Raw genomic sequence first — 288358 nt, forward strand, 5'->3', positions numbered from 1 at the left:
CGGTTGTAATCTCTGGATTATTCCTGGTGCCACGCGCTAGCGAGCTTAGAAATAGGAAAGTTGAAAAACAGGATGGGTGAGTGCATGCCACAAGAGCTGGTGCAAAGGGAGAGGGTTTTAGATTGCTGGATCACAGGGGATTTTGAGGAAGATTAGACACATGCATGGCAGTTGGATTTTTTAGTGCTTTTGGGAGGAATTTGGCAAGCGGAGGGAACACAGAATATTGATGAAACAGTGACAGCATGCTACAGCAAATCAGAGTGAGTTCAACTGTATTGAGTGCCAAGAGAGTAAGGCTGGAGAGTAATGCTAGGAGTGTTATAGGTAGCACTGATGGTGTGGATTGATGCATGGATGTATAATGTTGTTGCCATCGCAGAAACATGGCTGTGGGAAGGCTTGGATTGGCCAACTCAATATTCCGGGCTTCAGGATATTTAGGCAAGACAGAGGAAGGTCTAATAAAGGGTGGTGTAGCACTAAATTAGGGGGTCAACGAATGCAGGAAGGAATGCGGTTATCTTGGAAAGTTCCTCAAGTGAGGCTTCATGGGGAGAATTTAGGAATGTTAAATGGTGCGGCTACTGCACTGAGGGTGTATTATAGGCCCCCCCAAAGAGTCCATGGGAAGTAGAGAAGCAGCTATGTAGACAGAACCCTGGACGTCAAGGACCGTTTGGGACTGCACAAAGAAAAGGGTCAGGGCTTTAAGAAAGTCCAAAGGGTGTAGTTCAGCTGTGGTCTTAGAAGAATATAGGAAGTGCAGGAGAAGTTTAAGAAAGCAATTGGAAGAACAAAAAGGGGGCATGTGAAAGGACTCGGAAACAGGATTATGGAGAATCCTAAGGATATTTTATAAATACACTAAAAGGAAGAGGTTAACCTGGGATGGAGTAGGGTCCATTAAGGACCAAGTGGGCAAACCGTGTGAAGATGTGTGATGTAGGAAGGGAGTGGAATGAATATTTCTCCTCAGTCTTCACTCTTGGTAAAAAAGAATGGAGGTACGGAATTCAGGAAAAGAGACTGTGAGGAACTGTGAGATTTCTGAAGAAGGGCCCAGACCCCGAAATGTCAGCTCTCCTGCTCTCTGATGCTGCTTGGCCTGCTGTGTTCACCCAGCTCTGCACCTTGCTGTCTCTGTGAGGAACTTGCTCAGCTTGACACAGGAAATGAGGATGTACCGGAGGCTCTGTTGGGCATAAAAAACAGACAGATCTCCTGGCGCGGATGAATTGCACTCCAGGCTGCTGTGGGAGGTAAGGCAGGAAATTACAGGGGCTCCGACACAAATTTTTTAAATTTCTGACCAGTGTCAGGGGAGTGCCAGAGGATTGGAGGAAGGCTAATGTTGTTCCACATTTTAAGAGGGGTGGTAGAGATGAACCAGGAAATTACAGACCGGTTAGTCTCACATTGATGGTAGGGAAACTATTGGAAAAAAATTCTGAAGGAGTGAATTAATACCCACTTGGAAAGGCATGGGTTAATTAGGGATAGTCAGCATGACTTTGTCAGAGGGAGGTTCATGCCTTACAAATTTGCCAGAACTTTTTGATAACGTGATCAAGTGCGTGGATGAGGGAAGTTCAGTTAATGTGGCTTATATGGATTTTAGCAAAGCTTTTGACAAGGTCCCGCATTGGAGACTGATTGAGAACGTTAGAGCACATGGAATTGAACTGAACTGGAGAGTTTCAGCTATGGAGAGAGATTGGACAGACTGGGATTGTTTTCCTTCTAGCAGAGGTGATTGAGGGGTACATGATTGGGATGGAGAAAATTATGCGGGGCTTATGCAGGGTAGACAGGAAGAAACTTCACCCCTTCTTGTTGGGATCAATGACGGGCGGGGTGTATAGATTGAAGGTAAGGGGCAGGAGGTTTAGAGGGGTTGGGAGGAAAATCTCTTCCACCCAGAGGGCGGTGGGAATCTAGGGTTCAGGGCCTTGATTAACCCTGTCTCCCCCTCACTGTCAGACAACACAGTCCACATCTATTCCCAAGTGTTAGCGAGTTTTGAGAAGATTTGTAGCTCAGGTTGAGGTTTGGATGTGAGTTTGCTTGCTGAGCTGGAAGGTTAGTTTTCAGACGTTTCGTCACCATTCTAGGTAATATCATCAGTGAGCATCTGGTGAAGCGCTGGTGTTATGTCTCGCTTTCTATTTATCTGGTTAGGTTTCCTTGGGTTGGTGATGTCATTTCCTGTTCTTTTTCTCAGGGGATGGTAGATTGGCTCCAAGTCAATGTGTTTGTTGATGGAGTTCCGGTTGGAATGCCATGCTTCTAGGAATTGAAGGAATTCCCAGAAGCATGGCATTCCAACCGGAACTCCATCAACAAACACATTGACTTGGAGCCAATCTACCATCCCCTGAGAAAAAGAACAGGAAATGACATCACCAACCCAAGGAAACCTAACCAGATAAATAGAAAGCGGGACATAACACCAGCACTTCACCAGATGCTCACTGATGATGTTACCTAGAATGGTGATGAAACGTCTGAAAACTAACCTTCCAGCTCAGCGAGCAAACTCACATCCAGATTCTCAAGTGTCGTGGGGAGGTAATGACCTATTGGTATTCTTGCTAGTCTATTCATCCAGTCATGTCCTGGGGACTTGGGGTTGAACCCTGGCATGGTCAGTGCTGGAATTTGCATTCAATTTTTTAAAAAAGCTAGAATTAATTCATGGGGAGGTGATGGCTGCATGCCATATTGCTACACTGTTAATTCAGAGACCTGGGGAACTGAGTTCGAATCTGCTATGGCAAATGGTGGAATGTGAGTGCAATAATAGAATCCCGAAGTGTAAAAGCAGGCCATTTGGCCCATTGAGTCCACACTGACCTTCTAAAGATCATTCTTCCCAGACCCACGGCCCTATCCTATCTCTGTAACCCTGCATTTGCTGTGGCTAATTCACATTGTCTACACATCTCGGACACTACGGGCAATTTAGCATGGCTAATCCAAGTAACTTGCACATCTTTAGACTGTAGAAGGAAACCAGAGCACCAATAGTGAACTCATGGAGACACACGGAGAACCTGTGAACTCTACAAGGACAGTCACTTGAAGGTGGAATTGAGCTTGGGCGCCTGCTGCTGTGAGTCAGCAGTGTTAACCACTGAGCCACCACTGTGCGATAGGTATCTGGAGTTTAATGATGACCATGCAATCATTGCCGATTGTCAGGAAAAACCCCACCTGGCTCATTAATGTCCTTTAGGGAAGGAAATCTGCTATCCTTACTGGTCTGGCCTACATGTGACGCTAGGCCCATAGCAATGTGGTTGACTCTCTCATGCCCTCTGAAATGGCCAAGGAAGCTAGTCATAGTCATACTAAGGGAGTCATACCTTACAGTGTCCCAGACACCATCATCACCATCCCTGGATTTGTCCTGTCCCTCTGGCAGGACAGACCCAGCAGAGGTGGCAGCCCCGTTGGGATACAGTCGGGGGGAGTTGCTCCGAGAGTCCTCAATGTTGATTCTGGACCAGCAGAGTTCTGGAGGGATATGAGCAGGAGCAGGCAGCTAGGGCTAGTTTAGATTGGGATTCTGTTCAGCGTGGACTGATTGGTCTGAAAGGTCTGTTTCTGCGCTGTATGACTATGACCCTATGTCTGTAAGTCTCATGGAATCAGGTTAAACTTCTTGCTGATTACCACATACCATCCTCCCTCACTTGACAAATCAGTGTTCGTCCATGTTGAACAACACTTAGAGGAAGCACTGTGTGTGACAAGGGTGCAAAACATACTCTGGGTGGGGGATTTCAATGTCCACCACCAAGAGTGGCTCAGAAGCAGCAATACTGATCGAGCTGGTCAGGTCTTAAAGATAGCTGCTCGACTGGGCCCAGGCAGGTGTCGAGGGAAAAACATACTTGACCTCATCTTTACTATCCTGCCAGCTGCAGATGCATCTTTCGAAGAAATACGAATGACCACCGTACATCCCTTGTGGCGACAAAATCCTGCCTTTACATTGAGAATACTGTCCATTGTGTTGTTCAAATCGTGAAGACTTTGATCAGATCACCTCTTAAACTTCTGAACTCAAAAGAGAACAGGCCTCATTTGTAACTTTGGCCAAATGAACGATAGGCTGGGAATTAGATCAGGCCAGACAAACTGATAGTCAAACCTATAAAATTTCAAACTGAAAGAACTGCGGACGCTGGAAATCAGAAATCAAAAATATACTTTATTCATAAAAATATATTTGTATATCTACAGAACCACTGTAGCAGTTTAGTTTTGTTGCATTTGAACAAGCAAACATTGAAATTTGACTCGATCCAACAAGCAAAGGCATCTCTTACTTGCACAAGACTATATTTACACACATTTCAGACACAGTGCTGACTTCTAACTGAATGCCCCCCCCCCACCCATTTAGCTTCAGCAGAAAGACCTTCGAGAGTCGTATTTCCATAAACTGTGACCGATCTTCCCACTTCTGCATGATTTCTGCCTGATTGTTAAGTTCAAAGTCACACAGGAGCAGAGTGTAGTCCAACAGGTTTATTTGAAATCACAAGCTTTTGAAGCGCTGCAACTTCATCGGGTGAAATGGGCAAAAGTGTACCGGCACAGAATTTATATGTTTAGAGATAGTGGCAAAAGAAGTCTGGATAGTTAAGAGTGTCAAAAGATCGTACAAGTGGAGTGTTGGCAGATTGAAAAACGAGTCTTTACAGAATTCAAGAGTGTCAGACAGCGTGAGTAAAGTGTCAACAGCTGAGTGGCAAGTGAAGCGATGACCCGTGATCTGATTAATTAAGAGAGATAATTACAAAACAAAATCAAAAACAAGGCAGTGCTTGAGACAAACCAAATGAGTAGAATAACATGATAAGTATAAAAGGCGCATGCTGAGGGTCTAACCAAAGTAGCGAGTAATCCAGAACAGTACAAACTCATGAAGGTAGAGAGATCATAACAAGCTATTAAAGTGATGGCATCCAAATAGCGCAGTAAGGAAGATTTTACAGATACAGAACATGATGGTGGGGTCACGTGTAGAATGACATGAACCCAAGATCATGGTTGAGGCCGTCCTCATGGGTACGCAGTTTCTGCATTGTTGTGGATCTTGAAGGTCCCCTTGGAGGACACTTACCTGAAGATCTGAGGCTGAATGTTCCTGACCACTGAAGCATCTGGTAATTGTTGCATGGTGTCCATTCATCTGTTGTTGTAGCGTCTGCACGGTCTCACTGATATACCAAGCCTCAAGGCATCCTTGCTGCAGCCTATGAGGTAGACAACGTTGGCTGAGTCATGTGGCATGGTGTGTGGTGTTCCTCAGATGAAGAGTCGCCTCGACTCAAAACGCTAGCTTGCTCTTTCTCCATGGATGCTGTCTGACCCGCTATGATCACCAGCATTTGCTGTTTTCGCTACAGATTCCAGCGTCTGCAGTAATTTACTCTTCCAATGATTGATTAATGTTAGGGTTTGATGACAAAAGTACAATTGTGAAGGAGACGGGGAGCAAGACCTGAGTCAAGAGCAGTCTCAGGATGATCTGTCTGAGAAGAATTCCCATCACTTTCCCCTCACTGCCAGTCCTCCAAAAGCTCACTTTCCAGTTGTAAATTTTGTCTTACTAAATTATCTAACGTCATCGCTAACTATTGCTTTCCATCTGATATATACAAACCAAACCATTCCTGAGTATATTTGTTAAATGACTGTAAGTAATGTAACTGCTCAGTTAAGCTAATTGAGTGCCTAGGGGTTTGATGTTACATTTAGATTTAGAATTAGAGTTTATTGTCTCATGTACGCAAATATAGGAATACATGAGCAGGTTGAAAAAGGGATTAAAGTCTCCATTCTCTGCCACCATCTTGGTTACAAAATCAGTATTTGAAAAAGAAACAACAGAAATAAAAGAAAGCGAAATGGCAACAAAAGCATCTGGATCTGAAAGTCCAAATCATTTCTCCACAAAGGTGTTTGGAGCCACCAAGACAGGCACTTGGGCCCAGCCATGACCTGGAGTCTTGGTTAGCCTGTGAGCTGACCAAGAGATGGCACAAAGAATCATGACGATCCCATCGCTGCCCCTCACCCATACACCATATTATCTATGTTTGGATCAGAGATAATGGGAACTGCAGATGCTGGAGAATCCAAGATAACAAAGTGTGGAGCTGGGTGAACACAGCAGGCCAAGCAGCATCTCAGGAGCACAAAAGTTTTGTGAGATGCTGCTTGGCCTGCTGTGTTCATCCAGCTTCACACTTTGTTATCTATGTTTGGAGCTGTTTTGTGCATTTTCGATTATCAACATACTGCTGCCTCAGAAAACTGATTCTTTTCAGTAACTCTGCGCGGTGAGGGCCCCTGGAACTGGACAGTGTGACCTCACAGAACAAGTGAGGCCTCACTGTGTACATCACAGAGAGAAATCCAACATCACATCGGTTTGTAAACTGGCTTCGTCTGAGGCACGAGGCTGCACGAGTAAACCCAGGGAAGGCAATGTCACTGCACTGATGGCGTCTCTGGCTGATCGGTCTGGGAGTGACTGTGATCGGAGAGAGGATCAACAAGCAGAACACAACGCTGTATAAAGCCCATCAGCGAGGTGATCAGACAGAAGATGGTAAGGTTTGAAAAGTTTGTCTAAGATTCTCCCTCTTGCATTTGGGGAAATGGGAAATTGATATTCCAGGGATTTAATCTGAAGAGGTTTAGAGTTTATTTAAACTGGAAAATTATTCAGAACTGATTCTTAACGTGGGTCAGTAACTTTTTTATGTGAAATATCACTCTCCTTCTCTGAACTTGCCAAACCCTGTATCACTGGAGGATGATACAGGGATAGGGAGGGATGTATTTACTGTGAGAGATTACAAGAATAGCAACGGGTGTATGGGCTGGGTGGTGCCAGACTGTACTGTCTGTGGTCTAAACAACAATTTATAAAAATTTCAGCATATCCTCCTTGCTCTTTTATTCTATGCCTTGGCTAATAAACGGAAGGATCATATCTGCCTCCTCAACCACTATATCTACCTGACCTGTAGCTTCAGGAATCTGTGGATTTATATCTCAAATTACCACTGATCTTCACTCCTGTCCATGGTCCTCCTGTTATTGTGTAGTCCTTCTTAACCTTTCCCAAGTATATTATGCCTCTATTTTCCACGTTGAATTTCATTTGCCATTGCTCTTTAGAGCTGGCTAATCTGTTATTATTCTCCTCCGGTTTTCACTCTCCTTCTCACTGTTGACCACCTGACCAATTTTCATTTCATATGCTTACACCATAAATAGCAAGACCTCAGCAGCAAGCTCTGTGCAACCCCGCTGGAAACATTTCGCAAGTCACAGAAACAAATCTCTACTATCTGCGTCTGTTTCCTGCCTCTCAGCCAATTTTGCATCCAAGGTGCCGCTTTGCCTTCCATTCTGTGGGCTTTTACTTTATCAGCCCAAAATGAAGGAGTATATCAAAAGCTTGCTAAAATCTATGTAGACTAAAGCATCAACAATCTTGGTTTCCTCCTCAAGAAAAAAAGTACAAGCTTGTTAAACATAAGCTTCCCTTAACAATTTCTTGCTGACTATCCCTGATTAACATCTGTATTGACAAGAATTCTTTCTAATAACTTGCCCACCACCAAGGTTACACCCGCTGGATTCTAAATTCCTGGTCTACCACTTCTTCCATTACTCATGGCATCCCTACAGTGAAGTAAGAGGTCAATAGGCCCAGTGAGTATACATCAATCCTAGCCTGCGCAACCCTGGGCACAATGGGCAATTAAGCATGGCCAACCCACCTAAATTGCACATCTTTTTGACTGTGGGAAGAAACCAGAACACTTAGTGGAGATCCATCCAGGTGCAGAGAAAATGCGCAAACTCCACGCAGTCACTTGAGGGTGGAATTGAATTAAGGTCCCAAGCATAATGTGGTAGCGGTGCTAACCACCGAACCACTGTGCCACCCTTTATGATTGCGATATGTGGACAACGTTAGCAGCTCTCCAGTTATCTTATATTTTGCCTGTGGATAGAGAACATTTGTAAAATGGCTTCCTGTCATTTCAAATCTTCACCTTGACCTCACACTGACAATTCCATCTTTGAAATGTCGCACTGTTCCACGAAGATGCGATGTAAACTTCAGAAACAATTCCTCACCTTGCAATTAGAACTTTACAGCTCCTGGCTCAGAACAGGGTTCAGCAATTTCTGACTGTAAACTTTGTATTCTTATGTTTCCTTTTTGTTTCTGTCTGACTTCCTTCAGTTAGCTGTATACCTGCTCCAGGCACATCTTTAGTTTCTACGTTTCTCTTCTCACCCCATCACCATTCCCTTTGACCCCAGAAGACTGACTCTTCTGTCATTCAATCTTTCCTGTCTTCACCCCGATAACTGACCTTTCTTTTGATCTGTTCGCGCCCAGCCCTCACTCAAAACTTGTTACATCTCCAACATTTCCGTGATCTAATGAAAGGTCACAGACTCAAAAATGTCAACGCTGCTTCACTCCACACAGTTACTGCCTGACCAGGTGTCCAACAGATCCTTGTTTTATCTCAGCTCAATCTGCAGGATACAATACACAACTGGCTAATAGTAACTATTTTAGAAAATTAAGTTGAGCCAAATAAGTCACAGGTATCTCGCTGAATGGCACGTATCAGAAATCTCCTGAAGGGACACTATCTGTCACTGACCATATTAATAGCTGTATACACAGCAGGCCAAAGGGAAGAGGGACGATATTTAAAAGAGACCTAAGGGGCCACTTTTGCACACAGTGGGTTGTGCATTTGTCTAATGAGCTGCCAGAGGAAGTGGTGGCGGCTGGTAAAGTTGCAACATTTAAAAGGCACCTAGATGGGTATCTGAATCGGAAGGGTTTAGAGGGATACAGGAAAAGTGATGTGCAAACGGGACTAGATTAATTAAGGATATCTGACTAGTTTCATCCAAAGGGTCTGTTTCCGTGCTGTATATCTCTATGACTCTATATCTAAGTGGTAAAATTGTGGAAATTCCACAATTCTGAAGCGGTGTTTACTAGATCAGTTCCTGATGTTTCTGTCGATTTGACGTTAATTCTCCCTTGCTCTCTCCACAGATACTACCCGACGTATTCATTGTTTCCAGCAGCCTCTGTAATTATTTATAGTTGCCAGTGTGACCAATATCTCGCTTTTTGAAAATTGCAATGAAACACGAACAGGGAAAAAAGTGAAATAGGAAACAGTGAAGTGAAAAGATTTAGAGAATCTCGGTGAATCTGAAAAATTCTGTCCCAGTTCCACACTACAGTTCACAGGCAATCGCCATTATCAGCAACTGCATCAAACCCGAGCTACACTTTTAGTGGAAGATGAGGGCCGGTTAGAAACGTCAAACAGGTAAATTCTGAGCCACCTTAAAGAAGGGGGGGGGGGGCAGCTGGAGAAGTGAAGAGGTTTAGAAAAGAGTCAAGAATTGTAGCTGAGCTCAGTTTTAAGCATGATTTTTCGTTAAATCTGATACTATCTTTGTCAGCCACGGTTGAGGGACCTTTACTCCACTCCTACAAGTACTGCCTCCTCTCTCAGGTCACTGTTCAAAATGTAACCATTCTCTGCTGTCCATATTCTTTACAAACTTGCTATGTCATCCACAAAATGATACCTCTGCGCTCTGGCGGCACTTTTAAAAGTTCTTCCCTCCTCTCTTGATGCTTGTTCAGATTGAAACATGTCATTCTCCGGAATGTTCTATGTCACTCCTCAAAACTGTGAAAGGATTCCAGAAGTCCGATGAAGACATTTAAAAAAGAAACTCAATAACACCTGTATTCGAATGGATCTTGTTCTGTTACTTGGATTTCACTTGGGAACTATCTGATCATTGTTCTCCCTGAAACAGAGGATGAACTTGTATTTTTCAGTGTGTGGATGGTGAGATGGTGCCCTTCAATGAAGCATTGGACACAATGCCGGGGGAAGGGGTGGGGGGTGCTTGCACATTGTCCTTGCTATGCTGCTGGTGGTCGGATGGCCTGACTGAAAAGGAATCTGATCTTGAAATAGTTCATGTTCTTATCAGAAGATTGCAGGTTTAAATCTGGTTTCTCTAAATTAAGCCAAATTGCGTTCACGTTCATTTTCCAAAGTTGCTATCTTTAATTCTAAACTTTTGATGGTTCATGGCAAAAACATAATGTTCAAGATGCTACAAAAACAAAGTTGCTGGAAAATCTCGGCAGGTCTGGCAGCATCTGTGAAGGAAAGTACAGAGTTAACCTTTCGGGTATGGTGACCCTTCCTCGGGTTCTGAGGAAGAGCCACCGGACTTGAAACATTAACTCTGTTTTTTCTTTCACAGATGCTGCCAGATCTGCTGAGATTTTCCAGCAAATTCATTTTGTCCCTGATTTACAGCATCTGCAGTTCTTTCGGTTTTTATGTTCCAGATGCTTCTTGTGGTTATTGTTTTGTTCATTTTTTAAAAAAAAGACACACACCTCAGTAAACAATTTGTTGCCAAACTTTGTGCCAGTTGTTTAGATTTCATTTAACCCGGGAGCTGATAGAAGAATAACTTATTTTAATTCTGGGGGTTATCAGATGTGGTTAACCCTGAAAGACAAGTGATGTTTGCAGATGGGGCTTTGAATGGCTGCAAACAATATCTCCCGGGCCCCAATCCCTTTGCAGCCGGGAAAGCGGGCTCCCGAAATCTGCACTCGCGCCAATTAAAGCGGCGCATAGCGTGAAAATCAGCAAACACCATCTTAGTAAAATGTTATATCTGTCTTAATTTATTTGTATGCATAGTTTCAGTTATCAACTTTTAACATCCAAATTTCCGATCAAGACATTTAACTTTCCAATTCAGACTTTCCAAATGATTCGACCGATACCTTTTGTTCGTTTCTCATGTTCAGAGTCGTCTTATCACGCAACGGAGGAATGACGGTTGGCCATCCCATAATCCCACGCGGCTCTGACAGTCCTCTATCACTGACATGACGCCGCGCTGCCCTCTGGGAACAGCGGAGACGGCCATGACATCATTTCAATATGACCGCAACCACTGACTGCCGAGGGGAAGTGAGTAGGCAAGAGATGACACTGGGAGGTGAAGTAGCAGAGTCAAAGCGCCTCCTTGCGTCAGACCATGGAATTCCCTCAACGAAAGACCCGGCTTCTAACTGGGGAGTGGTGTAACTGAGCACCGGTGACATGGTCTAAATGCAGACATATAGCTCAGAAATAGTAGGGGAAATCTTATGAACAAAAAAAATCTGGTTTAGGACTTACTGCTGCAGCCTTTGGGTAGAGCAGTTTAATCAGAAATGGTGTCAGAAGCATGATCAACAGTAGTCCATGTACTGGCCCATGCCTTTATAGAATCTCTACGGTGTGGAAACAGACCTCAACAACGCCACATCGACCCTCCGAGCATCCCATCAAGAACCACCCCCCGCCCACCAATCTACACATCCCCAAACACTGTGGGCAATTTAGCACGCCCAGGCCACCTAGCCTATGCATCTTTAGAGTGTGAGAGGAAACCAGAGCACCCAGAGGAAACCCACGCAGAAATGGGGAGAATGTGCAAACTCCGCACAGACAGTTGCCTGAGGGAGGAACCCAGGATCTGTGAGGCAGCAGTGCTAATGACTGAGCCACCATGTCTTGTCGACTTCTGTATGCAGAAAGCATGATTGTTGCACTTTTCCTAAGGCTCATTTGGAAGAGAGTCTTTGTAATTCTTTGATAGCCACTATAATTTTCATAGTTATCTTTTTGCTCTCAATCTGCTGGTAACATTTTGTTTTTGTCGATCTTACTCATAAATAATTTTCCTATGGTCCTTTGGCCATTCCAAGTTTTTTTTTGCTACATCCATGTCGATTCTCCACTAGGCATTCTATAGTTTTAAGATTTTTTTTGGTCATGATCAGTATCTTTATTTCACTGTTTCATCTCACTCTGTATGCCTGGGGATACCTATGAGGCCCTAGATCTGGAAGTATAATGATGTCTTTTGTTGGGTCATGCCTCCACTGTGGCTCTGGAATGTCACTTGAAATCTTCTGAGAGAAATGGAGTGCTGCAGGACAGTGGTTAAACTACAGTTAACACTAGTACATGAACTTAGGCACAACAGTTAACACTTGGACAGGAATTTAGTCACAGATGTGATAGCAATAAGGAGAAGTGGTGAGGCGGCAGTGCACAGTATGGGGGATCAGCTTGAGTGAGCAGAAGATAACAATAAGGACCGATTAAGAACCAGCTAAAACCGGATCCGGGATACACTTGGGGCTAACTAGGTGAAAGGTGAGGAGTATGTGGCCAAAGGCAGCTATGGCACATGCGTAGTAGAGAATAGTAAAAGCCAGAGCTGAAATACAGATGGGGACGCCCACTTAGGGAGGCCCGAGGGAATACAAACATTGGTGCCTGAATACATAATGAACGGGATGTATAAAAGAAGACTGCAAACTCTGTATCAGGGTCTCTCCGGTTCTCCGGGGGCACCCGACTCTGCAGACTTGCAATAAAAGAACTTGTTTCCACGACTTTTCTCCAGTAGTTCTGTGACTGTGAGCGCGGGTGTTTTGATAAATCTCACAGCTTCCCACTGATTCATCGTTACTTTTTCTTCAAGCATCAACATCCAGTTCAACTTCACCAGGTAATTTCTCGGATTCATAAGATTTGTCTACACCAAACAGCAAACCTTACCCCCATTATCTTTGTCTTGTTCCATATTTATGCTAAATGTAAGTGTACTAATGCCAGTTGCTCAACAATAGTCTCCGTCTACCAATTCACAAGACCAATTTCATTTCATAAGATTAAAGCTAGAATTGCTATCCCTCTCGTTGGGCTCTTTCTTGCTAAAGAGGTCAGTGAAAAATAATTCAAGAATTTTGTGCTCTCAGTGCCTTTCAACTGTTCATATCCCAACTGATACTTGAGAGATGAAATCCCTAAGTAATACTGCTCTACGGTTTTAACATTCAAAAAAGTGCTTACACACCACTCTTCTGTTTTCCTCAGAGGGTTTGGTAATAGACAATAAACTACTAGCAGTGTGTCTGCCACCTTGTTTTAAAATTCTCAACTGAACCCTTGTCACCTATTTTGTTGATTCATCAATTGAGGGGAGCTGTTAACTAGAGTGGAGGAGGGAAATCCTCAGTTGAGGATAAAGGAGCTCATGGGGGGATGGAAGCTCATGGGATACAAGGTGGGTGGAAGGTGACTTCATCAGAACATATGAAGATGGAGTAGTAGGGAGAATGGAGTGGAATCCGTACAGGAAGCAGGATGTGAAGAAGTGCATTTGAGGTAACTATGGGAGGTAGTAGGCTTGTAAGGGATATTGATCTACAACCTTTTCCCAGAAATGGAAACAAAGAGGTCAAGGAAGGAAAAAGTCAGAAATGGATCAGGGGCCATGAGAGAAAGGTAGAAATTGGAAGCAAATTAACTTTTTTTTTCTAATTTTGGCAAGAACAGGAATAGCATCAGTCAAAATGTGGATACATCAGAGAAAGCTTGTGGGTAGAACCCTAAATAGGACTGGACCAAGGAATATTCCACAGACCCCAAAACTACACAGATACACTGGGACCCATGCAAGTAGCCAGAACCATATCTCCAACTTGGCAAAAGTGAGACAAGCTAAAGGGAAAAGTGATGAATGAGCTCAGCCTGGTGAAAGTGGATGGGAACTGTTCAGGAGACAGCAAAAACTGCAGGTGTTGAAGTCAGAGATAACAAATTGTGAAGTTGGAGAAACACAGCAGGCCAGGTAGTATCAGAGGAACAGGAAAGTTGACGTTTTGGGTCGGGACCCTTCCTCATTTTCCAATCCAAAATGTCAGCTTTCCTGCTCCTCTGATGGGTACTGCTCGGGTCTCTTTTTGAGGAAGAAGCAGAAAACCTTCAGACTGTCCTGATTTGAGATGGATTTGTAGAGGGATTGCACATGCTTCGTGATGAGGAGGCAGCTAGAGGTGAAAGAAAAAAAACTAGCAATTGTGTAATTAAGAAAGCCTCAGAAGAATAATGAACGTAAGTGTTGCTTTTGCTTGCTTTCCATTTCAAGAAACCACAGTGCTCCCATTCAATCATTCTCCACCCCCCGCTCGCCCAACACTTTGAGCCAAGACCTTTGGTGTGTCACTTTATTTGAAAAAAGCTGAGCTCAGTTCATTCCTTTTTATCAAGAAAACATGTTACATCCTCCAATAAATTCAGTAGAATCGCAAAAGAATGTTGGCTCTTCCAGGTTAACTTCAACAGATGTGCCCTGCTGCATCTGGTTGAATAATAGCTTCCAACAGTTTCCCTGTGATGTGTTAAGCTAACTGGCCTATGCTTCCGGCTTTCTCTCTCCTGTTTTAATGCAGGGCTCCCACTTGCCCTCTTCCAATACACTGGAGCTGAGCCATGAATCACCAGGGAGGCCAACAAGCCCTGCAAGAATCAGATAGCAAACCTCTTTCACTCATTGGATAACTGTTTCCTCATTTTCCACCAGAATGGATGATTTCTGCAGAAGCTGAGAAATGCTGACTGGTGCATGGCCAAGGCAATGGAAGCAAATCTATATCTTTAAAAGCATCAAACCTCCAGGGAGTAAATTAGATTAACTCAACAGTTATATTATTTACAGTCATTTAACAAATGTGAAAAGGTAAGGTTTGTTTGGTATGCATCATATTGAACGCAATAACATTTATCAAATTAAGACAATATTTACAGTTGTAAATTGGGTTGTAGAGTCTTGCAACACAGAAACAGACCCTTCACTTGAACTCGTCACATTTGCCTGGTTTTGGCCCATATGCCTGTAAACCTTGACTATTCATGTATCTGTCCAAAAAGCCCCTGAAATGTTGTGAATATACCCGCCTCTACCACCTCCTTTGATAGCTTGCTCCATATACACAGTGCCCTATATATGAAAAAAATTGCTCCTCTTGTCCCTTAAAAAACTTTGTTCTCTCACCTTCCCACCTGTGCCCTCTGGTTTTGGACTCCCTCACCCTAGGCAAAATACTTTGGCTATTCACCTTTTCTGCGCCCCTCTTGGTTTTATAAAACTCTATAAGATCACACCTCAGCCTCCAATGCTCTGAGGCAAAAAAGTGTCCTGGGTTATTCAGCCTTCTCCCCTTAACACCAACCCTCCACACCTTTGCAATGTGTTTTCTGCACCCTTTCATGCTTAACAACACCTTTCCCATAGCAGGCCGATCAGAATTGTATACAGTATTCTCAAAGTGGCCTCGCTATAATGTCCTATATAACTGCAACATGTCATCCCAACTCTTATATTTAATGGTCTAGCCAATGAAGGCAAGTGTGCCAAATGCTTTCTTCGCCACCCTGTCCGCCTGTGATGCCTCTTTTAAGGAAGTATGCACTTACACCCTTATTTCCCTTATTTCGACAACATTCCCCAAGGTCCTACCATTAGTTGCACCAGTCCGACCCTGGTTTGTCTTACCAAAACAGTTATCTAAATCACATTCCATCTGCCACTCATTGGCCAATTGTCCCACCTGATCAAAATTTTGTTCTACTCTTAACGACCTTGTTCACTCAACTCCAACTGTCTATGATATATGCCTCCGTTTTTTTCCCCCTTGACCAGAGGCTCAATATCTCTCATAATTCAGTATTCACTACACCTACCAACCTTCCCCTTTACACTAACGGGAGCAAACTGCCTCTGAACTCTCGTTATCTCATTTTTGAAAGCCTCCTAATTCCCAAACCACCTTTTACCTGCAGACAGCCTCCCTCATTCAACTTTGGAAACTTCCTGCCTAATTCTGTCAAAATTGGTCTTGCTCCGATTTAGAATTTTAACTTTTAGGTTGAGTATCTGCTTTTTCATAACTATTTTAAAACTAGTAGATATATAGTCGCTGGTCCCAAAGTGGTCCCTGGTGTTATTATACAATGAAGCCATGAATGATCTGATCATGCGGGCTTTCCCCATAAATCCTCAATTCCTTTCTGGATCAAAAAGCTGTCTATCTCAGCCTTGAATATACACAAGCATTCTGGCCTCTACAGCTCTCTGTGGCAAGAAGTTCCAAATACACACAACTCTCTGAGAGAAGACATTCCTGCTCATCTCAATCTTAAATTTGTGCCTTTTTATTCTGAGACTCTTGGTCCTTGACTCTCTAATGAGGAGAAATATCCTCTCAGCATTTACTCTCACAAGGCTCGTAAGAATCCTGTATATTTCATGTAAGATCTCCTCTCATTTCTTTGAAACTCCAGTAAGTAGAGTCCCAGCCCCTTTAGCTTTTGCTCTTAAGACAGTGCCTCTGTAGCAGGAAACTGTCCTAGTGTCCCTTCTCTGAACAGCCTCCAATGAAATGATGCGTTTCCTTAAATAAGGGAGACCAAAACTGCTCACAGTACTCTCGATGTGGTCTCACCAGCACCTTGTACAGTTACAGTACAGCTTTCCTGCTCCAAACACAACAACAGAAACAGAAGTTGCTGGAAAAGATCAGCCTCTGTGGAGGAGAAAACAGAGTTAATGTTTCGGGTCCGGTGACCCATCCTCCGGACCCGAAACGTTAACTCTGTTTTATCCTCCACAGATGCTGCCAGACCTGCTGAACGTTTCCAGCAACTTTGTTTTTGTTCCTGATTTAAGGCATCCTCAGTTCTTTTGGTTTTCCCAACTCCAAATCCTAACCTCCTAGAAATATGGTCCAACATGAACTAATCTAAGCCCCTCCCCCTACACTATCCCATCATCATCCATATGCTTATCCAAGGACTGTTTAAGTGTCCCTAATGTGGCTGAGTTAACTACATTGGCAGGCAGGACGTTCCACGCCCTTACCACTGTCTGAGTAAAGAACCTGCCTCTCACATCTGTCTTAAATCTATCACCCCTCAATGTGTAGCTATGCCCCCTCATACAAGCTGACGTCATCATGCTCGGAAAAAGACTCTCACTGTCCACCCTGTCTAATCCTCTAATCATCTTGTATGTTTCTATTAAATCCCCTCTTAGCCTCCTTCTCTCCAAAGAGAACAGACCCAACTCCCTCAGCCTTTCTTCATAACGCCTTCGCTCCAGACCAAGCAACATCCTGGTAAATCTCCTCTGCATCTTTTCCAATGCTTCACATCCTTCCTGTAATGGGGCGACTGGAATTGCACGCAATATTCCAAGTGAGGCCGCACTAGCAATTTGTACAGTTGCAGCATCTACCTCTGAAGCAGAACCAGTCACAATTCTGTCTGATCTCAGGCAGCTTGGAATCTTGCCCTCACTGTGAGCCCACAGTTTACTCACTGCCTGACTCCACAGCAAGCCATGAGGAAGGCAAATGATTTGGTGGCCTTCATTGCAACAGGATTGGAGTTCAGAAGTTGGGATGCCTCACTGGACGGGTGATGGGACTATATTGTGGGGCAATTGATGACAAGTGGAGGAGTTTCAAAGTGATTTTTCACGCAAAAATATATACCAGTGAGAAGGAAGGATTGTCCAGAAAGGGAAAATTAGCAATGGATAACTAAGGAAATAAAGGAGGGAATCAAATTAAAAGCAAATGCATACAAAGTGGCAAAGATTACTGGGAGACAAGGGCCTTGGAAATATCTTTAAAGCTCAATAGAAAGTCACAAGAAAAGCTATAAAAAAGTGGGATGGATTATGAGAGTAAACTTGCTCAATATATAAACAGATAGCAAAAATATATAAAATGAAAAAGAGTGGCTAAGGTAAATGTTGGGCCCTTAGATGATGAGAAGGGGGATTAAATTATGAGAAATAAGGAAATGGCTGAGGCATTGAACAGGTATTTTGTGTTGGTCTTCATAGTGAAAGACACAAATAACATGCCAATAACTGATCATTATCATGAAAGAGGTAGTATTGGGCAAGCTGATGGGGCTAAAGTTAAACTCTCCTGGCCCTGATGGAATATATCCCATAATACTAAAAGAACTGCTGAGAGAGATTGCAGGTATGCTCGTCATAATACACCAAAATTTGATTGGCTCTGGGGCTGTTTTGGCAAATTGGAAAACAGTAAATGTGATGCCACTGTTTAAGAAAGGAGATAGAGAAAAGGTGGGTAACTATAGGCCCAATGGCTTAGCTTCTTTTTTGCCTTTATTTATTAATGGGATGAGGGCATCACTGGCTCGGCAGCACTTACTGCCCATTCCTAATTTCCTAAGAGGGCAGTTCAGAATCGGCCACATTACCACAAGCCTGGAGTCACATGTAGGCCAGACGAGTAAGGATGGCAGTTTCCTTCCCTAAAGGATATTAGCGAACCAGATGGATTTTTCCAACAGTCAACAATGGATTCATGGTCATCTTCTTAAAATCTTCTTAAAATATTTTGAGTGGGTTTGGCGTGGCTTATAACATCCTCAAATTTGGTCAACAAATGTCTCCCCACCCCTGAACAATAATGTTTACTTTTTAGAGGAGGATACTCAGTCACAACAATTGTTATATTGGACAGGGGTTAATTTGGGAATTATAATCCTCAGATGGCCAGCTGTCAGTTCACCCAAGGATAAAGGCCAGAGATAGGACAAAACTGGGGATAGTATATTCCCTGGGAGAGTGAGTCCTTACTAACAGAGTGGGAGCTAGTGAGTCAGGAACAGAGCAACAGGCACACTCCGCTCTGTTCACTGACCCTTCACCCCCTCAGTGAATCCAGTGCCAGGAATGACGGATATCAGATGGGCTGACAGAATGTTATCAAAGCACACTTCCACATCCTAAATATCCCCCAGCTCCCACCCTCTCTCAGGTCATCTGCTCCTCTGCCATTTTCTGTATTTCAATTGGCACAGCATTAAGCACCGTGCCTTTAGCTGAGCTGTCTACGCTTCTGGACTCCCTCTCTAAACCTCTCCAATTATTCAGATACCTCTCTGGTTTAAGATGCTTCTTGACATTTGCCTCAATGAATGAGGAAGGCCGTCACCTGCCCTGTCGGTGGTTCAACATCAGGTTTATTTCAAACAAAGAGCTTTGGATACTGGAGATCTGAAAGACCACACAGACAATGCTGGTGAAACTTAGCAGGTCTGGTACATTGTGGGGAGAGAAAGCAGAGTCCTGTGGGTTGGCTGCAGTTCCGGCTTGCGACCAACTGGGGTTGCTAACCTGCAGAACAGGGTAGTTCCCGGATTCCGAGAGATGGGTACAAAGGCTCATTGGACCTGAAACGTTAACTTTGTTTCTCTGTCCACAGATGCTGCCTGACCTGCTGAATTTCTGCAGCAATGTCTTTTTTTTTGAGAGGATATCTTCAGCACCAGCATTTAAAAAAAAAGTTCCCTTGTGTTGGGCCGTGTGAGTTAGAAATAGTGAGCTGAGCTGTTGTTATATCTCCAGTGGTGGGAAAATGATTGAAAAGACTCAGAGCAGTTATCAATAATCATTTAGAAGAGGATTAATAAATCCAGGAGGACTGGCATGGATTTTTTGAGGACGATTATGTCTGATCAACCTGATTGAGTTTCTTTAAAGAAACAAAATGGGCGAAGGGAAGAAATGTTTGTGATTTATACCAAATAGATTATCAAATGCTGGTTCATTGTGTTTAGCTGAAGCAGTTGGTGTGGGTGTTAGACTGGAGCTGTGAAGGTCCCTGATTCAATATTGGGTTTTGGCAAAGAGTTAATTTGGCTTTGCTGAACCAAAGATGCTGGTCTCTGTTACTTGTTGTAATCTTTCTCTCTTGTGTCGGCCATCTATGACAATATGCAAAGAAAGCAGAGTTAATGTTGGAGTGCCATGATGGCATTTGACAGTTCTTTGTCTTATCCTCAGCTTTCAGTGTTAGTCGCCTGATTTCCTGATATCTATCAGAGTTGTGGAATTGGTTCTACGAATACTGTGGGGGCAGATCATCATTGTCTGGTCATTTCAGGGGAAAAAAGCTGTGAAATGGAATTCCATTCGGAGAATTGTAAGATTCGATAAGAGATCACTGGTAACAGATCTATCGTGCTCCGTATAGATTTGTCAAAATCAAACTTCACAGTGATCTGAACTGTCTCCGCAAACAACCCATTGACCTATGTCTAGAACGTTGACAGTAAATTTAAATTTGATCAAATCTGTGACAGTCCTTGTTCAGAATCGCATCAGACAATCAATTTTACTGAAATAGCCTTTGTCAATACTGAAATAGCCTTTGTCAAGTGTGTATTTTAAAACAGTCTTGGAACAGTTGCTGTTTTATAGTCACATAAACCATTAATCAGTTGCATTTTCCAATAGAATTTGGTTAATCCAATGTCCGTCCTTTTGTTTGTATATTGATAATAGTGTGCGAAGAAGGTGTGTTTTGATTCAAGCCCGGTCATTTGACCAATCAACATGCAATGCCTTACATTTGACCTTAGAAATGAAGAACAAATTGGTGTCAAGGCCACCTGCGAAATGTTTTGAGAAATGTAGGTTTGGTTCATATCACCGACAATTTCAGTCAATAAATTATCTCACATTGCTAAACGTTGATGTTAACTGATTAGAGGAGGATACACGAATACGTTAATAATTATTATCTTGAAGAGGAGTCATTTGAGAATGATATTCCCCAAGAGGAAAAAGAGGAACATTCCGCTCTGTTAACAGATATTTCAGCTCTCAGTGAAGCCAGTGCCCGGGATGAGAGCTAAAGGTCAGACTGACAGAATGACATCAGATGCATCCACACTTCAACGTCCGCATGCTAAATATCCCACCCTATCGGACCTCATCTACTCATCAGCCCTCTGCTGTATCTTAATGGGGACAGCGCAAAGAGCTATCTTTTTATGTGAGGTACCTCAACCTCTTCAATCCTCTAAATGGTTTGAAGTACCCATACCGCACTCCGACTGAAGATTCTCCCTAACCTCTGCATCAATGAATCAGGTCGATGATCGCCTGACCATGAATCCCCTTCGAATGCTTAATGCCCGTTGTATTTACAGCAAGGAGTTGCACATACTGGAGATTGAAAAGAAAAGGCAGAAATTACTGTTGAAAATCTTGAGGCCTGCAAGCTTCTGTAGGGTGAAAGTCGAGTGAAGGTTTCGAAACCAGTTATTGTTCTTCAGAACTGAAAAGTAGTGATGCTGATGGGGCCAAACCTTCAGAGTTTCACCAGCCATTTGTGATTTCTTCCAGTGCAAATGACCTTGTCATGATGATGATCTTTCTTTCGTATGTTTGAGAATCAGGCACACGGTCAGCAGCAGAGCGGTGGTGGTATAGTGGTGAGCATAGCTGCCTTCCAAGCAGTTGACCCGGGTTCAATTCCTGGCCATCGCAAGCCTGTGCATTTTAAATCGGTGTTCAACAATGTGCACCCATATTAAACAAGTGGGATTTCAGCCCTCACTTTCGCTGAACGTTAAGCGAATGTTTCATTCTATTATAAGACAGACCCACCAGGTCATTCTCTGACTTTCATGGTGATCCCTTTGCATATTTTATGCCAATTCTGCATTTAAAAAAAAACATTTGAAGGTTCTCGGCCCGAAACGTCAGCTTTTGTGGTCTGAAGATGCTGCTTGGCCTGCTGTGTTCATCCAGCTCCACACTTTGTTATCTTGGATTCTCCAGCATCTGCAGTTGCCCTTGTCTCTGATCTCTTGGAACAGTTGCTGTTTTGCAGTCAGATAACACTTCAGTCAGTTACGTTTTGCAATAGAATTACGTGAATCTAATATTTCGTCCCTTAGTCTGTTATTTGTCAATAGTGTGCGAGTAAGGTGTGTTTTGATTCAAGCCTGGTTGCTTGATCACTCAAAAAGCAATGCCTTACACTTGACCTCAGGAACGAACAAGAAGTTGGTGTCTCTGCCAATGTTGAGAAATGTAGGTTTGGTTCATGTCATTGTCAATTTTAGTCAAAAAATGATCTCACATTTTGAACATTGATTCCCACTGATTGGAGGAGGATACACTGACACGTTAATAATTATTATCGTGAAGAGGAGTCATTTGGGAATGATATTCCCAAGAGGAAAAAGAGGAAAAGTCCACTCTGTTCACAGATATTTCAGCTCTCAGTGAATCCAGTGCCTGGATTGAGTGCTATTAGTCAGACTGACGGAATGTCATCAGATGCACACACACTGTATTTCCATATGCTATAAATTGCCCAGCTCCCACCCTATCATAGATAATAGGAACTGCAGGTGCTGGAGAATCCGAGATAACAAGGTTTAGAGCTGGATGAACACAGCAGGCCAAGCAGCATCTTTGGAGCGGCAAGGCTGACGTTCCTTCATCAGAAATGGGGGAGGCGATGGGGTCTCTGAAATAAATAGGGAGAGCGGGAGAGGAAAATAGAAGGCGGTGAGAGGAGACGCTAGCTGGACAGGACACAGACAAGTCAAAGATGCAGGGATGGAGCCCGTAAAGATGAGTGTAGGTGGGGGGTTAGGGAGGAGAGAGGATAGTCCCGTGGGGGCGGGTACAGTTCAAGGTAGTGGGATGAGGTTAGCAGGGAAGAAATGGGGGTGCAGCTTGATGTGGGAGGAGGGGATAGGTGAGAGGTAGAACACGTTAGGGAGGGGGGACGGGCTGAGCTGGTTTTGGGATGCTGTAGGGGGACGGGAGATATTGAAGCTGGTGAAATCCACATTGATACCACTGGGCTGCAGGGTTCCCAAGCGGAATATGAGTTGTAGTTTTCTCCACCTCCCACTCCTCAGAAAACAAAGCTTAGCCAAACTCGTCCTCACCCTCAACAACTTCTCTTTCAATTCTTCCCACTTCCTACAGACAAAGGGGGTGGCCATGGGTTACCCACATGGGCTCAAGCTACGCCTGCCTCTTTGTACGTTACATGGAACAATCCCTCTTCCGTACATACACTGGCCCTAAACCCCACCTTTTCCTCCGTTACATTGATGACTGAATCGGCACCGCCTCGTGCTCCCATGAGGAGCCGAAGAGTTCATCCAGTTCATCAAAACCTCCCACACCAACTTCAAGTTTACCTGGACCATCTCTAACAGCTCTCTCACCTTCCTCAACTTCTCTGTATCCATCTCTAGCAACAACATGGAAAGTGATATCTATTTCAAGCCCACCGACTCCCACAGCTACCTGGAAAACACCTCCTCCAACCCACCTTCCTGCAAAAATGCCATCCCCATTCCCATTTCCTTTGCCTCAGCCGCATCTGCTCCCAGGATGAGGCATGGCATTCCTGTATTTCTCAGATGTGCTCATTTTTCTAGGACCACAACTTGCGCCCCCGCAGTGTTTGATAACGCCCTCGATAGTGTCTTCCACATTTACTGCAACTCATCCCCCACACCCTGTCTTCGCAATAACATTAAAAATGTATCCCCCTCAACATCACGTACCACCCCGACAACCTCCGGATCCAACGCATCATTCTCCAACACCTCTGCCATCTGCAATCCGACCCCACCACTAAAGACATTTTTCCCTCCCCAACCTTGTCTGCTTTCCAGACGGACCATTCTCTCTATGGCTCCATTGTCCGCTCCACATTCCCCTCCAGCCGCACCACACCCAGCATTTTTCCTTCCAACGACAGGAGGTGCGACACCTCCCCCCTCTCCCCGATGCCAGGCCGCAAGAAGACTTTCCACATCAAGCAGATGTTTACCTGCACATTTACCAATGTGGTATACTGCGTACGCTGTTTCCGTTGTGGCCTCCTCTCCATCGGGGAAAACAAGCAGAGGCTTGGGGATTGCTTTGCACAACACCTACGCTCGGTTCGCGCTAATCAACTGCACCTCCAAGTCGCGAACCATTTGAACTCCCCGTCCCATTCCTTTGACAACATGTCCATCCTGGCCCTCCTACAGTGCCACAATGTTGCTACGCGAAGGTTGCAGGAAAAGCACCTCATATTCCGCGTGGGAACCCTGCAGCCCAATGGTATTATTGTGGACTTCACAAGCTTCAAAATCTCCCCTTCCCCCATACCGCACACCAAAACCAGCCCGGGTCGCCCCACCTCCCTAACCTGTCCTTCCTCTCATCTGTCCCCTCCTCCCACCTCAAGCCGCACCCCCATTTCCTACCGACTAGCCTCATCCAGCCGCCCTTGAACTGTCTGTCCTCCCTGGACTGACCTGTCTCCTCCCTACCTCCCCAGCTACACTCACCTTTACTGGCTCCATCCCCGCCTCTTTGACCTGTCTGTCTCTTCACCACCTATCTTCTCCTCTATCCATCTTCGATCCACCTCCCCATCTCTCCCTATTTATTTCAGAACCCCCTTCCACTCCCCCTTTTCTGAGGAGGTGTCGACGCCCGAAACATCAGCTTTCCTGCTCCTCTGATGCTGCTTGACCTGCTGTGTTCACCCAGCTCCACACCTTGTTATTCCACCTTGTAGTAGTTGATCTGCTCATCAGCCATCTGCTGTATCTTCATCGCGACAGCGGTGTTTTTATGTGAGATATCTCAACCTCTTCAATCCTCTAAATGGTTTGAAGTACCCATACCGCACTCCGACTGAAGATTCTCCCTAACCTCTGCATCAATGAATCAGGTCGATGATCGCCTGACCGTGAATCCCCTTCGAATGCTTAATACCCGTTGTATTTACAGCAAGGAGTTGCACATACTGGAGATTGAAAAGAAAAGGCAGAAATTACTGTTGAAAATCTTGAGGCCTGCAAGCTTCTGTAGGGTGAAAGTCGAGTGAAGGTTTCGAAACCAGTTATTGCTCTTCAGAACTGTGAAGTAGTGATGCTGATGGGGCCAAACCTTCAGAGTTTCGCCAGCCATTTGTGATTTCTTCCCGTGCAAATGACCTTGTCATGATGATGATCGTTCTTTCATATGTTTGAGAATCAGGCACACTGACAGCAGCAGAGCGGTGGTGGTATAGTGGTGAGCATAGCTGCCTTCCAAGCAGTTGACCCGGGTTCAATTCCTGGCCATCGCAAGCCTGTGCATTTTTAATCGGTGTTCAACAATGTGCACCCATATTAAACAAGTGGGATTTCAGCCCTCACTTTCGCTGAAGGTTATGCGAATGTTTCATTCTATTATAAGACAGACCCACCAGATCATTCTCTGACTTTCATGGTGATCCCTTTGCATATTTCATGCCAATTGTGCATTAAAAAAAAACATTTGAAGGGACAGTCAACACAGCTTTGTGAGGGGTAGGTCATGCCTTACAAACCTTAGAGTTTTTTGAGGATGTGACTAGAAAGGTTGATGAGGGTCGAGCTGTGGATGTGGTGTATATGGACTTCAGTGAGGCATTTGATAAGGTTCCCCATGGTAGGCTCATTCAGAAGGTCAGGAGGAATGGGATACAGGGGAACTTAGCTGCTTGGATACTGAATTGGCTGGCCAACAGAAGACAGCGAGTGGTAGTAGAAGGAAAATATTCTGCCTGGAAGTCAGTGGTGAGTGGAGTTCCACAGGGCTCTGTCCTTGGGCCTCTACTGTTTGTAATTTTTATTAATGACTTGGACGAGGGAATTGAAGGATGGGTCAGCAAGTTTGCAGACGACACAAAGGTCGGAGGTGTCGTTGACAGTGTAGAGGGCTGTTGTAGGCTGCAGCGGGACATTGACAGGATGCAGAGATGGGCTGAGAGGTGGCAGATGGAGTTCAACCTGGATAAATGCGAGGTGATGCATTTTGGAAGGTCGAATTTGAAAGCCGAGTACAGGATTAAGGATAGGATTCTTGGCAGCGTGGAGGAACAGAGGGATCTTGGTGTGCAGATACATAGATCCCTTAAAATGGCCACCCAAGTGGACAGGGTTGTTAAGAAAGCATATGGTGTTTTGGCTTTCATTAACAAGGGGATTGAGTTTAAGAGTCGTGAGATCTTGTTGCAGCTCTATAAAACTTTGGTTAGACCGCACTTGGAATACTGTGTCCAGTTCTGGGCGCCCTATTACAGGAAAGATGTGGATGCTTTGGAGAGGGTTCAGAGGAGGTTTACCAGGATTCTGCCTGGACTGGAGGGCTTATCTTATGAAGAGAGGTTGACTGAGCTCGGTCTCTTTTCATTGGAGAAAAGGAGGAGGAGAGGGGACCTAATTGAGGTATACAAGATAATGAGAGGCATAGATAGAGTTGATAGCCAGAGACTATTTCCCAGGGCAGAAATGGCTAGCACGAGGGGTCATAGTTTTAAGCTGGTTGGTGGAAAGTATAGAGGGGATGTCAGAGGCAGGTTCTTTACGCAGAGAGTTGAGAGAGCATGGAATGCGTTGCCAGCAGCAGTTGTGGAAGCAAGGTCATTGGGGTCATTTAAGAGACTGCTGGACATGTATATGGTCACAGAAATTTGAGGGTGCATACATGAGGATCAATAGTCGGCACAACATTGTGGGCTGAAGGGCCTGTTCTGTGCTGTACTGTTCTATGTTCTATGTTCTATATTCTGTGTTCTCAGCCCGAAACGTCAGCTTTTGTGGTCTGAAGATGCTGCTTGGCCTGCTGTGTTCATCCAGCTCCACACTTTGTTATCTTGGATTCTCCAGCATCTGCAGTTGCCCTTGTCGCTGATCTCTTGGAACAGTTGCTGTTTGGCAGTCAGATAACACTTCAGTCAGTTACGTTTTCCAATAGAATTAGGTGAATCTAATATTTCGTCCCTTAGTCTGTTATTTGACAATAGTGTGCGAGTAAGGTGTGTTTTGATTCAAGCCTGGTAGCTTGATCACTCAAAAAGCAATGCCTTACACTTGACCTCAGGAACGAACAAGAAGTTGGTGTCTCTGCCAATGTTGAGAAACGTAGGTTTGGTTCATGTCATTGTCAATTTTAGTCAAAAAATGATCTCACATTTTCAACATTGATTCCCACTCATTGGAGGAGGATACACTGACATGTTAATAAGTATTATCGCGAAGAGTAGTCATTTGGGAATGATATTCCCAAGAGGAAAAAGTGGAAAAGTCCACTCTGTTCACAGATATTTCAGCTCTCAGTGAATCCAGTGCCTGGATTGAGTGCTATTAGTCAGACTGACGGAATGTCATCAGATGCACACACACTGTATTTCCATATGCTAAAAATTGCCCAGCTCCCACCCTATCACAGATAATAGGAACTGCAGGTGCTGGAGAATCCGAGATAACAAGGTTTAGAGCTGGATGAACACAGCAGGCCAAGCAGCATCTTTGGAGCGGCAAGGCTGACGTTCCTTCATCAGAAATGGGGGAGGCGATGGGGTCTCTGAAATAAATGCTTTAATGCAAGGAGTATCAGGAATAAAAGTGATGAACTTAGAGCATGGATCAGTACCTGGTGCTATGATGTTGTGGCTATAACAGAGACATGGGTTTCTCATGGGCAGGAATGGTTGCTGGATCTTCCAGGGTTTTGAACATTTAAAAAGAATAGGGAGGGGGGAAAAAGAGGAGCGGGTGTAGCACTACTAATCAGAGAGGGTATCACAGCTACAGAAGCTTCCATTGTCGAGGAAGATCTGCCTGAGTCAGTGCGGGTGGAAATTAGGAACAGCAAGGGAGTAGTCACCTCGTTAGGGGTTTACTACAGGCCCCCCAATAGCAGCAAGGAGATTGAAGAAAGCATAGGTCGACAGATTTTGGAAAAGTGTGCACGCAGTAGGGTTGTTGTAATGGGTGACTAACTTTCCTAATATTGATTGGAACCTCCTTCGAGCAGAAGATTTGAATGGAGCTGTTTTTGTAAGGTGTGTTCAGGAGGGTTTCCTAACGCAGTACGTTGACAGGCCGACGAGGGGAGAGGCCATTCTAGACTTGGTGCTCGGAAACGAGCCGGGGCAGGTATCAGATCTTGTGGTGGGAGAGCATTTTGGTGATAGTGACCTTAACTGCCTCACATTCTACATAGCTATGGAGAAGGAGAGGATTAGGCAAAATGGGAGGATATTTAATTGGGGAAGAGGAAACTATGATGCGATTAGACATGAGTTAGGAAGCATGGACTGGGAGCAGTTGTTCCATGGTAAGGGAACTATAGACATGTGGAGACTGTTTAAGGAACAGTTGTTGGGAGTGATGAGTAAATATGTCCCTCTGAGACAGGCAAGAAGGGGTAAGATAAAGGAACCTTGGATGACGAGAGCGGTGGAGCTTCTAGTGAAAAGGAAGAAGGTAGCTTACATAAGGTGGAGGAAGCTAGGGTCAAGTTCAGCTAGAGAGGATTACATGCAGGCAAGGAAGGAGCTCAAAAATGGTCTGAGGAGAGCCAGGAGGGGGCACAAGAAAGGCTTGGCAGAAGGAATCCGGGAAAACACAAAGGCATTTTACACTTACGTGAGGGATAAGAGAATGATCAAAGAAAGAGTAGGGCCGATCAGGGATAGCATAGGGAACTTGTGTGTGGAGCCTGAGGAGGTAGGGGAAGCCCTAAATGAGTTTTTTGCTTCTGTCTTTACGAAAGAAATGAACTTTGTAGTGAATCAAACCTTTGAAGAGCAGGTGTTCATGCTGGAATGGATAGAGAGAGAGAGGAAGCTGTTGTGCTGAAAATTTTGTCAAACATTAAGATTGACAAGTCGCCAGGCCCGGATCAGATTTGTCCTCGGCTGCTTTGGGAAGCGAGAAATGCAATTGCTTCGCCGCTTGCGAAGATCTTTGCATCCTCGCTCTCCACTGGAGTCGTACCTGAGGACTTGAGAGAGGCAAATGTAATTCCTCTCTTCAAGAAAGGAAATAGGGAAATCCCCGGCAATTATAGACCGGTAAGTCTCACGTCTGTCGTCTGCAAGGTGTTAGAAAGGATTCTGAGGGATAAGATTTATGACCATCTGGAAGAGCATGGCTTGATCAAATACAGACAGCACAGCTTTGTGAGGGGTAGGTCATGCCTTACAAACCTTATCGAGTTTTTTGAGGATGTGACTAGAAAGGTTGATGAGGGTCGAGCTGTGGATGTGGTGTATATGGACTTCAGTAAGGCATTTGATAAGGTTCCCCATGGTAGGCTCATTCAGAAGGTCAGGAGGAATGGGATACAGGGGAACTTAGCTGCTTGGATACAAAATTGGCTGGCCAACAGAAGACAGCGAGTGGTAGTAGAAGGAAAATATTCTGCTTGGAAGTCAGTGGTGAGTGGGGTTCCACAGGGCTCTGTCCTTGGGCCTCTACTGTTTGTAATTTTTATTAATGACTTGGATGAGGGGATTGAAGGATGGGTCAGCAAGTTTGCAGACGACACAAAGGTCGGAGGTGTCGTTGACAGTGTAGAGGGCTGTTGTAGGCTGCAGCGGGACATTGAAAGGATGCAGAGATGGGCTGAGAGGTGGCAGATGGAGTTTAACCTGGATAAATGCGAGGTGATGCATTTTGGAAGGTCGAATTTGAAAGCTGAGTACAGGATTAAGGATAGGATTCTTGGCAGCGTGGAGGAACAGAGGGATCTTGGTGTGCAGATACATAGATCCCTTAAAATGGCCACCCAAGTGGACAGGGTTGTTAAGAAAGCATATGGTGTTTTGGCTTTCATTAACAAGGGGATTGAGTTTAAGAGTCGTGAGATCTTGTTGCAGCTCTATAAAACTTTGGTTAGACCGCACTTGGAATACTGTGTCCAGTTCTGGGCGCCCTATTACAGGAAAGATGTGGATGCTTTGGAGAGGGTTCAGAGGAGGTTTACCACGATGCTGCCTGGACTGGAGGGCTTATCTTATGAAGAGAGGTTGACTGAGCTCGGTCTCTTTTCATTGGAGAAAAGGAGGAGGAGAGGGGACCTAATTGAGGTATACAAGATAATGAGAGGCATAGATAGAGTTGATAGCCAGAGACTATTTCCCAGGGCAGAAATGGCTAGTACGAGGGGTCATAGTTTTAAGCTGGTTGGTGGAATGTATAGAGGGGATGTCAGAGGCAGGTTCTTTACGCAGAGAGTTGTGAGAGCATGGAATGCGTTGCCAGCAGCAGTTGTGGAAGCAAGGTCATTGGGGTCATTTAAGAGACTGCTGGACATGTATATGGTCACAGAAATTTGAGGGTGCATACATGAGGATCAACAGTCGGCACAACATTGTGGGCTGAAGGGCCTGTTCTGTGCTGTACTGTTCTATGTTCTATGTTCTATGTTCTAAATAGGGAGAGCGGGGGAGGAGAATAGAAGGCGGTGAGAGGAGAAGCTAGCTGGAGAGGACACAGAGAAGTCAAAGATGCAGGGATGGAGCCCGGAAAGATGAGTGTAGGTGGGGGGTTAGGGAGGAGAGAGGATAGTCCCGTGGGGGCGGGTACAGTTCAAGGTAGTGGGATGAGGTTAGTAGGGAAGAAATGGGGGTGCAACCTGATGTGGGAGGAGGGGATAGGTGAGAGGTCGAACACGTTAGGGAGGGGGTACGGGCTGAGCTGGTTTTGGGATGCTGTAGGGGGACGGGAGATATTGAAGCTGGTGAAATCCACATTGATACCACTGGGCTGCAGGGTTCCCAAGCGGAATATGAGTTGTAGTTTTCTCCCCCTCCCACTCCTCAGAAAACAAAGCTTAGCCAAACTCGTCCTCACCCTCAACAACTTCTCTTTCAATTCTTCCCACTTCCTACAGACAAAGCGGGTGGCCATGGGTTACCCGCATGGGCTCAAGCTACGCCTGCCTCTTTGGACATTACATGGAACAATCCCTCTCCCGTACATACACTGGCCCTAAACCCCAACTTTTCCTCCGTTACATTGATGACTGCATCAGCACCGCCTCGTGGTCCCATGAGGAGCTCGAACAGTTCATCCATTTCACCAACACCTACCACACCAACTTCAAGTTCACCTGGACCATCTCTAACAGCTCTCTCACCTTCCTCAACTTCTCTGTATCCATCTCTAGCAACAACATGGTAAGTGACATCTATTTCAAGCCCACCGACTCCCACAGCTACCTGGAAAACACCTCCTCCAACTCACCTTCCTGCAAAAATGCCATTCCCACTCCCATTTCCTTTGCCTCAGCCGCATCTGCTCCCAGGATGAGGCTTGGCATTCCCGTATTTCTCAGATGTGCTCATTTTTCTAGGACCACAACTTGCGCCCCCGCAGTGTTTGATAACGCCCTCGATAGTGTCTTCCACATTTACTGCAACTCATCCCCCACACCCTGTCTTCGCAATAACATTAAAAATGTATCCCCCTCAACATCACGTACCACCCCGACAACCTCCGGATCCAACGCATCATTCTCCAACACCTCTGCCATCTGCAATCCGACCCCACCACTAAAGACATTTTTCCCTCCCCAACCTTGTCTGCTTTCCAGACGGACCATTCTCTCTATGGCTCCATTGTCCGCTCCAGACTCCCCTCCAGCCCCACCACACCCAGCACTTTTCCTTCCAACTACAGGAGGTGCTACACCTCCCCCATCTCCCCGAAGCCAGGCCGCAAGAAGACTTTCCACATCAAGCAGATGTTTACCTGCACATCTACCAATGTGGTATACTGCATACGCTGTTTCCGTTGTGGCCTCCTCTCCATCGGGGAAAACAAGCAGAGGCTTGGGGATTGCTTTGCACAACACCTACGCTCGGTTCGCACTACTCAACTGCACCTCCCAGTCGCGAACCATTTCAACTCCCCGTCCCATTCCTTTGACAATTTGTCCATCCTGGCCCTCCTACAGTGCCACAATGTTGCTACGCGAAGGTTGCAGGAAAAGCACCTCATATTCCGCGTGGGAACCCTGCAGCCCAATGGTATTATTGTGGACTTCACAAGCTTCAAAATCTCCCCTTCCCCCATACCGCACACCAAAACCAGCCCGGGTCGTCCCCACCTCCCTAACCTGTCCTTTCTCTCATCTGTCCCCTCCTCCCACCTCAAGCCGCACCCCCATTTCCTACCGACTAGCCTCATCCAGCCGCCCTTGAACTGTCTGTCCTCCCTGGACTGACCTGTCTCCTCCCTACCTCCCCAGCTACACTCACCTTTACTGGCTCCATCCCCGCCTCTTTGACCTGTCTGTCTCTTCACCACCTATCTTCTCCTCTATCCATCTTCGATCCACCTCCCCCTCTCTCCCTATTTATTTCAGAACCCCCTTCCACTCCCCCTTTTCTGAGGAGGTGTCGACGCCCGAAACATCAGCTTTCCTGCTCCTCTGATGCTGCTTGACCTGCTGTGTTCACCCAGCTCCACACCTTGTTATTCCACCTTGTAGTAGTTGATCTGCTCATCAGCCATCTGCTGTATCTTCATCGCGACAGTGGTGTTTTTATGTGAGATATCTCCACCTCTTCAATCCTCTAAATGGTTTGAAGTACCCATACCGCACTCCGACTGAAGATTCTCCCTAACCTCTGCATCAATGAATCAGGTCGATGATCGCCTGACCGTGAATCCCCTTCGAATGCTTAATGCCCGTTGTATTTACAGCAAGGAGTTGCACATACTGGAGATTGAAAAGAAAAGACAGAAATTACTGTTGAAAATCTTGAGGCCTGCAAGCTTCTGTAGGGTGAAAGTCGAGTGAAGGTTTCGAAACCAGTTATTGTTCTTCAGAACTGCGAAGTAGTGATGCTGATGGGGCCAAACCTTCAGAGTTTCGCCAGCCATTTGTGATTTCTTCCAGTGCAAATGACCTTGTCATGATGATGATCTTTCTTTCATATGTTTGAGAATCAGGCACACGGTCAGCAGCAGAGCGGTGGTGCTATAGTGGTGAGCATAGCTGCCTTCCAAGCAGTTGACCCGGGTTCAATTCCTGGCCATCGCAAGCCTGTGCATTTTTAATCGGTGTTCAACAATGTGCACCCATATTAAACAAGTGGGATTTCAGCCCTCACTTTCGCTGAAGGTTAAGCGAATGTTTCATTCTATTATAAGACAGACCCACCAGATCATTCTCTTACTTTCATGGTGATCCCTTTGCATATTTTATGCCAATTGTGCATTTTAAAAAAAAACATTTGAAGGTTCTCGGCCCGAAACGTCAGCTTTTGTGGTCCGAAGATGCTGCTTGGCCTGCTGTGTTCATCCAGCTCCACACTTTGTTATCTTGGATTCTCCAACATCTGCAGTTGCCCTTGTCTCTGATCTCTTGGAACAGTTGCTGTTTTGCAGTCAGATAACACTTCAGTCAGTTACGTTTTCCAATGGAATTAGGTGAAGCTAATATTTCGTCCCTTAGTCTGTTATTTGACAATAGTGTGCGAGTAAGGTGTGTTTTGATTCAAGCCTGGTAGCTTGATCACTCAAAAAGCAATGCCTTACACTTGACCTCAGGAACGAACAAGTAGTTGGTGTCTCGGCCAAGGTTGAGAAATGTAGGTTTGGTTCATGTCATTGTCAATTTTGGTCAAAAAATGATCTCACATTACTCAACATTGATTCCCACTCATTGGAGGAGGATACACTGACACGTTAATAAGTATTATCGTGAAGAGGAGTCATTTGGGAATGATATTCCCAAGAGGAAAAAGAGGAAAAGTCCATTCTGTTCACAGACATTTCAGCTCTCAGTGAATCCAGTGCCTGGATTGAGTGCTATTAGTCAGACTGACGGAATGTCATCAGATGCACACACACTGTATTTCCATATGCTAATAATTGCCCAGCTCCCACCCTATCATAGATAATAGGAACTGCAGGTGCTGGAGAATCCGAGATAACAAGGTTTAGAGCTGGATGAACACAGCAGGCCAAGCAGCAACTTTGGAGCGGCAAGGCTGACGTTCCTTCATCAGAAATGGGGGAGGCGATGGGGTCTCTGAAATAAATAGGGAGAGCGGGGGAGGAGAATAGAAGGCGGTGAGAGGAGACACTAGCTGGACAGGACACAGACAAGTCAAAGATGCAGGGATGGAGCCCGTAAAGATGAGTGTAGGTGGGGGGTTAGGGAGGAGATAGGATAGTCCCGTGGGGGCGGGTACAGTTCAAGGTAGTGGGATGAGGTTAGTAGGGAAGAAATGGGGGTGCAGCTTGATGTGGGAGGAGGGGATAGGTGAGAGGTAGAACACGTTAGGGAGGGGGGACGGCCTGAGCTGGTTTTGGGATGCTGTAGGGGGACGGGAGATATTGAAGCTGGTGAAATCCACATTGATACCACTGGGCTGCAGGGTTCCCAAGCGGAATATGAGTTGTAGTTTTCTCCCCCTCCCACTCCACAGAAAACAAAGCTTAGCCAAACTCGTCCTCACCCTCAACAACTTCTCTTTCAATTCTTCCCACTTCCTACAGACAAAGGGGGTGGCCATGGGTTACCCACATGGGCTCAAGCTACGCCTGCCTCTTTGTACGTTACATGGAACAATCCCTCTTCCGTACATACACTGGCCCTAAACCCCACCTTTTCCTCCGTCACATTGATGATTGAATCGGCACCGCCTCGTGCTCCCATGAGGAGCCGAAGAGTTCATCCAGTTCATCAAAACCTCCCACACCAACCGCAAGTTTATCTGGACCATCTCTAACAGCTCTCTCACCTTCCTCAACTTCTCTGTACCCATCTCTAGCAACAACATGGAAAGTGATATCTATTTCAAGCCCACCGACTCCCACAGCTACCTGGAAAACACCTCCTCCAACCCACCTTCCTGCAAAAATGCCATCCCCATTCCCATTTCCTTTGCCTCAGCCGCATCTGCTCCCAGGATGAGGCATGGCATTCCTGTATTTCTCAGATGTGCTCATTTTTCTAGGACCACAACTTGCGCCCCCGCAGTGTTTGATAACGCCCTCGATAGTGTCTTCCACATTTACTGCAACTCATCCCCCACACCCTGTCTTCGCAATAACATTAAAAATGTATCCCCCACAACATCACGTACCACCCCGACAACCTCCGGATCCAACGCATCATTCTCCAACACCTCTGCCATCTGCAATCCGACCCCACCACTAAAGACATTTTTCCCTCCCCAACCTTGTCTGCTTTCCAGACGGACCATTCTCTCTATGGCTCCATTGTCCACTCCACACTGCCCTCCAGCCACACCACACCCAGCACTTTTCCTTCCAACTACAGGAGGAGCTACACCTCCCCCATCTCCCCGATGCCAGGCCGCAAGAAGACTTTCCACATCAAGCAGATGTTTACCTGCACATCTACCAATGTGGTATACTGCATACGCTGTTTCCGTTGTGGCCTCCTCTCCATCGGGGAAAACAAGCAGAGGCTCGGGGATTGCTTTGCACAACACCTACGCTCGGTTCGCACTAATCAACTGCACCTCCCAGTCGCGAACCATTTCAACTCCCCGTTCCATTCCTTTGACAACATGTCCATCCTGGCCCTCCTACAGTGCCACAATGTTGCTACGCGAAGGTTGCAGGAAAAGCACCTCATATTCCGCGTGGGAACCTTGCAGCCCAATGGTATTATTGTGGACTTCACAAGCTTCAAAATCTCCCCTTCCCCCATACCGCACACCAAAACCAGCCCGGGTCGACCCCACCTCCCTAACCTGTGCTTCCTCTCATCTGTCCCCTCCTCCTACCTCAAGCCGCACCCCCATTTCCGACCGACTAGCCTCATCCAGCCGCTCTTGAACTGTCTGTCCTCCCTGGAATGACCTGTCTCCTCCCTACCTCCCCAGCTACACTCACCTTTACTGGCTCCTTCCCCGCCTCTTTGACCTGTCTGTCTCTTCACCACCTATCTTCTCCTCTATCCATCTTCGATCCACCTCCCCCTCTCTCCCTATTTATTTCAGAACCCCCTTCCACTCCCCCTTTTCTGAGGAGGTGTCGACGCCCGAAACATCAGCTTTCCTGCTCCTCTGATGCTGCTTGACCTGCTGTGTTCACCCAGCTCCACACCTTGTTATTCCACCTTGTAGTAGTTGATCTGCTCATCAGCCATCTGCTGTATCTTCATCGCGACAGTGGTGTTTTTATGTGAGATATCTCAACCTCTTCAATCCTCTAAATGGTTTGAAGTACCCATACCGCACTCTGACTGAAGATTCTCCCTAACCTCTGCATCAATGAATCAGGTCGATGATCGCCTGACCGTGAATCCCCTTCGAATGCTTAATACCCGTTGTATTTACAGCAAGGAGTTGCACATACTGCAGATTGAAAAGAAAAGACAGAAATTACTGTTGAAAATCTTGAGGCCTGCAAGCTTCTGTAGGGTGAAAGTCGAGTGAAGGTTTCGAAACCAGTTATTGTTCTTCAGAACTGAAAAGTAGTGATGCTGATGGGGCCAAACCTTCAGAGTTTCACCAGCCATTTGTGATTTCTTCCAGAGCAAATGACTTTGTCATGATGATGATCTTTCTTTCATATGTTTGAGAATCAGGGGCACTGTCAGCAGCAGAGCGGTGGTGGTATAGTGGTGAGCATAGCTGCCTTCCAAGCAGTTGACCCGGGTTCAATTCCTGGCCATCGCAAGCCTGTGCATTTTTAATCGGTGTTCAACAATGTGCACCCATATTAAACAAGTGGGATTTCAGCCCTCACTTTCGCTGAAGGTGAAGCGAATGTTTCATTCTATTATAAGACAGACCCACCAGATCATTCTCTGACTTTCATGGTGATCCCTTTGCATATTTTATACCAATTGTGCATTTTAAAAAAAAACATTTGACGGTTCTCGGCCCGAAACGTCAGCTTTTGTGGTCCGTAGATGCTGCTTGGCCTGCTGTGTTCATCCAGCTCCACACTTTGTTATCTTGGATTCTCCAGCATCTACAGTTGCCCTTGTCTCTGATCGCTTGGAACAGTTGCTGTTTTGCAGTCAGATAACACTTCAGTCAGTTACGTTTTCCAATGGAATTAGGTGAATCTAATATTTCGTCCCTTAGTCTGTTATTTGACAATAGTGTGCGAGTAAGGCGTGTTTTGATTCAAGCCTGGTAGCTTGATCACTCAAAAAGCAATGCCTTACACTTGACCTCAGGAACGAACAAGAAGTTGGTGTCTCGGCCAAGGTTGAGAAATGTAGGTTTGGTTCATGCCATTGTCAATTTTGGTCAAAAAATGATCTCACATTACTCAACATTGATTCCCACTCATTGGAGGAGGATACACTGACACGTTAATAAGTATTATCGTGAAGAGGAGTCATTTGGGAATGATATTCCCAAGAGGAAAAAGAGGAAAAGTCCATTCTGTTCACAGACATTTCAGCTCTCAGTGAATCCAGTGCCTGGATTGAGTGCTATTAGTCAGACTGACGGAATGTCATCAGATGCACACACACTGTATTTCCAAATGCTTAAAATTGCCCAGCTCCCACCCTATCATAGATAATAGGAACTGCAGGTGTTGGAGAATCCGAGATAACAAGATTTAGAGCTGGATGAACACAGCAGGCCAAGCAGCATCTTTGGAGCGGCAAGGCTGACGTTCCTTCATCAGAAATGGGGGAGGCGATGGGGTCTCTGAAATAAATAGGGAGAGCGGGGGAGGAGAATAGAAGGCGGTGAGAGGAGACGCTAGCTGGACAGGACACAGACAAGTCAAAGATGCAGGGATGGAGCCCGTAAAGATGAGTGTAGGTGGGGGTTAGGGAGGAGATAGGATAGTCCCGTGGGGGCGGGTACAGTTCTAGGTAGTGGGATGAGGTTAGTAGGGAAGAAATGGGGGTGCAGCTTGATGTGGGAGGAGGGGATAGGTGAGAGGTAGAACACGTTAGGGAGTGCGGACGGGCTGAGCTGGTTTTGGGATGCTGTAGGGGGACGGGAGATATTGAAGCTGGTGAAATCCACATTGATACCACTGGGCTGCAGGGTTCCCAAGCGGAATATGAGTTGTAGTTTTCTCCCCCTCCCACTCCACAGAAAACAAAGCTTAGCCAAACTCGTCCTCACCCTCAACAACTTCTCTTTCAATTCTTCCCACTTCCTACAGACAAAGGGGGTGGCCATGGGTTACCCATGTGGGCTCAAGCTATGCCTGCCTCTATGTACGTTACATGGAACAATCCCTCTTCCGTACATACACTGGCCCTAAACCCCACCTTTTCCACCGTTACATTGATGATTGAATCGGCACCGCCTCGTGCTCCCATGAGGAGCCGAAGAGTTCATCCAGTTCATCAAAACCTCCCACACCAACTTCAAGTTCACCTGGACCATCTCTAACAGCTCTCTCACCTTCCTCAACTTCTCTGTATCCATCTCGAGCAACAACATGGAAAGTGATATCTATTTCAAGCCCACCGACTCCCACAGCTACCTGGAAAACACCTCCTCCAACCCACCTTCCTGCAAAAATGCCATCCCCATTCCCATTTCCTTTGCCTCAGCCGCATCTGCTCCCAGGATGAGGCATGGCATTCCTGTATTTCTCAGATGTGCTCATTTTTCTAGGACCACCACTTGCGCCCCCGCAGTGTTTGATAACGCCCTCGATAGTGTCTTCCACATTTACTGCAACTCATCCCCCACACCCTGTCGTCGCAATAACATTAAAAATGTATCCCCCTCAACATCACGTACCACCCCGACAACCTCCGGATCCAACGCATCATTCTCCAACACCTCTGCCATCTGCAATCCGACCCCACCACTAAAGACATTTTTCCCTCCCCAACCTTGTCTGCTTTCCAGACGGACCATTCTCTCTACGGCTCCATTGTCCGCTCCACACTGCCCTCCAGCCCCACCACACCCAGCACTTTTCCTTCCAACTACAGGAGGTGCTACACCTCCCCCATCTCCCCGATGCCAGGCCGCAAGAAGACTTTCCACATCAAGCAGATGTTTGCCTGCACATCTACCAATGTGGTATACTGCATACGCTGTTTCCGTTGTGGCCTCCTCTCCATCGGGGAAAACAAGCAGAGGCTTGGGGACTGCTTTGCACAACACGTACGCTCGGATCGCACTACTCAACTGCACCTCCCAGTCGCGAACCATTTCAACTCCCCGTCCCAATCCTTTGACAACATGTCCATCCTGGCCCTCCTACAGTGCCACAATGTTGCTACGCGAAGGTTGCAGGAAAAGCACCTCATATTCCGCGTGGGAACCCTGCAGCCCAATGGTATTATTGTGGACTTCACAAGCTTCAAAATCTCCCCTTCCCCCATACCGCACACCAAAACCAGCCCGGGTCGTCCCCACCTCCCTAACCTGTCCTTCCTCTCATCTGTCCCCTCCTCCCACCTCAAGCCGCACCCCCATTTCCTACCGACTAGCCTCATCCAGCCGCCCTTGAACTGTCTGTCCTCCCTGGACTGACCTGTCTCCTCCCTACCTCCCCAACTACACTCATCTTTACTGTCTCCATCCCCGCCTATTTGACCTGTCTGTCTCTTCACCACCTATCTTCTCCTCTATCCATCTTCGATCCACCTCCCCCTCTCTCCCTATTTATTTCAGAACCCCCTTCCACTCCCCCTTTTCTGAGGAGGTGTCGACGCCCGAAACATCAGCTTTCCTGCTCCTCTGATGCTGCTTGACCTGCTGTGTTCACCCAGCTCCACACCTTTTTATTCCACCTTGTAGTAGTTGATCTGCTCATCAGCCATCTGCTGTATCTTCATTGCGACAGCGGTGTTTTTATGTGAGATATCTCAACCTCTTCAATCCTCTAAATGGTTTGAAGTACCCATACCGCACTCCGACTGAAGATTCTCCCTAACCTCTGCATCAATGAATCAGGTCGATGATCGCCTGACCGTGAATCCCCTTCGAATGCTTAATGCCCGTTGTATTTACAGCAAGGAGTTGCACATACTGGAGATTGAAAAGAAAAGACAGAAATTACTGTTGAAAATCTTGAGGCCTGCAAGCTTCTGTAGGGTGAAAGTCGAGTGAAGGTTTCGAAACCAGTTATTGTTCTTCAGAACTGAAAAGTAGTGATGCTGATGGGGCCAAACCTTCAGAGTTTCACCAGCCATTTGTGATTTCTTCCAGTGCAAATGACCTTGTCATGATGATGATCGTTCTTTCATATGTTTGAGAATCAGGGGCACTGTCAGCAGCAGAGCGGTGGTGGTGTAGTGGTGAGCATAGCTGCCTTCCAAGCAGTTGACCCGGGTTCAATTCCTGGCCATCGCAAGCCTGTGCATTTTTAATCGGTGTTCAACAATGTGCACCCATATTAAACAAGTGGGATTTCAGCCTTCACTTTCGCTGAAGGTTAAGCGAATGTTTCATTCTATTATAAGACAGACCCACCAGATCATTCTCTGACTTTCATGGTGATCCCTTTGCATATTTTATGCCAATTGTGCATTTTAAAAAAAAAACATTTGAAGGTTCTCGGCCCGAAACGTCAGCTTTTGTGGTCCGAAGATGCTGCTTGGCCTGCTGTGTTCCTCCAGCTCCACACTTTGTTATCTTGGATTCTCCAGCAGCTGCAGTTGCCCTTGTCTCTGATCGCTTGGAACAGTTGCTGTTTTGCAGTCAGATAACACTTCAGTCAGTTACGTTTTCCAATGGAATTAGGTGAATCTAATATTTCGTCCCTTAGTCTGTTATTTGACAATAGTGTGCGAGTAAGGTGTGTTTTGATTCAAGCCTGGTAGCTTGATCACTCAAAAAGCAATGCCTTACACTTGACCTCAGGAACGAACAAGAAGTTGGTGTCTCGGCCAAGGTTGAGAAATGTACGTTTGGTTCATGTCATTGTCAATTTTGGTCAAAAAATGATCTCACATTACTCAACATTGATTCCCACTCATTGGAGGAGGATACACTGACACGTTAATAAGTATTATCGTGAAGAGGAGTCATTTGGGAATGATATTCCCAAGAGGAAAAAGAGGAAAAGTCCATTCTGTTCACAGACATTTCAGCTCTCAGTGAATCCAGTGCCTGGAATGAGTGCTATTAGTCAGACTGACGGAATGTCATCAGATGCACACACACTGTATTTCCATATGCTAAAAATTGCCCAGCTCCCACCCTATCACAGATAATAGGAACTGCAGGTGCTGGAGAATCCGAGATAACAAGGTTTAGAGCTGGATGAACACAGCAGGCCAAGCAGCATCTTTGGAGCGGCAAGGCTGACGTTCCTTCATCAGAAATGGGGGAGGCGATGGGGTCTCTGAAATAAATAGGGAGAGCAGGGGAGGAGAATAGAAGGCGGTGAGAGGAGACGCTTGCTGGACAGGACACACACAAGTCAAAGATGCAGGGATGGAGCCCGTAAAGATGAGTGTAGGTGGGGGGTTAGGGAGGAGATAGGATAGTCCCGTGGGGGCGGGTACAGTTCAAGGTAGTGGGATGAGGTTAGGAGGGAAGAAATGGGGGTGCAGCTTGATGTGGGAGGAGGGGATAGGTGAGAGGTAGAACACGTTAGGGAGTGGGGACGGGCTGAGCTGGTTTTGGGATGCTGTAGGGGGACGGGAGATATTGAAGCTGGTGAAATCCACATTGATACCACTGGGCTGCAGGGTTCCCAAGCGGAATATGAGTTGTAGTTTTCTCCCCCTCCCACTCCACAGAAAACAAAGCTTAGCCAAACTCGTCCTCACCCTCAACAAATTCTCTTTCAATTCTTCCCACTTCCTACAGACAAAGGGGGTGGCCATGGGTTACCCACATGGGCTCAAGCTACGCCTGCCTCTTTGTACGTTACATGGAACAATCCCTCTTCCGTACATACACTGGCCCTAAACCCCACCTTTTCCTCCGTTACATTGATGACTGAATCGGAACTGCCTCGTGCTCCCATGAGGAGCCGAAGAGTTCATCCAGTTCATCAAAACCTCCCACACCAACCTCAAGTTTACCTGGACCATCTCTAACAGCTCTCTCACCTTCCTCAACTTCTCTGTATCCATCTCTAGCAACAACATGGAAAGTGATATCTATTTCAAGCCCACCGACTCCCACAGCTACCTGGAAAACACCTCCTCCAACCCACCTTCCTGCAAAAATGCCATCCCCATTCCCATTTCCTTTGCCTCAGCCGCATCTGTTCCCAGGATGAGGCATGGCATTCCTGTATTTCTCAGATGTGCTCATTTTTCTAGGACCACAAGTTGCGCCCCCGCAGTGTTTGATAACGCCCTCGATAGTGTCTTCCACATTTACTGCAACTCATCCCCCACACCCTGTCTTCGCAATAACATTAAAAATGTATCCCCCTCAACATCACGTACCAGCCCGACAACCTCCGGATCCAACGCATCATTCTCCAACACCTCTGCCATCTGCAATCCGACCCCACCACTAAAGACATTTTTCCCTCCCCAACCTTGTCTGCTTTCCAGACGGACCATTCTCTCTATGGCTCCATTGTACGCTCCACACTGCCCTCCAGCCACACCACACCCAGCACTTTTCCTTCCAACGACAGGAGGTGCTACACCTCCCCCATCTCCCCGATGCCAGGCCGCAAGAAGACTTTCCACATCAAGCAGATGTTTACCTGCACATCTACCAATGTGGTATACTGCATACGCTGTTTCCGTTGTGGCCTCCTCTCCATCGGGGAAAACAAGCAGAGGCTTGGGGATTGCTTTGCACAACACCTACGCTCGGTTCGCACTAATCAACTGCACCTCCCAGTCACGAACCATTTCAACTCCCCGTCCCATTCCTTTGACAACATGTCCATCCTGGCCCTCCTACAGTGCCACAATGTTGCTACGCGAAGGTTGCAGGAAAAGCACCTAATATTCCGCGTGGGAACCCTGCAGCCCAATGGTATTATTGTGGACTTCACAAGCTTCAAAATCTCCCCTTCCCCCATACCGCACACCAAAACCAGCCCGGGTCGTCCCCACCTCCCGAACCTGTCCTTCCTCTCATCTGTCCCCTCCTCCCACCTCAAGCCGCACCCCCATTTCCTACCGACTAGCCTCATCCAGCCGCCCTTGAACTGTCTGTCCTCCCTGGAATGACCTGTCTCCTCCCTACCTCCCCACCTACACTCACCTTTACTGGCTCCATCCCCGCCTCTTTGACCTGTCTGTCTCTTCACCACCTATCTTCTCCTCTATCCATCTTCGATCCACCTCCCCCTCTCTCCCTATTTATTTCAGAACCTCCTTCCACTCCCCCTTTTCTGAGGAGGTGTCGACGCCCGAAACATCAGCTTTCCTGCTCCTCTGATGCTGCTTGACCTGCTGTGTTCACCCAGCTCCACACCTTGTTATTCCACCTGGTAGTAGTTGATCTGCTCATCAGCCATCTGCTGTATCTTCATCGCGACAGTGGTGTTTTTATGTGAGATATCTCAACCTCTTCAATCCTCTAAATGGTTTGAAGTACCCATACCGCACTCCGACTGAAGATTCTCCCTAACCTCTGCATCAATGAATCAGGTCGATGATCGCCTGACCGTGAATCCCCTTCGAATGCTTAATGCCCGTTGTATTTACAGCAAGGAGTTGCACATACTGGAGATCGAAAAGAAAAGACAGAAATTACTGTTGAAAATCTTGAGGCCTGCAAGCTTCTGTAGGGTGAAAGTCGAGTGAAGGTTTCGAAACCAGTTATTGTTCTTCAGAACTGTGAAGTAGTGATGCTGATGGGGCCAAACCTTCAGAGTTTCGCCAGCCATTTGTGATTTCTTCCAGTGCAAATGACCTTGTCAAAATGATGATCGTTCTTTCATATGTTTGAGAATCAGGGGCACTGTCAGCAGCAGAGCGGTGGTGGTATAGTGGTGAGCATAGCTGCCTTCCAAGCAGTTGACCCGGGTTCAATTCCTGCCATCGCAAACCTGTGCATTTTTAATCGGTGTTCAACAATGTGCACCCATATTAAACAAGTGGGATTTCAGCCCTCACTTTCGCTGAAGGTTAAGCGAATGTTTCATTCTATTATAAGACAGACCCACCAGATCATTCTCTGACTTTCATGGTGATCCCTTTGCATATTTTATGCCAATTGTGCATTTTAAAAAAAAACATTTGAAGGTTCTCGGCCCGAAACGTCAGCTTTTGTGGTCCGAAGATGCTGCTTGGCCTGCTGTGTTCATCCAGCTCCACACTTTGTTGTCTTGGATTCTCCAGCATCTGCAGTTGCCCTTGTCTCTGATCGCTTGGAACAGTTGCTGTTTTGCAGTCAGATAACACTTCAGTCAGTTACGTTTTCCAATGGAATTAGGTGAATCTAATATTTCGTCCCTTATTCTGTTATTTGACAATAGTGTGCGAGTAAGGTGTGTTTTGATTCAAGCCTGGTAGCTTGATCACTCAAAAAGCAATGCCTTACACTTGACCTCAGGAACGAACAAGAAGTTGGTGTCTCGGCCAAGGTTGAGAAATGTAGGTTTGGTTCATGTCATTGTCAATTTTGGTCAAAAAATGATCTCACATTACTCAACATTGATTCCCACTCATTGGAGGAGGATACACTGACACGTTAATAAGTATTATCGTGAAGAGGAGTCATTTGGGAATGATATTCCCAAGAGGAAAAAGAGGAAAAGTCCATTCTGTTCACAGACATTTCAGCTCTCAGTGAATCCAGTGCCTGGAATGAGTGCTATTAGTCAGACTGACGGAATGTCATCAGATGCACACACACTGTATTTCCATATGCTAAAAATTGCCCAGCTCCCACCCTATCACAGATAATAGGAACTGCAGGTGCTGGAGAATCCGAGATAACAAGGTTTAGAGCTGGATGAACACAGCAGGCCAAGCAGCATCTTTGGAGCGGCAAGGCTGACGTTCCTTCATCAGAAATGGGGGAGGCGATGGGGTCTCTGAAATAAATAGGGAGAGCGGGGGAGGAGAATAGAAGGCGGTGAGAGGAGACGCTAGCTGGACAGGACACAGACAAGTCAAAGATGCAGGGATGGAGCCCGTAAAGATGAGTGTAGGTGGGGGGTTAGGGAGGAGATAGGATAGTCCCGTGGGGGCGGGTACAGTTCAAGGTAGTGGGATGAGGTTAGGAGGGAAGAAATGGGGGTGCAGCTTGATGTGGGAGGAGGGGATAGGTGAGAGGTAGAACACGTTAGGGAGTGGGGACGGGCTGAGCTGGTTTTGGGATGCTGTAGGGGGACGGGAGATATTGAAGCTGGTGAAATCCACATTGATACCACTGGGCTGCAGGGTTCCCAAGCGGAATATGAGTTGTAGTTTTCTCCCCCTCCCACTCCACAGAAAACAAAGCTTAGCCAAACTCGTCCTCACCCTCAACAAATTCTCTTTCAATTCTTCCCACTTCCTACAGACAAAGGGGGTGGCCATGGGTTACCCACATGGGCTCAAGCTACGCCTGCCTCTTTGTACGTTACATGGAACAATCCCTCTTCCGTACATACACTGGCCCTAAACCCCACCTTTTCCTCCGTCACATTGATGATTGAATCGGCACTGCCTCGTGCTCCCATGAGGAGCCGAAGAGTTCATCCAGTTCATCAAAACCTCCCACACCAACCTCAAGTTTACCTGGACCATCTCTAACAGCTCTCTCACCTTCCTCAACTTCTCTGTATCCATCTCTAGCAACAACATGGAAAGTGATATCTATTTCAAGCCCACCGACTCCCACAGCTACCTGGAAAACACCTCCTCCAACCCACCTTCCTGCAAAAATGCCATCCCCATTCCCATTTCCTTTGCCTCAGCCGCATCTGCTCCCAGGATGAGGCATGGCATTCCTGTATTTCTCAGATGTGCTCATTTTTCTAGGACCACAAGTTGCGCCCCCGCAGTGTTTGATAACGCCCTCGATAGTGTCTTCCACATTTACTGCAACTCATCCCCCACACCCTGTCTTCGCAATAACATTAAAAATGTATCCCCCTCAACATCACGTACCAGCCCGACAACCTCCGGATCCAACGCATCATTCTCCAACACCTCTGCCATCTGCAATCCGACCCCACCACTAAAGACATTTTTCCCTCCCCAACCTTGTCTGCTTTCCAGACGGACCATTCTCTCTATGGCTCCATTGTACGCTCCACACTGCCCTCCAGCCACACCACACCCAGCACTTTTCCTTCCAACGACAGGAGGTGCTACACCTCCCCCATCTCCCCGATGCCAGGCCGCAAGAAGACTTTCCACATCAAGCAGATGTTTACCTGCACATCTACCAATGTGGTATACTGCATACGCTGTTTCCGTTGTGGCCTCCTCTCCATCGGGGAAAACAAGCAGAGGCTTGGGGATTGCTTTGCACAACACCTACGCTCGGTTCGCACTACTCAACTGCACCTCCCAGTCGCGATCCATTTCAACTCCCCGTCCCATTCCTTTGACAATTTGTCCATCCTGGCCCTCCTACAGTGCCACAATGTTGCTACGCGAAGGTTGCAGGAAAAGCACCTCATATTCCGCGTGGGAACCCTGCAGCCCAATGGTATTATTGTGGACTTCACAAGCTTCAAAATCTCCCCTTCCCCCATACCGCACACCAAAACCAGCCCGGGTCGTCCCCACCTCCCTAACCTGTCCTTCCTCTCATCTGTCCCCTCCTCCCACCTCAAGCCGCACCCCCATTTCCTACCGACTAGCCTCATCCAGCCGCCCTTGAACTGTCTGTCCTCCCTGGACTGACCTGTCTCCTCCCTACCTCCCCACCTACACTCACCTTTACTGGCTCCATCCCCGCCTCTTTGACCTGTCTGTCTCTTCACCACCTATCTTCTCCTCTATCCATCTTCGATCCACCTCCCCCTCTCTCCCTATTTATTTCAGAACCCCCTTCCACTCCCCCTTTTCTGAGGAGGTGTCGACGCCCGAAACATCAGCTTTCCTGCTCCTCTGATGCTGCTTGACCTGCTGTGTTCACCCAGCTCCACACCTTGTTATTCCACCTTGTAGTAGTTGATCTGCTCATCAGCCATCTGCTGTATCTTCATCGCGACAGTGGTGTTTTTATGTGAGATATCTCAACCTCTTCAATCCTCTAAATGGTTTGAAGTACCCATACCGCACTCCGACTGAAGATTCTCCCTAACCTCTGCATCAATGAATCAGGTCGATGATCGCCTGACCGTGAATCCCCTTCGAATGCTTAATGCCCGTTGTATTTACAGCAAGGAGTTGCACATACTGGAGATTGAAAAGAAAAGACAGAAATTACTGTTGAAAATCTTGAGGCCTGCAAGCTTCTGTAGGGTGAAAGTCGAGTGAAGGTTTCGAAACCAGTTATTGTTCTTCAGAACTGCGAAGTAGTGATGCTGATGGGGCCAAACCTTCAGAGTTTCGCCAGCCATTTGTGATTTCTTCCAGTGCAAATGACCTTGTCATGATGATGATCGTTCTTTCATATGTTTGAGAATCAGGGGCACTGTCAGCAGCAGAGCGGTGGTGGTATAGTGGTGAGCATAGCTGCCTTCCAAGCAGTTGACCCGGGTTCAATTCCTGGCCATCGCAAGCCTGTGCATTTTTAATCGGTGTTCAACAATGTGCACCCATATTAAACAAGTGGGATTTCAGCCCTCACTTTCGCTGAAGGTTAAGCGAATGTTTCATTCTATTATAAGACAGACCCACCAGATCATTCTCTGACTTTCATGGTGATCCCTTTGCATATTTTATGCCAATTGTGCATTTTAAAAAAAAACATTTGAAGGTTCTCGGCCCGAAACGTCAGCTTTTGTGGTCCGAAGATGCTGCTTGGCCTGCTGTGTTCCTCCAGCTCCACACTTTGTTATCTTGGATTCTCCAGCATCTGCAGTTGCCCTTGTCTCTGATCGCTTGGAACAGTTGCTGTTTTGCAGTCAGATAACACTTCAGTCAGTTACGTTTTCCAATGGAATTAGGTGAATCTAATATTTCGTCCCTTAGTCTGTTATTTGACAATAGTGTGCGAGTAAGGTGTGTTTTGATTCAAGCCTGGTAGCTTGATCACTCAAAAAGCAATGCCTTACACTTGACCTCAGGAACGAACAAGAAGTTGGTGTCTCGGCCAAGGTTGAGAAATGTACGTTTGGTTCATGTCATTGTCAATTTTGGTCAAAAAATGATCTCACATTACTCAACATTGATTCCCACTCATTGGAGGAGGATACACTGACACGTTAATAAGTATTATCGTGAAGAGGAGTCATTTGGGAATGATATTCCCAAGAGGAAAAAGAGGAAAAGTCCATTCTGTTCACAGACATTTCAGCTCTCAGTGAATCCAGTGCCTGGAATGAGTGCTATTAGTCAGACTGACGGAATGTCATCAGATGCACACACACTGTATTTCCATATGCTAAAAATTGCCCAGCTCCCACCCTATCACAGATAATAGGAACTGCAGGTGCTGGAGAATCCGAGATAACAAGGTTTAGAGCTGGATGAACACAGCAGGCCAAGCAGCATCTTTGGAGCGGCAAGGCTGACGTTCCTTCATCAGAAATGGGGGAGGCGATGGGGTCTCTGAAATAAATAGGGAGAGCAGGGGAGGAGAATAGAAGGCGGTGAGAGGAGACGCTTGCTGGACAGGACACAGACAAGTCAAAGATGCAGGGATGGAGCCCGTAAAGATGAGTGTAGGTGGGGGGTTAGGGAGGAGATAGGATAGTCCCGTGGGGGCGGGTACAGTTCAAGGTAGTGGGATGAGGTTAGGAGGGAAGAAATGGGGGTGCAGCTTGATGTGGGAGGAGGGGATAGGTGAGAGGTAGAACACGTTAGGGAGTGGGGACGGGCTGAGCTGGTTTTGGGATGCTGTAGGGGGACGGGAGATATTGAAGCTGGTGAAATCCACATTGATACCACTGGGCTGCAGGGTTCCCAAGCGGAATATGAGTTGTAGTTTTCTCCCCCTCCCACTCCACAGAAAACAAAGCTTAGCCAAACTCGTCCTCACCCTCAACAAATTCTCTTTCAATTCTTCCCACTTCCTACAGACAAAGGGGGTGGCCATGGGTTACCCACATGGGCTCAAGCTACGCCTGCCTCTTTGTACGTTACATGGAACAATCCCTCTTCCGTACATACACTGGCCCTAAACCCCACCTTTTCCTCCGTTACATTGATGACTGAATCGGAACTGCCTCGTGCTCCCATGAGGAGCCGAAGAGTTCATCCAGTTCATCAAAACCTCCCACACCAACCTCAAGTTTACCTGGACCATCTCTAACAGCTCTCTCACCTTCCTCAACTTCTCTGTATCCATCTCTAGCAACAACATGGAAAGTGATATCTATTTCAAGCCCACCGACTCCCACAGCTACCTGGAAAACACCTCCTCCAACCCACCTTCCTGCAAAAATGCCATCCCCATTCCCATTTCCTTTGCCTCAGCCGCATCTGTTCCCAGGATGAGGCATGGCATTCCTGTATTTCTCAGATGTGCTCATTTTTCTAGGACCACAAGTTGCGCCCCCGCAGTGTTTGATAACGCCCTCGATAGTGTCTTCCACATTTACTGCAACTCATCCCCCACACCCTGTCTTCGCAATAACATTAAAAATGTATCCCCCTCAACATCACGTACCAGCCCGAAAACCTCCGGATCCAACGCATCATTCTCCAACACCTCTGCCATCTGCAATCCGACCCCACCACTAAAGACATTTTTCCCTCCCCAACCTTGTCTGCTTTCCAGACGGACCATTCTCTCTATGGCTCCATTGTACGCTCCACACTGCCCTCCAGCCACACCACACCCAGCACTTTTCCTTCCAACGACAGGAGGTGCTACACCTCCCCCATCTCCCCGATGCCAGGCCGCAAGAAGACTTTCCACATCAAGCAGATGTTTACCTGCACATCTACCAATGTGGTATACTGCATACGCTGTTTCCGTTGTGGCCTCCTCTCCATCGGGGAAAACAAGCAGAGGCTTGGGGATTGCTTTGCACAACACCTACGCTCGGTTCGCACTAATCAACTGCACCTCCCAGTCACGAACCATTTCAACTCCCCGTCCCATTCCTTTGACAACATGTCCATCCTGGCCCTCCTACAGTGCCACAATGTTGCTACGCGAAGGTTGCAGGAAAAGCACCTAATATTCCGCGTGGGAACCCTGCAGCCCAATGGTATTATTGTGGACTTCACAAGCTTCAAAATCTCCCCTTCCCCCATACCGCACACCAAAACCAGCCCGGGTCGTCCCCACCTCCCGAACCTGTCCTTCCTCTCATCTGTCCCCTCCTCCCACCTCAAGCCGCACCCCCATTTCCTACCGACTAGCCTCATCCAGCCGCCCTTGAACTGTCTGTCCTCCCTGGAATGACCTGTCTCCTCCCTACCTCCCCACCTACACTCACCTTTACTGGCTCCATCCCCGCCTCTTTGACCTGTCTGTCTCTTCACCACCTATCTTCTCCTCTATCCATCTTCGATCCACCTCCCCCTCTCTCCCTATTTATTTCAGAACCTCCTTCCACTCCCCCTTTTCTGAGGAGGTGTCGACGCCCGAAACATCAGCTTTCCTGCTCCTCTGATGCTGCTTGACCTGCTGTGTTCACCCAGCTCCACACCTTGTTATTCCACCTGGTAGTAGTTGATCTGCTCATCAGCCATCTGCTGTATCTTCATCGCGACAGTGGTGTTTTTATGTGAGATATCTCAACCTCTTCAATCCTCTAAATGGTTTGAAGTACCCATACCGCACTCCGACTGAAGATTCTCCCTAACCTCTGCATCAATGAATCAGGTCGATGATCGCCTGACCGTGAATCCCCTTCGAATGCTTAATGCCCGTTGTATTTACAGCAAGGAGTTGCACATACTGGAGATCGAAAAGAAAAGACAGAAATTACTGTTGAAAATCTTGAGGCCTGCAAGCTTCTGTAGGGTGAAAGTCGAGTGAAGGTTTCGAAACCAGTTATTGTTCTTCAGAACTGTGAAGTAGTGATGCTGATGGGGCCAAACCTTCAGAGTTTCGCCAGCCATTTGTGATTTCTTCCAGTGCAAATGACCTTGTCAAAATGATGATCGTTCTTTCATATGTTTGAGAATCAGGGGCACTGTCAGCAGCAGAGCGGTGGTGGTATAGTGGTGAGCATAGCTGCCTTCCAAGCAGTTGACCCGGGTTCAATTCCTGCCATCGCAAACCTGTGCATTTTTAATCGGTGTTCAACAATGTGCACCCATATTAAACAAGTGGGATTTCAGCCCTCACTTTCGCTGAAGGTTAAGCGAATGTTTCATTCTATTATAAGACAGACCCACCAGATCATTCTCTGACTTTCATGGTGATCCCTTTGCATATTTTATGCCAATTGTGCATTTTAAAAAAAAACATTTGAAGGTTCTCGGCCCGAAACGTCAGCTTTTGTGGTCCGAAGATGCTGCTTGGCCTGCTGTGTTCATCCAGCTCCACACTTTGTTGTCTTGGATTCTCCAGCATCTGCAGTTGCCCTTGTCTCTGATCGCTTGGAACAGTTGCTGTTTTGCAGTCAGATAACACTTCAGTCAGTTACGTTTTCCAATGGAATTAGGTGAATCTAATATTTCGTCCCTTATTCTGTTATTTGACAATAGTGTGCGAGTAAGGTGTGTTTTGATTCAAGCCTGGTAGCTTGATCACTCAAAAAGCAATGCCTTACACTTGACCTCAGGAACGAACAAGAAGTTGGTGTCTCGGCCAAGGTTGAGAAATGTAGGTTTGGTTCATGTCATTGTCAATTTTGGTCAAAAAATGATCTCACATTACTCAACATTGATTCCCACTCATTGGAGGAGGATACACTGACACGTTAATAAGTATTATCGTGAAGAGGAGTCATTTGGGAATGATATTCCCAAGAGGAAAAAGAGGAAAAGTCCATTCTGTTCACAGACATTTCAGCTCTCAGTGAATCCAGTGCCTGGAATGAGTGCTATTAGTCAGACTGACGGAATGTCATCAGATGCACACACACTGTATTTCCATATGCTAAAAATTGCCCAGCTCCCACCCTATCACAGATAATAGGAACTGCAGGTGCTGGAGAATCCGAGATAACAAGGTTTAGAGCTGGATGAACACAGCAGGCCAAGCAGCATCTTTGGAGCGGCAAGGCTGACGTTCCTTCATCAGAAATGGGGGAGGCGATGGGGTCTCTGAAATAAATAGGGAGAGCGGGGGAGGAGAATAGAAGGCGGTGAGAGGAGACGCTAGCTGGACAGGACACAGACAAGTCAAAGATGCAGGGATGGAGCCCGTAAAGATGAGTGTAGGTGGGGGGTTAGGGAGGAGATAGGATAGTCCCGTGGGGGCGGGTACAGTTCAAGGTAGTGGGATGAGGTTAGGAGGGAAGAAATGGGGGTGCAGCTTGATGTGGGAGGAGGGGATAGGTGAGAGGTAGAACACGTTAGGGAGTGGGGACGGGCTGAGCTGGTTTTGGGATGCTGTAGGGGGACGGGAGATATTGAAGCTGGTGAAATCCACATTGATACCACTGGGCTGCAGGGTTCCCAAGCGGAATATGAGTTGTAGTTTTCTCCCCCTCCCACTCCACAGAAAACAAAGCTTAGCCAAACTCGTCCTCACCCTCAACAAATTCTCTTTCAATTCTTCCCACTTCCTACAGACAAAGGGGGTGGCCATGGGTTACCCACATGGGCTCAAGCTACGCCTGCCTCTTTGTACGTTACATGGAACAATCCCTCTTCCGTACATACACTGGCCCTAAACCCCACCTTTTCCTCCGTTACATTGATGACTGAATCGGCACTGCCTCGTGCTCCCATGAGGAGCCGAAGAGTTCATCCAGTTCATCAAAACCTCCCACACCAACCTCAAGTTTACCTGGACCATCTCTAACAGCTCTCTCACCTTCCTCAACTTCTCTGTATCCATCTCTAGCAACAACATGGAAAGTGATATCTATTTCAAGCCCACCGACTCCCACAGCTACCTGGAAAACACCTCCTCCAACCCACCTTCCTGCAAAAATGCCATCCCCATTCCCATTTCCTTTGCCTCAGCCGCATCTGCTCCCAGGATGAGGCATGGCATTCCTGTATTTCTCAGATGTGCTCATTTTTCTAGGACCACAAGTTGCGCCCCCGCAGTGTTTGATAACGCCCTCGATAGTGTCTTCCACATTTACTGCAACTCATCCCCCACACCCTGTCTTCGCAATAACATTAAAAATGTATCCCCCTCAACATCACGTACCAGCCCGACAACCTCCGGATCCAACGCATCATTCTCCAACACCTCTGCCATCTGCAATCCGACCCCACCACTAAAGACATTTTTCCCTCCCCAACCTTGTCTGCTTTCCAGACGGACCATTCTCTCTATGGCTCCATTGTACGCTCCACACTGCCCTCCAGCCACACCACACCCAGCACTTTTCCTTCCAACGACAGGAGGTGCTACACCTCCCCCATCTCCCCGATGCCAGGCCGCAAGAAGACTTTCCACATCAAGCAGATGTTTACCTGCACATCTACCAATGTGGTATACTGCATACGCTGTTTCCGTTGTGGCCTCCTCTCCATCGGGGAAAACAAGCAGAGGCTTGGGGATTGCTTTGCACAACACCTACGCTCGGTTCGCACTACTCAACTGCACCTCCCAGTCGCGATCCATTTCAACTCCCCGTCCCATTCCTTTGACAATTTGTCCATCCTGGCCCTCCTACAGTGCCACAATGTTGCTACGCGAAGGTTGCAGGAAAAGCACCTCATATTCCGCGTGGGAACCCTGCAGCCCAATGGTATTATTGTGGACTTCACAAGCTTCAAAATCTCCCCTTCCCCCATACCGCACACCAAAACCAGCCCGGGTCGTCCCCACCTCCCTAACCTGTCCTTCCTCTCATCTGTCCCCTCCTCCCACCTCAAGCCGCACCCCCATTTCCTACCGACTAGCCTCATCCAGCCGCCCTTGAACTGTCTGTCCTCCCTGGACTGACCTGTCTCCTCCCTACCTCCCCACCTACACTCACCTTTACTGGCTCCATCCCCGCCTCTTTGACCTGTCTGTCTCTTCACCACCTATCTTCTCCTCTATCCATCTTCGATCCACCTCCCCCTCTCTCCCTATTTATTTCAGAACCCCCTTCCACTCCCCCTTTTCTGAGGAGGTGTCGACGCCCGAAACATCAGCTTTCCTGCTCCTCTGATGCTGCTTGACCTGCTGTGTTCACCCAGCTCCACACCTTGTTATTCCACCTGGTAGTAGTTGATCTGCTCATCAGCCATCTGCTGTATCTTCATCGCGACAGTGGTGTTTTTATGTGAGATATCTCAACCTCTTCAATCCTCTAAATGGTTTGAAGTACCCATACCGCACTCCGACTGAAGATTCTCCCTAACCTCTGCATCAATGAATCAGGTCGATGATCGCCTGACCGTGAATCCCCTTCGAATGCTTAATGCCCGTTGTATTTACAGCAAGGAGTTGCACATACTGGAGATTGAAAAGAAAAGACAGAAATTACTGTTGAAAATCTTGAGGCCTGCAAGCTTCTGTAGGGTGAAAGTCGAGTGAAGGTTTCGAAACCAGTTATTGTTCTTCAGAACTGCGAAGTAGTGATGCTGATGGGGCCAAACCTTCAGAGTTTCGCCAGCCATTTGTGATTTCTTCCAGTGCAAATGACTTTGTCATGATGATGATCGTTCTTTCATATGTTTGAGAATCAGGCACACAGTCAGCAGCAGAGCGGTGGTGGTATAGTGGTGAGCATAGCTGCCTTCCAAGCATTTCTTCCCGGGTTCAATTCCTGGCCATCGCAAGCCTGTGCATTTTTAATCGGTGTTCAACAATGTGCACCCATATTAAACAAGTGGGATTTCAGCCCTCACTTTCGCTGAAGGTTAAGCGAATGTTTCATTCTATTATAAGACAGACCCACCAGATCATTCTCTGACTTTCATGGTGATCCCTTTGCATATTTTATGCCAATTGTGCATTTTAAAAAAAAACATTTGAAGGTTCTCGGCCCGAAACGTCAGCTTTTGTGGTCCGAAGATGCTGCTTGGCCTGCTGTGTTCCTCCAGCTCCACACTTTGTTATCTTGGATTCTCCAGCATCTGCAGTTGCCCTTGTCTCTGATCGCTTGGAACAGTTGCTGTTTTGCAGTCAGATAACACTTCAGTCAGTTACGTTTTCCAATGGAATTAGGTGAATCTAATATTTCGTCCCTTAGTCTGTTATTTGACAATAGTGTGCGAGTAAGGTGTGTTTTGATTCAAGCCTGGTAGCTTGATCACTCAAAAAGCAATGCCTTACACTTGACCTCAGGAACGAACAAGAAGTTGGTGTCTCGGCCAAGGTTGAGAAATGTACGTTTGGTTCATGTCATTGTCAATTTTGGTCAAAAAATGATCTCACATTACTCAACATTGATTCCCACTCATTGGAGGAGGATACACTGACACGTTAATAAGTATTATCGTGAAGAGGAGTCATTTGGGAATGATATTCCCAAGAGGAAAAAGAGGAAAAGTCCATTCTGTTCACAGACATTTCAGCTCTCAGTGAATCCAGTGCCTGGAATGAGTGCTATTAGTCAGACTGACGGAATGTCATCAGATGCACACACACTGTATTTCCATATGCTAAAAATTGCCCAGCTCCCACCCTATCACAGATAATAGGAACTGCAGGTGCTGGAGAATCCGAGATAACAAGGTTTAGAGCTGGATGAACACAGCAGGCCAAGCAGCATCTTTGGAGCGGCAAGGCTGACGTTCCTTCATCAGAAATGGGGGAGGCGATGGGGTCTCTGAAATAAATAGGGAGAGCAGGGGAGGAGAATAGAAGGCGGTGAGAGGAGACGCTTGCTGGACAGGACACAGACAAGTCAAAGATGCAGGGATGGAGCCCGTAAAGATGAGTGTAGGTGGGGGGTTAGGGAGGAGATAGGATAGTCCCGTGGGGGCGGGTACAGTTCAAGGTAGTGGGATGAGGTTAGGAGGGAAGAAATGGGGGTGCAGCTTGATGTGGGAGGAGGGGATAGGTGAGAGGTAGAACACGTTAGGGAGTGGGGACGGGCTGAGCTGGTTTTGGGATGCTGTAGGGGGACGGGAGATATTGAAGCTGGTGAAATCCACATTGATACCACTGGGCTGCAGGGTTCCCAAGCGGAATATGAGTTGTAGTTTTCTCCCCCTCCCACTCCACAGAAAACAAAGCTTAGCCAAACTCGTCCTCACCCTCAACAAATTCTCTTTCAATTCTTCCCACTTCCTACAGACAAAGGGGGTGGCCATGGGTTACCCACATGGGCTCAAGCTACGCCTGCCTCTTTGTACGTTACATGGAACAATCCCTCTTCCGTACATACACTGGCCCTAAACCCCACCTTTTCCTCCGTTACATTGATGACTGAATCGGAACTGCCTCGTGCTCCCATGAGGAGCCGAAGAGTTCATCCAGTTCATCAAAACCTCCCACACCAACCTCAAGTTTACCTGGACCATCTCTAACAGCTCTCTCACCTTCCTCAACTTCTCTGTATCCATCTCTAGCAACAACATGGAAAGTGATATCTATTTCAAGCCCACCGACTCCCACAGCTACCTGGAAAACACCTCCTCCAACCCACCTTCCTGCAAAAATGCCATCCCCATTCCCATTTCCTTTGCCTCAGCCGCATCTGTTCCCAGGATGAGGCATGGCATTCCTGTATTTCTCAGATGTGCTCATTTTTCTAGGACCACAAGTTGCGCCCCCGCAGTGTTTGATAACGCCCTCGATAGTGTCTTCCACATTTACTGCAACTCATCCCCCACACCCTGTCTTCGCAATAACATTAAAAATGTATCCCCCTCAACATCACGTACCAGCCCGACAACCTCCGGATCCAACGCATCATTCTCCAACACCTCTGCCATCTGCAATCCGACCCCACCACTAAAGACATTTTTCCCTCCCCAACCTTGTCTGCTTTCCAGACGGACCATTCTCTCTATGGCTCCATTGTACGCTCCACACTGCCCTCCAGCCACACCACACCCAGCACTTTTCCTTCCAACGACAGGAGGTGCTACACCTCCCCCATCTCCCCGATGCCAGGCCGCAAGAAGACTTTCCACATCAAGCAGATGTTTACCTGCACATCTACCAATGTGGTATACTGCATACGCTGTTTCCGTTGTGGCCTCCTCTCCATCGGGGAAAACAAGCAGAGGCTTGGGGATTGCTTTGCACAACACCTACGCTCGGTTCGCACTAATCAACTGCACCTCCCAGTCACGAACCATTTCAACTCCCCGTCCCATTCCTTTGACAACATGTCCATCCTGGCCCTCCTACAGTGCCACAATGTTGCTACGCGAAGGTTGCAGGAAAAGCACCTCATATTCCGCGTGGGAACCCTGCAGCCCAATGGTATTATTGTGGACTTCACAAGCTTCAAAATCTCCCCTTCCCCCATACCGCACACCAAAACCAGCCCGGGTCGTCCCCACCTCCCGAACCTGTCCTTCCTCTCATCTGTCCCCTCCTCCCACCTCAAGCCGCACCCCCATTTCCTACCGACTAGCCTCATCCAGCCGCCCTTGAACTGTCTGTCCTCCCTGGAATGACCTGTCTCCTCCCTACCTCCCCACCTACACTCACCTTTACTGGCTCCATCCCCGCCTCTTTGACCTGTCTGTCTCTTCACCACCTATCTTCTCCTCTATCCATCTTCGATCCACCTCCCCCTCTCTCCCTATTTATTTCAGAACCTCCTTCCACTCCCCCTTTTCTGAGGAGGTGTCGACGCCCGAAACATCAGCTTTCCTGCTCCTCTGATGCTGCTTGACCTGCTGTGTTCACCCAGCTCCACACCTTGTTATTCCACCTGGTAGTAGTTGATCTGCTCATCAGCCATCTGCTGTATCTTCATCGCGACAGTGGTGTTTTTATGTGAGATATCTCAACCTCTTCAATCCTCTAAATGGTTTGAAGTACCCATACCGCACTCCGACTGAAGATTCTCCCTAACCTCTGCATCAATGAATCAGGTCGATGATCGCCTGACCGTGAATCCCCTTCGAATGCTTAATGCCCGTTGTATTTACAGCAAGGAGTTGCACATACTGGAGATCGAAAAGAAAAGACAGAAATTACTGTTGAAAATCTTGAGGCCTGCAAGCTTCTGTAGGGTGAAAGTCGAGTGAAGGTTTCGAAACCAGTTATTGTTCTTCAGAACTGTGAAGTAGTGATGCTGATGGGGCCAAACCTTCAGAGTTTCGCCAGCCATTTGTGATTTCTTCCAGTGCAAATGACCTTGTCAAAATGATGATCGTTCTTTCATATGTTTGAGAATCAGGGGCACTGTCAGCAGCAGAGCGGTGGTGGTATAGTGGTGAGCATAGCTGCCTTCCAAGCAGTTGACCCGGGTTCAATTCCTGCCATCGCAAACCTGTGCATTTTTAATCGGTGTTCAACAATGTGCACCCATATTAAACAAGTGGGATTTCAGCCCTCACTTTCGCTGAAGGTTAAGCGAATGTTTCATTCTATTATAAGACAGACCCACCAGATCATTCTCTGACTTTCATGGTGATCCCTTTGCATATTTTATGCCAATTGTGCATTTTAAAAAAAAACATTTGAAGGTTCTCGGCCCGAAACGTCAGCTTTTGTGGTCCGAAGATGCTGCTTGGCCTGCTGTGTTCATCCAGCTCCACACTTTGTTGTCTTGGATTCTCCAGCATCTGCAGTTGCCCTTGTCTCTGATCGCTTGGAACAGTTGCTGTTTTGCAGTCAGATAACACTTCAGTCAGTTACGTTTTCCAATGGAATTAGGTGAATCTAATATTTCGTCCCTTATTCTGTTATTTGACAATAGTGTGCGAGTAAGGTGTGTTTTGATTCAAGCCTGGTAGCTTGATCACTCAAAAAGCAATGCCTTACACTTGACCTCAGGAACGAACAAGAAGTTGGTGTCTCGGCCAAGGTTGAGAAATGTAGGTTTGGTTCATGTCATTGTCAATTTTGGTCAAAAAATGATCTCACATTACTCAACATTGATTCCCACTCATTGGAGGAGGATACACTGACACGTTAATAAGTATTATCGTGAAGAGGAGTCATTTGGGAATGATATTCCCAAGAGGAAAAAGAGGAAAAGTCCATTCTGTTCACAGACATTTCAGCTCTCAGTGAATCCAGTGCCTGGAATGAGTGCTATTAGTCAGACTGACGGAATGTCATCAGATGCACACACACTGTATTTCCATATGCTAAAAATTGCCCAGCTCCCACCCTATCACAGATAATAGGAACTGCAGGTGCTGGAGAATCCGAGATAACAAGGTTTAGAGCTGGATGAACACAGCAGGCCAAGCAGCATCTTTGGAGCGGCAAGGCTGACGTTCCTTCATCAGAAATGGGGGAGGCGATGGGGTCTCTGAAATAAATAGGGAGAGCGGGGGAGGAGAATAGAAGGCGGTGAGAGGAGACGCTAGCTGGACAGGACACAGACAAGTCAAAGATGCAGGGATGGAGCCCGTAAAGATGAGTGTAGGTGGGGGGTTAGGGAGGAGATAGGATAGTCCCGTGGGGGCGGGTACAGTTCAAGGTAGTGGGATGAGGTTAGGAGGGAAGAAATGGGGGTGCAGCTTGATGTGGGAGGAGGGGATAGGTGAGAGGTAGAACACGTTAGGGAGTGGGGACGGGCTGAGCTGGTTTTGGGATGCTGTAGGGGGACGGGAGATATTGAAGCTGGTGAAATCCACATTGATACCACTGGGCTGCAGGGTTCCCAAGCGGAATATGAGTTGTAGTTTTCTCCCCCTCCCACTCCACAGAAAACAAAGCTTAGCCAAACTCGTCCTCACCCTCAACAAATTCTCTTTCAATTCTTCCCACTTCCTACAGACAAAGGGGGTGGCCATGGGTTACCCACATGGGCTCAAGCTACGCCTGCCTCTTTGTACGTTACATGGAACAATCCCTCTTCCGTACATACACTGGCCCTAAACCCCACCTTTTCCTCCGTTACATTGATGACTGAATCGGCACTGCCTCGTGCTCCCATGAGGAGCCGAAGAGTTCATCCAGTTCATCAAAACCTCCCACACCAACCTCAAGTTTACCTGGACCATCTCTAACAGCTCTCTCACCTTCCTCAACTTCTCTGTATCCATCTCTAGCAACAACATGGAAAGTGATATCTATTTCAAGCCCACCGACTCCCACAGCTACCTGGAAAACACCTCCTCCAACCCACCTTCCTGCAAAAATGCCATCCCCATTCCCATTTCCTTTGCCTCAGCCGCATCTGCTCCCAGGATGAGGCATGGCATTCCTGTATTTCTCAGATGTGCTCATTTTTCTAGGACCACAAGTTGCGCCCCCGCAGTGTTTGATAACGCCCTCGATAGTGTCTTCCACATTTACTGCAACTCATCCCCCACACCCTGTCTTCGCAATAACATTAAAAATGTATCCCCCTCAACATCACGTACCAGCCCGACAACCTCCGGATCCAACGCATCATTCTCCAACACCTCTGCCATCTGCAATCCGACCCCACCACTAAAGACATTTTTCCCTCCCCAACCTTGTCTGCTTTCCAGACGGACCATTCTCTCTATGGCTCCATTGTACGCTCCACACTGCCCTCCAGCCACACCACACCCAGCACTTTTCCTTCCAACGACAGGAGGTGCTACACCTCCCCCATCTCCCCGATGCCAGGCCGCAAGAAGACTTTCCACATCAAGCAGATGTTTACCTGCACATCTACCAATGTGGTATACTGCATACGCTGTTTCCGTTGTGGCCTCCTCTCCATCGGGGAAAACAAGCAGAGGCTTGGGGATTGCTTTGCACAACACCTACGCTCGGTTCGCACTAATCAACTGCACCTCCCAGTCACGAACCATTTCAACTCCCCGTCCCATTCCTTTGACAATTTGTCCATCCTGGCCCTCCTACAGTGCCACAATGTTGCTACGCGAAGGTTGCAGGAAAAGCACCTCATATTCCGCGTGGGAACCCTGCAGCCCAATGGTATTATTGTGGACTTCACAAGCTTCAAAATCTCCCCTTCCCCCATACCGCACACCAAAACCAGCCCGGGTCGTCCCCACCTCCCTAACCTGTCCTTCCTCTCATCTGTCCCCTCCTCCCACCTCAAGCCGCACCCCCATTTCCTACCGACTAGCCTCATCCAGCCGCCCTTGAACTGTCTGTCCTCCCTGGACTGACCTGTCTCCTCCCTACCTCCCCACCTACACTCACCTTTACTGGCTCCATCCCCGCCTCTTTGACCTGTCTGTCTCTTCACCACCTATCTTCTCCTCTATCCATCTTCGATCCACCTCCCCCTCTCTCCCTATTTATTTCAGAACCCCCTTCCACTCCCCCTTTTCTGAGGAGGTGTCGACGCCCGAAACATCAGCTTTCCTGCTCCTCTGATGCTGCTTGACCTGCTGTGTTCACCCAGCTCCACACCTTGTTATTCCACCTGGTAGTAGTTGATCTGCTCATCAGCCATCTGCTGTATCTTCATCGCGACAGTGGTGTTTTTATGTGAGATATCTCAACCTCTTCAATCCTCTAAATGGTTTGAAGTACCCATACCGCACTCCGACTGAAGATTCTCCCTAACCTCTGCATCAATGAATCAGGTCGATGATCGCCTGACCGTGAATCCCCTTCGAATGCTTAATGCCCGTTGTATTTACAGCAAGGAGTTGCACATACTGGAGATTGAAAAGAAAAGACAGAAATTACTGTTGAAAATCTTGAGGCCTGCAAGCTTCTGTAGGGTGAAAGTCGAGTGAAGGTTTCGAAACCAGTTATTGTTCTTCAGAACTGCGAAGTAGTGATGCTGATGGGGCCAAACCTTCAGAGTTTCGCCAGCCATTTGTGATTTCTTCCAGTGCAAATGACCTTGTCATGATGATGATCGTTCTTTCATATGTTTGAGAATCAGGGGCACTGTCAGCAGCAGAGCGGTGGTGGTATAGTGGTGAGCATAGCTGCCTTCCAAGCAGTTGACCCGGGTTCAATTCCTGGCCATCGCAAGCCTGTGCATTTTTAATCGGTGTTCAACAATGTGCACCCATATTAAACAAGTGGGATTTCAGCCCTCACTTTCGCTGAAGGTTAAGCGAATGTTTCATTCTATTATAAGACAGACCCACCAGATCATTCTCTGACTTTCATGGTGATCCCTTTGCATATTTTATGCCAATTGTGCATTTTAAAAAAAAACATTTGAAGGTTCTCGGCCCGAAACGTCAGCTTTTGTGGTCCGAAGATGCTGCTTGGCCTGCTGTGTTCCTCCAGCTCCACACTTTGTTATCTTGGATTCTCCAGCATCTGCAGTTGCCCTTGTCTCTGATCGCTTGGAACAGTTGCTGTTTTGCAGTCAGATAACACTTCAGTCAGTTACGTTTTCCAATGGAATTAGGTGAATCTAATATTTCGTCCCTTAGTCTGTTATTTGACAATAGTGTGCGAGTAAGGTGTGTTTTGATTCAAGCCTGGTAGCTTGATCACTCAAAAAGCAATGCCTTACACTTGACCTCAGGAACGAACAAGAAGTTGGTGTCTCGGCCAAGGTTGAGAAATGTACGTTTGGTTCATGTCATTGTCAATTTTGGTCAAAAAATGATCTCACATTACTCAACATTGATTCCCACTCATTGGAGGAGGATACACTGACACGTTAATAAGTATTATCGTGAAGAGGAGTCATTTGGGAATGATATTCCCAAGAGGAAAAAGAGGAAAAGTCCATTCTGTTCACAGACATTTCAGCTCTCAGTGAATCCAGTGCCTGGAATGAGTGCTATTAGTCAGACTGACGGAATGTCATCAGATGCACACACACTGTATTTCCATATGCTAAAAATTGCCCAGCTCCCACCCTATCACAGATAATAGGAACTGCAGGTGCTGGAGAATCCGAGATAACAAGGTTTAGAGCTGGATGAACACAGCAGGCCAAGCAGCATCTTTGGAGCGGCAAGGCTGACGTTCCTTCATCAGAAATGGGGGAGGCGATGGGGTCTCTGAAATAAATAGGGAGAGCAGGGGAGGAGAATAGAAGGCGGTGAGAGGAGACGCTTGCTGGACAGGACACAGACAAGTCAAAGATGCAGGGATGGAGCCCGTAAAGATGAGTGTAGGTGGGGGGTTAGGGAGGAGAGAGGATAGTCCCGTGGGGGCGGGTACAGTTCAAGGTAGTGGGATGAGGTTAGGAGGGAAGAAATGGGGGTGCAGCTTGATGTGGGAGGAGGGGATAGGTGAGAGGTAGAACACGTTAGGGAGTGGGGACGGGCTGAGCTGGTTTTGGGATGCTGTAGGGGGACGGGAGATATTGAAGCTGGTGAAATCCACATTGATACCACTGGGCTGCAGGGTTCCCAAGCGGAATATGAGTTGTAGTTTTCTCCCCCTCCCACTCCACAGAAAACAAAGCTTAGCCAAACTCGTCCTCACCCTCAACAAATTCTCTTTCAATTCTTCCCACTTCCTACAGACAAAGGGGGTGGCCATGGGTTACCCACATGGGCTCAAGCTACGCCTGCCTCTTTGTACGTTACATGGAACAATCCCTCTTCCGTACATACACTGGCCCTAAACCCCACCTTTTCCTCCGTTACATTGATGACTGAATCGGCACTGCCTCGTGCTCCCATGAGGAGCCGAAGAGTTCATCCAGTTCATCAAAACCTCCCACACCAACCTCAAGTTTACCTGGACCATCTCTAACAGCTCTCTCACCTTCCTCAACTTCTCTGTATCCATCTCTAGCAACAACATGGAAAGTGATATCTATTTCAAGCCCACCGACTCCCACAGCTACCTGGAAAACACCTCCTCCAACCCACCTTCCTGCAAAAATGCCATCCCCATTCCCATTTCCTTTGCCTCAGCCGCATCTGTTCCCAGGATGAGGCATGGCATTCCTGTATTTCTCAGATGTGCTCATTTTTCTAGGACCACAAGTTGCGCCCCCGCAGTGTTTGATAACGCCCTCGATAGTGCCTTCCACATTTACTGCAACTCATCCCCCACACCCTGTCTTCGCAATAACATTAAAAATGTATCCCCCTCAACATCACGTACCAGCCCGAAAACCTCCGGATCCAACGCATCATTCTCCAACACCTCTGCCATCTGCAATCCGACCCCACCACTAAAGACATTTTTCCCTCCCCAACCTTGTCTGCTTTCCAGACGGACCATTCTCTCTATGGCTCCATTGTACGCTCCACACTGCCCTCCAGCCACACCACACCCAGCACTTTTCCTTCCAACGACAGGAGGTGCTACACCTCCCCCATCTCCCCGATGCCAGGCCGCAAGAAGACTTTCCACATCAAGCAGATGTTTACCTGCACATCTACCAATGTGGTATACTGCATACGCTGTTTCCGTTGTGGCCTCCTCTCCATCGGGGAAAACAAGCAGAGGCTTGGGGATTGCTTTGCACAACACCTACGCTCGGTTCGCACTAATCAACTGCACCTCCCAGTCACGAACCCTTTCAACTCCCCGTCCCATTCCTTTGACAACATGTCCATCCTGGCCCTCCTACAGTGCCACAATGTTGCTACGCGAAGGTTGCAGGAAAAGCACCTCATATTCCGCGTGGGAACCCTGCAGCCCAATGGTATTATTGTGGACTTCACAAGCTTCAAAATCTCCCCTTCCCCCATACCGCACACCAAAACCAGCCCGGGTCGTCCCCACCTCCCGAACCTGTCCTTCCTCTCATCTGTCCCCTCCTCCCACCTCAAGCCGCACCCCCATTTCCTACCGACTAGCCTCATCCAGCCGCCCTTGAACTGTCTGTCCTCCCTGGAATGACCTGTCTCCTCCCTACCTCCCCACCTACACTCACCTTTACTGGCTCCATCCCCGCCTCTTTGACCTGTCTGTCTCTTCACCACCTATCTTCTCCTCTATCCATCTTCGATCCACCTCCCCCTCTCTCCCTATTTATTTCAGAACCTCCTTCCACTCCCCCTTTTCTGAGGAGGTGTCGACGCCCGAAACATCAGCTTTCCTGCTCCTCTGATGCTGCTTGACCTGCTGTGTTCACCCAGCTCCACACCTTGTTATTCCACCTGGTAGTAGTTGATCTGCTCATCAGCCATCTGCTGTATCTTCATCGCGACAGTGGTGTTTTTATGTGAGATATCTCAACCTCTTCAATCCTCTAAATGGTTTGAAGTACCCATACCGCACTCCGACTGAAGATTCTCCCTAACCTCTGCATCAATGAATCAGGTCGATGATCGCCTGACCGTGAATCCCCTTCGAATGCTTAATACCCGTTGTATTTACAGCAAGGAGTTGCACATACTGGAGATTGAAAAGAAAAGACAGAAATTACTGTTGAAAATCTTGAGGCCTGCAAGCTTCTGTAGGGTGAAAGTCGAGTGAAGGTTTCGAAACCAGTTATTGTTCTTCAGAACTGAAAAGTAGTGATGCTGATGGGGCCAAACCTTCAGAGTTTCGCCAGCCATTTGTGATTTCTTCCAGTGCAAATGACCTTGTCAAAATGATGATCGTTCTTTCATATGTTTGAGAATCAGGGGCACTGTCAGCAGCAGAGCGGTGGTGGTATAGTGGTGAGCATAGCTGCCTTCCAAGCAGTTGACCCGGGTTCAATTCCTGGCCATCGCAAGCCTGTGCGTTTTTAATCGGTGTTCAACAATGTGCACCCATATTAAACAAGTGGGATTTCAGCCCTCACTTTCGCTGAAGGTTAAGCGAATGTTTCATTCTATTATAAGACAGACCCACCAGATCATTCTCTGACTTTCATGGTGATCCCTTTGCATATTTTATGCCAATTGTGCATTTAAAAAAAAACATTTGAAGGTTCTCGGCCCGAAACGTCAGCTTTTGTGGTCCGAAGATGCTGCTTGGCCTGCTGTGTTCATCCAGCTCCACACTTTGTTGTCTTGGATTCTCCAGCATCTGCAGTTGCCCTTGTCTCTGATCGCTTGGAACAGTTGCTGTTTTGCAGTCAGATAACACTTCAGTCAGTTACGTTTTCCAATGGAATTAGGTGAATCTAATATTTCGTCCCTTATTCTGTTATTTGACAATAGTGTGCGAGTAAGGTGTGTTTTGATTCAAGCCTGGTAGCTTGATCACTCAAAAAGCAATGCCTTACACTTGACCTCAGGAACGAACAAGAAGTTAATGTCTCGGCCAAGGTTGAGAAATGTAGGTTTGGTTCATGTCATTGTCAATTTTGGTCAAAAAATGATCTCACATTACTCAACATTGATTCCCACTCATTGGAGGAGGATACACTGACACGTTAATAAGTATTATCGTGAAGAGGAGTCATTTGGGAATGATATTCCCAAGAGGAAAAAGAGGAAAAGTCCATTCTGTTCACAGACATTTCAGCTCTCAGTGAATCCAGTGCCTGGAATGAGTGCTATTAGACAGACTGATGGAATGTCATCAGATGCACACACACTGTATTTCCATATGCTAAAAATTGCCCAGCTCCCACCCTATCACAGATAATAGGAACTGCAGGTGCTGGAGAATCCGAGATAACAAGGTTTAGAGCTGGATGAACACAGCAGGCCAAGCAGCATCTTTGGAGCGGCAAGGCTGACGTTCCTTCATCAGAAATGGGGGAGGCGATGGGGTCTCTGAAATAAATAGGGAGAGCGGGGGAGGAGAATAGAAGGCGGTGAGAGGAGACGCTAGCTGGACAGGACACAGACAAGTCAAAGATGCAGGGATGGAGCCCGTAAAGATGAGTGTAGGTGGGGGGTTAGGGAGGAGATAGGATAGTCCCGTGGGGGCGGGTACAGTTCAAGGTAGTGGGATGAGGTTAGGAGGGAAGAAATGGGGGTGCAGCTTGATGTGGGAGGAGGGGATAGGTGAGAGGTAGAACACGTTAGGGAGTGGGGACGGGCTGAGCTGGTTTTGGGATGCTGTAGGGGGACGGGAGATATTGAAGCTGGTGAAATCCACATTGATACCACTGGGCTGCAGGGTTCCCAAGCGGAATATGAGTTGTAGTTTTCTCCCCCTCCCACTCCACAGAAAACAAAGCTTAGCCAAACTCGTCCTCACCCTCAACAAATTCTCTTTCAATTCTTCCCACTTCCTACAGACAAAGGGGGTGGCCATGGGTTACCCACATGGGCTCAAGCTACGCCTGCCTCTTTGTACGTTACATGGAACAATCCCTCTTCCGTACATACACTGGCCCTAAACCCCACCTTTTCCTCCGTTACATTGATGACTGAATCGGCACTGCCTCGTGCTCCCATGAGGAGCCGAAGAGTTCATCCAGTTCATCAAAACCTCCCACACCAACCTCAAGTTTACCTGGACCATCTCTAACAGCTCTCTCACCTTCCTCAACTTCTCTGTATCCATCTCTAGCAACAACATGGAAAGTGATATCTATTTCAAGCCCACCGACTCCCACAGCTACCTGGAAAACACCTCCTCCAACCCACCTTCCTGCAAAAATGCCATCCCCATTCCCATTTCCTTTGCCTCAGCCGCATCTGCTCCCAGGATGAGGCATGGCATTCCTGTATTTCTCAGATGTGCTCATTTTTCTAGGACCACAAGTTGCGCCCCCGCAGTGTTTGATAACGCCCTCGATAGTGTCTTCCACATTTACTGCAACTCATCCCCCACACCCTGTCTTCGCAATAACATTAAAAATGTATCCCCCTCAACATCACGTACCAGCCCGACAACCTCCGGATCCAACGCATCATTCTCCAACACCTCTGCCATCTGCAATCCGACCCCACCACTAAAGACATTTTTCCCTCCCCAACCTTGTCTGCTTTCCAGACGGACCATTCTCTCTATGGCTCCATTGTACGCTCCACACTGCCCTCCAGCCACACCACACCCAGCACTTTTCCTTCCAACGACAGGAGGTGCTACACCTCCCCCATCTCCCCGATGCCAGGCCGCAAGAAGACTTTCCACATCAAGCAGATGTTTACCTGCACATCTACCAATGTGGTATACTGCATACGCTGTTTCCGTTGTGGCCTCCTCTCCATCGGGGAAAACAAGCAGAGGCTTGGGGATTGCTTTGCACAACACCTACGCTCGGTTCGCACTAATCAACTGCACCTCCCAGTCACGAACCATTTCAACTCCCCGTCCCATTCCTTTGACAACATGTCCATCCTGGCCCTCCTACAGTGCCACAATGTTGCTACGCGAAGGTTGCAGGAAAAGCACCTAATATTCCGCGTGGGAACCCTGCAGCCCAATGGTATTATTGTGGACTTCACAAGCTTCAAAATCTCCCCTTCCCCCATACCGCACACCAAAACCAGCCCGGGTCGTCCCCACCTCCCGAACCTGTCCTTCCTCTCATCTGTCCCCTCCTCCCACCTCAAGCCGCACCCCCATTTCCTACCGACTAGCCTCATCCAGCCGCCCTTGAACTGTCTGTCCTCCCTGGAATGACCTGTCTCCTCCCTACCTCCCCACCTACACTCACCTTTACTGGCTCCATCCCCGCCTCTTTGACCTGTCTGTCTCTTCACCACCTATCTTCTCCTCTATCCATCTTCGATCCACCTCCCCCTCTCTCCCTATTTATTTCAGAACCTCCTTCCACTCCCCCTTTTCTGAGGAGGTGTCGACGCCCGAAACATCAGCTTTCCTGCTCCTCTGATGCTGCTTGACCTGCTGTGTTCACCCAGCTCCACACCTTGTTATTCCACCTGGTAGTAGTTGATCTGCTCATCAGCCATCTGCTGTATCTTCATCGCGACAGTGGTGTTTTTATGTGAGATATCTCAACCTCTTCAATCCTCTAAATGGTTTGAAGTACCCATACCGCACTCCGACTGAAGATTCTCCCTAACCTCTGCATCAATGAATCAGGTCGATGATCGCCTGACCGTGAATCCCCTTCGAATGCTTAATGCCCGTTGTATTTACAGCAAGGAGTTGCACATACTGGAGATCGAAAAGAAAAGACAGAAATTACTGTTGAAAATCTTGAGGCCTGCAAGCTTCTGTAGGGTGAAAGTCGAGTGAAGGTTTCGAAACCAGTTATTGTTCTTCAGAACTGTGAAGTAGTGATGCTGATGGGGCCAAACCTTCAGAGTTTCGCCAGCCATTTGTGATTTCTTCCAGTGCAAATGACCTTGTCAAAATGATGATCGTTCTTTCATATGTTTGAGAATCAGGGGCACTGTCAGCAGCAGAGCGGTGGTGGTATAGTGGTGAGCATAGCTGCCTTCCAAGCAGTTGACCCGGGTTCAATTCCTGCCATCGCAAACCTGTGCATTTTTAATCGGTGTTCAACAATGTGCACCCATATTAAACAAGTGGGATTTCAGCCCTCACTTTCGCTGAAGGTTAAGCGAATGTTTCATTCTATTATAAGACAGACCCACCAGATCATTCTCTGACTTTCATGGTGATCCCTTTGCATATTTTATGCCAATTGTGCATTTTAAAAAAAAACATTTGAAGGTTCTCGGCCCGAAACGTCAGCTTTTGTGGTCCGAAGATGCTGCTTGGCCTGCTGTGTTCATCCAGCTCCACACTTTGTTGTCTTGGATTCTCCAGCATCTGCAGTTGCCCTTGTCTCTGATCGCTTGGAACAGTTGCTGTTTTGCAGTCAGATAACACTTCAGTCAGTTACGTTTTCCAATGGAATTAGGTGAATCTAATATTTCGTCCCTTATTCTGTTATTTGACAATAGTGTGCGAGTAAGGTGTGTTTTGATTCAAGCCTGGTAGCTTGATCACTCAAAAAGCAATGCCTTACACTTGACCTCAGGAACGAACAAGAAGTTGGTGTCTCGGCCAAGGTTGAGAAATGTAGGTTTGGTTCATGTCATTGTCAATTTTGGTCAAAAAATGATCTCACATTACTCAACATTGATTCCCACTCATTGGAGGAGGATACACTGACACGTTAATAAGTATTATCGTGAAGAGGAGTCATTTGGGAATGATATTCCCAAGAGGAAAAAGAGGAAAAGTCCATTCTGTTCACAGACATTTCAGCTCTCAGTGAATCCAGTGCCTGGAATGAGTGCTATTAGTCAGACTGACGGAATGTCATCAGATGCACACACACTATATTTCCATATGCTAAAAATTGCCCAGCTCCCACCCTATCACAGATAATAGGAACTGCAGGTGCTGGAGAATCCGAGATAACAAGGTTTAGAGCTGGATGAACACAGCAGGCCAAGCAGCATCTTTGGAGCGGCAAGGCTGACGTTCCTTCATCAGAAATGGGGGAGGCGATGGGGTCTCTGAAATAAATAGGGAGAGCGGGGGAGGAGAATAGAAGGCGGTGAGAGGAGACGCTAGCTGGACAGGACACAGACAAGTCAAAGATGCAGGGATGGAGCCCGTAAAGATGAGTGTAGGTGGGGGGTTAGGGAGGAGATAGGATAGTCCCGTGGGGGCGGGTACAGTTCAAGGTAGTGGGATGAGGTTAGGAGGGAAGAAATGGGGGTGCAGCTTGATGTGGGAGGAGGGGATAGGTGAGAGGTAGAACACGTTAGGGAGTGGGGACGGGCTGAGCTGGTTTTGGGATGCTGTAGGGGGACGGGAGATATTGAAGCTGGTGAAATCCACATTGATACCACTGGGCTGCAGGGTTCCCAAGCGGAATATGAGTTGTAGTTTTCTCCCCCTCCCACTCCACAGAAAACAAAGCTTAGCCAAACTCGTCCTCACCCTCAACAAATTCTCTTTCAATTCTTCCCACTTCCTACAGACAAAGGGGGTGGCCATGGGTTACCCACATGGGCTCAAGCTACGCCTGCCTCTTTGTACGTTACATGGAACAATCCCTCTTCCGTACATACACTGGCCCTAAACCCCACCTTTTCCTCCGTTACATTGATGACTGAATCGGCACTGCCTCGTGCTCCCATGAGGAGCCGAAGAGTTCATCCAGTTCATCAAAACCTCCCACACCAACCTCAAGTTTACCTGGACCATCTCTAACAGCTCTCTCACCTTCCTCAACTTCTCTGTATCCATCTCTAGCAACAACATGGAAAGTGATATCTATTTCAAGCCCACCGACTCCCACAGCTACCTGGAAAACACCTCCTCCAACCCACCTTCCTGCAAAAATGCCATCCCCATTCCCATTTCCTTTGCCTCAGCCGCATCTGCTCCCAGGATGAGGCATGGCATTCCTGTATTTCTCAGATGTGCTCATTTTTCTAGGACCACAAGTTGCGCCCCCGCAGTGTTTGATAACGCCCTCGATAGTGTCTTCCACATTTACTGCAACTCATCCCCCACACCCTGTCTTCGCAATAACATTAAAAATGTATCCCCCTCAACATCACGTACCAGCCCGACAACCTCCGGATCCAACGCATCATTCTCCAACACCTCTGCCATCTGCAATCCGACCCCACCACTAAAGACATTTTTCCCTCCCCAACCTTGTCTGCTTTCCAGACGGACCATTCTCTCTATGGCTCCATTGTACGCTCCACACTGCCCTCCAGCCACACCACACCCAGCACTTTTCCTTCCAACGACAGGAGGTGCTACACCTCCCCCATCTCCCCGATGCCAGGCCGCAAGAAGACTTTCCACATCAAGCAGATGTTTACCTGCACATCTACCAATGTGGTATACTGCATAAGCTGTTTCCGTTGTGGCCTCCTCTCCATCGGGGAAAACAAGCAGAGGCTTGGGGATTGCTTTGCACAACACCTACGCTCGGTTCGCACTACTCAACTGCACCTCCCAGTCGCGATCCATTTCAACTCCCCGTCCCATTCCTTTGACAATTTGTCCATCCTGGCCCTCCTACAGTGCCACAATGTTGCTACGCGAAGGTTGCAGGAAAAGCACCTCATATTCCGCGTGGGAACCCTGCAGCCCAATGGTATTATTGTGGACTTCACAAGCTTCAAAATCTCCCCTTCCCCCATACCGCACACCAAAACCAGCCCGGGTCGTCCCCACCTCCCTAACCTGTCCTTCCTCTCATCTGTCCCCTCCTCCCACCTCAAGCCGCACCCCCATTTCCTACCGACTAGCCTCATCCAGCCGCCCTTGAACTGTCTGTCCTCCCTGGACTGACCTGTCTCCTCCCTACCTCCCCACCTACACTCACCTTTACTGGCTCCATCCCCGCCTCTTTGACCTGTCTGTCTCTTCACCACCTATCTTCTCCTCTATCCATCTTCGATCCACCTCCCCCTCTCTCCCTATTTATTTCAGAACCCCCTTCCACTCCCCCTTTTCTGAGGAGGTGTCGACGCCCGAAACATCAGCTTTCCTGCTCCTCTGATGCTGCTTGACCTGCTGTGTTCACCCAGCTCCACACCTTGTTATTCCACCTTGTAGTAGTTGATCTGCTCATCAGCCATCTGCTGTATCTTCATCGCGACAGTGGTGTTTTTATGTGAGATATCTCAACCTCTTCAATCCTCTAAATGGTTTGAAGTACCCATACCGCACTCCGACTGAAGATTCTCCCTAACCTCTGCATCAATGAATCAGGTCGATGATCGCCTGACCGTGAATCCCCTTCGAATGCTTAATGCCCGTTGTATTTACAGCAAGGAGTTGCACATACTGGAGATTGAAAAGAAAAGACAGAAATTACTGTTGAAAATCTTGAGGCCTGCAAGCTTCTGTAGGGTGAAAGTCGAGTGAAGGTTTCGAAACCAGTTATTGTTCTTCAGAACTGCGAAGTAGTGATGCTGATGGGGCCAAACCTTCAGAGTTTCGCCAGCCATTTGTGATTTCTTCCAGTGCAAATGACCTTGTCATGATGATGATCGTTCTTTCATATGTTTGAGAATCAGGGGCACTGTCAGCAGCAGAGCGGTGGTGGTATAGTGGTGAGCATAGCTGCCTTCCAAGCAGTTGACCCGGGTTCAATTCCTGGCCATCGCAAGCCTGTGCATTTTTAATCGGTGTTCAACAATGTGCACCCATATTAAACAAGTGGGATTTCAGCCCTCACTTTCGCTGAAGGTTAAGCGAATGTTTCATTCTATTATAAGACAGACCCACCAGATCATTCTCTGACTTTCATGGTGATCCCTTTGCATATTTTATGCCAATTGTGCATTTTAAAAAAAAACATTTGAAGGTTCTCGGCCCGAAACGTCAGCTTTTGTGGTCCGAAGATGCTGCTTGGCCTGCTGTGTTCCTCCAGCTCCACACTTTGTTATCTTGGATTCTCCAGCATCTGCAGTTGCCCTTGTCTCTGATCGCTTGGAACAGTTGCTGTTTTGCAGTCAGATAACACTTCAGTCAGTTACGTTTTCCAATGGAATTAGGTGAATCTAATATTTCGTCCCTTAGTCTGTTATTTGACAATAGTGTGCGAGTAAGGTGTGTTTTGATTCAAGCCTGGTAGCTTGATCACTCAAAAAGCAATGCCTTACACTTGACCTCAGGAACGAACAAGAAGTTGGTGTCTCGGCCAAGGTTGAGAAATGTACGTTTGGTTCATGTCATTGTCAATTTTGGTCAAAAAATGATCTCACATTACTCAACATTGATTCCCACTCATTGGAGGAGGATACACTGACACGTTAATAAGTATTATCGTGAAGAGGAGTCATTTGGGAATGATATTCCCAAGAGGAAAAAGAGGAAAAGTCCATTCTGTTCACAGACATTTCAGCTCTCAGTGAATCCAGTGCCTGGAATGAGTGCTATTAGTCAGACTGACGGAATGTCATCAGATGCACACACACTGTATTTCCATATGCTAAAAATTGCCCAGCTCCCACCCTATCACAGATAATAGGAACTGCAGGTGCTGGAGAATCCGAGATAACAAGGTTTAGAGCTGGATGAACACAGCAGGCCAAGCAGCATCTTTGGAGCGGCAAGGCTGACGTTCCTTCATCAGAAATGGGGGAGGCGATGGGGTCTCTGAAATAAATAGGGAGAGCAGGGGAGGAGAATAGAAGGCGGTGAGAGGAGACGCTTGCTGGACAGGACACAGACAAGTCAAAGATGCAGGGATGGAGCCCGTAAAGATGAGTGTAGGTGGGGGGTTAGGGAGGAGATAGGATAGTCCCGTGGGGGCGGGTACAGTTCAAGGTAGTGGGATGAGGTTAGGAGGGAAGAAATGGGGGTGCAGCTTGATGTGGGAGGAGGGGATAGGTGAGAGGTAGAACACGTTAGGGAGTGGGGACGGGCTGAGCTGGTTTTGGGATGCTGTAGGGGGACGGGAGATATTGAAGCTGGTGAAATCCACATTGATACCACTGGGCTGCAGGGTTCCCAAGCGGAATATGAGTTGTAGTTTTCTCCCCCTCCCACTCCACAGAAAACAAAGCTTAGCCAAACTCGTCCTCACCCTCAACAAATTCTCTTTCAATTCTTCCCACTTCCTACAGACAAAGGGGGTGGCCATGGGTTACCCACATGGGCTCAAGCTACGCCTGCCTCTTTGTACGTTACATGGAACAATCCCTCTTCCGTACATACACTGGCCCTAAACCCCACCTTTTCCTCCGTTACATTGATGACTGAATCGGAACTGCCTCGTGCTCCCATGAGGAGCCGAAGAGTTCATCCAGTTCATCAAAACCTCCCACACCAACCTCAAGTTTACCTGGACCATCTCTAACAGCTCTCTCACCTTCCTCAACTTCTCTGTATCCATCTCTAGCAACAACATGGAAAGTGATATCTATTTCAAGCCCACCGACTCCCACAGCTACCTGGAAAACACCTCCTCCAACCCACCTTCCTGCAAAAATGCCATCCCCATTCCCATTTCCTTTGCCTCAGCCGCATCTGTTCCCAGGATGAGGCATGGCATTCCTGTATTTCTCAGATGTGCTCATTTTTCTAGGACCACAAGTTGCGCCCCCGCAGTGTTTGATAACGCCCTCGATAGTGTCTTCCACATTTACTGCAACTCATCCCCCACACCCTGTCTTCGCAATAACATTAAAAATGTATCCCCCTCAACATCACGTACCAGCCCGACAACCTCCGGATCCAACGCATCATTCTCCAACACCTCTGCCATCTGCAATCCGACCCCACCACTAAAGACATTTTTCCCTCCCCAACCTTGTCTGCTTTCCAGACGGACCATTCTCTCTATGGCTCCATTGTACGCTCCACACTGCCCTCCAGCCACACCACACCCAGCACTTTTCCTTCCAACGACAGGAGGTGCTACACCTCCCCCATCTCCCCGATGCCAGGCCGCAAGAAGACTTTCCACATCAAGCAGATGTTTACCTGCACATCTACCAATGTGGTATACTGCATACGCTGTTTCCGTTGTGGCCTCCTCTCCATCGGGGAAAACAAGCAGAGGCTTGGGGATTGCTTTGCACAACACCTACGCTCGGTTCGCACTAATCAACTGCACCTCCCAGTCACGAACCATTTCAACTCCCCGTCCCATTCCTTTGACAACATGTCCATCCTGGCCCTCCTACAGTGCCACAATGTTGCTACGCGAAGGTTGCAGGAAAAGCACCTCATATTCCGCGTGGGAACCCTGCAGCCCAATGGTATTATTGTGGACTTCACAAGCTTCAAAATCTCCCCTTCCCCCATACCGCACACCAAAACCAGCCCGGGTCGTCCCCACCTCCCGAACCTGTCCTTCCTCTCATCTGTCCCCTCCTCCCACCTCAAGCCGCACCCCCATTTCCTACCGACTAGCCTCATCCAGCCGCCCTTGAACTGTCTGTCCTCCCTGGAATGACCTGTCTCCTCCCTACCTCCCCACCTACACTCACCTTTACTGGCTCCATCCCCGCCTCTTTGACCTGTCTGTCTCTTCACCACCTATCTTCTCCTCTATCCATCTTCGATCCACCTCCCCCTCTCTCCCTATTTATTTCAGAACCTCCTTCCACTCCCCCTTTTCTGAGGAGGTGTCGACGCCCGAAACATCAGCTTTCCTGCTCCTCTGATGCTGCTTGACCTGCTGTGTTCACCCAGCTCCACACCTTGTTATTCCACCTGGTAGTAGTTGATCTGCTCATCAGCCATCTGCTGTATCTTCATCGCGACAGTGGTGTTTTTATGTGAGATATCTCAACCTCTTCAATCCTCTAAATGGTTTGAAGTACCCATACCGCACTCCGACTGAAGATTCTCCCTAACCTCTGCATCAATGAATCAGGTCGATGATCGCCTGACCGTGAATCCCCTTCGAATGCTTAATGCCCGTTGTATTTACAGCAAGGAGTTGCACATACTGGAGATCGAAAAGAAAAGACAGAAATTACTGTTGAAAATCTTGAGGCCTGCAAGCTTCTGTAGGGTGAAAGTCGAGTGAAGGTTTCGAAACCAGTTATTGTTCTTCAGAACTGTGAAGTAGTGATGCTGATGGGGCCAAACCTTCAGAGTTTCGCCAGCCATTTGTGATTTCTTCCAGTGCAAATGACCTTGTCAAAATGATGATCGTTCTTTCATATGTTTGAGAATCAGGGGCACTGTCAGCAGCAGAGCGGTGGTGGTATAGTGGTGAGCATAGCTGCCTTCCAAGCAGTTGACCCGGGTTCAATTCCTGCCATCGCAAACCTGTGCATTTTTAATCGGTGTTCAACAATGTGCACCCATATTAAACAAGTGGGATTTCAGCCCTCACTTTCGCTGAAGGTTAAGCGAATGTTTCATTCTATTATAAGACAGACCCACCAGATCATTCTCTGACTTTCATGGTGATCCCTTTGCATATTTTATGCCAATTGTGCATTTTAAAAAAAAACATTTGAAGGTTCTCGGCCCGAAACGTCAGCTTTTGTGGTCCGAAGATGCTGCTTGGCCTGCTGTGTTCATCCAGCTCCACACTTTGTTGTCTTGGATTCTCCAGCATCTGCAGTTGCCCTTGTCTCTGATCGCTTGGAACAGTTGCTGTTTTGCAGTCAGATAACACTTCAGTCAGTTACGTTTTCCAATGGAATTAGGTGAATCTAATATTTCGTCCCTTATTCTGTTATTTGACAATAGTGTGCGAGTAAGGTGTGTTTTGATTCAAGCCTGGTAGCTTGATCACTCAAAAAGCAATGCCTTACACTTGACCTCAGGAACGAACAAGAAGTTGGTGTCTCGGCCAAGGTTGAGAAATGTAGGTTTGGTTCATGTCATTGTCAATTTTGGTCAAAAAATGATCTCACATTACTCAACATTGATTCCCACTCATTGGAGGAGGATACACTGACACGTTAATAAGTATTATCGTGAAGAGGAGTCATTTGGGAATGATATTCCCAAGAGGAAAAAGAGGAAAAGTCCATTCTGTTCACAGACATTTCAGCTCTCAGTGAATCCAGTGCCTGGAATGAGTGCTATTAGTCAGACTGACGGAATGTCATCAGATGCACACACACTGTATTTCCATATGCTAAAAATTGCCCAGCTCCCACCCTATCACAGATAATAGGAACTGCAGGTGCTGGAGAATCCGAGATAACAAGGTTTAGAGCTGGATGAACACAGCAGGCCAAGCAGCATCTTTGGAGCGGCAAGGCTGACGTTCCTTCATCAGAAATGGGGGAGGCGATGGGGTCTCTGAAATAAATAGGGAGAGCGGGGGAGGAGAATAGAAGGCGGTGAGAGGAGACGCTAGCTGGACAGGACACAGACAAGTCAAAGATGCAGGGATGGAGCCCGTAAAGATGAGTGTAGGTGGGGGGTTAGGGAGGAGATAGGATAGTCCCGTGGGGGCGGGTACAGTTCAAGGTAGTGGGATGAGGTTAGGAGGGAAGAAATGGGGGTGCAGCTTGATGTGGGAGGAGGGGATAGGTGAGAGGTAGAACACGTTAGGGAGTGGGGACGGGCTGAGCTGGTTTTGGGATGCTGTAGGGGGACGGGAGATATTGAAGCTGGTGAAATCCACATTGATACCACTGGGCTGCAGGGTTCCCAAGCGGAATATGAGTTGTAGTTTTCTCCCCCTCCCACTCCACAGAAAACAAAGCTTAGCCAAACTCGTCCTCACCCTCAACAAATTCTCTTTCAATTCTTCCCACTTCCTACAGACAAAGGGGGTGGCCATGGGTTACCCACATGGGCTCAAGCTACGCCTGCCTCTTTGTACGTTACATGGAACAATCCCTCTTCCGTACATACACTGGCCCTAAACCCCACCTTTTCCTCCGTTACATTGATGACTGAATCGGCACTGCCTCGTGCTCCCATGAGGAGCCGAAGAGTTCATCCAGTTCATCAAAACCTCCCACACCAACCTCAAGTTTACCTGGACCATCTCTAACAGCTCTCTCACCTTCCTCAACTTCTCTGTATCCATCTCTAGCAACAACATGGAAAGTGATATCTATTTCAAGCCCACCGACTCCCACAGCTACCTGGAAAACACCTCCTCCAACCCACCTTCCTGCAAAAATGCCATCCCCATTCCCATTTCCTTTGCCTCAGCCGCATCTGCTCCCAGGATGAGGCATGGCATTCCTGTATTTCTCAGATGTGCTCATTTTTCTAGGACCACAAGTTGCGCCCCCGCAGTGTTTGATAACGCCCTCGATAGTGTCTTCCACATTTACTGCAACTCATCCCCCACACCCTGTCTTCGCAATAACATTAAAAATGTATCCCCCTCAACATCACGTACCAGCCCGACAACCTCCGGATCCAACGCATCATTCTCCAACACCTCTGCCATCTGCAATCCGACCCCACCACTAAAGACATTTTTCCCTCCCCAACCTTGTCTGCTTTCCAGACGGACCATTCTCTCTATGGCTCCATTGTACGCTCCACACTGCCCTCCAGCCACACCACACCCAGCACTTTTCCTTCCAACGACAGGAGGTGCTACACCTCCCCCATCTCCCCGATGCCAGGCCGCAAGAAGACTTTCCACATCAAGCAGATGTTTACCTGCACATCTACCAATGTGGTATACTGCATACGCTGTTTCCGTTGTGGCCTCCTCTCCATCGGGGAAAACAAGCAGAGGCTTGGGGATTGCTTTGCACAACACCTACGCTCGGTTCGCACTACTCAACTGCACCTCCCAGTCGCGATCCATTTCAACTCCCCGTCCCATTCCTTTGACAATTTGTCCATCCTGGCCCTCCTACAGTGCCACAATGTTGCTACGCGAAGGTTGCAGGAAAAGCACCTCATATTCCGCGTGGGAACCCTGCAGCCCAATGGTATTATTGTGGACTTCACAAGCTTCAAAATCTCCCCTTCCCCCATACCGCACACCAAAACCAGCCCGGGTCGTCCCCACCTCCCTAACCTGTCCTTCCTCTCATCTGTCCCCTCCTCCCACCTCAAGCCGCACCCCCATTTCCTACCGACTAGCCTCATCCAGCCGCCCTTGAACTGTCTGTCCTCCCTGGACTGACCTGTCTCCTCCCTACCTCCCCACCTACACTCACCTTTACTGGCTCCATCCCCGCCTCTTTGACCTGTCTGTCTCTTCACCACCTATCTTCTCCTCTATCCATCTTCGATCCACCTCCCCCTCTCTCCCTATTTATTTCAGAACCCCCTTCCACTCCCCCTTTTCTGAGGAGGTGTCGACGCCCGAAACATCAGCTTTCCTGCTCCTCTGATGCTGCTTGACCTGCTGTGTTCACCCAGCTCCACACCTTGTTATTCCACCTTGTAGTAGTTGATCTGCTCATCAGCCATCTGCTGTATCTTCATCGCGACAGTGGTGTTTTTATGTGAGATATCTCAACCTCTTCAATCCTCTAAATGGTTTGAAGTACCCATACCGCACTCCGACTGAAGATTCTCCCTAACCTCTGCATCAATGAATCAGGTCGATGATCGCCTGACCGTGAATCCCCTTCGAATGCTTAATGCCCGTTGTATTTACAGCAAGGAGTTGCACATACTGGAGATTGAAAAGAAAAGACAGAAATTACTGTTGAAAATCTTGAGGCCTGCAAGCTTCTGTAGGGTGAAAGTCGAGTGAAGGTTTCGAAACCAGTTATTGTTCTTCAGAACTGCGAAGTAGTGATGCTGATGGGGCCAAACCTTCAGAGTTTCGCCAGCCATTTGTGATTTCTTCCAGTGCAAATGACCTTGTCATGATGATGATCGTTCTTTCATATGTTTGAGAATCAGGGGCACTGTCAGCAGCAGAGCGGTGGTGGTATAGTGGTGAGCATAGCTGCCTTCCAAGCAGTTGACCCGGGTTCAATTCCTGGCCATCGCAAGCCTGTGCATTTTTAATCGGTGTTCAACAATGTGCACCCATATTAAACAAGTGGGATTTCAGCCCTCACTTTCGCTGAAGGTTAAGCGAATGTTTCATTCTATTATAAGACAGACCCACCAGATCATTCTCTGACTTTCATGGTGATCCCTTTGCATATTTTATGCCAATTGTGCATTTTAAAAAAAAACATTTGAAGGTTCTCGGCCCGAAACGTCAGCTTTTGTGGTCCGAAGATGCTGCTTGGCCTGCTGTGTTCCTCCAGCTCCACACTTTGTTATCTTGGATTCTCCAGCATCTGCAGTTGCCCTTGTCTCTGATCGCTTGGAACAGTTGCTGTTTTGCAGTCAGATAACACTTCAGTCAGTTACGTTTTCCAATGGAATTAGGTGAATCTAATATTTCGTCCCTTAGTCTGTTATTTGACAATAGTGTGCGAGTAAGGTGTGTTTTGATTCAAGCCTGGTAGCTTGATCACTCAAAAAGCAATGCCTTACACTTGACCTCAGGAACGAACAAGAAGTTGGTGTCTCGGCCAAGGTTGAGAAATGTACGTTTGGTTCATGTCATTGTCAATTTTGGTCAAAAAATGATCTCACATTACTCAACATTGATTCCCACTCATTGGAGGAGGATACACTGACACGTTAATAAGTATTATCGTGAAGAGGAGTCATTTGGGAATGATATTCCCAAGAGGAAAAAGAGGAAAAGTCCATTCTGTTCACAGACATTTCAGCTCTCAGTGAATCCAGTGCCTGGAATGAGTGCTATTAGTCAGACTGACGGAATGTCATCAGATGCACACACACTGTATTTCCATATGCTAAAAATTGCCCAGCTCCCACCCTATCACAGATAATAGGAACTGCAGGTGCTGGAGAATCCGAGATAACAAGGTTTAGAGCTGGATGAACACAGCAGGCCAAGCAGCATCTTTGGAGCGGCAAGGCTGACGTTCCTTCATCAGAAATGGGGGAGGCGATGGGGTCTCTGAAATAAATAGGGAGAGCAGGGGAGGAGAATAGAAGGCGGTGAGAGGAGACGCTTGCTGGACAGGACACAGACAAGTCAAAGATGCAGGGATGGAGCCCGTAAAGATGAGTGTAGGTGGGGGGTTAGGGAGGAGATAGGATAGTCCCGTGGGGGCGGGTACAGTTCAAGGTAGTGGGATGAGGTTAGGAGGGAAGAAATGGGGGTGCAGCTTGATGTGGGAGGAGGGGATAGGTGAGAGGTAGAACACGTTAGGGAGTGGGGACGGGCTGAGCTGGTTTTGGGATGCTGTAGGGGGACGGGAGATATTGAAGCTGGTGAAATCCACATTGATACCACTGGGCTGCAGGGTTCCCAAGCGGAATATGAGTTGTAGTTTTCTCCCCCTCCCACTCCACAGAAAACAAAGCTTAGCCAAACTCGTCCTCACCCTCAACAAATTCTCTTTCAATTCTTCCCACTTCCTACAGACAAAGGGGGTGGCCATGGGTTACCCACATGGGCTCAAGCTACGCCTGCCTCTTTGTACGTTACATGGAACAATCCCTCTTCCGTACATACACTGGCCCTAAACCCCACCTTTTCCTCCGTTACATTGATGACTGAATCGGAACTGCCTCGTGCTCCCATGAGGAGCCGAAGAGTTCATCCAGTTCATCAAAACCTCCCACACCAACCTCAAGTTTACCTGGACCATCTCTAACAGCTCTCTCACCTTCCTCAACTTCTCTGTATCCATCTCTAGCAACAACATGGAAAGTGATATCTATTTCAAGCCCACCGACTCCCACAGCTACCTGGAAAACACCTCCTCCAACCCACCTTCCTGCAAAAATGCCATCCCCATTCCCATTTCCTTTGCCTCAGCCGCATCTGTTCCCAGGATGAGGCATGGCATTCCTGTATTTCTCAGATGTGCTCATTTTTCTAGGACCACAAGTTGCGCCCCCGCAGTGTTTGATAACGCCCTCGATAGTGTCTTCCACATTTACTGCAACTCATCCCCCACACCCTGTCTTCGCAATAACATTAAAAATGTATCCCCCTCAACATCACGTACCAGCCCGACAACCTCCGGATCCAACGCATCATTCTCCAACACCTCTGCCATCTGCAATCCGACCCCACCACTAAAGACATTTTTCCCTCCCCAACCTTGTCTGCTTTCCAGACGGACCATTCTCTCTATGGCTCCATTGTACGCTCCACACTGCCCTCCAGCCACACCACACCCAGCACTTTTCCTTCCAACGACAGGAGGTGCTACACCTCCCCCATCTCCCCGATGCCAGGCCGCAAGAAGACTTTCCACATCAAGCAGATGTTTACCTGCACATCTACCAATGTGGTATACTGCATACGCTGTTTCCGTTGTGGCCTCCTCTCCATCGGGGAAAACAAGCAGAGGCTTGGGGATTGCTTTGCACAACACCTACGCTCGGTTCGCACTAATCAACTGCACCTCCCAGTCACGAACCATTTCAACTCCCCGTCCCATTCCTTTGACAACATGTCCATCCTGGCCCTCCTACAGTGCCACAATGTTGCTACGCGAAGGTTGCAGGAAAAGCACCTCATATTCCGCGTGGGAACCCTGCAGCCCAATGGTATTATTGTGGACTTCACAAGCTTCAAAATCTCCCCTTCCCCCATACCGCACACCAAAACCAGCCCGGGTCGTCCCCACCTCCCGAACCTGTCCTTCCTCTCATCTGTCCCCTCCTCCCACCTCAAGCCGCACCCCCATTTCCTACCGACTAGCCTCATCCAGCCGCCCTTGAACTGTCTGTCCTCCCTGGAATGACCTGTCTCCTCCCTACCTCCCCACCTACACTCACCTTTACTGGCTCCATCCCCGCCTCTTTGACCTGTCTGTCTCTTCACCACCTATCTTCTCCTCTATCCATCTTCGATCCACCTCCCCCTCTCTCCCTATTTATTTCAGAACCTCCTTCCACTCCCCCTTTTCTGAGGAGGTGTCGACGCCCGAAACATCAGCTTTCCTGCTCCTCTGATGCTGCTTGACCTGCTGTGTTCACCCAGCTCCACACCTTGTTATTCCACCTGGTAGTAGTTGATCTGCTCATCAGCCATCTGCTGTATCTTCATCGCGACAGTGGTGTTTTTATGTGAGATATCTCAACCTCTTCAATCCTCTAAATGGTTTGAAGTACCCATACCGCACTCCGACTGAAGATTCTCCCTAACCTCTGCATCAATGAATCAGGTCGATGATCGCCTGACCGTGAATCCCCTTCGAATGCTTAATGCCCGTTGTATTTACAGCAAGGAGTTGCACATACTGGAGATCGAAAAGAAAAGACAGAAATTACTGTTGAAAATCTTGAGGCCTGCAAGCTTCTGTAGGGTGAAAGTCGAGTGAAGGTTTCGAAACCAGTTATTGTTCTTCAGAACTGTGAAGTAGTGATGCTGATGGGGCCAAACCTTCAGAGTTTCGCCAGCCATTTGTGATTTCTTCCAGTGCAAATGACCTTGTCAAAATGATGATCGTTCTTTCATATGTTTGAGAATCAGGGGCACTGTCAGCAGCAGAGCGGTGGTGGTATAGTGGTGAGCATAGCTGCCTTCCAAGCAGTTGACCCGGGTTCAATTCCTGCCATCGCAAACCTGTGCATTTTTAATCGGTGTTCAACAATGTGCACCCATATTAAACAAGTGGGATTTCAGCCCTCACTTTCGCTGAAGGTTAAGCGAATGTTTCATTCTATTATAAGACAGACCCACCAGATCATTCTCTGACTTTCATGGTGATCCCTTTGCATATTTTATGCCAATTGTGCATTTTAAAAAAAAACATTTGAAGGTTCTCGGCCCGAAACGTCAGCTTTTGTGGTCCGAAGATGCTGCTTGGCCTGCTGTGTTCATCCAGCTCCACACTTTGTTGTCTTGGATTCTCCAGCATCTGCAGTTGCCCTTGTCTCTGATCGCTTGGAACAGTTGCTGTTTTGCAGTCAGATAACACTTCAGTCAGTTACGTTTTCCAATGGAATTAGGTGAATCTAATATTTCGTCCCTTATTCTGTTATTTGACAATAGTGTGCGAGTAAGGTGTGTTTTGATTCAAGCCTGGTAGCTTGATCACTCAAAAAGCAATGCCTTACACTTGACCTCAGGAACGAACAAGAAGTTGGTGTCTCGGCCAAGGTTGAGAAATGTAGGTTTGGTTCATGTCATTGTCAATTTTGGTCAAAAAATGATCTCACATTACTCAACATTGATTCCCACTCATTGGAGGAGGATACACTGACACGTTAATAAGTATTATCGTGAAGAGGAGTCATTTGGGAATGATATTCCCAAGAGGAAAAAGAGGAAAAGTCCATTCTGTTCACAGACATTTCAGCTCTCAGTGAATCCAGTGCCTGGAATGAGTGCTATTAGTCAGACTGACGGAATGTCATCAGATGCACACACACTGTATTTCCATATGCTAAAAATTGCCCAGCTCCCACCCTATCACAGATAATAGGAACTGCAGGTGCTGGAGAATCCGAGATAACAAGGTTTAGAGCTGGATGAACACAGCAGGCCAAGCAGCATCTTTGGAGCGGCAAGGCTGACGTTCCTTCATCAGAAATGGGGGAGGCGATGGGGTCTCTGAAATAAATAGGGAGAGCGGGGGAGGAGAATAGAAGGCGGTGAGAGGAGACGCTAGCTGGACAGGACACAGACAAGTCAAAGATGCAGGGATGGAGCCCGTAAAGATGAGTGTAGGTGGGGGGTTAGGGAGGAGATAGGATAGTCCCGTGGGGGCGGGTACAGTTCAAGGTAGTGGGATGAGGTTAGGAGGGAAGAAATGGGGGTGCAGCTTGATGTGGGAGGAGGGGATAGGTGAGAGGTAGAACACGTTAGGGAGTGGGGACGGGCTGAGCTGGTTTTGGGATGCTGTAGGGGGACGGGAGATATTGAAGCTGGTGAAATCCACATTGATACCACTGGGCTGCAGGGTTCCCAAGCGGAATATGAGTTGTAGTTTTCTCCCCCTCCCACTCCACAGAAAACAAAGCTTAGCCAAACTCGTCCTCACCCTCAACAAATTCTCTTTCAATTCTTCCCACTTCCTACAGACAAAGGGGGTGGCCATGGGTTACCCACATGGGCTCAAGCTACGCCTGCCTCTTTGTACGTTACATGGAACAATCCCTCTTCCGTACATACACTGGCCCTAAACCCCACCTTTTCCTCCGTTACATTGATGACTGAATCGGCACTGCCTCGTGCTCCCATGAGGAGCCGAAGAGTTCATCCAGTTCATCAAAACCTCCCACACCAACCTCAAGTTTACCTGGACCATCTCTAACAGCTCTCTCACCTTCCTCAACTTCTCTGTATCCATCTCTAGCAACAACATGGAAAGTGATATCTATTTCAAGCCCACCGACTCCCACAGCTACCTGGAAAACACCTCCTCCAACCCACCTTCCTGCAAAAATGCCATCCCCATTCCCATTTCCTTTGCCTCAGCCGCATCTGCTCCCAGGATGAGGCATGGCATTCCTGTATTTCTCAGATGTGCTCATTTTTCTAGGACCACAAGTTGCGCCCCCGCAGTGTTTGATAACGCCCTCGATAGTGTCTTCCACATTTACTGCAACTCATCCCCCACACCCTGTCTTCGCAATAACATTAAAAATGTATCCCCCTCAACATCACGTACCAGCCCGACAACCTCCGGATCCAACGCATCATTCTCCAACACCTCTGCCATCTGCAATCCGACCCCACCACTAAAGACATTTTTCCCTCCCCAACCTTGTCTGCTTTCCAGACGGACCATTCTCTCTATGGCTCCATTGTACGCTCCACACTGCCCTCCAGCCACACCACACCCAGCACTTTTCCTTCCAACGACAGGAGGTGCTACACCTCCCCCATCTCCCCGATGCCAGGCCGCAAGAAGACTTTCCACATCAAGCAGATGTTTACCTGCACATCTACCAATGTGGTATACTGCATACGCTGTTTCCGTTGTGGCCTCCTCTCCATCGGGGAAAACAAGCAGAGGCTTGGGGATTGCTTTGCACAACACCTACGCTCGGTTCGCACTAATCAACTGCACCTCCCAGTCACGAACCATTTCAACTCCCCGTCCCATTCCTTTGACAATTTGTCCATCCTGGCCCTCCTACAGTGCCACAATGTTGCTACGCGAAGGTTGCAGGAAAAGCACCTCATATTCCGCGTGGGAACCCTGCAGCCCAATGGTATTATTGTGGACTTCACAAGCTTCAAAATCTCCCCTTCCCCCATACCGCACACCAAAACCAGCCCGGGTCGTCCCCACCTCCCTAACCTGTCCTTCCTCTCATCTGTCCCCTCCTCCCACCTCAAGCCGCACCCCCATTTCCTACCGACTAGCCTCATCCAGCCGCCCTTGAACTGTCTGTCCTCCCTGGACTGACCTGTCTCCTCCCTACCTCCCCACCTACACTCACCTTTACTGGCTCCATCCCCGCCTCTTTGACCTGTCTGTCTCTTCACCACCTATCTTCTCCTCTATCCATCTTCGATCCACCTCCCCCTCTCTCCCTATTTATTTCAGAACCCCCTTCCACTCCCCCTTTTCTGAGGAGGTGTCGACGCCCGAAACATCAGCTTTCCTGCTCCTCTGATGCTGCTTGACCTGCTGTGTTCACCCAGCTCCACACCTTGTTATTCCACCTGGTAGTAGTTGATCTGCTCATCAGCCATCTGCTGTATCTTCATCGCGACAGTGGTGTTTTTATGTGAGATATCTCAACCTCTTCAATCCTCTAAATGGTTTGAAGTACCCATACCGCACTCCGACTGAAGATTCTCCCTAACCTCTGCATCAATGAATCAGGTCGATGATCGCCTGACCGTGAATCCCCTTCGAATGCTTAATGCCCGTTGTATTTACAGCAAGGAGTTGCACATACTGGAGATTGAAAAGAAAAGACAGAAATTACTGTTGAAAATCTTGAGGCCTGCAAGCTTCTGTAGGGTGAAAGTCGAGTGAAGGTTTCGAAACCAGTTATTGTTCTTCAGAACTGCGAAGTAGTGATGCTGATGGGGCCAAACCTTCAGAGTTTCGCCAGCCATTTGTGATTTCTTCCAGTGCAAATGACCTTGTCATGATGATGATCGTTCTTTCATATGTTTGAGAATCAGGGGCACTGTCAGCAGCAGAGCGGTGGTGGTATAGTGGTGAGCATAGCTGCCTTCCAAGCAGTTGACCCGGGTTCAATTCCTGGCCATCGCAAGCCTGTGCATTTTTAATCGGTGTTCAACAATGTGCACCCATATTAAACAAGTGGGATTTCAGCCCTCACTTTCGCTGAAGGTTAAGCGAATGTTTCATTCTATTATAAGACAGACCCACCAGATCATTCTCTGACTTTCATGGTGATCCCTTTGCATATTTTATGCCAATTGTGCATTTTAAAAAAAAACATTTGAAGGTTCTCGGCCCGAAACGTCAGCTTTTGTGGTCCGAAGATGCTGCTTGGCCTGCTGTGTTCCTCCAGCTCCACACTTTGTTATCTTGGATTCTCCAGCATCTGCAGTTGCCCTTGTCTCTGATCGCTTGGAACAGTTGCTGTTTTGCAGTCAGATAACACTTCAGTCAGTTACGTTTTCCAATGGAATTAGGTGAATCTAATATTTCGTCCCTTAGTCTGTTATTTGACAATAGTGTGCGAGTAAGGTGTGTTTTGATTCAAGCCTGGTAGCTTGATCACTCAAAAAGCAATGCCTTACACTTGACCTCAGGAACGAACAAGAAGTTGGTGTCTCGGCCAAGGTTGAGAAATGTACGTTTGGTTCATGTCATTGTCAATTTTGGTCAAAAAATGATCTCACATTACTCAACATTGATTCCCACTCATTGGAGGAGGATACACTGACACGTTAATAAGTATTATCGTGAAGAGGAGTCATTTGGGAATGATATTCCCAAGAGGAAAAAGAGGAAAAGTCCATTCTGTTCACAGACATTTCAGCTCTCAGTGAATCCAGTGCCTGGAATGAGTGCTATTAGTCAGACTGACGGAATGTCATCAGATGCACACACACTGTATTTCCATATGCTAAAAATTGCCCAGCTCCCACCCTATCACAGATAATAGGAACTGCAGGTGCTGGAGAATCCGAGATAACAAGGTTTAGAGCTGGATGAACACAGCAGGCCAAGCAGCATCTTTGGAGCGGCAAGGCTGACGTTACTTCATCAGAAATGGGGGAGGCGATGGGGTCTCTGAAATAAATAGGGAGAGCAGGGGAGGAGAATAGAAGGCGGTGAGAGGAGACGCTTGCTGGACAGGACACAGACAAGTCAAAGATGCAGGGATGGAGCCCGTAAAGATGAGTGTAGGTGGGGGGTTAGGGAGGAGAGAGGATAGTCCCGTGGGGGCGGGTACAGTTCAAGGTAGTGGGATGAGGTTAGGAGGGAAGAAATGGGGGTGCAGCTTGATGTGGGAGGAGGGGATAGGTGAGAGGTAGAACACGTTAGGGAGTGGGGACGGGCTGAGCTGGTTTTGGGATGCTGTAGGGGGACGGGAGATATTGAAGCTGGTGAAATCCACATTGATACCACTGGGCTGCAGGGTTCCCAAGCGGAATATGAGTTGTAGTTTTCTCCCCCTCCCACTCCACAGAAAACAAAGCTTAGCCAAACTCGTCCTCACCCTCAACAAATTCTCTTTCAATTCTTCCCACTTCCTACAGACAAAGGGGGTGGCCATGGGTTACCCACATGGGCTCAAGCTACGCCTGCCTCTTTGTACGTTACATGGAACAATCCCTCTTCCGTACATACACTGGCCCTAAACCCCACCTTTTCCTCCGTTACATTGATGACTGAATCGGCACTGCCTCGTGCTCCCATGAGGAGCCGAAGAGTTCATCCAGTTCATCAAAACCTCCCACACCAACCTCAAGTTTACCTGGACCATCTCTAACAGCTCTCTCACCTTCCTCAACTTCTCTGTATCCATCTCTAGCAACAACATGGAAAGTGATATCTATTTCAAGCCCACCGACTCCCACAGCTACCTGGAAAACACCTCCTCCAACCCACCTTCCTGCAAAAATGCCATCCCCATTCCCATTTCCTTTGCCTCAGCCGCATCTGTTCCCAGGATGAGGCATGGCATTCCTGTATTTCTCAGATGTGCTCATTTTTCTAGGACCACAAGTTGCGCCCCCGCAGTGTTTGATAACGCCCTCGATAGTGCCTTCCACATTTACTGCAACTCATCCCCCACACCCTGTCTTCGCAATAACATTAAAAATGTATCCCCCTCAACATCACGTACCAGCCCGAAAACCTCCGGATCCAACGCATCATTCTCCAACACCTCTGCCATCTGCAATCCGACCCCACCACTAAAGACATTTTTCCCTCCCCAACCTTGTCTGCTTTCCAGACGGACCATTCTCTCTATGGCTCCATTGTACGCTCCACACTGCCCTCCAGCCACACCACACCCAGCACTTTTCCTTCCAACGACAGGAGGTGCTACACCTCCCCCATCTCCCCGATGCCAGGCCGCAAGAAGACTTTCCACATCAAGCAGATGTTTACCTGCACATCTACCAATGTGGTATACTGCATACGCTGTTTCCGTTGTGGCCTCCTCTCCATCGGGGAAAACAAGCAGAGGCTTGGGGATTGCTTTGCACAACACCTACGCTCGGTTCGCACTAATCAACTGCACCTCCCAGTCACGAACCCTTTCAACTCCCCGTCCCATTCCTTTGACAACATGTCCATCCTGGCCCTCCTACAGTGCCACAATGTTGCTACGCGAAGGTTGCAGGAAAAGCACCTCATATTCCGCGTGGGAACCCTGCAGCCCAATGGTATTATTGTGGACTTCACAAGCTTCAAAATCTCCCCTTCCCCCATACCGCACACCAAAACCAGCCCGGGTCGTCCCCACCTCCCGAACCTGTCCTTCCTCTCATCTGTCCCCTCCTCCCACCTCAAGCCGCACCCCCATTTCCTACCGACTAGCCTCATCCAGCCGCCCTTGAACTGTCTGTCCTCCCTGGAATGACCTGTCTCCTCCCTACCTCCCCACCTACACTCACCTTTACTGGCTCCATCCCCGCCTCTTTGACCTGTCTGTCTCTTCACCACCTATCTTCTCCTCTATCCATCTTCGATCCACCTCCCCCTCTCTCCCTATTTATTTCAGAACCTCCTTCCACTCCCCCTTTTCTGAGGAGGTGTCGACGCCCGAAACATCAGCTTTCCTGCTCCTCTGATGCTGCTTGACCTGCTGTGTTCACCCAGCTCCACACCTTGTTATTCCACCTGGTAGTAGTTGATCTGCTCATCAGCCATCTGCTGTATCTTCATCGCGACAGTGGTGTTTTTATGTGAGATATCTCAACCTCTTCAATCCTCTAAATGGTTTGAAGTACCCATACCGCACTCCGACTGAAGATTCTCCCTAACCTCTGCATCAATGAATCAGGTCGATGATCGCCTGACCGTGAATCCCCTTCGAATGCTTAATACCCGTTGTATTTACAGCAAGGAGTTGCACATACTGGAGATTGAAAAGAAAAGACAGAAATTACTGTTGAAAATCTTGAGGCCTGCAAGCTTCTGTAGGGTGAAAGTCGAGTGAAGGTTTCGAAACCAGTTATTGTTCTTCAGAACTGAAAAGTAGTGATGCTGATGGGGCCAAACCTTCAGAGTTTCGCCAGCCATTTGTGATTTCTTCCAGTGCAAATGACCTTGTCAAAATGATGATCGTTCTTTCATATGTTTGAGAATCAGGGGCACTGTCAGCAGCAGAGCGGTGGTGGTATAGTGGTGAGCATAGCTGCCTTCCAAGCAGTTGACCCGGGTTCAATTCCTGGCCATCGCAAGCCTGTGCGTTTTTAATCGGTGTTCAACAATGTGCACCCATATTAAACAAGTGGGATTTCAGCCCTCACTTTCGCTGAAGGTTAAGCGAATGTTTCATTCTATTATAAGACAGACCCACCAGATCATTCTCTGACTTTCATGGTGATCCCTTTGCATATTTTATGCCAATTGTGCATTTAAAAAAAAACATTTGAAGGTTCTCGGCCCGAAACGTCAGCTTTTGTGGTCCGAAGATGCTGCTTGGCCTGCTGTGTTCATCCAGCTCCACACTTTGTTGTCTTGGATTCTCCAGCATCTGCAGTTGCCCTTGTCTCTGATCGCTTGGAACAGTTGCTGTTTTGCAGTCAGATAACACTTCAGTCAGTTACGTTTTCCAATGGAATTAGGTGAATCTAATATTTCGTCCCTTATTCTGTTATTTGACAATAGTGTGCGAGTAAGGTGTGTTTTGATTCAAGCCTGGTAGCTTGATCACTCAAAAAGCAATGCCTTACACTTGACCTCAGGAACGAACAAGAAGTTAATGTCTCGGCCAAGGTTGAGAAATGTAGGTTTGGTTCATGTCATTGTCAATTTTGGTCAAAAAATGATCTCACATTACTCAACATTGATTCCCACTCATTGGAGGAGGATACACTGACACGTTAATAAGTATTATCGTGAAGAGGAGTCATTTGGGAATGATATTCCCAAGAGGAAAAAGAGGAAAAGTCCATTCTGTTCACAGACATTTCAGCTCTCAGTGAATCCAGTGCCTGGAATGAGTGCTATTAGACAGACTGATGGAATGTCATCAGATGCACACACACTGTATTTCCATATGCTAAAAATTGCCCAGCTCCCACCCTATCACAGATAATAGGAACTGCAGGTGCTGGAGAATCCGAGATAACAAGGTTTAGAGCTGGATGAACACAGCAGGCCAAGCAGCATCTTTGGAGCGGCAAGGCTGACGTTCCTTCATCAGAAATGGGGGAGGCGATGGGGTCTCTGAAATAAATAGGGAGAGCGGGGGAGGAGAATAGAAGGCGGTGAGAGGAGACGCTAGCTGGACAGGACACAGACAAGTCAAAGATGCAGGGATGGAGCCCGTAAAGATGAGTGTAGGTGGGGGGTTAGGGAGGAGATAGGATAGTCCCGTGGGGGCGGGTACAGTTCAAGGTAGTGGGATGAGGTTAGGAGGGAAGAAATGGGGGTGCAGCTTGATGTGGGAGGAGGGGATAGGTGAGAGGTAGAACACGTTAGGGAGTGGGGACGGGCTGAGCTGGTTTTGGGATGCTGTAGGGGGACGGGAGATATTGAAGCTGGTGAAATCCACATTGATACCACTGGGCTGCAGGGTTCCCAAGCGGAATATGAGTTGTAGTTTTCTCCCCCTCCCACTCCACAGAAAACAAAGCTTAGCCAAACTCGTCCTCACCCTCAACAAATTCTCTTTCAATTCTTCCCACTTCCTACAGACAAAGGGGGTGGCCATGGGTTACCCACATGGGCTCAAGCTACGCCTGCCTCTTTGTACGTTACATGGAACAATCCCTCTTCCGTACATACACTGGCCCTAAACCCCACCTTTTCCTCCGTTACATTGATGACTGAATCGGCACTGCCTCGTGCTCCCATGAGGAGCCGAAGAGTTCATCCAGTTCATCAAAACCTCCCACACCAACCTCAAGTTTACCTGGACCATCTCTAACAGCTCTCTCACCTTCCTCAACTTCTCTGTATCCATCTCTAGCAACAACATGGAAAGTGATATCTATTTCAAGCCCACCGACTCCCACAGCTACCTGGAAAACACCTCCTCCAACCCACCTTCCTGCAAAAATGCCATCCCCATTCCCATTTCCTTTGCCTCAGCCGCATCTGCTCCCAGGATGAGGCATGGCATTCCTGTATTTCTCAGATGTGCTCATTTTTCTAGGACCACAAGTTGCGCCCCCGCAGTGTTTGATAACGCCCTCGATAGTGTCTTCCACATTTACTGCAACTCATCCCCCACACCCTGTCTTCGCAATAACATTAAAAATGTATCCCCCTCAACATCACGTACCAGCCCGACAACCTCCGGATCCAACGCATCATTCTCCAACACCTCTGCCATCTGCAATCCGACCCCACCACTAAAGACATTTTTCCCTCCCCAACCTTGTCTGCTTTCCAGACGGACCATTCTCTCTATGGCTCCATTGTACGCTCCACACTGCCCTCCAGCCACACCACACCCAGCACTTTTCCTTCCAACGACAGGAGGTGCTACACCTCCCCCATCTCCCCGATGCCAGGCCGCAAGAAGACTTTCCACATCAAGCAGATGTTTACCTGCACATCTACCAATGTGGTATACTGCATACGCTGTTTCCGTTGTGGCCTCCTCTCCATCGGGGAAAACAAGCAGAGGCTTGGGGATTGCTTTGCACAACACCTACGCTCGGTTCGCACTAATCAACTGCACCTCCCAGTCACGAACCATTTCAACTCCCCGTCCCATTCCTTTGACAACATGTCCATCCTGGCCCTCCTACAGTGCCACAATGTTGCTACGCGAAGGTTGCAGGAAAAGCACCTCATATTCCGCGTGGGAACCCTGCAGCCCAATGGTATTATTGTGGACTTCACAAGCTTCAAAATCTCCCCTTCCCCCATACCGCACACCAAAACCAGCCCGGGTCGTCCCCACCTCCCGAACCTGTCCTTCCTCTCATCTGTCCCCTCCTCCCACCTCAAGCCGCACCCCCATTTCCTACCGACTAGCCTCATCCAGCCGCCCTTGAACTGTCTGTCCTCCCTGGAATGACCTGTCTCCTCCCTACCTCCCCACCTACACTCACCTTTACTGGCTCCATCCCCGCCTCTTTGACCTGTCTGTCTCTTCACCACCTATCTTCTCCTCTATCCATCTTCGATCCACCTCCCCCTCTCTCCCTATTTATTTCAGAACCCCCTTCCACTCCCCCTTTTCTGAGGAGGTGTCGACGCCCGAAACATCAGCTTTCCTGCTCCTCTGATGCTGCTTGACCTGCTGTGTTCACCCAGCTCCACACCTTGTTATTCCACCTTGTAGTCGTTGATCTGCTCATCAGCCATCTGCTGTATCTTCATCGCGACAGCGGTGTTTTTATGTGAGATATCTCAACCTCTTCAATCCTCTAAATGGTTTGAAGTACCCATACCGCACTCCGACTGAAGATTCTCCCTAACCTCTGCATCAATGAATCAGGTCGATGATCGCCTGACCATGAATCCCCTTCGAATGCTTAATGCCCGTTGTATTTACAACAAGGAGTTGCACATACTGGAGATTGAAAAGAAAAGACAGAAATTACTGTTGAAAATCTTGAGGCCTGCAAGCTTCTGTAGGGTGAAAGTCGAGTGAAGGTTTCGAAACCAGTTATTGTTCTTCAGAACTGTGAAGTAGTGATGCTGATGGGGCCAAACCTTCAGAGTTTCGCCAGCCATTTGTGATTTCTTCCAGTGCAAATGACCTTGTCATGATGATGATCTTTCTTTCATATGTTTGAGAATCAGGGGCACTGTCAGCAGCAGAGCGGTGGTGGTATAGTGGTGAGCATAGCTGCCTTCCAAGCAGTTGACCCGGGTTCAATTCCTGGCCATCGCAAGCCTGTGCATTTTTAATCGGTGTTCAACAATGTGCACCCATATTAAACAAGTGGGATTTCAGCCCTCACTTTCGCTGAAGGTGAAGCGAATGTTTCATTCTATTATAAGACAGACCCACCAGATCATTCTCTGACTTTCATGGTGATCCCTTTGCATATTTTATGCCAATTGTGCATTTTAAAAAAAAACATTTGAAGGTTCTCGGCCCGAAACGTCAGCTTTTGTGGTCCGAAGATGCTGCTTGGCCTGCTGTGTTCATCCAGCTCCACACTTTGTTATCTTGGATTCTCCAGCATCTGCAGTTGCCCTTGTCTCTGATCGCTTGGAACAGTTGCTGTTTTGCAGTCAGATAACACTTCAGTCAGTTACGTTTTCCAATGGAATTAGGTGAATCTAATATTTCGTCCCTTAGTCTGTTATTTGACAATAGTGTGCGAGTAAGGTGTGTTTTGATTCAAGCCTGGTAGCTTGATCACTCAAAAAGCAATGCCTTACACTTGACCTCAGGAACGAACACGAAGTTGGTGTCTCGGCCAAGGTTGAGAAATGTAGGTTTGGTTCATGTCATTGTCAATTTTGGTCAAAAAATGATCTCACATTACTCAACATTGATTCCCACTCATTGGAGGAGGATACACTGACACGTTAATAAGTATTATCGTGAAGAAGAGTCATTTGGGAATGATATTCCCAAGAGGAAAAAGAGGAAAAGTCCATTCTGTTCACAGACATTTCAGCTCTCAGTGAATCCAGTGCCTGGATTGAGTGCTATTAGTCAGACTGACGGAATGTCATCAGATGCACACACACTGTATTTCCAAATGCTAAAAATTGCCCAGCTCCCACCCTATCATAGATAATAGGAACTGCAGGTGCTGGAGAATCCGAGATAACAAGGTTTAGAGCTGGATGAACACAGCAGGCCAAGCAGCATCTTTGGAGCGGCAAGGCTGACGTTCCTTCATCAGAAATGGGGGAGGCGATGGGGTCTCTGAAATAAATGCTTTAATGCAAGGAGTATCAGGAATAAAAGTGATGAACTTAGAGCATGGATCAGTACCTGGTGCTATGATGTTGTGGCTATAACAGAGACATGGGTTTCTCATGGGCAGGGATGGATGCTGGATCTTCCAGGGTTTTGAACATTTAAAAAGAATAGGGAGGGGGGTAAAAGAGGAGCGGGTGTAGCACTACTAATCAGAGAGGGTATCACAGCTACAGAAGCTTCCATTGTCGAGGAAGATCTGCCTACTGAGTCAGTATGGGTGGAAATTAGGAACAGCAAGGGAGTAGTCACCTCGTTAGGGGTTTACTACAGGCCCCCCAATAGCAGCAGGGAGATTGAAGAAAGCATAGGTCGACAGATTTTGGAACAGTGTGCACGCAGTAGGGTTGTTGTAATGGGTGACTTTAACTTTCCTAATATTGATTGGAACCTCCTTCGAGCAGAAGATTTGAATGGAGCTGTTTTTGTAAGGTGTGTTCAGGAGGGTTTCCTCACGCAGTACGTTGACAGGCCGACGAGGGGAGAGGCCATTCTAGACTTGGTGCTCGGAAACGAGCCGGGGCAGGTATCAGATCTTGTGGTGGGAGAGCATTTTGGTGATAGTGACCATAACTGCCTCACATTCTACATAGCTGTGGAGAAGGAGAGGATTAGGCAAAATGGAAGGATATTTAATTGGGGAAGAGGAAACTATGATGCGATTAGACATGAGTTAGGAAGCATGGACTGGGAGCAGTTGTTCCATGGTAAGGGAACTATAGACATGTGGAGACTGTTTAAGGAACAGTTGTTGGGAGTGATGAGTAAATATGTCCCTCTGAGACAGGCAAGAAGGGGTAAGATAAAGGAACCTTGGATGACGAGAGCGGTGGAGCTTCTAGTGAAAAGGAAGAAGGTAGCTTACATAAGGTGGAGGAAGCTAGGGTCAAGTTCAGCTAGAGAGGATTACATGCAGGCAAGGAAGGAGCTCAAAAATGGTCTGAGGAGAGCCAGGAGGGGGCACAAGAAAGGCTTGGCAGAAGGAATCCGGGAAAACACAAAGGCATTTTACACTTACGTGAGGAATAAGAGAATGATCAAAGAAAGAGTAGGGCCGATCAGGGATAGCATAGGGAACTTGTGTGTGGAGCCTGAGGAGGTAGGGGAAGCCCTAAATGAGTTTTTTGCTTCTGTCTTTACGAACGAAATGAACTTTGTAGTGAATCAAACCTTTGAAGAGCAGGTGTGCATGCTGGAATGGATAGAGAGAGAGAGGAAGCTGTTGTGCTGAAAATTTTGTCAAACATTAAGATTGACAAGTCGCCAGGACCGGATCAGATTTGTCCTCGGCTGCTTTGGGAAGCGAGAAATGCAATTGCTTCGCCGCTTGCGAAGATCTTTGCATCCTCGCTCTCCACTGGAGTCGTACCTGAGGACTTGAGAGAGGCAAATGTAATTCCTCTCTTCAAGAAAGGAAATAGGGAAATCCCCGGCAATTATAGACCGGTAAGTCTCACGTCTGTCGTCTGCAAGGTGTTAGAAAGGATTCTGAGGGATAAGATTTATGACCATCTGGAAGAGCATGGCTTGATCAAATACAGACAGCACAGCTTTGTGAGGGGTAGGTCATGCCTTACAAACCTTATCGAGTTTTTTGAGGATGTGACTAGAAAGGTTGATGAGGGTCGAGCTGTGGATGTGGTGTATATGGACTTCAGTAAGGCATTTGATAAGGTTCCCCATGGTAGGCTCATTCAGAAGGTCAGGAGGAATGGGATACAGGGGAACTTAGCTGCTTGGATACAAAATTGGCTGGCCAACAGAAGACAGCGAGTGGTAGTAGAAGGAAAATATTCTGCTTGGAAGTCAGTGGTGAGTGGGGTTCCACAGGGCTCTGTCCTTGGGCGTCTACTGTTTGTAATTTTTATTAATGACTTGGATGAGGGGATTGAAGGATGGGTCAGCAAGTTTGCAGACGACACAAAGGTCGGAGGTGTCGTTGACAGTGTAGAGGGCTGTTGTAGGCTGCAGCGGGACATTGACAGGATGCAGAGATGGGCTGAGAGGTGGCAGATGGAGTTCAACCTGGATAAATGCGAGGTGATGCATTTTGGAAGGTCGAATTTGAAAGCTGAGTACAGGATTAAGGATAGGATTCTTGGCAGCGTGGAGGAACAGAGGGATCTCTGGTGTGCAGATACATAGATCCCTTAAAATGGCCACCCAAGTGGACAGGGTTGTTAAGAAAGCATATGGTGTTTTGGCTTTCATTAACAAGGGGATTGAGTTTAAGAGTCGTGAGATCTTGTTGCAGCTCTATAAAACTTTGGTTAGACCGCACTTGGAATACTGTGTCCAGTTCTGGGCGCCCTATTACAGGAAAGATGTGGATGCTATGGAGAGGGTTCAGAGGAGGTTTACCAGGATGCTGCCTGGACTGGAGGGCTTATCTTATGAAGAGAGGTTGACTGAGCTCGGTCTCTTTTCATTGGAGAAAAGGAGCAGGAGAGGGGACCTAATTGAGGTATACAAGATAATGAGAGGCATAGATAGAGTTGATAGCCAGAGACTATTTCCCAGGGCAGAAATGGCTAGCACGAGGGGTCATAGTTTTAAGCTGGTTGGTGGAAAGTATAGAGGGGATGTCAGAGGCAGGTTCTTTACGCAGAGAGTTGTGAGAGCCTGGAATGCGTTGCCAGCAGCAGTTGTGGAAGCAAGGTCATTGGGGTCATTTAAGAGACTGCTGGACATGTATATGGTCACAGAAATTTGAGGGTGCATACATGAGGATCAATGGTCGGCACAACATTGTGGGCTGAAGGGCCTGTTCTGTGCTGTACTGTTCTATGTTCGATGTTCTATGTTCTAAATAGGGAGGGCGGGGGAGGAGAATAGAAGGCGGTGAGAGGAGAAGCTAGCTGGAGAGGACACAGAGAAGTCAAAGATGCAGGGATGGAGCCCGTAAAGATGAGTGTAGGTGGGGGGTTAGGGAGGAGAGAGGATAGTCCCGTGGGGGCGGGTACAGTTCAAGGTAGTGGGATGAGGTTAGTAGGGAAGAAATGGGGGTGCAGCTTGATGTGGGAGGAGGGGATAGGTGAGAGGTCGAACACGTTAGGGAGGGGGGACGGGCTGAGCTGGTTTTGGGATGCTGTAGGGGGACGGGAGATATTGAAGCTGGTGAAATCCACATTGATACCACTGGGCTGCAGGGTTCCCAAGCGGAATATGAGTTGTAGTTTTCTCCCCCTCCCACTCCACAGAAAACAAAGCTTAGCCAAACTCGTCCTCACCCTCAACAACTTCTCTTTCAATTCTTCCCACTTCCTACAGACAAAGGGGGTGGCCATGGGTTACCCACATGGGCTCAAGCTACGCCTGCCTCTTTGTACGTTACATGGAACAATCCCTCTTCCGTACATACACTGGCCCTAAACCCCACCTTTTCCTCCGTTACATTGATGACTGAATCGGCACCGCCTCGTGCTCCCATGAGGAGCCGAAGAGTTCATCCAGTTCATCAAAACCTCCCACACCAACCTCAAGTTTACCTGGACCATCTCTAACAGCTCTCTCACCTTCCTCAACTTCTCTGTATCCATCTCTAGCAACAACATGGAAAGTGATATCTATTTCAAGCCCACCGACTCCCACAGCTACCTGGAAAACACCTCCTCCAACCCACCTTCCTGCAAAAATGCCATCCCCATTCCCATTTCCTTTGCCTCAGCCGCATCTGCTCCCAGGATGAGGCATGGCATTCCTGTATTTCTCAGATGTGCTCATTTTTCTAGGACCACCACTTGCGCCCCCGCAGTGTTTGATAACGCCCTCGATAGTGTCTTCCACATTTACTGCAACTCATCCCCCACACCCTGTCTTCGCAATAACATTAAAAATGTATCCCCCTCAACATCACGTACCACCCCGACAACCTCCGGATCCAACGCATCATTCTCCAACACCTCTGCCATCTGCAATCCGACCCCACCACTAAAGACATTTTTCCCTCCCCAACCTTGTCTGCTTTCCAGACGGACCATTATCTCTATGGCTCCATTGTCCGCTCCACACTGCCCTCCAGCCCCACCACACCCAGCACTTTTCCTTCCAACTACAGGAGGTGCTACACCTCCCCCATCTCCCCGATGCCAGGCCGCAAGAAGACTTTCCACATCAAGCAGATGTTTACCTGCACATCTACCAATGTGGTATACTGCATACGCTGTTTCCGTTGTGGCTTCCTCTCCATCGGGGAAAACAAGCAGAGGCTTGAGGATTGCTTTGCACAACACCTACGCTCGGTTCGCACTACTCAACTGCACCTCCCAGTCGCGAACCATTTGAACTCCCCGTCCCATTCCTTTGACAACATGTCCATCCTGGCCCTCCTACAGTGCCACAATATTGCGACGCGAAGGTTGCAGGAAAAGACCCTCATATTCCGCGTGGGAACCCTGCAGCCCAATGGTATTATTGTGGACTTCACAAGCTTCAAAATCTCCCCTTCCCCCATACCGCACACCAAAACCAGCCCGGGTCGTCCCAACCTCCCGAACCTGTCCTTCCTCTCATCTGTCCCCTCCTCCCACCTCAAGCCGCACCCCCATTTCCTACCGACTAGCCTCATCCAGTCGGCCTTGAACTGTCTGTCCTCCCTGGACTGACCTGTCTCCTCCCTACCTCCCCACCTACACTCACCTTTACTGGCTCCATCCCCGCCTATTTGACCTGTCTGTCTCTTCACCACCTATCTTCTCCTCTATCCATCTTCGATCCACCTCCCCCTCTCTCCCTATTTATTTCAGAACCCCCTTCCACTCCCCCTTTTCTGAGGAGGTGTCGACGCCCAAAACATCAGCTTTCCTGCTCCTCTGATGCTGCTTGACCTGCTGTGTTCACCCAGCTCCACACCTTGTTATTCCACCTTGTAGTAGTTGATCTGCTCATCAGCCATCTGCTGTATCTTCATCGCGAAAGCGGTGTTTTTATGTGAGATATCTCAACCTCTTCAATCCTCTAAATGGTTTGAAGTACCCATACCGCACTCCGACTGAAGATTCTCCCTAACCTCTGCATCAATGAATCAGGTCGATGATCGCCTGACCATGAATCCCCTTCGAATGCTTAATGCCCGTTGTATTTACAGCAAGGAGTTGCACATACTGGAGATTGAAAAGAAAAGACAGAAATTACTGTTGAAAATCTTGAGGCCTGCAAGCTTCTGTAGGGTGAAAGTCGAGTGAAGGTTTCGAAACCAGTTATTGTTCTTCAGAACTGTGAAGTAGTGATGCTGATGGGGCCAAACCTTCAGAGTTTCGCCAGCCATTTGTGATTTCTTCCAGTGCAAATGACCTTGTCATGATGATGATCTTTCTTTCGTATGTTTGAGAATCAGGGGCACTGTCAGCAGCAGAGCGGTGGTGGTATAGTGGTGAGCATAGCTGCCTTCCAAGCAGTTGACTCGGGTTCAATTCGTGGCCATCGCAAACCTGTGCATTTTTAATCGGTGTCCAACAATGTGCACCCATATTAAAAAAGTGGGATTTCAGCCCTCACTTTCGCTGAAGGTTAAGCGAATGTTTCATTCTATTATATGACAGACCCACCAGATCATTCTCTTACTTTCATGGTGATCCCTTTGCATATTTTATGCCAATTGTGCATTTTAAAAAAAAACATTTGAAGGTTCTCGGCCCGAAACGTCAGCTTTTGTGGTCCGAAGATGCTGCTTGGCCTGCTGTGTTCATCCAGCTCCACACTTTGTTATCTTGGATTCTCCAACATCTGCAGTTGCCCTTGTCTCTGATCTCTTGGAACAGTTGCTGTTTTGCAGTCAGATAACACTTCAGTCAGTTACGTTTTCCAATGGAATTAGGTGAAGCTAATATTTCGTCCCTTAGTCTGTTATTTGACAATAGTGTGCGAGTAAGGTGTGTTTTGATTCAAGCCTGGTAGCTTGATCACTCAAAAAGCAATGCCTTACACTTGACCTCAGGAACGAACAAGTAGTTGGTGTCTCGGCCAAGGTTGAGAAATGTAGGTTTGGTTCATGTCATTGTCAATTTTGGTCAAAAAATGATCTCACATTACTCAACATTGATTCCCACTCATTGGAGGAGGATACACTGACACGTTAATAAGTATTATCGTGAAGAGGAGTCATTTGGGAATGATATTCCCAAGAGGAAAAAGAGGAAAAGTCCATTCTGTTCACAGACATTTCAGCTCTCAGTGAATCCAGTGCCTGGATTGAGTGCTATTAGTCAGACTGACGGAATGTCATCAGATGCACACACACTGTATTTCCATATGCTAATAATTGCCCAGCTCCCACCCTATCATAGATAATAGGAACTGCATGTGCTGGAGAATCCGAGATAACAAGGTTTAGAGCTGGATGAACACAGCAGGCCAAGCAGCAACTTTGGAGCGGCAAGGCTGACGTTCCTTCATCAGAAATGGGGGAGGCGATGGGGTCTCTGAAATAAATAGGGAGAGCGGGGGAGGAGAATAGAAGGCGGTGAGAGGAGACACTAGCTGGACAGGACACAGACAAGTCAAAGATGCAGGGATGGAGCCCGTAAAGATGAGTGTAGGTGGGGGGTTAGGGAGGAGATAGGATAGTCCCGTGGGGGCGGGTACAGTTCAAGGTAGTGGGATGAGGTTAGTAGGGAAGAAATGGGGGTGCAGCTTGATGTGGGAGGAGGGGATAGGTGAGAGGTAGAACACGTTAGGGAGTGGGGACGGGCTGAGCTGGTTTTGGGATGCTGTAGGGGGACGGGAGATATTGAAGCTGGTGAAATACACATTGATACCACTGGGCTGCAGGGTTCCCAAGCGGAATATGAGTTGTAGTTTTCTCCCCCTCCCACTCCACAGAAAACAAAGCTTAGCCAAACTCGTCCTCACCCTCAACAACTTCTCTTTCAATTCTTCCCACTTCCTACAGACAAAGGGGGTGGCCATGGGTTACCCACATGGGCTCAAGCTACGCCTGCCTCTTTGTACGTTACATGGAACAATCCCTCTTCCGTACATACACTGGCCCTAAACCCCACCTTTTCCTCCGTTACATTGATGATTGAATCGGCACCGCCTCGTGCTCCAATGAGGAGCCGAAGAGTTCATCCAGTTCATCAAAACCTCCCACACCAACCGCAAGTTTATCTGGACCATCTCTAACAGCTCTCTCACCTTCCTCAACTTCTCTGTACCCATCTCTAGCAACAACACGGAAAGTGATATCTATTTCAAGCCCACCGACTCCCACAGCTACCTGGAAAACACCTCCTCCAACCCACCTTCCTGCAAAAATGCCATCCCCATTCCCATTTCCTTTGCCTCAGCCGCATCTGCTCCCAGGATGAGGCATGGCATTCCTGTATTTCTCAGATGTGCTCATTTTTCTAGGACCACAACTTGCGCCCCCGCAGTGTTTGATAACGCCCTCGATAGTGTCTTCCACATTTACTGCAACTCATCCCCCACACCCTGTCTTCGCAATAACATTAAAAATGTATCCCCCACAACATCACGTACCACCCCGACAACCTCCGGATCCAACGCATCATTCTCCAACACCTCTGCCATCTGCAATCCGACCCCACCACTAAAGACATTTTTCCCTCCCCAACCTTGTCTGCTTTCCAGACGGACCATTCTCTCTATGGCTCCATTGTCCACTCCACACTGCCCTCCAGCCACACCACACCCAGCACTTTTCCTTCCAACTACAGGAGGAGCTACACCTCCCCCATCTCCCCGATGCCAGGCCGCAAGAAGACTTTCCACATCAAGCAGATGTTTACCTGCACATCTACCAATGTGGTATACTGCATACGCTGTTTCCGTTGTGGCCTCCTCTCCATCGGGGAAAACAAGCAGAGGCTCGGGGATTGCTTTGCACAACACCTACGCTCGGTTCGCACTAATCAACTGCACCTCCCAGTCGCGAACCATTTCAACTCCCCGTCCCATTCCTTTGACAACATGTCCATCCTGGCCCTCCTACAGTGCCACAATGTTGCTACGCGAAGGTTGCAGGAAAAGCACCTCATATTCCGCGTGGGAACCTTGCAGCCCAAAGGTATTATTGTGGACTTCACAAGCTTCAAAATCTCCCCTTCCCCCATACCGCACACCAAAACCAGCCCGGGTCGACCCCACCTCCCTAACCTGTGCTTCCTCTCATCTGTCCCCTCCTCCTACCTCAAGCCGCACCCCCATTTCCGACCGACTAGCCTCATCCAGCCGCTCTTGAACTGTCTGTCCTCCCTGGAATGACCTGTCTCCTCCCTACCTCCCCAGCTACACTCACCTTTACTGGCTCCATCCCCGCCTCTTTGACCTGTCTGTCTCTTCACCACCTATCTTCTCCTCTATCCATCTTCGATCCACCTCCCCCTCTCTCCCTATTTATTTCAGAACCCCCTTCCACTCCCCCTTTTCTGAGGAGGTGTCGACGCCCGAAACATCAGCTTTCCTGCTCCTCTGATGCTGCTTGACCTGCTGTGTTCACCCAGCTCCACACCTTGTTATTCCACCTTGTAGTAGTTGATCTGCTCATCAGCCATCTGCTGTATCTTCATCGCGACAGTGGTGTTTTTATGTGAGATATCTCAACCTCTTCAATCCTCTAAATGGTTTGAAGTACCCATACCGCACTCCGACTGAAGATTCTCCCTAACCTCTGCATCAATGAATCAGGTCGATGATCGCCTGACCGTGAATCCCCTTCGAATGCTTAATACCCGTTGTATTTACAGCAAGGAGTTGCACATACTGGAGATTGAAAAGAAAAGACAGAAATTACTGTTGAAAATCTTGAGGCCTGCAAGCTTCTGTAGGGTGAAAGTCGAGTGAAGGTTTCGAAACCAGTTATTGTTCTTCAGAACTGAAAAGTAGTGATGCTGATGGGGCCAAACCTTCAGAGTTTCACCAGCCATTTGTGATTTCTTCCAGAGCAAATGACTTTGTCATGATGATGATCTTTCTTTCATATGTTTGAGAATCAGGGGCACTATCAGCAGCAGAGCGGTGGTGGTATAGTGGTGAGCATAGCTGCCTTCCAAGCAGTTGACCCGGGTTCAATTCCTGGCCATCGCAAGCCTGTGCATTTTTAATCGGTGTTCAACAATGTGCACCCATATTAAACAAGTGGGATTTCAGCCCTCACTTTCGCTGAAGGTGAAGCGAATGTTTCATTCTATTATAAGACAGACCCACCAGATCATTCTCTGACTTTCATGGTGATCCCTTTGCATATTTTATACCAATTGTGCATTTTAAAAAAAAACATTTGACGGTTCTCGGCCCGAAACGTCAGCTTTTGTGGTCCGTAGATGCTGCTTGGCCTGCTGTGTTCATCCAGCTCCACACTTTGTTATCTTGGATTCTCCAGCATCTACAGTTGCCCTTGTCTCTGATCGCTTGGAACAGTTGCTGTTTTGCAGTCAGATAACACTTCAGTCAGTTACGTTTTCCAATGGAATTAGGTGAATCTAATATTTCGTCCCTTAGTCTGTTATTTGACAATAGTGTGCGAGTAAGGCGTGTTTTGATTCAAGCCTGGTAGCTTGATCACTCAAAAAGCAATGCCTTACACTTGACCTCAGGAACGAACAAGAAGTTGGTGTCTCGGCCAAGGTTGAGAAATGTAGGTTTGGTTCATGCCATTGTCAATTTTGGTCAAAAAATGATCTCACATTACTCAACATTGATTCCCACTCATTGGAGGAGGATACACTGACACGTTAATAAGTATTATCGTGAAGAGGAGTCATTTGGGAATGATATTCCCAAGAGGAAAAAGAGGAAAAGTCCATTCTGTTCACAGACATTTCAGCTCTCAGTGAATCCAGTGCCTGGATTGAGTGCTATTAGTCAGACTGACGGAATGTCATCAGATGCACACACACTGTATTTCCAAATGCTTAAAATTGCCCAGCTCCCACCCTATCATAGATAATAGGAACTGCAGGTGTTGGAGAATCCGAGATAACAAGATTTAGAGCTGGATGAACACAGCAGGCCAAGCAGCATCTTTGGAGCGGCAAGGCTGACGTTCCTTCATCAGAAATGGGGGAGGCGATGGGGTCTCTGAAATAAATAGGGAGAGCGGGGGAGGAGAATAGAAGGCGGTGAGAGGAGACGCTAGCTGGACAGGACACAGACAAGTCAAAGATGCAGGGATGGAGCCCGTAAAGATGAGTGTAGGTGGGGGTTAGGGAGGAGATAGGATAGTCCCGTGGGGGCGGGTACAGTTCTAGGTAGTGGGATGAGGTTAGTAGGGAAGAAATGGGGGTGCAGCTTGATGTGGGAGGAGGGGATAGGTGAGAGGTAGAACACGTTAGGGAGTGCGGACGGGCTGAGCTGGTTTTGGGATGCTGTAGGGGGACGGGAGATATTGAAGCTGGTGAAATCCACATTGATACCACTGGGCTGCAGGGTTCCCAAGCGGAATATGAGTTGTAGTTTTCTCCCCCTCCCACTCCACAGAAAACAAAGCTTAGCCAAACTCGTCCTCACCCTCAACAACTTCTCTTTCAATTCTTCCCACTTCCTACAGACAAAGCGGGTGGCCATGGGTTACCCATGTGGGCTCAAGCTATGCCTGCCTCTATGTACGTTACATGGAACAATCCCTCTTCCGTACATACACTGGCCCTAAACCCCACCTTTTCCACCGTTACATTGATGATTGAATCGGCACCGCCTCGTGCTCCCATGAGGAGCCGAAGAGTTCATCCAGTTCATCAAAACCTCCCACACCAACTTCAAGTTCACCTGGACCATCTCTAACAGCTCTCTCACCTTCCTCAACTTCTCTGTATCCATCTCGAGCAACAACATGGAAAGTGATATCTATTTCAAGCCCACCGACTCCCACAGCTACCTGGAAAACACCTCCTCCAACCCACCTTCCTGCAAAAATGCCATCCCCATTCCCATTTCCTTTGCCTCAGCCGCATCTGCTCCCAGGATGAGGCATGGCATTCCTGTATTTCTCAGATGTGCTCATTTTTCTAGGACCACCACTTGCGCCCCCGCAGTGTTTGATAACGCCCTCGATAGTGTCTTCCACATTTACTGCAACTCATCCCCCACACCCTGTCTTCGCAATAACATTAAAAATGTATCCCCCTCAACATCACGTACCACCCCGACAACCTCCGGATCCAACGCATCATTCTCCAACACCTCTGCCATCTGCAATCCGACCCCACCACTAAAGACATTTTTCCCTCCCCAACCTTGTCTGCTTCCCAGACGGACCATTCTCTCTACGGCTCCATTGTCCGCTCCACACTGCCCTCCAGCCCCACCACACCCAGCACTTTTCCTTCCAACTACAGGAGGTGCTACACCTCCCCCATCTCCCCGATGCCAGGCCGCAAGAAGACTTTCCACATCAAGCAGATGTTTGCCTGCACATCTACCAATGTGGTATACTGCATACGCTGTTTCCGTTGTGGCCTCCTCTCCATCGGGGAAAACAAGCAGAGGCTTGAGGATTGCTTTGCACAACACCTACGCTCGGATCGCACTAATCAACTGCACCTCCCAGTCGCGAACCATTTCAACTCCCCGTCCCAATCCTTTGACAACATGTCCATCCTGGCCCTCCTACAGTGCCACAATGTTGCTACGCGAAGGTTGCAGGAAAAGCACCTCATATTCCGCGTGGGAACCCTGCAGCCCAATGGTATTATTGTGGACTTCACAAGCTTCAAAATCTCCCCTTCCCCCATACCGCACACCAAAACCAGCCCGGGTCGTCCCCACCTCCCTAACCTGTCCTTCCTCTCATCTGTCCCCTCCTCCCACCTCAAGCCGCACCCCCATTTCCTACCGACTAGCCTCATCCAGCCGCCCTTGAACTGTCTGTCCTCCCTGGACTGACCTGTCTCCTCCCTACCTCCCCAACTACACTCATCTTTACTGTCTCCATCCCCGCCTATTTGACCTGTCTGTCTCTTCACCACCTATCTTCTCCTCTATCCATCTTCGATCCACCTCCCCCTCTCTCCCTATTTATTTCAGAACCCCCTTCCACTCCCCCTTTTCTGAGGAGGTGTCGACGCCCGAAACATCAGCTTTCCTGCTCCTCTGATGCTGCTTGACCTGCTGTGTTCACCCAGCTCCACACCTTTTTATTCCACCTTGTAGTAGTTGATCTGCTCATCAGCCATCTGCTGTATCTTCATTGCGACAGCGGTGTTTTTATGTGAGATATCTCAACCTCTTCAATCCTCTAAATGGTTTGAAGTACCCATACCGCACTCCGACTGAAGATTCTCCCTAACCTCTGCATCAATGAATCAGGTCGATGATCGCCTGACCATGAATCCCCTTCGAATGCTTAATGCCCGTTGTATTTACAGCAAGGAGTTGCACATACTGGAGATTGAAAAGAAAAGACAGAAATTACTGTTGAAAATCTTGAGGCCTGCAAGCTTCTGTAGGGTGAAAGTCGAGTGAAGGTTTCGAAACCAGTTATTGTTCTTCAGAACTGCGAAGTAGTGATGCTGATGGGGCCAAACCTTCAGAGTTTCGCCAGCCATTTGTGATTTCTTCCAGTGCAAATGACCTTGTCATGATGATGATCGTTCTTTCATATGTTTGAGAATCAGGGGCACTGTCAGCAGCAGAGCGGTGGTGGTATAGTGGTGAGCATAGCTGCCTTCCAAGCAGTTGACCCGGGATCAATTCCTGGCCATCGCAAGCCTGTGCATTTTTAATCGGTGTTCAACAATGTGCACCCATATTAAACGAGTGGGATTCCACACCTCACTTTCGCTGAAGGTTAAGCGAATGTTTCATTCTATTATATGACAGACCCACCAGATCATTCTCTTACTTTCATGGTGATCCCTTTGCATATTTTATACCAATTGTGCATTTTAAAAAAAAACATTTGAAGGTTCTCGGCCCGAAACGTCAGCTTTTGTGTTCCGAAGATGCTGCTTGGCCTGCTGTGTTCATCCAGCTCCACACTTTGTTATCTTGGATTCTCCAGCATCTGCAGTTGCCCTTGTCTCTGATCGCTTGGAACAGTTGCTGTTTTGCAGTCAGATAACACTTCAGTCAGTTACGTTTTCCAATGGAATTAGGTGAATCTAATATTTCGTCCCTTAGTCTGTTATTTGACAATAGTGTGCGAGTAAGGTGTGTTTTGATTCAAGCCTGGTAGCTTGATCACTCAAAAAGCAATGCCTTACACTTGACCTCAGGAACGAACAAGAAGTTGGTGTCTCGGCCAAGGTTGAGAAATGTACGTTTGGTTCATGTCATTGTCAATTTTGGTCAAAAAATGATCTCACATTACTCAACATTGATTCCCACTCATTGGAGGAGGATACACTGACACGTTAATAAGTATTATCGTGAAGAGGAGTCATTTGGGAATGATATTCCCAAGAGGAAAAAGAGGAAAAGTCCATTCTGTTCACAGACATTTCAGCTCTCAGTGAATCCAGTGCCTGGATTGAGTGCTATTAGTCAGACTGACGGAATGTCATCAGATGCACACACAGTGTATTTCCAAATGCTAAAAATTGCCCAGCTCCCACCCTATCATAGATAATAGGAACTGCAGGTGCTGGAGAATCCGAGATAACAAGGTTTAGAGCTGGATGAACACAGCAGGCCAAGCAGCATCTTTGGAGCGGCAAGGCTGACGTTCCTTCATCAGAAATGGGGGAGGCGATGGGGTCTCTGAAATAAATGCTTTAATGCAAGGAGTATCAGGAATAAAAGTGATGAACTTAGAGCATGGATCAGTACCTGGTGCTATGATGTTGTGGCTATAACAGAGACATGGGTTTCTCATGGGCAGGGATGGTTGCTGGATCTTCCAGGGTTTTGAACATTTAAAAAGAATAGGGAGGGGGGTAAAAGAGGAGCGGGTGTAGCACTACTAATCAGAGAGGGTATCACAGCTACAGAAGCTTCCATTGTCGAGGAAGATCTGCCTACCGAGTCAGTATGGGTGGAAATTAGGAACAGCAAGGGAGTAGTCACCTCGTTAGGGGTTTACTACAGGCCCCCCAATAGCAGCAGGGAGATTGAAGAAAGCATAGGTCGACAGATTTTGGAAAAGTGTGCACGCAGTAGGGTTGTTGTAATGGGTGACTTTAACTTTCCTAATATTGATTGGAACCTCCTTCGAGCAGAAGTTTTGAATGGAGCTGTTTTTGTAAGGTGTGTTCAGGAGGGTTTCCTCACGCAGTACGTTGACAGGCCGACGAGGGGAGAGGCCATTCTAGACTTGGTGCTCGGAAACGAGCCGGGGCAGGTATCAGATCTTGTGGTGGGAGAGCATTTTGGTGATAGTGACCATAACTGCCTCACATTCTACATAGCTGTGGAGAAGGAGAGGATTAGGCAAAATGGAAGGATATTTAATTGGGGAAGAGGAAACTATGATGCGATTAGACATGAGTTAGGAAGCATGGACTGGGAGCAGTTGTTCCATGGTAAGGGAACTATAGACATGTGGAGACTGTTTAAGGAACAGTTGTTGGGAGTGATGAGTAAATATGTCCCTCTGAGACAGGCAAGAAGGGGTAAGATAAAGGAACCTTGGATGACGAGAGCGGTGGAGCTTCTAGTGAAAAGGAAGAAGGTAGCTTACATAAGGTGGAGGAAGCTAGGGTCAAGTTCAGCTAGAGAGGATTACATGCAGGCAAGGAAGGAGCTCAAAAATGGTCTGAGGAGAGCCAGGAGGGGGCACAAGAAAGGCTTGGCAGAAGGAATCCGGGAAAACACAAAGGCATTTTACACTTACGTGAGGAATAAGAGAATGATCAAAGAAAGAGTAGGGCCGATCAGGGATAGCATAGGGAACTTGTGTGTGGAGCCTGAGGAGGTAGGGGAAGCCCTAAATGAGTTTTTTGCTTCTGTCTTTACGAACGAAATGAACTTTGTAGTGAATCAAACCTTTGAAGAGCAGGTGTGCATGCTGGAATGGATAGAGAGAGAGAGGAAGCTGTTGTGCTGAAAATTTTGTCAAACATTAAGATTGACAAGTCGCCAGGCCCGGATCAGATTTGTCCTCGGCTGCTTTGGGAAGCGAGAAATGCAATTGCTTCGCCGCTTGCGAAGATCTTTGCATCCTCGCTCTCCACTGGAGTCGTACCTGAGGACTTGAGAGAGGCAAATGTAATTCCTCTCTTCAAGAAAGGAAATAGGGAAATCCCCGGCAATTATAGACCGGTAAGTCTCACGTCTGTCGTCTGCAAGGTGTTAGAAAGGATTCTGAGGGATAAGATTTATGACCATCTGGAAGAGCATGGCTTGATCAAATACAGACAGCACAGCTTTGTGAGGGGTAGGTCATGCCTTACAAACCTTATCGAGTTTTTTGAGGATGTGACTAGAAAGGTTGATGAGGGTCGAGCTGTGGATGTGGTGTATATGGACTTCAGTAAGGCATTTGATAAGGTTCCCCATGGTAGGCTCATTCAGAAGGTCAGGAGGAATGGGATACAGGGGAACTTAGCTGCTTGGATACAAAATTGGCTGGCCAACAGAAGACAGCGAGTGGTAGTAGAAGGAAAATATTCTGCTTGGAAGTCAGTGGTGAGTGGGGTTCCACAGGGCTCTGTCCTTGGGCGTCTACTGTTTGTAATTTTTATTAATGACTTGGATGAGGGGATTGAAGGATGGGTCAGCAAGTTTGCAGACGACACAAAGGTCGGAGGTGTCGTTGACAGTGTAGAGGGCTGTTGTAGGCTGCAGCGGGACATTGACAGGATGCAGAGATGGGCTGAGAGGTGGCAGATGGAGTTCAACCTGGATAAATGCGAGGTGATGCATTTTGGAAGGTCGAATTTGAAAGCTGAGTACAGGATTAAGGATAGGATTCTTGGCAGCGTGGAGGAACAGAGGGATCTTGGTGTGCAGATACATAGATCCCTTAAAATGGCCACCCAAGTGGACAGGGTTGTTAAGAAAGCATATGGTGTTTTGGCTTTCATTAACAAGGGGATTGAGTTTAAGAGTCGTGAGATCTTGTTGCAGCTCTATAAAACTTTGGTTAGACCGCACTTGGAATACTGTGTCCAGTTCTGGGCGCCCTATTACAGGAAAGATGTGGATGCTTTGGAGAGGGTTCAGAGGAGGTTTACCAGGATGCTGCCTGGACTGGAGGGCTTATCTTATGAAGAGAGGTTGACTGAGCTCGGTCTCTTTTCATTGGAGAAAAGGAGCAGGAGAGGGGACCTAATTGAGGTATACAAGATAATGAGAGGCATAGATAGAGTTGATAGCCAGAGACTATTTCCCAGGGCAGAAATGGCTAGCACGAGGGGTCATAGTTTTAAGCTGGTTGGTGGAAAGTATAGAGGGGATGTCAGAGGCAGGTTCTTTACGCAGAGAGTTGTGAGAGCCTGGAATGCGTTGCCAGCAGCAGTTGTGGAAGCAAGGTCATTGGGGTCATTTAAGAGACTGCTGGACATGTATATGGTCACAGAAATTTGAGGGTGCATACATGAGGATCAATGGTCGGCACAACATTGTGGGCTGAAGGGCCTGTTCTGTGCTGTACTGTTCTATGTTCGATGTTCTATGTTCTAAATAGGGAGGGCGGGGGAGGAGAATAGAAGGCGGTGAGAGGAGAAGCTAGCTGGACAGGACACAGACAAGTCAAAGATGCAGGGATGGAGCCCGTAAAGATGAGTGTAGGTGGGGGGTTAGGGAGGAGAGAGGATAGTCCCGTGGGGGCGGGTACAGTTCAAGGTAGTGGGATGAGGTTAGTAGGGAAGAAATGGGGTTGCAGCTTGATGTGGGAGGAGGGGATAGGTGAGAGGTCGAACACGTTAGGGAGGGGGGACGGGCTGAGCTGGTTTTGGGATGCTGTAGGGGGACGGGAGATATTGAAGCTGGTGAAATCCACATTGATACCACTGGGCTGCAGGGTTCCCAAGCGGAATATGAGTTGTAGTTTTCTCCCTCTCCCACTCCACAGAAAACAAAGCTTAGCCAAACTCGTCCTCACCCTCAACAACTTCTCTTTCAATTCTTCCCACTTCCTACAGACAAAGTGGGTGGCCATGGGTTACCCACATGGGCTCAAGCTACGCCTGCCTCTTTGTACGTTACATGGAACAATCCCTCTTCCGTACATACACTGGCCCTAAACCCCACCTTTTCCTCCGTTACATTGATGACTGAATCGGCACCGCCTCGTGCTCCCATGAGGAGCCGAAGAGTTCATCCAGTTCATCAAAACCTCCCACACCAACCTCAAGTTTACCTGGACCATCTCTAACAGCTTACTCACCTTCCTCAACTTCTCTGTATCCATCTCTAGCAACAACATGGAAAGTGATATTTATTTCAAGCCCACCGACTCCCACAGCTACCTGGAAAACACCTCCTCCAACCCACCTTCCTGCAAAAATGCCATCCCCATTCCCATTTCCTTTGCCTCAGCCGCATCTGCTCCCAGGATGAGGCATGGCATTCCTGTATTTCTCAGATGTGCTCATTTTTCTAGGACCACCACTTGCGCCCCCGCAGTGTTTGATAACGCCCTCGATAGTGTCTTCCACATTTACTGCAACTCATCCCCCACACCCTGTCTTCGCAATAACATTAAAAATGTATCCCCCTCAACATCACGTACCACCCCGACAACCTCCGGATCCAACGCATCATTCTCCAACACCTCTGCCATCTGCAATCCGACCCCACCACTAAAGACATTTTTCCCTCCCCAACCTTGTCTGCTTTCCAGACGGACCATTATCTCTATGGCTCCATTGTCCGCTCCACACTGCCCTCCAGCCCCACCACACCCAGCACTTTTCCTTCCAACTACAGGAGGTGCTACACCTCCCCCATCTCCCCGATGCCAGGCCGCAAGAAGACTTTCCACATCAAGCAGATGTTTACCTGCACATCTACCAATGTGGTATACTGCATACACTGTTTCCGTTGTGGCCTCCTCTCCATCGGGGAAAACAAGCAGAGGCTTGGGGATTGCTTTGCACAACACCTACGCTCGGTTCGCACTACTCAACTGCACCTCCCAGTCGCGAACCATTTGAACTCCCCGTCCCATTCCTTTGACAACATGTCCATCCTGGCCCTCCTACAGTGCCACAATGTTGCGACGCGAAGGTTGCAGGAAAAGACCCTCATATTCCGCGTGGGAACCCTGCAGCCCAATGGTATTATTGTGGACTTCACAAGCTTCAAAATCTCCCCTTCCCCCATACCGCACACCAAAACCAGCCCGGGTCGTCCCCACCTCCCGAACCTGTCCTTCCTCTCATCTGTCCCCTCCTCCCACCTCAAGCCGCACCCCCATTTCCTACCGACTAGCCTCATCCAGTCGGCCTTGAACTGTCTGTCCTCCCTGGACTGACCTGTCTCCTCCCTACCTCCCCACCTACACTCACCTTTACTGGCTCCATCCCCGCCTATTTGACCTGTCTGTCTCTTCACCACCTATCTTCTCCTCTATCCATCTTCGATCCACCTCCCCCTCTCTCCCTATTTATTTCAGAACCCCCTTCCACTCCCCCTTTTCTGAGGAGGTGTCGACGCCCAAAACATCAGCTTTCCTGCTCCTCTGATGCTGCTTGACCTGCTGTGTTCACCCAGCTCCACACCTTGTTATTCCACCTTGTAGTAGTTGATCTGCTCATCAGCCATCTGCTGTATCTTCATTGCGACAGCGGTGTTTTTATGTGAGATATCTCAACCTCTTCAATCCTCTAAATGGTTTGAAGTACCCATACCGCACTCTGACTGAAGATTCTCCCTAACCTCTGCATCAATGAATCAGGTCGATGATCGCCTGACCGTGAATCCCCTTCGAATGCTTAATGCCCGTTGTATTTACAGCAAGGAGTTGCACATACTGGAGATTGAAAAGAAAAGACAGAAATTACTGTTGAAAATCTTGAGGCCTGCAAGCTTCTGTAGGGTGAAAGTCGAGTGAAGGTTTCGAAACCAGTTATTGTTCTTCAGAACTGTGAAGTAGTGATGCTGATGGGGCCAAACCTTCAGAGTTTCGCCAGCCATTTGTGATTTCTTCCAGTGCAAATGACCTTGTCATGATGATGATCTTTCTTTCGTATGTTTGAGAATCAGGGGCACTGTCAGCAGCAGAGCGGTGGTGGTATAGTGGTGAGCATAGCTGCCTTCCAAGCAGTTGACTCGGGTTCAATTCGTGGCCATCGCAAACCTGTGCATTTTTAATCGGTGTCCAACAATGTGCACCCATATTAAAAAATTGGGATTTCAGCCCTCACTTTCGCTGAAGGTTAAGCGAATGTTTCATTCTATTATATGACAGACCCACCAGATCATTCTCTTACTTTCATGGTGATCCCTTTGCATATTTTATGCCAATTGTGCATTTTAAAAAAAAACATTTGAAGGTTCTCGGCCCGAAACGTCAGCTTTTGTGTTCCGAAGATGCTGCTTGGCCTGCTGTGTTCATCCAGCTCCACACTTTGTTATCTTGGATTCTCCAACATCTGCAGTTGCCCTTGTCTCTGATCTCTTGGAACAGTTGCTGTTTTGCAGTCAGATAACACTTCAGTCAGTTACGTTTTCCAATGGAATTAGGTGAAGCTAATATTTCGTCCCTTAGTCTGTTATTTGACAATAGTGTGCGAGTAAGGTGTGTTTTGATTCAAGCCTGGTAGCTTGATCACTCAAAAAGCAATGCCTTACACTTGACCTCAGGAACGAACAAGTAGTTGGTGTCTCGGCCAAGGTTGAGAAATGTAGGTTTGGTTCATGTCATTGTCAATTTTGGTCAAAAAATGATCTCACATTACTCAACATTGATTCCCACTCATTGGAGGAGGATACACTGACACGTTAATAAGTATTATCGTGAAGAGGAGTCATTTGGGAATGATATTCCCAAGAGGAAAAAGAGGAAAAGTCCATTCTGTTCACAGACATTTCAGCTCTCAGTGAATCCAGTGCCTGGATTGAGTGCTATTAGTCAGACTGACGGAATGTCATCAGATGCACACACACTGTATTTCCATATGCTAATAATTGCCCAGCTCCCACCCTATCATAGATAATAGGAACTGCAGGTGCTGGAGAATCCGAGATAACAAGGTTTAGAGCTGGATGAACACAGCAGGCCAAGCAGCAACTTTGGAGCGGCAAGGCTGACGTTCCTTCATCAGAAATGGGGGAGGCGATGGGGTCTCTGAAATAAATAGGGAGAGCGGGGGAGGAGAATAGAAGGCGGTGAGAGGAGACACTAGCTGGACAGGACACAGACAAGTCAAAGATGCAGGGATGGAGCCCGTAAAGATGAGTGTAGGTGGGGGGTTAGGGAGGAGATAGGATAGTCCCGTGGGGGCGGGTACAGTTCAAGGTAGTGGGATGAGGTTAGTAGGGAAGAAATGGGGGTGCAGCTTGATGTGGGAGGAGGGGATAGGTGAGAGGTAGAACACGTTAGGGAGTGGGGACGGGCTGAGCTGGTTTTGGGATGCTGTAGGGGGACGGGAGATATTGAAGCTGGTGAAATCCACATTGATACCACTGGGCTGCAGGGTTCCCAAGCGGAATATGAGTTGTAGTTTTCTCCCCCTCCCACTCCACAGAAAACAAAGCTTAGCCAAACTCGTCCTCACCCTCAACAACTTCTCTTTCAATTCTTCCCACTTCCTACAGACAAAGGGGGTGGCCATGGGTTACCCACATGGGCTCAAGCTACGCCTGCCTCTTTGTACGTTACATGGAACAATCCCTCTTCCGTACATACACTGGCCCTAAACCCCACCTTTTCCTCCGTTACATTGATGACTGAATCGGCACCGCCTCGTGCTCCCATGAGGAGCCGAAGAGTTCATCCAGTTCATCAAAACCTCCCACACCAACCGCAAGTTTATCTGGACCATCTCTAACAGCTCTCTCACCTTCCTCAACTTCTCTGTACCCATCTCTAGCAACAACATGGAAAGTGATATCTATTTCAAGCCCACCGACTCCCACAGCTACCTGGAAAACACCTCCTCCAACCCACCTTCCTGCAAAAATGCCATCCCCATTCCCATTTCCTTTGCCTCAGCCGCATCTGCTCCCAGGATGAGGCATGGCATTCCTGTATTTCAGATATGTGCTCATTTTTCTAGGACCACAACTTGCGCCCCAGCAGTGTTTGATAACGCCCTCGATAGTGTCTTCCACATTTACTGCAACTCATCCCCCACACCCTGTCTTCGCAATAACATTAAAAATGTATCCCCCACAACATCACGTACCAGCCGGACAACCTCCGGATCCAACGCATCATTCTCCAACACCTCTGCCATCTGCAATCCGACCCCACCACTAAAGACATTTTTCCCTCCCCAACCTTGTCTGCTTTCCAGACGGACCATTCTCTCTATGGCTCCATTGTCCACTCCACACTGCCCTCCAGCCACACCACACCCAGCACTTTTCCTTCCAACTACAGGAGGAGCTACACCTCCCCCATCTCCCCGATGCCAGGCCGCAAGAAGACTTTCCACATCAAGCAGATGTTTACCTGCACATCTACCAATGTGGTATACTGCATACGCTGTTTCCGTTGTGGCCTCCTCTCCATCGGGGAAAACAAGCAGAGGCTTGGGGATTGCTTTGCACAACACCTACGCTCGGTTCGCACTAATCAACTGCACCTCCCAGTCGCGAGCCATTTCAACTCCCCGTTCCATTCCTTTGACAACATGTCCATCCTGGCCCTTCTACAGTGCCACAATGTTGCTACGCGAAGGTTGCAGGAAAAGCACCTCATATTCCGCGTGGGAACCTTGCAGCCCAATGGTATTATTGTGGACTTCACAAGCTTCAAAATCTCCCCTTCCCCCATACCGCACACCAAAACCAGCCCGGGTCGACCCCACCTCCCTAACCTGTGCTTCCTCTCATCTGTCCCCTCCTCCTACCTCAAGCCGCACCCCCATTTCCGACCGACTAGCCTCATCCAGCCGCTCTTGAACTGTCTGTCCTCCCTGGAATGACCTGTCTCCTCCCTACCTCCCCAGCTACACTCACCTTTACTGGCTCCATCCCCGCCTCTTTGACCTGTCTGTCTCTTCACCACCTATCTTCTCCTCTATCCATCTTCGATCCACCTCCCCCTCTCTCCCTATATATTTCAGAACCCCCTTCCACTCCCCCTTTTCTGAGGAGGTGTCGACGCCCGAAACATCAGCTTTCCTGCTCCTCTGATGCTGCTTGACCTGCTGTGTTCACCTAGCTCCACACCTTGTTATTCCACCTTGTAGTAGTTGATCTGCTCATCAGCCATCTGCTGTATCTTCATCGCGACAGCGGTGTTTTTATGTGAGATATCTCAACCTCTTCAATCCTCTAAATGGTTTGAAGTACCCATACCGCACTCCGACTGAAGATTCTCCCTAACCTCTGCATCAATGAATCAGGTCGATGATCGCCTGACCATGAATCCCCTTCGAATGCTTAATGCCCGTTGTATTTACAGCAAGGAGTTGCACATACTGGAGATTGAAAAGAAAAGACAGAAATTACTGTTGAAAATCTTGAGGCCTGCAAGCTTCTGTAGGGTGAAAGTCGAGTGAAGGTTTCGAAACCAGTTATTGTTCTTCAGAACTGCGAAGTAGTGATGCTGATGGGGCCAAACCTTCAGAGTTTCACCAGCCATTTGTGATTTCTTCCAGAGCAAATGACTTTGTCATGATGATGATCTTTCTTTCATATGTTTGAGAATCAGGGGCACTATCAGCAGCAGAGCGGTGGTGGTATAGTGGTGAGCATAGCTGCCTTCCAAGCAGTTGACCCGGGTTCAATTCCTGGCCATCGCAAGCCTGTGCATTTTTAATCGGTGTTCAACAATGTGCACCCATATTAAACAAGTGGGATTTCAGCCCTCACTTTCGCTGAAGGTTAAGCGAATGTTTCATTCTATTATAAGACAGACCCACCAGATCATTCTCTGACTTTCATGGTGATCCCTTTGCATATTTTATACCAATTGTGCATTTTAAAAAAAAACATTTGAAGGTTCTCGGCCCGAAACGTCAGCTTTTGTGGTCCGAAGATGCTGCTTGGCCTGCTGTGTTCATCCAGCTCCACACTTTGTTATCTTGGATTCTCCAGCATCTGCAGTTGCGCTTGTCTCTGATCGCTTGGAACAGTTGCTGTTTTGCAGTCAGATAACACTTCAGTCAGTTACGTTTTCCAATGGAATTAGGTGAATCTAATATTTCGTCCCTTAGTCTGTTATTTGACAATAGTGTGCGAGTAAGGCGTGTTTTGATTCAAGCCTGGTAGCTTGATCACTCAAAAAGCAATGCCTTACACTTGACCTCAGGAACGAACAAGAAGTTGGTGTCTCGGCCAAGGTTGAGAAATGTAGGTTTGGTTCATGCCATTGTCAATTTTGGTCAAAAAATGATCTCACATTACTCAACATTGATTCCCACTCATTGGAGGAGGATACACTGACACGTTAATAAGTATTATCGTGAAGAGGAGTCATTTGGGAATGATATTCCCAAGAGGAAAAAGAGGAAAAGTCCATTCTGTTCACAGACATTTCAGCTCTCAGTGAATCCAGTGCCTGGATTGAGTGCTATTAGTCAGACTGACGGAATGTCATCAGATGCACACACACTGTATTTCCAAATGCTTAAAATTGCCCAGCTCCCACCCTATCATAGATAATAGGAACTGCAGGTGTTGGAGAATCCGAGATAACAAGATTTAGAGCTGGATGAACACAGCAGGCCAAGCAGCATCTTTGGAGCGGCAAGGCTGACGTTCCTTCATCAGAAATGGGGGAGGCGATGGGGTCTCTGAAATAAATAGGGAGAGCGGGGGAGGAGAATAGAAGGCGGTGAGAGGAGACGCTAGCTGGACAGGACACAGACAAGTCAAAGATGCAGGGATGGAGCCCGTAAAGATGAGTGTAGGTGGGGGGTTAGGGAGGAGATAGGATAGTCCCGTGGGGGCGGGTACAGTTCTAGGTAGTGGGATGAGGTTAGTAGGGAAGAAATGGGGGTGCAGCTTGATGTGGGAGGAGGGGATAGGTGAGAGGTAGAACACGTTAGGGAGTGGGGACGGGCTGAGCTGGTTTTGGGATGCTGTAGGGGGACGGGAGATATTGAAGCTGGTGAAATCCACATTGATACCACTGGGCTGCAGGGTTCCCAAGCGGAATATGAGTTGTAGTTTTCTCCCCCTCCCACTCCACAGAAAACAAAGCTTAGCCAAACTCGTCCTCACCCTCAACAACTTCTCTTTCAATTCTTCCCACTTCCTACAGACAAAGGGGGTGGCCATGGGTTACCCATGTGGGCTCAAGCTATGCCTGCCTCTATGTACGTTACATGGAACAATCCCTCTTCCGTACATACACTGGCCCTAAACCCCACCTTTTCCACCGTTACATTGATGATTGAATCGGCACCGCCTCGTGCTCCCATGAGGAGCCGAAGAGTTCATCCAGTTCATCAAAACCTCCCACACCAACTTCAAGTTCACCTGGACCATCTCTAACAGCTCTCTCACCTTCCTCAACTTCTCTGTACCCATCTCTAGCAACAACATGGAAAGTGATATCTATTTCAAGCCCACCGACTCCCACAGCTACCTGGAAAACACCTCCTCCAACCCACCTTCCTGCAAAAATGCCATCCCCATTCCCATTTCCTTTGCCTCAGCCGCATCTGCTCCCAGGATGAGGCATGGCATTCCTGTATTTCTCAGATGTGCTCATTTTCCTAGGACCACCACTTGCGCCCCCGCAGTGTTTGATAACGCCCTCGATAGTGTCTTCCACATTTACTGCAACTCATCCCCCACACCCTGTCTTCGCAATAACATTAAAAATGTATCCCCCTCAACATCACGTACCACCCCGACAACCTCCGGATCCAACGCATCATTCTCCAACACCTCTGCCATCTGCAATCCGACCCCACCACTAAAGACATTTTTCCCTCCCCAACCTTGTCTGCTTTCCAGACGGACCATTCTCTCTACGGCTCCATTGTCCGCTCCACACTGCCCTCCAGCCCCACCACACCCAGCACTTTTCCTTCCAACTACAGGAGGTGCTACACCTCCCCCATCTCCCCGATGCCAGGCCGCAAGAAGACTTTCCACATCAAGCAGATGTTTGCCTGCACATCTACCAATGTGGTATACTGCATACGCTGTTTCCGTTGTGGCCTCCTCTCCATCGGGGAAAACAAGCAGAGGCTTGAGGATTGCTTTGCACAACACGTACGCTCGGTTCGCACTACTCAACTGCACCTCCCAGTCGCGAACCATTTCAACTCCCCGTCCCAATCCTTTGACAACATGTCCATCCTGGCCCTCCTACAGTGCCACAATGTTGCTACGCGAAGGTTGCAGGAAAAGCACCTCATATTCCGCGTGGGAACCCTGCAGCCCAATGGTATTATTGTGGACTTCACAAGCTTCAAAATCTCCCCTTCCCCCATACCGCACACCAAAACCAGCCCGGGTCGTCCCCACCTCCCTAACCTGTCCTTCCTCTCATCTGTCCCCTCCTCCCACCTCAAGCCGCACCCCCAATTCCTACCGACTAGCCTCATCCAGCCGCCCTTGAACTGTCTGTCCTCCCTGGACTGACCTGTCTCCTCCCTACCTCCCCAACTACACTCATCTTTACTGTCTCCATCCCCGCCTATTTGACCTGTCTGTCTCTTCACCACCTATCTTCTCCTCTATCCGTCTTCGATCCACCTCCCCCTCTCTCCCTATTTATTTCAGAACCCCCTTCCACTCCCCCTTTTCTGAGGAGGTGTCGACGCCCGAAACATCAGCTTTCCTGCTCCTCTGATGCTGCTTGACCTGCTGTGTTCACCCAGCTCCACACCTTGTTATTCCACCTTGTAGTAGTTGATCTGCTCATCAGCCATCTGCTGTATCTTCATTGCGACAGCGGTGTTTTTATGTGAGATATCTCAACCTCTTCAATCCTCTAAATGGTTTGAAGTACCCATACCGCACTCCGACTGAAGATTCTCCCTAACCTCTGCATCAATGAATCAGGTCGATGATCGCCTGACCATGAATCCCCTTCGAATGCTTAATGCCCGTTGTATTTACAGCAAGGAGTTGCACATACTGGAGATTGAAAAGAAAAGACAGAAATTACTGTTGAAAATCTTGAGGCCTGCAAGCTTCTGTAGGGTGAAAGTCGAGTGAAGGTTTCGAAACCAGTTATTGTTCTTCAGAACTGTGAAGTAGTGATGCTGATGGGGCCAAACCTTCAGAGTTTCGCCAGCCATTTGTGATTTCTTCCAGTGCAAATGACCTTGTCATGATGATGATCTTTCTTTCGTATGTTTGAGAATCAGGGGCACTGTCAGCAGCAGAGCGGTGGTGGTATAGTGGTGAGCATAGCTGCCTTCCAAGCAGTTGACTCGGGTTCAATTCGTGGCCATCGCAAGCCTGTGCATTTTTAATCGGTGTTCAACAATGTGCACCCATATTAAACGAGTGGGATTCCACACCTCACTTTCGCTGAAGGTTAAGCGAATGTTTCATTCTATTATATGACAGACCCACCAGATCATTCTCTTACTTTCATGGTGATCCCTTTGCATATTTTATACCAATTGTGCATTTTAAAAAAAAACATTTGAAGGTTCTCGGCCCGAAACGTCAGCTTTTGTGTTCCGAAGATGCTGCTTGGCCTGCTGTGTTCATCCAGCTCCACACTTTGTTATCTTGGATTCTCCAGCATCTGCAGTTGCCCTTGTCTCTGATCGCTTGGAACAGTTGCTGTTTTGCAGTCAGATAACACTTCAGTCAGTTACGTTTTCCAATGGAATTAGGTGAATCTAATATTTCGTCCCTTAGTCTGTTATTTGACAATAGTGTGCGAGTAAGGTGTGTTTTGATTCAAGCCTGGTAGCTTGATCACTCAAAAAGCAATGCCTTACACTTGACCTCAGGAACGAACAAGAAGTTGGTGTCTCGGCCAAGGTTGAGAAATGTACGTTTGGTTCATGTCATTGTCAATTTTGGTCAAAAAATGATCTCACATTACTCAACATTGATTCCCACTCATTGGAGGAGGATACACTGACACGTTAATAAGTATTATCGTGAAGAGGAGTCATTTGGGAATGATATTCCCAAGAGGAAAAAGAGGAAAAGTCCATTCTGTTCACAGACATTTCAGCTCTCAGTGAATCCAGTGCCTGGATTGAGTGCTATTAGTCAGACTGACGGAATGTCATCAGATGCACACACAGTGTATTTCCAAATGCTAAAAATTGCCCAGCTCCCACCCTATCATAGATAATAGGAACTGCAGGTGCTGGAGAATCCGAGATAACAAGGTTTAGAGCTGGATGAACACAGCAGGCCAAGCAGCATCTTTGGAGCGGCAAGGCTGACGTTCCTTCATCAGAAATGGGGGAGGCGATGGGGTCTCTGAAATAAATAGGGAGAGCAGGGGAGGAGAATAGAAGGCGGTGAGAGGAGACGCTAGCTGGACAGGACACAGACAAGTCAAAGATGCAGGGATGGAGCCCGTAAAGATGAGTGTAGGTGGGGGGTTAGGGAAGAGATAGGATAGTCCCGTGGGGGCGGGTACAGTTCAAGGTAGTGGGATGAGGTTAGTAGGGAAGAAATGGGGGTGCAGCTTGATGTGGGAGGAGGGGATAGGTGAGAGGTAGAACACGTTAGGGAGTGGGGACGGCCTGAGCTGGTTTTGGGATGCTGTAGGGGGACGGGAGATATTGAAGCTGGTGAAATCCACATTGATACCACTGGGCTGCAGGGTTCCCAAGCGGAATATGAGTTGTAGTTTTCTCCACCTCCCAATCCTCAGAAATCAAAGCTTAGCCAAACTCGTCCTCACCCTCAACAACTTCTCTTTCAATTCTTCCCACTTCCTACAGACAAAGGGGGTGGCCATGGGTTACCCACATGGGCTCAAGCTACGCCTGCCTCTTTGTACGTTACATGGAACAATCCCTCTTCCGTACATACACTGGCCCTAAACCCCACCTTTTCCTCCGTTACATTGATGACTGAATCGGCACCGCCTCGTGCTCCCATGAGGAGCCGAAGAGTTCATCCAGTTCATCAAAACCTCCCACACCAACTTCAAGTTTACCTGGACCATCTCTAACAGCTCTCTCACCTTCCTCAACTTCTCTGTATCCATCTCGAGCAACAACATGGAAAGTGATATCTATTTCAAGCCCACCGACTCCCACAGCTACCTGGAAAAAACCGCCTCCAACCCACCTTCCTGCAAAAATGCCATCCCCATTCCCATTTACTTTGCCTCAGCCGCATCTGCTCCCAGGATGAGGCATGGCATTCCTGTATTTCTCAGATGTGCTCATTTTTCTAGGACCACAACTTGCGCCCCCGCAGTGTTTGATAACGCCCTCGATAGTGTCTTCCACATTTACTGCAACTCATCCCCCACACCCTGTCTTCGCAATAACATTAAAAATGTATCCCCCTCAACATCACGTACCACCCCGACAACCTCCGGATCCAACGCATCATTCTCCAACACCTCTGCCATCTGCAATCCGACCCCACCACGAAAGACATTTTTCAATCCCCAACCTTGACTGCTTTCCAGACGGACCATTCTCTCTATGGCTCAATTGTCCGCTCCACACTGCCCTCCAGCCACACCACACCCAGCACTTTTCCTTCCAACTACAGGAGGTGCTACACCTCCCCCATCTCCCCGATGCCAGGCCGCAAGAAGACTTTCCACATCAAGCAGATGTTTACCTGCACATCTACCAATGTGGTATACTGCATACGCTGTTTCCGTTGTGGCCTCCTCTCCATCGGGGAAAACAAGCAGAGGCTTGGGGATTGCTTTGCACAACACCTACGCTCGGTTCGCACTAATCAACTGCACCTCCCAGTCGCGAACCATTTCAACTCCCCGTCCAATTCCTTTGACAACATGTCCATCCTGGCCCTCCTACAGTGCCACAATGTTGCTTCGCGAAGGTTGCAGGAAAAGCACCTCATATTCCGCGTGGGAACCCTGCAGCCCAATTGTATTATTGTGGACTTCACAAGCTTCAAAATCTCCCCTTCCCTCATACCGCACACCAAAACCAGCCCGGGTCGTCCCCACCTCCCTAACCTGTCCTTCCTCTCATCTGCCCCCTCCTCCCACCTCAAGCCGCACCCCCATTTCCTACCGACTAGCCTCATCCAGCCGCCCTTGAACTGTCTGTCCTCCCTGGACTGACCTGTCTCCTCCCTACCTCCCCAGCTACACTCACCTTTACTGGCTCCATCCCCGCCTCTTTGACCTGTCTGTCTCTTCACCACCTATCTTCTCCTCTATCCATCTTCGATCCACCTCCCCCTCTCTCCCTATTTATTTCAGAACCCCCTTCCACTCCCCCTTTTCTGAGGAGGTGTCGACGCCCGAAACATCAGCTTTCCTGCTCCTCTGATGCTGCTTGACCTGCTGTGTTCACCCAGCTCCACACCTTGTTATTCCACCTTGTAGTAGTTGATCTGCTCATCAGCCATCTGCTGTATCTTCATCGCGACAGCGGTGTTTTTATGTGAGATATCTCAACCTCTTCAATCCTCTAAATGGTTTGAAGTACCCATACCGCACTCCGACTGAAGATTCTCCCTAACCTCTGCATCAATGAATCAGGTCGATGATCGCCTGACCGTGAATCCCCTTCGAATGCTTAATGCCCGTTGTATTTACAGCAAGGAGTTGCACATACTGGAGATTGAAAAGAAAAGACAGAAATTACTGTTCAAAATCTTGAGGCCTGCAAGCTTCTGTAGGGTGAAAGTCGAGTGAAGGTTTTGAAACCAGTTATTGCTCTTCCGAACTGTGAAGTAGTGATGCTGATGGGGCCAAACCTTCAGAGTTTTGCCAGCCATTTGTGATTTCTTCCAGTGCAAATGACCTTGTCATGATGATGATCTTTCTTTCGTATGTTTGAGAATCAGGCACACTGTCAGCAGCAGAGCGGTGGTGGTATAGTGGTGAGCCTAGCTGCCTTCCAAGCAGTTGACCCGGGTTCAATTCCCGGCCGTCGCAAGCCTGTGCATTTTTAATCGGTGTTCAACAATGTGCACCCATATTAAACGAGTGGGATTCCACACCTCACTTTCGCTGAAGGTTAAGCGAATGTTTCATTCTATTATATGACAGACCCACCAGATCATTCTCTTACTTTCATGGTGATCCCTTTGCATATTTTATACCAATTGTGCATTTTAAAAAAAAACATTTGAAGGTTCTCGGCCCGAAACGTCAGCTTTTGTGTTCCGAAGATGCTGCTTGGCCTGCTGTGTTCATCCAGCTCCACACTTTGTTATCTTGGATTCTCCAGCATCTGCAGTTGCCCTTGTCTCTGATCTCTTGGAACAGTTGCTGTTTTGCAGTCAGATAACACTTCAGTCAGTTACGTTTTCCAATGGAATTAGGTGAATCTAATATTTCGTCCCTTAGTCTGTTATTTGACAATAGTGTGCGAGTAAGGTGTGTTTTGATTCAAGCCTGGTAGCTTGATCACTCAAAAAGCAATGCCTTACACTTGACCTCAGGAACGAACAAGAAGTTGGTGTCTCGGCCAAGGTTGAGAAATGTACGTTTGGTTCATGTCATTGTCAATTTTGGTCAAAAAATGATCTCACATTACTCAACATTGATTCCCACTCATTGGAGGAGGATACACTGACACGTTAATAAGTATTATCGTGAAGAGGAGTCATTTGGGAATGATATTCCCAAGAGGAAAAAGAGGAAAAGTCCATTCTGTTCACAGACATTTCAGCTCTCAGTGAATCCAGTGCCTGGATTGAGTGCTATTAGTCAGACTGACGGAATGTCATCAGATGCACACACACTGTATTTCCAAATGCTAAAAATTGCCCAGCTCCCACCCTATCATAGATAATAGGAACTGCAGGTGCTGGAGAATCCGAGATAACAAGGTTTAGAGCTGGATGAACACAGCAGGCCAAGCAGCATCTTTGGAGCGGCAAGGCTGACGTTCCTTCATCAGAAATGGGGGAGGCGATGGGGTCTCTGAAATAAATAGGGAGAGCGGGGGAGGAGAATAGAAGGCGGTGAGAGGAGATGCTAGCTGGACAGGACACAGACAAGTCAAAGATGCAGGGATGGAGCCCGTAAAGATGAGTGTAGGTGGGGGGTTAGGGAAGAGATAGGATAGTCCCGTGGGGGCGGGTACAGTTCAAGGTAGTGGGATGAGGTTAGTAGGGAAGAAATGGGGGTGCAGCTTGATGTGGGAAGAGGGGATAGGTGAGAGGTAGAACACGTTAGGGAGTGGGGACGGCCTGAGCTGGTTTTGGGATGCTGTAGGGGGACGGGAGATATTGAAGCTGGTGAAATCCATATTGATACCACTGGGCTGCAGGGTTCCCAAGCGGAATATGAGTTGTAGTTTTCTCCACCTCCCAATCCTCAGAAATCAAAGCTTAGCCAAACTCGTCCTCACCCTCAACAACTTCTCTTTCAATTCTTCCCACTTCCTACAGACAAAGGGGGTGGCCATGGGTTACCCACATGGGCTCAAGCTACGCCTGCCTCTTTGTACGTTACTTGGAACAATCCCTCTTCCGTACATACACTGGCCCTAAACCCCACCTTTTCCTCCGTTACATTGATGACTGAATCGGCACCGCCTCGTGCTCCCATGAGGAGCCGAAGAGTTCATCCAGTTCATCAAAATCTCCCACACCAACTTCAAGTTTACCTGGACCATCTCTAACAGCTCTCTCACCTTCCTCAACTTCTCTGTATCCATCTCTAGCAACAACATGGAAAGTGATATCTATTTCAAGCCCACCGACTCCCACAGCTACCTGGAAAAAACCTCCTCCAACCCACCTTCCTGCAAAAATGCCATCCCCATTCCCATTTCCTTTGCCTCAGCCGCATCTGCTCCCAGGATGAGGCATGGCATTCCTGTATTTCTCAGATGTGCTCATTTTTCTAGGACCACAACTTGCGCCCCCGCAGTGTTTGATAACGCCCTAGATAGTGTCTTCCACATTTACTGCAACTCATCCCCCACACCCTGTCTTCGCAATAACATTAAAAATGTATCCCCCTCAACATCACGTACCACCCCGACAACCTCTGGATCCAACGCATCATTCTCCAACACCTCTGCCATCTGCAATCCGACCCCACCACTAAAGACATTTTTCAATCCCCAACCTTGTCTGCTTTCCAGACGGACCATTCTCTCTATGGCTCAATTGTCCGCTCCACACTGCCCTCCAGCCACACCACACCCAGCACTTTTCCTTCCAACTACAGGAGGTGCTACACCTCCCCCATCTCCCCGATGCCAGGCCGCAAGACGACTTTCCACATCAAGCAGATGTTTACCTGCACATCTACCAATGTGGTATACTGCATACGCTGTTTCCGTTGTGGCCTCCTCTCCATCGGGGAAAACAAGCAGAGGCTTGGGGATTGCTTTGCACAACACCTACGCTCGGTTCGCACTAATCAACTGCACCTCCCAGTCGCGAACCATTTCAACTCCCCGTCCCATTCCTTTGACAACATGTCCATCCTGGCCCTCCTACAGTGCCACAATGTTGCTACGCGAAGGTTGCAGGAAAAGCACCTCATATTCCGCGTGGGAACCCTGCAGCCCAATGGTATTATTGTGGACTTCACAAGCTTCAAAATCTCCCCTTCCCTCATACCGCACACCAAAACCAGCCCGGGTCGTCCCCACCTCCCTAACCTGTCCTTCCTCTCATCTGTCCCCTCCTCCCACCTCAAGCCGCACCCCCATTTCCTACCGACTAGCCTCATCCAGCCGCCCTTGAACTGTCTGTCCTCCCTGGACTGACCTGTCTCCTCCCTACCTCTCCACCTACACTCACCTTTACTGGCTCCATCCCCGCCTCTTTGACCTGTCTGTCTCTTCACCACCTATCTTCTCCTCTATCCATCTTCGATCCACCTCCCCCTCTCTCCCTATTTATTTCAGAACCCCCTTCCACTCCCCCTTTTCTGAGGAGGTGTCGACGCCCGAAACATCAGCTTTCCTGCTCCTCTGATGCTGCTTGACCTGCTGTGTTCACCCAGCTCCACACCTTGTTATTCCACCTTGTAGTAGTTGATCTGCTCATCAGCCATCTGCTGTATCTTCATCGCGACAGCGGTGTTTTTATGTGAGATATCTCAACCTCTTCAATCCTCTAAATGGTTTGAAGTACCCATACCGCACTCCGACTGAAGATTCTCCCTAACCTCTGCATCAATGAATCAGGTCGATGATCGCCTGACCGTGAATCCCCTTCGAATGCTTAATGCCCGTTGTATTTACAGCAAGGAGTTGCACATACTGGAGATTGAAAAGAAAAGACAGAAATTACTGTTGAAAATCTTGAGGCCTGCAAGCTTCTGTAGGGTGAAAGTCGAGTGAAGGTTTCGAAACCAGTTATTGTTCTTCAGAACTGAAAAGTAGTGATGCTGATGGGGCCAAACCTTCAGAGTTTCGCCAGCCATTTGTGATTTCTTCCAGTGCAAATGACCTTGTCATGATGATGATCGTTCTTTCATATGTTTGAGAATCAGGGGCACTGTCAGCAGCAGAGCGGTGGTGGTATAGTGGTGAGCATAGCTGCCTTCCAAGCAGTTGACCCGGGTTCAATTCCCGGCCATCGCAAGCCTGTGCATTTTTAATCGGTGTTCAACAATGTGCACCCATATTAAACAAGTGGGATTTCAGCCCTCACTTTCGCTGAACGTTAAGCGAATGTTTCATTCTATTATATGACAGACCCACCAGATCATTCTCTGACTTTCATGGTGATCCCTTTGCATATTTTATACCAATTGTGCATTTTAAAAAAAAACATTTGAAGGTTCTCGGCCCGAAACGTCAGCTTTTGTGTTCCGAAGATGCTGCTTGGCCTGCTGTGTTCATCCAGCTCCACACTTTGTTCTCTTGGATTCTCCAGCATCTGCAGTTGCCCTTGTCTCTGATCTCTTGGAACAGTTGCTGTTTTGCAGTCAGATAACACTTCAGTCAGTTACGTTTTCCAATGGAATTAGGTGAATCTAATATTTCGTCCCTTAGTCTGTTATTTGACAATAGTGTGCGAGTAAGGTGTGTTTTGATTCAAGCCTGGTAGCTTGATCACTCAAAAAGCAATGCCTTACACTTGACCTCAGGAACGAACAAGAAGTTGGTGTCTCAGCCAAGGTTGAGAAATGCAGGTTTGGTTCATGTCACCGTCAATTTTGGTCAAAAAATGATCTCACATTACTCAACATTGATTCCCACTCATTGGAGGAGGATACACTGACACGTTAATAAGTATTATCGTGAAGAGGAGTCATTTGGGAATGATATTCCCAAGAGGAAAAAGAGGAAAAGTCCATTCTGTTCACAGACATTTCAGCTCTCAGTGAATCCAGTGCCTGGATTGAGTGCTATTAGTCAGACTGACGGAATGTCATCAGATGCACACACACTGTATTTCCACATGCTAAAAATTGCCCAGCTCCCACCCTATCATAGATAATTGGAACTGCAGGTGCTGGAGAATCCGAGATAACAAGGTTTAGAGCTGGATGAACACAGCAGGCCAAGCAGCATCTTTGGAGCGGCAAGGCTGACGTTCCTTCATCAGAAATGGGGGAGGCGATGGGGTCTCTGAAATAAATGCTTTAATGCAAGGAGTATCAGGAATAAAAGTGATGAACTTAGAGCATGGATCAGTACCTGGTGCTATGATGTTGTGGCTATAACAGAGACATGGGTTTCTCATGGGCAGGAATGGTTGCTGGATCTTCCAGGGTTTTGAACATTTAAAAAGAATAGGGAGGGGGGAAAAAGAGGAGGGGGTGTAGCACTACTAATCAGAGAGGGTATCACAGCTACAGAAGCTTCCATTGTCGAGGAAGATCTGCCTGAGTCAGTATGGGTGGAAATTAGGAACAGCAAGGGAGTAGTCACCTCGTTAGGGGTTTACTACAGGCCCCCCAATAGCAGCAGGGAGATTGAAGAAAGCATAGGTCGACAGATTTTGGAACAGTGTGCACGCAGTAGGGTTGTTGTAATGGGTGACTTTTACTTTCCTAATATTGATTGGAACCTCCTTCGAGCAGAAGATTTGAATGGAGCTGTTTTTGTAAGGTGTGTTCAGGAGGGTTTCCTAACGCAGTACGTTGACAGGCCGACGAGGGGAGAGGCCATTCTAGACTTGGTGCTCGGAAACGAGCCGGGGCAGGTATCAGATCTTGTGGTGGGAGAGCATTTTGGTGATAGTGACCTTAACTGCCTCACATTCTACATAGCTATGGAGAAGGAGAGGATTAGGCAAAATGGGAGGATATTTAATTGGGGAAGAGGAAACTATGATGCGATTAGACATGAGTTAGGAAGCATGGACTGGGAGCAGTTGTTCCATGGTAAGGGAACTATAGACATGTGGAGACTGTTTAAGGAACAGTTGTTGCGAGTGATGAGTAAATATGTCCCTCTGAGACAGGCAAGAAGGGGTAAGATAAAGGAACCTTGGATGACGAGAGCGGTGGAGCTTCTAGTGAAAAGGAAGAAGGTAGCTTACATAAGGTGGAGGAAGCTAGGGTCAAGTTCAGCTAGAGAGGATTACATGCAGGCAAGGAAGGAGCTCAAAAATGGTCTGAGGAGAGCCAGGAGGGGGCACAAGAAAGACTTGGCAGAAGGAATCCGGGAAAACACAAAGGCATTTTACACTTACGTGAGGAATAAGAGAATGATCAAAGAAAGAGTAGGGCCGATCAGGGATAGCATAGGGAACTTGTGTGTGGAGCCTGAGGAGGTAGGGGAAGCCCTAAATGAGTTTTTTGCTTCTGTCTTTATGAAAGAAATGAACTTTGTAGTGAATGAAACCTTTGAAGAGCAGGTTTGCATGCTGGAATGGATAGTGAGAGAGGAAGCTGATGTGCGGAAAATTTTGTCAAACATTAAGATTGACAAGTCGCCAGGCCCGGATCAGATTTGTCCTCGGCTGCTTTGGGAAGCGAGAAATGCAATTGCTTCGCCGCTTGCGAAGATCTTTGCATCCTCGCTCTCCACTGGAGTCGTACCTGAGGACTGGAGAGAGGCAAATGTAATTCCTCTCTTCAAGAAAGCAAATAGGGAAATCCCCGGCAATTATAGACCGGTAAGTCTCACGTCTGTCGTCTGCAAGGTGTTAGAAAGGATTCTGAGGGATAAGATTTATGACCATCTGGAAGAGCATGGCTTGATCAAATACAGACAGCACAGCTTTGTGAGGGGTAGGTCATGCCTTACAAACCTTATCGAGTTTTTTGAGGATGTGACTAGAAAGGTTGATGAGGGTCGAGCTGTGGATGTGGTGTATATGGACTTCAGTAAGGCATTTGATAAGGTTCCCCATGGTAGGCTCATTCAGAAGGTCAGGAGAAATGGGATACAGGGGAACTTAGCTGCTTGGATACAAAATTGGCTGGCCAACAGAAGACAGCGAGTGGTAGTAGAAGGAAAATACTCTGCTTGGAAGTCAGTGGTGAGTGGGGTTCCACAGGGCTCTGTCCTTGGGCGTCTACTGTTTGTAATTTTTATTAATGACTTGGATGAGGGGATTGAAGGATGGGTCAGCAAGTTTGCAGACGACACAAAGGTCGGAGGTGTCGTTGACAGTGTAGAGGGCTGTTGTAGGCTGCAGCGGGACATTGACAGGATGCAGAGATGGGCTGAGAGTTGGCAGATGGAGTTCAACCTGGATAAATGCGAGGTGATGCGTTTTGGAAGGTCGAATTTGAAAGCTGAGTACAGGATTAAGGATAGGATTCTTGGCAGCGTGGAGGAACAGAGGGATCTTGGTGTGCAGATACATAGATCCCTTAAAATGGCCACCCAAGTGGACAGGGTTGTTAAGAAAGCATATGGTGTTTTGGCTTTCATTAACAAGGGGATTGAGTTTAAGAGTCGTGAGATCTTGTTGCAGCTCTATAAAACTTTGGTTAGACCGCACTTGGAATACTGTGTCCAGTTCTGGGCGCCCTATTACAGGAAAGATGTGGATGCTTTGGAGAGGGTTCAGAGGAGGTTTACCAGGATGCTGCCTGGACTGGAGGGCTTATCTTATGAAGAGAGGTTGACTGAGCTCGGTCTCTTTTCATTGGAGAAAAGGAGCAGGAGAGGGGACCTAATTGAGGTATACAAGATAATGAGAGGCATAGATAGAGTTGATAGCCAGAGACTATTTCCCAGGGCAGAAATGGCTAGCACGAGGGGTCATAGTTTTAAGCTGGTTGGTGGAAAGTATAGAGGGGATGTCAGAGGCAGGTTCTTTACGCAGAGAGTTGTGAGAGCATGGAATGCGTTGCCAGCAGCAGTTGTGGAAGCAAGGTCATTGGGGTCATTTAAGAGACTGCTGGACATGTATATGGTCACAGAAATTTGAGGGTGCATACATGAGGATCAATGGTCGGCACAACATTGTGGGCTGAAGGGCCTGTTCTGTGCTGTACTGTTCTATGTTCTATGTTCTATGTTCTAAATAGGGAGAGCGGGGGAGGAGAATAGAAGGCGGTGAGAGGAGAAGCTAGCTGGAGAGGACACAGAGAAGTCAAAGATGCAGGGATGGAGCCCGAAAAACATGAGTGTAGGTGGGGGGTTAGGGAGGAGAGAGGATCGTCCCGTGGGGGCGGGTACAGTTCAAGGTAGTGGGATGAGGTTAGTAGGGAAGAAATGGGGGTGCAGCTTGATGTGGGAGGAGGGGATAGGTGAGAGGTCGAACACGTTAGGGAGGGGGGACGGGCTGAGCTGGTTTTGGGATGCTGTAGGGGGACGGGAGATATTGAAGCTGGTGAAATCCACATTGATACCACTGGGCTGCAGGGTTCCCAAGCGGAATATGAGTTGTAGTTTTCTCCCACTCCCACTCCTCAGAAAACAAAGCTTAGCCAAACTCGTCCTCACCCTCAACAACTTCTCTTTCAATTCTTCCCACTTCCTACAGACAAAGCGGGTGGCCATGGGTTACCCGCATGGGCTCAAGCTACGCCTGCCTCTTTGTACGTTACATGGAACAATGCCTCTTCCGTACATACACTGGCCCTAAACCCCACCTTTTCCTCCGTTACATTGATGACTGCATCGGCACCGCCTCGTGCTCCCATGAGGAGCTCGAACAGTTCATCCATTTCACCAACACCTCCCACACCAACTTCAAGTTCACCTGGACCATCTCTAACAGCTCTCTCACCTTCCTCAACTTCTCTGTATCCATCTCTGGCAACAACCTAGGGGACCGCTTTGCTGAACACCTCCGCTCAGTTCGCAACAAACAACTGCACCTCCCAGTCGCAAACCATTTCCACTCCCCCTCCCATTCTCTTGATGACATGTCCATCATGGGCCTCCTGCACTGCCACAATGATGCCACCCGAAGGTTGCAGGAACAGCAACTCATATTCCGCCTGGGAACCCTGCAGCCATATGGTATCAATGTGGACTTCACCAGTTTCAAAATCTCCCCTTCCCCTACTGCATCCCTAAACCAGCCCAGTTCATCCCCTCCCCCCACTGCACCACACAACCAGCCCAGCTCTTCCCCCCAACCCACTGCATCCCAAAACCAGTCCAACCTGTCTCTGCCTCCCTAACCGGTTCTTCCTCTCACCCATCCCTTCCTCCCACCCCAAGCCGCACCCCCAGCTACCTACTAGCCTCATCCCACCTCCTTGACCTGTCCGTCTTCCCTGGACTGACCTATCCCCTCCCTACCTCCCCACCTACACCCTCTCCACCTATCTTCTTTACTCTCCATCTTCGGTCCGCCTCCCCCTCTCTCCCTATTTATTCCAGTTCCCTCCCCCCATCCCCCTCTCTGATGAAGGGTCTGGGCCCGAAACGTCAGCTTTTGTGCTCCTGAGATGCTGCTTGGCCTGCTGTGTTCATCCAGCCTCCCATTTTATTACCATTAACCTAGAAAGTGATATCTATTTCAAGCCCACCGACTCCCACAGCTATCTGGAAAACACCTCCTCCAACCCACCTTCCTGCAAAAATGCCATTCCCACTCCCATTTCCTTTGCCTCAGCCGCATCTGCTCCAAGGATGAGGCATGGCATTCCCGTATTTCTCAGATGTGCTCATTTTTCTAGGACCACAACTTGCGCCCCCGCAGTGTTTGATAACGCCCTCGATAGTGTCTTCCACATTTACTGCAACTCATCCCCCACACCCTGTCTTCGCAATAACATTAAAAATGTATCCCCCTCAACATCACGTACCACCCCGACAACCTCCGGATCCAACGCATCATTCTCCAACACCTCTGCCATCTGCAATTCGACCCCACCACTAAAGACATTTTTCCCTCCCCAACCTTGTCTGCTTTCCAGATGGACCATTCTATCCATGACTCCATTGTCCGCTCCACACTCCCCTCCAGCCCGACCACACCTAGCACTTTTCCTTCCAACTACAGGAGGTGCAACACCTCCCCCCTCTCCCCGATGCCAGGCCGCAAGAAGACTTTCCACATCAAGCAGATGTTTGCCTGCACATCTACCAATGTGGTATACTGCATACGCTGTTTCCGTTGTGGCCTCCTCTCCATTGGGGAAAACAAGCAGAGGCTTGGGGACTGCTTTGCACAACACCTACGCGCGGTTCGCGCTAATCAACTGCACCTCCCAGTCGCGAACCATTTCAACTCCCCCTCCTATTCCATCAACGACATGTCCATCCTGGCCCTCCTACAGTGCCACAATGATGCTACGCGAAGGTTGAAGGAAAAGCACCTCATATTCCGCGTGGGAACCCTGCAGCCCAATGGTATTATTGTGGACTTCACAAGCTTCAAAATCTCCCCTTCCCCCATACCGCACACCAAAACCAGCCCGGGTCGTCCCCACCTCCCGAACCTGTCCTTCCTCTCATCTGTCCCCTCCTCCCACCTCAAGCCGCACCCCCATTTCCTACCGACTAGCCTCATCCAGCCGCCCTTGAACTGTCTGTCCTCCCTGGACTGACCTGTCTCCTCCCTACCTCCCCACCTACACTCACCTTTACTGGCTCCATCCCCGCCTCTTTGACCTGTCTGTCTCTTCACCACCTATCTTCTCCTCTATCCATCTTCGATCCACCTCCCCCTCTCTCCCTATTTATTTCAGAACCCCCTTCCACTCCCCCTTTTCTAAGGAGGTGTCGACGCCCGAAACATCAGCTTTCCTGCTCCTCTGATGCTGCTTGACCTGCTGTGTTCACCCAGCTCCACACCTTGTTATTCCACCTTGTAGTAGTTGATCTGCTCATCAGCCATCTGCTGTATCTTCATTGCGACAGCGGTGTTTTTATGTGAGATATCTCAACCTCTTCAATCCTCTAAATGGTTTGAAGTACCCATACCGCACTCCGACTGAAGATTCTCCCTAACCTCTGCATCAATGAATCAGGTCGATGATCGCCAGACCGTGAATCCCCTTCGAATGCTTAATGCCCGTTGTATTTACAGGAAGGAGTTGCACATACTGGAGATTGAAAAGAAAAGACAGAAATTAGTGTTGAAAATCTTGAGGCCTGCAAGCTTCTGTAGGGTGAAAGTCGAGTGAAGGTTTTGAAACCAGTTATTGTTCTTCAGAACTGCGAAGTAGTGATGCTGATGGGGCCAAACCTTCAGAGTTTCACCAGCCATTTGTGATTTCTTCCAGTGCAAATGACCTTGTCATGATGATGATCTTTCTTTCATATGTTTGAGAATCAGGCACACAGTCAGCAGCAGAGCGGTGGTGGTATAGTGGTGAGCATAGCTGCCTTCCAAGCAGTTGTTCCCGGGTTGAATTCCTGGCCATCGCAAGCCTGTGCGTTTTTAATCGGTGTTCAACAATGTGCACCCATATTAAACAAGTGGGATTTCAGCCCTCACTTTCGCTGAAGGTTAAGCGAATGTTTCATTCTATTATATGACAGACCCACCAGATCATTCTCTGACTTTCATGGTGATCCCTTTGCATATTTTATGCCAATTGTGCATTTTAAAAAAAAAACATTTGAAGGTTCTCGGCCCGAAACGTCAGCTTTTGTGGTCCGAAGATGCTGCTTGGCCTGCTGTGTTCATCCAGCTCCACACTTTGTTCTCTTGGATTCTCCAGCATCTGCAGTTGCCCTTGTCTCTGATCTCTTGGAGCAGTTGCTGTTTGGCAGTCAGATAACACTTCAGTCAGTTACGTTTTCCAATAGAATTAGGTGAATCTAATATTTCGTCCCTTAGTCTGTTATTTGACAATAGTGTGCGAGTAAGGTGTGTTTTGATTCAAGCCTGGTAGATTGATCACTCAAAAAGCAATGCCTTTCACTTGACCTCAGGAACGAACAAGAAGTTGGTGTCTCTGCCAATGTTGAGAAACGTAGGTTTGGGTCATATCATTGTCAATTTTGGTCAAAAAATGATCTCACATTACTCAACATTGATTCCCACTCATTGGAGGAGGATACACTGACACGTTCATAAGTATTATCGCGAAGAGGAGTCATTTGGGAATGATATTCCCAAGAGGAAAAAGAGGAAAATCCCACTCTGTTCACAGATATTTCAGCTCTCAGTGAATCCAGTGCCTGGATTGAGTGCTATTAGTCAGACTGACGGAATGTCATCAGATGCACACACACTGTATTTCCACATGCTAAAAATTGCCCAGCTCCCACCCTATCATAGATAATTGGAACTGCAGGTGCTGGAGAATCCGAGATAACAAGGTTTAGAGCTGGATGAACACAGCAGGCCAAGCAGCATCTTTGGAGCGGCAAGGCTGACGTTCCTTCATCAGAAATGGGGGAGGCGATGGGGTCTCTGAAATAAATGCTTTAATGCAAGGAGTATCAGGAATAAAAGTGATGAACTTAGAGCATTGGTCAGTTCCTGGTGCTATGATGTTGTGGCTATAACAGAGACATGGGTTTCTCATGGGCAGGAATGGTTGCTGGATCTTCCAGGGTTTTGAACATTTAAAAAGAATAGGGAGGGGGGAAAAAGAGGAGCGGGTGTAGCACTACTAATCAGAGAGGGTATCACAGCTACAGAAGCTTCCATTGTCGAGGAAGATCTGCCTACCGAGTCAGTATGGGTGGAAATTAGGAACAGCAAGGGAGTAGTCACCTCGTTAGGGGCTTACTACAGGCCCCCCAATAGCAGCAGGGAGACTGAAGAAAGCATAGGTCGACAGATTTTGGAAAAGTGTGCACGCAGTAGGGTTGTTGTAATGGGTGACTTTAACTTTCCTAATATTGATTGGAACGTCCTTCGAGCAGAAGATTTGAATGGAGCTGTTTTTGTAAGGTGTGTTCAGGAGGGTTTCCTCACGCAGTACGTTGACAGGCCGACGAGGGGAGAGGCCATTCTAGACTTGGTGCTCGGAAACGAGCCGGGGCAGGTATCAGATCTTGTGGTGGGAGAGCATTTTGGTGATAGTGACCTTAACTGCCTCACATTCTACATAGCTGTGGAGAAGGAGAGGATTAGGCAAAATGGGAGGATATTTAATTGGGGAAGAGGAAACTATGATGCGATTAGACATGAGTTAGGAAGCATGGACTGGGAGCAGTTGTTCCATGGTAAGGGAACTATAGACATGTGGAGACTGTTTAAGGAACAGTTGTTGGGAGTGATGAGTAAATATGTCCCTCTGAGACAGGCAAGAAGGGGTAAGATAAAGGAACCTTGGATGACGAGAGCGGTGGAGCTTCTCGTGAAAAGGAAGAAGGTAGCTCACATAAGGTGGAGGAAGCTAGGGTCAAGTTCAGCTAGAGAGGATTACATGCAGGCAAGGAAGGAGCACAAAAATGGTCTGAGGAGAGCCAGGAGGGGGCACAAGAAAGGCTTGGCAGAAGGAATCCGGGAAAACACAAAGGCATTTTACACTTACGTGAGGAATAAGAGAATGATCAAAGAAAGAGTAGGGCCGATCAGGGATAGCATAGGGAACTTGTGTGTGGAGCCTGAGGAGGTAGGGGAAGCCCTAAATGACTTTTTTGCTTCTGTCTTTACGAAAGAAATGAACTTTGTAGTGAATGAAACCTTTGAAGAGCAGGTGTGCATGCTGGAATGGATAGAGAGAGAGGAAGCTGATGTGCTGAAAATTTTGTCAAACATTAAGATTGACAAGTCGCCAGGCCCGGATCAGATTTGTCCTCGGTTGCTTTGGGAAGCGAGAAATGCAATTGCTTCGCCGCTTGCGAAGATCTTTGCATCCTCGCTCTCCACTGGAGTCGTACCTGAGGACTGGAGAGAGGCAAATGTAATTCCTCTCTTCAAGAAAGCAAATAGCGAAATCCCCGGCAATTATAGACCGGTAAGTCTCACGTCTGTCGTCTGCAAGGTGTTAGAAAGGATTCTGAGGGATAAGATTTATGACCATCTGGAAGAGCATGGCTTGATCAAATACAGTCAGCACAGCTTTGTGAGGGGTAGGTCATGCCTTACAAACCTTATCGAGTTTTTTGAGGATGTGACTAGAAAGGTTGATGAGGGTCGAGCTGTGGATGTGGTGTATATGGACTTCAGTAAGGCATTTGATAAGGTTCCCCATGGTAGGCTCATTCAGAAGGTCAGGAGGAATGGGATACAGGGGAACTTAGCTGCTTGGATACAAAATTGGCTGGCCAACAGAAGACAGCGAGTGGTAGTAGAAGGAAAATATTCTGCTTGGAAATCAGTGGTGAGTGGGGTTCCACAGGGCTCTGTCCTTGGGCCTCTACTGTTTGTAAGTTTTATTAATGACTTGGATGAGGGGATTGAAGAATGGGTCAGCAAGTTTGCAGACGACACAAAGGTCGGAGGTGTCGTTGACAGTGTAGAGGGCTGTTGTAGGCTGCAGCGGGACATTGACAGGATGCAGAGATGGCCTGAGAGGTGGCAGATGGAGTTTAACCTGGATAAATGCGAGGTGATGCATTTTGGAAGGTCGAATTTGAAAGCTGAGTACAGGATTAAGGATAGGATTCTTGACAACGTGGAGGAACAGAGGGATCATGGTGTGCAGATACATAGATCCCTTAAAATGGCCACCCAAGTGGACAAAGGTTGTTAAGAAAGCATATGGTGTTTTGGCTTTCATTAACAAGGGGATTGAGTTTAAGAGTCGTGAGATCTTGGTGCAGCTCTATAAAACTTTGGTTAGACCGCACTTGGAATACTGTGTCCAGTTCTGGGCGCCCTATTACAGGAAAGATGTGGATGCTTTGGAGAGGGTTCAGAGGAGGTTTACCAGGATGCTGCCTGGACTGGAGGGCTTATCTTATGAAGAGAGGTTGACTGAGCTCGGTCTCTTTTCATTGGAGAAAAGGAGGAGGAGAGGGGACCTAATTGAGGTATACAAGATAATGAGAGGCATAGATAGAGTTGATAGCCAGAGACTATTTCCCAGGGCAGAAATGGCTAGCACGAGGGGTCATAGTTTTAAGCTGGTTGGTGGAAAGTATAGAGGGGATGTCAGAGGCAGGTTCTTTACGCAGAGAGTTGTGAGCGCATGGAATGCGTTGCCAGCAGCAGTTGTGGAAGCAAGGTCATTGGGGTCATTTAAGAGACTGCTGGACATGTATATGGTCACAGAAATTTGAGGGTGCATACATGAGGATCAATGGTCGGCACAACATTGTGGGCTGAAGGGCCTGTTCTGTGCTGTACTGTTCTATGTTCTATGTTCTATGTTCTAAATAGGGAGAGCGGGGGAGGAGAGTAGAAGGTGGTGAGAGGAGAAGCTAGCTGGAGAGGACACAGACAAGTCAAAGATGCAGGGATGGAGCCCGTAAAGATGAGTGTAGGTGGGGGGTTAGGGAGGAGAGAGGATAGTCCCGTGGGGGCGGGTACAGTTCAAGGTAGTGGGATGAGGTTAGCAGGGAAGAAATGGGGGTGCAACTTGATGTGGGAGGAGGGGATAGGTGAGAGGTCGAACACGTTAGGGAGGGGGGACGGGCTGAGCTGGTTTTGGGATGCTGTAGGGGGACGGGAGATATTGAAGCTGGTGAAATCCACATTGATACCACTGGGCTGCAGGGTTCCCAAGCGGAATATGAGTTGTAGTTTTCTCCACCTCCCACTCCTCAGAAAACAAAGCTTAGCCAAACTCATCCTCACCCTCAACAACTTCTCTTTCAATTCTTCCCACTTCCTACAGACAAAGGGGTGGCCATGGGTTACCCGCATCGGCTCAAGCTACGCCTGCCTCTTTGTACGTTACATGGAACAATCCCTCTTCCGTACATACACTGGCCCTAAACCCCACCTTTTCCTCCGTTACATTGATGACTGAATCGGCACCGCCTCGTGATCCCATGAGGAGCCAAAGAGTTCATCCAGTTCATCAGAACCTCCCACACCAACTTCAAGTTTACCTGGACCATCTCTAACAGCTCTCTCACCTTCCTCAACTTCTCTGTATCCATCTCTAGCAACAACATGGAAAGTGATATCTATTTCAAGCCCACCGACTCCCACAGCTACCTGGAAAACACCACCTCCAACCCACCTTCCTGCAAAAATGCCATCCCCATTCCCATTTCCTTTGCCTCAGCCGCATCTGCTCCCAGGATGAGGCATGGCATTCCTGTATTTCTCAGATGTGCTCATTTTTCTAGGACCACAACTTGCGCCCCCGCAGTGTTTGATAACGCCCTCGATCGTGTCTTCCACATTTACTGCAACTCATCCCTCACACCCTGTCTTCGCAATAACATTAAAAATGTATCCCCCTCAACATCACGTACCACCCCGACAACCTCCGGATCCAACGCATCATTCTCCAACACCTCTGACATCTGCAATCTGACCCCACCACTAAAGACATTTTTCCCTCCCCAACCTTGTCTGCTTTCCAGATGGACCATTCTCTCTATGGCTCCATTGTCCGCTCCACACTCCCCTCCAGCCCCACCACACCTAGCACTTTTCCTTCCAACTCCAGGAGGTGCAACACCTCCCCCATCTCCCCGATGCCAGGCCGCAAGAAGACTTTCCACATCAAGCAGATGTTTACCTGCACATCTACCAATGTGGTATACTGCATACGCTGTTTCCGTTGTGGCCTCCTCTCCATCGGGGAAAACAAGCAGAGGCTTGGGGACCGCTTTGCACAACACCTACGCGCGGTTCGCGCTAATCAACTGCACCTCCCAGAAGCGAACCATTTGAACTCCCCCTCCTATTCCTTCGACGACATGTCCATCCTGGCCCTTCTACAGTGCCACAATGATGCTACGCGAAGGTTGCAGGAAAAGCACCTCATATTCCGCGTGGGAACCCTGCAGCCCAATGGTATTATTGTGGACTTCACAAGCTTCAAAATCTCCCCTTCCCCCATACCGCACACCAAAACCAGCCCGGGTCGTCCCCACCTCCCGAACCTGTCCTTCCTCTCATCTGTCCCCTCCTCCCACCTCAAGCCGCACCCCCATTTCCTACCGACTAGCCTCATCCTGCCGCCCTTGAACTGTCTGTCCTCCGTGGACTGACCTGTCTCCTCCCTACCTCCCCACCTACACTCACCTTTACTGGCTCCATCCCCGCCTCTTTGACCTGTCTGTCTCTTCACCACCTATCTTCTCCTCTATCCATCTTCGATCCACCTCCTCCTCTCTCCCTATTTATTTCAGAACCCCCTTCCACTCCCCCTTTTCTGAGGAGGTGTCGACGCCCGAAACATCAGCTTTCCTGCTCCTCTGATGCTGCTTGACCTGCTGTGTTCACCCAGCTCCACACCTTGTTATTCCACCTGGTAGTAGTTGATCTGCTCATCAGCCATCTGCTGTATCTTCATCGCGACAGCGGTGTTTTTATGTGAGATATCTCAACCTCTTCAATCCTCTAAATGGTTTGAAGTACCCATACCGCACTCCGACTGAAGATCCTCCCTAACCTCTGCATCAATGAATCAGGTCGATGATCGCCTGACCATGAATCCCCTTCGAATGCTTAATGCCCGTTGTATTTACAGCAAGGAGTTGCACATACTGGAGATTGAAAAGAAAAGACAGAAATTACTGTTGAAAATCTTGAGGCCTGCACGCTTCTGTAGGGTGAAAGTCGAGTGAAGGTTTCGAAACCAGTTATTGTTCTTCAGAACTGCGAAGTCGTGATGCTGATGGGGCCAAACCTTCAGAGTTTCGCCAGCCATTTGTGATTTCTTCCAGTGCAAATGACCTTGTCATGATGATGATCTTTCTTTCATATGTTTGAGAATCAGGGGCACTGTCAGCAGCAGAGCGGTGGTGGTATAGTGGTGAGCATAGCTGCCTTCCAAGCAGTTGACCCGGGTTCAATTCCCGGCCATCGCAAGCCTGTGCATTTTTAATCGGTGTTCAACAATGTGCACCCATATTAAACAAGTGGGATTTCAGCCCTCACTTTCGCTGAAGTTTAAGCGAATGTTTCATTCTATTATAAGACAGACCCACCAGATCATTCTCTGACTTTCATGGTGATCCCTTTGCATATTTTATGCCAATTGTGCATTTTAACATTTGAAGGGTCTCGGCCCGAAACGTCAGCTTTTGTGGTCCGAAGATGCTGCTTGGCCTGCTGTGTTCATCCAGCTCCACACTTTGTTATCTTGGATTCTCCAGCATCTGCAGTTGCCCTTGTCTCTGATCGCTTGGAACAGTTGCTGTTTTGCAGTCAGATAACACTTCAGTCAGTTACGTTTTCTAATGGCATTAGGTGAATCTAATATTTCGTCCCTTAGTCTGTTACTTGACAATAGTGTGCGAGTAAGGTGTGTTTTGATTCAAGCCTGGTAGCTTGATCACTCAAAAAGCAATGCCTTACACTTGACCTCAGGAACGAACAAGAAGTTGGTGTCTCGGCCAATGTTGAGAAATGTAGGTTTGGTTCATGTCACCGTCAATTTTGTCAAAAAATCTCACATTACTCAACATTGATGCCTACTGATTGGAGGAGGATACACAGGCACGTTAATAATTATTATCGCGAAGAGGAGTCATTTGGGAATGATATTCACAAGAGGAAAAAGAGGGAAAGTCCACTCTGTTCACAGATATTTCAGCTCTCAGTGAATCCAGTGCCTGGATTGAGTGCTATTCGTCAGAATGACAGAATGACATCAGATGCGCACACACTGAGTCGTCGCAATGCTAATATTCCACCCTCTCCTACCTCATCTGCTCATCAGCCCTCTGCTGTATCTTAATGGGGACAGCGTAAAGAGATGTGTTTTCACGTGAGATATCTCATCCTCTGTAATCCTCTAAATAGTTTAAATTAGCCATACCACTCTCCGAATCGATTGAAGATTCCTCTTAACATCTGCCTCAATAAATTGGGTAGATAATAGCCTTCACATTAATCCCCTTCGAATGCTTCATGCCCATTGTATTTACAGCAAGGAGTTGGAGTTCGAAAAGAAAAGACAGAAATTGCTGTCGAATATCCTGAGGCCTGCAAGCTTCTGTAGGTGAAAGTCGAGTGAAGGTTTCGAAACCAGTTCGTGTTCTTCAGAACTGTGAAGTTCTGATGCTGGTGGGGCCAAACCTTCAGAGTTTCGGCAGCCATTTGTGATTTCTTCCAGAGCAAATGACCTTGTCATCGTGATGATCTTTCTTTCGTATGTTTGAGAATCAGGGGCACTGTCAGCAGCAGAGCGGTGGTGGTATAGTGGTGAGCATAGCTGCCTTCCAAGCATTTGATCCGGGTTCAATTCCCCGCCGTCGCAAGAAAGTGCATTTTAAATCGGTTTTCAGCAAAATAAGCCCTCATTCAACGAGTGGGATTTCAGCTCTCACTTTCGCTGAAGGTAAGCGAATGTTTTATTCTGTAATATGACAGACCCACCAGATCATTCTCTGACTTTGATGGTGATGCTTTCTCTGAATTGCACTGTGAAACCAGCATCACCTGGCCTCTCGGAAGCGTTCTCCGATGCTGCTTGCCATGTCCTGTTTCAATGTTGAAAACAACTCAGGGAGGATCTTCCCGGTTTGGATTGAAAAGTGAGGCACTCCGCCCATCGGAAATTGAAATTATGACAGAAGCTGTTGGAAACACGGAACATTTCTAACGACTTGTTTACACATGGGGAGATAGGATGAATGTATCAGATGTAATTAAGATTAAAATAAACTCGAGCCTCAAAACAATGAGAGGTCCTGAGTGTTACATTTTTAGATGAGATTAACGCTTTTGATATTTCCACTTTTTCAGACTAAAGCTCAAGGTTTTTTTTTTCCCGAAACGCTATTCAATTTGGAATAAAAATGTAACTGGAGAAGCTGACAAATGTCCACAGAATGTTCGTCATTGTGTACAATCGGTTATTTTACTTTTCAATCTTAATGTTCCAAAGTGAGTGTTCAGCGCACAGACAGAATCTTTTTGCTCACATGAGCTGTTTCTGATGAACTCTGAGCTTTCAGGGGGTTGGTTGCAGTCCCTGCTTGCGAGCGATCGGGGCCACTAACCGGCGGAACAGAGAGGTCACAGATCAGAGAGATGGAGACCACAGACAATAATTCTTGCCCTTGTGTTGGTCGGTGTCATTTCGAAATAATAAGAAGGGGTGAGTGGTGAGGGGGAAGTCGAGGGGACCAGTTCCTATTACGTTCCCTGGACTGTAAAAATAAAATGTACAAACTCTGGGAGGCCGTCTAAAATCTATTGAAGAGTCATTGATTAACTGAGGAGAGTCAGTATGGATTTATTAAAGGAATGACGCACCTGATGATGACGGATTTTCGCTGAATACAGATGACCGATGGAAGGAGTGGTCGTGATGGACATGAAATGAATTATAGGATTAGTGCGCGTGTGTCTGTCGACAATAATTCAGTTGAGACACTACCCGTCTGAAGATGTTAGTTTGTTCAAAGGTGGTTTTCGGAAACAGTTTCAATGACCGAAACATGTGGTATCTTCCTGCACTGCAGTCTGTCTCCAATTCCTTGATCAAATATTACTATTTGTACAGGCCCTTGACATTTCTTCTGTCCTCAGCACTGGTCACCTGATTTCCTGGTAATATATCACTGATCCGGGATTGAATATGAGACATTATACTTGGGGGTGACAGTGCATTACTTGCTCGACATCGGAGAGTTATCCGTTTACTGCAGGCAGATTTTCGTCGTCTGGTCATCTGTGGGTGGGTGGGAAATCCCGTGAAATCGAATATCATTCGGAGAATGGTGAGATTCCAGAAGAAAACACTCGTGAGAGATCTGTCGTCCATTCGACAGAGTGGTCAACATGAAACTGCACAGAGATTTGAACTGTTCCCGCCAACAACACAATGTCCTGTTACTAGAACTCTGAGAGTATTTGTAACTTTGAGCGATTCTGTTCAAGCCCTAGTCCAGAATTGCATGTGAGACAAACTGATTTACTGAATTTGCCTTTGTTTTGTAGAATGTTTCTATATTGGGAAAGCCTGTTTAGTAGTGGAATAAGTTTTCAATCAGTCAGGTTTTCATGTAAAGTTAGGTTATTCCAAGATAGAATGTTATTTATATTTCAACAAAAGCATAGAAATAAAGTGTGTTTTGATTTAAGCTTGGCGGTTTGACCAATCAAATTGCAATGCCTAACACTTGCCTTTAAAACTAAAGAGACAAATCGGTGTTAGGCCATTTTCTTAATATATTTCCAGAAAGGTAAGTTTGTTTCATAACATCCTCAGTTTTGGCAATAAACATTCCAACAGGGCTGAACAATGACGTTTACATGTTAGAGCACTATACATAAACATGTTAATTGTTGTTATCTTGGAAAGGTATCATTTCGGAATGATATTCGTCAGAGCATCAGCTGTCAGTTGAACTGATGGTACAGGCATAGAACACGACAAAACTGGGGACAGCATATTTCCTGGGAGAGTGAACCTCACGAACAGAGCGGGAGATGGCGAGTCAGAAACATAATAACAGCCACACTCCGCTCTGTTCGCTGACATTTTACTCCTCGGTGAATCCAGTGCCAGGAATGACGGATATCAGACGCACCAACAAAATATTATCAATGCGTACACAGCACTTGCCCATCCTAAATATCGACCAGCTCACATCCTATCTCAGGTCATCTGCTCCTCTGTCATCTTCAGTATTTCATTTGGGGTAGTGTTAATCACCGTGCTTTTATCTGGGCTGTCTTAACTCTTAACTCTCCAAATGGCTCCAATTATTCGGATCACTCTCCAGTTTAAGATGCTCCTTGACATCTGCCTCAATGAATGAGGTAGGCTGTCACCTGAGACAGTACCACCTTTGGTGGCTCAAGCTTTGCTGTATTCAAAAATAAGCTGTGAATATTGGAGATCGGAAAAATAAGACACAAGTTGCTGGAGGAACACAGCTGGCCCAGCAGCAGCTGTAGGGACAAAGCAGGGTGAACGTTTAGAGTCCAGTGATTGCTCTTCGGAACTGAAGAGATCTGATGCCAATTCTGCCAGACTTGCTGAGCTTCGCCATCAATTTCTATTTTTAATTCAGCTTGATTCTCTTTGGTCTTGTTGAGTGCATTTGGGAATGGCCAGTAGTTCCATAGCTGAGTCGTGATGGTATAGTGGTGAGCATTGCTGTTTGTCCAGTGGTTGAACTGGCTTTGATTCCCAGCCATCATAGTTTTGCACTTTTTAAGTGATTTCCAATCGGAAAACCAAGTGGAAATGAATGAGTGTCATTCTCAGAAGTTTTTCCAAATAACAAGATTGCGGACCGGCTGCTGGACCATTTCCCGCGCTGGGAAAATCTGTGTGATCCAATGCGTGGTCAACTGAGACATAGTAAGAGCTGCTGATGCAGGAGTCGGAGATAACACAATCTCAAACTGGAGGAACACCAGGGATGCTGGTGTTTTTAGGTCAGAACCATTTTTCAGAAATGGGGGAGGTGGAAGTGAGCTCTGAAATAATTAGAGAGAAGAGGTGTGTGGCTGGGGAAAGGAGGTGGGATAGTGATAACCAGGTAGGCAGTGGTGGGGATTGGTCGAAGTAGGACAAATTTATAGGTGGGTTAAGAAAATGAACGGATTGTGTCTGGTGCAACTTCCCCTGATCAATGATCCCAGTTGCTCTTAACTGCATCTCTTGCATTTCCCACACCTCTGTCCTCATATCCCCTCCCCGCAACAAAAACAAAGACAGAATCCCCCTTGTCTTTACGTCTGACCTCGCTAACCTCCGGATTCAATGCATCAGTCTGCGCCACATCCACCACCTGCTATCTGACCCCACAGCCAAAGATATATTTCCCTCTCCGTCCCTACCTGCCTGCCGTAGGGACCACTGTCCACGATTCCCTCATTCACTCCATACTCCCCACTCGCTCAACCTCCCCCGGCAGTTTTCCCTGCAACCGCAAGAGGAGCTGCACCTGCTTCCACACCTCTCCCATTACCTCCATCCCAGGCCCCAAAAAGCCTCCCACATCAGACAGATGTTCACCTGCACATCCGCTAATGTGGTCTATTTTATCTGCTGCTCCCAATGTGGCCTCCTATACATCAGTGAGACCAAGCGGAGGCTTGGAGGCTGCTTTGTAGGGCACCTGCGCTCAGTTCACAACAAATGATAACACCTTCCAGTTGTGAATCACTTCAACTCCCCCTCCCACTCCCTGGATGAGATGCCCAACCTGGGCCTCCTCCAGTGCCACAATGTTGCCATCGGAAACTGGAGGAGCAGCACCTCACATTCCACCTTCGGAGCCTACAACCCAATGGTCTCAATGTGAGCTTTACTAGTTTCAAAATCTCCCCACCCCCGCCCTCATGGCACTACCAACCCTCCCTCTCATCCCCACCTCCTTGACCCGTTCATCTTCTCTTCCACCTATCCGCTCCTCCCAGCTCACTGATCAATCTCCACCACTGCCTAGCTGCACTCACATATCAACACCCCACCTATCTTCTCCAGCCCCACCTCTCCTCTCTTGGCTCATTTCAGAGCTCCCTTCCTCTCTTCCATTTCTGATGAAAGTTGCCAACCTGAAGTATCAACTTTCCTGTTACTCTGCTGCTGCCTGGCCTGCTGTGATCTTCTAGCACCACACTGTGTTATCGACAACCCCAAGTAGTTTGACAATTCTGAAAGCTTTGCCTTTCTCACTTTCTGGTTTTTGATGAAAGGTTAGTGAAGTGTGCAGGGTGTGTTTTCCATCAGACAGGACTGTTGGACAGGAGTGTGCAGTGCGAGGCCTCATTCCTACTTTGTTGTAAACCACCATCAGCTCGAGCTTTCTGATCATTGTTGGTCGACCGCAAGGAAAGTTGAAGGGAGTTAACCATGGGTTGTTAAAAACCCATCAATATCGAACTGAAATGTCCGGGCCATTTTAGTAAGAAACCATTCAGCAATAAATCAATACTTGCCATCAGTGTTTAAAATGAAAGGGAATTAGATTTGTTATTGATGGACAATGGGAAATGTCTTGCTTTACACCCATACTTGAAACGTAAATACCGGGCAACAACTTTCTGATTGTGTAGGTCATCTTCTAGGACAATTATTCTCCAATTGTTCATGTTTAAATCAATATGTCTCTGGGATCGGTAAGTGACTACAACAAAACAATAAAGATTTTACCAAACAATTTTAGTAGCATTGCCATCAAATTGTGGCATATCATTTCAAACATTGAGGCAGAGAGAGAAGGGGTGGGGTAATAGAGATAGAGAAATAGAGAGAGTCAGAGACAGAGTCAATGAAAGTGGGAGAATGAGAGGAAGAATTAGAGACAGATGGAGATTGAGAGCAAATGTGAGAAAGACAGAAAGCATGAGAGATATAGATCAAGACAGAGATAGACAGTGAAAGAATGAAAGAGGAGACACAGAGTAAGAAAGCAGAGATATGGAGCTAGGAACAACTGCAGACAGAGAGAGATAGAGACAGAGAGAGTGGAAATAGAAACACATGCACACAGACAGAGATAAAGAGATGGAGATTGACACAGAGAGGGAGATAACTTTACAAACTTTTTGAAGCTGATTTCGGTCCTTAACTGCTGCATTGTCTCTCCAAAGGTAGCTGCTCTGAAATTTGAAACTTGGCCTTGTGCATCCTTATATCATTCATACTGACCATCATGATGTGGAATGCACTGAGACAGTTACCCATATAAACAGTTCCTCCCCATGAGGGGGTCAGGACCTTCACAATCTATCTCTAACCTTTCACACTGTAGTCTCCATGCAATCAATGAGTTCTGAGGAAGGGTCACCCATTCCGAAACGTTAAACTCTGATTTTCTTCTTCACAGATGCTGCTGGACCTGCTGAGCTTTTCCAGCAATTTCTGTTTTTGAGCACAACAAAGGATATCATTTCCGATCATTACGTGAACCACAAAAATAGTTTTGTTCACACAGTGAGCAGCTGAGATCTTGAACACACTGCCTGAAAGTGTGGTGGAGCAGAATATACTGAGGCATTAAAGTGGAATGGTGTGTTTATTTAAAAGTGAACAATATACAGCCCTCCCCAAAAGCTGACCATCTCACAGAGCGGTGATCCCTCAGTAGCGTCCATCCAGCAGTGCAGCAATCCTTCAATGCTGCCTCTCTGACCATGCAGTGCTCCCTCAGAACTGACCCTCTGTCAAATCAGCCTCTCTCGAGTGCTGATATTCTCAGAGTGCATACTCCCTCTGGAAAGCCTTTCCAACAATGAAGCACTCTCTCAGGTGTGGATTCGTACTGTGCACATGTATCTTTTTAATCATTCACTAATGGGACTTAGGCATTGCTGGCTGGGCCAGCATTTATTGCCCATCCCTAGTTGCCCTTGAGAATGTGGTAGTGATCAGCCTATTTGAACAACTGCAGTCAATTTGCTGCAGTTATACCCACACTGCTATTAGTGAGGGAATTCCCAGGAGGTGATATATTTCCAAGTCGGAATGGTGGGTGGCTTGGAGGGGAACTTGCAGTAAGTGATGTTCCCATGTATCTGCTGTCTAGGTCCTTGGAGATGGAATTGGTTGTGGGTTTGAAAGGTGCTATCTAAGGAGCCTTGGTGAACGCTGAGGATTGGTGAAGGAGAGACCCTGATTGTAAAGACTTACATGAGATTCCTAATTGGTGCTAGATTCTAATTGTCTCTGAAGAGGAGCAACAAATCTTCATAAAGGCCAACACTGAGATCAGAGCAGGCAAAGTGAGTTTACCTTAGCACCTCTAAGTAGTGAGTAACACTGTGCTGTTCTGTGCTTTCGCCTGTTAATTCTGTTCAATTTCAACATTCGCTTGGAAATGATTGGTCATCTCCATATCCAACATTGTCATCACAAGAGTTCATTAAGGACAGTTAAAAAACTCATTTCGCTTATCTGTCCCTTAAAGATCTGCCTTTGCTTCATTATAGAATTTCATTAAAATTAGTCTTTGTCCCATTTAGAAGTTTTGTTTCACCTTTCTGAATTTAACTTGCCATAAAACCTCTTATCTCTGAACTGTTCAACCTGTGCTATTTTGTTCCTGTGAATTCTGATGGAAGATAGAGTAAATGGAGATTTTTGGGTCCAATTCCTTCTCATGGAAGAGATAAAGTCTCAAAAATAAGTTTTGAGAAAATGAATACTCTTTGGATGAAAGTGGTATTAGCAGAAATATATAAGATATTGGCTCAGGTACAGAATATACAGTAGTGGTTAAGGTTCGTTTCAGATTCGAGCGAGTTATCGAGTGCAATACCACAGATGTTCATTTTATGGACTTTTTTCTGTCTGTTTTGACAATATAATAAACAGGGAAGAGTAGGTTACACTAGGAGGGTATGATATGAGCAGTCAAGATTGCATTTTTAATGCAAAAATATACTTTAATCATCAATTATCTCACTGAGGTTATGTCATTCCTCACTTTTAACATCAGTACAATTAAAATGGAATCTTGACTACACATGACACGAACAGACTTACATTCTCAGTGAAGCCATGAGGAGACCTCCAAATGTAACAAGCTCATGGACTATTTTGGCAGAAAGACCTCAGACTGTGGTCTTTCCCCACTGCTGCTTGGCAGCACTAGCCCCAAGGTTTAGTACGTTCCTCCACACTTAGTCCTGGACATTGCAATGTGCCAGTCTGTAACACTAGGTCAGAGACAACCCCTTGTTCTGCAAGATGCAAGTTTTGGGCAGACCATAGAACATCTTTCACCATCTTAGTGGTCCTCCAGACACAGTTGATGTTTGTCTTAGTGTGCATCGTGGTTAACAGACAGTGGAGCACAAGAGTCCTTTGTGACAGAGCTGCTCGGGACATATCTCAACAAAATTCAACGAGGCAGGCATCATCAATCTCTCTGCTAGAGAGCTTGTGAGATTGTACATTTGAAAAGGTCAACGGTAATTTTGCCACATTAAGTCCGGAACACATAATGGTGGTTTAACTTGAGGGTTACTATGCATCAGATGACGTGAGTCCTACATGGGAACTTCAGCTGGTTCTGGAATTGAACCCATGCCTTTGGCATCACTCTGCATTCTAAGCTAGCCAACTAAGCTCAGTCAGGAGCTGGTTCATTCATTGCCTGCACTTCATTCAATCTAGTTCACTGTATTTGCTGCTCACATTCACTGGTGTTCTCTACAGTTGGGGGAACAGGAGACTCCAACTGGGTTCCTGCTTTGTGGAACATCTACATTTTGTTTACAAAAATGACCCCAAGCTTCCAGCTGCCTGCCACTTCCATACACTACAGTATTCCCTGGCCAATATCTCCGCTTGAGGCTGGCTGCTGTGTTCCAGCGAAGCTCAGCACATGCTAGAACAGAACCCAATTTTCTGCTTGCAGACCCTTCAGACTTCAGGATTCAATGTCAAATTCAATAAATTGAGGGCATGAGTAAATTTGTCCATGTCCTTTACCTACCCCCGACTCCCTGGCCTTGTCATCACATGAGCTGCATTCATCGCAATCAACACACTTTCACCCACAAATGGTCTCCATTACCACCTTTACTTTCTCTCCAGCCAAGCATTATCTATCTGTCTGTCTGCCCAAATATTGCTCTCATCGCCTGGGCTCCGTCTCGACCTATTGTTCACCCAAATGCCTCCCTCTCCCTCCTTTCCCACCTCTAAAGCATTGATACCACTTTTCCTCCTTTACAATCAGTTCTGAGGAAGGGTCACATAATCCAAAACAGTAAACTCTGCTTTTTCTCTCCACAGATGATGCCAGACATGCCGAGTTTCTCCAGAACTTTCTGTTTTTGTTTCAGATTTCCAGCGTTCACAATTCTTTGTTGTTTCGTTTAGCTATTTAATTCTTGTTTTGTAAATTCCAGAGAAGTCTCGCATTTGTTGTGAATGAAAAATGCTAATGATATTACCAAACCCAACACAGAGGTACATGTAATAATGAAATGACAGCCCCCACAGAAAAAAAAGTCAGCAGAAATTGATAAGGAAGTTAATATGGTGGATGAGCATAGGTTGAGGAAACAGGGACTGCACACTTTAGGATTTGTAAGAATGAGAGGCAATTTCAGTGGACTTTACAAAACATTTCAATTGTGGATGTGAATCAGATGATTCCTTTGGCTGAGGAGTCCAGGACCAGTCTCAAAATTAGAAGTATGTTGTTTAAGTTTAAGATAAGAATATGAGAAATGCAGTGAGAACTCAGACCACCATGCATGCGCTGCATTTTAATACAATCATGGCTGATGCAAAGCATCAATACTTTTTACTCACATCAATCTCTACAATCCTAGAGCCCACTGAGAATCTGAACTCTATTAATCTCTGTCTTAAACATACCCAAATACTGAGTATCCACAGCACTCTGTGTTTGTGAATGCTAATTGTTCACAAACTTCTGATGAAAATGAAGTAAATTGTCCTTATCTCAGACCGAAGTGGGATTTCCCACAGTTGTGCCCCTTGTTTCTACAGTCTCCCACCAGGGGAAATGTATTAACTGCATCTACAAATCTACTCCTTAAAGTGTTTTGCATGTTTCAATGCGATCACCTCTTGTTTTTCCAAACTATGGAGAATGAAGGCCTAAATTTCCGAATCTCGCTTCATGGAATGATCCCACAATCCCAGGAACAACTCTGGTGAAGGTCAAACGTGACAAAGAATGGCAAACGCTAAAGATCTGAGACAAAACAGAACGTGGTGGAGAAATGCAGCAAGCCCAGTAGCATCTGTGCAAAGAGATAAATAGAGTTAATATTTCACAGTTAACATTTATCTAGAGAACAGGACTGAGATCAGTGAAGTATCTGGATGGACAGTAACAATAGGAGTGAGGTCAGTGATTATCTGGGATGAAGACTGTTAATGAGAGTAAGGTCAGTGATTATCTGGGTGGAAAGTGACATTAATAGTGATGTCTCCATTGTTGGAAGCCTATCTTGTTCACTAAGTCCCCATCCCTCAGGAAAGGCAGTGTGTAATCCTCACTTGGTCTTTCATATAACTGCAAATTCTGGGCAGTTGGGGAATGGGGTATAAATGCCGACCTGAGCAGCAATGCACATTTACTGAATGAGAAGGAAACAGTTCAATCTATGGGGGACATGTTCTTGTTTAAATAGTGCAGTACCTACCTTGATTACAGAAGGATAGCTCTGAGGCATAATTTCACACTTGGAATAAACTGTCTTGATGCAACATTGGTTGAAATATTTTGTGATTCCAGCGTGAGGCTCACGGTGTTGAGTGGACAGTGCGGTTGTCGGCAGATTCCAGATTCTGTTTTTGTTGCTTCATTATGATGTACTGAGCAGCAACACTCCTTCATAATTGGGATTAAATTTGTTATTGTAATTAATTTGTTCATCGACAGAAATTTGTAAAGTAGCAACAAAGCTGAACAATGGTGTAATCTCGATCTCCCCAAGGAGCTTCCAGACTGTATAAGGCAACGTCTCTGGGAATGTATCAGCTCAGAGTTTTAAACAAGAATCTTGTCAGCTGCCTGAAGGGACAGAACACTTCGCACAGAGAAATGCTTCGACCAATTCAGCATGTGGAGAAGGTGTTCTACACCATCCTTGCATTTACTGGCATCCCTGGTATGGCATTATGACAGCTGAACTTGTTTTAATCTGTGGCTGACCTGTTCTCTGGTTTTCTTTTGAACAATAAAGTCTCCAGCTCACTGACTGCTCAGCTTTATCCAGACACTGGGAACAGTGAGAGCAATTCACTGAGCAGCAATCTCGGTACAATTCTCCAAAGACAGAGACTCCCAACTTCACTGCTGCTGCAGCATTTTCTGATCTCAGTGTTCTCTCATCTGTACCAGTTTTGTATGTTTCGAAAGTATGAGGAGGGATCGGGCAAGTTAATTCTGAACAAGGGTCACCGGACCTCAAACATTAACTCTGATCTCTCTGTCACAGATGCTGTCAGTCCTGCTGAGCAAATTCTGTTTCTGTCGCGCAAATGAAATCTGTTTTCTCAAGAATTTAAAAGGTTAATGGATGAAATGAGTGAAGTCACCAGATATTTAAAGGAAGAGACAGTAAAATATGCACTATTTCCATTGGTTGGGGATTCTAGATGAGGGAACATAGTGTGAGAGTGAGGGGCAGAGTGTTCAGGAGAAATGTTAGGAAGCACTTCTACACACACAGGGTGGGAGATGTTTGGCACTCTCTTCCACAAATGGCAGGGAATAGTAGATCAGTCGGCCAATTTAAACAAGAGAGGTCTTTTTAAGCGAAGGAATTGAAGCACATGCTCCCTGTTTTGCTTTGTAAAGCTTCATCTAACTTCCATCCCTCCTGGAAATTTACTGCTCCTCACCTCTGGCCAGTAGATTCAAATCTTGACAGATTGCTGCCCTGATCTATGCACATTAAGGCTTTTGTCACGTACAGTGTAAATATCACAGTGGTCCTAACACTCACATGCTGTCGCAAAATGAGCTCTCCATTGACTCTTATGCAGCACTTGTGCAGCAAACATGGCATTGTGTTGTTTGATATCTTTTGCGGATTCGGGTGACCTGTTTCCTGGTCCTGCTGTGGCTCCGATCAAGATTTGGTACAATGCAGAGTGCAGGGGATGACTTTATCCATGCAGAATGGGAGAATTTGGTCTATCTACAGTCCAATCACCATCCCGATGATTGAGTTGGGAATGATGTTTCTAATGGAGCTCTGCTCCAACCAGGGATGGAGCTGAGAACTTTAAGAACCTAATACACAGTCATTCAACAAGTAACATTGCAACCAAACAAACTTCCTTCTGCTCTACTAGGAGGGGCTGTGAGCTCAGTCTTTGTCCAAGCTCTATAAATCTCTGGAGTGGCTGGGCTGGAGGACAAACTGAGGTGGGTGAAAGTCTTGAAATTTGAAATCACTCAACCCCGAAACAATTCCACTTGCACAGTATGCCGGCTTTTGATAGTAAAATAATATCTTTGCTCTCTGGAATAGGCAGGGAGAATTTATGATCTGTAATTCACTACATTTTTTTCCCATTTGTCTTCCACAGTTAATTTCCTGGCAATTGTTATCCTTTGCCGGGGAAAGTGTGGTGTTTCACCTTGTACTACTACCTAGTAGTGATGGCAGCTGCTGATCTGATGGTCATTTTCATTGACGTTATACTGAGGAGATTTCCCTCATATTATTACCCACTGTGTTTCCTGGACATCACTCCTGTGTGTAGTGTTGCTGGGGCCCTGTTTTGTGCAGCCAGAGACTGCTCTGTTTGGTTCACTGTGACTTTCGCCTTTGACCGATTTGTGACTATTTGTTGTCAGAAGCTGAAAACAAAATATTGTACTGAGAAAACTGCAACTGTGGTTCTAGCAACAACCTGTACCCTGTTCTGTTTGAAAAACATCCCCTTCTATTTCCAATATGAGCCTCAGGTGATAATCAACAATGTGTCATTCTACTGTCAAACAAAGTCAAGCTACTTTACTGAGACACAGTGGGTGGCATTAGATTGGTTTGACACGGTTTTGACCCCTTTACTGCCATTCGCTTCAATTCTGTTGCTCAATGCTGTGACAGTCAGACACATTTTAGCGACGATTCAAGTCCGCAAGAGGCTGAAGGGTAAGAGCAAAGGAGAGAATCGCAGGGACCCAGAAATGGAGTGCAGAAAGAAGTCTGTGATCTTGCTCTTCACCATATCTGGGAATTTCATCCTCCTGTGGTCAATCATTGTTCTCCATTTCTTATACTATGTCATTCAAGGAATTAACACTGCTGATTACCCACCTTTGCTATATGACTTCAGTAAAGTTGGTTATATGCTACGGAACCTAAGTTGTTGCACAAACACATTTACTTATGCAGCAACATTGCCGAGATTCAGAGCAAAGTTCAGAAACGCAGTTAAATCTCTGCTAACATGAATTCCTTGCATTATGAGGAAATAAAACTTCTCAGTGAAGTCCACAGGAAGGTTCTTTTGTGTCCAGACTATGAAATGAATTTTGTTTATTCACCCATGGAGGTCGGCATCACTGACTCTGACCAGCATTTAATGCCCTGTCCCTAGTTACCCCCACCCTTGAGTAGGGGTTCATGAGGGGCTGTCTTGAATTGCTGTGGCCCATGAGCTTTGGGTAGACCCACAATGTTGTTCAGGAAGGAATTCCAGAATTTTGATCCAGTTGCAGCGAAGGAACAGCAATACATCTGCATGGTGAGTAGCTGGGAGGAGAGGGGTGGAGCAGTGGTTGGTGTTCCCATGTATATGCTGCCTTTGTCCTTTTAGATGGAAGTGGTTGTGGGTTTGGAAGGTGCTGTCTGAGGATCTTTAGTGAATTTCTGCAGTGCATCCTACACATGGTACATACTGCTGCTACTGAGCTTCAGTGGTGGAGGGAGAGAATGTTTATGGATGTGATGTCAATCAAAGCGGGGCTGCTTTGTCCTGGATGGTGTCAAGCTTCTTGGGTCTTGTTGGAGCTGCCCCCATCCAGGGCAAGTAGGAGGTATTCCATCACAGTTCTGACAGAGAGTCCTTGATCGAGTGCATGGAGGGAGTTGAGCTGGGAACCTGCAGATTCCCCATCGTAACACAATCCAGAGGAATTTCCTACTCAGTAATTCCTGTCAGCTTGGAACCCTCAGTAAGTCTCCATCAAAATATCAAAATCAAATCCTTCGGAGGGTTCTGATAAAATTGTGTAGTTGATCAGAAAGTGATTGACGATTAAGTACAGTCTCAATGCTCAGTAACAATTCAACAGATGCCATAATAATTTCATAAACAGCCAACTATGAGCTACTTTGATGTGAGAAATTGCGTCAGGCAATTACATGGCATTATTAAAACCCACTCACCAAACATTTATTTCTGCAGCAACATTGTCTGGGTTCAGAGTGAAGTACAGTAACACAGTAAAAAACCGAGTTACATGAATTCCTTGAATTATGAAAAAAAAGCTTCTGTATGAAAACGAACAACAAAACTCCCTTTTCTGATGAAGGGTCTAGGCCCGAAACGTCAGCTTTTGTGCTCCTAAGATGCTGCTTGGCCTGATGTGTTCATCCAGCCCCACACTTTGTTAACAAAATAGGGGTTCCCTATTTTCCAACATCAAGCTTCCCAATTTCAATGGGTTGCTACGTCAATGCAGTCTAATCAAAAATTTCCTATCATGCAGTGCAGCATCCAAACAGATGAAAGGGATACAATGCCATGCCCTGCACTGGGCATGTTCATCTCTTTCTTCTCATATTTGAGGGACAACATCACAAAAGATCGGGCAAAACCTGCCCTAAGTCTCCAAAGACATTCTTTGAAGAACGAAACAAGTGTGCAATGTGAGACATTTGCACGCTCCGTGATGGTGTGTCCAACAAAAACCTTCTGCTTGTGCAGTGGCATAGGGAGTCCAACATTGTATCACTTTAAACACATTAAGGGGAGAGCGGAAGAGACTGGGAGCCTTTTATTAACCACATTTTATATCATTCATTTAAACTTCCATCAGGACAGTGATTCCCATTGCAGGCAAAAGATGGACGGACACACACACACACACACACACACACACACACACACACACACACACACACACACTCAGACAAACATATAGCGGGACACGTCAATGTGAGCAGCAACATTATCAATGAACAGATGGAGACAGATGGGTTGAACTCCATTTCAATAGCTTCACCCCCACGGTACAGAGATACAGGTGGAGATACGCACAAACATAGATACATACTGATGCATTAACATACAACAGACACACACAGATATAGACAGATACACACAAGCAAAGAGACACACTGTAATAACACACTAACACATACACATATACTTACAGGCACACATAGCCACTCACATAGGTGCACAGACAGGAACACGCATAGACGGACACACATGCACAGATAGAGAGACAGAAGCGCACATAGAGGGACACAGAGATACATACATGCACACAGACAGACACACACATGTACAGCGATGCACAGAGGTGCACACCTATATAGACAGAAACACACACAGATAGACACAGAAACACAAACACATACAAACAGACACTCACAAACACACACCGACACAGATATTGCCAAGAACAGCAAAAGCGAAGCCTCGATTAGAATTCCTTGTTCCAACGACTAAATGAGAAATTTATAGACTTTTTTGGAACGTGTGAATTTACTGGAAATTTGTACATAATTTTAGCTGAAGAGCTGTGCGTTTAAGAAATTTGTGAAGGAAACAGGCAGAAGTGCTTTGGCTAACAGAACATGGGGCTGCCTTTGATAGGATGAAGGCACTTTGAATAAATGAATCAGTGTTGGCCGTCCCTGATTCTTACAGATTTTTCAAAATAGCAGTTGACACTGCCGACTTGGGGCTATGTGCTGTCTTGTTACAGGACGATGGATTAGGAATAGAGAAACCCATTGGGTACTTCTAGAAACAATACCAGTCATAGGAAAAATACTCTCCCATTGGAAAATGTGTCTTTGGGATTGTGATTGGTTTTCCAACACTTTCAAATCTATATCCAGTAGAGAACAAAGCATTGCTAAGTTATACAGATCATAATCACAAAGAAAGCAAGAGTATTCCAATGGAGTCTTTTGTTGCAAATATTACATGTAAAGATCGTGCACATTACTGGAAAATTTAATGTAATTGCTGATGTATTGTCCCAAGTGTCAAATGCTGGAATAATTAAAGGTTTAAGGAATGCTAAGATCGTATAACATTGTAAAAGGGGAGAAAGAATAAATGGATTACAGTCTTGTTTTTTAGTTTATTTTTGTACATCATGTATTTTGTAAATAGGTATACTTTTGAAATGGCATTTCACTTTTCTAAGGGCAGATGTATATAAAGATCATGTTTTGAAAAATCTGGAGTTTAATTGCAGACTAAAATGAGAAAAGGTCTACATTAAAACAGAAGATTAGTGAATGGTTGCTAGATGGTTTGAAAGCAATTCACCTGTCAGTGAGAGTGATCCAATGATTTAAGTGTGGCTGTAAATGAACAAAGTTATTTACAAATGGAGCAGTGGTTTGCAACAAGAAGCTGATTGGCTGATGAACTAGTGACCAATTATCAATGACAAAGTCTTTCTGCCTGCCAACAGCAACAGCAAGCCTGTTGATTCATAGGTTGTCCCAATGCAGAGTGTATTGTCCCTGGCCGTTGATATTGGGATTTTTGAGAAGGTCAGGAATTCTACGCAGTGGTGAAAGGATTTTTCACCACTAATCTTCATATTTTATTAAAATATTGATTGATTGATTGTCAGGCACCTGAACAGCTTGGGGCTCTGAACAAGTTACATAGAAGCCTTCAGACCTCCACCTGCTCAGAAGTCCTCTCTGTTCTCTGCAGTAAAAACTACTTTAAGCCTGAAGAAAACTGATTTACATTTGCTTTAGCAGTTCCTGTGAGCTCTGCCTTTCAATGGGAATCTTTGAGACTGTATAAGTCTGAACCAGTCCTTGTGCCTCTGGTAAAGCAGCATTCCCATCAGCACAAGAACCAATTAAATCATCTCATCTTTCATGTGAAGAGGAACCATAGACCTTCCATCTCAATCTTTCCCTCCATGCATAACACCGATCGTTTTATCTCCTGTGCGTATGTTTGGTGGGGAAATGTGCGTGTATATATGTGTGTCTATTTGTGGGTGAAGGGGTGTTTGTGTGTGTGTGTGTGTGTGTGTTTGTGTGTGTGTGTGTGAGAGAGAGATATATATATGCATCAGAGTGAGTCTCTAAGTGATCATAGTTTTAATTTGTTGTGTTGTCGACTGATGGCTCATAATAGTTTGTCTACAGCTGGAATCTGATTACTTGTAATGAAGTGTACGTTCATATCAATACAGATGCCTGGCCCATGCTTTCTGTTAACCTTGGTCATGACAGATAAATTGAGGAATACTATGTATATTTTTGAAATCATTAACTTTTGTAACAACTGCCGGAATAGTCCCTGCTGCAGACACTGACACCACCAAGAATCTAGGTTCAAGACCTACCGTAGCCAGGAGTCCACGCCCCAGGCATAGTGCAGCCCTCTCCTGAATTAGTGACTCAGTGCTTACGGCAATAAATAAGCTGCTGTGTTTGCTGCTTGTAAACTGGATGGAGTTAAGAATGTTGAGTAATTGTAAATGGTGCCTGTTGATTCATAGGTTGTCCCAATGCAGAGTGTATTGTCCCTGGCCGTTGATATTGGGATTTTTGAGAAGGTCAGGAATTCTACGCAGTGGTGAAAGGATTTTTCACCACTAATCTTCACATTTTATTAAAGTTTGTAGTGGAGGTAGTAAGTATTTCACATTACTGTCAATTATTTCAGTGATGCCTGAGGTTACTGTCTGGAAAATTAATTTGGAAAAATAAAGTACAGTTAACAGCTTTTGGTACAGGAAAGGATTTGTTTCCAACTGAATTTTGTTTAAAGCAGGTGTCTCTCTGAAAGGAGTCCTACATAAAAATAGTATTTTTTGTTCTGCAAAATACTCAAGGCGTGCTTTTTCATTGGCAAATCTGTGTAAAGATCTCAAATTAAAAAGCAGAATATTCGAGGGGAAAAAAGACAGCAATCAGGAGGCATCTTTGGAAAGAAATAGTCATATTTCAGGCCATGAGATAATAGGAACTGCAGATGCTGGAGAATCCAAGATAACAAGGTGTAGAGCTGGAAAAACACAGCAGGCCAAGTAGCATCTTAGCAGCAACAAAAGCTGACGTTTCGGGCCTTGATCTTTCATCAGAAATGTCGAAATGTCAGCCTTCCTGCTCCTATGATGCTGCTTGGTCTGCTGCGTTCATCCAGCTCTACACCTTGTTATCTTGGATTCTCCAGCATCTGCAGTTCCTATTATCTCTGATACAATTTTAACCCCACTGCGAAGCCTCTTCCCTGGATCCCTACCCTGAAGAAGTTACCCTCCTCCCTCTAGACAAACCTCAGGGGATCTCTCTCCCACTGCAACTCTCATTTTCTGATGAAGGGTCCAGGCCTGAAAAGTCAGCCTTCCTGCTCCTATGATGCTGCTTGGCCTGCTGTGTTCATCTAGCTCGACAGCTTGTTGTCTCATATTTCAGGCCGATGTCACTTTGGATTTTATAAAAGGTGTTCTGTCTCTCTGTGTCTCAATTTTTTTCTCTGTTGTTACACACTTCTCTATCCTTCCCTTTTCTGTTTGCTGTCTTTCTATCTCCTTTCCTCTGAACTCACTGCTTTCTTTAAACTCCCAATGGCCTGTGGCAGTGCACCTCTGAGTCATACTCATGCTCCTACCCTCTCGCTTGCCCTCACTTTGTGATTCTTCTCTCCCTTTGTCAGTTCACTTATACTCTCTCCCTCTTTTTAATGCCATGGAAGTGGTATACTGGCATATTCTAAAAGTCTGATGGATTTGATTAATCTAATTTTATCCATCTCCATAATGTGTTGTGGTAAATCAGCTCCTGAAAGTATTACCATCAAACATGTTACTCTGATTGCTGATAAGAAAACATTGCACAGTGCTAAGGTAATAAAATGTGAGGCTGGATGAACACAGCAGGCCAAGCAGCATCTCAGGAGCACAAAAGCTGACGTTTACCTCATTGCACAGTGCTATCTTCCTCTTTTCTCTCACTCTCTTTTCTCTTTTAGTCTCCGTATATCTGAATTCCCCGCTGAAATGTCCCCCTTCCTCAAACTTGCACTCCTGCTAGAAGAAAAGCAAATTACTTCAGATGTTGAAGATCTGGTAGAAACATTGAGAATGCCAGAAAAACTCAGCAACTTCTGTAGGGAGAGAAAGACAGTTAATGTTTCAAGTCTGGTCTGACTCTACTTCAATCACTTCTGCTGATTTCTATCTGAAGCTCATGCCCCTGTTCCTCTTTCTCCCACTCTGTCTGTCCCTTTACCTTCCAGTTTGACTCTCACTATCTTATCTCTTGCTGTCTCCCTTCACCATTTAATGGAAGTGCATGCTATTTTGATTGAAGGTTGTTTGAATGTGAGGGGATTGTTACTGCAATAAGTAGGGATAAGAATCACGCGACTGATTGAACCGGTAGATGCTTTTTTGAATGGTTTGCTGTGCAGATGCCATTCCTGATTTCTTGGCCGTGAACATCCAAACCTGTTGTGATTGTGGATTTTCTAAAAACTTCATTCATTGAGATGTGGGCATCACAGGCTGGAGCAGTATTTATTGTCCATTCCTAATTGCTCAGAGGACAGTTAAGAATCCGCAACATTGCGGTGGGTCTGGAGTCACAAATTGGCCAACCCAGGTAAGGACAGTAGTGTTCTTCTTTAAAAGGACATTAGGGAACCAGATGGATTTTCCTGACAATTGACAATGAATTCATTGTCATCATTAGACTCGGAATTCCAGATTTTATTTTTACTGAATTCATCTGCCATGGAAGGATTCAAACCCAACCCCTGGAACATTACCTGGGTAATGACCCCAATTGATTGGGTATGTGACTACAGGTCCTGACTGCTTAACAGTGACATTTAAATCAGCTTTTGACATATCTATGAGCAAGCAACCAATTGCATTTGAGTAGCTGACCTTTCCATTTCAGAGACCTTGTCTGTCGGTGTTGGAATAAATCCTGGTGCGATGGGCGATGGTGGAAACGACATATTCCAAATGCCGACTCTCGGGAGACCCGTCCGAATAGGAATGCTGTACGATCGACGGACTGATACCTTCATTCCAGGTACCATGAGAACATACCAGATAAAATCCCAAAATAGCCAGCAGCTAACGCAATCAGATTTAGAATACAGTGCTAATGTTATTGAAGATTAGCGCCAGTATCAGCTGAACCACACGGAGAATGTGATCAGAACATGCTAATGCATCTGTATCATGACCCAGATTAAAAAATCAACTGCATAAAGCCCAATAATTCCATGGTGCATACACCAATATAGTGTAATATATAAACCACAGCACAATCAATGATACAAACATGAATATCGTCCAGGGTTTTAGCTCATTATCATCTTTCATTTAATCACCATGTTAAGCAGGACACAGTCCAAGTATCATTGAATCCGAATCATACAGCACATAAACAGACTCTTTGGCACAACCAGTCCATGCCAAATATAATCTCAAACTAAACTGGTCCCACCTGCTTGCTACTGGCCCGTATCCCTCCAAAACTTTCAAGTTTATTTGTTTATCTAAATGTGTATTAAACGTTTTAACTACATGCGCTTCCGCCACTTTCTCAGGAAGTTCATTCCACATGCATACTACTCTCTTAAAAAAAACTGCCCTTCATGTCTTTTTAAAATTTCTTTCCTGTCACCCTAAAAATGTGCCCTCTCTTCTTGAAATCCCCTCATCCTAGTCAAGACACCTACCATTAACCCTATCTATACCACTCTTGATTTTATAAACCTCTACAAGGCCACCTCTCAACCTCCTACGCTCCAGTGAAAGAAGTTCCAGCCTACTCAGCCTCTCCTTATAACTCAGGCCGTCCATTTCCACAACATGTTGGTAAATCTCTTCAGAACCCTCTCCAGCTTAATAGCATCCTTCCTATAACAGGGCAACTAGAACTGCACACAACACCCTAAAACAAGCCTCACTAATGTCCTATACAATATCAACAAGACAACCAAACTTCTGTATTCAAAGGACAGAGGAATAAATGCAAGCATGTAAAACAGCTTTTTACCATCCTGTCTATGTGACGCAAACCTCAAAAGAATTACGTACCTGAACCGAGGCCTTGCCATTAACTGCGTAAGTTCTATCAAAGAGGATACAACTTACTGTGACCAGGACCATAAGGCATGAAAAAGGAACAGGAGGCGGCCCTTCAAGCCTGCTCCGCCCTTCAATAGATCATAGCTAATCAACATTCCTCACACCAACTTGCCTGCCCTTTTCCCATCACCCTTGATTTGCCAACTTATCAAGAATCTCTCTATCTCAGCCTTAAATTAAAGGACTTTGCCCTCACAGTTCTCTGTGGCAAGGAGTTCCAAAGACTCACTACCTTCTGAGAGAAGAAATTCCTCCTCATCTCTGGTACTCCTTTATCCAGACACCATGCCATTGACTTAACCTATCACTAGCTCTCTGTAAACTGTTTTTATCCCTCGCTTAACATGGTTTTCTACCTATTCTTATGCTGTCTGCAAATTTGGCTGCAGAATATTTATTTCCTTCCTTTATGTCATTAACAGATATTCTAACCACATGCAGTCTGGAATTGGTTCGTACAGAACACACTGGCCACAGCTTGCCAACGTGAAAAGAAACCCTTTATTCCTATTTACTGTTTCCTGCCCATGAACCAATTCTCTATCCATGCCAATATATTGCGTCCAACCCCACAGGTTCTTATCTTATGACTTAACCTTTGGTGAGGTACCTCATTGAACACCTTCTGGAAGTCTGGAATGCACTGGAGAGGGTTCAGAGGACAGACACCATGATGTTGCCTGAGATGAGAAGGCTCAGTCATGAGGACAGACTGGACAGGCTGCATTTGTTTTGCTGAGAGCAAAGGAGGCTGGGGGTGGGTGTGGGGGGGCGCATTTGATTGAGAGAAACAAAGTTCTGAGTGGCATAGACAGAGTAGATCACGAGAATCTTTTCTCCATGAAAGCTGTGTCTAAGACCAGAGGGCATTAGGAGTAGGTGGTTTCAAGGTGATCTGATAAAGATTTTTTTTTCATCCAGAGAGCTGTAGAAATATGGCACATGCTTTCTGAGCGGTTGGTGGAGGCAAATACGATAGTAACATCTAAGGGGTTCTGGAATAGCACTGCCAGGGCATAGTAGACCAAGTTAAGGTAAATGGAATCAGTGCAGATTAGTGTTTTTCAGTCAGCATAGGCATAGTGGGCTGACGGGCCTGTTTCTAAGCTGTTTGACTCCGTATCATTTGCTTTCAGAATTGTTTGCTCACCTTAAAGTTAGGTTTTTAATTCCTTGCATGTGAGGTCTCAGATATAAAGAAAATATTCTCCTGGATATTATCCCAAAATTATCTTGGGTATAAACTCAAAATCATAAACGGGATAGCAAGAATATAACCCATCATATAATATGTATCATCCAGGACTCAAAGCAAATATTCAGGAATTATCCTGTGACTAAGCAAAATAAAAATGTCAATAGAGTTCAAGGTGTAACTGCAAAACTCACATTAATATCCAAATTCCTGCAGAAAATAAGTGCAATATCAAAGCGACCCATGGCACAATAAAGCCTTGAATGATTCCAGCAATATGATCCAATAAAAGACACCAATAACGCCCAAATGTAAAGTTAATATCGTACAGTTAACCTCAATATCTTGTAGAGTATAAAATGTATATCATTCTCCATTTAAACATCATACAATATTAACCATAACAGTATGCAGAATATTAAGAATATCTCAGAATAACCTAACTCTGTTGGAAAACTTAACTGATCGAAAAATTATTTAACTACTAAACAGGAACTGTTCAAATGTAGTAACGCAACAAAACATACTATTGGCAAAGGCAAATTCAGTCAATTAGTTTGACCCACATGCAATTCTGGACTCAGACTGTAACAGAATTGCTCAAAATTACAATTACTCTCAGAGTTCTAGTAACAGGACAATATGTTGTGGGAGGGGACAGTTCCAATCTCTGTGCATTTTCAAGTTGATCACTCTGTAGAAAGGGCGACAGATCTGTAACTAGTTATCACTGATTGAAACGCACCATCCTCCAGATGGAATTTCCCCAGCTGACCACATGAGGAAGATCCCTTCACACTATACAGATAACTCTCCCACTTCCAATGACTAATATTTTATCACCTGCACACCGAATATCGTACATTCAATTCCAGATCAGTAATATTCACCACGGAATAAGTTGAACAATATCACAGCCTGAAGAAAAATCCAGCGACTAGTTACTGGGCTCACAACTTACTCCAGATGGAATTTCATTTCACAGCTTTTTCCCCCAGCTGACCTCACGATGAAGATCCCTTCATATTATCGAAGTAACTCTCCCACTTCTAAAGACTGATGTTTTATCATCTGCAAACTGAATATTGCAGATCCAATTCCAGATCAGTAATATTTACCACGTAATCAGGTGAACAATAAAGCGTGAAGAAAACTCCAGCAACTGTAGAATCCCTTGACTGGACTCAAAACTTTGACTCTTGCTATCTTCCCAGAAATGGCATCAGACAAGTTTGTTCTCCACATATTCCTGGTAAACATTTTGAACCCGACTGTACAATCACACAAACAAGAGTCTGTCGTCACTTCCATTTTGGCCACATTATCAGTCTGAGCTGTCACTTTGCCTTGCATCTCTCTACCCGATCAGACTGTAATATTGGGACAGGGCATTGGTGACAGATTGCAGGAGAGAAAGACACCACTTGTTTGTGTCACTGAAATCAACTGAACGCTTTATAAAAGCCAACTTTGAACGAGGATAGATTTTCAGAAAAGCAGGAACTCATCTGAACAATTTCAGTCAGGCACATGCACATTCATCATATAATCCATCCAGTCCACATCACAGGCAGTCCCTCCATTGGTCATCTTCTTCCTTCAAAGGATTGTGTGAAAATCCTCAGAACCGTCTTTCCCTTATTCATAGCATGTTGACTCGCACGAGTAAATCAATCAGTCTTGATCATGCATAGGTTCTCTCAGATTTTTCCCAGTGCTGGAAATGTTCTGGCAGCCTGTCCCCAGTCTTACAATTGGAACACTTCTGTGAATGAAACTCATTCATTTCCACATCATTTTTCCCCATTGGAAGTCACTTAAAAAGTGCAACGCTGCGATGGCCAGGAATCGAACCCGGGTCAACTGCTTGGGAAGCAGCCATGCTCACCTCTGTACCACCATCGCATGGCAAATGGCCACTGGCCATTCCCAAATCTCCTCAACAAGACCGTCATCATGATCAAGAGAATCAAGCTGAATTAAAAATAGAAATTGATGTTGAAGCTCAGCAAGTCTGGCAGCATTGGCATCAGATCTGTTCAGTTCTGAATAATAATAACTGGACTCTAAATGTTCACCCTGCTTTGTCCGACAGCCGCTGCCGGACCAGCTGTGTTTCTCCAGCAATTTGTGTCTTATCTTTCCGATCTCCAATATTCATATCTCATTTTTTAAATGCAGCAAAGCTTGACCCACCAAAGGTGGTACTGTCTCAGCTGATGGCCGACCTCATTCATTGAGGCAAATGTCAAGGAGCATCTTAAACTGGAGAGTGATCTGAATAATTGGAGCCTTTTGGAGAGTTAATTCAAGAGTTAAGACAGCCCAGATAAAAGCACGGCGCTTAACACTACCCCAAATGAAATACTGAAGATGGCAGAGGAACAGATGACCTGAGATAGGATGTCAGCTGGTCGATATTTAGGATGTCCAAGTGCAGTGTGCGCATTGATAATATTCTGTCGGTCTGTCTGATAGCCGTTATTCCTGGCACTGGATTCACAGAGGGGTGAAATGTCAGCGAACAGAGTGGAGTGTGCCTGTTATTATATTCCTGACATGCCAGGCCCCACTTGGTTAGCGAGGTCTCACCTCTCCCAGGAAATATGCTGTCCCCAGTTGTGTCAGTCGACAGGTCTTTTTACTTGCTTGAACTGACAGCTGGTGGTCTGAGGAATACCATTCCCAAATGACTCATGTTCAAGTTGGTAGTGATAAATGTGTCTTGTCTAATAAGGCATCGACAGTCACTCGTTGTTAATTTCTAGTGTAAGGCATTGCAACCTGAGTGGTCAAACTACCAGGCTTGAATCAAAAGCTTTTTGTTCGCACACTATCGTCAAAATACAAAAAAGCAAAGAAATTTTGGAAGAATGCAATTCTTTTGGAAAATGTAACTTCTTAAAAGTTTTAGTAACTACTAGACAACATCTGTTCCAATATATTAACATTGCATGAAATACAGACCTGACAAAGTCAAAATGAAAAGTAAAATAGTTTGTCTCGCCTGCAGTTTGGGACAAAGAATGCGAGAGATTTACTCAAAATTACAATTACTTTCAGCTTTCTCGAAATAAGAGTCTTTTTTGAGGGGATAGTTCAGATCACTCTGCAGTTTCATGTTGAACAGTCGATGGAGAGCACGACAAATCAGTAACAAGCGATCTCTTCCTGAATCTCACCATTTGCCAGATGGAATTCCATTTCACAGCTGTTTTGCCCAGTTAATCAAATGAAGAAGATCTCCCTGCAGTTACACACAACTCACCCATTCCTAATGACTAATGCTTTGTCAACTACAAATTCAGTGCCTGACATCCAATTTCAGATCAGTGATATCTACCAGGAAATCAGATGGCAGATACTGAAGACTGAGGATAAATCAAGGAACTGTTGAATTCCATTCCTGGAGTCAAACGTTAACTCTAACAAATGGTGTCATTTCTGAGGAAGGATCCCAAAACAAAACATCAACTTTCCCGCTTCTCTGATGCTACCTGCCCTGCTGTATTATTTCTGACTCCAGCATCTGCAGTTCTTACTATGTCGGAGAAAAGTTTGGTATTGAGTTTTCAGAAAAAGTCAGTTGGTCCCGTCAATTTTACTTCTTCTGTACAAATGTACAGTAATCATTTTCCTCTTTCTACTGTAATCCCCAGGCAATAAATGGCAAAGCAGGAATTGTCCTTCTGATTGTTGGCTGTATTGACATGTCAACCTTCTGTGAATTGCAGCTGTCTGCCAGAAAGGGCAAATAGGGGAATGAATGAAGGTGTTCATGATTCCAAGAGAGTATGTGAATGTGAGAGATTTACAGAGAGAGGGGGAAGATAAATACAGAGAGGAGCTGACAGAGAGGCAAGAGAAGTCTGGAATGATATGGAAGCGTAGTAAGGTCTGGGATGGCAAGTCAAGGAGAGAGAGCATGTAATAAAGAAAGAGAGAAGCTTAGACATAGAGAGAGTAAATGCACTTTTCATTTCTCGAGTGTAGCATTCAGACTCTGAAACACTTCCTATGTAGTCCCCTCATTCAAGTGCTTCCCTTGAGTCTTTCGCAATGGGAACATAGGCCTGCTAGGCGTGTGGTCAGCCAGACAGAGTTAGTTTCAGATGATCATAACCATTAGCTTCTTCAAGGACACTGATTTAACTTGCTTGTTATCTCAGCTGATCTGGAGAATCCAGAATTCCATGCACTATCTTGACAAAAACCTTACTGAACTCCATGATACCCTCATCCACACATCTACATGCCTCCTTAAAAAGATCAATCAACCTTGGCAGAAAGAATCCCCCCCTCCCTAGGCAAAACCATACTGACTATCCTTGGGTAATCCTTGCCTCTCTAAATGGAGATTACTAATGTCCCTTGGATTTTATTCCATTAGTTATTCAATCACTGATGCTAGACTTGCTGGTCTGCAGTTCCCTAGTTTATCCTTATCACACTTCCTGAATACGGTACCACATTGGCTGTCCTGCAATCCTCTGGCAAATCTCCTGTATCTGGAGATGATTTGAAAATTTATATCAGAGTCTTGTAACCTCTTTCCTGGCTTCCCATATCAGTGTCAGATATGTCTAATATGGGTCTGGAGACTTATCTATTTTGAAGGCTGCTAAATGCACGAGTACTTCCCCCAGTCCCACTCAGTTGCAATTATATCAGAATTTTCTTGTCTGATTTTGAGGCTTATGTCATGCTTTTCTGTTGAGAACGCACATGTACAATATTCATCTTAAACCTCACTGAAGCCTCCTTGATCTATCCACAATTCCCGTGCTTTGTCCCACAACAACAGGAGTCCCCATGTTCTTACTTCAACCCAACCAGCATCCGCATCCAGTGGGCCATTTGCCGCCATTTCCATCACCTCCAGTGGGATGACATCACCAGACACATATTTCCCTCCTGTCTGTTACCAGTCTATTGCAGGAGCCATTTCCCGTTCCTCCACTCTCAACGCGTCTCCACAGCCCAATAGCATTTTCCAATCCAAATACAGATGTGTAACACCTTCCCATTTCCTTCCTCCCTTCTCAGTATCCAGGGTGCCATACACAACTTGCAGGTGAAGCAGCCCTTTCCCTGCACTTCACTCATTCCTGTCAACTATATTCAATGCTCACAATGTGGTCTCCTCTACATTGTGGAGTCAAAACACAGACTGAGCAACCACTTTGCAGAACACCTCCATCCTTTCGACAAAAATGGCCCTGAGTTTCCAGTTGCCTGCCAATTCAACACAATGTGTTCCCAATACTTCTCTGCCAACATTTCTGTTTCAGACTTACTGCAGTGATCTAATGAGGCTCACTTCAAACTGGACAAGCAACAGCTGATCTTCTGTCCAGGGATCTTACAGACCTCAGGACTCAACATTGAATTTAACAATTTTACAGCATGACACCTTTTTCCTTGTCTATGACCTACCACCATAATCTCAAGTCTTGTCATGAAATGCACTGCCCTCAGCACAGCCAACACATTGCTAACTATTCAAAGTCCTCATAATCACCTTTGTCTCTTTCTCTCTGGGTTCCCTTTCCAACTATCCACTCAATTCATTACCCACGCCCTGCCCCATCTCCATAAATAGTACATTTTCCCTGCTGCTATCATTTCTGAAGAAATGTTTCTAGACTTTAAATTTGAACTCTGTTTATATTTTGCCAGACTACTGCATTTCTCCAGCACTTTCTGTTTTATTTCCTCCATCCACAGTTTGCCACTAATGTCCCTATCCACTTACCCCTAAAATTCTAAAACATGCATTGGGTTTCCCTTTATTTTACTGGCTGCTGTTGTTTCATGCAACTTCTTTGATTTTATTTTTACCGATGTCACCCCTATCCTCACACTTTGTACACACTTGTCAGGCTTCACAGTTAAGAGTTACATGGTGACTAAAGCAGTCCAGTTCTGGATCTGAAAACCCTGTGTATGTTGATCTAAGTGGTGTTTGAGAAGGTAGCTGTCAGTTGCTTGAGACAAGTTTGGCAGTTTCTTCTTTTTAATTCATTTTGCGGGATGTGGGCGTCGCTGGCTAACCAGCATTTATTGCCCATCCCTAGTTTCCCTTGAGAAGGCGATGGTGAGCTTCCTTCTTGAACCGCTGTAATCTGTGTCCTGTGGGTTGACCCACAATGCCATGAGGGAGGGAATTCCAGCATGTTTACTCAGTGACAGTGAAGGAACGGTGATATATTTCCAAGTCAGGACAGTGAGTGTCCAGATTTCAGTACAGTGAGTGGCTCACTCGTGCGGTGATGTTTCCATATATCTGCTCCCCTTATCCTTCGAAATAGAAGTGGTCTTGTGTTTTGAAGGTGCTGTCTGAGGATCTTTGGTGAATTTCTGCAGTGTATCCTGCAGATAACACATACTGCTGCAACTGAGCATCAGTGGTGGAGGCAGTGGATGCAGTGCCAATTAAGTGGGTGCTGCTTTGTCCTGGATGGGTGCCAAGCTTCTTGCATATTGTTGAGGCTGCACTCATCCAGGCAAGTGGGGAGTGTTCCATCACAGTCATGACTTGCCTTGTATATGGTGAACAGGCTTTGGGGAGTCAGGATGTGGGTTACTCGCCACAGTATTCCTAACCTCTGACCTACTCTTGTAGCCACTGCTTTTATGAGGCGAGACCCAGTAGAGTTTCTAGTCAAGGATAACATCCAGGCTGTTGATACTGGGGGATTCAGTCTTGGTAAAACTATTGAATGTCAAGGGGTGGATGTTAGCTTGTCTCTTATTGTAGATGGTCATTTCCTGGCATTTGTGTGGCACCAATGTTACTTGCCACTTATTAGCTGATCTGATACTCCTCACATCCACTCTCCTGTGTTTTCCCCGTAGCTCTTCACTCCCCTTCTAATTAAGAATCTATCTCAGTGTTAAATATACACAAGAGCTCAACTCCGCAGTTCCCTGTGACAAGGACTTACAAAATTCACAACCCTCTGAGAGAAGAATTTCCTCCTCATCGCTTTCTTAAATTAGTACTCATTCATTCTGAGACTGTGCCCTCTGGCCCTAGATTCTCCCAGGAGAGAAACATCCTCTCAGCGGTTTCCCCTGACAAAATTGGTGAACAAAATTAGGGCACATGGTATTGGGGGCAAAATACTGAGTTGGATTGAAAATTGGCTGGCTGACAGGAAGCAAAGAGTAGTGATAAACGGGACTCTTTCGGAATGGCGGGCAGTGACCAGTGGGGTACCACAAGGCTTGGTGCTGGGACTGCAGCTGTTTACGATATATATTAATGATATAGACGAAGGCATTAAAAGTAATATTAGCAAATGTCCTGATGACACAAAGTTGGGTGGCAGTGTGAAATGTGAGGGGGATGTTATTAGAATACAGGGTGACTTGGACAGGCTAGGTGAGTGGACGGATGCATGGCAGATGCAGTTTAATGTGGATAAATGTGCGGTTATACACTTTGGTGGCAAGAACAGGAAGGCAGATTACTATCTCAATGGAGTCAAGTTAGGTAAAGGGGAGTACAATGAGATCTAGGTGTTCTTGTACATCAGTCAATGAAAGCAAGCATGCACGTACAGCAGACAGTGAAGAAAGCTAATAGCATGCTGGCCTTCATCACAAGAGGAATTGAGTATAGGAGCAAAGAGGTCCTTCTGCAGCTATACGGGGCCCTGGTGAGACCGCACCTGGAGTATTGTGTGCAGTTTTGGTCTCCAAATTTGAGGAAGGACATTCTTGCTATTGAGGGAGTGCAGTGTAGGTTCACGAGGTCAATTCTCGGAATGGTGGGATTATCATATGTTGAAAGATTGGAGCGACTGGGCTTGTATATACTTGAATTTAGAAGGATGAGAGGGGATCTGATTGAGGCGCATAAGATTATTAAGGGATTGGACACTCTGGAGGCAGGAAGCATGTTTCTGCTGATGGATGAGTCCAGGACCAGAGGACACAGTTTAAAAATAAGGGGTAAGCCATTTAGAACAGAGTTGAGGAAAAAACTTCTTCACCCAGAGAGTGGTGGAATAATGGAATGCTCTGCCCCAGAAGGCAGTGGAGGCCAACTCTCTGGATATTTTCAAGAAAGAGATAGATAGAGCTCTTAAAGATAGTGGAATCAAGGGTTATGGGGATAAGGCAGAAACAGGATATTAGTTGTGGATGATTAGCCATGATCGTAATGAATGGTGGTGCTGGCTCGAAGGGCTGAATGGCCTACTCCTGCACCTATTGTCTATTGACAAGCCTCTGTTGCTGCTGGATCACGCTGATTAGGAGAGAAGGCTGTCTTTTCAGTGGGAGCAGCGTTTTCATTGACTGACGCAGCTGTCAGCTACAACAGTAAGCTACTTCATTGGATAGGGCAGTGGCCAATCACAAGGGTTGGTTAACTGCCATTTCAAAGGCAGCAGCAACATCCAACATCATGGGACAGCAATATGCAGATTCTGTAACGTATCAGAGAACAACAGAGTGCCTAGCCTGCAGAGTATCTGCCAACAAACCAACTGCTCACTGGCCATCAGCAGCTGCAGTTGTCTCCTCTCGCTCAATGGTACACTGTTGCTTATTTTGTCTCTATGGTTAGTTTAGGTATCAATAATCCATTCATAGTCTGGAAACAGTGTTGCACTCAAAACCTTTTATTCTTTATACATTCAATAATTGATCTAACTGGATATTTCACCACGCTCTTTGCCTGCTCTCGAAATTTGGACTGAGCCGCCCCATAAATAAATGTGTTTGTGCAGCAGCTTAAGTTTCGCAGCATCCATCCAACTTGTTGAAATATATATTCAGAATCGGTGTAGTCAGTGGGATCTGTTGCTCCAATGAAATAATACATGTTTTCAATAACAAACACCAACCATAGAACTATGAAGCTGCCAGATATGGTGACGAGTAAAATTAAAGACTTCCTTCTGCTCTCCATCTCTGGGTCACTGTGATTCCCTCCAATACTCTGACCTCTCAGTCCCTTACGGACTCGACTGGCCACTAAAATATGTTTGACTGTCAATGCATTGAGCAACAGAATTAATGAAAATGGGATGAAAGGTGTTAACAATGTATTAAACAAATCAAACCCCACCCAGTGTGGCTCAGTATAGAAGCTCGCTTTTGGATAACAGAACCATGGTATATTATTGATTATTTCTTGCTTGTCAAATATAAAGTAATAGGGAGAGTTTTTTAAACATAACAGAACACAAGTTATCGCTAGAATTATAACACCAGTTTTCTTGCTGCAATATTTTTCTTTCAGTTTCTGGCAACAAATGGCCACAAATCGATCAAAGGAGAACATGACGGTGAACCAGACAGAACAATCTGTGGCTGCACGAAGCAGGACAGTGTGGGCACTACACACAGGGGTGATAGATAAGAATGAAACTGGGAGATAATAATAATTAATTTGGTTCAGTACGACCTCAGTGATAACAACCAGTAGATCCGCCGTTGACATGGCCACAAGATAACACGTGGTGGAGGCATGGAGACCACACTTTCCACTGGATAGGATCACAATTCCCAGTAAGTTAACTGTGAGACAGAATGGGGAAAATAAGCAGGATATTAGGAATGAAGCATTCTCTGTACCTCAACCACATAGCAGTGAATGGAATTCAGCATCAACAAATGGTTGTATGTTGGGAATAATCAGAGATTAAAAGTTTAAAAGGACAGTTCTGAGTCTAACCGAATTTAAATACATTAATGAATCTGGAAAACATTGTGTTCAGCTACTTTTCGGGTTCCAGACTCTCTGTCTTGATTTCCACATAAAATTTCACACCTGGGATAAAAATACAGGATTGACATGTGGAAATATCCAATCCCATCCCCACCAGATCTGTACCTTCCTTTCTATTTGGACACATTCCAGGATTGGACTACATAACTGGTTAGGATCATTCATAACACAGTGTGAAACTGGATGAACACTGCAGGCCAAGCAGCATCAGAGGAGCAGGAAAACTTGGCGTTTCAGGTCCGGACCCTTCTTCATTGTTGCCTGCAGCTCCCCTTCTATTTAAATATCAGAGTCCCAGGGATTTATACATGTTCAATAGTTAGGCCATCCTCAGACACAGAAGTCCCCAGACCATGCAAATCTAAAGTTGAACATTCCTTGCATACAGACCCACGATGACGCTAAACCAAGTGCAAAGTCATTGGAATCTTTAGGAATCATTGCGCCTATCCATTGATTGGATGCTTCCCCAGGATGGGAATGTATTTGCCAGATACAGGCAATTGCCTCAGTGAAACCTGTTGGAGTAAAAATAGCTCCTCAGGCTTGGAGCCACATCAACAACCGGAAATGGTCAGGATTCAACACTCTCCTTTTGGATTCAAACTATGTTACAAAAATACCAAAACTTTGGACTCTGTCTGGAATCGAAACACTTTAAGGTTTATAGTCACGCATCTACTCAAACCTGTGAATAAGTAAATCAATTCAATATTAGGCATCCACAAGGATTGGTCTCCTTGTAGGATTGGACCCCGTTAAAGAATGGGAGCCCTGACCGATTTGGACAGGATCGAAGATTGTGCGTGACCCACAGATCAGATCATCCACAGGAACAAACAGATTTCTTGTTCCAATCCGCGTACAGTCGTTCCTCGAACTCACGAATTGCAAATTCACCAATATGCACCAAAACAAAAGTAACCAATCATTCAAAATCCCAGTTTCACATTTAGCACAGTGTAAGCTGAGATGTTGAGCATCTCAGGAGGAGGTCATTGAGTCAGCACGTCTCACTGACACTGTCAGCAAGTATTACAGCAGTATAATGATGCACTTGGCTCCACTATCGTCAAAAATGTGTGCTGTCTGCATAATGCCCTCCACATGTTAGTTGTTCAATGGTCCTCCTGTATCTGCAGCACTGGAGAGCTTAGTTCCGATCCATTCTAGCAGGGTGCCTGTGCATTGCATGGTGCTTGTGTTGACAGGCAGACAGGTCATCCTGTTTTCACTTTGTCAGGACAGATGGACAACAGGTGGCGTTTAATTCAAGATAAAGGAACCAAACTTTTTTCCTCAGGTGTGGATGAGGAAACGAAGTGAATTGAATTCTGGGAATGGGGGAGCGGTTTATATTAAATATTGTAGGACATTCATGTTCCTGAATTGAATGCACAGAAGCCATGGAAGGAGGTTGAAAGGCAATGGCCAAAGGTGCAGCAAGTGAGGAAAAAAATGATAGAATTTCAGTCTGATATTGACTACATTTCCCAGCAGGTAAAAAAGAGGTGATGCTTTTAATTGATTTACATATTTTAAATCAACAAAATGTGAAAAAATGTCTTGGGTAGAGCTGAATTAATAAATTTGTTAAGAACATCATCCAAAGGCACCATGTTTCGAATTCAAATACATCAGAGAGAGCGAGAGGGAGAGGGAGAGATAAAGGGAGATGAAGAGAGAGAAGGAAAGGGTGAGAAAGAGAGGGAGAGATGGAGAGGGAGGGAGGGAAAGAGCCGGCGGGAGGGAGAAACAGATAATTTATAGGTGGAATGAACTGTGAAATAAATTAAACAAATCAATTACTTGTGGGGTCATCAAACAATTCCAAGGAAGCGATGTCAGAAAGATTGTGACTGGGGACAGCACCATATTGTTGGTGGGTCTAATCCCATCCACCGTGAAATTAAGAGCAGCTCGGATTCAGTGGGATAATCAAAAATCATAAAGTGTTAGAATTGCTGAACAGATCAGACAGTATCTGTGGAGAGAGGAGCAGAGTCGAAGTTTAGAAAACAACATGCATCTTCTTTGACAAAGTTGATTTTGATTCTGAATTGTGTAGACAGACACAAATTGAAGTGGAAGCTGCATTCTATAGCACAGTTCTGAGCACAAAGGGAAGGAAATAAGTGGTGTTGCTGAATGCATGTGTCAAATGAATCAATGGATGAGGATTCAAAGTTTGGTGAAAACAGAGAAGTCTCCCAGTAGAGCAAATAATCTTTCATGTAATCGAAAATATTTCAACATATTCATGATGAATGTTTGATAAACTAATCCACCACAGTGATCCAATGCAGTCAGTGACTATGCTCAGTGATATTCTTTCTGGATGGGTACTAGAAGTACTGTACAGTCACAGGGGTCAGGTATGATAATCTGAGTGCTTTAGTATACGTCTCCCACTGAAAGATGATGTCAGAGAGTTGGCTTGCACAGAGGTTTGATTTCACAATTCACAATATTCCACTAAATACATTAACTCAAAAATTCTAAGCCTATTAGTTACAAACTGAGGTTTACCATCTATTCAGGAAATTGAATGTGACCTGAGTTAAATCATCAGTCAAGAAAATGATCTCACAGTTAACATGTTGGTATAACCAGGACTAAGAAATCAAAATGTAACATTATAAGTTACAAAGTACCAAAGAGAAGCTCATACACAAACTTACAAAACTGCTCTGGTTGCTTCAATCGATGATTGTCATTTACCTGTTATACCAACAATCGCAAGAACCATATAATATGATTTAAGCACATGCTGAATTGGAATAAGCATTTTCCATGTGAAGTGATGAGACTCTTCTTGATGCTGGCAAAGTGCTTGCATTAAACTTGAAGCTGATCATTTCCAGTGCTCTCAATTTATACCCTCTGAGATCACCTTGACGATAATGGCGTAACTGCATCTTTTATTTCTTGTTGCTTCTTTTAAAAAAATGAAAACAAATTAAGGCAGCCTGCTAATTCTCTTGGTAACACGAGTTAGTTAGTGCTGGGACTCAAGTGCACAATTCAGACAGAACTAATAACAAAAGTAAAACTTGAAAAAGGTCACTTTCTGACAGGTACAGTGCTGTCCACATAAACATTCTGAATTCAAGATCTCATCCCGACTCAGTGATGTCCTTCTATTCACAGTGAACCATTCACTGATTAAATTCCAAATGTTCCAATGCTTTTCTCGGGGTTGTTTGACTGCATTGCGATATGAAACTGACCTCTTTAGCTTTCACCACCTTGTTCAGTGATTAGAGTAGGCAATTTGTGAGAATGACACAAAAATAGTTGAGAAGACTGATAGCGAGGATAACACGAGGAGTCTACAGAGGACTGCAGACTGGTCACCTGAATGGAAAAAATATAATCTGGAGAAATGGGAGGCTTTTCATGTTGGCAGAAGGATAAAAAAGTTGAACATTATTTTTATGTGTGATGTTGGTAGAAAGTTGCAATGCAGACGGATTTCAGAGATATCATAGAAACATAGAAGATGGAAGTAGGAGGAGGCCACTTGGCCCCTCAAGCCTATTCCACCATTCTTCATGGTCATGGCTGATCATCCAACTTAATAGCCTAATTCTGCTTTCTAACCATAACCTTTGGTCCCATTGGCCCAAGTGCTATATCTAGTTGTCTCTTGAATACATTCAATGTTTTGGCATCAACTACTTCCAGGTAATGAATTCCACAGGCTCACCACTATGAGGGTGAAAAAAAAAATCTCCTCATCTCTGTCCTAAATCGTCTACCCCAAATCCTCATACTGTGAGCCCTGGTTCTGGACATACCCACCATTGGGAACATCCTCCCTGCACCTACACTGTCCAATCCTGTTAGAATTTTGTCAGTATCTATGAGATACCTCCTCATTTGTTTGAACACTAGCCAAAACAATCCCAAACTAGTCAATCTCTCCTCATATGTCAGACCTGCCATCCCCGGAATCAGCCTGGTAAACATTTGCTGCACTCCCTCGAGAGCAAGAGTCTGCGTCCTCAGATAAGGAGACCAAAACTGCACACAATATTCCCCATGTGGTCTCATCAAGGCCCTGTACAACTGCAACAACACATTTCTGCTCTTGCACTCAAAATCTCTCGCAATGAAGGCTAACATGCCATTTGCCTTCTTTACCACCTGATACACCTGCATGCTTACCTTCAGTAACTTATTCACAAGGACAACCAGATCCTGCTGCACACTCCCCTCTCCCAATTTACAGCCATTCGGGTAATAATCTGCCTGCTTGTTTTTGTTTCCATCGTGAATAACCTCATATTTATCCAAATTTTACTGCATCTGCCATTGATTTTGCCCACTCACCCAACCTGTCGAGATCATATTGAAGGATCACTGCATGGTCATCATGATTTACCCTCTCACCCAACTTCGTATCATCTGCAAACTTGGGGATGTTAAACATTTTGTTCCGTCATCCAAATCATTAAAATATATTGTGAATAGCTGGGGTCCCAGCACTGATCCCTGTGGCACCCCAGTAGTTACTGACTACCAATTTGAAAAGGATCCATTAATTCTTACTCTTTGTTTTCTCTCTATTAGCCAGTTTCCTATTCATCTCAATCATTTCCCCCAATCCCTCGCGCTTTAATCTTGCACATTAAACTCTTATGTAGGACTTTGTCAAATGCTTTCTGAAGGTCCAAATAAATGTCATCAACTGGCTCCCCCTTGTCAACTCTACTAGTTACATTTTCACAGAATTCTAACATTTTTTCAAGCATGATTTCCCCTTCATAACTCCATGCTGATTCTGTCTGATCCTGCCACTGCTTTCTAAATGCTATAAAATCCTTGACAATGGATTCGTGCTTAGATCACAAAAAAATGCTAGTGTCCAAGTTGCACAGCTAATAGGGTAGGTAAATTGACTATTCACTTTTATTACAAATTACAATAAAGGCTGAATCTATACAAGGCAATATTCTGACCACACCTGGAAGATCATGAACAGTTTTGATTCACTTATCTGTTGAAGGGTACATTGGCTTTGGTGGCAGTCCAGAGAAGTTTGATCTCGAATATGGAAGGATTTACATAGGAGGAAAAATCAACCAGATTGGGTTTGACCCCATTGGACTTCAGCAAAATGAGAGGATATATGTTAGAATATGATAAGGTTCTTAGGGCATTTGACAGAGTAGATGCAAAGATTGTGTTCCCGTTTGTGGGATACTTCAGAACCCAACTGCATATTCTCGGAATAATTTGTCACATATTTAAGAAAGAGATATGAATGACTTTTTTATTTTCTAAGTGGGCATTAATATTCTCTCAGAGAATTTTTGTGATGATTTTCCACAGAGGACTGTTGATGTTGTGACATTAAGCATATTCAAGGCTAAAATACAGATTCATAATTAGTGAGGGAATGATGCAGGAAATGGTGTTGGAGGTTTATAAGATCTGCCATCATCTCCTTAAATAGCGAGTGGGCTTAATAGCAGCAATGACTTATCTCTGTCCTATATCTAAGTGTTTTATGGTCTCTTGTTTGCAAAATTGATTGATTTAATTTATTATTGTCACATGTCATGAAATACATTGACAAATTTAATTTTGCATGTTAAACAGAGAGATTGTACCATACAATGTGCACCAGGGTAGCAGAACAGATCATAAAATATGTAAGAATAAGATCGTGCTGAAGTCAGTTCGTACAAAGTCACCACCCTCCAGCACCAGCTTGCCAAGACTGTGACCTTTCCCACTTTTGCATTACTGCCCTTTGGTGAGTCCATTCGAAATCATCTCACAGTAATCTGAAAATCTTCATCCATTGAATGTCTTGCCATTCCCACATTGGAAAGTGGGAATCTGCCGGAGTTCATAACATTTCCATTACTGATTCCTCCTGTCATGTGTAGTGCTTCCCTTTGATGACACCATCAACAAACTTGGGTCAACTTCCAAATGTGTGCTGACCACACCCAGGTCCAGTTTCATTTCTATCTCCTCTCTGTACTATACGTATTTTGAAGCTCGAATTGCTCCAATTAAACAACTAACGTGTTCAAATATTTTGAAAAAACTTCCACACTTCGTCAACTGCCTTTCTGAATTTTCTGACATGTACATGAAGGTAATGTGTAATGTCATACAGTCACAGAGGTATACAGTCATTCAACATGGAAACAGATCCTTCCATCCAATTCGTCCATGTTGACCAGATACCCTAAACTGATCTAGTTCCATTTGCCTGCATTGGTCCATATCCCTCGTAACCCTTCCTATTCATGTGCCCATCCTGATGCCTTTAAAAAGTTATAATTATTTATACCAGCCTCTACTACATCCTCTGGCAGCTTGTTCCACCTTCTGTGAGAAATAAGTTGCCCTCAGATCCATCTTAAATCTTTCCTCTCTCAACTAAAACCAAAGCCCTCTGGTTTTGGAAAAGAGACTTTGGCTATTCAACCTATCCATGCACCTCATGAATTTAAAAACCTCCGTAAAGGTCATCCCTCAACCTCCAACACTCCAGAGAAAATAGCTCCATCCTATTCAGTATTTCCGTATAGTTCAAACCGTCTATTTCCAGCAACATCCATGTAAATCTTTTCTGAACAATTTCAAGTTTAACAAGATCCTTCCTGTAGAAAGGAGACCAGAATCGTAAGCAGTATTCTAAAAGTGACCTAACCAACCTCTTGTACAGCTGCAACATGACCCTCCCAACCCCTATACTCAAGATACTGACCAATGAAGAAAGCGAGCAGGCCAAACACTTTCTTCACCATCCTGTCTACCTGCAACTCCCTTTTCAAAGAACTGTGCACCTGCACCCCAAGGTCTCTTAGTTCAGCAACACTCCCGAAGGCCCGACCATTAACAGTGTAAGTCCAGCCCTGGTTTGCCTTACCAACACCTCACATTTAGCTAAATTAAATGCCATCTGCCACTCCATTTGCCCACCCAATCAAGGCTCCATTGTATACCGAGGTAACATTCTTCACTGTTCACTGCACTGTCTATTTTGGTGTCATCTTCAAACTTACTAAAAATACATCCTATATTCACACTCAAATAATCTATACAAATGAGGAAAAGCAATGGACCCAGCACCAATCCTTGTGGCATACCACTGCTCACAGGTCTCCAGTCCAACAAACAATCCTGTACCACCACCCTCTGTCTCCTACTTTCAAGCCAATTTTGTATGCAATTGGCTAGCTCCCCTGGGTCCCATGTAATCTAAGCTTACTAAGCAGTCTACCAAATCCAACACATCATCCTCCGACACTTCCGCTATCTGCAGAATGACCCCACCACTAAAGATATTTTTCCCTCCCCACCCTTATCTGCTTTCTGGGGGGAGCACTCTCTCTGTGACTCTCTTGTCTGTTCCACACTCCCCTCCAGCCCCACCACACCCGGCACTTTTCCCTGCAACCACAGGAAGTGCCTCACCTGCCCCTACACCTCCGCCCCCAAGAAGACTTTCCACATCAAGCAGATGTTCACCTGGACATCTACTAATGTGGTATACTGTTTCCATTGTGGCCTTCTCTACACCGGGGAAACTAAGCGGAGCCTTGGGGACCACTTTGCAGAACACCTATGCTCAGTTCGCACTAAACAACTGCTCCTCCCAGTGCTGAACCATTTCAACTCACCCTCCCATTCCTCAGACATGTCCATCCTGAGCCTCCTGCAGTGCCACAACGATGCCACCCAAAGTTGTAGGAACAGCAACTCATATTCCGCTTGAGAACCCTGCAGGCTAATGGTATCAATGTGGACTTTACAAGCTTCAAAATCTCCCCTCACCCTACCGCAAGCTAAAACGAGCCCAGATCATCCCCGCCTCCCTAACCTGTCCTTCCTCCCACCTCAAGCCCCACCCCTGTCTCCTACCTACTAACCTCATCCCACCCCCTTGACCTGTCCGTCCTCCCTGGACTGACCTATCTCCTTCCTAACTCCCCACCTGCACTCATCTTAACTGGCTCCATCCCTGCCTCTTTGACTTGTCTGTCTCCTCTTCACCTATCTTCTCCTCTATCCATCTTCAATCTGCCTCCTCTCTCTCCCTATTTATTTCAGAAGAAGGGTCTAAGCCCAAAAGGTCAGCCTTCCTGCTCCTCTGATGCTGCTTGGCCTGCTGTGTTCATCCAGCTCTACACCTTGTTACCATGCAAAACCTTGTTCAGCCTTGCTGAAATCCATGGACAATGTTTGCACACTGCCTTCATCAATCCTTTTTGTCACCACTTCAAAAAACTAAATCAAGTTAGTGAGACACAATTTCCTATGCACAATGTCATGTTGACTATCCCTAATCAGTCCTTGCCTTTCCAAATACATGTAAATCCCTAACCTCAGAATCCCCTCCAACAGCTTGCTCACCACCAATGTCAAACTTACCAGGCTATAATTTCCTTGTTTTTCCTTACTACCTTTCTTAAATAGTAGCACAACCTTAGCCAACATCCAGTCTTTCAGCACCTTATCCATGTCTATCGATGATAGAAGCATCTCAGCAAGGGGCCCAGCAATGTTTTGCCTAGCTTCCCACAAAGTTCTGAGATACACTTGATCGAGTCCAGGGCATTTATCTAACGTGATGCATTTTAAGACATCCAGCACCTCCTCTTCTGTAATATGGACACTTTTCAAAACATCACCATTTATTTCCCCAAGTTCCCTAACTTCTATGTTCTTCTCTACATTAAATACTGGCATTATGTTTTAGTTTGGTAAGTCACCCATCTCCTGTATTTCCGCATATAGATGGCCTCATTGATCTTTAAGGACCCCTATTCTCTCCAGAGTAATTCTTTTGCCCTTAAGTGGACTCCTAATGCCCTTATACTCCTCTAAGGATTCATTCAATCTGCGCTGTCTGTACCTGACATACATTCCTTCCTTTACTTGACGACAGTCTCAAGTTGTCTCGTCATCCTGCATTCCTCACATCAACCTGCCTTGCCCTTTGCACTAACAGGAACATAGATCTGTATTAACCCTGACCTGAAATTTCTCTCTGTTGAAAACACATTACATTCTGAGTCTAGATTCGCCAGCGCTCTATCCCCATCTCAGACTATCAGTCACTGAAACATACGTCACACTCCCCATACTCTCTTCCAAACTTTTGCACCTCTTTTGACACTGGCCCCTTGGGTGCATCCATCTCATTCGTTCCTATTCTTCCTAATTTGATCAGAACTGCAGAATCAATGGTAATGAAATTTCTTCTTTAAACTTCAATGTCTTTATACTTCAAGGAAGACTCCTGCTTCATCTATCCTTGCTGACTTTGTGAATTCCCATTAAAGTTCTCATTCACTCAAAAGGAACACAATTGTTACACTCATGGAAGAAGATTTACCCCTGTAGCTACCCCCTTGACCACCACTGTCTCTGTCTTTGTCATGCTCACATTAGTCTTTGAGCATTGACTCTGCTCTGTCAGTAACATCTTCTCCAAACTTGCAAACTCCTTTCCACATCCTCTTAAATTCAAGATTATTCCCCCACTGTTGCTTGCTAACAATCTCTCTGGATGTCACAAATTTACCAACTAGGCTACAATGCTGCAGAACTTTATACTGAATCACTGTATGCCAAATCTCATCATCATTCCTATTGTCATTACATCAGCTAAAATATCACTGTATTTTGTTATCACAAAATTGGTGCACATTTCTCTGAATATCTTCTTTGAACGTATGTATTATACAAAGGACCATTAAAGTTAAGAAAGTCAACATACAAAACATCTTGGCATTGCCTGATCACTATAGACCAATACAGTCAATTACGTTCCCAGGAATTATCCCCATATTACTGGAAGTTCATTCACTTGCATTAGGGGATTTTCACTGCATTATTCTCAATAAAGCAGTTAGTTTTGTAGGAACCAGTCTTATGCACGGTTTTGCACGTTTGTGCAAATATGTTGCATCTCTCCTTTGCATTTTGGGAGGCAATGGTCTAATGGTATGATCACCAGTGTATACGTCCCAAAACACAAAAATATTCAGTGGACTGAGCTTCAAATCATGTCATTGCAGATTATGGAATTTGAATTGAATCTTTAAAGTAACATCTGGAATTAAAAATTAAATAATGACTGTAAAAACATGGTGAATTATTAGGAAAATAACATGTTTGGTTCACTGATGTCTTTTACAGAAGGAAACAACCATCCATACCTGGTCTGGCCTATATGTGACACCAGGCCCACAACCGTGTGGTTAACTCTGAACTACAGTCTGGGCAATTAGGGATGGGAAATAGTCTGGCCAGGGACACCCACAACCTGTAAATGATCTCACCTAAAATTGGACCACTTCTTTCCCTAGGTCTATTCAATAAATTAAAGTTCTCCCCTATCTCTGATCAGATTTTTTTTCAATGTGCATTCACTCACTACCTCCATATTTCTTGATTTGCATATCCTGAACAAATTCTTTGCAATTTATTTTCTGACCCATTCTTGTCAAGGTAATTTTTTTCTATTTGCATCAAAGATTGACTTGGCATGATGCCATTTGGAAAGTGAATTGTTCTCCCCAATCTGGTCAGTTTGCAAGCATTTGTCTGTTTCTCTGCAGCCTAAGAACATCTGTAAATTGCCATATACATCTGTTTGGCTTTTTGAGCTTGTTCATGGTGATCATTTCCTCCCACAAGCCCCTACACGATCACAGCAAAGCTCCCACAATTTCCAAATCCAATTCCTGGCAATTCATTGTTTGACCTCTTAATTTCACTCTCTAATATTTCTTAGATATTGCAAGATTTTATGACTTGCCAACTTTTAAAACAGCAAACCTTAGTCTTTTTTTCCGAACAATGTGAATCTCATTTCTTCACATTATATCATATCTGCCAATTCTTTGCACATAGTGAACCTGCCCACATCGAATTGTAACTATTTTGTCCTCTCCACTGCTTTCTCTCCCACTCAACGTGGTTTTGTCACTGAACCTGGATCCAATATATATGTTGAGGTTCAGCAAAAGACGAACAAAGGGGTAAGGCTAATGAAGCAGGAGTGAGAATAAGCAGGAGATCCAGCATCTCCTAGGCCATAAATGTGAATTATTTCTCAACCAGCACTCCTTCAAAACTGAAGAAAACAAGCAGCCATGCAACTGAAGACCAAGGTGCAACGAAGAATCTGTGACATAAAGAACAGTTGCTGGGTGAAGAGAGTCAGCAGGAGAGTCAGTGACTCACTGATAGCCACAACGTGAGAGGCCTCTTTAGCACAAGCAAAGCCATCTACAGTCCAAAGACACAGGGAATGACCCCACTGAGAGTCAAAAACAGAGAAACACTCATTAAAGACCAAGAGGCAGTCAACTCCCACAGGTGAGAGCACTTTGAAGGCCTCCTCCACCAATTCTCAGCCTTCGACGGAAGTGGTCCTGAAACCATCCCACAACACACTACCCATTGCCATCTCAGCAAACCTCCAAACCATAATGAGTACCTCATCACCCTTGTCTGGAATGAAGAGAACATGCTGGGAAATCTCAGATACACTGTAATTATGACCATCTCCAAGAAAGGAGAGAGATTCAACTATATAAAGGTTTCCCTACTATCTACTATGGGAAAGGTAATCACGAGAATCTTCCACAGTTGCCTCCTCCCAGTGGCAGTAGACCTCCTCTCAAGTATCAGTGCAGCAGCCACCCGTCAAGAGGCAGAATGGACAGGATTTTCAGTATGTGACAAATCAAAGCATAGTGGAAGGAATGGCAGCAAACTCTTCGTACATGTCCTTCTTCAATTTCACAAGGGCCTTTGCCTCTGTCAACCATGAGGGATTATGGCATATTTTCCTCAAATTTGGATGCCCACAGAATTCTGACACCATTCTCCACCTGCTTCACAATGACATCCAAGCCATGGTCTTCACCAACAGATTCGCTATGTGCCTACGCAGAATGTGATAGAACTAAATAATTCTACAATCAACAAGTTCGATCTAAGCCCTGAAGTCTTGTCACATCTAGTTGCAAATTATGGTGAACAATTCAACTACGCACTGTAGGAGGAGAATCTAAATATATCTCCAATAATCAACAATGGGGCAGCCAAAACATCAATACATAGAAAAGGTTAAACGTGTTTGGAAAACTCTTCAGACAGAAATGCTGATGGTTTGATTCATCTTGGCCTCCTTTGACTGGCAAAGGCTGGGGCCTTGACAACATCCAAGCAATGGCAGATGACATGTGCTTCAGAACATGCTGCCCCCATAGTCAAGCAGTTCTTACTGAGCTACAACATTGGCATTTACATGAGAGAGTAGAAATTTGATCAGGTATATGTTGTGCACAAAAAAGCAATACAAAGCCAAATTGGCAAATCACACCCCATCAACATATTCTTGGTCAAAATGTGAAAGAATGCCTTCATTCAAACATGGATAAAAAGAGTTAATTCTAGGCGTGGATAAGTCTGAATGTGTTTAACGTCAAGGTTGTATTAGGCCAAGCATGGCATTAAGGAATCTGAGCAAAACTGGTGTCAATGGTAATCAGTGGAAATGCTCCCTGGTTGGAGACATCCTGCACAGAAAAGAAGAAAGCTGTGGCTGTTGGAAGTCAGTCATCGTAGCTGCATGAAATCTCTGCAGGAGTTCCTCAAAGCAGTGACATATCCCTGACAGTCTTCAATAGTTTCATCAATGGACTTCCCTGCAACACAGGGTCAGACATGGGGATGTTAGCTAATGATTACACAAAGTTCACGAGCATTTGTGACTACTCAGATACTGAAGCACTCCATGATCTTTCATCCTCACTGTCCACAGGTACAGTGCCGGAAGATTGGAGAGAGGCAAACATCATTCCCTTGTTCAAAAAAGGGAACGGAATAACTCCGGAAATTACAGGCCAGTTAGTCTTACGTCAGTGGTGGGCAAATTATTGGAAAGGGATCTGAGAGATATGATCACTTGGAAAGGCACAGTTTGATTTGTGATACTCAGCATGAATTTCTGAGGGGTGGGTCATGCCTCACAAACGTTATTAAATTCTTTGAAGAAGTGACCAAGCATGTGGGTTAAGGTAGAGCAGTGGATGTGGCATACATGGATTTAAGTAAGGCATTTGATAAGCTTCCCTATGGTAGGCTCATGCAGAAGGTAAGGAAGCATGGGATAGGGGGAAATGTGGCAGATTGTATTCAGAATTGCCTGACCCTTAGAAAACAAAGGGTGGTAGTGGATGGAAAATAGTCAACATGGTGCTCAGTTATGAGTGGTGTACCACAAGGATCTGTTCTGGGTCCTCTTCTATTTGTGATTTTTGTAAATGATTTGGATGAAGGAGTGGAAGGATGGATCAGTAAGTTCGCGGATGATACAAACGTGGGTTGCATTGTGGACAGTGCAAAGTGCTGTTCTAGGTTACAAAGGGACATTGATAGGATGCAGAGCTGGGCTGAGAAGTGGCAGATGGAGTTTAACCCTGGAAAGTGTGAATTGATCCATTTTGGAAGGACAAACTTGAAAGCAGAACAAGGGGTAACAGAAAGATTCTTGGCAATGTGGAGGAGCAGGGGGATCTTGGGGTTTATGTTCACAGTTCCATGAAAGCTGCAACCCAGGTTGATGGAGTTGTTAAAAAGGCTTATGGTGTGTTAGATTTCATTAATATAGTGATTGTGTTCAACAGCTGTGAAGTTATGCTCCAGCTATACAAAAGTCTGGTTCGGCCACATCTGGAGTATTGTGTCCAGTTCTGGTCGCGTCAATACGGGAAAGATATGGAAGTGTTCGAAAAGGTGCAGAGGAGATTTATCTGGAATGGAGGGAGGGTCTTACAAAGAAAGGTTGAGAGAGCTAGGGTTTTTCTCTTTCGAACAACAAAGGATGAGAGGTGACTTGATAGAGGTGTACAAAATGATCAGAGTTATAGATAGAGTAGACAGCCAGAGACATTTTTCTAGGATGGATGTAGCTGATACGAGGGAGCATAGTTTTAAAGTGAGTGGAGGTAGATGTAGGAGAGACGTCAGAGGTAGGTTCTTTACTCAGAGAGTGGTTGGAGAGGGTAGTTGAGTCGGCCTCATTAGGGGCATTTAAGCGGTTATTAGATAGGCATATGGATGATAGTATAAGGTAGGGGTGGAGGTTAGATAGACTTTAGGATTAGGGTAAAAGCTCAGCACAACATTGCGGGCCGAAGGGCCTATACTGTGCTGTACTGTTCTATGTTCTGTGTTCCATATCCAAATGCAATAAGATCTGGACAACATCCAGGCTTGGGATGAAAAGTGGCGAATAGCATTCATGCCACATAAATATTAGACAATGATCATCTTTAATCATAGTAAATTAAACCACTGTCCTTTGATATTCAATGGGGTTAACCATGCCGAATCCTCAAGAATCAATATCTTGGGATTACCAGTGACCAGAAACTGAACTAGGCAATCCACAGGAATACACTGGTGACACAACAAATCAAAAGGTAGGAATTCTGCAGCAAATGACCATTTCCTAACATCCCAAACCCTATCCACCTTCTGCAAGGGATAAGTCAGGTGTGTGGTGGGATACTCCTCTTTTGCCTAGACAAGTGAAACTCCAACAACACCCAAGAAGCTTGACATCATCTGAGATGGCACAGTCCACTTGATTGCCACCACATCCATTTGATTTTCACAACTGACTCTCACTAACAGAAATAAGTACCAGCTAGTAGAAGCATATCAGAAATTCACCAAAGTTCCTCAGACAGAACCTTCCAAACCCACAATCATCTAGAACGGCACGACCAGCAGAACTACAAGCCATTCGCCATCTTGATTTGAAAATATACCACTGCTCAAGCATATCTGCTTCAAAGTCTGCCATAACAGTATTGTAAGTCTATGTAGAGCACATGGAAAGCAGCAGTTCAAGTTGCTTGATCATTTCTGAAGAAGGGTCTAGGCCCGAAACATCAGCCTTCCTGTTCCTCTGATGCTGCTTGGCCTGCTGTGTTCATCCAGCTCTGCACCTTGTTATCAACAGTTCAAGAAAGCAGCTCAGCCACACATTCTCAACAGCATCTAGGAATGGGAAATCGATGCCAGCCCATTCAGAAAAGCAGATAAATTGATTAGAATTCATTAAAAATGCTGTCCAATCGTGACTAATAGTGGACACTTGGTTTTAGGTTTGTGAGCATAAGCTGGTTGGATACAGTCAGTACTTTACTTTGTGTGAAAAGGTGAAGTGATATGTTGTTTCGAACAATCCATCAGTTTTTCAGAGGCACGGCTTACAATAGCTGCATCACATGGACACTGACATTCATAGATACCAGATTATTCATAGATGAGATAGATAGAACCAATTTAAAATGTACTCTTATCAGGACTGAAGAATATTTGGAAATATACTGAAATTATTGTCATAACAAAGGTTAGGTATGGAATATTTGTATTCAAGGGAAAAATTAGTGAATATTCTTAAAGTGCTTGGGCTCAACAATAATTTAATCTTGGGTGCAATAACCACACTCATCATTTGTGCACTATGTTTTCATTAGATTCCAGTTTTAAAATTGAACTAAATAAATGAGTGTATTTGTTTATTGGACAATCAAGCTCCTATCATCAAAAGATTTATGATCTTCAATAATAAGACTTTGCTGTTAATGGTCAATACAATATTGAAAACATCTGGATTAATTTTCTGAGACAATAAAATGTGAGGCTGGATGAACACAGCAGGCTCCAGCAGCATCTCAGGAGCCCAAAAGCTGACGTTTCGGGCCTAGACCCTTCATCAGAAGGGATGAAGGGTCTAGGCCCGAAACATCAGCTTTTGTGCTCCTGAGATGCTGCTGGGCCTGCTGTGTTCATCCAGCCTCACATTTTATTATCTTGGATTCTCCAGCATCTGCAGTTCCCATTATCGCTGGATTAATTTTCTGCCTTGCGTCACACATCAGGATGTTAGTTGGTATCATGCCAGCCATCAACGTAGATACACAATTCTGTTTGGACACCGGTATTGTGAAGCTGACAGGCACTGGATATGGTTGATGAGGGATTCAATGCAAGGCACCATGAGTTGCAGTATTCTATCACCTTCGTAACAACTTCATTAAGAATTTGGTCAGGGTGTAGAATTACGGAGTTTATGTGGCACACCAGATTTTATCAACACAGCCGAACTTATGAGACATGGTCATTGGCAGGTCATTTGTGTAAATGCTGAAAATTGCACTGAGCCTTGCACTAGTCCATGGTCTAACCTGTTTCGTGCACTTCCCTCTCATTCAAAGGCATCTGTATGATTCTGTTGTGAGGAAATGTTTGAATAACTGTCCAGATCCAGTTTAGAAGCTATCTGAACTGATTTAGGAACCAGTCACTCTTTATTGGAAGAGGTACCAGTTTGTACCATCAAGACAATATGTGGATTCAGGCCTTTTCAATAGTATTTTTGATGTATATAGTAGTGCAAATGTAGTCTGTTTATTGATCTGAACATGCATCAGTTGTTTCCTGCGGGTATTGAATGGAGCAATAATCAGCCGGTTACTGTAGTTTCTAAATTAAGCAATAATTAGGTGTGTACTCTGATTATTAAAGTGACGATAATTCAATAATTTTCAGTTGAAAAATATAATTCTGTTGGCTTCATTTTAAGAGTCAAAGAAATAAAGAGGTACAGAACTTGGACCAAAACTGACAAGCAGTCTATTTCTCACAGATTAATCCAGCAACAATCGAACATAGTCATGCTCACGGAATCCCACAATTCAGATGATGTCCCAGACAATACAATGATAATCTCAGGGAGGGTCCAGTTCCACTGGCAGCTCAGATCCAGCAGAAATAACAACTTCCTGGTATACAGTCAAGATGGGTTTGGTGGTGCCCTAGAAATGCTCAGCATTGATGTTGACCCACAAAGCCTCAAGGCATCAGATTAAAGTCAGGCAAGGTAACATTCTTCTGTTTATCAATTACCACATCCCTCGAATTTCTGTATTTGAACACAATATTGAAGGTGGAAAAGACAGAGAATGTACTTTGTGTGGGAGGCTTCAGTGTCCATCACCAATACAGATTCAGCAGCATCATCTGCTGACTGGACTGGGACAGTTCAAAAGAACACAGCTGCCGGGCTTGGGCTGCAGCAGAGGATGAGGAAACCAACAAATGGGAAAAGAATATAACAAACCATATTGTGGCCAATCTGCCTGTCACACAGTTTACAGACACTCCGTCACTATCTCTGTGCTAAATGGGATATACTTCAAACAGATCTACCAACTCACAACTAGGTGATCGGGTGGGGTATCAGCAGCATCAGAATTATACTTTGCATGACTCATAGACAATCTGCCCGACATATCTGGCTGGTGGTTTGAGATATAGGAAGAGGTGGGACAAGCTGAGGCTGTTTTTACCCCTGCAATGTCAGAGTCTGAGGGGTAGACCTTATAGAGGTTTATAAGATCATGAGGGGCACAAACAGGGTGAATAGTAAAGGTCTTTTTCCTAGGGTAGGGGAGTCCAAAACTAGAGGGGCATAGGTTTAAGGTGAGAATTGAAAGGTTTAGAAGTCCCCTGAGGGGCTAATTTATTACACAGGGGGTGGTGCGTGCATAGAATGAACTGCCTGAGGAAGTGGTGGTGGAGGGTACAATTTCAACATTTAAAAGGCACATGGATAGGTATATGGAAAGGAATGGTTTAGAGAGATGTGAGCCAAATTCTTATGACAGACCCATTCACTTGGTCATGTTGACTATTTTTTTTCACGCGCTTGAGAGTCAGAGTGTTGGTGGTATAACGGTGAGTATGGTTGCCTTCCATGCACCGGACCTGAGTCTGATTCCCAGCCATCACAGGGTTGTGATTTTATATCGGTTTTCAACAGAATGACCCCAGATGAAATAAATGAGATTTCATCGCTGACATTTGCTGAAAATACATTAATGTTTCATTGTGTGATAAGACAGACCCATCAGGTTGTTCCCTGATTTCATGATGTGGCTTTCTCTGAATTGCAGTGTGGAACCAGCATCACTCACCCTCTCAGAAGCATTCTCTGCTGCTGCCTCGCATGTTTTATTTCGATGTTGACTGCAGTACAGGGATGGTCTTTCCAGCTTTTCTTGAAAAGTGAGGTACTGCACCCACCTGAAATTTGAAATTATCACAGAAGCTGCTGGAAACCCTGAATTGCTCCAATGGCTTCTGCACACACGGGGAGGGAAGGTGAATATTTCAAATCTATATAAGGCTAAAATAAGCTCAAGCCTCAAAACAGTCAGAGCTTCTAAGCATTTCATTTTTACACAAATACAACGCTTTCGCTATTTCAACTCTTTCAGCCTAACAAACTATTTTTTGTGAAACATGACTCAATTTCGAATAAAGCTGTAACTTGATAAGCTAACAAATATCCAAACAGTATTCTTTATTAGGTACAATTAGTTGTTTTATCATTTTAATCTTAGTATGTTCCAAAGTGAGTGTTGAGTGCACACACAGATTCCATTCGCTCACATGAAGCTGTTTCTGACAAACTCTGAACATTTGATGGGCTGGTTGCTGTTCCTGCTTACAGCCAGTAGTGGTCACTAACCTGTGGAACAGTGAAGTTCCCAGATCAGATATGGAGACAACAGACAAGAATTATTGCTCGTGTTGGACGGTGTGAGTTAGAAACAATAACGGGGAGGGAGTGGTGAGGGGGAGGGAGAGGGGACCAATTACTATTACATTTCCAGTGCTGGAAAAACGAATTTAAAAACTCTGGCAAAGTGTAAAATCATTTTAAGAATAATTGATTAACCCAGGAGAGTCAGCATGGATTTACTAATGGAAAAATGTATCTTTTGATGCTGACAGATTTTTGTTGAAGGAAGAAGATGACCAATGAAAGGGGTGGTCGTGATGCACATGAAATGAATTATAGGATTACTGTGCATGTGCATCACTGAAATAATTTAGTTGAAACACTGTTAGTTGGAAGATGTAAATCTTGATCAAAGCTGGTTTTCACAAAGTGTTCATTTGGTTTCACTGACCAAAACTGATGGTGTCTTTCTGCAGTTCCTTGATTTATCCTCAGCATTCAGTATTGGTCACCTGATTTCCTGGTATATATCACTGATCTGGAGTTGGAGAGAAGACATTGAATTTGCATATGGCAACACATTAGTCGTCAGTGATGGGAGGGTTGTCTGTATACTGCGGGCAAATCTTCAGCAGCTGGTCATCTGAGGAAAAAAGCTGTGAAACGGAATTCCATCCAAAGAATGGTAAGATTACAGAAGAGATGAGTGGTTACAGATCTGTTGTCCTTTCTACAGCCCAGTCTACATGAAACTGCAGGGTGATCTAGACTGTACCCTCAAATTCATATTGTCCTATTTCTAGAACGCTGAAAGTAAATGTAACTTGGAACAAATCTGTTACAGTTCTTGCCCAAATTTGCATGTGAGACGATCTAGCTTATTGAATTTGCCTCTGCCAATACAATGTTAATATATTGGAACAGTCCATCCCTCTCGAAATAAAACCTAGTACTCGCTTTGTTTTTTTTTCTCATGGCTCCTCCATTCTCTCCATTCCTAATTCCATTGATATACCTTGCTTGAGAACATAGTTTTAAAGTGAGCGGAGGTAGATATAGGGGAGACGTCAGAGGTAGGTTCTTTACTCAGAGAGTGGTAGGGACGTGGAATGCATTGCTAGAGAAGGCAGTGAAGTTGGCCTCTTTAGGGGCATTTAAGCGGCTGTTAGATAGGCATATGGATGATAGTATAACGTAGGGGTGGAGGTTAGATAGATCTTAGGTGTAGGGTAAAAGCTTGGCACAACATTGTGGGCCGAAGGGCCTGTACTGTGCTGTACACTTCTATGTTACTGTTTTGTAGTTACATAACCTTTTAATCAGTTATGTTTTTCAATAGAATTAGGTTATCCAATATTTGTTCCTTTTGTCTGTATTTCGACAACTGTGTACAAATAAAGTGTGTTTTGATTCAAGCCTGGCAGTTTGACAAATCAAAATGCAATGCCTTACACTTGCCTTTAGAAATTAAGAACAAGTTGGTGTCTAAGCCACCTTCTTATATATTTTGAGAAATGTAGGTTTGGTTCATGTCACCCTCAATTTCGGTCAATAAGTGTTCTCACATTCCTGAAAAATTATGTTTACTGATCAGAGCAGGAAGCATAGACACACTAATTGTTATTCTCTTGAACATGAGTCATTTAGGAATGATATTCCTCATATCATCATCTGTCAGTTCAGCCAAAGATAAAGGCCCGAAGTGTCTAGGCCCGAAACGTCAGATTTCCTGCTCCTAAGATGCTGCTGGGCCTGCAGTGTTCATCCAGCTCCACACCTTGTTATTTGGATTCTCCAGCATCTGCAGTTCCTATTAGCTCTAACAGAGTGGGAGCTGGCGAGTCAGGAACAGAACAAGAGGAACACTTCACTCTGTTCATAGATACTTCAGTCCTCAGCGAATCCAGTGCCAGGAATGGCTACTTTTTCTCAGACTGAGAGAATGTAATCAGGTGTACATACGGAGGAAGACCTACTGTCTGAGATCTTTCTGCCAAAGTTAAATGGTGGTCCTTTCAGTTATCTGATCCTTTGAATACCTCAAATATATGTAAATATGATCTTACACAAGTAAGAGAGGTCCCCAGTTTGTTTACCACATAGAGTCCAACTGCAATGTTTGTTTTATTCTCTTCACATACTATTGTGCAGAACTGAAAAACTTCAGTGACTATGGATGCATATATATATATGATGAATAAAGTATATTTTTGTAATTAAAAAAAACACTTCCCAAGTTACAGGACTGAAAACTGCTCACAATATTCCAAATGCTTTATACAGCCTGAGCAGTACATCCCTGCGCTTGTGTTCTCATCCTCTCAAACAAACACAAACACTGCATTTGCCTTCCTAATTGCCAACTCACCCTGTTTTTGTTTAACCTGAAGAGAATCCTGAACACGGACTAACAGGTCCCTTCATGTTAAGATGAGGAGAAAGATTTAAAAAGGACATTACGGGCAATTTTTTTTCACACAGAGGATGGTTCATGTGTGGAATTAACTTCCTGAGGAAGTGATGGCTGTGGGTACAGTTACAACATTTAGAAGACATTTGGATAAGGACATGAGTAGGACAGGTTTGGAGGGGTATGGGCCAGGAGCAGGCAGGTGGGGCTAGTTTAGTTTGGGGATTATGGTCTGGCATGGACTGGTTGGACCAAAGGGTCTGTTTCCGTGCTGTATGACTGTATTACAAATGAAGCCTTTCCTCGTTTACAAAACAGTCTCTCACACATTACATTCCACCTGCCAAGTGAACCTGAAAAGAATCCTGAATGAGGACTTTGCTCGCTGAGTACCTTTTTTTTTATGGTTCCCGTCTGCCAGCATCTGCCCACAGAAAGAGATAAAGCAGAGACAACGTTTGGAGTCCGGGGGGGGGGAAGCGGCCGTCCTTCGGTAGAGCGCGCTTTGGGACTTGATGCACCGACAACGCTATTTCTTCATCGCTTTCACCTCTCTGTCTGAGTGAGCATTATTCTTTCTGATACATATTATTGTGTTTGGCGACACCCGGAATTGGTGATTTTGTTTTCTCTCCTGAAAGGGTCGTTTTCTCTTTAGAGAGTTTTTCTTCTGAAGCAGCTGCTTACGGTCGCTCGGGGCACGAGGCGGCCGTTAACCGCCATCTCCCGCGCGCGGGGGGTGGGGCCTGAGGCTAAAATGGCGGCGGTGCCACCTAGAAAGGGGAGAGCGGGCTGTGTCGGTAAAGTCCCGTTCCCGAAGGTTATGGTGGTGGGACATTGCGGGATGGAGGTGGAGGGAGACAAGACAGAGATTCCGCTTGGGACCGGCCTCCCCCTTCCCTCCCAGTGAGCCATCTTGCCGTTAAGTGGATAACAAAGTGTGTAGCTGGATGAACACAGCAGGCCAAGCAGCATCTCAGGAGCCAAAAAGCTGACGTTTCGGGCCTAGACCCTTCATCAGAGAATTGCCGTTAAGTGGGCCGGTCGACCGTTAGGCATTTTATTTCATACTCCCCGCCACCTGTCTCTCGCTCTGGCATAGGTTTGTGCATCTCTCACAGTTACTGCTGATTGACTCTGGTATACGGCACTGTGTTCACATGTTGAGAAGCTCGTGGTAGCAGCTCACTGCCTCACCCCATCCATGGTGTTTTTGTAAAATTGACCGGGAACTGGAGACAGATGACGGCACACGAGCAGCCACATGGTGTTTCGGTGTTTGTGTCAGTATAACCAAATGCACAACCTTTGGACCAGGTGAGATCTTCAATCTAAAGCTCTCCCAACTGAATATTTCCAGACAAGCATATGCAGCATCATTCCTATCATTCATTTGATCTCTATCATAAATACTCCCTCCATCCATCAGTCTTGTTCCTTCAAAGAAGCTCTGTCAAACTGACCAGACACAATCTTCACTGGGAAATGCACACTGGCTTTCCTTGATTATACAGTCACTCTTAAAGTGATGGTTTGTATTGTCTCATAGATACAACCAGTTATTTTCCCATCGATTGAAATGTGATCCCAGCCGGCCTCCACGCTTGTTATTTCTCCCTCACACAGTCCAACACAAGGGGAATAACTATTTTCTGTTCTCTCTGTCTCTCTGATCCAGGAACTTACTTTTGTATGGGTTAGTGACCAGAACTGGGCACAAGCAGGGACTGCAACCAGTGCACAGAAATCTCAGAGTCTGACCGGGTTAATGAAGCAGCTCATGTGAGCAAACAGATTCTGTCTGTACGCTCCACACTCGGGTTGGTGTATTTTTAGATTGAGAAACAAAACAACCAAAGCTATGTAAGTCAGAAAAGTTGGTGAGGAGGGTGAGCAGTCAGGGGAGGAGCTAACTACTGCTGTGGCCAAAGACGTGATGGTAAAGGAGAATCACAAAATCCCCTACAGTGTGGAAACAGGCCCTTTGCCCCAAAAAGTCCACACGACCCTCAGAGCATCCCACCCTGATCCATACCCCTATAACCCACTTAATTTACACTTCTCTTAACACTAGGGACAATCTAGTCTGGCCAATCTACCTAGTCTGCACATCTTTGGACTGTGGGAGGAACCCTCACAGACACAGGAAGAACGTGTAAACTCCACACATACAGTCACCCAAGGGTGGAATCAAACCTGGCTCCCGCGTGCTGTGAGGCAGCATTGCTGACCACTGAACCACCATGCTGCCCTAAATTCAAATATTCAGGATTCAAATGAAAAACTGCCTTCCAAATCAGGCAATATCCTGGTAAACCCCATTCCTGTTGCCTCTCCAAAGCCGCGACATCCTTCTGGATATAGAAGGAAGTTTAACCTGGAAATCACAGGCAATAAGTTAAGTGAGTGACTGGTGAGCAGTCTTTCTTACCTCATGTTTTCTCTTCACTTTGCAACTGTTACTAGCTTAAGGGCCAAGTCATGGCAGGAGATCCCACATCCTTGTCATGTTTTTCTTGTATGATGTGGGAATTCAGGGACCATTCCGATATCCCTGACACCTTCACGTGCTGGAAGTGTGTCCAGCTGCAACTCCTGTATGATCACTTGACAGCTTTGGGGCTGCGGCTGGATTCACTTTGGAGCATCTGCGAGGCTGAAGGAAAAGCAAAAAGCACATTCAGAAAGTTGGTCACATTGCAGATTAAAATTACTTGGGAAGAAAGAGAATGAGTGACTAACAGACACAAGTAGTGTAGGAGTGGACTTTAGGGGTTCGTGCTGGTATCTCCCTCCAAAATAGGCCTATCATTTTGGATACAGTGGGGGAGATTGCTCACATGGGGAAGGTGGCAGCAGCCTGGTTCATGGCACTGTGGCTGGCTCTGCTGCACAGGGTGGCAAGAAAAAGATTGGCAGAGCAGTAGTGATAAGGGATTCAATCGTAAGGGGAACAGATAGGTGTTTCTGTGGCTGCATCCGAGAGTCCAGGCTGGTACGATGTCTCCCTGGTGCAAGGGTCAAGGATGTTTTGGAGCGGCTGCAGGATGGTTTGGAGGCAGACGGTGAACAGTCAGCCGTCATGGTGCATTTAGGCACCAACAATTTAGATCAGGAACAGGATGAGGGCCAACAAGCTGAATTTAGGGAGTTTCAAGTTAAACTAAACAATCGGACCTCAAAGGTAGTAATCGCAGGATTGCTACCAGTGCCACGTGCCACCCAAAGTAGGAATGGCAGGACAGCTAACATCAATACATAGCTTGAAGGATGGTGCAAGAGGGAGGGATTCAGATTTCTAGGCGAGGTGGGACCTGTACAAACTGAAAGGTTTGGAATCTCAAGGTCCGAGGGGGATTGTTTGCTTGTGCTGTTGGGGAGGGTTGAAACTGATATGCAAAGCGATGGGAACCAATGCAGGAAGTTGGAGGGAAATAAATTGGAGATAGAAACAAAGGACAGTGAGGGGAAAAGTGAAAGTGAAAGGCAGAGAAACCAAACACAAAACTCAAAAAGGGCTACATTTCACAATGGTGCTGCGTCAAAAAAGAGCCCTAAAGACTCCATGTCTTCATGCGAGAAACATTTTCATTAAGGTGCATGAAATAACTGCATAAACAGTTATTAATGGATATGGTGTAATTGAGATCAGAGACCTGGTACCAAGGTGACCAAGGATGGGGACTCAATGTCCAGGGTTATTCAGTGTTCAGGAAGGATAGACAGTAAGGAATGGGAAGTAGGGTAGTGTTGCTGGTTAAGGGGACGATTAAGAAAATAATAAGAGAGGACATTACCCTGGACAATGTGAAATCAGTATCGGTGGAGCTGCAGAGCACCAAAGGGTAAAGGATATTAGCAGCAGTTGTGTTCAGATCACCAAACAGTAGTTGTGATGTTGGGGACTGTATCAAACAGGAAATTAGACAGGCATGCAGTAAGGGTACAGCAGATATTATGGGTGACTTCAATCCACATATTGATTGGACAAACCAAACTGGTAGCAATGGAATGGAAGAGGTTTTCTTTGGATGTATGAGGGGCAGTTTACTCGACTAATATGTTGAGGAACCAACTAGACAGCAGGCCATTCTAAACTAGGTATTGTGTCATGAGAGAGGATTAGTTAGAGACATTGTGATTTTTAGGGATTTTTAGAACTTTTAGGGAAGGGTGCACATAATCTGGTAGAATTCTCTATTAAATGCAATTAAATACATCATTAAACTAGAATTTTGAACTAAAAGCTAACTTTGATGGTCCGAAGCATTCATTGGCTAGAAGACACTGGCCAAAATACTAAAGGGGTTGACGGTGGATAGACAATGACAGATAATTAAAGAACACATGGATGAACTTCAACAATTCTATGTCCCTATCCAGTGTAAGAGTTAGACAGGGAAGGTGGCCCAACTATTGCATTGAAGAAGTCACAAACAGAGTTAAAGACAAAGAGGAAACATGTAAATTAGCCAGAAAAAGCAGCAAACATGAGGACTGGGAGAAATTTAAAATTCAGCAGAGAAGGTCAAAGGGTATAATTTGGAATGGGAAAAAGGAATATGAATATTGGCTTGCTGAAAACATAAAAACTGAATGCCAAAGCTTTATTACAGATTTTCGTCAAACATTCATTTGATTTCAATGACACAAACAAGTCATAATTTCTATCCTGCAATCTGTCATCAACTCCCTGGCCCAATATTACAGTCTGATCGGACAGAGAGATGCAAGGCAAAGTGACAGCTCAGACTAATGTGGCCAAATTGGAAGGTGACAACAGACTCTTGTTTGTGTGATTGTAAAGTCGGGTTGAAAATGTTTACTCAGGATTCGTAAACAAAACCGGAAATATGTGGAGAACAAACTTGTCTGATGCCATTTCTGGGAACAAAACAGAGTCAAAGTTTTGAGTCCAGTAATAGAATTTTACAGTTGCCGAATGTTTCTTCAGGCTTTGATATTGTTCACTTGGTTCCGTGGTAAATATTACAGATGTGGAATTGGATGTACAATATTTGGTTCACAGATGATAAAACATCAGTCCTTCAAAGTGGAAGAGTTAGCTGTATAGTATGAAGGGATCTTCATCATAACGTCAGCTGGTGAAAAAGGCAATCAGTGATCTCTGGTTACAGGTCTGTTGTCCATTCAACAGAGTGGTCAACATGAAACTGCACGGAGATTTGAACTGTCCCCGCCAACAACACAATGTCCTGTTACTAGAACTCTGAGATAATTGTAATTTTGAGCAATTCCGTTCAAGCCCTAGTCCAGAAATTGCATGTGAGACAGACTGATTTACTGCATTTGCCTTTGCCAATGGTGTGTTTTGTAGAATGTTTCTGTATTGGAACAGCCTGTTTAGTAGTGAAATCAGTTTTCAATCAGTCACGTTTTCCAATAAAGTTAGGTTATTCCAAGGTAGAATGTTATTTATATTTCAACAAAAGCATAGAAATAAAGTGTGTTTTGATTTAAGCTTGGCGGTTTGACCAATCGAATTGCAGTCCCTAACACTTGCCTTTAAAACTAAAGAGACAAGTCAGTGTTAGGCCATTTTCTTATTATATTTCCAGAAAGGTAGGTTTGTTTCATAATATCCTCAGTTTTGGCAATAAACGTTCCAACAGGACTGAACAATGACATTTACATGTTAGAGAACAATACATAAACACAATAATTGTTATTATCTTGGAAAGGTATCATTTAGGAATGATATTCATCAGAGCATCAGCTGTCAGTTGAACCAATGATACAGGCATAGAACACGACAAAACTGGGGACAGCATATTTCCTGGGAGAGTGAGACCTCATGAACAGAGCAGGAGATGGTGAGTCAGTAATATAGTAACAGCCACACTCCGCTCTGTTCGCTGACATTTTACCCCTCGGTGAATCCAGTGCCAGGAATGACAGATATCAGACAGACTGACAAACTATCATCAATGCGTACATAGCACTTTCCCATCCTAAATATCGACCAGCTCACATCCTATCTCAGGTCATCTGCTACTCTGCCATCTTCAGTATTTCATTTGGGTTAGTGTTAAGCACCGTGCTTTTATCTGGGCTGTCTTAACTCTTGAATTAACTCTCCAAAAGGCTCCAATTATTCAGATCACTCTCCAGTTTAAGATGCTCCTTGACATCTGCCTCAATGAGTGAGGTCGGCCATCAGCTGAGACAGTACCACCTTTGGTGGGTCAAGCTTTGCTGCATTTAAAAAAATGAGATGTGAATATTGGAGATCGGAAAGATAAGACACAAATTGTTGGAGAAACACAGCTGGTCCGGCAGCAGTTGTCGGGACAAAGCAGGGTGAACGTTTAGAACCCAGTTATTGTTCTTCAGAACTGAAGAGATCTGATGCCAATGCTGCCAGACTTCCTGAGCCTCAACATCAATTTCTATTTTTAATTCAGCTTGATTCTCTTGATCATGATGATGGTTTTGTTGAGTAGATTTTGGAATGGCCAGTGGCCATTTGCCATGCGATGGTGGTACAGTGGTGAGCATAGCTGCTTCCCAAGCAGTTGACCTGGGTTCGATTCCCGGCCATCGCAGCGTTGCACTTTTTAAGTGACTTCCAATGGGGAAAAATTATGTGGAAATGAATAAGTTTCATTCACAGAAGTGTTCCAATTGTAAGACTGGGGACAGGCTGCCAGAACATTTCCAGCACTGGGAAAAATCTGAGAGAACCTATGCATGATCAAGACTGATTGATTTACTCGTGCGAGTCAGCATGCTATGAATAAGGAAAAGACGGTTCTGCGGACATTCACACAATCCTTTGAAGGAAGAAGATGACCAATGGAAGGACTGCCTGTGATGTGGACTGGATGGATTATATGATGAATGTGCATGTGCCTGACTGAAATTGTTCAGATGAGATAACGTTTTTCTGAAAAAGTATCCTTGTTCAAAGTTGGTTTTCGTGAAGCGTTCATTTGATTTCAGTGACACAAACAAGGGGTGTCTTTCTGTCTTGCAATCTGTCAGCAACACACTGGCCCAATATTACAGTCTGATCGGACAGAGAGATGCAAGGCAAAGTGACAGCTCAGACTGATAATGTGGCCAAATTGGAAGGTGATGACAGACTCTTGTTTGTGTGATTGTAAAGTCAGGTTGAAAATGTTTACTCAGAATTTGTAAACAAAACCAGAAATATGTGGAGAAAAAACTTGTCTGATGCCATTTCTGGGGACAAAACAGAGTCAAAGTTTAGTATTATTGCATTATAGAATTTTACAGTTGCCGAATGTTACTTCAGGCTTCGATATTGTTCACCTGGTTCCGTGGCAAATATTACTGATCTGGAATTGGACGTGTGATATTTGGTTTACAGATGATAAAATGTCAGTTTTTCGAAGTGGGAGAGTTATCTGTATAGTATGAAAGGATTTGCATCATGAGATCATTTGGTGAAAAAGGCTGTGAAATGAAATTCCATCTGGAGAATGTTGCATTGCAATCAGTGATCACCGGTTACAGGTCTGTCGTCCATTCGACAGAGTGGTCCACATGAAACTGCACAGAGATTTGAACTGTCCCCGCCAACAACACAATGTCCTGTTACTAGAACTCTGAGAGTATTTGTAATTTTGAGCAATTCTGTTTGAACCCTAGTCCAGAATTGCATGTGAGACAATAAAATGTGAGGCTGGATGAACACAGCAGGCCAAGCAGCATCTCAGGAGCACAAAAGCTGACGTTTCGGGCCTAGACCCTTCATCAGAGAGGGGGATGGGGGGAGGGAACTGGAATAAATAGGGAGAGAGGGGGAGGCGGACCGAAGATGGAGAGTAGTTGCAATGGGAGAGAGATTCCCTGAGGTTGGTCCGGAGGGAGGAGGGTAACTTCTTCAGGTTAGGCATCCCTGGAAGAGGCTTCGCAGTGAGGTTAAAATAGTATCAGAGATAATGGGAACTGCAGATGCTGGAGATTCCAAGATAATAAAATGTGAGGCTGGATGAACACAGCAGGCCAAGCAGCAGGGATGCCTAACCTGAAGAAGTTACCCTCCTCCCTCCGGACCAACCTCAGGGAATCTCTCTCCCATTGCAACTACTCTCCATCTTCGGTCCGCCTCCCCCTCTCTCCCTATTTATTCCAGTTCCCTCCCCCCATCCCCCTCTCTGATGAAGGGTCTAGGCCCGAAACGTCAGCTTTTGTGCTCCTGAGATGCTGCTTGGCCTGCTGTGTTCATCCAGCCTCACATTTTATTATCTTGGAATCTCCAGCATCTGCAGTTCCCATTATCTCTGATTGCATGTGAGACAAACTGATTTACTGAATTTGCCTTTGTTTTGTAGAATGTTTCCATATTGGGGCAGCCTGTTTAGTAGTGGAATAAGTTTTCAATCAGTCAGGTTTTCATGTAAAGTTAGGTTATTCCAAGATAGAATGTTATTTATATTTCAACAAAAGCATAGAAATAAAGTGTGTTTTGATTTAAGCTTGGCGGTTTGACCAATCAAATTGCAATGCCTAACATTTGCCTTTAAAACTAAAGAGACAAATCGGTGTTAGGCCATTTTCTTATTATATTTCCAGAAAGGTAGGTTTGTTTCATAATATCCTCAGTTTTGGCAATAAACGTTCCAACAGGACTGAACAATGATGTTTACATGTTAGAGAACAATACATAAACACATTAATTGTTATTATCTTGGAAAGGTATCATTTAGGAATGATATTCATCAGAGCATCAGCTGTCAGTTGATCCAATGATACAGGCATAGAACACGACAAAACTGGGGACAGCATATTTCCTGGGAGAGTGAACCTCACGAACAGAGCGGGAGATGGCGAGTCAGAAACATAATAACAGCCACACTCCGCTCTGTTCACTGACATTTTACCCCTCGGTGAATCCAGTGCCAGGAATGACGAATATCAGACGGACCAACAAAATATTATCAATGCGTACACAGCACTTGCCCATCCTAAATATCGACCAGCTCACATCCTATCTCAGGTCATCTGCTCCTCTGCCATCTTCAGTATTTCATTTGGGGTAGTGTTAAGCACCGTGCTTTTATCTGGGCTGTCTTAAGTCTTGAATTAACTCTCCAAATGGTTCTAATTATTCAGATCACTCTCCAGTTTAAGATGCTCCTTGACATCTGCCTCAATGAATGAGGTCGGCCATCAGCTGAGACAGTACCACCTTTGGTGGGTCAAGCTTTGCTGCATTTAAAAAAATGAGATGTGAATATTGGAAAGATAAGACTCAAATTGCTGGAGAAACACAGCTGGTCCGGCAGCGGTTGTCGGGACAAAGCAGGGTGAACGTTTAGAACCCAGTTATTGTTCTTCAGAACTGAAGAGATCTGATGCCAATGCTGCCAGACTTCCTGAGCCTCAACATCAATTTCTATTTTTAATTCAGCTTGATTCTCTTGATCATGATGATGGTTTTGTTGAGTAGATTTTGGAATGGCCAGTGGCCATTTGCCATGCGATGGTGGTACAGTGGTGAGCATAGCTGCTTCCCAAGCAGTTGACCTGGGTTCGATTCCCGGCCATCGCAGCGTTGCACTTTTTAAGTGACTTCCAATGGGGGAAAATGATGCGGAAATGAATGAGTTTCATTCACAGAAGTGTTCCAATTGTAAGATGGGGACAGGCTGCCAGAACATTTCCAGCACTGGGAAAAATCTGAGAGAACCTACGCATGATCAAGACTGATTGATTTACTCGTGCGAGTCAACATGCTATGAATAAGGGAAAGACGGTTCTGCGGACTTTCACACAATCCTTTGAAGGAAGAAGATGACCAATGAGGGACTGCCTGTAATGCCTGCTTGTCAGACACCATTTCTGGGAAGAACGCCGAATCAAAGTTTCAAGTTCAGTCACGGAATTCTGCAGTTGCTGGATTTTTCTTTACACTTCGATATTGTTCACCTGATTCCATGGTAAATGTTACTGATCTGGAATTGGATGTACGATATTCAGTTTGCTGATGATAAAACATTAGTTGTTGGAATTGGGAGAGTTCTCTGTATGGTATCCAGGGTTCTTTATCATGTGATAATAAAATGTGAGGCTGGATGAAGCTTTTGTGCTCCTGAGATGCTGCTTGGCCTGCTGTGTTCATCCAGCCTCACATTTTATTATCTTGGATTCTCCAGCATCTGCAGTTCCCATTATCTCTGATACTTCTTTATCATGTGGTCAGCTGGGGAAAATTGCTGTGAAATGAAATTCCTTCTTGAGAATAGAATCTGAAGAATAATCACTGGTTACAGATCTGTCATCCTTTTCGCAGAATGGTCAACATGAAACTACAGAGAGATCAGAACTGTCCCCACAAATGATATATTGTCCTGTTAATAGAACACTGTAAGTGGGTTTAATTTTGAGCAATATTGTCCCAGTCCTTGTCCAGAATTGCATGTGAAATAAACTAATTCACAGAATTTGTATTCGCCAAGCATATGTTTTGTATATTATTATATTTGAATAGTTGCTGTTTAGTAGCTAAATCATCTTTCAATCAGTTACATTTTCCAATAGGTGTGAAGCTGGATGAACACAGCAGGCCAAGCAGCATCTCAGGAGCACAAATGCTGACGTTTCGGGCCTCGATCCTTCATCCGAAACGTCAGCTTTTGCGCTCCTGAGATGCTGCTTGGCCTGCCGTGTTCATACAGCTTCATACTTTATTATCTTGGATTCTCCAGCATCTACAGTTCCCATTATCTCTGATACATTTTCCAGTAGGGTCAGGTTATTCCAAGATCCTCTGCTCCTATGTCCTCGTTATTTTAATCAGAACACCATTAAGCACCTTGGTTTGAGCTGAGCTGTCTTAACTCTTAAATTCCCTCTGTAAATAGTTCCAATTGCCCAGATCCTTCTCCAGTTTAAGATGCTCCTTGACGTGTGCCTCAATGAATGAGGTAGGCTGTCACCTGACCCAATATTTCTTTCAGTGGGACACCTTTTACTATATTTACTACAATGCATCACGGATACTGGAGATTGAAAGGACAGATTTAGATGTTTCAGTAAGAACAGAGAAGATGGAAAAAGGGGCGGAGGTGTGGCATTGTTGGTCAAGGACAGTATTACAGTTACAGAAAGGATGTTTGGGGACTCGTCAACTGAGGTTGTATGGGCTGAGGTTAGAAACAGGAAAGGAGAGGTCACCCTGTTGGGAGTTTTCTATAGGCTTCCGAATAGTTCCAGAGATGTAGAGGAAAGGATAGCAAAGATGATTCTCGATAGGAGTGAAAGAGACAGGGTAATTGTCATGGGGGACTTCAACTTTCCAAATATTGACTGGGAACACTTTGGTTCGAGTACTATAGATGGGTCCGTTTTTGTCCAGTGTGTGCAGGAAGGCTTCCTGACACAGTATGTAGATAGGCCAGCAAGGGGCGAAGCCACATTAGATTTGGTACTGGGTAATGAGCCTGGCCAGGTGTTAGATTTGGAAGTAGGTGAGCACTTTGGTGATAGCGATCACAATTCTGTTATGTTTACTTTAGTGATGGAAAGGGATAGGTGTATACCACTGAGCAAGAGTTATAGCTGGGGAAAGGCAATTACGATGAGATTAGGCAAGATTTAGGGAGCATAGAATGGGGAAGGAAACTGCAGGGGATGGGCACATTAGAAATGTGAAGCTTATTCAAGGAAAAGCTCCTGTGTGTCCTAGATAAGTGTGTACCTGTCAGGCAGGGAGGAAGCTGTAAAGCACGGGAGCCGTGGTTTACGAAGGAGGTGGAATCTCTGGTCAAGAGGAAGAAGAAGGCTTATGTTAGGATGAGATGTGAAGGCTCAGGGCACTTGAGGGCTATGAGGTAGCCAGGAAAGACCTAAAGAGAGAGCTCAGAAGAGCCAGGAGGAGACATGAGAAGTTGTTGGCGGATAGGATCAGGGTAAATCCTAAGGCTTTCTATTGGTATTTAAGGAATAAAAGAATGATAAAAGTAAGATTAGACCCAATCAAGGATAGTAGCGGTAAGTTGTGTGTGGAGTCAGATGAGATAGGGGAAGTGCTAAATGAATATTTTTCAACAGTATTCACTCTAGAAAATGACAATGTTGTCAAGGAGAATACTGAGATACAGGCTACTAGACTAGGTGGCATTGAGGTTCACAAGGAAGAGGTATTAGAAATCCTTCAGAGGGTGAAGATAGATAAGTCCCCTGGGCCAGATGGGATTTATCCTCGGATCCTCAGGGAAGCCAGGGAGGAGATTGCCGAGCCTTTGGCATTGATCTTTGACTCGTCATTGTCTACAGGAATAGTGCCAGATGACTGGAGGATAGCAAACGTGGTTCCCCTGTTCAAGAAGGGGAGTAGAGACAACCCTGGTAATTATAGACCAGTGAGCCTTACCTCAGTTGTTAGTAAAGTGTTGGAAAAGGTTATAAGGGATAGGATTTATAAACATCTAGAAAAGAATAAATTGATTAGGGATAGTCAGCACAGTTTTGTGAAGGGAAGGTCGTGCCTCACAAACCTTATTGAGTTCTTTGAGAAGGTGACCAAACAGGTAGATGAGAGTAAACCGGTTGATGTGGTGTATATGAATTTCAGCAAGGCGTTCGATAAGGTTCCCCACAATAGGCTATTGTACAAAATGGAGAGGAACGGAATTGTGGGAGATATAGCAGTTTGGATCGGGAAATTGGCTTGCTGAAAGAAGACAGAGGGTGGTAGTTGATGGGAAATGTTCATCCTGGAGACCAGTTACTAGTGGTGTACCACAAGGGTCGGTGTTGGGTCCACTGCTGTTTGTCATTTTTATAAATGACCTGGATGAGGGCGTAGAAGGATGGGTTAGTAAATTTGCAGACGACACTAAGGTCGGTGGAGTTGTGGATAGTGACGAAGGATGCTGTAGGTTGCAGAGAGAAATAGATAAGCTGCAGAGCTGGGCTGAGAGGTGGCAAATGGAGTTTAATGCAGACAAGTGTGAGGTGATGCACTTTGGTAGGAGTAACCAGAAGGCAAAGTACTGGGCTAATGGTAAGATTCTTGGTAGTGTAGATGAGCAGAGAGATCTCCGTCCATGTACACAGATCCTTGAAAGTTGCCACCCAGGTTGACAGGGCTGTTAAGAAGGCATACAGTGTTTTAGCTTTTATTAATAGAGGGATCGAGTTCCAGAACCAAGAGGTTATCATGAAGCTGCACGAAACTCTGGTGCGGCCACACTTGGGTATTGTGTACAGTTCTGGTCACCACATAATAAGAAGGATGTGGAAGCTTTGGAAAGGGTGCAGAGGAGATTTACTAGGATGTTGCCTGGTATGGAGGGAAGGTCTTACGAGGAAAGGCTGAGGGACTTGAGGCTGTTTTCATTAGAGAGAAGAAGGTTGAGAAGTGATTTAATTGAAACATATAAAATAATCAGAGGGTTAGATAGGGTGGACAGGGAGAGCCTTTTTCCTAGGATGGTGACGGCGAGCACGAGGGGGCATAGCTTTAAATTGAGGGGTAAAAGATATAGGACAGATGTCAGAGGTAGTTTCTTTACTCAGAGAGTAATAAGGGAATGGAACACTTTGCCTGCAACGGTAGTAGATTTGCCAACTTTAGGTACATTTAAGCCATCATTGGATAAGCATATGGACGTACATGGAATAGTGTAGGTTAGATGGGTTTGAGATCGGTATGACAGGTCGGTACAACATCGAGGGCCGAAGGGCCTGTACTGTGTTGTAATGTTCTATGTTCTATGACAGAAATTACTGGTGCAACTTATTCGGTCACGCAGCATCTGTGAGGACAGAGTGAACTTTTACAGTCCAGTTATTGTTCTTCAGAAGTGAAGAGTTCTGATGCTAATGCTGCCAGAGTTGCAGAACTTTGTCAGCACTTTATGCTTTTATTTCAGCTCGATTAATTGATCATGAGGACTGTCTTATTGAATGTGGTTGGGAATCATGAGCAGCTCACTGGCAGACTGATGGTGGTACAATGTTAAGCATAGCTGCCTTCCAAACATTTGACCCAGTTTCGATTCTTGGCCTTGGACTGTTGCAGTTCTGAAGTGATTTTCAATGGCAAAAGCCCAAGACGAAATGAATGAGGTCCGTCTCTCTGAGGTATTTTTGAAACGTTGCCAAACTGTACGAGGCTGTGTGGTCCAGCTGTGATGCCAGAGCTGGGCAAACTCTGGGAGATCGTATTAATGGTTATTTGAAAATTGACGGAGTAATCCATCAGACTCAGCATGGATTTCTAAGTGATCAACTTGACTGAGATGCTTTGAAGGAACAAGATTGATCAGTGGTGGGAGTGTTTGTGAATTTAATCAAATGAATGGTGGGAGCAGTGCTGCATATGCTCACCTGGATAAATCCAGTTGGGAGAATGATAGACTGAAGATCTTTCTTTAATACTGAAAGAGTGGGATAATGATCACATTGTGAATCTCCAACAATCAGAGCAGAGCGGTGGTGGTATAGTGGTGAGCATAGCTGCCTTCCAAGCAGTTGACCCGGGTTCGATTCCCGGCCATCGCAAGCCCATGCATTTTGGGTGGCACAGTGGCTCAGTGGTTAGCACTGCAGCCTCACAGTTCCAGGGACCCGGGTTTGATTCCAGCCTTGGGCAACTGTCTGTGTGGAGTTTGCATATTCTCCCTGTGTCTGCGTGGGTTTCCTCCGGGTGCTCCGGTTTCCTCCCACAGTCCAAAGATGTGCAGGCTAGGTGGATTGGCCATGCTAAATTGCCCTTAGTGTTCAGGGGTGCGTGGATTATAGGTGAATGGGTCTGGGTGGGATGCTTCAAGGGGTGGTGTGGATTTGTTGGGCCGAATGACCTGTTTCCACACTGTAGGGAATCTATTTACAAAAGCTGGTGCAAACACTCAGCAGTTCCGGCAGCTTCTGTAGAGATGCGTAGAGAGGGTTAGCATCTCAGTCTGCACAAATTTAAAATAAACTAAGCCTCCAAACCCTCAGAACTCCATAGCTTTCCATTTTTACGTTAACATTACATTTAACATTAATATTTTCTGCATTTTATTCCTTTCAGATTCTCTCTTTATTTTGTGAAACATCACTGGGGAAGTTCACAAAGGTTGAAATAGAGAAACAGAGAAAAGAGGTTCAGGTGTAGGCCATTTGGCCCTACAAGCCTGCACCACCATTCAATACAATCTCAGTATCCCATTCTCACCCTCTCCTTATACTCATTGATCCCTTCAGCTGCAAGGGCCATGTCCTGCTCCCTCTTGAATACATCTAATAGACTGGGCTCAACAATTCCCTGTGGGTCAGAATTCTAGAGGTTCACAACTTTCTGAGTGAAGAAATTCTTCTTCATCTCAGTCCTGAATGGCTTACCCCTTATTCTGAGACTTTGACCCCTTGCTCTGGACTTCCCCAATATTGGTAACATTTTCCCCCATCTCACCTGTCTAGCCCCATCAGGATTTTACATGCTTCTATGAGATCCCCCTGCACTCTTCTAAATTCTCAGTTCATCCAGTCTTTCCTCATATGTCAGCCCTGCCATCCTGGGAATCAGTTTGGTGAACCTTCACTGGACTACCTGAAAAGCAAGAATGTCCTTCCTCAGACTAGGAGACCAAAACTGCATACAATACTGAAAGTGTGGCCTCACTAAGGCCCTGGATAAGTGTAGCAAGACATCCTTACTCCAATACTCAAAACCTCTTGTTATGAAGGCGACCATGTCATTAGCTTTCCTCACAGCCTCTGCACCTGAATGCCAACCTTCAGCAACTGTTGCACCATGGCACCCAGGTCTCATTGCACCTGACTTTTTTCTAAACTGCTACCATTCAGTAAATATTCTGCCATCCTGTTTTTGTGACCGAGGTGGACAACTTCACGCGTGCCAAGTAGTTACCCATTTTGTCAGTCTATCCAAGTCACATGCTATCTCTTTGCATCCTCCTCACAGCACACACTGCACCAGCTTAGCATCATTTGTAAATTTGGAGATATGGCATTCAATTTCTTTGTCCAAATTGTTAATGTACATTGTGCGTAGCTGAGGTCCCAGCATGGAACCACTCATCATAGCCTGCCACTCTGAAAAGGGTCTATTTATTCCAACTCTCTGCTTCCTGTCTGCCAACCAATTCTATATCTCTGTCAATACTTTACCTCTGATACTATGACATTTAATTTTCCTCAATAATCTCCTGTATAAAACCTTGTCAAAAGCCAAAGTCCAGATTCACAATATCTTCTGATTCACCATTGTCTACTCTACTGGTCACATCTTCAAAAAATTCTAGATTTGTCAAGAATGAGTTCCCTTTAGTGAATCCATGCTGACTAGGACTGATTCTAGCCCCACTTTCCAAATGGTCAGTTATTACATCCTTAATGATTGACTCCAGCACTTTCCCCACCACCAAGGCCAGGTTAACTGGCCTAAAATTCCCCATTTTCTCTCTCCCCTTTTTTTAAAAGATTGGAGTTATACTCACTACCCTCCAGTCCATTGGAGCTCTTCCAGAATCTAAAGAATGCTGGAAAATGATCACCAAAGCATCTGCTATTTCTAGGGCCATTTCCTTACATACTGTGGGATGCAGAGCAGCAGGTCTGGGGACCTACGGGGCTTTAATCCCATCAGTTTACCCAATAGCATTCCCTGATGAATAAGGATTTCCTTTGGTTCCTCCTTCATGCTCGACTCTCTGTCCCCTAGCATTTGGTGAAGGTTATTTATGTCTTTCATAGTAAAGACAGATCCAAAGTATTTGTTCAACTGGTGTGCTGTCTCTTTGTTGTCTGTTATTTTCGCCTAATTCAAATTGCAAGGGACCTACATTTGTCTTTATCTGTCTTTTTCTCTTCAGATCTATATATTCTATACACATATTATATGTCCATATATATATATTATATATATAGAAGCTTCTGCAGTCAGTTTTTATGTTTACTGCAAGCTAACTTTCATATTCCTTTTTCCCATTCCAAATTAAACACTGTCCTTCTCTGCTGAATTTTAAATTTCTCCCAGTCCTAATGTTTGCTTCTTTTTCTGGCTAATTTACATGTTTCCTCTTTGGCTTTAACTCTGTTTGTGACTTCCCTTGTTAGCAATGGTTGGGCCATTTTCTCTGTTTTACTCTTACACTGGACAGGCTTGTACAATTGTAAAAGTTCATCCACGTGTTCTGAGGGCTCTCTGCTTCTTCCTGGAGCAAAGACCTGAACCATCCCCACCCACCACCGCCCTCCTCCGCTTAGCCCAGCTTGTCCTCACCCTCAAAAACTTCTCTTTCAACTCTTCTCATTTTCTTTGGGTAGGAGGGGTTGCAATGGGTACCTGCATGGGCCCTAGTTATGCCTGTCTCTTTGTGGGATACGTGGAACATTCTTTGTTCCAGTCCTAATCCAGACCCTCTCACAATTCTTTCTCCAACACATTGATGATATCATCAGTGCTGCTTCCCTCTCTCGTCTAGAATTGCAAAACTTCATCAATTTCGCCTCCAATTTCCACCCTGCCCTCACTTTCACCTGGGCTATCTCTGACTCCTCCCTTCCCTTCCTCGACATTTCTGTTTCCATTTCTGTGGACAGACTGGCCACTAATATCCATTACAAACGCACCAACTCCCACAGCTACCTGGACTATACATCCTCACACCACAATCCCAGTAAGACTCCATCCCATTCTCTCAGTTCCCCCGTTTCCATCGCATATGTTCAGATGAGGCCAACTTCAACAAGGGAGCCTCCGAAATGTCCACATTCTTCTTCAACTGAGGATTCCCCAGCTCCGTTGTCAACAGGACCCTCAATTGGGTCCAACCTATCTCCCGCACTTCTGCCCTCACCCCTTCTCTTCCCTCCCACAACAGCGACAGGGTCCCCCTTATCCTCACAGACCATCCCACCAGCATCCACATCCAGAAGATCATCAGACACCATTTCTGCTTCCTCCAGCAAGTTGCCACCACCAGACACATATTCCCCTCCCCTCGCTTGTCCACTTTCTGCAGGGATCATACCCTCCGGGAAACCCTGGTCCACACTTCCTTCACCCCAAACACCTCTACACAGCCTTACGGCACTTTCCCCTGTAACCAGCAAAGGTGCAACGCTTGTGCATTTACCTCCTCCCTCCCCAGAATCCAAGGCCCAAACATACCTCACAGGTGAAGCAACACTTCAACTGCACTTCCAAGAATCTAGTCTACTGCATTTGCTGCTCACAATGTGGTCTCCTCTACATTGGCGTAGATTTGGCGACTGCTTCGCACAGCACCTATGTTCTACTTGCAAAAACAACCCTGAACTACCTGTTGCCTGCCACTTCAATGCATCACCCTGCTCCCTGGCCAACATGTCCGTCTCTGGCTTGCTACAATGTTCCAGTGAAGCCCAACGCAAGCTGGAGGAACAACACCTCATTTTCCACTTGGGGACCCTACAGCTGTCCAGACTCAATATTGAGTTCAATAATTTTAGGGCCTAAACTCTCCCATGTCCCAGCCACCAAACCCACACACCAGGCCTTGTTACCACATAGCCTGCCACTACACACCCCCTGTTATTAGTCACTAACAGTCCCCATTAACAACTACTCACCCTCCCAGCCTGATCGTTAGCAACTCCTTTGTCTGTCCAACTCTTTTTCTCCCTCTTTGGGATCTATCCTATCGTTTACTCCCCATCCCTCCCACCTCCCTATTTTCTGCATGTAAACTGACATTTTCCCAGGCACCATCAGTTCTGAGGAAGAGTACGCGGACCCGAAATGTTAACTGTTTTCTCTTGCACAGATGCTGCCAGACCTGCTGAACTTTTCCAGGAACTTTGTTTTTGCACATTAATACAAATGTTTCTCACATCAAGACATGGAGTCTTTAGGCTCTTTTTGACACAGAATCATTGTGAAGTGTAGCCCTTTTTGATTTTTGTATTTGGTTTCTATGCCTTCCACTTTCACTTTTCTCCTTACTGTACTTTGTTTCTCTCCCCAAAAGCTGTCAAGCCATCATGTCGGAGCGGCAGCTGGACACACTTGCAGCACGTGAAGGTGTCAGGGACATTGGAACGGTCCCTGAATTCCCACATCATACAAGAAAAACATGACATGGGTGTGGGATCTCCTGCCATGACTTGGCCCTTAAGCTAGTAACAGTTGCAAAGTGAAGAGAAAATATGAGGTAAGAAAGACTGCTCACCAGTCACTCACTTAACTATTGCCTGTGACCTCACAGTTAAACCTCCTTCTTTTTCCAGAAGGATGCTGCTCTGGAGGGGCAACAGGAATGGGGTTTACCAGGATATTGCCTGATTTGGAAGGTAGCAATGAGGAGATATTGAACAACTCAGTTTGTCTTCATTTGAATCTTGAATATTTGGATTTAGGGCAGCACAGTGGCTCAGTGGTTAGCAATGCTACCTAACAGCATGAGGGACACAGGCTGGATTCCATCTTTGGTCGACTGTATGTGTGGAGTTTACACGTTCTTCCTGTGTCTGTGAGGGTTCCTCCCACAGTCCAAAGATGTGCAGACTAGGTAGATTGGCCAGACTAGATTGCCCCTAGTGTTAAGAGAAGTGTAAATTAAGTGGGTTATAGGGGTATGGATCAGGGTGGGATGCTCTGAGGGTCGTGTGGACTTTTTGGGCCAAAGGGCCTGTTTCCACACTGTAGGGGATTTTGTGATTCTCCTTTACCATCACGTCTTTGGCCACAGCAGTAGTTAGCTCCTCCCCTGATTGCTCACCCTCCTCACCAACTTTTCTGACTTACATAGCTTTGGTTGTTTTGTTTCTCAATCTAAAAATACACCAACCCGAGTGTGGAGCGTACAAACAGAATCTGTTTGCTCACGTGAGCTGCTTCATTAACCCGGTCAGACTCTGAGATTTCTGTGCACTGGTTGCAGTCCCTGCTTGTGCCCAGTTCTGGTCACTAACCCGTACAAAAGTAAGTTCCTGGATCAGAGAGACAGAGAGAACAGAAAATAGTTATTCCCCTTGTGTTGGACTGTGTGAGGGAGAAATAACAAGCGTGGAGGCCGGCTGGGATCACATTTCAATCGATGGGAAAATAACTGGTTGTATCTATGAGACAATACAAACCATCACTTTAAGAGTGACTGTATAATCAAGGAAAGCCAGTGTGCATTTCCCAGTGAAGATTGTGTCTGGTCAGTTTGACAGAGCTTCTTTGAAGGAACAAGACTGATGGATGGAGGGAGTATTTATGATAGAGATCAAATGAATGATAGGAATGATGCTGCATATGCTTGTCTGGAAATATTCAGTTGGGAGAGCTTTAGATTGAAGATCTCACCTGGTCCAAAGGTTGTGCATTTGGTTATACTGACACAAACACCGAAACACCATGTGGCTGCTCGTGTGCCGTCATCTGTCTCCAGTTCCCGGTCAATTTTACAAAAACACCATGGATGGGGTGAGGCAGTGAGCTGCTACCACGAGCTTCTCAACATGTGAACACAGTGCCATATACCAGAGTCAATCAGCAGTAACTGTGAGAGATGCACAAACCTATGCCAGAGCGAGAGACAGGTGGCGGGGAGTATGAAATAAAATGCCTAACGGTCGACCGGCCCACTTAACGGCAATTCTCTGATGAAGGGTCTAGGCCCGAAACGTCAGCTTTTTGGCTCCTGAGATGCTGCTTGGCCTGCTGTGTTCATCCAGCTACACACTTTGTTATCCACTTAACGGCAAGATGGCTCACTGGGAGGGAAGGGGGAGGCCGGTCCCAAGCGGAATCTCTGTCTTGTCTCCCTCCACCTCCATCCCGCAATGTCCCACCACCATAACCTTCGGGAACGGGACTTTACCGACACAGCCCGCTCTCCCCTTTCTAGGTGGCACCGCCGCCATTTTAGCCTCAGGCCCCACCCCCCGCGCGCGGGAGATGGCGGTTAACGGCCGCCTCGTGCCCCGAGCGACCGTAAGCAGCTGCTTCAGAAGAAAAACTCTCTAAAGAGAAAACGACCCTTTCAGGAGAGAAAACAAAATCACCAATTCCGGGTGTCGCCAAACACAATAATATGTATCAGAAAGAATAATGCTCACTCAGACAGAGAGGTGAAAGCGATGAAGAAATAGCGTTGTCGGTGCATCAAGTCCCAAAGCGCGCTCTACCGAAGGACGGCCGCTTCCCCCCCCCCCCCGGACTCCAAACGTTGTCTCTGCTTTATCTCTTTCTGTGGGCAGATGCTGGCAGACGGGAACCATAAAAAAAAACAGGTACTCAGCGAGCAAAGTCCTCATTCAGGATTCTTTTCAGGTTCACTTGGCAGGTGGAATGTAATGTGTGAGAGACTGTTTTGTAAACGAGGAAAGGCTTCATTTGTAATACAGTCATACAGCACGGAAACAGACCCTTTGGTCCAACCAGTCCATGCCAGACCATAATCCCCAAACTAAACTAGCCCCACCTGCCTGCTCCTGGCCCATACCCCTCCAAACCTGTCCTACTCATGTCCTTATCCAAATGTCTTCTAAATGTTGTAACTGTACCCACAGCCATCACTTCCTCAGGAAGTTAATTCCACACATGAACCATCCTCTGTGTGAAAAAAAATTGCCCGTAATGTCCTTTTTAAATCTTTCTCCTCATCTTAACATGAAGGGACCTGTTAGTCCGTGTTCAGGATTCTCTTCAGGTTAAACAAAAACAGGGTGAGTTGGCAATTAGGAAGGCAAATGCAATGTTTGTGTTTGTTTGAGAGGATGAGAACACAAGCGCAGGGATGTACTGCTCAGGCTATATAAAGCATTTGGAATATTGTGGGCAGTTTTCAGTACCATATCTAACGAAGGATTTTATTTATTTCAAAAATATACTTTGTTCAAAAAATGTATGCATATGTACATCCATAGTTGCTAAAGCATTTCGATTCTGAACAGTAGAATAGGAAGGAAATTAAACAAACCATGCAGTTGATCTAAATGCAGTGAACAAACGGAAGGCATCTCTTAATTGTGTGGTTATATTTACATTTATTTGAGGTACTGTAAGGTTCCAATAACTGAAAGGACGCCCATTTAACTTTGGCAGAAAGACATTAGGCGATGCTCTTTCCCCACTGCGCCTTGGCAGCTGCTGCCCCAAGCTTTATTATGTGTCCCAGCACATAGTCCTGGACCTTGGAATGTGCCAGCCTGCAAAATTCGGTCGGGGTTAACTCCTTGCTCTGGATGACCAACAAGTTTCGGGCAGACCTCAAGAGCGTCTCTCACTGAATTGATGGCCCTCAAGACACGGTCGATGTTTGCCCTGGTGTGTCCCGGGGAACAGATCGTAGAACAGAGTCCTGTGTCATAGACCTGCTCGGGATGAACCTTGACAAAAACCGACGGCATTTCTCTCCAGACTTCCTTTCAAAGGCACATTCCAGAAGGAGATATGTGACAGTCTTTATTCAACCTGTAGCCGCTTTAAGGGCAGCATGCGCTGGTGCACACAGTCCAGTCATAGAAGAAGGGTCTTGCAGGTCGTGCCCTTCTCACCACCAGCTCAGGTGATGTCTTGGTGCTTGTTGGAGTGTTCTGGTGATGAGGCATTCTGCCAAATGACTTGAACAGTTTGCTCAGGGGACCACATGACAGAATCCACCTTTTCCTTTTCTTACAGGGCCTCGAGGATGCTTTGTGCTGACCACTTCCTGATGGACTTGTGGTCAAAGGTGTATGATAGAAACGCAGATACTCACCGCTGGTCAGTCCACATGGCAAGAGAGTAATGGCTGACAGAGTCTGTCACTCAAAGCCCATCTCCACCAGTTCATCCAGTCAGTTCCCAGCTGTCTCCTTCTGGAACACATGTCCCTCAGGTATGGAACACATCAACAATCAGCTTTGTGGTGTGGGAGAAAGTAGCAAGATAATAGTTTTTTTCCCTGGTCTGCCCCTCCTTCCCTCCAGCCCCACTGGACCAACACTTTGAATACACATAGGCACAAAACTGCAGTTTCAAACACGGTGCAGTCATGACACATTCTTAGGACACAGATGATCACACGATTTTTGCACAAATAAACAGAAGGTTATTCCTCAAGAGAACACAATTTTTTTGCATGAATAATCACAAGTTTAGTACTCAAATGAACACAAAGTTCTTGCATAGTAGGGCACATGATTTTTTGCACAAATCTATTGAAATTAGAATGAACAAGTGCAGTCAACAAGCTTAATGAGTTTGGGATTTGTACAAATGATGATAAGTCCATTATGCAATTCCAACACACTGTATTTACAATTGAACAATTATACAAATGGATACATTTTTTCAAAATTAACAGAAGTATATGATGGAATTGAACATAAGATTATTAAACAAATGTTCTTCATTCTGAGGAATATGTCAAGGGATATTAGAAGGCTGTTCTACTTTTTCATCGATAGTTCATCAATAATCAGTGCTGGGAAATTGCTGTTTGACACACATTGTGTTAAGGAAGTTTACACTCAAGGCAGTGTCAATTTCAGCAGACACACGCCACCAACAGCATTTCTGAAGAAGGATCCAGACCCAAAACGTCAGCTTTCCTGCACCTCTGATGCTGTTTGGCCTGCTGTGTTTATCCAGCTCAACACCTTATTATCTCAGACTCCAGCATCGGCAGTTCTTATTGTCTCTGAGCAATCTCCCTCTGCTGGACTCTGTAAATATCAGTCCCTCACACACCGCATGATTCCCCTCTGCTGGGGACTGTAGATATTACAGATACACATACATGCATAGACAGTCATAGCATGATCCCTCTCCCCTGCTGGGGACTGTAAATGTTACACACAGACAAGCACGCGTACACACACACACACACACACACACACACACACACACACACCATGATCCCTCTCTGGTGGGGGTTGTCAATTTTGGCAGATGACACACCTGTCACAAGCCTTGGTATATGTAATGTGTTCTAACCTTGTGTTTGAACCTGACTGCTGGGAGTTTAGAGATAATGGGAACTGCAGATGCTGGAGAATTCCAAGATAATAAAATGTGAGGCTGGATGAACACAGCAGGCCAAGCAGCATCTCAGGAGCACAAAAGCTGACGTTTCAGGTCTAGACCCTTCATCTGATGAAGGGTCTAGGCCCGAAACGTCAGCTTTTGTGCTCCTGAGATGCTGCTTGGCCTGCTGTGTTCATCCAGCCTCACATTTTATTATATTGCTGGGAGTTTAGATATCCTTGAAGAAAACACAGCTTTATTACATTAACAAAGTGTAGAGCTGGATGAACATAGGAGGCCAAGCAGCATCTTGGCCTGCTGTGTTCATTCATCTCTACACTTTGTTACCTCAGATTCTCCAGCATCTGCAGTTCCCATTATCTTTATTACAGTTAAGCAGGATTAACTTATCCAAAGCTGAATAAATCTTTCCGGAAGATAATAAAAGGCTAACATACTTTCAGAATCAAATTATGTTGTAGGGCATTTACTGCCTGTCCCTAGTTTCTCTTGAGAAAGTCGTGATGAGCTGCCATCATGAACTATTACAGTCCATGGGTGTAGATTGACCTTGGGGAGGCAATTCCAGGATTTTGACCCAGCAACACTGGCTTATCGTGTTTGACAGCATCTACCTTCCCCGTGCTTTTCTTAAACCACCAACACTGAGACTTCATAAAACAAAACAGAAATCACTGGAAAGTCTCAGCAGGCCCATCAGCATCAATGAAGTCAGTGCTAATGTTTTAGGTCCACTGACCCTTCTTCAGAACTGATGGTTGTTGGGAGAAACTTGTTTTTTTATGCAGAATGTAAGGTGGTGGAGGGGTTAAGGAGTAAATGTTACGTGAAGACAGGGCCCAAAGAGAGAAAACAGTTGGACAGACAAAGAAGTCGATAACAGTTGGCCTAGGAAAATGAATGGCGGCTAATGGGGATGGTGAGTGGCTAACAATGGGTGGTGTATAATGGTGAGGCCATACTGTAACCAAAGGGAATTGATGACCTAGTGGTATTATCACTGGCCTGTTAATTGATGGACCCAGGTATATTGTTCTGGGGACCTGGTTTAGAATCCCATCACAGCAGATAGTGGAATTTGAATTCAGTAAGAGTTTAATGATGACCATGAACCCATCCGGTTCATGAATGTCCTTTAGGGAAGGAAACTGCTATCTTTACCTGGTCTTGACTACATGTGACTCCAGGCCCACAACAACATGGCTGACTCTTAACTACTCTTAACTGCTCTCTGAAATGGGCAATAAATGCTGTCTCACCAGTAATGCCCTTGATTGAACGTTCTTAAAGACATCATAACAAGATCTGGTGTGTGGTAGTTGAGGTAAGGACATGGGAGCAGGTGCATCAAGCCCTACAACTGCTGAACTCAAGATTGAGTCCAGAAAGCTGTAGAGTCCCCAAGCAGGAAAATGAGGTGCAGTTCTTCCAGATTGCCCTGAGCTTTGCAAGGGCACTGCAGCAAGCCTAAGACCAATATGTTGACCAGGGAGCAAGGTAGTGTATTGAAGTGTCAGGCAACTGGAAGCTCAGGTCTTTTTTGCAAACAGAAAGTAGGTGAAGCACTCTACCAGTCAACTTTTTGTTTCCCCATTATAGACAGGACGACATTCTGAGCAGAGAATGCAGTAGAATAGATTGAGTGGAGTACAGTTAAAGCGCTGCTTCGCTGGAAGGTGTGTTTGGGCCCATGGATACTGAGAAGGGAGCAAATAGACGGACAGGTGTTACACCTTCCACTGAGGCAGGGGAAGGTGTCATGGGGTGGGGAGGGGGAGGTAGTGTGTTAGGAGTGAAGGAGGAGTGTAGCAGGTTATCCCAAAGGGAACGGTCCTTGCAGAAGTTTGACAAAGGAGAGGAGGGGAACATGTATCTGGCGGTGGCATCTCACTGGCGGTCACAGAAAAAATGCAAATGATCCTTTGGATGTGAATGCTGCTGGGATGGTAGGTGAGAATAAGGGGAATCCTATTGCTATTGTGGGAGGGAAGAGAGGGGTTGAAGGAAGAAATGCGGGAGATAAATCGGACCCTGTCGACAATCCTTGGTTGAGGGGGAAGGTGGACATTTCGGAGATTCTCATGCCGAAGTTGGCATCATCAGAACAGATGTGACAGAGACAGAGAAGCTGGGAAAATAGAATGGAATCTTTACAGTAAATAGAGTATGATGTAATCAAAGATATGTCATTGATGAATATCTATTGACATGGGAAGGTTTTAAAGGATATAAACTGCCAGTTATTTATTTCAAGGGAGAAGAAACAGACAAAACGTTTTCGAATGGAAGTGAATTGCTCACTCATGGTAAATGTCTGCAATGGTTCACCAAATGTGTAGTGACTGTATGGTGGACTGGTGAGACTATAACTAGACTCACATCCAGGACCACCCAGATCATGTTCTGAGGACCCATCTTCGAAACTCATCATGGCAAATGATGAAATTTGAAATGAAATAATGTCCTTTAGGGAAGGAAACGTGCCGCCCTTACCTGGCCTGATTTACATGTGGTTCCAGATCCAAAGTAATGTAGTTTACTCCTAAATGCCCTCTTGGCAATTAGGGCTGGGCAATAAATGTTGGCTTTGCATCCCAAGAATGATTATTGTGCATTTTAGGCTCTTGTCAGCTAAATCCAGTAGACTGGAGACTGGTCTTCAGGGGGATGAATGATTTCAATCTGAATTCACTGAATCCTCCACTATCAACATCCTGGGGGTTACCATTGATCAAAAACTCAACTGGACTCACCACATTAATACAGTGGCTACAAGAGCATGCCAGAAGCTGGGAATACTGTGGCAAGTAACTCACCTCCTGACTCTGCAAAGCCTGTTCACCATCTACAAAACACAAGTCAGGAGTGTAATGGAATACTCCCCACTTGCCTGGATAAATGTAGCCCCAACAATACTCAAGAAGCTTGACACCATCCAGGGCAAAGCAGCCTGCTTGATTGGCACCACATCCACAAGCATTCACTCCCTCCGTCACAGACACTCAGTAACAGCAGTGTGTACTATCTACAAGATGCGCTGCAGAAATTCACCAAAGATCCTCAGACGGCACCTTCCAAACCCACGACCACTTCCATCTAGAAGGGCAGCCAATACTTGGGAACACCACCACCTTCAAGTTCCCCTCCAAGTCACTCACCACCTTGACTTGGAAATATATCACCATTCCTGCACTGTTGCTGGGTCAAAATCCTGGAATTCCCTCCCTAATAGCATTGTGGGGCAACCCACAGCATGTGGACTGCAGTAGTTCAAAAAGGCAGATCACCGCCACTTTTTCAAGGGCAACTAGGGATGGGCAAGAAATGCTGGCCGGCCAGTAACGCCCACATCCCCCAAATGCAAAAGAAAGGACAGAATCTGTGGTGCACACATGACAGGGTCATTTCGCTTATGATTCAAACAGAAATGCACACACTCAGACAGACACAATGATACACTCACATCAACAGTCTTAAACACTCTGACATGCACACATACATAACTCACATGCACACACACATTCACACACAAAGTCACACATGCAGACTCACACAGCCAGACATGCATATGCATTCATATACGCAGAAACACACACCCACACAAGACATACACACATGAATACTCACGCACATATGAATACTCACACTCACACACACAGTGACATGTGCGGACGCGTATACACACACAAGCTCATGCACATAAAGATATGCACACTCTCAGACAGTAACGTACGTGGACTCACACAGACACACAAATGTGCACTTAAACAACCAGATAGACACACTTACCACACTCTCACTGTCATACAGACACACACAGACAATATTCACACTGACACAATCACAGACATACATACTCATACACACAGTAATGTGGACAAACACATCCAAGCACACAAACGTACACAATCTACACTAATGCAAAGATAGTACGATCTGCCAATGCTGGAGAATGTGAGATAACACGGTGTGAAGCTGGATGACCACAGTAGGCCAAACAGCATCAGAGGAGCAGGAAAGTTGATGTTTTGGGTCAAGACCCTTCCTCAGAAAAGGAAGCCTTGACCCGAAACATCAACTTTCCTGCTCCTGTGATGCTGCTTGGCCTGCTGTAGTCATCCAGCTTCACACTGTGTTATCTACACTCATACAATATTGATAGCATGCTATAACTGATATTTGGGCATTCAGTAGCATTTAACTGCTGGATTGTCTTCAGCAATACAAGGGCTACTGTGTGGGACAGCTGGTATTTTGATACTCAGCAGTGTGCAACAAGTGTGTTGTCTACAGTAATACAATACCTACAGTGTGAAATAACTAATGTATGGGTGCTCTGCAAAGTACAAAGTGTGCACTGTCTACAGTGATAAAATATCTACACTGTGGGGCAACTGATATTTGGACAATTAGCAGTGTGTGGCCTGTATGTTGTCTGCAGTAATGCACTATCTACATTGTGAGATACTGATAATTGAACATTCAGCTGAGTGCAGCCTATTTATTGAACATACAAGCACACAATGAGATGCTGAATGCTTTGTGGAAAGGCAGGTTGCAAGGGGGATGCAGGCAGTTTATAGAGAGATATAGACAATTTAATCAGTGAGTAACAGTAATTGGAATATAATGTGGGAAGAAATGAAGTTATTCATCTTGGAAGAGAGAGCGAAAGGACAGAGTATTATTTAAGTGGAGAAAGCTGCAAGACAAATGGACTTGAGATGGGAGAGCTTGTGCATGAAACCCAGAAAACTAGCAGACGGGAACACCAGGGAATCGGAATGTTGTCTTTTATTTCAAAAGGGTTGGAGTATAAGAGGAGAGAAGTCTAACTGTAACTGTACAAGGTGATGGTGAGACCACATCTGGAACACTTCGAGCAGTTTTAGTTCAATGAAACACATCAATTCATTAGAGAGCGTTCAGAAGAGGTATTCCAGGCAGATTCCTAGTTTGAATGGATTGTCTTATGGGCAAAGACTAAAGTGCTTTGGATTCCATTGGCTGGAATTTAGAAGCATGAAAAGTGATCTGACATGAAACATACAGGATTCCTAGGGACTTGACAAGGTAAATGCAAAAAGGTTGTTTCCCATTATGGGGGCGTCAAGGACCAGAGGATCTGAATAAAGGAATTTACAACTGAGATGAAGAGGAATTTCTTCTCTCAGAGATTGTGAATATTTGGAACTCCATGTCACAGAGAACTCGGGAGTCAGAATCCTTGTGTATATTTAAGGCTGAGATAGCTAGGTTCTTGATCAGACAGGGAATCAAAGATTACAGAGAAAGGGTAGGAAAGTGAATATGCGGGATGTTGGAATAGCCATTATCCTGCGAAAGGCTAAGCAGCCATCCCCTTGTCGTATCTTTTTTGATCTTTACCTCAGCTGGTACAGGAATTGAATCTTCATTGTTGTCATCACTCTGCATCGCAATCCAACCAGCCAGCAAACTGTGCTACCCAATCCCAACATCCAGTGCAACAGCTATGGTATGATGATGGAAAGTCGAAAGACTGTTTGCAGATGGTTATACATAGGAATATAGAAAATGGAGCCGGGGAGACTAATTGAGAAACAAAAAAGGAGAGATTGTGGGAAATATTCAGGAGGGAGAAAGTGAGGGAGGGAGAGCAAGAGGGGTATCAGAAAGAGAGTCAGGGAGAGAAAAGGTAAACAGGGAGAGGAAACGAGATAGAGGACAAAAAGGGAGAGAGACAGAGAAAAGCAGAATGGGTTGCTGAGAAGGGACATGGCAGGAAATACCCAGAATGAAATGAAATAACTGACAGCTCTTCCCAGAATTCCAAGACATCTTAGAGTGTTGGGCAGACATGTAATGACTATTGAGTGCTGTCACTGTTTCAATAGGGAAGACAAGGCGGCCAAGTTGCCTGCAGTCAGCCTCCAAAGTTAGCAACAAAGTTGGTGTGGTTGAGAGGCAGTTATTGGTGCCAGAGTACTTGGGGTAAATCTTGAGGTTGCTTCCAAGAAATGTTTGAGTTTGAGGGAAGGTCAGTCACCTGTAGAGATATACTGATGGGAATTGGGAGAAGGCTGAGTTGGAGAATTAGGAAAATTCCTTTCAATATTGGGTAACTGTAACCTGTTTTGCAAAGGGGGAGCTGGAAACTCACTCAGTCATACTATGCAGCATACTATGCAGTAGATAGGTAATCGGAGGGGAAAGTCACAGTATGACCATCGGGAAAAGAGAAGTGATGGTACGTGCATAATCACCCAGCCTCTTTCAAAGGCCCAAATGCATCATTCTTTGCAGAAATGCATTTAAACACAGACTGCTGCTGCTTTCCCTCATGCAAATGATGGCCTCAACGTACAGCAGCATTTCTTAATTCTGAAGAACAAACTGCTACCATTTTAAAATTGATGCTATGCTTCCTAGGTCTGTTGAAGAGATATGGGAGATGATCCTAGCCCTTATGGATCAAAGAGAGGGACACTTCCCTGGCACCACAAGAGCCCTCATTAGCTTGCCTGTTAATGTTAGGTCTTTAAGAGTAACCCAGTGGGTAAGAATCAGCTGGAGACTGATCTTTCCTCAGGGATACAAGAGCAGGCCAAAAGCCTGGAAGTGGTCACAATTGACATAAATATTTCCATTTCAGGGATGTGAGGGGAAGGAACCTCTGATCATTTTGGACAGACAACTGGTCTAATAAACAGTTGCTTCGAACACATGCCCCACGGGCCGAAGGCTCCATTCAGTCTCTCAGAGTTGAACAATGGTGCAATGCATCATGGTAAAGACTGGAAAGGATCTAGCAACTCTTTGTGTGCTTGTGTGTTCTATACACAGGCCGCACTCAGCTGAAAGTTGAAATATCAGTCTCCCACATTGTAGACAGTGCATTAATGTGGACGATACACAGGATGCACACTGCTAACTGTCCAAATCTCAGTTGTTGCATACTGCAGATATTGTATCACTGTAGACAGTTCACACTTTGTACACTGCAGAGTCTTCATATATTAGTTATCTCACTGTGGATATTGTATTACTGTAGATGTTGTATTACTGTAGACAACACACACATTGCACACTGCTGTGAATTCAAATATCAGCTAAATGCTGCTGAGTGCCCAGTATCAGTTACAGTACACTGTCCATGTTGTATTAGTGTAGATTGTGTCTCTTTGTGTGTGTGAGTGTTTGTGTGTGTGAGAGAGTGCCTGGGTGTGTTTATGCATGTTACTGTGTGTGAGTCATTATGTGTGTCTATGTGTATTTGATTGTGCCTGTGTGTGTATACACCTGTGATTGTGTGTACTGGTGTATATGTGTCTCTGTGTGACATTGAGTGTGTGTGTCTCTCTGGTTGTTTAAGTACATATTTTTGTGTCTATGTGAGTCCAGGTGTGTTACTTTGTGTGTGAGTGTATATTTCTTTGCATGTGCATGTGTACCTATGCATATGAATGCCTTTGTGTGTGCTAGTGTGTGTGTGGGGATGAGTGCCTCCAAGAGTGCGTGTGCATGTCTTGCTGTAGTGTGTGTGTGTGTGTGTGTGTGTGTGTATGTGTATGTGTTTACCTGAGTGCATGATTGTGTTTATGTGAGTCTGTACTTGTTATTGTATGACTCATAAATGAAATGGCCTCTTCATGTGCACATCACAGATTCTGTCTGTGTTGTGGTTTTGCAATCATTAACTGCCAGATTATCATATTATATTATCACATATTATCTTATGTATTATCATATAAGGAACTTCCATCCTCCAGAATATCAGCAGTGATGAGAATTGTCCTGTTCTTAGTCTTCGGTGATGGTGCAGCAAGGCACTGCTGATAAAGTAGTGAAACAGCTTCTTTCCTTTAAAAGTGAGTTCACCAAATATTAGGTGAACAAATGATAGGTTGCCAATTAACCTCCAGATGATGACAGGGCTGTTTCTGCCATAGTCTTTTTGATGCCTAGTTCAATACCAGGTGATACATCCGGTTTCATCTCTTTGACACTTCGCAGTGATTGAGATAACTGAGTGCCTTGCTAGGATATGTCAGAGGGCAATTGAGAGTCAGTCACATTGCTGTGGGTCTGGAGTCACATGTAGGCTGGACGAAGTGAGGATGGTAGATTTCCTTCCCTGAAGGGCATTAATGAATCAGATAGGCTTTTCTGACAATGGAGTAATGGTCATCATCAGTTTCTTAATTCCAGATTTCTTTTTTATTGAAGTCAAATTCCACCATCTGATATGTTGGGATTCAAACCTGGATCCCCAGAACATTAACTGGGTTTCTGGATTGATAGTCTAGTGATAATAATAATGCTTTATTAATGAATTAGAATGCGATGAAACAAGGTCTCAGTCGCTTTCTGTCTGTCTGCCTGTCCCTGTTTTGTTTAAACGGATACAATGCCAGCATCTGCTGGCCTCCCTACACAAAACCTGTGAATCTGTCACGTTGCTTCTCAAAGAACGTTTTTGGAGACACAGAGCAGTTTTGTCTGATCCCTTGAGATGTTGCCCCTGAGACATGAGCAGAGGAAGATGAACATGCCTAATGCATGATCGCCCATATCAGGACTTTTCAATTCTTTGTCACTTAGCTGTTAGAGGACATTGCACTTTCTGCAACTTGCAATGTTTTGGAATGAAATTTGCCTAGTCTCCTCACTTGCTTTCTTTAACACTCTCTCTGACACACTCTCTCTATCTCTCACACACTCTCCCTCTCATACTCTATCTCTCTCACTCTTTCTTAGACTCTCACACATACATACACTTGCTCTCAAACAATCTCTCTCACATGGTCTCTCACACACTCCCTGACACAGACTTGCTTTCACATAACACTCGCTCTCACATGCTCGCTCTTATACTCACACTCACACCCAGTCACTGACTCATGCCCTGACTTATACTGACACACACACACATTCTCACAGACACACACTTGTACAGCATTACAAACTCGCTACCTCTTAGAATGACACAGTCTTACACATAGCTCTCACACAAACTCAACCACAATCTCTGATTCAAACAGACTTGACCACAAACTCTCACTCGCTCAGAGTCACATTCTCTTCCTCACAGTCACACATACACACATTGTGTCATGCACACTCATATGCACTTTATGGTGTGGAATGAGGTAGGTGGGGCAGGTGTCTAAATTATTTCTTGATCTCCCATGTCACCAGTTCCCTAACACAGCCCTACCCAGCACCCACCCCTTCGGTACTTCTCACGGTCAGCTTTTCCACTAATGCAGGCACTGAGAATGGAAAGCAATACGTTTATTACATAACAGAGGCTGTCATTGAATCATAGTGACCTCCAAGCAGATGAATGGCTGTGGAATCAATGTTTGCAGTGACATGCATTTCTTTATTGTTGGAGGCTCTGAGCAGATTGGAGAGTGAAGCTCCTGCAGCAGAGCGATAGACGAGTTGAAGGGACTTTGGAAGGTAGTGCCTAATATCCGCCGAGAAGCTTGTGGAAGCATGAGTCGCAGTAAGGCTTGTCCTTATTCTCCTTGAAGCCGCCCAGGTTGAGCTGTTTGAGGCAGAATGCACAGACGAAGTGCTCCGGGTGGAACTTCCGGCCCAGGGCAGCGATGCAGCGCCCACTGATGGGCTTCTGACATCCGCTGCACAGTGTCCCCTGGCGCTGGTGCCAGTGCAGCTCACAGTAAGGCATCCCATTCAGCTCGAAGAAGCTTGCGCCAGCAAACGGGGTGAGACAGTCCTGGATTGGGGGGCGCGGGGGAGAGGGTGGAGAAACGAGAACAGGAGCAGTTACCTTCCTAGATGTCACACAGTGGATGGTGTGGAGCTCATTTAGCCACTTTGATGTCACACACCGAAACGTTCCCCCCCTCCCCCCACTCCCCTATCGAGCCCACTGCCTCGCTCTCGGGAACAGGATGAAGTTATTCCTCCCATCGTTCTGGGGTGAGACAGTCTGCTAATCAATCTGCCAAATGGGGAGACCAAGAGTCTGTTCTTTTTTATTTATTTATCATGGCAAGGCAAATCTTTATTGTCCGTCCAGAATTAGATCTTCAAAACGATGCGGAAAATAGTCAAGGAAATTAATGGAATGCTGTTCCCTCTTTATCGAGAGGACTAGAGTTCCAGAACACACAGGCTCTGTTGAAGTTACTGGTTAAACACCATTTGGAGACCACAAATTTGGAAGGATATGTTGGCTTTGAAGGCACTGCAATGTAGATTTAAAAGAATGATATTTGCACTTCAGGAGATCATTTATGGGGAGAGATTAGACAAATGAGGCCCTTGTTCTCTTGAAATTAGACAGTTAAGGGCGACCTGATCAAAGCTTTCAAGATAATTAACAGGACAAGTCAGGGTAGGTCAAGATAAACAGTTTCCATTGGTTGTGGATTCTGGAATGAGGGAGCCAAGTCTGAGAAATAGGGCCAGAGCGTTCAGGAGAGATGTTGGGAAGCACTTTGACTCACAAAGTGTGGGAGAGGTTTGGAATTCTTCCACAAACTGCTGTGGATGCTGGATCAGTTGTTAGTTTTAAACCTGAGATAAATACATTTTTGTTTAGCGAAGGAAATAAGGGATATGAGCCAAGGCAGGGATGTGGAGTTACGCCAGGGGTCAGCCATGATCCCATTAAGTGGCTGAATGGCCTACTCCTGTTCCTAGTTGCACACTGGGCAGCTACAGGCCAACGACATTGTCACATGTAGGCCAGATCATGGAAGGATGGACATTCACCTCCCCGAAGGGCATTAGTGAGTCAGATGATTTATTTTTCCTGAGAATGGTCACCATTAGATTTTCACTTCCTGATTTTTTATTTAAATTCCACCATCTGCCATGATCTGGGTCTCCGGATTAACAGCCTAGTGATGGCCACTAAGCCATGGCCTCTCTTATTCAGTGCCTGTTGCCTATGATGTAGCTTATTAAAATAGATCAAGATCTTTCAAGAACTCCACTCTCCCCTCCTATTCAAAAAAACAATTTCAGTTCAGTACATCAGCCTGTTTTTCAGATCATTGTATCCTTCCAGCCAACAATAAATAATCAACTCTTGTTATAAATATTCCAACTGATCACTAAAGTCAACAATATACCCCCAGTTTTGCCTGTCTGCCTTCGTACAATTTATTTCAGAGCAGCTATTACCCAGATGCCCATTGTGCTCTATCTGATGAACTCTCAAACGACATGGCACAAAGGTCACCTTTATCTCTCCACTAACTTCAATCAAACAAATCATCCAGTCATGATCAGATTGATGCTTAGGGATTCCTGTGTGTGAATTGGTTTCTCATTGCTTTCACCCCTTTCTCCCCTGCCCATCCCCTCCTTTGTATTTGGCAACCATTTTATCTTGCAGGCATCTCTCTCAATAGCACTGAGAGCTGCCAAGACTCTGCAGTGTGGCATAGCATTGAAAAGTAGGTCTTCACATCAGATATGGAGCTATACGGAGGGGCTGAATAGACAGGGGCTATTTTCCCTGGAATATCGAAAGCTGAGGGGTGACCTTATCGAGGTTTATAAAATCATGAGGGGCATGGGTAGACCGAATAGTCAAGATCTTTTTCCCAGGGGAGGGCAGTCTAAAACTAGACGGTATAGTTTAAGGTGGGTGGGGAAAGATTTAAAAGGGACCTAAGGGGCAACGTCTTCATGCAGAGGACGGTGTGTGAATGGAATGAGCCACCAGAGGAAGTGGAGGAGGCCGGTACAGTTACGGCATTTAAAAGGCATCTGGATGGGTATGTGAATAGAAGGGTTTTAGAGGGATATGGACCAAATGCTGGCAAATGGAACTGGAGTAATTTAGGATATCTGGTTGGCATGGACAAGTTGGACCAAAGGGTCAGTTTCTAATGTTGTATGACTCTATGCCGTCAATGACAAGGCTCTGCTCTGATCCCTGACACTTACCCTGCAAACAAAGCATTCTGGGTGCCAGACGCTATTGAGTGCAGACAGATAATTGTCCAAAACCGGGTGATCACAGCTGCCACATTTGGGAGCGAACATGTTGAAATAATCCTTGTGGCAGTACGGCTTCCCGCCTTTCTCATGGTAACCTGGAAGTGAAGAAGGAGAGAAAGACATGACGCATGGGCTGGAGCAGTGAACGCATAATATTCTTGTGCAGGGTTGGAGCAGAGATGCCCAAGATGGGAGAAGGCGAGAGATTGGACATGGGCTGGGGGAGCTCACCTTGAGCAATACTGTATCAGTCACCCGGCCTGACGCTCAGGGGCATTCACTCTCTATATCAACTTGTTCAGAAATGTTGTGACACATTCCTGAAGCAGGTTGGGTCTTAGAACCTGTGTTCTCTGGCTTAAGGGGTGGGGCACTGCCACTGCTCAACAAGATCCCCCAACATTCAGGCCCGTTAACAGTAATAGGCCCAAATAGCAGTTGTGGGCCATAATAGTCTTTCAGTGCATGGCTGCTTTTGTAATGTGCCTGTTTTCAGTTTCAGTTTCATCCCAGAATTTTTTTAATCGATGTCAATGCTTTACCTCAGTGTTCCCACAAAGAACATAAAGTGCAAAGCACGGAGAATGGAGGAAATAGCCAGGACTGATATCTTTCAAACGGAGAACACTGTCCATAACGCCACAAGGCCTGACCTTCTCCCCACAGCCTTTGAACCCTTTAGCTCGGTGGCTCAGTGGTTAGCACTGCTGCGTCATAGTGCCAGTGGCCTAGGTTTGATCAGCCATGTTCTTAATGAATGGCAGAGTGGGCTTGAGGGGCCAAATGGCCTACCCTTGCTCCTGTTTCTTATGTTGATATGACACAGGGAAATTATGATAATGATAATAATACACTAGAGTTTATGATGAGCTCTCTTACAACATTGTCCAAATGCTAAAAGAACTGCAAATCCATCACCATTTGAAAGTTACTGAGTCAGAGTTCCTTCCAGAGTCAGAGGCCGGACATACTCAGATAGTGTGAGAGGTGGGAGATCGATTTTGTCTAAAGTGCGTCATGGGGGCAATCAAAATCTCAGCCCACCACTCTTAACAATGTAATCAGTGATTGCTCCTGAAAAACCTACCCTCACTCCCGAATCTCTCACCACAGTGAGCACAGAAAAAGTGTTCTGGGTGCCAGGTTTTATCCAACGCCGTGAGGACTTTCTGCGAAATGCAACAACAGAACGAAATTAAGAATGCAGGTTTCAATCCATCAGAATACGTAGAAACATTTAGCTCTGGATTCTCTGCAAATGATCTTACAATTAACCAGGCAGAATATTACAGTTACGAAAACACAAATTGTTGGAAAAGCTCAGCAGGTGTGGAGAGAAATCAAGGTTAACTTTTCAGGTCTAGTGACCTTTCTCAGAACAGATGGGAGCTAGGAAAAATGTCATTTTATATGCAGAAGACAGGGTCAGGGTGGGTAAAGAGTAAATTATAGATAAGGATAGAGCCCAAAGAGAAAGAAGAACAGTTGAACAGACGAAGTAGTGGAGGGTGGAAAGCTATTAATGGGGACTGTGAATGGCTAACAATGGGTTGTGTAACATAGACTGTGTGACAACAAGGCCTGGTGTGTGGGAGTTGGGGGAAGTCATGGGAGAGTTCAAGCTCTAAAATTGTTGAATTTGTCATTGTATCCAGAAAGTTGTCGAGTTCCCAAGTGAAAAATGAGGTGCTGTTCTTCCAGCTTGCACTGAGTTTCATGGAGCACTGCAGCAAGCATGAGACAGAGATGTAGGCCAGGAAACAGAGTGAAGTGGCAGGCAACTGAAAGCTCAGGGTCAATTTAGATTATGTGTGAAATGATCACCCAGTCTGCTCTTTATTCCCTTGTTGTAGAAGAGACCACATTGTGAGCAGGGAGTGCAGTAGACTAGTACACTTCAGAATATTACAGTGGCTCCCATGACAAAGATTTTGGTGTTACACTGACAGCCAGATTAATGCACAGACCTACATGCAGTCCTGTTGGCTTCAACAGAAAGGAAAGACAGAGGTGTGTGGACTAACAATCAGTAAACGCTGATTATGCTTCACATTATGCCCATTGCCACCTCCACAACCATCATCCCAAACTCTAACCCTTACTACATGGCCATCTTTGTCTATGAGATAAATATGTTTCTCCCTCACAATTAATACAGAACTATTAATTGGTTACAGAACACAGGAGGCAGGAGATACTCAGCAGATCTGGTAGTATTTATGGAGAGAATGACAGCCAACTTTTCTGCTCCCCGAACTCTGAGGCAGGATCTGAGAACAAACTCTGAACACAGGGCTCTGAAGAAAATTCAGACCAGATTCGAAACATAAACTCGTTCCTCGGTGAGGTCACAGTAGACTTACGTCGAGAATAGGTCCACTACAGTAAGCACAGCGAGGGGAGAAAAGAGCATGATAATCTTTATCGCAGTACGCCTGGCCGTCGCGTTCGTAAAAACCTTTCAGACCGATCTCCTCGTTACAGTGAGCACAGACAAAGTGCTCCGGGTGCCAGGTCAAACCCAATGCTGTGACAATCTGGAAAAATCCAAACAAAAAACACGTGATCAGTCAACAGTGCCTGCAGGCAATCGCTTGCTCACTACGCAGCCGTAAGGCCATGAGGAATAGGAACAGGAGTAGGCCGTTCAACCACCGCTCCCCCCCGCCGCCCCAAGCCTGCTCTGCTAATCAATAGGATCATGAATGATCCGACATTCCTCACATCCATTTTTCTGCCCATTCCCCTTAACCCCTCATTCCCCGACTGATCAAGAATCTAGCTCAGCCTTAAGTATATTGATGAGGGCGGAGCAGTAGATGTCATCTATATGAACTTTAGCAAAGCAATGTTCCACGTGGTAGACTGATTAGTAAGGTTAGATCAAGTGGGATTTAGCGGGATCCAGCCAACTGGATACAAAATTTGCTCAAAGGTAGAAGACAGGATGGTAGTAGAGAGTCGTTTTTACGACTGGATGTCTGTGACTAACAGTGTGCCACAAGGATCAGTGTTAGGTCTACTGCTTTTCATCATTTACATAAATGATTTGAATGTGAATATAGGAGGAATGGTTAATAGGTTTGCAGATGACACCAAAGTAGGTAGTATAGTGGACAATGAAGAAGGTGATCCCAGAGTACAGAGGGGCCTTGATCACATGGGTCAATGGGCTGAGAAGTGGCAGATGGAGTTTCATGTAGATAAATGTGAGATGTTGCATTTTGTTAAGGCAAATGAGGACAGAACTTATACAGTTAATGGTAGGGTCCTGGGGAGTGTTGCTTAACAAAGAGACCTAAGGGTGCAGATGCATAGTTCCTCGAAAGTGGAGTCGTAGATAGACAGGGTGGTGAAGGAAGCATTTAGCACACTTGCTTTCATTGACCAGAATTTTGAGTATAGGAGTGCGATGTCATGTTATGGTTGAATAGGCCATTGGTCAGGGCACTTTTGGAATGCTGTGTACAAATCTAGTTGCCCTTCTACAGGAAGGATGTTGTTAAACTTGAGAGGGCACAGGGAAGATTTTCAAGGATGCCGCCAGGGTTGGAGGATTTCAATGATGGGGAGAGGCTGAACAGCTTAGGCCTTTCTCCCTTGGGGTGATGGAGACTTAGGGGTGACCTTATTGAGGTTTATAAAATCATGAGGGGATAGATAGGGTGAATAGACAATGTCGGTTTCCCGGGGTAAGGGAGTCCAAATCCTAGAGGGCATTAGTTTAAGGTGAGAGAGGAAAGATTTAAAATGGACCTGAGGGATAACATTTTCACAAAGAGAGTGTGTGGAATGTGTTGCCACAGAAGGTGGTGGAGGTGTGTACAATTACAATAATTAAAAGGCTTCTGGATAGGTATGTAAATAGGAAGGGTAAGAGGCATATGATCCATACGGTGGCAAATGGGACTATATCAGATTAGGATGTCTGGTCGATGCAGATGAGTTGGACCGAAGAATTTGTTTCCATGCTGTATGACTATGACTCTATACACAAGGACTTTGCCCCCACAGCTCTCTGTGGCAAGGAGTTCCAAAGACTCTCAACCCTTTGAGAGAAGAAATTCCCCCTCATCTTAGTCTTAAATTAGCACTTTATTCTGAAACTGTGCCCTCTGGTTCTGGACTCTCCCATGAGGGGAAACATTCTCAGCATTCACCCTGTTAAGCCCCTTAGGAATCCTATATGTCTCAGTCACATTAGCTCTCATTTACTGTCACAAGTAGAATCCCAATTTGTGTAGCCTTTGCTCATAAGACAATCCATCCACACCAGGGATCATCCAAATGAATCTTTTAAGCAGGTGGGTGGATTTCTTAAATGTGATCTTATAGGGGCAGTTGGAGTGCTGGATCTCTTTCGATTAAACAAAAGACATCGAAAATCATGCCAGAAATTCTGCACAGGGCCACGTGGTCTAAATCCGAGATTGGTGATTCAAAAGAACATGTTTACCCAGCCTCCCAAGCTAGTTCAGGTGGCTGGACAGCTGCTTTGTGATGCAGCATGACACCAACAGTGCAGGTTCAATTCCTGCACAGAGGGCTGAGCTTACCAAGAAGGACTGTCTTTTTCAACCTTGTCTGAGGCATGGTAACCCTCAGGTTAAATTTCCTCCAGTCCTCCATCTCTCTCCCAGTGGGAGAGCAGCCCTCTGGGACTCAGTACCCAATGCCTGGGATGCCCTTATCTTGCAAATTGATGCTACATAACACCAGGTCATCTGGCACATATCTGGTTGCTCAAATCACCTGACTGTTTGCAAAGAGATGCTGTTTCATCCGTCTGTTGTTTCCAAACAGCATAAATTTCGCAACATTCCCCAAGAGAAAAAAAACTTTGCTCAAAGCGACAGGAAGCAGCACATCATTTTCCGTACAACCTTATTGGGTAGGCCTCTCTAGGCCTCTCCAGTCCCTCCAGTCGGTCTCTCTGGATGCAGATGGATGGAGGACCAGGGCTTACCGTACCAACGATTGGCTTCTTGCAGGAGCCACAGACCCCTTTGGCATCAGTGCTGACCCCGAGTCGGTGGAGGTCAGACTCCAAAGCTCCCAGCATGTTGTCCAGGTTAGCCCCTGCTCCCTGCGGAGCAGCTTCTTTGGTGAAAACTGGCGCACTCTTTGCTGGCTCGGCTGAACTGAGAATCTGTGTGGGTGAGCGAATAAACAGCCGGAGTTAAATTTCCTGCCAGAACCTCATGCCTGGGAATCCCCAGGACAAAATCGCAGCAGATGACCTGGCCTATGACTTGACATTGACACCGAGATTGTGGTGGAGGGCTCACCTTGCCTTAGAACGTTGGGTAAAGAAGGAGTATTTACCTAAGGATCGGCTCAATTTGCTGAAGTTAATCAAACGTCTGGTGCAGCATCTCATGGTTACATATTCCTCCTGTGCTGATCCACACTCCATTGGGATCAAAGTCTGGAAACCATGGGAAGTAGGAGTAGGTCACTGAGCTCCTCAAGTGTTCTCTGCCATTCAAAAGGACCTTGGCAGATCCTCATGTCCACTTTCCTGGCCTTTGCCCATTACACTTGATCAAGAACCTATCTCAGCCTTAAATATACACAAAGATTCTGACCCCACAGCTGTCTGTGACAAGGAGTTCCAAAGACTCTCAACTATCTAAAGAAGAAATTCTCTCAGTGTTAAATTGGTACCTCTTTAATCTGAGACTATGCCCTCTGGTCCTAGACTCTCCCACAAAGGGAAACATCCTCGCAGCATTTACCCTCTCAAGCCCCTTAAATATCTTATATGTCTCAATGAGACCACGTCTCATTCTTCTAAATTGCAGTGAGTAGAGTGCCAAACTGTTTCGGTTTGCTCATAAGATAATCCCTAACTCTAACCCTAACCCTAACCATAGTGGGGACCATCCACTAGGAACTTTCTCTCCAAAGAAATTACATTTTCCCTGAAATAAGTTTGCTTGAGCAGGATTGACCAAAGAGGACTAGGATCAGAAGGATCTAAAAGAGTGAAATTTCATCCTGTGACTTTTTCATCATTGTTATTTCAGGACACAAGAGTCTGGTCGCTAGCCAAGAATTTGTTAGTCATCTCTAACCTCTCTGTGAAGTGGTAGTATTGAGCAAGCATTGCTGTCCTTTTGGTATTTGTAAACACAATATGCTTTTCGGGAGCACAAAAACTGGCCTGCTGTGTTCATCCAGCCTCACATTTTATTATCTTGGAATTCTCCAGCATCTGCAGTTCCCATTATCTCTGATGCTTTTCGGGAGTATCTGCCTGGATTTTGTAAGAATAGTAAGGAACACTCAGCAACAGTGAAGCATTTCCACACCCACAGTGAGGCTTGGACGAATCTGAATGTAGCAGAATGTGCCCCCTGCCCATCAAGGTGTTAGCGGTTGCGATTTTGAATTCACTGTGGAAGGAGCCTTGGTAAGTTACTGTAATGCATCTTGTAGATGATACATAGGCTGCTGATGAGCTTTGGTGGTGAATGGAGTGGATGCTTGTGAATGTGGTATCTGTCAAGCAGGATGCTTTGACCTGGATGGCATCAATCTTCTTGAGTGTTGTTAGGGCTGTATCCATCCAGGCAAGTGGGGAGTATGCCGTCACACTCCAGACTTGTGCATTGTAGATGGTGGACAGTCTCTGGACAGTCAGGAGGTGGGTTACTTGCTGCTGTATTCCTAACCTTTCATCTATGGCCATAGCATTTACATGGCTAATCTATTTCAGTTTCTGGTCTACGGTAACTCCCAGGATGTTGATAGTGGGGTAGTTCAGTGATGCTAACGCCATTGAATGTCAAGGGGCCATGGTTAGATTATATCTTGTTGGGGATGGTCACTGCCTGCCACAAATAATACCTGCCACTTTGTCTCCCAAGCCTATATAATGCCCAGGTACCATTTCTTCATGTTGTCAGGTAACTTACACAATTCAGATTGGCCATGATATCATCGAGCTGTTGGGCGGCTGTCTTTGGACTCAGGAGCGGGGTTTCTGTGGTAACCTGAGGACTCTCCTGTACCTTGCTGGAAGAGAAATGAAAACATGACAAGTCAAAGCTGTGTGTTCAGTGATGGCACGTCTTACAGAATTAAAGAGATAGATGCAAAACCTGGACTGGTACAATCTTATCTCACAATTGGAGCTCTGCTGCTTCCGAATGAAGTCAACTTGTCAACTTAGCTGTCCTTCTCATTGATGTCATTGTGATGAAGAAATATTTCTGCCTTGAGGAGGTGTCTTGTCTTCATTGTAAACCATTGGTGGAATGAAGGTATACCCAGAGTGGCGTTCAGAGAGCTCTGTTTTACTCTTGCCCCACCCTGTGTCAGAGGGGCATGGATAGGGTGAATAGCCAAGGATTTTTTTTTCTCTAGGATGTGGGAGTCCAAAACTAGAGGGCATAGGTTTAGGGTGAGATGACAAAGATTTAAAAAGGGACCTGAGGGCAACATTTTCATGCAGTGGGTGGTGTGTGTATGGAATGAACTGCCAGAGGAAGTGGTGGAGGCAGGTACAATTACAATATTTAAAAGGCATCTGAATGGGAACATCAATAGGAAAGGGTATGGGCCAAAGGTTGACAAATAGGACTAGATTTATTTAGGATACCTGTTCGGCAGGGACGAGTTGGACCGAAGGGTTTGTGTCCGTGCTGTACATATCTATGACTATAATCAGCAGAAATGTGGAAAGCATAAGAGTCAGTGGGGGAGTGGGGGGAGGGGTGCTCCTTAAGTTCTTCACACGGCCTTGCCACCCACTAAGCTGTATGCTATCCTATCTGCACTTGCCCAAAGGGGTGATTCCAATCCCACCTACTACAGGAAGGGCAGGGGGAAGCAAATATCTTGGAAATGGAACAGTCATCCCATCGAGAGCTCAAGCTCAAAGGGACTGGTATCTCAAACGAACGCCATCTCATTAGCTCAGGAAGCCCCCCGACAAAGTAATTCTCTCTGTGGGTGCCCCCACCACCTAGTCTTTCCCTCAAGATCACCCATAACCCCCCTCATCCCCCACACACTGACTCAGATGTCAGATCTGGGGGCTACCTCACAACTGAATTCTGGGGCAATGCACGATTGGAATTGCTGGGGCTGTGAAGCGGGGGTGAGTGGTGGAAACCCCACCTCTAGAAGTTGGCGTTGATTTATGGGATTCATGTGGATGTGGGAAGCACAATAATAAGTTGGAGAGGGTTCAGAGGAGATTTACCAGGATATTGCCAGGTATGGAAGACTTGAGCTATAAAGAAAGGCTGGATAGGCTGGGACTTTTCTCATTGGAGGGTAGGAGGGCAAGAGGTCACCTGATAGAAGTTTATAAAATAATGAGAGCTATAGATAGAGTTAATGGTAGTTGTCTTTTCCCTAGGGTGGGGGATTTCAAGACCAGGGGGCACAGTTTTAAGTTGAGAGGAGAGAGATTTTAAAAGGACACTAGCAAAAAATGTTTTACGTAGAGCGTGGTTCCTGTGTGAAATGAAGTAGTGGATGTGGGCGCAGTTAAATGTTTAAAAGATAAGTACATGAATAGGAAAGGTTTGGTGGCCTATGGGCCAGGAGCAGGCAGGTGGGTCTAGTTTAGTTTGGGATTATGTTTGGCATGCACTGGTTGAACCTTTACCATGCTGTACAATTCTATGGCTCTGTGATATTCAAAAGATATTCTGCAAAGGTAGCATTGCCAAATAAATGTGTTCATTGTAAAGGAAAGTAAACATGTCGCAATCTCTGTCTGTTGATTGGACTTTGAAGATTTAAATCAGGGCATGTAGATTTGAAAACCACACATAATAAGAGGAATGGATCTCCCATTCTCACTGTTGTACAGCGTAATATATGTACCTTATCATGGTGAAAAAGTCTTCTGACACAATGAGTAATTAAATGTTGAAATGTACAACCTGATTTAATCTAAGCCTAAATGTCAAGCAGTCTAAAAAGAACTGCAGAAATACTTGCAGGGGTGAAACAGTCAGGAATGGGAAACTAGCTGCATAGGTCATCAATGGAACAGGTTCAGACAGAGTCATTGGCCTCCTCTGCAGCAGTATTTAATTAATTTGTAAACTTTTAACATTATTACAGGGAAGATGCAAGCTTACTTAAAGAATCATTGAATCCCTACAGTGTGGAAACAGGCTCTTCAGCCCAACAAGTCCACACTGAACCTCAAAAGATCCCACACAGACCCATCCAATCAACACCTCCCTGAAAACTACAGGCAATTTAGCATGGCCAATCCACCTAAGGTGCACATCTTTGGACTGTGGAAGGAAATCCACACAGACACAGAGAGAAGGTGCAAACTCCACACAGACAATCACCTGAGGCTGGTTTTGGACCCAAATCCCTGGTACTCTGAGGCAACAGTGTTAACTACTGAGACACCATGCCACCCCAAACTTTGTGATGATACTATAGCTTTAAGAGGTGCATTTTGTCTTGTTTTTTTTTTCGTGAAGAAAAGTTGAGACAGGTGTTAGTTGGTCTACTCAGAACCAATGAAGTAATCAGTTTGTGAGACCTTGAGGTTTTTTTTATAAGTTAGAACAATAGAAGCAGCCTGAATGGTTGGGGTCAATCTCCCACAGAGCCAGAATTTCTAGTTTTAGTTTCTGCAGTTACTGGGATCTTAAGCTGGGTGGAAGCTGCAGTCAATCTCTCCCGTTACACTCTGTCTCAGAATTTTCTCTCGATGTTTACCTTCTAGACTGGAGAATTGCCTGTGAGAGAAACTATTTTACTGAATTTGCCTTTGCCAAGGGTGTGTTTATGGGATTTTTTACGATCTTGGAATATTTACTGTTTAATAGTTAAATAATCTATTATTCTGTTAAGTTTTCCAGTCAGGTTAAGTTATTCCAATTCTTTTGTTGTCTTTTAAATACAGTGTACGAGTAAAGTGTGTTTGCTTCAAGACTGGTAGTTTGACCAATCAAATTGCCTTAGAACAAGAAAATGTTAAGGTCTAGTCTATTTTCTTAATATACTCTGAGCCGGTTTGGACTGGTCTATAATAACTTACAAGAACATCTGTAAATGAGAAGCGATGTTATTTCCAAAAAATGTGTGGCAATAAATTCCTTTGCTGTATTGTTACTTAGTGAAAAACATCCTTTATCTTATGACGCTGCATTTTAATTCAGTTTGCAATAGAACATTAAAGGTGGAACAATTTGAATTGAGCATTAAGATAGACGAGAATTGTGCAACTTCCAGCCTAGTTACATTACAAACATTGAACGGTAACAATCAGAAGCAAGTATATGCAGTTTAGTGCCTTGAGCCTACTCCGGTATTCCATGGGATTATGGCTATAAGTTTCCACTCCCGTTTACCCCTGATAATCTTTCACACCTTGCATCTTAAAAATAATCTGTCAGCCAATTCTATCATTGCCAGGGATATCAGGCCAAGCTGATAGGGAGTGACTGACCTGACAGTACTTTTTCTGCATTCATTACAACTGCATTTGTATCTACGCAGTCGTCATTTCAAGCACAGGTACGTTTCTTCGTGATTATGCCTGACTATAAAGGAGGGGGCAATGGGAGGATTGACTGACCAACTCATGCGCACCCTTCAATGGTAAACATTTCAATATCGGGGGAAACGTCACAGATGGTCCGCACTCACCTGCCAACCCGAATACTTCTGTCAGTTTCATTCGCGGCAACTTTTGCTGCTTCATCGATTTGGGTCTGGTAGACTGGCTGAAAGTGGGAAAGGTGTGCAGAATCGCATCAGAAGCAGTGAGCACATGATGGTCAACAATTTATATCAGCGGCAGTCCCCGTCACATCATCACTCTGCAATTTCAGGGGTAGATATCTGATTCATGACCCCTCCATCCACCCATTGCAGGAGCAATGTCCAAGTTTCAAAATTGAAAGGTATGGGAGCATTTGATTACTGCACCTCCTGCTGTTTGCCTTGGCTTCCATTTACATGACTTGCATGCCAGTCCAAATGCATTGCCTCCTGGCTCAGAGGCAGGAATGCTACCACCATGCCACAAAAGGGCCCCTTTCCTTGTAAACTTTCAAAATGTTTTTATTAACCTATTTGTCTTATCAACCTGTCCAGAGATGTTATTACACACCTCTGGAGCATGTGGGATGTGAACCTGGGCCCCCCAATCCTGGTGTATGGACACTACCACTGCATCACAAGAGGGACAACCTCATCATTATTACATTTTTAAAAAAATTAACATATTTTTCTAATCGTATATTATTACACATACCTGTTGAGCAGGTGGGACATGAACCTGAGTTTCTTGATCCAGGTTTGGAGACACTACCACTGTGCTAAAAGAGGGCCCTCATCATCCTTTTGTTTTTTTTTCAATCTAGCCAATTTTCTAATCAACCTGTTCAATGATATTATTGAAAACCTCTGGAGCAGGTGGAACTTGAACCAGGGCCTCCTTGTCTGGGGTAGGGACACTACCACTGGACCTTCATTATCCTGGTAAGGAGGTGAAGGAGCGTGGTTTCACAGGTTATCTTAAAAGCCAACAGGGGTTTTGCACGGGATGAAGCAGACTGATCTGTCAGACTCTTAAAAAACAACATAGTCTAGGACAAGCAAGTCCTAATATGGGACTTGAACCTAGATTCGTTCCATGCAGAGATGGGTGAATGACCCTTGTGTCACTACACCTTAGCACCAATCATTGCTGAAGCTCAGCCATGGATTGCCATTGTTAGGACGCTTCTTACCTGTAAGAGTGGTGGGCTAGTTGCATCTAGTGCCCGTGGATTGTACTTTGTAGAGGATGCTGTGATGAAGCTATAATCCGAAGGAGTTTGCAGATCTGGGTCGCCTTGTCTACTACTCACTGACGTTTGCTCAAGTTCAGCCAGCAATATATCTAAAAGCAAATGACAACATACAGTGATTTGAATTCACCATTAAATCCCATACTCGAGTCTGATCAACAACTGGAACATCGTCTGAAGAAATCTCACTGACCTTGTTCGGGGTTTATGTTTCAGAATGAATGCACACTTAAACTCTTAGTGCTTCACAGAAGGCATACAACACAGAAACAGGCCATTCAATCCTTGGTTCCTGTACTGCTTTATCCTCATACCTTTGTGCACCCCATTTCTATCTAAATAATCAGCCAGTTTCCCTCTGAATGCCTCAACTGAACCTGCCTTCACAACATTTCCAGGCAGTGCCTTCCACATCCTGATAACTGTGTGTGTAAAAGTTCATTTTCTCACATCTCCCTTGCTTGATTTGTACATATGTTGCCTACTCGTTCTTGTTCCTTTTACAAGTGGGAACCATTTATCCCTACTTAGCCCGCTTATGATTTTAAAAACTTCTATCAAATCTTCCTTAGCTTCTTTTCTCCAATGGGAACAGTCCCAAAATCTTCAATCCCATCATCTTAACTGATTTTTCTCATTCCTAGAATCATTCTGCTATCTTCTGTACTTTATCTCCAACATTTTCACATCTTTTCTATAATGTGATACCTATAATTGTACACAATGATGTCTAACAAGTGTCTTGAAAAAGTTCATTACTGCCTCCCTGCCTTTGTACTTAATGCCCAAAAACCTACAAACACTAGATGGTTTCCTAACTGTTTTCTCTACCTGGCCTGTCACCTTCAATGATCTGTGTACACACACACCCACATCCCTCTGCTGCTATTTTATATTGTCTTCAATGTTCTTCCCACCAACATGCATCATCTTACACTTCTCTGCATTGAACTTCATCTGTCGCCTATCCACACTCAATCCACCAACTGGTTGATATCCTTTTGGAGTTCCACACTGTTATTCTCAATTCTTCCAAGCTTCATGGCATCTGCAAATTTTGAAATGGTCCTCTGCACATCCAGATCCATCTCAGTAAAACATACCAGGAAAATCACAGGTTCAAACATCATCTGGGGAACTGCACTACAAACATTCCTTCAGCCTGAAAACATATCAGTTGACCATTTCTCTTTGTTTCCTGTTGTTGAGCCAATTTTATAGCAATGTTGCAACTGTCCCTTTTATCCCAAGAAAAATAACTTTCCTCACAAGCCTGTCATGTGGCATTGTACAAGACATCTTGTGGAAATTCAAGTATAGCACATCAACAGTGTCACTCCCATCAAGCCTGTCACCTCTTCAAAACACACCAGCAAGTTCATTTAATATGATTTCCCCCTTTAGAAGTCCATGCTGACTCTTCCTACTGTGACATTTTTTTATGTGGCTACAAATTCTTTCATAGTGTGGAAGCAGGCCATTCAGCCCATGGAATCCACACTGACTTTCCGAGAAACATCAAACTTCACTCCTGAATATCCATTTCTAGAAGCTTTGCAACCAGTGCCTTGGCAATTTCTATACTCATTTCCTTCAAATTCCTTCCATCTATCTCATTCGTTCTCAGTGCCTTGTTAATTTTAAATCCAATACCCTCCTTTTTATTAATTTAGAACACTTCCAGTGACAGAGTTTCCTTTTCTGTCCCCATGACCTGTGCAGTATCTTCCCAGTTTGTAAACACAGATGCAAAGCATTCATTTTTTTGCATTTGAGTTCAGAGGTCAATATACCATTTGTTTGCCTTCCTAATTGGTTGTTACATTTGCCTGCTTACTGTCATGATCCGGTGTACACAGTCACCCAGATCCCTTTGTACATCCACACTTCCCGATATATCACTATTTAAATAAGAGTCTGCCTTTCTATATTTCACATCAAAGTGTGTAACTTCATGTGCTGTCATGTTTTTGCGCACTCGCTCAACTTCTCAAAATCACCTCGAAGCTTCTATGCAATTTTCCTCACAACAGACAATCCCATCAAGTTTTTTTGTCATCAGCAAGTTTAGAAATGTATTTGATTCCCTCATTCAGGACATTTGTACATATTGTGAATTCCTGGGGCCAAACACTCATCCTTGTGATATCCAACTAGTCACTGGCTACCATTTGGAAAAATGGCCATTTATTCCCATTTGCAGTTTCCTTGCGGGTGACACCAAATTGGTCTTGATCTTGAGCTGAGCCAATGGACAAAGGAGTGGTAGTTGGGTCCCGACCCGAAATGCCAACTTTCCTGCTCCTCTGATGCTGCCTGGCCTGCTGTGTTTCTCCAACTCCACTGTTATCTCTGACTCCAGATCTGCAGTTCTTACTATGTCTCAGTTGGAGTTTAATTTAGTCAAACACAAAGATGTGGTATTTTGATAAGACAAACCAGAGCAGGACTTATACAGTTAATGTGAGCCCTGGGAAGCGTTGTCAACTAGAGAGACTTAGGGGTGCAGGTACATATTTCGTTGAAAGCAGTGCCATAGGTAGGTAGGATGGCACACTTGCCTTCATTGGTCAGAGCATTGAGTACCGAAATTGGGACATCATGCTGTGGCTGTAAAGGACATTGGTGAAGATACTTTTGGAGCACTGCATACAGTTCTTGTTGCCTTGCTACAGGAAGGTTGTTAATTAACTGGAAAAGGTGCAGAAAAGATTCATAAAGATGTTAAAGGGACTGGAGGTTCTAAGGAGAGGCTGGAACATTTTTCTGTGGTGTGTAGGAGGCTGAGAGAGAACCTTGTAGAAGTTTATAAAATCATAAGGGGCATAGATAAGGTGAAATGCAAAGGTCTTTTCTTCAAGGTAGGGGAGCCCAAAGCTAGAGGATACAGGTTGAAGGTGAGAAGGGAAAGATTTAAAAGAGACCTGAGGGGGGCAACTTTTTCATGCAGAGGGTGGTGCATGTATGCAATGAGCTGCCCGAGGAAATCATGGTGGTACAACTACAAAATTTAAATGGCATTGGATGAATAGGAAATGTTGAGAGGGATAGGGGCAAAATGCAGGCAAATAGGACTAGTTTAGTTTGGGAAACATCATCAGTATGGAAGAATTGGACCGATGGGTCTGTTTCTGCACTGTATAACCCTATGATTCTGTAAGTTTCAATCCATGCTGATATATTAATCCCCATCCTTTGTGCTTTAATTTTGCCTACCTTATCAAAAGGCTTCTGAAAATCTAAATGCACCACAACCACTGATTGTCCCTGATAGAATCATAAAATCTCTACAGTGCAGAGAGAGGCCATTCAGCCCATTGAGTGCACACTGCCCCTCTGAACAGCATCCCACACCACCCGCCCCCACCCCCACCCCCACCGTACCTGCCAGGCCAATCCACTGTGTCTTCCATGACTAATCCATCTAACCTGCACATCCCTGGACACTATGGGACAATTTAGCACGGCCAATCCCACCCTAACCCGCACATCCCTGGGCACTACGGGACAATTTAGCACGGCCAACCCACCCTAACCCGCACATCCCTGGGCACTATGGGGCAATTTAGCACGGCCAATCCACCCTAACCCGCACATCCCTGGGCACTACGGGACAATTTAGCACGGCCAACCCACCCTAACCTGCACATCCCTGGGCACTATGGGACAATTTAGCACGGCCAATCCACCCTAACCCGCACATCCCTGGGCACTATGGGACAATTTAGCACGGCCAACCCACCCTAACCCGCACATCCCTGGGCACTATGGGACAATTTAGCACGGCCAACCCACCCTAACCCGCACATCCCTGGGCACTATGGGACAATTTAGCACGGCCAACCCACCCTAACCCGCACATCCCTGGGCACTATGGGACAATTTAGCACGGCCAACCCACCCTAACCTGCACATCCCTGGGCACTATGGGACAATTTAGCACGGCCAACCCACCCTAACCTGCACATCCCTGGGACACTATGGGACAATTTAGCACGGCCAACCCACCCTAACCTGCACATCCCTGGACACTACGGGACAATTTAGCACGGCCAACCCACCCTAACCCGCACATCCCTGGACACTACGGGACAATTTAGCACGGCCAACCCACCCTAACCCGCACATCCCTGGGACACTATGAGACAATTTAGCACGGCCAACCCACCCTAACCCACACATCCCTGGACACTATGGGACAATTTAGCACGGCCAACCCACCCTAACCCGCACATCCCTGGACACTATGGGACAATTTAGCACGGCCAATCCACCCTAACACACACATCCCTGGGCACTACGGGACAATTTAGCACGGCCAATCCACCCTAACCCGCACATCCCTGGGCACTACGGGACAATTTAGCACGGCCAACCCACCCTAACCCGCACATCCCTGGGCACTATGGGACAATTTAGCACGGCCAACCCACCCTAACCCGCACATCCCTGGGCACTATGGGACAATTTAGCACAACCAATCCACCCTAACCCGCACATCCCTGGTCACTATGGGACAATTTCCCATGGCCAACCCACCCTAACTTGCACATGTTTGGACTGTGGGAGGAAACCGGAGCACCCAGAGGAAACCCACACAGATACAGAGAGAACCTGCAAGCTCCACGCAGTTGCTGAGGGGGTCCCTGGTGCTATGTGGCAACAGTGCTCACCACTGAGCCACCATTTCCTCCCGCCCCCACCCCTGTCTCGTCAGCTTCTCAATCCCCAACAAGAAAAAAAAAGCCCAATTTGATTTATTAAGCACAATTTCACAAACTCATGCTGACTTTGTCTAATCCCATTAATGCTTAAGAAATATAATGCACTCTGCATGTTTCCCCACTCCGGAAGATTTGCTCGAGTTTGGGTGTACTTTTCGGAGGGAAGTGGGGGTGTGCCTTGCGGTGAAAGATGTGCAGTTCAATCGCTGATGGCTTCACAAACCGGGATGAAACACATGAAACTTTGCACTACATGCAGCAGAGTGCTGCCGAGGCAGGGACGCCTTAGTCATATCGATCCCACCGCTGGAGGAAGTGGGAGGGCCACAAAAGGAAATGATTCGCTCATGCATCTCTACAAGCTCAGCTCCTGCAAACAGGTGCTGAGGACATCTTTTCACTATTTGTTCGCTGCAACCGATATCTCTTCCATTTGTCTGACACCGAATGCCAATTCGCCTCGAACGTCCAGCAGTTTGCCCTGGCATTTTTGCATGTGAGAATTTCACTAGATTTCACTCGTTGCCTGCTGGCCGCTTAAATATCTGCGAACAAGTCGGTGGCAAAACAAACGAACACAGTCTACTGTGAGACGCGCTGTTCCCCACTTCCGAAACCGCTACCAGCACTCCAACTGTTCACGCTTCCGTTCGCAGAATTATGCTGATAAATGGCTGTTATATGGTGATTAATCCAGGCGCCCAATTCACAACTGACTTATAAAAAGAGAAATTCGAATCTTGGACATGCACACTGGCGTTTACATACGAGATGAAATAGATTCTAGAATTGGAAACTAACCATATTAATCGTTGCAGTTTTATTTTAAAATTTGCTTTTCACTTTTTATTCACTGGCAGGACGTGGGCGGGGCTGGCTGCGCCCAGCATTTCTTGCCCATCCCTAGCTGCCCTGGAGAAGGGGAGCCGCTGCAGCCTATGTACTGTCGGCAGAACCACGGTTGCCATTAGGGAGGGCATTCCTGGATTTGACCCAGCCACGCTGAATGAGCGCCGATATATTTCCAAATCAGGTGGTTTTGGAGGGGAAATCTCAGCGGGGTGGGCTGAGGCCGTTCACTTGACACAGGCAGGGGACAGGACTCAATGTGACAGTATTGTACGAATCCGTTACACAGAAACTTGCGCAGTCTCCACCGACTTCCCTTGTAGAATCACGAGTTCAACTCACAAACTTTGGAAACTCCCTTTCTCCCTTCTTTTTACACCCTCTACTGCAACCCTCTCTCTTTCTTTCCACCTCCCCAGTAAGATATTATGGGTTACTCACCCAGTTCGTCCATGGGGGCGAGGACAGAAAAACAGGAATTACAACCCCTTGATGGTCGCTTACCTCCCTGCCGTCTCTTGTCTACTGCTGGGCGGAGGTAGCGGGACTCTCTTCACTTCTCTCCGCCTCTCAGGAAGTGCAGACTCACCCCACTTTGATCAGAAATCCGGTGCGGAGGACAGTCAAAGGAACCCATTCCACCCCCCCAGTCCCCCCGTCTCCATTGTACCGACCAGCCTTTGCATCCATCGGGATCCCCCTCCTCCCGTTTCTGAACAGGGCTTATCCCAATTTCCCCCTCTCTCAAGTACCCTCAATACCTTAATCAGGGAGAACTCGACGTGCCTTTTTAACCCAATGCTGTGGATCTCAGTGACTCTTTCCAAAAATCACTTCACTTTCCGCGGTAGACTTCTCGCCCACTCTTTTTGGTGAAGAGATTTCTCGCCGTCTCGGTCTGATAACCGTTTATTGCACACCCTGTGACCATTTATTTCAAAGGCCGGCCAAAATCCTCTGCCTAACTAGTCTAATCCCATTGTCCAGCATTTGGTGAAGAACCTTGAATGCTTTAATGCAAATCCAAATACAGCAAATAAAGTTTTTGTTTTCGTTATTATCCGGCTCCTATGGGAACAGGGGGGTGCTAATTGATCAAATATTCCAGATAATCAAAAAGTCATCAGTGTAAAAACATGGCCTAAGTAATACTGTTATATCACTGTTAGACTTTATTTACAGCATCAAACACTTAAACAATGGCGCACCTTTGCCTTAAATAAAACTTACCGACAGGGGGCGTCTTCACTCGCATCCTCCGCTGACTACTTGGACGTCGCAGCATTTGAGGAGAAATTGACTGGAAATTGAATCCACTGCTGATATTTCGTATGGCCATTCGATTGAACAACAGGTATGTTCACACTGAAGTAAACAAATTGAAAACTATAGCAATCGGACAGAATAATACCGCAAACTACAGTATTTGAAGTGTGTGATTTTTCAGCGTGACCGGGGTTTCCGCCTCTGACACGGAGCAAAACTTGACTTTATGGTAGGAGACAGAGGGCAATGGTGTTGGAGGGTGGCTTTCCAGACCGGAGGCCCGTGAGCAGTGGTGTTCCACAGGGATCAGAACTGTGTTCTCTTTTGTTTGTCATTTATGTAAATGATTTGGATGAGAATATAGGAGGTGTGGTTAGTAAGATGCAGATGACACCAAGATTGGTGATATGGTGGACAGAGAAGAAGTTTATCTAAAATTAGGAAGAGACCTTGATCAATGGGCTGAGGAGCAGAGAAAGAGTTTAATTTGGATAAATGTGAGGTATTGGTAAAACAAACAAGTACAGGATTTATGTAACTAATGGTAAGGTAGTGTTATAGAACAGAGAAACCTAGGGGTTCTGGTACATAATTCTTGAAGTTTACATCACAGGTAGACAAGGTGATTAAGAAGGTGTTTAGCACACTTCCTTCATTGCTCAGTCCTTTAAGTATGACGTGGGATGCTGTGTTGAGGTTGTACAGGACGTTAGTGAGGTCTCTTCAGGTCTACTGTGTGCAGTTCTGATCACCCTGTTACAGGAAGAGTATTATTAAACTGGGGAGGGTTCAGAAAAGACTTGCTGGGATGTTACGGGGAATGGAGGGTTCGGGATATTGGGATAGGCTGGGCCTTTTTTCACTGGAGTATAGGAGGTTGAGTGGTGATCTTATAGAGTTTTGTGAAATCATGAGGGGGCATAGATAAGGTCTTTTCCCTGGGCTGGGGGAGTTCAAGACTGGAGTGATTAATTTTAAGGTGAGAGGAGAAAGTTTTAAAAAGGAAATGAGGGGCAACTTTTTTACACAGAGTTGTTTGTGTGTGGAATGAACTTCCAGAGGAAGTGGTGGATTCGGGTACAGTTACAAAAGACATATAGATCAATATGTAAATAAGAAATGTTTGGAGATACATGGGCCAAATGCAGGCAGGCGGGACTAGTTTAGTTTGGGAACATGTTTGGGTATGACCGGTTGGACTGAAGGGTTTGTTTCTGTGCTGTATGACTCAATGACATTACTCCAGGTGTGGTGCTTCCTGTAAGACATTCCTGCTCCTGTCCTCAAATCCCCTTGTAAGGAAGCCATGACACCACTTGCTTTCTTAACCCCTTGCTCCACCTGCACACAAGCTTTCAATGCCTGGGATACAAGGTCACTCTGTCCCCATTTAAATAATACTTTGACATTACGTTTTTTTCCAACGAAGTGTTAGACATGGGTTTACCCTCATATAGCTGCCCCCAATATACATTTCCATCCCTGTCTAATTATGTGGTGGTGAGACTTCCCCTAATTTAGTGCTTTCACCAATGACTACAATAATCCGTATCCATAAGTAAGTTAAAATTTATGGAATTACAATCACTCTTCCCAAAATACTCCACCATTGAAACTTCAATCACCTGACCAGGCTCATTCCCTGGCCATTGGGAATCTCTTGAAGGGTAGTTGGTTGGAGTTCATGACCAGCATCTTCATGTAAAAATGAAAATAAGGATCACAAGATTCAAGAACCTCGGATGACAAGAGAAATTGAGAGCTTGGTCAGAAAGACAAGGGAGGCACACAAAAGGCTTAGGAACTAAAGAAAGACAGGGCCCTCAAAGAATGTAAAGAAAGTAGGAAACAATTTACACAAGGACTTAGGAGGACTAAAAGGAGCAATTAAAAAGTCCTTGGCAAACAGGATTGAGGAAAATCCCAAGCTGCTTGATACATATATTTGGAGCAAGAGGGCAGCTAAGCAAAGGGTAGGTCCACTCAAGGACAAAAGAGGGAACTTATGCGTGGAGCAGGAGGAAGTGGGTGTGTTCCTTAATGAATACTTTGCATCTGCATTCACAACAGAGGACTTGATAAATGGTGAGTCTTGGGAGGGGTATATTGATATTCTGGGCCGTGTTCAAGATGAAAAAGGAGATGGTGTTGCATGTTTTGAAAAGCATTGAGGTACACAAGTCCCCAGGACCTGATGGTATCTATCCAAGAATGCTCAGGGTGGAAATTGCTGGGGCCTTGCATAAAATCTTTGAATCCACTTGAGTCACAGGTGAGGTCCCAAAGGACTGGAGAACAGTCAACATTGGTGCTTTTCTTTAAGAAGAGCATAAGGATTCATCTGGGAAATTACAGGCCAGTGAGCCTTAAATCAGTGATAAGGAAATTACTGGAGAAGATTCTTAGGGACAGAATTTACTTGCATTTGGAAAAAATCTGGACTTATTAGCAATAGGCAGTATGGCTTTGTGCAGGGGAGGTCATGTCTCACAAACTTGATTGAGTTTTGAGGAATTTATAATGATAATTGATGAGGGCAGGGCAGTCGATGTTGTTGATATGGACTATAGTGAGGCCTTTGACAAGGTCCCTCATAGCAGGCTGATACAAAAGGTGAAGTCAAATGGTATCTATGGTGAGCTGGTAAGATGGATATAGAACTGGGATAACAAAGTGTGGAGCTGGATGAACACAGCAGGCCAAGCAGCATCTTCTGAGCACAAAAGATGCTGCTTGGCCTGCTGTGTTCACCCAGCTCCACGCTTTGCTATCCGGATTCTTCAGCATCTGCAGTTCGCATTATCTCTGGATATAGAACTGGCTTGGTTATAGAAGACAAGACGAAGCGGTGGAAGGATGTTTTTCAGATTAGAGATCTGTGACTAGTGGTGTTGAGGAGAAACTTCTTCACCCAGGGAGTGGTGGATGTATGCAATGCTTGCCCCAGAAGGCAGTGGAGGCCAAATCTCTGGATACTTTCAAGAAAGAGATGGATAGAGCTCCTAAAGAAAGTGGAATCAAGGGTTATGGGGATAAGGCAGGAACAGGATACTGATTGTGGATGATCAGCCATGATCGTAATGATTCGTGGTGCTGGCTCGAAGGGCCGAATGGCCTACTCCTACACCTATTGTCTATTGTTTGTTGGTGTTCTGTAGGAATCAGTGCTGGGACCCCTGTTGTTTGTAACAGATATAAATGAATCTAAAGAGAATATAAGTGGCCTGATTAGTAAGTTTGAGGATGACACAAAGATTGGGGGAGCTGTGGATAATGAGGAGGATTGCCTGAGGATACAATAGGATATAGATAGGCTAGTGACTTGGGTGGAAAGGTGGCAAGAGAAGTTTAATCTGGACAAATGTGAGGTGATGCAATTTGGAAGATCTAATACAGGAGAGAAGGATACAGTATATGGCAAAACCCTTAGAAGCATCAACGTATAGAGGGATCTATGTGTAAGGGTCCACAGTTCTCTATAAATGGCAACACAAGTGGATAAGATGGTTAAGAAGGCATATAGCATGCTTCATCAGTCGGGGTAAAGAGTATACAAAATTGTCCAGTCATGTTGCAGCTGTATAATGCTTTTATTAGACCACATTGTGTACAGTTCTGGTCACCACACTACCAGATGATGGGGAGGCTTCGGAGAGGGTACAGAAATGTTTTACCAGGATGTTGCCTGGTTTAGAGGGTTTTAGCCACAACGAGAGATTGGACAAACTATGTTTGCTTTCACTGGTACATCGGAAACCAAGGGACAACCTGATAGAAGTTTACAAAATTATGAGAGGCATGAACAGAGTGGATAGTTGGTATCTTTTTCTCAGGGAAGAAATGTCAATTACAGGTAAACATACATTATAATAAAAGGGGGTAAGTTTAAAGGTGATGTGAGAGGCAAGGCTTTTTTTTTTTTACACAGAGGGTGGTGAGTGCCTGGAATGCGCTGCAAGATGAGGTGGTGGAGACGGATATAATAACAATATTTAACAGACATCTTTCCAGACATATAATAGGCAGGCAAGTAAAGGATATGGACTGCATGGAGGCAAAAGATTTTTGGTTTAAAAAGGCATTGTGTATTGGTGCAGTCTTGGTGGACCAAAGGGCCAGTTCCTGTGCTGTAATGTTCTTTGCTCGTTCATCTTCATTGAATAGCCAGAGCCCAGGTATAGGTTCCTGTGATAGCCCACTTGTCACCTCTACCTCTCAGAAAATGAGCCACTTACTCTTTGTTTGAGTCCATGCCAGTAGATTACTGGCAATCCCATGTACTTCGATTTTGCATGATAATCTCTAGATGAAACTTCATCAAAAGATTGCTGAAAATCCAAATGTACCACAACCTACTGGTTCTGCCTCATCAACCCCTAATCTCACCAACACAGGGCACTAAGATGATTCTCTTCAAGGTTGTACTTTGCAATCGATTTCACAGCTTCCTATATTCTGGTTGCAAGGCTCCATCCATTGTCTCACCTTATGTTGGCTGATAATCCTTTCTGACTCTCCTTCAGCTACTCAGTGACATCCCAGACTCCAGAACCAGGGAGGCAGTGTACTACCTGGTGTTGCATCTAGACCGTCAAAGACATCAGTTTGGTCACCTCACAATGCAATCCCCTATCACTGTTACTCTCCCGGTTCTTTTATTTTCCACAGTGGGCTAAATTCAGGGAAGGTTCCTTTATGGGGAAGATCATGTCTCACCAACCTGACTGAATTTTTCGAAGAGGTGACAAAGATAATTGATGAGGGAAGGGCTGTCGATGTAGTTTATATGGCGTTAGTAAGGCATTTGATAAACTCACACATTGCAGTCGGTACAAAAACTAAAATCACATGGGATTCGGGGTGGGCTGTCTAGATGAATAGAAAGCTGGCTTGGTCGTAGAAGACAGAGGGTAACAGTGCACGGTTGTTTGTCAGAATGGAGACTGGTACCTAGTGGTGTTCCACAAGGATCAGCCTTTGATCCACTGTTGTTTGCAGTATATATGAATGATCTGGAGGAAGCGTGGGTGATCTGATCATGAAGTTTGCAGAAGACATGAAGTTTGGTGGAGTTGCTGAGAGCGCAGACAATTGCGAAGTGATAAAATATAGACTGGCGACTTGGGCACAGAAATGGCAAAATCTGGACAAATGCGAGCTGATGCATTTTGGAGGAACATATTGAGGTGTGAATTATACTGTTAATGGCACAATCCTTCAGAACATCAACATACATTGATGTGGATGTGGTGTATATGGACTTCAGTAAGGCATTTGATAAGGTTCCCCATGGTAGGCTCATTCAGAAGGTCAGGAGGAATGGGATACAGGGGAACTTAGCTGCTTGGATACAGAATTGGCTGGCCAACAGAAGACAGCGAGTGGTAGTAGAAGGAAAATATTCTGCCTGGAAGTCAGTGGTGAGTGGAGTTCCACAGGGCTCTGTCCTTGGGCCTCTACTGTTTGTAATTTTTATTAATGACTTGGATGAGGGGATTGAAGGATGGGTCAGCAAGTTTGCAGACGACACAAAGGTCGGAGGTGTCGTTGACAGTGTAGAGGGCTGTTGTAGGCTGCAGCGGGACATTGACAGGATGCAGAGATGGGCTGAGAGGTGGCAGATGGAGTTCAACCTGGATAAATGCGAGGTGATGCATTTTGGAAGGTCGAATTTGAAAGCTGAGTACAGGATTAAGGATAGGATTCTTGGCAGCGTGGAGGAACAGAGGGATCTTGGTGTGCAGATACATAGATCCCTTAAAATGGCCACCCAAGTGGACAGGGTTGTTAAGAAAGCATATGGTGTTTTGGCTTTCATTAACAGGGGGATTGAGTTTAAGAGTCGTGAGATCTTGTTGCAGCTCTATAAAACTTTGGTTAGACCGCACTTGGAATACTGCGTCCAGTTCTGGGCGCCCTATTATAGGAAAGATGTGGATGCTTTGGAGAGGGTTCAGAGAAGGTTTACCAGGATGCTGCCTGGACTGGAGGGCTTATCTTATGAAGAGAGGTTGACTGAGCTTGGACTTTTTTCATTGGAGAAAAGGAGGAGGAGAGGGGACCTAATTGAGGTATACAAGATAATGAGAGGCATAGATAGAGTTGATAGCCAGAGACTATTTCCCAGGGCAGAAATGGCTAGCACGAGGGGTCATAGTTTTAAGCTGGTTGGTGGAATGTATAGAGGGGATGTCAGAGGCAGGTTCTTTACGCAGAGAGTTGTGAGAGCATGGAATGCGTTGCCAGCAGCAGTTGTGGAAGCAAGGTCATTGGGGTCATTTAAGAGACTGCTGGACATGTATATGGTCACAGAAATTTGAGGGTGCATACATGAGGATCAATGGTCGGCACAACATTGTGGGCTGAAGGGCCTGTTCTGTGCTGTACTGTTCTATGTTCTATGTTCTATGTTCTGTACAGATGGAACTGGGTGGGCAGGTCCACAGTTCGCCAGAAGTGGCAACAGATGTAGCCAAGGGGATTAAGAAGGCACATGGCATGCTTGCTTTCTTCGGCTGGGGCATAGAGTACAAGAGTTGATGAACCATGTTGCAGCTGTGTAAAACGCTCGACAGGCCGCTTTCAGAATATTGTGTGCAGTTTTGGTTGCCACATTACCAGGCGGACGAGGAAGTTTTGGAGAGAGTGCAGAGAAGGTTCACCAGGGTGTTGCCTGGTCTCAAGGGTATTGGCTATGAGGAAAGGTTAAAAAGTCTACGGTTATTTTCGCTGGAAAGACAGCAGCTGAGAGGAGACTGACAGAGGGCTACAAAATTATTAGAGACGTAGATAGGGTGAATTACAAGGGGGTACAGGTTCAAGTTTAAGGGAGATGTGCCAGGGAAGTTTCCACACAGAGAGTTTAGGAGCCTGGAACTCACTGCCAGAAGAGGTAGTTGAAGCAGGCACATTGGCAACATTTAAAATGCATCTGGATGGTTACATGACTAGGGAGGGGGAGACAGCGATATGGACCAAATAAGGGCAGAAAGTTTGTTTTTTGGATTAGTTAGAGCATGATGATTGGCACAGGCTTGGAGGGCTGAAGGTCCTGTTCCTATGCTGTACTTCGCTTTTGTTCCCTTTTTTTGTTCTCTAGATTGAGAAACAGCTGATGTAATTCCTTTATTTAAAAGGGAGGAAGGGAAAAAGCAGGAAGCAAGCTGAACTTCTGTCCAAGGCTTGATATTAAACTTTTTCGTACTTTTGTGATTCCTAACATTGAGACAAGAGCTGTATTATGGTACTGAAGCAAGTATTTTAAGGGGTGGATACTTGTCTTATTACAGGATGATTAAAGGACACAGTGGGACACTTCTCTAAAAGAAATTGTAGTTTCATTCAGAAATAAGATTTCTAAAGAAGGGTCTCGGCCCGATGATGCTGCCTGGCCTGCTGTGTTCATCCAGCTCTACACTGTGTTAATGATAATGGGAACTGCAGATGCTGGAGAATCCAAGATAACAAAGTGTGAAGCTGGATGAACACAGCAGGCCAAGCAGCATCCCAGGAGCACAAAAGCTGACGTTTCGGGCACTGTGTTATCTCTCATTCATTTAGCTACTCACTTCTCCTCCCGGTCGCCAGGTGGAGCCAGAGATAACAAGGTATCGAGGTCATCCAGCTCTCCACCTTATTATCTCAGAGCATCTGCAGTTCCTACTGTCTCTGCGCCAGATGGAGCCCGTTCTGTTTCGCCTCACTGATATGGCCTTAGTCGCCTCTTGTCTCGACCTTCGTCCTCGTTGTCAGTCCTTCCAGGCCAGGCTTAGGTGACCTCACCACGCAGCTCCCTTGCGCCTTTGCGCGGGCCGTGCGCCCCATGTGTCACTGATAGACACCTTTCAAATGCGCAGAGGATTGTGGGAATACCTGCTGCTATTAGCTCCACCCGCTGCTTAAATTGGACCCGAACCTGAGCAATTCATAATTCGGTGTAAGTTGATAACACTGACTGTTAAAAATAGTTAAATGAGATCAATTCGACTGTATATTCAGGCAGATTAAGAAACGTATGACATTTATTATTTAATTACAAAAGATAATTAATCTTGAAATTCAAAAAAGCTAATCATGTTTAAATTTCACAGTATTGCTGATAAATGGTTGTGATCACTTTTTAAGTAATGTCTAACACTGAGCATTATTAGTAAATGCATTTTGTAAATTGAATCTAAAATTACATTTGTGAAATATTCACAGGGCCCAGTAGATGGCAATCAAGCTGTGATTGTGTGTGTGAGAGAAACCTTTTGCGGTCTTCACCAGAAGGAGATTGTTGTAAGTGACGCTTTTAACGTCTTTTACGAATTGTTCACTCAGCTAATTCCCAGCATTTGCAGATGAACTGTGTAGATGAAAAGAGAAACAGCTATGTAACATACCTTAAAATATTATTAGAAAGTAGACATGTTTGTTTAAAAATCTTACATTCAGCTATACAAGATATTAATACAAAACTGTGCAATAAACATGTTCAATTACAAAAATGACACTTTATTTCTATAAATTTCAAACTCGTTGAAGTAAACTAGCTGAATTTATTTGTTCATTTTAGTTTTGTTAAAGCTTGTGTTCGTTTATGTAATTAACGTGTGTCCCATGGATTTGAAACTGCAACTTTGTGCCTAGGTCCAGGAGTTGGGTGGGAGTGGTGGAGTGATGGTATCACAATGAAAATACCTTGGCTTCTGATTATTACCTCCACCCTCAGTACTTTGCCTTCTGATCTGAGATGGAGATTTTGGAGTCATGTCTAGCTATCCCTTTCAAATTAATGGATGTGATGGAGAAAATAAGTTTAATGGAGAAAACACAGTATGGAGCTGGAGGAACACAGCAGGCCAGGCAGCATCAGAGGAGCAAGAAAGTTGATGGTTTGGGTCGGGACCCTTCTTCAGAAATTGGGGGGTGGGGGGGATGGAGCTCAGAGCTAAATAGAGAGAGGAGGGGTGAGCTGGGGAAGGCTGGTGGGATGGGATCAATGACTGCAGGTAGGAAGTGGTGAGGATTGGTCAGTGAGGTAGGAGGGGCGGATAGGTGGGAGAGAAGATGGACAAGTTATGTCAGGTCAAGGACGTGGGGATGAGAGGGGGGGTTGGTCATGGGATGGGACCGAGGATGGGGAGATTTTGAAACTGGTAAATCTACATTTATTGGGCTGTAGGCTCCTGAGGAGGAATATGAGGTGCTGCTCCTCCAGTTTGTGGGTGTCATTTCTGACACTGGAGGTGACCCAGGATGGACGTATCCAGGGAGTGAGAGGGGGAGTTGAAGTGGTTCATGACTGAAAGGTGTTGTTGGATGTTGTGAATGCAGGTGCTTTACAAAGCAGTCTCCACGCCTTCCACTTGGTCTCACCGATTTGGAGGAGGCCACATCAGGAGCAGCGGATGCAATAGCCCACATTGATGGATGTGCAGGTGAACCTAATTCTAACGTGGAAGGTTTGTTTGGTGCTTGAGGGGGGAGGTGTAGGGCCAGGTGTAGAACTTGTAGGGAAAGGTGCCTGGCGTCAGTGGGAGTGTAGAGCTGATAAATGAGTGGAGAGCGCGGTCTGTATGAAAGGCAGATAGGAGTGGGGAGCCAAATATACCTTTGGCTGTGGGGTGGGCTTGTAGGTGGCGGATGTGGTGGAGAATGATACTTTGGAATCGGAGGTTGGTGAGGTGATATTAGATGACAACAGGATTCTGTCTTTGTTTTTGTTGAGGGGAGGGGATCTGAGGGCAGAGGCACGGGAAATGCAAGAAATGCGGTAAAGAGCATTTTTGATGACTAAAGGGGGAGTGTTGTTGCCCTTGAAATAGGAGGACACCTGGGATGTGCGAGAGTGGAATGCCACATCTTGGGAGCTGACATGGCAGAGGCAGAGGAACAGGGAGTAGGGGCTCGCATTCTTGCAGGAGGGTGGGGGAGAGGAGATGTAGCCTAAGTAGCTGTGGGAGTGTTGGGCTTGAAATAGATGTCAGTTTCGAGGAGGTCACAGAGATAAAGATGGAGAGGCTCAGGAAGGAGAGGGAGGTACTGGAGATGATCCAGGTGAATTTGAGTTTGGGGTGAAAGCTGTTAGTAAAGTTGATGAACTGTTCACGCTCCTTGTGGGAGCACAAGGCAGTGTCAACACAGTCATCAGTATTGCAGGGGAAGAGGTGGGGAGATAATACCAGTGTAGCAATGGAGGAGGGACTGTTCCACGTGTCCTATGTAGAGACAGGTACAGTTGGGCCTATGCAGGTTCCCATGGCCAACCCGTCATCTGTAGGAAGTGGGAGGAGCTAAAGGCGAAGGTGTTAATGTAGGGACAAGTTTGGTTAGGTGGATGAGGGTGTCAGTGGAGGGGGACTGGTCAGGCCTGAAGGATAGGAAGAAGTGGCCATTTGCGTGCAGGATACAAAGTGTACAGGGATTGGATGTCCATAGTGAAGTCAAGGTGTTGGGGGGCCCAGAGAATTGGAAGTCTTGGAGGAGGTGGAGGGCAAGGGTGGTGTCCCGTACATGAGTGGGGAGTTCCTGGATCGGGGGAGGAAAATAAATTTAAGGTATGCGGAGGTAGGTTCAGTGGGACAGGAGCAGACAGAGACAGTGGATCGGCCAGGGCAATCAGGTTTTGAAGTTTGGGAAGGAGATACAAGCGGGCGGTGCAGGTTTGGGGAACGATGAGGTTGGATACTGTGGGTGGGGTCACCTGAGGTGATGAGGTTGTGAATGGTTTGATGTTTTGGTGGTCAGGGGTAGGGTCACGATCGAGGGGGTGTCAGAGAGCTGGTGCCTGGCCTCGGCTATGTAACGGTCAGTGAGCCATACCTCAGCTGCTCCTCCCTTATCAGCGTGTTTGATGGTGAGGTTAGGGTTGTAGCAGAGGTGTGCTTGTTCCATCGCAGAGAGAGTAAGAGGGGTGGAGAGGTTGAGACGATTGATGTTTTGACAGAAGTTGGAAATGAAGAGGCCGAGAGAGGGTAGGAGGCCTTAGGGTGGTGTCCAGGAGGATGGGGTTTGTTGGAGGTGGGAGTAGGGGGTCTGTAGAGGGTGGATTAGACTCACGGTTAAAGAAATAGGCACAGAGGCGGAGGCAACAGAAGAACTAATGTCTAAGTGTGAACGGTATTCATTAACGTGTGGGTGTAGGGGGATGAAGGTGAAACCTTTACTGAGGACTGACAGTGAGGGGGAGGTCTGGGAGGATGGTGAAGACCCGGCAGGGTTTGTGACTGGGTGTAGAGCTGGTGGCTAGGTCGGAGCCAGGTGTGGGGGAAGAGTTAGTGATGTCGTCAGCAGCGAAGGCGGTGAGTGGGGTGATGTTGGCATCAGTGACCATCAGCCATTATTGCTGCCTGTTGCACCCCTTCAGGTCTCAGAAAGAATTCTTATTACGGAAGTTAGTGAGTTTTTACATTCTTCTGTTGGCTCTGCCCATAGCTGAATACAACAAAAGATGGCTGAAAGTAGTTTTCAGTTAACTTAGAGTAGCTTCTTTGGTGTGTTTGTTTTGAAGTAAATCACAAATTAGAGCAGTGGTGACTCTGTAGACAGAATAAATCCAAGGTAACAGGTTAAGGTAATGCGCACAGCCACACATAAGAAAAAACAACTAGATAATAGCAACCTGTATGCTGATAGAAGAATTTTATACTTAATTTAAAGCCTGAGATCTGTCACAAATTGTAGAAGAGGTTTATTTCTTTCGTTAAGATTTCCAAATAACCATTGTTATAGATTTTGAACATTATGTAAACCCATAATAAGCATTAAAGAGATTCCATTAGAAGTCCTATAAAGATGAACCTTAAGAAAACCTGTTTACAGCATAGAAGGAGTTATAATTGCAGCCTCAAGATAGAGAGACTTTGTTTATTTGACCTTCCAAGGTTGAATGAGATGGAAGCTGTTTCCATTCTAACATGAAGTGTAACAATGTAACTTTACGTATAACTCATTTTACTTTGGAGCTGACATTGCAAATTTTATAGTTGGTAGAAATTAGCATTTTTTGTATGTCTTGTAATCAGGTGAGTAGGGAATCTAAATTGTATGACAGAATTTGAGAAGTCCTGAGTGATGAGCAAGTGGCCAATTTATTGGCAAGAATCTGCCATCGATAACTGGTCACTAGTCCACAGACCATTCAGCTACTTGCTGCCAGCCAAGAAACCATTCATACACAGCCCCCAGGCCTCTGGCTCATCTGCAAGTAGACCTCCAACGGGTTGGACAAGCAGTTGTGTAAACAGCACTTACAAAGAGTACTAGTTGCTTGCTTTTTAAAATTGCAATAATCCTTGAACAAGCCTTGCCTTCACAAACAGCTATTTTGCCCATTTCAGTCCACAATCAAACATACAAAGAATTAAAAATCCCATAAAACTATAAGACTATGAAATATAGATGTAAAATTAGGCCTTTCAACCCATCAGGTCTGCTCTGCCATTCAATCATGGCTGATATGTTTCTCAACCCCATTCTCCTGCCTTCTCCCTGTAATCCTTAATCACCTTGCTAATCAGGAACCTATCTATCTCTGTATTAAATGCACTCCATAACTTGACTGCCACAGCCCTCTGCAGCAATTAGTTCCACAGATTCACCGCTGTCTGGCTGAAGAAATTCCTCTTCATCTCAGTTCTAACAGGTCATCCCTTCACTCTGAAGCTGTATCCTCAGGGCCTAGTCTGTCTGACTAGTGAAAACATCGTCTCCATACCAACTCTATCCAGGCCTGTCAGTATTCGGTAAGTTTCAATCAGATCTCCCTTCACCCTCCTAAACTCCTTTGAGTACAGACACCGAGTCCTCAACTGCTCCCCATGTGACAAGCCTTTCATCCCCGAGATCATTTTTGTAAACCTCCTCTGGGGCAGATGAAAAGCATTGAGTAATTCTCCTGACAGCTTGAGGACCTGCAGCTTTTCAGTTATTAGGAGCGTAACTTTTCCTGAAGCACAAGATACTAAAACCTTCCAAGAGTTGATGGATTTAGTTAAGGAATATTACAATCCCAATCCTCCTCTAATTCGGAAATGCTAACAGTTTTACTCAGCACTTTGAGAAGGACAGCATCTGTACCTGGATTTTTGACTTGGTTAAGATAACTGGCAGACATGTGATTTGGTCTAACCCTTAATGAGATGCTGAGAGACTGTTTGGTTCGTAGGATTAATGATGTACCCATGCAAAAGCACCTATTAGCCGAAGCCCGAATGGACTTCAAACAGGCACTACAACTGGCTTTGTCATTGGAAGATGCAGTAAGTGGAGCGTGTGAGTTGCAGGGTATTCCAATGGAAGTGGCCACCCTTGCCAGGCTGACTGAGCTCGGAGGAAACCACTTGAGTAAAGGCAGTCACAGAACCTCACTCAGGACATACGTTAAACAGAGGAATTCTAGGTTAGGCCAAAGCAAAACCCGAAAACAAAGTCAAATCTTGGGCAAACAGTTAACATTTTCTTCAGGATCCAGGCCATCAAGCCAGGCATGCAGACTTGGGGCAGCAAAAGAGTCCCACTCGGCCTAAATTGAGTAGGAGAGCTCATAACTGAAATCCAGGAGAGTGCACACCCTGGAAAGTCCTTCTACAAATGGTTTGGAACAGTTAAATTGCTTAGCAACATCCAAATCAGAACCAATCAAAATAAATGTCTGGTTAAGTGTTCACCTGGTTTTAATAGTGGGCGATGTGGAACGACCATTTCAGTGATGTCATAACCATCTTTAGCAAAATTCAGCTTTGAAATCCAACCCTTAAGTTTGTGCAAGACGTTGGCTAGGCTGAGAAACCATACCAGGGAAGCTTTATGGATTAAGGTTAGAACTTCGAGAAGCAGCTGGTTCAGTTACCCACTGATTGTCATAAAAGGCTCAGGCCCGAGCTTGATGGGGCAAAATTAGTTGAGAAAGATTTACTTGGATTGGTTCCACATTTTTCGATGAGAAATTGGTTGCCTGACTGAAGCCCAAAATAAAGACCCAAACGTTTTATTGGGGTGTCTAGAGACTATCAAAGGAGTCAAGGATACCTTGCGTGTTGACCAGAAAGCAATTCCATGATTCTGCAAGGCCTGCCCACTGCCATTTGCCTTACAGGCAAAAGTAGAGACAGAAATCGGAAGGCTGAAAGGCGAAGGAATCGTCAAACCAGTCCAATTTGTGGAATGGACAGCACCCGTCGTACTGATGGTGAAACCCGATGGGTCAGATTGCCTTTGAGGGATTTGCTTCTGGATAAGTGCCCAATCCTCACAGGGGTTGTGGTGGGGGTGGGGGTGGGGGGGAGGTCTGTCCTTCATGAAGCTGGACATGCAATTGGGTATTGCAATTGCAGTTAGATGAGGATTCCCGGAAGCGTGCCACCATTAGTACCCATGAGGGTTTTGTACTTATACGCGAGACTGCTATTTGGGGTATCGTCGGCCTGTTCAATTATTCAGTGGACGATGGAGAATATTTGACAAGGTCCGTCCCGGTCGCCATTTGTCTGGATGACATGCTAACAATAGGGAAGACCAATTAAAAGCACTTGGAGAACTTGGTCATCGTTCTTAAATGTTTCTCTCGGGCAGACATACACCTTAAAAGGGAGAAATGGGTGTTCCAGGCATCCCAAGTTACCTGCTTGGGTTACAGAATTAGCAAGACTGCGTTAACTTGATGAAAAAGTGAGGGCAATCAAAGGTACCTCAGTTCCAACATGAGTACTGGAGCTTAGGTCTTTCCTTGGATTGGTGACCTGGTCTCCATCCTGGGACCTTTTGCATCAACTCTTAAAAAAGGGTCAGCCTTGGAGTTGGATGCATAGTCAAGCCATAGCTTTAAGTGAAGTGAAGAAACAGCGATCATCCTCTAAGGTGTTGGAACACTATGATCCCAAGCGAGATCTGGTATTAAGAACATAAGAACGAGGAGCTGGGGGAGGCCTTTCGGCCCTTTGAGCCCCCGCCGCCATTCAATAAGATCATGGCTGATCTTTTCGTGGACTCAGATCCACTTACCCTCGCTCTCACTGTATCCCTTAATTCCTTTATTATTCAAAAAAAATCTACCTTAGCTTCAAAAATGTTTACTGAAGTAGCGTCAACTACTTCACTGGGCAAGGAATTCCATCGATTAACAACCCTCTGGGTGAAGAAGTTCCGTCTCAATTCAGTCCTAAATCTGCTCCCTCTAATCTTGAGGCTATGCCCTCTTGTCCTAGCTTCACCTGCCAGTGGGAACATCCTCTCTATTTCTATCTTATCTACTCCCTTCATAATTGTATGTGTTTCTATAAGATCCCCCCTCAATCTTCAGAATTCCAATGAATATAATCCCAATCTACTCAGTCTGTCCTCATAAGCCAACTCCCTCAACTCCGGAATCAACCTAGCGAATCTGCTCTGCACCCCCTCCAGTGCCAGTACATTCTTCCTCAAGTAAGGAGCCCAAAACTGCACACAGTGCTCCAGGTGTGGCCTCACCAGCACCTTGTACAATAGCAGCATATCCTCTCTGGTTTTAAACTCAGTCACTTCAGCAATGAAGGTCAAAGTTCCATTTGCCTTCCTAATTACTTGTTGTACCTGTAGAACCAACCTTCTGTGATTCCTGCACAAGGACACCCAGGTCCTTCTGCACAGCAGCATGCTGCAACTTTTTACCATTCAAGTAATAATCCTTTTTACTATTACTCCTACCAAAATGTATGACTTCACATTTATTTACATTGTATTCCATCTGCCAGACCTTTGCCCACTCACTCAATATATCTATGTTCCTCTGCAAAGTTTCACAGTCCTCTGCACACTTTGCTCTGCCACTCATCTTAGTGTCATCTGCAAACTTTGACACCCTACACGTGGCCCACAACTCCACATCATCGATATCAATTGTAAATAATTGCGGTGCCAGCATCGATCCCTGAGGCACACCACTAGTTACTGATTGTCAGCCAGAATAGCACTCATTTATCCCCACTCTTTGCTTGCTGTTAGTCAACCAATCCTCTATCCATGCTAACATATTTACCCCTAATGCCATGCATCCTTATCTTATGCAGCAACCTTTTGTGCGGCACCTTGTCGAAGACCTTTTGGAAATCTAGGTACACCACATCCACTGGGTCCCCATTGTCCACCTTGCTCGTAATGTCTTCATAGAATTCCAAAAGATTTGTCAAGCATGACCTGCCCTTCATGAATCCATGCTGCGTCTGCCAAATGGGACAATTCCTATCAAGATTCCTTGTTATTTCTTCCTTGATAATAGACTCCAGCATCTTCCCCACTACACTGATTAAGCGAACCGGTCTATAATTCCCCATCTTTTGTCTACCTCCCTTTTTAAACAGTGGTGTCACATTTGCTATTTTCCAATCTGCTAGGACTGCCGCAGAGTCCAGCAAATTTTGGAAAATTACCGCCAGTGCACCTGCTATTTCTCCCGCCATCTCTTTTAGTACCCTGGGATGTATTCCATCAGGGCCAGGAGACTTATCAATCCTTAGCTCCATTAGCTTGGCCAACACTACTCCTTCTGTAATAATGATTGTTTCCAGGTCCTCACCTACCTTCATCTCTTTGTCAATTACTAGCATGTTATTAGTGTCCTCCACTGTAAAGACCGATACAAAATACCTGTTCAATGCCTCGGCCATTTCATCGTATCTCATAACTAAATTCCCCTTCTCATCCTCTAAAGGGCCAACGTTTACTTTAGCCACTCTTTTTTTTGTTTTATACATTTATAGAAACCTTTGCTATCTGTCTTTGTATTCTGTGCTAGTTTTTTCTCATGTTCTATCTTGCTTTACTCTATAGCTCTTTTTGTGGATTTCTGTTGACCTTTAAAGTTTTCCCAATCTTCTAGTTTCATGCTGTTTTTGGCCACTTTGTATGCCTTCTGTCTCAATTTGATAGACTCCCTTATTTCCTTATACCCCCAAGGCAGATTACCCCTTTTCTTACAGTCCTTCCTTTTCACTGGAATATACTTTTGCTGAGCACTTTGAAAAATTGCTTTGAAAGTCCTCCGCTGCTCATCAACTGTCCCACCATAAAATCTTTGTATCCGGTCTACTTTAGCCAAGTCCTCCCTCATTCTATTATAGTCCCCCTTGTTTAAGCACATGACCCTGGTATTGGATTTTATCTTCACACTCTCCATCTGTATTCTAAATTCAACTATACTGTGATCGCTCCTTCCAAGAGGATCCCTAACTATGAGGTCATTATTATTCCTGTCTCATTACACAGGACCAGATCTCGGATAGCTTGCTCCCTCATCGGTTCCATTCCATACTGTTCCAGAAAACTATCATGGATATACTCAACGAGCCCCTCCTCAAGCTACCCGACCAAGCTGGTTTGACCAATCTACGTGTAGATTAAAATCCCCCACGATAATTGCTGTACCGTTTTTACAGGCATTAGTTATTTCTTTGTTTATTGCCTACCCCAATGTGATGTTATTATTTGGTGGCCTATAGACTATGTCTATCAGTGACGTTTTCCTCTTGGAATTTCTAATTCCCAGCCAAATGGATTCAACCTCATTCTCCATAGAACCTGTATCATCTTTCAGCACCGCCCTGATGTCGTCCCTGAATATCGGAGCTACACCACCCTCTTACCTTCCTGTCTGTCCTTCCGAATAATCTGGTACCCCTGGATATTTAACTCCCAGTCATGACCATCCTGTAACCATGTCTCTGTAATGGTTACCAAATCATATTCATTCATTCGCGATGACTTGTGCCGTTAACTCATCAACCTTGTTACGAATGCTACGAGCATTCAGGTAAAGTGCCTTTATGCTAGCTTTCTTACCCTCATGATTTCCAACATCTCTAATAATATCTCCTGAGGTATCCTTCCTCTTTGCTTTGTTCACAGTCTGTTTTGAACTTAAACCCTCCTGCACACATGCTAACCTGCTGCTTGCCTTTCTATTTACCATCATGCTCCCTGTCGTTTTCCCTTTCCCTTCCCCCTGACTTACTAGTATAAAGTCCTCGTGATCACTCTATTTATCCTTTTCACCAGAACACTGGTTCCAGACCGGTTCAAGTGGAGACCATCCCATCGGTACAGATTCCCCCGGTTCCAAAACTGTTGCCAATGCCCCATGAAAAGGAGTCACTCTTTCCCACACCACTCCCTTAGCCACGTGTTTACTTCCCTAATTTTCTTATCCCTAAGCCACTTTGCATGTGGCTTGGGCAATAATCTGGAGATTATGACCCTCAAGGACCTGTTCCCTAATTTTGTTCCTCGTGCTTGATAATCCCCAAACAGGTCCCTCATCCTGGCCTTGCCCTATGTTGTTAGTCCCAACGTGGACCACAACGACTGGATCCTCCCCCTCCCGCTCCAATATCCTTTCAACCCGGTCGGAGATGTCCCGCACCCTGGCACCGGGCAGGCAACACACCATGCGGGACTCCCGATCTGCTTTCATAAGATACTATCTATCCCCTTAACTATAGAATCCCCTATAACTACCACTTGTCTTTTTGCTCCCCCGTCTTGAATGGCCTTCTGCACCATGGTGCTGTGGTTCATCCTCCCCGCAGCCTTTTTCCTCATCCCCACAGGGAGCAAGTATCTCGTACCTGTTGGATAAGGTCAAAAGCTGAGGCTCCTCCGCTCCTGAGCTCAGGATCCCCCTAACTGCCTCACTTACAGTCCCACCCTGTTGTCCCCGATCACTAACTGAATTTGAAGTACTTAATCTACCGTGTGTGACTGCCTCCTGAAACAAAGTGTCCAGGTAACTCTCTCCCTCCCGGATGTGCCGCAGTGTTTGAAGCTCAGATTCCCGATCTTCAACTCTGAGCTGGAGTTCTTCCAGCAACCAACACTTGCTGCAGATGTGGTCGCTGCCGTTCACAATGGGATCAGCCAGCTCCCACATCATACAGCTACAGCACATCACCTGCCCAGCCATCTCTACTTACTTAATTACTTTCTTACTTTATATAAATTTATGAGTTAAATACTTTCTAATACTTCTCTGCTCTGGTCTTTTTCAAATAACCAATTAATAGATAAATCAAAAAAAAGTAAATTTTTAACCAATTACAAGATACAGAAGAAATAGAAAAACCCTACCTTACCAACACACCACTGAGCCTTTTTTTTGGTTAGAGGAGGAGGGCGAGTGGGAGACACCTCACGTGTCGCGTCTCGGGTTCAGCCACTGTCCAATGTGATACCTCCATGTACTACATCAGGGGAGTATTAGTGCATCGGTGACTCAACGGAGAGGATCACCCAATAACATATACATCCAGGACTTTGGCTAGTGCAGAATGTATACATGCCCAGATAGAAAAGGAAGTTCTGGTGGTCATATTTGGAGTGAGGAAGTTCCACCGATATACTAACAGGTGTAAACATGCAATGCTAACTGACCACAAACCCCTGCTTGGTCTCCTTAAAGAGGACAAGTCAATGTGGCCCTTGGCTTCAGGATGAATTCATAGCCAAGGACCAGGAGCGGTAAATGCATGGGAACACCTCCACCCCCTGCAAGTTCCCCTCCAAGCCACTAACCATCCTGACGTGGAAATATATCACCGTTCCTTCCCTGGGTCAAAATCCCGGAATTCCTTCTCTAAGGGCATTGCAGGTCTACTGACAGCGTGGTGGACTGCAGCAGTTCAGGAAGGCAGCTCATCACCACCTTGTCAAGGGGACACCTAGGGACGGGGGGAACGATAAATGATCTCGGATGCACAGCACAACAAAGATGGACTTCAAGTCCGTGGCTTCCACAACTTTGGGAATCTGCCCCCCCACAACCTCCAACTTTTCTCCCTGCACAACGGGACAGTCCACATGGTGCATTCCCCATCCCAGGTTCATGCTGGTTCACTTCCAAATGGGGTCACTGTATCCCTGACACTTAGTAATGCATGGGGAGCAATGCCAACCCCTTCCCTCATGCAAAAGAGTGTAGAGGCCAATTGCTAGTGTAGCTGTTTAGGAGCATGCTAAGATTCATAAGCTAATATTGGAAATTTGTTTTCCCATTCATTGCTCCCCGTGCATTCCATTTGCATCTTTGTCTTAAGTCTAATCTCATATAAATGCTGCTCAAGTTGGTCCATGATGGATTCTGAATGAGTAAGAAACGGGAACAGAAATTGATAACTTACTAAGTACCTGCAATAACCTATGCTTGATAATTCTGGTATTCCATGTTGATCATTCCTTAATGATTTTTCAGATTTTTCAGGTGGTGAGGATGTACATAACATTTTCAGGTAGCTCTTTACAGCCGGCGGCCTAGGCTAAAGCACCCTTGTAAAGCAGAGGGGCAATAGTCTAGTGGTATTATCTCTGGGCTGTTAATTGAGAGACCCAGATAATGTTCTAGAGGACAGGTTGGAATCCCACCACAGCAGATGGTGGAATTTGTATTCAATTTTAAAACAAAATCTGGAATTAAGAGTCAAATGACGACCACGAATCCTTTGCTGATCGCTGGAAAAACCCACCTGGTTCACTAATGTCTTTTAGGGAAGGGAACTGCCATCCTTATCTGTTCTGACTGACAAGTGACTCCTGACCCACAGCAATGTGATTGACTCTTAACTGTCCTCTGGGCAATTAGGGATGGGCAATAAGTGTTGCCTGGTCAGCAATGCCCTCATCTTGTGAATGAATTTTTTAAAAATACCGTGTTGTTTTTTGGCACTCAAAAAAGCATGTAGTGGGACTTGAACTCCTATCTCCACAAGGATCAATGCTGAATGCTAGTACCTCAGATTACTCTATCACCTCGGGCCTCTTACCAGCATCAGCCTAAACTATCACTAACCTATTTCCTAGTCATGGCACAGTGGTTAGCAACACAGCCTCACAGTGTCAGGGATCCAGGTTTGCTTCCACCCTCAGGCGACTGTCTGTGTGGGGTTTGCACTTTCTCCCTGTGTCTGCGTGGGTTCCCTCTCACAGTCCAAGGATATGCGGGTTACAGTGGATTGGCTGTGCTAAATTGCTCATAGTGTCCAGGGATCTGTAGAAACGATGGATTAGCCATGGGAAATGCAGGGTGACGGGAATAGGGTAGGGATCTGGGTCTCTGTGGGATACTCTTCAAAGAGCTGGTTTGGACTGAATGGGCTGAATGGCTTGCTTCCACACTCTAGGGATTCTATAATTATCCAAAATTGAACTACTTTTCTTGTGAAGTTTTTTTTAAGTGTATTTCTTAGTGGGTTTTATGTTCTTTGAGAATTTATTCAAATGCTTGTTGTAGCTTCAAGACATTTGGATAAGTGCATGAATAGGAAAGGTTTGGAGGGATATGGGCCAGGAGCAGACTAATTGGTTTGGAATTGTGGTCGGCCTGGATTGGTTGGACCAAAGGGTCTGTTTCTGTGCCATTTATGACTACAATCCTGTTTTGGAATTTACCTTCTGAACTCACCAAGTCAACTCTCAGCTCATGACGGCAATGTTGTTAAACTTCAGGAACTCAAGCTTCAGAGTTTACACATTATTCACAAGACCGGTAAATGTAATATTGGATGTTATTCTATTGTATTTCTTTTGAGCGTCCTTTGCTATAAGCTTGTTAATTTCCATTGCAATCTTATGCAATGTTAGTCCTCAAATAGAAATCCCTTCTTTGGTACCTCAACAAATTTATTTGGGAAACTATCTAGAATGCACATCTGGCGTGCTACCATTACAAAGCCACTTCCAACTCCCAGCCATCTCCCAGAGGGTGGTATCTTTAAGTGCGAAGGGGTTAAGTTTGATTCCAATCACAGTCAGTCAAGCGTGTCACACTGTTAGAAGTGCTTTCTTGGTCAATGTTTAACCAGAACCCATCAACTCTCTTGAGTTTGCGTATCTTGGCACGTTTGAAATTTTTTAGAATTCCAAATCAGAACAATGTCTATTATCACCTTCTTGGTCCGTCCAGTCCAACAATCAACTTCCACTAAATAGCTCTCCCATGCTCTCTCTCCTTGTCCCCTTCTCCCTTGTCTCTCCCTCTCTCTCTGCATCCCTCTCCACCCCACCCGTGTTTACTTGCAATAATTCCCTTGCTTCTTCTCCATCCAAAAATTGAGCCAATTTTGACCCATCTCTCTCACCACTATCTGTACCAGCCACCTCATTTTGGGCTTTTGTAGCGCAGTGGTATTGTGCCTTCCTCTGAGCTGGCGGGGGGGGCGGGGGAGTTCAAGTACTCCCTTACTCTAGGAGTGTGTGATAGCATCTCTGAGCAGGTTAATTTCTAAGTATGTACAACCATCTCATTGAAAGGAAAGGTAGAGAGGGCACCAAGCCTAGTGCTTTGCTGGCTTGAGGTCTCATTTCTCTGCTCAGAAGTTTACAATTCCCAAAAGTAGTTGCCTTACATTCATCACTGTCAGTAGACACTCAGTGTTATTTCTGGCATATTTTCATGTCTTCAATGATGAAAATATCAGCCATTTCTTTTTCTGCATCAACTCCAATTCATTGAGTTCATTTTCACCCCCTTGTAGAAGTAGCTACAACGTGCTTTAGAGTTACTCCTGTTGTACAATGTCAGCCTCCCTTTACTGTCTTATTGATGTCTTCCAAGCCTGAAGATGGCTGCGCCAGTTGAAAATACTTTAAACTAAAACAAAGTGAAGAACAGCATACCAACACACCATCTTCAACTTAACTGTTTACAGTTCTCGCTGGTTTTAACTCAGTCCTTTGTGCACTGTTGCCATTAAGACTTTTTCTTCCTTTCTGTAGCATCTAATTTATTAAATCAGAGCAAGAGGAGGACTGGCAACCAAAGCTAGTCTGAGCATAATGCAATGTCCCTGCCTTTCAGCCAGAAGGGAAAGGTTTCAATCCCACCTCAGGCTACGATGACCATTGTAGCACAGTACAACAAACCTGAACAATATGTTATAAAAATCAAAAGAACTGAGGATGTTGTAAATCAGGAACAAAAACAAAGTTGCTGGAAAAGCTCATCAGGTCTGACAGCATCTGTGAAGTAAAAGACCGAGTTAACAGTTCAGTGACGAAGGGCCACCAGACCCGAAATGTTAACTCCGATTTTTTCGGAACAATATGTTTCTTGATTAACTCAATGTGCAGTTTTAACTCCCAAAATGTGTGGACTTGTTTGCATATTAAACTTTCTATGGCTTGTGTCAACAGACACCAAGAACTTGTCATCCTCTGACTGATTAAAATATTTTAGTTTATTTGTTCCCCCACTCAAACCACCTCGCACTCCTCCCATCGTGTTTCAATTGTCTGCTCGTCTCTGCAACTATCTCCTTTATCTTCATACCTTACCTTCCCAAAATACTGACGTAGCCTGATCAGACTTGGGTGCGTGTTTGAAAGAAGAAGCATTGTGCTAGCTGGCAATCTAAAATGGCAACAGAATGGTAGGTTGTCACATCAAACTCAAGGCAGCTTTTTTTTAACAAGAACATCAAGTCCCTACTTTGGAGGCTGAGGGGGTGACCTTATAGAGGTTTATAAAACCATGAGGGGCATGGATAGGGTGAATTGACAAGGTCTTTTCCCCCTGGGGTAGGGGAGTCCAAAACTAGAGGGGCATAGGATAAAGGTGAGAGGGGAAAGATTTAAAAGGAACCTGAGGGGTAACGTTTTCAACAATTACAACATTTAAAAGGCATCTGGATGGGTATGTGAGTGGGAAGCGTTTAGAGGGATATGGGCCAAATGCTGGCAAATGGTCAGCATGGACGAGTTGGACCGAAGGGTCTACTTCCATGCTGTATGAATCTAAGAGGATCTGAACATCACTAAAATTTAATGCCCATCCCTAAGTGGACGGGGAACTATTAAGAGTCAGTCAAGTTGCTGTGGGTTTGGAGTCACATGCTGGCCAGACTAGATAAGCATGCCAGATTTCCTTCCCTAAAGACCAATAGTGACCCAGGTGGGTTTTGTTTTCCTTACATGGTCAAACGGGCCAGTTTTCTAACTGTAGAAATGAACTGAATTCAGATTTCACCGTCTGCTCTGGATTTGAACCACGTCTGCAGAAAACTGGTCTGGGTTTACCGGATTGCTAGCCCAGTGACATTACAGCTGCAGCATCTCCTCTCCAAACTAGATGATACCACTGGATAAGAGATCTAGTATAGGCATGATGGGCTGAACGACCATCTCCTGTGATAGCAAACAAACTCAGCAGGAGACTTTGAAGTGGCCTTTTAGAAATTGCCACATTGTACACTCAACATCACAATGGGAAGCAATCGATGAAATGAGTAGTAGCCACGTGGGTACGATATTGACTGAGTGACAGGCAACAGAATGGTGGCACCTAATAACAAAAAAAATCAAAATATCTGGTTCACTAATACCCTTTAGGGACTGAGAGCTGTTGTCCTGGCCTGACCTGGCCTACACATGACCCTGGACCCTCTCTGGGAAGGGGTAGTAAACGTTGGACCTAGCCAACTACACTGCCATCCCCCCCCATGAGTGATCCAAAATGGTGGAGCTGGGGGGAATTGCCTTTGGACACTGCCCTGCAGAAGTTTTGAACATATGAGGGACCTGATGATATGGAACTCCAAAGCATTGTAAACTATGAAGAGGACAGTGCGGCACTCTGAACATTGACGGGCAAGTTGACGGAGAGGGTGCTTAGATGGTAGATAACATTCAACATAAGGACGCATGGGAGGTACACTGCGCGAGGAAGAACGTGGAGTGACAATGTACATGAGCAGATAGATCTGATGCAGAAATCATTAAAGGTGGAAGGAGAATGGTTTGTCAAATGTGCAACACTCTAGGCCTTAATAATAGAAGCATTGGGTACAATAACAAGGAGGATACACTGAACTTCAGTAAGGTCTGCTATGGTCTCATTTGGAGGAAGGAGCAGGCTTGAAGAGCTGAATGGCCGACTCTTGTTCCTTGTTTGAGTGTTGTTAACTTAAATGAGATACTGGTTTGGCCTGAGCTGGATTGTCACGCCAATCTCTGGATTTGTCGGATTAAACATTGGGAAATAGTAAATATAGGAGCTGGAGTAGGCCATTTGACCCTTCAAACCTGCTCCCCCATTCAATATGATCATCCAACGCAGTCCCCTGCTCCTGCTTTCTCCCCATTTCCTTTGATCCCTTAAGCCCTAAGAGCTATATCTAAATCATTCTTGAAAACATTCAGTGTTGTAAACCACTTTCTGCGACAGAGAATTCCACAGGCTCCCCTGCACTCTGGATGAAGATATTTCTGCTCGTCTTAGTCCTAAATGGACTGCACCCTATCCACAGACTGTGACCCCTGCTTTTGTCACCCTCCCCACCCCATCCCTGGTCAAGGGGAATATCCTTCCTGTCTTTACCCTGTCTAGCCCTAATAGAATTTTGTAGGTTTTCTATGAGATCTGCTGTCAGTTTTTCTAAACCCCAGTGAATACAGTCCTAACCGATCCAGTCTGTCTTCATATGTCAGTCCTGCTTCTTGTGCTCCTGAACTACATCTCAATCAGATCCTCCCACGCATTACAGAAACATAACAAATAGTACCAGCAGTAGGCCATTCAGCCCATTGAACCTGCTGTACCATTCAATACGACAGTGACAGATCATCTAACTCAACCTGTTTCCGCCCTCACCCCAAACCCTTTGATCCCTTTAGCCTTAACAACTATGTCTAACTCATCATTGAAAACATTTGATGCTTTGGCCTTAGAGACAGTAGGAACTGCAGATGCTGAAGAATCCAAGATAACAAGGTGTAGACCTGGATCAACACAGCAGGCCCTGCAGCATCATAGGAGCAGGAGATTTCTGAAGAAAGGTCTAGGCCTGAAACGTCAGCCTTCCTGCTCCTCTGATGCTGCTTGGCTTCCTGTGTTCATCCAGCTCTACACCTTGTTGTGTCAGATGCTTTGGCCTCAACCGCTTTCTATGGCAGAGAATTCCAGAGTCTGGGTGAAAACACTTCTCATCGCAGTCTTAAATGAGGTGGAGGTGCTGGTGTTGGGCTGGGGTGGACAAGGTCAGAAGTCACATGACACCAAGTTATGGTCCAACAGGTTTATTTGAAAACACAAGCTTTCAGAGCCTCACACCTCCTTCAGGAGTTAGTGAGAGTGGTAGTATCAGACACAGAATTCATAAGGAAAAGATGAAAGGTTCACACTATTGATGAGGATGTATTAAACAAACCTAAGATGCTGTTAAATCTTTAATCAGTTAGAATGTTTTAATTGATTAATATGTATATGTAAATCCCCAGATTCCTTTCAAATCATGGTCCTGAGAGAAATAAAAGTTTTATCAGTGTAAAGAAGAGGTGACATTTTAGGTCAAACAATACATGTTGCATGTGAGGCCTTGTTTAGGATCTGTTTGTGTCTTAGTTTGGAGTCAGACTGGTTTTACACCTAAGATATGAATTTATAAAACACCACATTGATGACTGTCCATAAATTGTGGGTTTTTTGAACAAAATGAAATGTATCTGGAAATACAAATTCTCCCCATACATGCACGTGTGTGTGGGAGAGTGTGTGAGTGTGTGTCTGTGTAAGTGTGTGTGTGAGTAGTGCGATATGAACCCAACATCCTGGTTGGGGCTGTCCTCATGGGTACCAGACTTGACTGTCAGCCTCCGCTTGGTGACTCTGCGTTGTTGTGTATCCCAAAGTCTGCCTTGGAGGATGTTTACCTGAAGATCTGAGGCCGAGCATCCTTGACTGCTGAAGTGTTCCCCCCACTGGGCGGGAACATCTCTGTTTGGTGATTGTTGCGTGGTGCCCATTCATCTGTTGTCGTAGCGTCTGCATGGTCTCGCCAATGTATCATGCCACAGGGCATGGGCTTGCCTGCAGCGTATGAGATAGACAACGTTGGCTGAGTCACATGAGTCACCGTGCACGCGGTGGGTGGTGTCCCTACCTCTGATGGTCGTGTCCCTGTCGATCATCTGACCTGTCTTGTGGAGGTCACCATGGCAGTGTTGTATAGCGTTGTGTTCAATGTTGCCCTGAGGCTGGGTAGTTTGTTGCAAGCAATGGTCTATGTAAGGTTTGGCAGTTGTTTGAAAGTGAGAATTGGAGACGTGGGGAGGATCTTGGTGAGGTGCTCATCGTCATCGATAATGTGTTGGAGGCTGCAAAAACATGGCATTGTTTCTAACTGATTAAAGATTTAACAGCATCTTAGGTTTGTTTAGTACATCCTCATCAATAGTGTGAACCTTTCATCTTTTCCTTATAAATTCTGTGTCTCTCACTAACACCTGAAGAAGGAGCGAGGCTCCAGAAGTTTGTATTTTCAAATAAACCTGTTGGGCAATAGCCTAGTGTTGTGTAATTTCAATCCTAAATGGACTACCGCATCCTTAGACTATGAGCCCTGATTCTGGACTTCCTCGATCATTGGCAACATCTCTCCTGTGTTTACCCTGTCTATTTGTTAGAATGTTGTGTGTTTCTCTGAGATCCCACTGTTCTCATTCTTCAACATTCCAGTGATTGCAATGCTTCTCAACGGAACTTACTTGAAGTTTGTGCCCGATTTGAGCTCTTTTATTGCAAAGTGGAAGGTTTCAACACCAAGATCTGCAACTTGCTGTAGCTTAAAATCACGTATAATTGTTATTTTGTTTTGTGTAGGATCTGTCACCTCTCTAAAGACCTCTCTAAGTTCTGTACAGTCTATCCCTACTGCAAAGGCTTTGATTTCGACAGTGAGCTCACTCCAATGAGTGAAGCTAATCGTTGTCTTGGATGGCACCTCACCAGGGTTTGCAAACATGTTCATCCAGCATGTGAGCTTCAGCCTTGTTAACCTTGACCCTTGTAAGTGCTTGTTGTTTCTTTTTGTCTGATTCTGCATCGATCGGAGGGCGGGCGCCAATCCTGCAAGCGGGTGGGAGCCCCCGCAACTCGCACCCTGCTCAAGGTGACAAAGTGTGAAGCTGGATGAACACAGCAGGCCAAGCAGCATCTCAGGAGCACAAAAGCTTTATCTGAAGGGTCTAGGCTCGAAACGTCAGCTTTTGTGCTCCTGAGATGCTGCTTGGCCTGCTGTGTCCATCCCGCTCCACACTTTGTTATCTTGGATTCTCCAGCATCTGCAGTTCCCATGATCCCTGCTGAAGGTGCTTAGCTTTCCCCCCATTATGGGGCGAGGTATTCACAAACCTCAAACACGACCCGGTCAAATTCTAAAGAGGATGGGAATCCCTGAAACTAGAGAAACTGCCATCAGTTGCAAAGCACGTCGGGTTTATTGGCGGATGTAAGGCCATGCCTAACAAAAGGTGGGCGGTAAGCAGTGAAAAAAAATTCAGCCCTCGCTGCTTCTGATGGCAACCTGAGCACAGATAGTGTTGCCTTTGGTCTGCTCCTCGTCTTCTCTCTTTGCGAGCCTGCTGCCATTTCTGCCAAAGTGTAACACTCTAGAACTTCCTCAGATCAAAAGACACAGTGACAACTCAGCCTAGAGTTAACTGTTAAGGGACAAGGACAGACTGTTATGCAGGAATTGAAAGCGATTAGCCATGTACAGGAGAAGGAGGAAGCTACCGGAACAAAATTGTTTCAGCCACCTGCTTGATAACTAGAGATAATGGGAACTGCAGATGCTGGAGAATCCAAGATAACAAAGTGTGAAGCTGGATGAACACAGCAGGCCAAGCAGCATCTCAGGAGCACAAAAGCTGACGTTTCGGGCCTAGTCCCTTCATCAGAGAGCTGATGACCTTGCTGTTGAAGGGTCTAGGCCCAAAACATTAGCTTTTGTGCTCCTGAGACGCTGCTTGGCCTGCTGTGTTCATCCAGCTCCACACTTTGTTGCTTGATAACTATCAGGCTTATTGCTGCAAGAACAAATGATTGCTCTGCAAAAGTATTTAAGGAGTTCACTGCGGGAAAGTTGTGGTCTTTACAGACAGTCAATGGCAAATGTAACATTGGGAAGTAACCTCTGGTAAGGATGCAAGTTGGGTGGTTTTAGAGGAGTAGTCAATAACGTGGTCGAAAAATCTGAAAGATCATCACGATGTCGCACCATGAACTCAAAGGACAGAAAATACTGTTAGAATTCAACACCAGGATTATTCAGCAGCAGAACTTTGAAGAACAGCACTGTAGAAAGATCGAATCCCGGACACATCCAGTGACAGATGCTGTTATTTGGAATTGTAACTGAATTCCACTATTAATTGTGGAATAGCCAAGCTGAGTTGGGAGGCTTTACTTGGTTACTTGGAGGTTCCTTTATTGGTCGCTACATACAATAAAGTTTAAATAACTGTTTTAGCATTCCTCTGCGAAATTCCTGAATAAGTTGCCAAATTAAAGGAAAATTAGATTAGATTCCCTACAGTGTGGAAACAGGCCCTTCGGCCCAACAACTCTCCACTGCCCCTTGAAGCATCCCACCCAGACCCATCCCCCTATAACCCACACACCCCTGAACACTTTGGGCAATTTAGCATGGCCGATCCACCTAGCCTGCACATCTTTGGACTGTGGGAGGAAACCGGAGCACCCGGAGGAAACCCGCGCAGACACAGGGAGAATGTGACTCTGCACAGACAGTCACCTGAGGCTGGAATTGAACCTGGGTCCCTGGTGCTGTGAGGCTGCAGTGCTACCCACTGAGCCACCATGCCACCAACTTGTGGCTTGTGGGAATTAACACACAACAATCCTCTTTTGAATCTATTTCCCAGCGGTTTCCCTATAGCATTTAGTTACAATCTTGTGGGTTTCCACACATTGGTTGAAACACCCTTCTATCTCATTTACTCCCTGACGCGTCAGGGACTGGTTGATTTTCTGCATTTTCGCTCTCTGCTCTTACTATTTAGTCTCAGCTTTGAGAAGTCTTTAAATGCTAGCAAACAGGGTATGTCTTCAAGCTTTGTGTGACAACGAAGGTGCCCCTACATCTGGGTCACACATTCCAGGTTCAAGTCGTGCCTCGGGGACTGATTGCAACAGAAGTGTACCTTAATACAGCAGAACAGGTTGATGAAAACTCAACTTGTCTAATTGATGGCCTGCCTCAGAACAAAGGGAATTGCTTTTTTTAAAGATTATGGGACTGGAACTCATTGTGAGCTGTGTTTACACTGCTGCTTCAACAGTTGGGGAGGAGAGATGAAGGGTGTGTGTGTGAGTGAGCGCGTGTGTTTTTAGTCTGAGATTTAGCTGGAAACAGGGAGCTGATTGGTTTGTGCAGTTGTGACTGTTTATGGATGCCAAAGCTGATCAGCCCGTTTGATCAGTTGATCCTTTGATCTGTTCCTGGGCTGCTAAAAGTTTATGATGGCCAAAGGGGATGCAGGTTGGGTCTCTACATCTGAGCAGCAGAAGCACCTGAACTGTGACAAAAATATGTCACTGTTATTTTTTCCTATTCACTTGTGGGGTGTGGGCATCACTGGCTGGGCCAGCATTTCTTGCCCATCCCCAGTTGCCCTTGAGAAGGTGGTGGTGAGATGTCTTCTTGAACTGCTGCAGTCCTCCTGCTGTGGGTTGACCCCCAATGCTCCTTAGGGAGGGAGTTTCAAGATTTTGACCCAGCGACACTGAAGGAACGGCGATATATTTCCAAGTCAGGATGGTGAGTGGTTCAGAGGGCAACTTGCCGTTGTTCTTCTAGTTGGAAACGGTCGTACATTTGGAAGATGCTGTCTGAGGATCTTTGGTGAATTTCTGCAGAGAATCTGAGAGATGGTACACACTGCTGCTACTAATAGTGGAGGGAGTGGATATTTGTGGACGTGGTACCAATCAAGCGTGGGAAGCTTTGTCCTGGATGGTGACAAACTTTCTTGAGTGTTGTTGGAGCTGCATCCATCTGGGCAAGTGGGGAGTATTCCGTCACACTCCTGACTTGTGTCTTGTAGATGATGGACAGGCTTTGAGGAGTCAGGAGGTGAGTTACAGTATTCCCAGCTTCTGGCCTGCTCTTGTAGCCACTGTGTTAATGTGGTGGGTCCAGTTGAGTTTCTGGTCAATGGTAACCCCCAGGATGTTAATAGTGGGGGGAATTCAGCGATGGTAACAGGGATGGTGATTACATTGTCTCTTATTGGTAATAGTTATAGTCTGGCGTTTGTGTCGCGTGAATGTCACTTGCCCCTTGTCAGCCCAAGCCTGGATATTGACCAGATCTTGTTGCATTTGCACACATGTTTTGGTATCTGAGGAGTTATGATCATCTCCTGAGTTGCTATAAGCTATTGGCTTTAACCAAGTATCCAAGAGACTTTGTAATTCATGTGCTAGTCATCCTGTGCTCTCACTGAAGAAGTGATACATCCTGGATGTAAGAGATTGAAGCTCAAAAGGTGTTGAGAAGCAAGAGGGACATCTCATTAAACCCTGCAAACTGGAGCTATTACAGTGTGCTTCCCCAGCATGGTGGTTCAATGGTTAGTACTGCTTCTTTACAGCATGAGGGACCTAGGCTCAACTCCAGCCTTGGTTACTGTCTGGGTAAAATTTCCACAAGTCTTCCTGTGTCCCCATGGGTTTCCTCCCACTGTCCAAAGATTTGATAGTAAGTTGCCTGCAGGAAGACGCGGATGGGTGGGATAATTTTTGGAAGGCTGGTACAGACATGATGGGTGGAATGGTCTCTTTCTGCAATATAGGGATTCTATGATTTTTGGGTCATGGGTTAATAAACAGAGAGGACTACAGGAAGACACCTAATGCAACTAAATGGAAGCAAGCATTAAAAATCTGAGTTACACCCACCCTATAAATAGAACTAAATATTGAACTGGGAACTGAACTGAATTACATTAATCGATGAATTCAACAACCTTGGAGAGTTGGCACTGGAGGTTTACTACAAGGGTACCAAAGCTGAAGAAATTTATTTAAATTTGTTTATGGATTGTTGGCTGGGCAGCATTTGTTGCCTATCCCTAATTGCCCAAAGGGAATTTAAAGGTCAACCATATTGCTGTGCGTCTGGAGTCACGTCTAGCCCAGACCAGGTAAAGGTGGCAAATTTCCTTACCTAAAAGACATTAGTGAACCAGATGGGTTTTCACAACAATGGGGATGATGTCCTCCATTTCCCCTGAAACTGAATTCAAATTGCACCAACTCTTTTGGTGGGATTTGAGCTCATGTTCGCATAACATCGACTCCATTTTTTTCTCCCTTGCCCAGTCCCTTCCCACTTATATCCGCAACTCTTTGGATGTTTTACATCAGCTCTGGATGCCATCACTTCTATAGTTCTGTCGATCACAGGACCCCTGTTCCCACATCTCCTTCAGCGTTCACTATAGAACTAATCATCTCTATCCTTGTGCTCCTCATCTTGTGGTTCATTGCAGAGTTCTGATTTCTGTTCATTTTCGGCCATAGTTATTTCTCATTCAGTCCCATTTACTTCCCATTTCTACACACAGATTCTATCTCGTTTGTTCCTTTTTCGACTCGGTTTATTTTTATCTGCATTCAATTGATGCCCAGCATTGCATCATCCAGAGCTACAATGTCTAGAGTTACACTGTCTAGTCATGATGTGGAGGTGCTGGTGTTGGACTGGGGTGGCCAAGGTTAGAAGTCACAGGACACCTGGTTGTAGACCGACAGGTTTATTTGAAAGCAGAAACTTCAGGAGCACAGGTCCTTCCTTGACTTCGCCTGACCAGCACGCAGCACCCTAAAAGCCCATGATTTCAAACCTGTTGGACAAAACCTGCTGTCATAGTGTTAGTGTCTGGAGTTACAGGATTGGCATTGCAGAGCCCATATGACAGGGATATCGAGCTAAACCAAATCAGCCTCTCTATCACTGGATTCATCGGACAGTGAAATTCATCCATTCAATGACCCTCAAGATTGTTCAATTGTTCCTAAACCAGAAATTTACAAGCAACAGATCTTGGGCACCAAGTTTATAACTTAACACAAATTAACAATTTATAATTTTAACAATGTAACTTTAGCAGAATACAGACAAAAAAACAAGGGAATTTTATAATCATCTCTGATCTAAGCGCAATCTTCTTTGAACATAAAGATAGCTCTCACATGCTGACAGACATAGAGTTAAGGGATAAATTTTAAAAGAAAATTACAATTTGCCAGTAGATAATAGTTGCGAGTAGGCCATCATGAAACCCCTTGATGATGCATTCCTGGCACAGAAACTTGTTATCTTGTTTGAATTCAAAAGTCCCTCGTCAATGTAAACAACTTCTGCAGATTTCTGGACACTTACCTATTTCTTACGACTGGGATTCTTGTCAACCAGTTGATATCTGGGGATTTAACTAGACAAAGCCAAATCAAAAATAAACGCAAAACCAGCCCAGTCCAGTAGTTTCGAAAGCAATGCCTCCTCCAGTCAGAGTGAGTCCGCTCATTGTTATCTCTTTCTTTCTCAGTCACTGACTGGCCGACACCATTCCTCTTACGGACTGACCAGTTCAATATCCATCCAGCTGTCATTCCCTGAGAAGAACAACATCTCAGAGCTGGAATGTCTGCAGTGTTCTTAGAGCAGTAAGTCGCCTGCCAGTCCCAGTGTCCAACATTACAGTACAAAGTCTCTCAGTGCCTGGCATTACAGTGCCCAATCTCAGTGCCTGGCTCATGCCCAGTATTACAGTACAAAGTCAGAGTGCTTGGCATTAGTGCCCAGAGCCAATGCCCAGTGTTACGGTGCCAGTCTCTACTGTTCCCAAGATAACAGTAGAAAGTCTCTCCAGTGTCCAGTATTAGTGCCCAGTGTTGCAGCACCCAGTCTCTACCGTGCCCAAGATAACAGTGCAAAGTCTCAGTGCTTGGCATTAGTTAGTGCCCAGTATCAATGCCCAGTGTTATAGTATCCCCAAGATAACAGTACAAAATCTCAGTGTCCGGTATTATTGCCCAGTGTCAATGCCTAAATGTTACAGCACTCAGTCTCACAGTGTCTCCTATGTCTCACAGCCACCTCCACCCCCCAACCGCTGCCTGGGTTTACCCTGCCCCCACCCGCACCCCAGCCCCGGTTTCACCCAGCGTCCTGTTCCGGAGATATTCCTCCATGCACTGCACTGCCACGTTGTCCAGGTCAGGGTCAAACTTGTTCGCAAAGAAGGGTCTCTGGTTCAGTAGCCACTGGAGATCCCCTGCCCCGTACACACAGATCATGTGGCGGTACATTCCCGTGCAGTGGCTGTAGGGGGCACCCTTTGCCACATCGCCAGCCTCGGAGGACCACTTCACTGCCCGCCCGAGGTTCCTCGCCGTTCCCCGGGTGTACTGGACATAGCCGGGCGTGTCACGCATTCTCAGCAGGGTCGCCCACACGTGCTCGTCTGGACTGTAGGTGTCCTCTGACCACTTGAGGAAGGCCCTGACCGCGGTGCTGGCGAACACATGGGTGGCAAACTCTCTGGTGACCATGACGTAGGCGCTGCCCACGAAAATGGAGGAGTTGATGTCGGGCGGCTCCTTTACTTGACCGGTCAAGACCACCCGGTCGTGGGTATCGTGGTGGTATTGCCAACGTTTCTGAAAGGCAAGCACGAGAGGGACACTTAGCGAGACGAGATGAGAAAACAAGAGATTGTAACTTCTCAACATTGTGACTTTGCCACTGGGGTTCTTCCTTGACTCTTCTGCGCTACCGCCACCACCCCCCACCCCCCCGCACCGGCATGCAAGAAAGTAAGCTGCTTCCATCAGTTACGGGCACTGTAAAGCAGAGAATGAGGCTGTTTGGCCCCTCAGGACTGCGCCGTTCCTACCTCCTAGTCCCAGTCTCCTGCATTTTCCCCACTATATCCCTGCCTCCCAAACCATCTCCCAATGCTCACTTGCTGAGCAAAGGTCTAACTCATCCACAAGCTCTCCCAGTCATTCTGGTTCCCAAGAAGAAATAACTTCAAGCCCTGACAGAGATCTGCAGCACCAGGAAAAAAAACAGACCCTTCGACCTATTGTGTTTGCACTGGCCATAAAAACATGTTCCTAACTATTCTAGTCCTTTGGAAAATGTGCTTGCATGCCTTCCTAGTCCACTGAAGACACCTTCCTATTGTGATCAATGACTACAATGGGAACTGAACCCAGAGCTTCTGCCTTAGAGAGAAGGACATGGGGCGCACATACATAGTTCCTTGAAATTAGAGTTGCAGGTAGACAGGATAGGAAGAAGGCATTTACAATGTTTGCCTTCATTGGTCAATACATTCAGTATAGGGGTTGCGAGGGTCATGTTGTGGCTGTACAGGACATTGGTTAGGGCCACTTTTGGAATACTGTGTGCAATCCTGGTCTCCCTGCTACAGGAAGGATGCTGTTAAACTTGAAAGGGTTCAGAAAAGATCTGCAAGGATGTTGCCAGCGTCGGAGGGTTTGAGCTACAGGGAGAGGCTGGGGCTACTTTCCCCGGAGTGTCGGAGGCTGAGGGGGTGACCTTATAAAATCATGGGGGGCATGGATAGGGTGAATAGACAAGGTCTTTCCCCCAGGGGTGCGGCAGTCCAAAACTAGAGGGGCATAGGTTTAAGGAGAGAGGGACAAGATTTAAAATGGACCCAAAGGACAACTTTTTCCACACAGAGGGTGGGGCATGTATGGAACGAGCTGCCAGAGGAATTGGTGGAGGCTGGTACAGTAACAATATTTGAGAGGCATCTGGATAGGTACTTGAATAGAAAGGGTTTAGAGGGATTTGGGCCAAATGCTGGTAAATAGGACTTTGGTAAGATTGGGATCTCTGGTCAGCACAGATCAGCTGCAGGGTCTGTTTCCATGCTATATGACTCTGTGCCCTCAGGTCATGGAGGTCTACAGCATTAAAAGAGAGAAACCCTTCAGCCCACTGTGTCCCCACCATTCAAAAAAAAATCAAGCTGCTAGCTACTCTCATCCCATTTTGCAGCATTTGACCCGTAGCCTTGTGCACATCTCGACGGCAGTGAAGATACCTGCCTCTGGCCTTTAGCTCCTGGAGTGGGACTTAAACCCAAAGCTTCTGCCTCACACACTGCATCCGAAGATATCTTTCAACTTCAGGCCTTGTGGCATCAACTCATGGGAGGTATAAATCCTTGGTTGCCAACGGGGGAGACAGATTAAATCGAGGGTATGCAGGAATGTGAATGGGTGGGCCAGACCGTAAAGGCCCAGTGGCCGTCACTTGTTCCTTGTTTGTACAGGAGCAGATCTCTTTCTTTATCCACCTTACATTGGAATTTGCCGTCATCTCGTGCAGCTCTGCTCAATCTGCTCTCATTCTCCATTATCTTCCCAAATTAGCCTTGCAGCTAACATCCCCCAACTTAATACAATCCTCACTTCACAGCCCTTTTATTGAGTTTAGGCTTTGATTCCTTTGGTCTCACCCAACTCCGACCCCGTGCCTCTGACCCAAAATCTTGCATCTGTATCCCACTGCACATGTGCAAGTGGTGTATAGTTAACGGTATTTCCTTGTGCTTGTCACCTAGTGGTAACCCTGTGCCCATCAATCAAACCTCCCCTGAATCTCCTTTGCTTCAATGTTGAACACTCTACCTGAGCCATTCAACATAAACTGTGGCAGCATTCTGCAGAATCACTTCTTCTCCCCCTCTCCCAAAGGCCCTCATATCATTTCGTCATGAGCAGAAGTGGACGCAATAATCCAACTGGGGACAAACCATGCAGCATAATTTATTGTCATCGGTGCCTCGGTTTATAAATCCTTACGCTTTCCTACCCTCCTCCACCTTCAAATGTTGATGAATATTGATCACCAGGTCCCTCTAAGCCTGTGTGCACTTTACAATCATGCCATCTTGTCTATATTACCTCTTCACATCCCTTTGCCCAAAACCTATCGTCTCATTCTCCTCTGTATTATATTCTGACTAGAAGCAGTCAGTGCATTCTGGTGGCTGTGCTCAATCTGCATCGTCCTCAATGTTTGCCAATTCTCCTGTTCTCCCCGAATATTTGTAACATTTTACCTCTAAATGGACAGAAAGCAGTCCTCTATTTAGGGCTGAGATGAGGAAACGTTTCATCGTTCCGAGGATAGTGAACTTATGGAATTCTTGACCGCAGACAACTATAGGGGCCGGGTCACTGAATATATCCAAGAGAGCGATTGACAAACATTTAGATTTCAAAAGCATCTTGCTGCCTCCCAACCTTCCATCCTAAGCAATATCCATGGATCATTGTATTGTCAATTCTTCTGTCCAGCCTTTTATCTGGTGCCCAGTAAAACACGTCATTGAATTCAGTTCAGACAACATTCCCTGCATTAAAGTTCTCAGATCCTTCATCCATGCATTGTACATTTATCTTTTGCAGACCAGTGCTGGCTTCCCCTTCATTAATTCGGTCTAAGACAGGTTGATGTGAATTGCAGTGATAACTACAAAAATCAAAGTCAAGCTTGTGCTGTAACCTAAACAAGAATCCACACGGTGTGGGCCAAGGAGACCCAGGTTCAAGTCCCATCTACTCCAGAGGTGTGTCAATAACATCTTTGATTAGCAAATATAAGACCATTAAGAAATAGATCAGGAGTAGGCCATTCAG

The 288358-nt window shown here is 45.8% G+C and overlaps 4 protein-coding genes and 23 non-coding genes across 27 annotated transcripts in view; 23 read left to right on the forward strand and 4 right to left on the reverse strand.

The window, feature by feature from the left end:
• Positions 1–21276: 21276 nt before the first annotated feature.
• Positions 21277–21348, forward strand: trnag-ucc (transfer RNA glycine (anticodon UCC)). Its single transcript has one exon. It is a non-coding gene; the product is annotated as a tRNA-Gly (tRNA).
• Positions 21349–24892: 3544 nt separating this feature from the next.
• Positions 24893–24964, forward strand: trnag-ucc (transfer RNA glycine (anticodon UCC)). Its single transcript has one exon. It is a non-coding gene; the product is annotated as a tRNA-Gly (tRNA).
• Positions 24965–32628: 7664 nt separating this feature from the next.
• trnag-ucc (transfer RNA glycine (anticodon UCC)) lies at positions 32629–32700 on the forward strand. The gene has a single exon. It is a non-coding gene; the product is annotated as a tRNA-Gly (tRNA).
• A 3547-nt stretch (positions 32701–36247) lies between these two features.
• trnag-ucc (transfer RNA glycine (anticodon UCC)) lies at positions 36248–36319 on the forward strand. Its single transcript has one exon. It is a non-coding gene; the product is annotated as a tRNA-Gly (tRNA).
• A 3546-nt stretch (positions 36320–39865) lies between these two features.
• On the forward strand, positions 39866–39937 carry trnag-ucc (transfer RNA glycine (anticodon UCC)). The gene has a single exon. It is a non-coding gene; the product is annotated as a tRNA-Gly (tRNA).
• A 7166-nt stretch (positions 39938–47103) lies between these two features.
• On the forward strand, positions 47104–47175 carry trnag-ucc (transfer RNA glycine (anticodon UCC)). Its single transcript has one exon. It is a non-coding gene; the product is annotated as a tRNA-Gly (tRNA).
• A 14403-nt stretch (positions 47176–61578) lies between these two features.
• On the forward strand, positions 61579–61650 carry trnag-ucc (transfer RNA glycine (anticodon UCC)). Its single transcript has one exon. It is a non-coding gene; the product is annotated as a tRNA-Gly (tRNA).
• A 3547-nt stretch (positions 61651–65197) lies between these two features.
• On the forward strand, positions 65198–65269 carry trnag-ucc (transfer RNA glycine (anticodon UCC)). The gene has a single exon. It is a non-coding gene; the product is annotated as a tRNA-Gly (tRNA).
• Positions 65270–72433: 7164 nt separating this feature from the next.
• trnag-ucc (transfer RNA glycine (anticodon UCC)) lies at positions 72434–72505 on the forward strand. Its single transcript has one exon. It is a non-coding gene; the product is annotated as a tRNA-Gly (tRNA).
• A 7165-nt stretch (positions 72506–79670) lies between these two features.
• Positions 79671–79742, forward strand: trnag-ucc (transfer RNA glycine (anticodon UCC)). The gene has a single exon. It is a non-coding gene; the product is annotated as a tRNA-Gly (tRNA).
• A 7165-nt stretch (positions 79743–86907) lies between these two features.
• On the forward strand, positions 86908–86979 carry trnag-ucc (transfer RNA glycine (anticodon UCC)). The gene has a single exon. It is a non-coding gene; the product is annotated as a tRNA-Gly (tRNA).
• Positions 86980–90526: 3547 nt separating this feature from the next.
• Positions 90527–90598, forward strand: trnag-ucc (transfer RNA glycine (anticodon UCC)). Its single transcript has one exon. It is a non-coding gene; the product is annotated as a tRNA-Gly (tRNA).
• A 3546-nt stretch (positions 90599–94144) lies between these two features.
• Positions 94145–94216, forward strand: trnag-ucc (transfer RNA glycine (anticodon UCC)). Its single transcript has one exon. It is a non-coding gene; the product is annotated as a tRNA-Gly (tRNA).
• Positions 94217–104236: 10020 nt separating this feature from the next.
• On the forward strand, positions 104237–104308 carry trnag-ucc (transfer RNA glycine (anticodon UCC)). Its single transcript has one exon. It is a non-coding gene; the product is annotated as a tRNA-Gly (tRNA).
• Positions 104309–107854: 3546 nt separating this feature from the next.
• On the forward strand, positions 107855–107926 carry trnag-ucc (transfer RNA glycine (anticodon UCC)). The gene has a single exon. It is a non-coding gene; the product is annotated as a tRNA-Gly (tRNA).
• A 10019-nt stretch (positions 107927–117945) lies between these two features.
• On the forward strand, positions 117946–118017 carry trnag-ucc (transfer RNA glycine (anticodon UCC)). The gene has a single exon. It is a non-coding gene; the product is annotated as a tRNA-Gly (tRNA).
• A 7166-nt stretch (positions 118018–125183) lies between these two features.
• trnag-ucc (transfer RNA glycine (anticodon UCC)) lies at positions 125184–125255 on the forward strand. Its single transcript has one exon. It is a non-coding gene; the product is annotated as a tRNA-Gly (tRNA).
• Positions 125256–128802: 3547 nt separating this feature from the next.
• On the forward strand, positions 128803–128874 carry trnag-ucc (transfer RNA glycine (anticodon UCC)). Its single transcript has one exon. It is a non-coding gene; the product is annotated as a tRNA-Gly (tRNA).
• A 13554-nt stretch (positions 128875–142428) lies between these two features.
• Positions 142429–142500, forward strand: trnag-ucc (transfer RNA glycine (anticodon UCC)). Its single transcript has one exon. It is a non-coding gene; the product is annotated as a tRNA-Gly (tRNA).
• Positions 142501–155703: 13203 nt separating this feature from the next.
• Positions 155704–156504, forward strand: LOC132207397 (probable G-protein coupled receptor 139). Its single transcript, XM_059642907.1, has one exon. The coding sequence runs from the start codon at positions 155704–155706 to the stop codon at positions 156502–156504; it is 801 nt and encodes a 266-aa protein (XP_059498890.1).
• Positions 156505–167410: 10906 nt separating this feature from the next.
• On the reverse strand, positions 167411–167482 carry trnag-ccc (transfer RNA glycine (anticodon CCC)). The gene has a single exon. It is a non-coding gene; the product is annotated as a tRNA-Gly (tRNA).
• Positions 167483–174200: 6718 nt separating this feature from the next.
• On the reverse strand, positions 174201–217523 carry LOC125449518 (probable G-protein coupled receptor 139). The gene is made up of 5 exons (XM_048525335.2): positions 217358–217523; positions 216100–216241; positions 198756–198980; positions 178044–178259; positions 174201–175111 (listed from the first exon to the last, which is right to left on the reverse strand). Exons 4-5 carry the CDS (start codon positions 178159–178161, stop codon positions 174201–174203), a joined length of 1029 nt encoding a protein of 342 aa, XP_048381292.1. The 5' UTR covers positions 178162–178259; positions 198756–198980; positions 216100–216241; positions 217358–217523.
• trnag-ccc (transfer RNA glycine (anticodon CCC)) lies at positions 202819–202890 on the forward strand. The gene has a single exon. It is a non-coding gene; the product is annotated as a tRNA-Gly (tRNA).
• Positions 205794–205865, forward strand: trnag-ccc (transfer RNA glycine (anticodon CCC)). Its single transcript has one exon. It is a non-coding gene; the product is annotated as a tRNA-Gly (tRNA).
• Positions 210752–210823, forward strand: trnag-ucc (transfer RNA glycine (anticodon UCC)). Its single transcript has one exon. It is a non-coding gene; the product is annotated as a tRNA-Gly (tRNA).
• A 12007-nt stretch (positions 217524–229530) lies between the features above and the next one.
• LOC125449503 (paxillin-like) lies at positions 229531–250144 on the reverse strand. Its single transcript, XM_048525312.2, has 9 exons — positions 250042–250144; positions 243968–244119; positions 242880–242956; positions 239162–239261; positions 237208–237390; positions 234605–234778; positions 233329–233410; positions 232188–232336; positions 229531–229998 (listed from the first exon to the last, which is right to left on the reverse strand). The coding sequence occupies exons 1-9, from the start codon at positions 250052–250054 to the stop codon at positions 229726–229728; spliced, it is 1203 nt and encodes a 400-aa protein (XP_048381269.2). The 5' UTR covers positions 250055–250144; the 3' UTR covers positions 229531–229725.
• Positions 250145–284797: 34653 nt separating this feature from the next.
• The window catches only part of LOC125449517 (beta-1,3-galactosyl-O-glycosyl-glycoprotein beta-1,6-N-acetylglucosaminyltransferase 3-like), an 8646-nt gene continuing 5085 nt past the window's right edge, over positions 284798–288358 (reverse strand). The window contains exon 2 of the mRNA XM_048525334.2: positions 284798–285334. Coding sequence (XP_048381291.1) covers positions 284798–285334 — 537 coding nt within the window. The remainder of the gene's footprint in view (positions 285335–288358) is intronic.

This window comes from Stegostoma tigrinum, chromosome 46, assembly GCF_030684315.1.
Source record: "Stegostoma tigrinum isolate sSteTig4 chromosome 46, sSteTig4.hap1, whole genome shotgun sequence".
NCBI classification, from domain to species: domain Eukaryota; kingdom Metazoa; phylum Chordata; class Chondrichthyes; order Orectolobiformes; family Stegostomatidae; genus Stegostoma; species Stegostoma tigrinum.

What these genes read in the sequence shown, in the direction of transcription:
- LOC132207397 (XM_059642907.1), top strand. Translation starts at nt 155,704, where the DNA reads ATGGCAGCTGCTGATCTGATGGTCATTTTCATTGACGTTATACTGAGG.
- LOC125449518 (XM_048525335.2), bottom strand. Translation starts at nt 178,161, where the DNA reads ATGCAAGCACTTTGCCAGCATCAAGAAGAGTCTCATCACTTCACATGG. An exon ending in TGCGATTGTTGGTATAACAG is followed by an intron (nt 175,112 to 178,043) that starts GTAAATGACAAT and finishes TCTGTCTCACAG; the next exon opens with TTAACTTACTGGGAATTGTG.
- LOC125449503 (XM_048525312.2), bottom strand. An exon ending in TCATGGCCAATCTGAATTGT is followed by an intron (nt 237,391 to 239,161) that starts GTAAGTTACCTG and finishes TCACCCACACAG; the next exon opens with ATTCTCAGTTCAGCCGAGCC. An exon ending in GTAGTGGACCTATTCTCGAC is followed by an intron (nt 233,411 to 234,604) that starts GTAAGTCTACTG and finishes TGCATTTCGCAG; the next exon opens with AAAGTCCTCACGGCGTTGGA.